This window comes from Haliotis rufescens, unplaced genomic scaffold (assembly GCF_023055435.1).
Source record: "Haliotis rufescens isolate VD_foot unplaced genomic scaffold, xgHalRufe1.0.p SCAF_58, whole genome shotgun sequence".
NCBI classification, from domain to species: Eukaryota; Metazoa; Mollusca; class Gastropoda; order Lepetellida; family Haliotidae; genus Haliotis; species Haliotis rufescens.
Window position 1 is genome coordinate 77,551 of NW_025964312.1, and position 288,358 is coordinate 365,908.

The 288,358-nt window shown below is 40.6% G+C and overlaps 4 protein-coding genes and 3 long non-coding RNA genes across 12 annotated transcripts; 6 read left to right on the forward strand and 1 right to left on the reverse strand.

Moving 5' to 3' along the window:
* Nucleotides 1–4,517: 4,517 nt before the first annotated feature.
* LOC124125871 lies at nt 4,518–82,396 on the forward strand. Its single transcript, XM_048385401.1, has 9 exons — nt 4,518–5,335; nt 21,880–22,026; nt 22,239–22,295; nt 23,200–23,271; nt 41,087–41,389; nt 41,584–41,779; nt 52,203–52,354; nt 61,680–61,721; nt 77,008–82,396. The coding sequence occupies exons 2-9, from the start codon at nt 21,975–21,977 to the stop codon at nt 81,768–81,770; spliced, it is 5,637 nt and encodes a 1,878-aa protein (XP_048241358.1). The 5' UTR covers nt 4,518–5,335; nt 21,880–21,974; the 3' UTR covers nt 81,771–82,396.
* Nucleotides 82,397–86,214: 3,818 nt separating this feature from the next.
* On the forward strand, nt 86,215–87,142 carry LOC125374518. The gene is made up of 2 exons (XR_007218642.1): nt 86,215–86,340; nt 86,870–87,142. It is a non-coding gene; the product is annotated as an uncharacterized LOC125374518 (long non-coding RNA).
* Nucleotides 87,143–87,511: 369 nt separating this feature from the next.
* On the forward strand, nt 87,512–90,486 carry LOC125374517. Its single transcript, XR_007218641.1, has 2 exons — nt 87,512–89,269; nt 89,412–90,486. It is a non-coding gene; the product is annotated as an uncharacterized LOC125374517 (long non-coding RNA).
* LOC124126008 (NAD kinase-like) lies at nt 90,424–149,320 on the reverse strand. 4 transcript variants are annotated; one of them, XM_048385417.1, is made up of 11 exons: nt 148,950–149,320; nt 142,300–142,383; nt 110,019–110,148; nt 109,570–109,678; nt 108,757–108,842; nt 106,192–106,294; nt 97,482–97,603; nt 96,690–96,789; nt 96,411–96,568; nt 95,010–95,092; nt 90,424–94,609 (listed from the first exon to the last, which is right to left on the reverse strand). In XM_048385417.1, the coding sequence occupies exons 1-11, from the start codon at nt 149,144–149,146 to the stop codon at nt 94,426–94,428; spliced, it is 1,356 nt and encodes a 451-aa protein (XP_048241374.1). In that variant the 5' UTR covers nt 149,147–149,320; the 3' UTR covers nt 90,424–94,425. The 4 variants fall into 4 exon arrangements, with proteins under 4 accessions (XP_048241374.1, XP_048241376.1, XP_048241375.1 ...); XM_048385419.1 differs by lacking the exon at nt 148,950–149,320 and adding an exon at nt 116,551–117,611 and having other exon boundaries at nt 142,300–142,379; XM_048385418.1 differs by lacking the exons at nt 142,300–142,383; nt 148,950–149,320 and adding exons at nt 116,551–117,611; nt 119,926–120,430.
* LOC124112827 lies at nt 130,167–152,920 on the forward strand. The gene is made up of 3 exons (XR_006857676.2): nt 130,167–130,821; nt 151,941–152,038; nt 152,546–152,920. It is a non-coding gene; the product is annotated as an uncharacterized LOC124112827 (long non-coding RNA).
* Nucleotides 152,921–177,269: 24,349 nt separating this feature from the next.
* On the forward strand, nt 177,270–274,648 carry LOC124112826 (espin-like). 3 transcript variants are annotated; one of them, XM_046472988.2, is made up of 12 exons: nt 177,270–177,845; nt 193,331–193,517; nt 205,932–206,114; nt 246,383–246,517; nt 252,591–252,702; nt 254,279–254,350; nt 260,866–262,000; nt 263,054–263,267; nt 264,580–264,741; nt 266,540–266,619; nt 268,589–268,605; nt 271,946–274,648. In XM_046472988.2, exons 1-11 carry the CDS (start codon nt 177,370–177,372, stop codon nt 268,593–268,595), a joined length of 2,763 nt encoding a protein of 920 aa, XP_046328944.2. In that variant the 5' UTR covers nt 177,270–177,369; the 3' UTR covers nt 268,596–268,605; nt 271,946–274,648. The 3 variants fall into 3 exon arrangements, with proteins under 3 accessions (XP_046328944.2, XP_046328941.2, XP_046328943.2); XM_046472985.2 differs by lacking the exon at nt 268,589–268,605; XM_046472987.2 differs by lacking the exons at nt 254,279–254,350; nt 268,589–268,605.
* On the forward strand, nt 230,944–232,854 carry LOC125374482 (fibroin heavy chain-like). Its single transcript, XM_048385378.1, has one exon. The coding sequence runs from the start codon at nt 231,202–231,204 to the stop codon at nt 232,129–232,131; it is 930 nt and encodes a 309-aa protein (XP_048241335.1). The 5' UTR covers nt 230,944–231,201; the 3' UTR covers nt 232,132–232,854.
* Nucleotides 274,649–288,358: the final 13,710 nt, after the last annotated feature.

Genomic DNA, 288,358 nt, shown 5'->3' on the forward strand with positions numbered 1-288,358 from the left:
GATTGTCTCTAAATATGTCAGTGCTAGCTGGTATACATTAGCTTTATACCCCAAAGCAATGTCTGACAAAGTCATATTTATAGATGGTATTTTTTAAATACAAGTTTTCATTTAATACAGGTGTCTAACCTCAGCTAAGCAGATATAGGCCTTAATTGCGTTTGTTTGATATGATCCATGAATATTATGAGAAATTTGAATGACCTTAGAAAATTCAGGTTTTTTATATCTTTACTGGAGCATTAGCCAACTTGGTGTGTTACACAATAAAATCCGTAAATATCACAAAGGGACTAAAATGTCCACAACACAATGTCAAATAACGAGAGTTTAATAGGTATGTGAATAATATGTTTTGAAATAGGTGATTAGTTAATTGCTTGAATACATTTTTTTTACTCTCAGTATAGTATACCAAGGGTTATTACACAGAATATCGTTTTGGAAATCCAGGTCTAGTTATAACTCCAATTAACGGATGTCGTAGTCAAATGGGGCGTTACCTGAATACAAACGAACGCACCCGATCTGACAATCGACATATTTCCACAGTTTTTAATCAAATGCATATTGATAAAATGAATTAAAAACTATTGATTATATTGACCGAAGTACCCATATCCTGACACGCAATCTAATAGACTTGCGCCGTTTCGACGTATGGCTGCTTTCGAGAAGGGGACGAGCCTTGATGTAGCTAACGGAAACATGCGAGTGGTGACAAATGATTGAGTAATAAGACTAATGTGTCTACAGTCTTCCAGGTGTTAGATAGTTAATGAAACAGTTATGTGGGATCCTCAGTTGACTGGTCTCTAAGTGTATCTTTGGGAGAATGATGCACTCCATATGCTATGTAAAACACCTTTTGATCTTTACGACATACTAAGCAACAGTCAAGTCGGATTAGCATTGTCACATAAACTACGCAAATGACGAAATAATTACTTAAACAGGTCTTCCTCAATGCAGTGGACAAAGATGATGGCTGTTGTTGCATTCTGGGAAGTTACTCCCAGCTGCAGAAATGTCAGAGAGGACATCGAATGAATAGCAAAACAATGACCATGAATGTCCCATTTGGCAAAATAGAAAAAAAACTGGAATGGGATACGCTTAGAGTTGTCGCCTGCTCCAGGCTTTGGTTTCACAACTTTATAGGTACAATCTAGCATTATCAATCTAATGATGGGGTCGGATTTGCTCAAAGGACTCTGATCACTCCACGGGTTTATTTCAATGGATTCATATGACTGAAAACGGCTCGTCTCTTTGTAACTGTAACAAACTCTTGGTACGTGTCATTAGTCTTCCCTGAGAGAGATACACATCAATTGTAAATGTTTTCCTATCATACGTGTATGCCACCATGTCACGCAATCAAGCAAGTCTCCGTGTACGATATTACAGTTTCTTATATTTGTTATGCCCCCGAAAGAAGAAACCGTTTTGTTAACAAAAATAATATGAAATTATTTGGCATCAATTGAAATAAGCTGTTGAAAGATGTATGTTTTCTTTACGTTGTGTCATTGATTAAGACCATAGAATATTACAGGACAAAAAGAGAGCATGCTTTGGGTCTTAGGCGTCGCAATCCGCTTTGAATTCACACTCTCTCTCTCTCACACACACACTCTCTTTCTCTCACTCTCTCTCACACTCACTCTCTCTCATACTATATCTCTCAATCTTACACACTCTCTTTCACACTCTCCCTCACACACACACATACACTCTCTCTCTCACTCTCTCTTTCACTCTCTTTCACACACACTCTCTTTCTCTCACTCTCTCTTATACTCTCTCTTTCTCACTCTCTCACACTTTCTCACTCTCTCTAACACACTCTCTTTCTCTCACTCTCTCTCACACTCACTCTCTCTCATACTATATCTCTCACTCTCTTTCACACACTCTCACACTCTCTCGCACTCTCTCTCACACACACTCTCTCTCTCTCACACACACTCTCTTTCTCTCAATCTCTCTTATACTCTTTCTCTCACTCTGTTTCTCTCTCTCACTATCTCTCACTCTCACGCACACACTCTCTTTCTCTAACACTCTCTAATACTCTCTCTCACCCACTCTCTCTCTCTAACTCTCACACACACACTCTCTCACTCACTCACTCTCATGCTTGCTCTCTCACACACCTACTCTCTCTCACACTCTCTTACGTCACTCTCTCTCCCTCACACTCTCTCACACCTTATCTTTCTCTCTCGCTCTCTCTCATACACTTTCTCTCTCACACTCTCTCGCACTCTCCCTCTCACACACTATCCCTCTCACTCTCTCACTTTCTCTCTCTCACTCACACACACTCGCTCTCACTCTCTCATGATTGCTCTCTCAAACATGCCCCTTTCTCTCACACTCACACTCACGCTCTCTCTATCACACTCACCTCACTCTCTCTCACAGACTCTCTCTCCCTCATACTATCTCTCTCTCATTTTCTCTCTATGACACACTTTCTCTTTCTCACACTCTCCCTCTCTCACACACTATCTCTCTCACTATCTCACTTTCTCTCTCTCACTCACACATGCTCTCTCACACACGCTCTCTCTCTCACACTCTCTCACCTCAATCTCTCTCACGGACTCTTTCTCACACTCTCTCCCTCATACTATCTCTCCCCCGCACTCTCCCTCTCTCACACACTATCTCTCACACTCTCTCACTTTCTCTCATACTATCTCTCTCTCATACTCTCTCTCACACACTCTCTCGCGCTCTCCCTCTCTCACACACTCTGTTACCTCACTCTCTCTCACAGACTCTCTCTAATACTATCTCTCTCACCTCAATCTCTCTCACGGACTCTTTCTCACACTCTCTCCCTCATACTATCTCTCTCTCGCACTCTCCCTCTCTCACACACTATCTCTCACACTCTCTCACTTTCTCTCACACACACTCTCTCTCACTCTCTCTCTCATGCTTGCTCTCTCACACACGCTCTCTCACACACTCTCTCATACTATCTCTCTCTCATACTCTCTCACACATACTCTCGCTCTCTCACACACTCTCTCGCGCTCAACCTCTCTCACACACTCTGTTACCTCACTCTCTCTCACAGACTCTCTCTAATACTATCTCTCTCACACACAATCTCTCGCACTCTCCCTCTCTCACACACTATCTCTCCCACTCTCTCTGACTCTCCCTCACACACTTTCTCTCACTCACACGTTCTCTCACGCACGCTCTCCCTGATCTCTCACTCTCGCTCTCTCATTCTCACATTCTCTCTCACTTTCAAGCTAACACTCTCTCTCACACTCTCTCACACACACACTCTCTCTCTCTCTCACTCACTCTCTCTCCAAGATGTGTGACACCCTGATATCAGCACATTGCTACATACAAGTGTTAGATAAACAGCGACACAGGGGATATTCGTGTGTGCAATGGCCTGTGAAATAAACAATTTTAATGGGGTTTAAGTCAATGGGACACACTATGCGAGAAGTATTTGTATTCAGAAAGTTGGACATGTTTAAGCATGGTGAGCCGCATGAAGGAACAGGTATGTGGTACATAACGTCTTTAGGAGAAGTGGCTATTCCCGAGGAAAGCACGACTCATTCGTCACGTCGATCCACAGTGATACGCAGGGAATGTTGTGAGTTTAATACCTCCTATCAATTACACTCAAAGTAGTTTTAAAGTTCACAAAATGGCCGCCGTATGAATTGCCTTGAATATAAAAGAGAAAACAAACGCAACTTACAGGGAGACAAAGTTTGCAACTGAGTAAATCAGACAGATAAACATGAATAATTTGCTGTAACACTTTACAGTGTAATGCCCCTGTTATTGTCAGTGTTATCTGAGACGCCCTGTTTGTGTATCGGAACTATGATACCAACTGACCGGGGAAATTATCCATGTTCCAATATGAAATGAGTCATTCGAAGTACATTTTTTGGTAACAATATATCTTCAGACTCTTTAAACAAATCAGGTGATATGTTTTCAGTTCAATGTCATTTATTACAACTGGGGTGTTGAATGCTAACAAGAAATTCGCCTTTTGTGTAAGTGAGATGAAATGGGGTTTGACGTTTTTACATTTGTCCGATCAAATAGACTAGTAGATAGGAATCTCTGTGAAACGCCACTGGTTGGATACATCGGATTTAGATTATGAGCATGAAAATTATGCAATGTGAAACGTTTACCTATTTTTCCAAAGAGACACTGATTCGTTCGTTCATCGGGAAAAGCCAAGTAAACTGATCAGTCAGTTGCCATTCATCTCCTTCAACATTCATCTCCTCGGCTACTGTTGTTTTCGTAGGGCAACCCTGTCAAGTAGCGCGATCGTGTTCAAAGCATGACAGTATTGAAGTCATTTGAAATGTTTGCTGGTACGATCCAAACATTCCATCGTGTTGTTTAATTCCAAATCACCGCCCCCTGTACTGATGTGACAAGTCGACCCTCTATATACAAGTGTACATTGTATAATTCCCAATCACCGCCCCCTGTACTGATGTGACAAGTCGACCATCTATATACATGTGTACATTGTATAATTCCCAATCACCGCCCCCTGTACTGATGTGACATGTCGACACACTTATTGTAATTTTTGTTGTAGTACTAGTTGTGATTTAATTGTTGCTGATATCATTCCATGGCAATTCAACTGGAATCATAGCTGATCTGCAAATGAGAGCAATGTACTAGAACGTAGTTTTGTGAAATCATGATTTAACTAGGACATCTCGATTGCCCGTGGTGGTAGTATTTGGGCCTCAAATAGGGCTGTATGGGTCAACACATCACTCAGGTTTAAATTGGTAAAGGGGAATTTGTTATAGAATGTATTGCATGATAATAGATTTAATCAACAAGGATAAGCTGGAATTGAATAGTTACACTACATGATACACTAGAGAGGATGAACAAGTCAGTAACAACTGCTAAAAGATTAACTAAAACCGCAGGAGGGCAGCCATATATAATCTGATCATTTAACAGGCATAGTCATATACATTTGGTACGATGCATTTACAAATTTATTAAAATATAGTAAAAAACTGTACAGAGCCGTTCATGGGAGTAAGGCCAAGTGCTGTTGTCACAGAACATATATTTATATCTCTACCTGTCACCAGTATGACGTCATATGTTTCTCCTTTTGTGTTGGATTGCACAGACGTTGTGCATTTGTATACAGCGCATGTGGCCAAACCCGGTCGGTCATGTGACTTATTGTAACTAAAGGTAACACTATAAAGTCAGGGACTGGCGTAATGCGGTGCTGCATTTAGAGCTAGTACTGGACTCAGGCAGTGCTTGGTCACAGCTGGTAAGTATCGCTGAACATTTTACTGATGATATACTGTTACAAGCTCGTACAAGATGTAGTCTTTATAACACATAAGCCCTTCATCCTTTCTTTTATGCAGTATATTTGATAAGATTAAGAATGATGAACGCCTAATGCCACATGGCTATTGGCATGCTTCAAACTAGTAGGACTCAACCAGAGGTGGCCAATATTTTGTGTCTCAGTCTGCGATTTGCAGACTTTTGAACAGATTTCGGCAGACACAAAATGCTAATGATCGGCCCTCACAGGGTGCTCTTGGTCATTGTGGGAAACACAAATGTAATATTAAGAGTTACGGATTATAACTTTAAAAATTCATAAAATGATGACTAACTAATTCTGATACATGTTAAAACGTTTAGAATCAAAACAAGAGGAATATGAGTAAAAATGAAATTGTTTTGCCTCATATGTGGTTACCATCGTACTTACCGAATTCATATTATCGAAACGCGCAGTAGACTATTCAGGTCACGCGACTCACTTTCATTATTGAGATACATTTTCTAACACATTTTATGAATTTAGGGCATTTGTTACAAAGAAAACTAAACAACTAACAATATAACGGAAATGTATATGTTTGTTTGTTGTTTAACACGGTAATCAGCAATATTCCAGCTATATGACGGCGGTCTGTAAATAATAGTCTGGACCAAACAATCCAGTGATTGACATCATCAGCAACGTTCAACGCAATTGTGATACGATGACATGCATCAACCAAGTTAGCGAGCCTGATCACCTGACCCTGTTAGTCGCCTCTTACGACCAGCATAGTCGCATCTTACGGCACGCATGGGTTTCTGAAGATCTATTCTCTACCCGGATCTTCGTGGCCTAACGGGATGATGTAAAACACATATTCCATACGTGAAATGCCTAAGTTAGAAATGCCTAAATTTCCTATACTATTACCAATAAACCCCCATGTCCATACATCATTTTTACAAAATATTATAAAGAGACGGCGTGGAACAAAGTGACATGATTCCGTCGTCAGCCAATTGGTAAAACAAACTTAAATCATTCATGAAAGTACTGTATGCTGCTGCCGCTCTGTGTCCAAAGTTTTTCCGTTAACGCAGATCACTGGGCACAAAGGAAATATGTATCGAGGAGATGTTATCAATGTTTGGACAGGCACCGTCAACATCATCAATATGCACTAACTGAACACATAACGGTTGTTAAGGAGTTGGTGAGTTGAGTTGGGTTTAACGCCGCTTTTTACAGCACCGGTATTCCAGTTACATCGCGGCGGGTCAGCTTAATGTGAGAAGATAACCCGAAGTGATGCAGGTCTCAGACGTTTACACCTTCGGTGAAACCAACGAGCATGGGTATGGTGCTGACAAACCTAGAAACATAATCGGAGCGAACCAGGATTCGAACCCACAATCATAGATTTCTGGCGTGCCCAAGGGACACAAGTCAGCACAGCGAATCGCGGCGTTTTTTAAACAACATTTATCATTGTTAAAAAAATTAAATTCCTACCTCAAGTACACAATTGATAGTAGTCCTGTGTATCGGCTGTCATCACACTGTAACTCTTTTTACCTTCAACAGAAGTCATCTCCACTGTAAACAATCCACAACCAGTTGAGAAACTAATTTGGCAATGATGTAAAAGAGGTAGTATTCGTAGAATTGTTAATAATGTTAACTGTTGTTCCTATGATTCTGGGTTCGAAGAACACCATACATGTACTCGTCCCGTGTGGTAAACGTCTGAGATCTGCATCACTTCGGAGTTCTCTCTCAGTCAAGCTCAGGCACCGCGACATAACTGGAACATTGTTCAAAGCGGCGTTAAACGTAACTCACTCACTATTTCCTACACTTTGTGTAATTCCAGAACGCCCAATATTATCTAGGCCGCCAGCATTATTGACCATAGACGAAACTGACACATTTGAATAAACAGGGGTATCCACAGCTGCCTACAGAATTACGACTGTCATGTTTGGTTTCTTAGAAGTTGATGGATGACCAAAATGGACACAATTTATGTATAACAACATCCATTCTTTATTTCACTATAATAGAAACGTGTTGGTATAGGTCCTCATATCGTTGTCAAGCAAAACTGTATAATCGTCATCATTTAGGTATTTTACGTCCACTTCCGAAAGTTTCAATTTCGTACATGGGGACGGGTGGCTTCAAGGAATAATATATAATCATAGTGAATAAAGATATAACACACCTGGTCCAAAAAACTATAACCTGAGGTAGTGCCCATTTTAGTCATATGTTAAGTTACAGAGAAGTTGTTAATTACATACAATATATTAAATAAGTACTTCGCGTGGAGTTGTATTCTATTTAGTATGTATGGAAAATAGTAGTATTAAGGTAAATATTCAGAGTAATGATATATAGGTTAATAATAATGAAACGATAGATAGATAGATATATAGATAGATAGATATATAGATAGATAGATAGAAAATAGTAGTAATATGGTAAATATTCACTTAGGGAAATGGTATAGGTAAATAAATAATGAAATGATAGATAAATAGATAGATAGATGGATCCGATCCGGGTGTATTTTGTAGACTGACATTTCTTGTAAAAAATTGTTATTGATGTGAAGACTGACGGAAGAATATTGGACTTAAGAGTAAAGGCAGAACATTTTAAAGAGAAAAGGAAGAGAATGGTAAAATCGGGATGGTGAGCATGTTATAGGGGACACCAGTATGCAGTATCCTTGGGTGAATTGCAAAGTGGGCAGTTGCCATCAGTGTGTCTGTTTCGTTTGTATAATGTATAGCTTAAATTTGATGTGCCACGGAGAATTCTGAAAATTATTGTATCTAAAAGTGTGATATTTGAACATTTGTGCATTTAATCTTGGAATTTGTTAAGAGGGATTAAATTCAGGTGGATCTAGTGTTTTGAAGAATAATTTGAAAATTTGAATTTTGATACTATTTTTCATAAGTGCTTTTAGGTTTTCCAGTAGTGAAGATTATTCCTGGGGATAGGTTTGTAGAACTACTGCCAGGCCCGCGGAATTCCATTTCCATTCCAATGTTTGTATTGCAAGGAATCTATTGTAAGGTTATTGTGTTACCTATTGGTTTTAGATCTGATGTTATAATGGTGATGTATAATATTATTGATTAAGTCAGGGTTTTAGAGAGTTTGCTTTAACAGAGCTCAATGAGTCGGAAATAATGTGAAAGTTTGTTTGTTTATATTTGTTACCTGATTTAATTAATATTACTGATATAGCCAATATATCAACGAAATTAGAATGAGTGTATTTTTTAAAAATGGCAATTAGAAGTTATTAAAATAGGTTGATTTACTTTCAAGGCGAGTTTCGATTTATGTGATGAGTACTCTTGTTGCGTTTTTGCTGTTTTTGTTAATTTGGATTGCGATTGTAGTGTGTAGTGACATTTCTATCCCGGTGGGTATTTGTATGTATCAGAGACCATGTGGTATCTGTATTTATGTGTTTGGTAGTGCAGCAGGTGGAACATTGTTTAGGTTGTGGGCATGGAGTAGTTTAAAGAGGTGTGTTAGGTAGATGGTTTTGGGGATGTTTTGAACTTTATAAGGGTGGTTGTGCTTGTGTTATGATATTTTATTGTTATGGTTTTGTAGATATGGTTGGTATTTGGTAATTGAAAGAATGTTTTTCAGTTATCATAGGAATAGTAAGGCTTTTTGCCTATTGCGGATGTTGTGTACATGTCGTGGGGTGTAATTTCATTTGTCTGTCATTCCGTTGCCGGATCAACAATTACATGCACCCGATACATACTCTTTATGTAGCCACGTGCAATCCGTGTGTTGCCAAAGTGCCATCCCTTGCCTGGATGATGATGAAATAATAGACTGCCATTAAATGGTCTCGAATGACTACCGGAGCCGTCTTCGCCTTCTTTTTATGGTCTGGCAAGCCGGATTTGTAAGTAATTTGCCTATTTATGAACTTGGAATTTTATGACAATAATATACCCGGAGAAACACGGTCGCGCTCGCAAGACGGGTGCCCCGTCCTGTTTTTGTCCAGGCGCCGACGACCACCTGCCTATATGTCAGATTATTGGTTGACATGAATCATGACCTTGATGAAATCCTGACCACAAAATCAATTATGTAAGGTCCTAGCCCCGTAGTTGAGGCTCATTTGTTGCCTTCTATGTAGGTTTAAGGTGGAGCCTTATAGTAGCAGTGTGTGTTGGTAGGACCAGGTCTCCATGGCTAGTTAACTGTTTCATATTGTATGGAGCTTGGTTTATTATTATTTATAATTGATATGGAGTTTAATACCGGCGCGCGGCACAGACCTAATTTGATTGTATGAGTGTTTGATATATGTTCAAAAGGGTTTGTCTGTCTACATCCATGTCTGTATGGCCCTCATGAGGTTTAGATTTTTTAGGATGAATTGACAAAATTAAGCATATGGGATGTCCGTGTTAGCTATTGGACAAATGTAGCTCCAAGGAATTTTGTTCCTTTATGGATAGTAATGTCTTCGTTATGTAGGTGTTCTGTTGAGTGTAAAATTTGGCATATATTTGTTTTTAAATAAGAACTTAATGGGTTTTATTTTTAACTTAATTGTAAATCCCCATTTAGAAGACCAATTTTTAATTTGATTTTGTACAGGTTATGTTTGTTTTTTTTATCTTGAATTATTGACTTGATGAAGTTAGAGGTTATCAACAAGTTTAGCTGTGGAGTCGTTTTTAATGGAATTTTAGAAAAAGGTTATCGATCATGAAGTTAAAGCTCTGCACCTAACGTAGAACCCATTCGACAGAGGTGTCACTTCCCGTGCATCTGATGTCGAACCCCAAAATAAAACTCGCCATATCTATATACCAAGAAGGCTTTGCGTAACATTGCGCATACGTATGGCATGCATAACTGCTCAGCTTGCTCAATATTAAAACTCTCCGTAGTTTAATTACCTCAAAAAGAAAATATCGCGAGTTAAAAAAGTTTCGGCCAAACGGCCATTGTTGACTTTTGGCACTTCACTTTGAGCGGCATGCAGTCCGATATTTTCTTTATAATTTCATCATTTTTCCTATTCGATCATACTTTTTTGTTTGCTGACGAAAGGAAAACACACATGTTCCTTAATTTCTAAAAATAAGCAACTTTTGGTGTAACTAATTGTAAACAAAAACAATCTGAATCATAACATCATCGATTGGATGGACCTTGTACGATCATAGCAACTCCAACAAACAAACAAACAAACTCAAACAACTCCACATGCACAGTTATCCCATTAGACTATTCCAATCATTTTGCTACATCTAACTTAATTTTCTAGAATTATTGAGAAGCATGTATAAATCTTTGTAAAAAATCATTTTTAAAGAGTTTGCAAATGATTTCGTTTGATAAACTTTCGAACACATTGACAAGACGACAAACGTCAGTGACAATTTATGGGAGTGGCCTAACTCGCGATTTGTTGAGTTGAACAAAGTCAACAAACACTGCGAAATATGACAAATATTGGATGATAGGCGAAATCTGAACTGATATACATTCTAGGTAAACCATTCAATAGCAAATTAGTGCACTTTACAAAAAATAATCACAATACTTGCAATTTCAGCTATCATTTCTGAAACCGGAAGCACGTACCACACGTGACACGTCATGGAAGCAAAATATGCAAATGTTTGTAAGCTATCATAAAGAAACTCCGAAATAGATTCAAATTCAAAAGAAGATACATAATTTACTATTTTTTGTCAACTATTTACTATTTATTGATCTGAAGAGCAGTCTTCACTCCAATTTGTTTGATATTTCTTCGTGTCGCCATGAAATGTGTCAATCCAAATCTGAAATCGTAATGGATTTTAATTTAAAATTATTATCTGGAAATGGAGAGCGATATAATGTTATTATAATGCGATATATTGGTCCAACATTACAAAGAGAACAATTTAGAATATTAAAGATGTTGTTTAACACTTTCTGAGAACCTCCCGTCCTCTGAACCGATTAATATTTTGGCACACGACGACTGTATGGAGGTAGTGCAAATATACAATGGCTCCTATATGTGATTTTGTACCCAAAACAAATTAAATTGTACCCAAAATACTTTGTGAAATCGTACCTAAGAAAATTAGACAAGATTTATAATCATATTTATGTTTGCATGTAGATGAACAGCACACACAATAAAATATTTCATCAAGTTCATAATATGATTATGACTGTGATCCTTGAAAGTGATTGTTTAGTTTTGATAGAAAATTGACGTCTTGTCACTGAAGAAGAGGCCAGTTAAGTTGGTTTAACCTAAGTTAGAATGTTTTGTTTTGATAGTATGTTAAGTTTAAGACACCAAAATTAATGTTTATCTTTGAAATAATTCTAGGTAGATCTACAAAATCACATACCCACTTGGGTACCAAATAGCTAGAGATTTTGGGTACAAAAGTCACTAGATCTACTGTAGATTTCAACTGGTTTTCGTGAATCAGTGGGATAAAACAACATCGTCTGAATGATTCCTTTTCTCATTTTAAGACAAAAATTTGTTTTATGTAACAAAACAGGCAGATCTACATGGCGCACATTTTGTCCTAAACATATAGAAAAGGTGAAAAATATGGACACATGAGGGCTTTTAAAGTTATAATTCTACATAACTTGACACATGGTATGACTTAGGTCTATCAAAGAAAAGTCCTTATGAAAATCTCTTTTAATTTTTTTTATGACACTGATAATTTCTGGCACTTAGACAAAGAGTATTCAAGGAAAGACAGATATGTTTTAATTGTGAATATGACTTTCCTTTATAATTCTTGTTTCATGATGACAGGGAACTTTTATACACACCAGCTGAGAAAGTTGTGATACTAGTACTGTGATTGCATACAAAGGAAAAACAGGTTTGCAGCTGTACCTGTATATGCAAAATAGACCACATAAAGTGAACTAAAGTCAGACCAGAACAAAATACATCTGGCAAGGGTAAACATGTATACAGGCACATTTCTTTTCACTCCAACCAGAAGATTGAAATAGATTTTTTTAGAAACATATGGCTAAATCACCAGCTTATGTACCACCATGGTTTTTGTGATTAAACAAGCAAAACCTTCATGTACTGTTACAAGTAAGTAATGTGTCATATTCATATCACAAATATATTTTTGAATTGTTTTATTTGGAAACAAACCACTTAATGCACAAAATGAATGTCCATATGAGTTTAGTATGTACATGTTAAGGATCTGATTAATTTTTTTCATTATTCATGTAATACTAAAATTAAATGACATCAAATTGTTACTTATTCACATAATTGATGAAAGATAATAATTGTTGAATAAAATATTTTTAAACTTAAGACAATAACTGAAGTTTGATCAGTAACGCTGTACTGATGCATTGACCAATAAAATTTTAAAACCTGTAAACAGCTGTAAATAAATAAACAATTACAAATCTATAACCAAGCATGACAGTCTTCATATTTTTGGAATAAATTTAAAAATGCTTCGTGAAATTGTTCTAAAATCATGCTAGAATCTATGAATGTATTATAAAAGGAAAACTGTCCCAAATGTAATGTGTTCGTCTTCGAATATGCTCAGTAAAACAACTGCACAACAAACAGGTAAAAAGGATCTAGCGAAGACAACCCACACGAGTGTTCCCGTGACAGGCAAGCCACTTTTTAGTATTCATATTATTATTTTTGTTAACTATTAAAAGCTGATGGGAGTAACGTTTTGAGAATAATGTGATGTTATTTGATATCTGTTAATTGTTTTGGATTACTTGGCCCATAACTTTATTTACATTCGTTTCGCCGTGACTATCATTCTCAATGCCCAACGCTAAATAGGCCCACCTTTTTAGTGTATGTAAATACGTTATTCGTTTATTTGTTCGCTAGAAACAAATGTTATAAACACAATTAAGAGGAAATTAAATATTGTCTTAAATATTGTGAAATATTGTTAACGAAAAACAAGGGCCCAAGGAACTGTCAGCAGGATTGTTAAGGCAAGATTCTATAAATAACAACTCATGCAACTAGTCAGCTGATTACTGCTAGGTAAATCTTCTCAAGTCCATCAATGGATTGTAATATTTTTGAACGAATTTTCCTCTTAAAAACTAATTTTACAGTGAATAATTTAATATGTAAAATGATGATTATTTCATGTCATTTTTTATATATTTTTTTGTTCCTTAACATGGTGAGCACATGCGTTTTTTATTATATATAACAGAATAAACTTATTCACTGGACAATTATTCTTTTGAACATAATATTTAACATAATAACACAAAAAATGTTCTTAAATGAGTTATCAAATTTCCCCATATTCGTGAATGACAAGAAACAATGTGAATTTGAGAAGCACAATACTTTGTTGTGTGTGAAACATAAAAACATAGGATATATGTAAACAATAAATTATCGTTCCAAAAGTTTTACAAATATTTGCATTTTAATACCCTTGTAATGTTACATTGTTATTTTACTGTAACAGTTACCTCCAAACTTTATTCTTTTCTTATTTTATCAGATTAGAAGTTAAAACTAACTGATAATAGGTAATTCAAAATTAACATTTTCTTCTTTTCATCTTCATGAAAACAAGAGTCATAATAAATATATATTTCAGTGACCTGTTCACATAATTTTTTTGTAAAAAGTATTAAAATTAAAATTAGACATTGCTAATGTTAAGAAATTAGGTTTATGGTAAAATGTTATAAGACGACCTCTTGTTGGTTATGTCTTCATCACCCATAAATTTGACTTTTTCTTTACTTACCAGCGACGCAGCTTTCGATTTTCAGTAAGCCAATTAGATTATGTGGAAAAAATAAACCACTGTAAACCTTGTAATGGGAGAATAATACATAAAAATACATTTCTTATTTTTCATATGACCAGTTTATCATCCCAAGAAATGCTAAATATTTATCATTCAAATTAAGCAAGCTATGCATATTGGGGCTCTTTATCTGCCATGATAATATAACAATTTAATTATTAAAGAAGTGTTTTTTTTCAGTAAACATGGTAAATAATAGATATTTTGTGTAAGTGTGAATGCCAAGGATAACATAACGACAATTGAATGGGAAAATATGGGCGCAGCTTTATTATATGGCGGAAGCCACGACAGGTTTTGATACTGAACACCGACCTTACAAGGATGGGCAATTCAGAAAAATACAGGGTACTATACAAGGGTACAGGTTGTACACTTATCACACACACAAAGTTAACTTGCTATCTCATCCGAGGTTGATATGCTCATCGTGATGCGGCAGCAACAGTAAACATCATGACCAAATGGGCCGGAATATAATACAAGCACAAACACACACACTGAATACCTTCCGTGGCTACACACAACGTGAGGTTCAGTTAGTCCTGCTATGAACAATTACACATCCTGTGTACCCTCTGTGGATACACACAACATGAGGGTCAGGTTAGCTACAGACTTTTCGGTAAATACTTTACCATCCGTTACACACAACGTGAGGTTCAAATAGTCCTGTGGTGACAAACCATTATGTCACATATTTGGTACGCCTGCCATGACTAATGAAATAATGCGTTAAAATTATGCTGATGCAAAATTAATACATCAAGTGACTACACTTAATACTGATTTATGAACATTTGCTGAATAAAACTGTAAGGATTATGCATAATGATTATTGTAGCATGTGAAACAAATAGCACTTGTGGTTTCAAATTACCAAGTTCTTTATGTTCAATGAATATTCATGGCACAAAGAAAAAAAATTAAAGCATACCAATGTTATATCAAGATCAGTGTGGTACTGTGGAACGTAACCAATAAATGTGGAATTCACAATTATTTGACCTAGTATAGGACGTGGTGGGCGGGACAAACTTGTTGTAATGAGATAGTGTTTACTGCTGGCTGGTCGCTGTGAAAAGAACGAGATATCGACCCGCACAAGTTAACGTTAACACGTGACCGTGAGACAACATGGCGATTGGTTATTTAATACGCTCGGTTATGCACCCGGATTCACTGGGTTTACAGTCAAAGGGAAGTAACTCATGATTTTTTGGTGGTAGAGCGCCTAACCTCTCACTTGAACAAATTTGTTGCAGACAGGCTTACACAAATTAGATTAAAGAATATACCTGAGACAAACATAATCTACATGTCTGTGATACTCTGTATTGTCTGTTAATTCTAAAAAAAAAAATAACCATGATATTGAGTTTCTACCTAAAAATAATAATATGAAATTAATTTGAGATAAGGGGGCACGGGTGGCCCAGCCGTCTAAGGCGCCGCGATTCGCTGTGCAGAGTTGCGTCCCTTGGACACGCCAGAAACCTATGATTGTGGGTTCGAATCCCGGTTCGCCCCAATTATGTTTCTAGGTTTGTCAGCACCATACCCGTGCGCGTGGGTTTCACCGAAGTGGTAAACGTCTGGGACCTGCATCACTTCGGGCTTTCCTCCCACATTAAGCTGACACGCCGCGATATAACTGGAATACTGTTAAAAGCGGCGTTAAACCAAACTCGTTCATTAATTTGAGATAATTTCATCCTATCTAAAATACAAAATATATTTCAAGATGCATAAATGTAAATCATTGTTGAAAAAAAAATGTTTTTGAAAAAAAGACCTAATAAGGTTGATTGGTGCCCACCATCTTTTTCTTCTTCAGTTTGTCTGCTCCCTATTAGAAATCAAAATAGTTAAGAAAAAATATAAATACATATATTAAATTCTTTAGTTTACATAGATCTAGGTATGATTTATTACATTCAAGTTTAAACGTGGTGATAAAAAATGAGTTTCTTAGTTGTCCTGAGATAGTATGTTTAAATAATTGAAGTCTTCATGTTAAAAAAAACACACCAAATAGTTTATTAAAGGCAAAAACAAATTAATTATATTGATCTGGATAAACTCCACCTTTTACGTTGAAAGGGGGAACAGGTGCTGTGGTTGCAAAACATCTTGGTCGTGAGATGTACGGTCCGTCCGGCAAAGATTGATCGTTTCCTGCATTAAAATTGAGTATTGCTCTAGATCCAAATGATTTGAGTGTTTATTTTCTTAAAATATGAAATTTAAGTCTCGATTATTTTAATATAACTATGAAATATGTTTTTGATCGATCAGCTCAAGATCAACACTTCGTTATAACGTGAAATTTCTTATGTGGTTGATGGTTATATATTTTAAAAATAATAAAAACAATACGGTTTGTTTCACTATTTCATCAGTATTTTTACATGAATTAATTAACTGTTTCTTTAAAACGCCCTGTAAAGAATGTACCGGAATGGCTCACCTGGTCCCGTGATATCCATGCGGTAAACACTTATAATAGTAAAACTTATCAGCGTGTACATCGCAGAAATATTAATCATGCCCATTTATTTTCACCATAACACTGAATGGTGATTCTTAAATATCAACAAAAGTTGAAATAAAAGATACCGAGAAACTTGCATGTGGTATGTTGATTTATTGTCTACCGTTTCCGGGTCACGGGAGCATGCAAGGTCAAACGGATTAAATAATACGCCAATTATATCGTCAAAGTCGCATTTTTATTCATATCAGTGGTGATTACTGATACTATGTATTGACTTATGTTTTTACTGTATGTGATAGGCGAAATAGTTTAAAATTTACTGTAATTGTTTTGGTACTAAAAATTACAGCAGACAATCCCTGTCTGTGACATCACATCCGGTGACCTTTGCACGTACTGAAATATTGCTGTCAGAATTCACGATCTTTATTTTCGTTTTTCTCTCGTCATATTAATTGGAAAATTAAAAAAAAAAACATCCTTCGATTAGGAAGATCGTCAACTTTTGCCAAGGCATATTTATAAAGGCAATGTAAACTTTGTTGATATTGAAATAGCAAAAAGTGATTCAGAGGTCGGGCGAAGCGCGCCATGTTTCATTTTAGGACGTTTGCAAGCATCATATTCAACCAAAACGCTTGAAATTAGGATTAGTGAATACTTATTGTTTCCTGCAAATTGTATAACATGACACGTCAGATTAACCCGAATGGTCGTATTTCTGCAACCGACATAATGACCTCGAAAATTAAGTTATTTTTCTGTTAAACGTTTAGATAATAAACTTACTGAAATGGTTCATAGTTAACCATCGCGCTGTTATTTGCCGATAAAAACCCCGAATTTTTACACAATAAGAATTAAGATATCGGAGATATGATTATTGAAATCAATTTGCACAAATGTTACGATGTTAAAAGGTTCCAAGCATGAAACGCAAACACCTTCAATTATGCATTTCAGGTAAGTTCAAGAAAATTTACAAATTTTGTGTTCGCTTTGGTCTTAACCTTGGTATGATTGAAAACATCGGGATATTTTTATATAGTATTGTGTAGTGTTCTATCAGGAATAAATGTGCAAAATATTCTTCAATTGGCCCTTGTTTAATGAGGCACCGACAGTTTGAAATCACTCACCCTCTTTAGAGCGCCTTATGCTAAAATTAATCCAGCAGGCAGGGGTAATTAAGAAGTGTGAAAATAATTCAGCAGGCTAAAGGATAAAAGAGTGTCGGCGACAATATGCATCCTTGTGAGTGAGTGATTTGGGTTTAACGCTGCTTTTAATAGTATTCAAGTAATATCACGACGTGTCAGCTTAATGTGGGAGGAAAGCCCGAAGTCATGCATGTCTCAAACGTTTACCACTTCGGTGAAACCCAAGAGCACGGGTATGATGCTGACAAATCACAATCATAGGTCTCTGGCGTGCCCACGGGACGCAACTCTGCACAGCGAAACGTGGCGCCTTAGGTGACTGGGCCACGTGGCCGCTGCATCCTTGTGGAGTGCTGTTATCTAAAGAGTAGGTTTCAGATGAGGTGTTGTTTGATTTTACTCTGTTATGTTCCAGTCAGTTAAAAAAAAATGAATGAAATTTAGAATTCGTCCATTTTTGGCTTTATTTTCTAGTGTTATAAGTAGACCATAATACCAAACCAAGTCGACGGGATTGCTAAACTCTATAAATATGGACAATGTGTATTGAATTTGTGCTTGTTCTGTCCAGACATCGTACCTAAAATGTAAAATTTGATCTTATGTTTGACGATTTGGAGTAAGCCGCTCTTGTCACGGCTAATGAGGTCTGTTTTGAGAAATTTGGAACTTGAGCAGGTTCTTAATGATAGATTTCATGATTTTACAAATGTGGGAGGTAAGCGATACAGGACGATAAGAGTCCGGCTCATTTCCTGGTTTCCCTGGTTCAAATACTGGTACCACCATGGCTGATTTCCATTGTTTGAGGATTGTGCCAGATATCCAAATTTGACTCAAAACTGTAAAAGTAACTTTTGAAATTTGGAAAGGAAGTTTTTTCGAATGATGTAACTGATATTGTCTTGTCCATTTGCTGAGGTTGTATTTTTGTTTTTGGTGTTGTTTGTAATTCTTATCAGTTTAATGTTTGGTTGTATGTTAAATGAGTGCACGCTGGCTTTTGAGTGAATTTGGGTTAATTATTAATCAAAATTTGAAATTTGAATGGATGGTTGGTGGAGCTGCTTGATTTCGAGAAGGGTACAGCAACTGCATTGACATTTCTTTGTTTGTCGTTCTGAAGTTCTGAATATTAGTGGAATGGTGCATTTAAGGGCTTTAATTGTTTCCCACAATATTCTAGAATTCTGGTTTGTTAATATATAAGGAGCTACAGAAATGTCCCCAGTGATTTTGCTCATGTGCCTGGAGAGTTTCTTGCGTGTATTTCCTATGTGTTTTACCAATTGGGGATTTGAACTTTCCCTCTTTTCTTTTTTGTCTACATTAACGATCTCAATGCTCCACTATGGGACCGGGTTGTGTGTGTATTTTGTTTTCGATGTAGGTATACATTTACTGGCTATTTCGTGTAGTTTGTTTGCAACTTTTGTGTTAAAAGTTTCCGCGTTTTGTATTTGTGTTCTGTCTATTTGATTGCAGACTTTTATGAGCAGGTGTCAGTTCGCTTTTTGTGTGTGTGTGGTTGAGGGGTGGTAATAAGTCGTTTTTTTGTTGAGGGAGGTTTGTCTTTGTGGTTTTCGGGGAGGAAGCTCTAAAGATCTTTGTGCACGGAAACTCAAAGTGCTTGAAATTGGTCTTGCTGTGTAGTGATCCTGGATAATGGCAGGCTTGGCTAGATCTGTTTGTGAGATACATTTGTTAATTATTAGAAGGCGCTGCTATTTAATGAGGGCACGTGATTTGTGTTCGTCAGTATGACGTTTGGCGTTACAGTTGACACAAAACAGGAGCCATTCTTGTGTCAGGTGAGTTACATTTTATGAACAATGCGTAATTTTTAAATATTGTGGCAAAGTGGTCAGAATTTTAGCATTGAGAACATTGAATGGCTTCGAATGGGATGGATTTTTATAACTTTGGGCGCCGAAGGACGTGTGTTTTGCATCTTCATGTATGACTCCTTGGACCTGTGACTGCAAGCGTCATTTTTGCCATTTAATGTCTGGTGTATCTGTTATGGATGCACGGAGTACGTGTAAGTGTTTGTTGACAAAGAAATGTGATGTTAAATGTAGAACTCTTTACCGCAGGTATTGACGTATTTGTACTCTAGTTTGGCTTTTTAGGGTTCATTTGTTTTTTTATTAGTTTTCAGTTTGTGGTTTACAGTCAAATTTAAAAATGACACCATATTCTGGAATTTCGAACTGGTACACGTACATGTATATATTTTTGTAGAATTCTTTAATGATGCGAAAATATAATTTGTTCCACACACAATAGAGGCTCTCTTGTCGTTCAAAATAATTATTGTACTTTTAATTAAATCTTTATTTTGTTGCAAGATTATTGTTTAATGCCTCAGTCATAAATATTTCAGTTATATGACGGCGGCATGTAAATGGTCTAGTCTGGAATAGATAAACCAGAGGTTGATATTATGACGAACATCCAGTGACGTCGGGGTATGATGATAGGCAATCAGCCAAGTCACAGAGCCAAGCCCCTGGATTCATTTTGTCGCAGATGTGGTTTGGGGCCGGTTCTGATTCGGAATCCCCAATGGTTAATCTCTATCGCACACTTTCAGGAAGGGTTGACCAAGGGACACCCAGTGCACTATAAAAAAATGTACATTTTCTAACAGTGGCCTTTCGAATATATGCGAAGTAGAGATACAGCTCACATCTAAACACTGATATTCTGGAGGCAGGAGACAATGACACAGTCCTATTTTTGCAAAGACAAAAGTTATAAATTTGAACATTAGTTGATATAAATCATATTTAATTTAATATTATTGGAAATAACACTATAATTAAAAATGTAAAGGTATGGATTTGATATACCACACTGATAAGAGTAACAAGTGTGTAACAAGTGTTATCAGATAACATCCCTTGGCATAAACAGAAAGTAGAACAGTGATGCAGGTAGTTTTGCAACTAGGCCCATTGTGAGCCTTGTGTAGAGTAGACATGTAAGTCTGTGATTATGTTATATATGTTAAAAAGGCCTTTACTGTTGATTCTGATTCTGTCAACAATTCATGATGTTTAGGTAAGATTGTGAAGTAATACAGCACTAAACACTGATGTCATGAGACCAAATTCTGTCAACAATTTATGATGTTTAGGTAAGATTTTAAAGGGTATTCTTTTTAAATATCTGGTGAGAAAATTACCTTGTCGTGGAAGTGAACACTTTTGAATGTACATTGAGTGACATTCATTGTCCTTGTAGTAACAACTGGTATTTCTACCCTTGTTTGAGAAGTGTATACCCCTGAATATTCTATATATAAAGAAAATCGACACTATCAGTGTTGAGGCATGCCATCGTATCCCTATTCCATGAATTTATGCTCATGTCATTAATCAATTCAAATATTTACCGTTTTCATGTAGCTGGAATATTGCTGTGTGCAGTGTTGCAAAAACACCAAACAAATGTCAATATTGTAATTCTGCATGAACTCTTATGGAGGGGGGACTCTCCCTTACAGCTCCCAACCCCCTTCACCTGATTCAGAATAAACTTCACCGTCATCATCCAAACCTGCCTCATGTTTTGACTAGCAGCCCATAGGCTTGACGTCTCATACCAAGCCCAGCTACACGTCTTAGACGTTTGTCCTTTGATCAATGATCATTGGGCCTTAGACGACTTAGCCACCTGTGTATGCATTTTAGACGGCACTTTAGACAATAAACAAACATGAGCATAGTATAGTCAATCATCCATCTTATAAGGAAGAAAATTTATGTTCCTCATAATAAAGAAGTTGACATCCTTAAATTCAACTCCTGATGTGTATCACTTCTAAATGCCTTTCACATGTTACGTTTATTTACAGTGGCAATATCGACAGGCCAAGCCAGTTTGTCTTATGTGGAAGTAATGGACTTCCAACAGAATTGAAACTTCTAGTATAAGTGTTCACTTTACAAATAATTACGTACGTGTCTATTATATTTCTTTCAGAGGCACCAACATCAGACGATCGGCAAACAAATAAAGAGGATGCTTACATTAAAGTGAAAGGTACCACTGGCGACGCTCAGTATACAGAAGAAAATATGGCTGCTTCTGAGGGTGGTTGGAGGACGGGCCATAAGGCACAGCCTCCAGGTAGGTTAAAATACATATATGAGTGTATAGAGGATGTGATTGTGTTGAGGTCTGTTACATATGTATGTGATGGCATGTACAGAGACAGTCATCATCGCCGATGATAACAAACATAACAAACAATTTCCATGATGTAAACAACTTTGCGGTTTTAGGGTACTAAACCTACACGCTGACGCATGTACTAACATTAAGCTGTTTGCTTACTTTAGATGAGAAAAGAACCAAGATGCAAGAGGATTGCTATAAAATGGACTCAGAGCCAAGAGGTTGGTGCTTGTATATTCATTATTCATTTCCAGGCAAATAGCCGCTGTGGACAAACCTGCAGTACATTGTTAAAGTATTCAACGAGGTTTGTTATAAGGGGCCAGCCATTTGATTATGTATATTACTATAAAAGATTATGTGTGTATATAGTATATATCTTTGTACTTATTGGTGCATGGGTGGCCCAGTCGTCTAAGGCGCCTTGATTCATTGTGCAGAGTTGCGTCCTTTGGGCAGTCCAGAAACCTATGATTGTATGATTGTTTATTCAAATCCCAAATCGCCCCGAACGTGTTTCTAGGTTTGTGGGCACCATGCTTGTGCTCGTGGGTTTGACCAAAATGGTAAACGTCTGATACCTGCATGACTTTGGACTTTCCTCGCACCAGGCACTCTGTGATATAACTGTATACTGTTAAAAGCTGCGTGACTTTCTATCTATGTATAAAAAAATGTTTTGAAGGAAAAAAAAATCCTTGGTCCCTTAGAATACTGTATCCTCAAATGTAATGACTTGTTTGTGAATCTAACACTGTGTACAAATTGTGAAGAATTCTATCATGAAAATTACTCAATTCTGATGAGTTAATCAGAGGTGTCAAATCACAATAACCACTGCTGACTGAAACAGCTGATTTGACGGCTGTATCACAGCGTAAGCTTATATGTAATGAAAAGTACTTTGGCAGACATTGTCCAAGTATTATTTTTAAATCATAATGGAAACAATTATAGGTTATGAAATGCATATTCGCTGCTTCAGTTCAACACACTCCACTCAATATTTTTGCTTTTTTTAATTTTGTGATGGTAAAATGGAGATAAACGTACTGTGTTTCCAATATTGAACGATGTTAAGGTATATTGAAATGGCTTTACACGGAAAACTATTCTGTTTTTCAGGACTTTGTTATATATTCAATAACAAACGCTTTGAGGGGAGAAAACTACGAATAGGAACTGAGAAAGATAGGGGTAAGTTGAATATTTTCAGGTTTGTGTGTTACACCTTTCATAGTGTGGATGTAGGGTTGAGTTGTCTTCAGCAACTTAACAGATGCTCGCAAACAATAACACAAAGTTGATCCTTTCAGTTGAATTTTAGGGAAAGGGCATCTAAATCTTTCTCACTGAGACAGACGAAAGGGAATGTCAAACAGATTGAATGGATCTATTCTCTGTTAAGAAAACAGAGTTAACCACCATTTGTATTTACTGTATATTTTCATATAAAATCCTCATTCATAGAATCGTATCCGATATTAATTTCCTGATTGAAAACATTTGGTTATATTTACTGAGAAAACAGCATGTGGAATGCTGGACATCCCCATACACTCTCCAATAAAGTAGGTGACAGTGAAAGATAAATGTTATGATTAGGAGAAAGATAAGCTTTGACAAAATGACTGCCAGAGATAGAACTTTAGCGGAACCAAAATCTAATGCCCCAACACACCCGAAACATTGCATGTGGTCCGGGAAATACCTTTGTTGGTAGGGGTCATTCTTGATTTTGACATTTCAGTGAAAGGTAATGATTGGTATTATTGCTGTTCATTATCCACAATACTGCTTCAATGCATTAATTGTTATCATATTCGATATTCCTAATTGTAATAAAGAAGTTGATCATCCATATATCTTATCCTCGCTCAGTACTCCAACTTCTAAATGCCTCTCACTCATCATGCGTTCACTCATCGCGCCTACTCGATTTCCTACATTGGTCACCTGACGTCCTATTTCAGGAGTATTGCCAAAAGCAGCTTGAAACTACACTCACTCACTCACTCTGATTCATCCATTACCGTCACTTGATACCTCTTTGGAATTCTGTAGTAGTCTGTTATTTTCAAATATTCCCTACTTGTTTTGGATAAATCCAGATTCACTCTTCTGTGTTCTGATAGCTAGGTGCCATGCTGGTCCACGATTTGTCTTTCACTGTGTACGTATCGTAACTGACGACTAAATCAAAGTCCCTTTAAAAGGTAGCGGAAGCATTGAAACCTGATTTTTATTAAAAGTATAGTTATTTTAGTTTTTATTTTAGTTTTTTTAAAAGTATAGCCTCTCACCAATTAAGTAATTAGCCAAAAAATGGTAAATGAACCCTTTATGAATTATTATTATCATCAACCAACCCATTTGATATCGCAAAATCAGCAGACACGTCTTTTGAGACGGCAGTGTTCATATTCCCCAAAAAACTTTTATGATTTTTTAACAATCTGGTAATGTGTTATCCCTCACCCCATTTTGTCAAAATGGAGAATTGTACATTTTCATTTTCAGTGTCATTAATAATAACTTTTTTACAACCAATGCATATCACCGTTTGCAAATACCTTTTCTATATAGTATATTACTAATGGTTTGCCTATAAGTAAATGATTTACTTTGAAGGTCAATTTCTAAAGTAAATTCATAAACAGTATAAAAATGCATATACAACTGTCATTACTGACTCTGGGTATGATTGGTAAAGCCCTATGGAATAGACAAAGAAACAAACAAAAAATGTGCACAACAAAATCAAAATGACTGCTCTTCCTCACAAATGGACAAGCAGATAATACTGTGGAGTCAATCATAAAGGTATGAGAAAAACATATATGGATGTCAACTTCTTTATCATGAGAAACACAACGTTTCAGGTTATATATATTCTTACTCCTTCATCAGGTAAATTAATGCTATTAATGCAGGGAACATGTATATGTTCCGACAAGAACAACATAAGTAATAACTTAACAAGGTTGGAAACATGACAAGGAGCCAACAGTTGAATGGCGCTGTTAGGAGTTTAGCAATGGACAACTGAAAGCCAGCACTTACACCCCTTGTTGTGAGGTGAGGTGAAATAGGGTTTAACATCGCATCCAAGATTATTGCACTTATACAGCGATGTGATTGCACGTTTGTGTGTGTGTGTGTGGGGGGGGGGGGGGGGGGGGGGGGGGGGGGGGGGGGGGGTGCGTGTGTATGGCTGCTTGTATTATACCGGACTGATGCTGATTCATATTGCTAGACCACCGAGACATCATGCCACAGTTTAACATGAATACCTCACTGAGACACAGTACACTGACTCCGAGCGGACCACTCCTTGTTTTAAACGTTGTAGGTCGAGTGCCAGACAGGGTAACAATTAGTATCATCTTTAAACGTCTTTTGGTATGACGCAGCCGGGGATCCATCCCAGACCTTCGGCTCTCCAGGCGGACGCTCTACCCCTAGACCACCTAGGCGGTCACACTGCTTGGGACCCAAACTTCAATAGCGAAATTGTACTATACTCGAGACTTGGTATTCCCTGTTATTTATTTGTAAGTGAATCGGGAAAGGCAGTTGCATGACGGAATTGTGATCTAGAAGAAAATTGTGAAACGTGATAATATTGTTGTGATGTCTGGTTATAGATTTAAAGAAGACATCTTTCTTAACATTTCTGACGCTTGTTGAAATGTTGAAGAACTTGTCAGTATAGATTGAGTCCCTAGAAGTATTATAGGCATGAAATAATGGAAATTAGCAACTCATTAGGACAGCTACAGTAATTATATAAGTAGGCAATATGAGGGGCTAAAACAGTAAGATATAGGTATAACACATGGGAAGATATATTGAGGGCAGTCGATGTAGGAGTTGAAGAGCACAGGAAACATACTGGGCCACTCATAACCAGGGGTGACAGTAGTGGGTCGAGGGTCGGAGTACTAGAGCAAAACAATAAAAGTAACATAGCAAGGGAATGTGCAGTTTGCCAGAGACAAAATAGATTGGGAGAGGAAACGTAGAGGAAATTGCCCTCGGGTTCATAAATGGTTTTGGGGGGAATAGTCCAGATTCCGGGGGTTGAGGTGGTCACATTACCACAAGTCCTAAAAAGGACCTTGAGGTTAGTCAAGAATGGGTTAGAATGATCTAGTGTAGGGGGGAAAGGTGGTTGACAATGATACATGGAAAAATGAGTAGAACTGTGACGTAGGTACCGGTTTAAATAGGGGGAAAAGCCCCAGATCAAAAAAGCGGCTAAGAGAACGGCTAGGGAGTGGCTAGAGAGCGGCTGGGGAGACTACATCAGGACTGGTGCTCCGCTCTCGGCCAAAAAGCCTCCAGATCGGGAGAGCGGCTGGGGAGACGACATCTGGACTGGTTCTCGGCTTGTTGTCACGATCTTTCGAACCAGAAACTAAACTTAAGCACCAGCATTTCGACTGAGACTGAAGCTTTGCGGCAGAAGTCTCGTATTCAAGTGACAACTAGAGTGGGTTGACCGGCAACACAAAGTGGGAATAAAAGCTGTTAAAACGAAAATCACTCTTTGTGCTTGTTGGAGGAACTACGGTAAATAGGTCCAAGGCCCTCGGGTACTGACATTGTCAGCACCAAGAACGAGGGGATTACCGTAGTTCAGGTGAAGAGGTACACCGATTGCCACTTCTAATTGATAACAATTACCGGCGATTAGCGTCTTTAAAAATACCTTGGATATGTGGTGGAGATGCGGGGTACGATCTTCCCTGACGACTGCCAAAAAGGCATTGTCAGGTGACGGCGTGCAGTGGTTGCACAAGCGAGGTAAACGGTTGCGCAGCGGTTGCGCCAGTAAAGTGGAACTGTGCGGCGGTCGCACAAGTGAAGTGACGTGGTGCAGCGGTTGCACGAGAACTTCCACCTTCCACTGTGAGGGAGATTACAGTCGGGAGGAACGGTGCAGACGTTTTGCACATCCGGAACGGTGCAGACGGTTGCACATCCACGGACCACTCCGGGCTTACAATGGAGGGGCGTTGGGAGAGACGAGCGGATGGTTACACCTGGACCCAGTGGTGGAGTGACGTACCAGGAAGTGATGGACAGAACTAACAATTGTGACATTTTAACATTATGTGTGGTGCCAAGTTTCATTGGACCGGGGCCTGTTTAGGTAAGCAATATTTTGATGCATTGTGTTGAATACATATTGTAAAAGAACGAGATCCTTGAACATAATCATGCCACTAACACAAGACACAAACAATAACGGTACAACAGTCGATCAACAGTGTCGACGTGGGTCGGCTATATTTTCTATGCCACTCACGAGTTGTAAGGTCGTTCCATCTGACCTAGTGAGCCCAGCACCTATAATAAGCACTCCGGTAGCATACCAGTCTCATGGTGTCCAGTACACATTTCAGGCCCTCGGTGAACGGGATCGTCACCGGCCTCGCACGGCTTGGCGAGGTAATTGAGAGATAATTGCTCCTAGCAAATCTTGAAGAAAACATCTCCCAATGAAATTCCTCGAACTCAATCATTGCGCTTAATAGTGCCAATGACCTTACTGACATGAACCAACAAATGTTTTAGCCATTTACTAACTTTTCACAAGTGGTAAGACATCAAACGGCTATAATTAGTTGAAAACAAGGATGATTGTATCAGGGATCTTGTTCTTGGAAATGCATCTCAGAATGTAAAAATATTTGTGATTACTCGACGATATTCTACACTTGCTAAAGTTATTTAGAACATAGCTTACGCTGCCCGGGTCCCCTCAGTTTGAGTCAAAAGTAAGCATGCAATTCACTTACTGAGTGAACAGGTGGATTAGCCACTAATTCGCGACAATCTTCACTCCAAACAGTAAATGTTGTTAATTTGAGCCAGTACCTTCGTGCCCAAACACCACAAGACACACACACCTACCTAGAGCCCTAGAGACACATACACAGTCAACATTTTACTGTCCTCAGAAAAACAGTCATAATCCAGGGAAAACACAACAGGGAAATTTACAAATAGATCAGAAAGTTTCCACCATCCTCCGGGCGATAATACACGTGTGGAGGAGGTAGTATACTACACTCCAATGCACAAGCCCTAACCTCTCCCGGCCAGCAATTTCCCCCCCCCCCCCCCCCCCCCCCCCCCCCCCATAGTTTTCTCACTGAACCTGATACTCATGAACCATGATCTTATCAGTTGTTCTCCTGCTCTAGTAAAACAGGCAGGGGCGAGCACGTCCGAGTTGTTAACGTTATGGCACTGATGGTGTGGGTCAGTGTCTAGTTCACTAAATAAAAACAGTCATCCCTTGAATTAACGATCAATATGGTAACCATCTATATACATTTCGGGCTTTAGCCAATTTAGGCAATTCATTAAAACATTATAAATGATGGCACTTATGGGTTAGGGCGCATACTGAGGTATGTTAGTACAAGAAACCCTTAGTAAAAACAAACAAAACAAATAACAAAAAACAAAACAAAAAAAACAACAACAACATAATTTTGATAGAAACCAATAACTTCAATAAATTGAAAAAGTTCCATCTGAGATGAGAGATTCAGCATCGGAAAATTGTAGACTTGCTTCATTTTTAGGGCTATATCGTTACAGTAAGGGCTAGGCGTGAAAAAATAAGGTTCAGGTCCGATGAGGCAGACTAGTAATTTAGTAGCATTGTGGTATTTACAGGTAAGGAAAACAAAAATAAAAATATTCCTATATGGTTCGTTTTAACTGAACTTCTCGCCTTTATATAAATATCACCAGAAGACCACGAGCATCAATAGTAGCACTGGGCAGAAACATGATGTCCATTGCACCTGCAGGGGTATGAACAGGATTGTAGGACACATAAGATATTTCTTATTATGTCAAATGTTGAATCCAGTATATTGGTTCTACTTCATGTAAAAACAAAAACAACAAAACAAAAACAAAAAAAGACCCCAAAACACACAAACAAAACCTACTTGATTCGTTAATTAAAATCATTTGTTTATTTTATTCATCAATGTCTACTGTGTGGTACGTCTGATATTTTCGTACAAAATTGACTTGATAAACGTTTCACGATAAAAGAGTTATATTTTGTAATATGTGATTCCGCTTTGAAAAGCATTAAAAAGGCAATGAACCCGATGAACGAAAATCCGAATGGTTCAGCTACAAGTGGGTCAATATATTTTTAATCTGCAAAACATAGATAAGATAAGATAGATAAGATAATATTTATTGCAGAAACATTCCATTATGGGACTGATGCAATTTTGTAAAGATGAAACATTATGATTCATATATACATGTATACAGACATACATAATTTACATTCCTGTAGACACAAAAACCAATCAATATTACATATTTGATGATATTATTATACATGAAATGTCAACGGTTGGGCCGTTCGTCACGCTGAAGACCCGGGTTCGATTCCGACAGGGGTACAATGTGTGAAGCCGATTTCTGGTGTCCCCCGCCGTGATATTGCCGGAATATTGCTAAAAGCGGCGTTAAACCATACTCACTCACTAAACGGTTGATTAGGTTGAAGGGGTATTTATTGTCTAAAATAATAGACATGGAAACAAATGCAATTGATATTGATGGCTTCATTATTTGACAGGATGTAGTGAAATAATTTGTTTTTATGGCTGAGAACATGTACATTTACATTTTGGGTGGATAATTTTCCAAAGAGTATATTTCTTTCTTGAGCGTGTTGGTGAAGTAGGTAGAGCTTTCCATCACCAATGGCTAAACATGTAAAGTATAGCCTCTGATGTAGTGGGGTTGGTGGCTTTGTATGTCTTACAAGTTCAATATTTAATTTATGGTTACCTTATCTTAGTTTAGAAATATAAATGTTTCGAAAGTTGTAAAAATTACATCAATATCAGTACGTCAGACCTTTTACCATGGCATGTGCTCAGGAATTCATCTCTCTATAACCCCCCCCCACCCCCCCCCCCCCCCCCCCCCCCCCCCTCCCCCCTTCTCGCTCTCTTGATAAGCAACCCAACCTATGCCCCTGGAATAGATGTATCCGGTTATCAGGTTATAACTGACCACAGTGGTGCTGTTACCTTATATTCATCAACAGTGCGAACCTTGCAAACTTGGCACACTTGGCACCTCCGGTGGCCTGGCACTGGCCTCCGGGTCAACTATCGACATGGATGCTAGGTCAAATAACCCCAAACATCCTGTCCCCACTGGTGATATGTCGCCAACCTATGTGTCAATTATGGTAGCATTTAAAGGATCTCATGGTGGATAGGATTTCAGGAGAGAAAAGTACAACAACAAAAACTACCGAAATTAAAGCATAGCTGTAGCATCTGACACACGACACATACCAAGAAGGGTGGCAGGCACACCTCAAAACCAAAGGGTGTTCACCTAAAGATGTACATATATTGATCCATTTGAATGAAGTGAATATGACGACGAGTTGGTTCTTGTCGAGGAAATAATGACGACGAGATGGTTCTTGTCGAGGAAATAATGCCGACGAGATGGTTCTTGTCGAGGAAATAATGCCGACGAGATGGTTCTTGTCGAGGAGATAATGCCGACGAGATGGTTCTTGTCGAGGAGAAAATGCCGACGAGATGTTTTCTTGTCGAGGAAATAATGCCGACGAGATGGTTTCTTGTCGAGGAAATAATGCCGACGAGATGGTTCTTGTCGAGGAAATAATGCCGACGAGATGTTTTCTTGTCGAGGAAGTAATGCCGACGAGATGGTTCTTGTCGAGGAAGTAATGCCGACGAGATGGTTTCTTGTCGAGGAAGTAATGCCGACGAGATGGTTTCTTGTCGAGGTAGTAATGCCGACGAGATGGTTTCTTGTCGAGGAAATAATGCCGACGAGATGGTTTCTTGTCGAGGAAATAATGCCGACGAGATGGTTTCTTGTCGAGGAAATAATGCCGACGAGATGGTTTCTCGTCGAGGAAATAATGCCGACGAGATGGTTTCTTGTCGAAGAAATGAATTGGTGACACTTGCGCAATGGAGGTAGGCAACACGTATTAACATACCATCAGGATATCGAGAGGTGCCTGCCGCCACGTAACTTGATAACGAAAGTGAATTTTGTTCTTCTGCAAGGGTGATAGTCGGTTCTGTCGTACAGGACATGGGCGCCAGGAATTATTGATGTTACCATAACGACACAACATGATGACACCAGACAAATTGACTACTACACCGGTAGATAACACACTTACATTACAGACAAGCTGACTAACGAACGGACAGGTATAATAGCCAACTATACCACCTTGGGGCTACCGAGAGAGATCTGAAAAAAATGCCGACCAGGTCGTGTCGCTTATTGGGCAGGTACACCTTAAATAGTACATGACATGTCATGGCCCCTTATCAGACAGAACCCGATACACGGAAAAATAACTTTGCCAATCCAAAACGCCATATCACCAGTAGTGAAAGCTCACTCCCACGAGTCACCCTTATAAGAGCAAATCCAAGTGAAGCCCATGGTGTTGATACTCCTAAATTAAAAACAAAAACAACAACACCAAAATACATAATAACAGACAGAAACAACAACGATTGTGACAGTCATATGTTTGCTGGCTACTCCTATGAGAACGATCTTGGCTCAGGGTCTCACCATGTCGCTACACGAACATAGACATAATATAATGTCGCTTACACAAATATCCAATGGGATACCTTTGAGTGAAGATTGTTGCCTGAGAATTATTAAAAATTAAATTGGTGTATCACCCTTTCGAATTGTCCATCCTTCTTATGGAATTGAGAATCACATAGGTGTGTGACCCTTTCGAATTGTCCATCCTTCATGTTCTGTTAAGAAATATTGGAGTAACCTCTTGTAATCGTACAAATCATAACATGGTGATTCATTGTAATTTTACGTAAAGGGTGTGACCCTTCTGAACTTGTCCATGCTACTTGTACTTCTACGAATCATTGTACACTGGTTAAATGGTCCAGGGAAAAGCCCCAGATCAAGAAAGCGGCTAAGATAACGGCTAGGGAGTGGCTAGAGAGCGGCTGGGGAGACTACATCAGGACTGGTGCTCCGCTCTCGGCCAACAAGCCTCCAGATCGGGAGAGCGGCTGGGGAGACGACATCTGGACTGGTTCTCGGCTTGTTGTCACGATCTTTCGAACCAGAAACTAAACTTAAGCACCAGCATTTCGACTGAGACTGGAGCTTTGCGGCAGAAGTCTCGTATTCAAGTGACAACTAGAGTGGGTTGACCGGCAACACAAAGTGGGAATAAAAGCTGTTAAACGAAGATCACTCTTTGTGCTTGTTGGAGGAACGACGGTAATAGGTCCAAGGCCCTCGGGTACTGACATTGTACCTCTCGCTCATCCCTGACTGTCAGCACCAAGAACGAGGTGATTACCGTAGTTCAGGTGAAGAGGTACACCGATTGCCACTTCTAATTGATAACAATTACCGGCGATTAGCGTCTTTAAAAATACCTTGGATAGAAGTGTCCCTAAACTCGACTAGAGCATTCGTCCTGCCGCTCTACCCTAGATGACCTAGGCTATGTCCTGGTTTCCACACTGACAAGGCAGCTACAATGTTCCCACCTGCAGAAAATGCTTTCAAGCAATACATGTTGAGAGCAGTGCTTCAGACGACAATATTGCTGCCGATACATTACTCATCTCATCTGCAGTGACAGATCACATGTGGTCTCCAGAAAGAGTCCTTGCACTGCAAAAAAAATTCATCTATACAAGCTTGTATATCCTTTGGAATTATGATATTTCCAAAGGATATACACGATTGGAATGATGATATATACAAAAATATACAAGTTTGTATATACGACATATACAAACATATACAAATTTGTATATATGGTGTATCCAAATTTGTTTTCTTTGTATATATTGGTAAAGGGAGATAATTATTATGTATTTGTGTATAATTATTATATATGTGCAAATTGAAGTGTTTTAAGTTGAGCACTGTGTTTCTTTGTATATGTTGGTAAAGGAGGATAATTGCTATGTATTGTTCTATAATTGTTTTGAATGTGCAAAATAGTATCAGCAAGTTACAAAAAACTGATATAGTGGCAGGTAACATTACTGGAATGTTTAATTAGTACTCCACACTGTTAGCGGGAGTACATACTCTCCTTGCAATGATATTGACGGGTAAGCGATTGAGGCGTCTGGTACTTTTCCTGGCGCAGTGCTTGGTATGTGAGTAGAATGCACAGAGAGGATAAGCTGTCGGCGGTGACTTCTGTATTGAAAGTGTTGAAATCGATTTATGCTGAGCTTGGATTCGTTTGTACGGGGATGTGATTTGTAACACGCTCTCGTGCACATGGCAGATTAGCCAACAGAGTGGATTGCACAGTGGATGAAAACTATTTTATTATTCATTTAAAGTGTTGAATTTGGTTTGTTCTGAGGTGTTGGTTTAATTGTAGGGTATACATTGTTATAATGTCAAATCTCGTCTGAACGCGGTTTTTTTAAAACGGCAGTCCTTGGAAAAATCCTCTTCAAAATATAATCAATTTTTTTTTTTAAAATACTCCGAAAATATCGTGTTGCCGGACAACCGTGGCGGATTGTCCTGTTTTTCGTCACACAGAAGTTGTTAATACTCCAATAATGACTTTTTTATGATAAAGTTGTCTTTTATAAGTGAATGAGATGTTTTACAGTTGTTCATGTGAAAAACCTATGAATGTTTATTCAGGGTCAGACAACCCATAACACGGGGATATATGTTGTATTAATGTTTTATGTTTTACAAAAGATAAGTAAGTACAAAGGTATGCTTTTCGCAATATGCTTCAACATGGGAAAAGGGACATTGCACGTTTGTGGCAGTATTGGTCCCAGGTGGCGGCGGCGTCCACTAATGCCTACATCCACTAATGCCTACGGTCAACAATAAACAAAGTCATGCACCAGTGATTTTCAGCGACACCTGCTATCAGTGCATCATTTCTGCATCATTGCATTAGTTCTTATAGTATGCACCAGCAGATATTTGATGATTTCAAAGAAATTTCAAAGAGTTCATTCCTAGCATGGGTATGTTCTTTTCTTTGTGTAGGCATTTTTCCACACTGCTTTATTTTTTTTGTAGGCAATAGTAACTGCAGGCAAAAGTGGACGTAGGCATTCGTGGCTGGAACCCAGGTGGCCGGGTGCGCAGAAACTTTTCCCGATTTTTTAAAAGTACTGATTTAACTCCGAAATTTTAGATCCGCCATCTTTTTTTTTTAACTTTTGTCACTGTCACATTTGTTTATATGAATATTGTCTAAACGGCACAAAATTGCTTAAAATGCAATGAAATGTTCAAAACATGTCTTGGGGCTCAGCCTAATATCGTTAGCAAAATCAACAAACTACGACCATAAATGTAATGTACAACAGGCGCAAGAAAATTTTTAAAAATGATAAGAAGTCGAATATGAATACTTATACCTTTACTTTTTAGAACAAGAAATTGACACATTGACGTATTCAGATTAAATTGATATGTTCTTTACTTATGTAAATGCAAATGATAAAAAAATAATTAACAGTGAGATACTCTGGCTTTCGTGCAAAACATCCAGTCCCAATGAAAGTGAACAGCATGCCGATGTTATACAAAGCAATCATATAACATATCGCAACTGATAGTTCTTAACAATCAGGCAATCAACATAATGACGGCATCAGTGGGCACATCGTGGTATTTGAAGATAAAAAAAGATAACATGTCAGCAGTTTAAGAAGTTATACACAGCATCTTGACAATGAACAAAAAGAAGAAGAAAAGTTTATTAAAGTGTTACCATACCACGAACACACACATATCCGCAAATCCAGTCACTAACCAACCCACATATATTACGTTACACACACCACACCACACCACACCACACCACACCACACCACACCACACCAAGCCACACCACGGGACTCCATACTCGGTTTTGACCCATGACATATCCTTCTTCATGTTAGGCAATGGGTTTTTGGATGGTGGTCAACGGACACGTCTTGCCTTAGGGAAAGCTGCTGTACTGTCCAGCTTCTTCATAGTTACTTTCCTCGGAGGGCATCAACTGAGCTATCTTTAATGCGTTCTCGTACCTCTGTTTCTTCTGGACGGGAAGGGTGCGATGGCGTATCCCGAGGACTCGGTTACGACTCTTCTGAAGAAAAAAACCCAACTTTTTTACAATTGCATTTCAAATTTATAATGCATATGCATGTATATCCATGTATATGCTCATAAGCAAAGGAGGAAAATATGTAAAAATCAAATTTATTCCGATAACCCTTAAGCAACGTGTCAGCATTATAGCTTGATGTATTAGAACAACACTATTTGTGAATGCCGGGTCCTACCGGTAGTGTTGGGTATGCTTACCCTTTTTAAAGATTCACTCTTTGTATTTCGACATCAAACGGATTACATGACACTCTAAGTAAACGATCTCATATAACCCTTAATTAGTTAATTAATCTAGTTAACCTGCAGTATACTGTATCACTTAGAACTGCCTTAACGAGGATTAATCCCTTGTCAGTTGTTGTAGAGTGATCAATTAATGTCTGGAGAAAGGGATTGGCCTTACTCACAATAAATTAACATTTCACACTGCAACAGAAGAGAATATCGATCATTATGCCTTTCTTTTTAAGAAAGTGAGAAAGATAAAGATTGAATGATACACAACGGGCCGTGCCTGCATTATATAGCCTGCACGAATCGTCACTGTAAACTAATAGAGGATTAATTTCAATTTTACAGAATATTTAACTGCTAAGTATACGATAAAGTGTTAAAGTAGCATTAAATATGTTTGAGATTACAGTTTCCAATTAACTGTAAAATGTACCTTGCTGTCTTTGAGAGAGTCAGTGTCTGTAGAGCTGGCTTGGCCTAATTGGTATTCAGTCCCTGGGACACAAATATTGTTTACTAGCATTGTCTTGTGAGCAGCCGGATGCGTAAATAATATGTAATATATTTCCGTATTATATTTTATAGTACTTGTTGTTTTAATATTGTTAACAACAGAGAGAACAAAGATATTTTTGAAAAACCATAACAGCATGCATATGTTCTAGCGAAAGGAAACTTGATAAATATTCATTTTGCTTAATTTCTACTTTGGAAAACATAGTTGGCGCTCTGAAAGCTTGACGCTGTATTATGCATATTTCGCACACGATTAAGAAAATAATGTAATTCATTTATTTATACGAAATACAACTGCATCAATCCTAAATCAACCGACTAAGTACATAGTTTGTTGAATGTTATTTCGTGAATACACAAATTGCATAACACTTTCCCTGAGGACAAACCCAAATGGCCCGTCCCTTTGTGACAGGTGTTAATTAGAGAATGTATTGCCACATTATGTCCCGGCACTTTTATGACATGTAATGAACCTAGTCAGTCCCTGGATCTGTAACAACATTGGTCTTATACAATCAAAGTAGCATAAATGTTACGTAATTCGTATTCAAAATTTGACTGAAAAAATATAACATAAATATAATTGCCCTTTTGGGGATAATATAATGTTGGGAAAATATACTTAATAGTACATGATTAAAGAATTTCAGAATCAACTGTTTCTTGTATTTATGACCAACTTCACACAAACTGAATATTTAAACATATGTTTATAAAGCTATAATTACATGCATGACACCTACATTATCATGAAATAATAATGTTAGTCATGTTTGTTAATTTGTATATTTCGTTGTTATTGGTATCCTGAGGATGTTGTAATTATACACGTGTTTTGATCTTATTTGACATATAATACATGAACTGGCTGAGTGACTTTCGTCCATCAGTGTGAAAGGATTTCCCACACATAAACCCTAAATCCTTTGTCAAACAGAAAGAAGTCATATAGATATCATATCTTACTGGTACTAAACGTTCACTATCAATCTCCTCTGATAACAAACTGTTACATTTAATATCCCCAAGCACCAATACCCAGTATGCTCATGAAGTAATTATCAGAAACCCGAATAATATCCTGTCTACATGGTCACACCGGTGATTGTTAAGACATTCAGACGATATGGCAGACTGTATTCATTTCTTATATCCCAAAAGTCCCCACCAAACTTCCTATATACAAATTGTATTAAATAATACATATATACATTAAAACAGAACAAAAACGATTGGTCAACAGTTTGGTGCGGTCGATTGAAAGGTGTTCAATTACTAAGAAAAGCTATTTAACTGTTTAATACTTAATACGTGTCTTAAAATATGAATTCTTAAGTTATAACATTAGTGCAAATTCACCCGAACGTAGGATGTACATGGACTGATTTCAAAATAGCTAAATTGACAAATTGTTTCCCATAAACCACTGAATATAAACTCACTTAGCCTTTAGAATAGAAAGGTGAATCGTTTCTTAATATATTGTCTTTTAAGCCGATTGAAGTTTAAATCACCACAACCGAGTCCGAGGCGATAAAGGATTAAGTGACAAAATCTTGTATCATGTCTTAACTGTATATAAGTGACACTGTCCAAGTTTAATAACCCTCTATATCAGATGACTGTTCCAATTATAAATGGTATCAGGTAGGAATAACTTGGCATAGCATTCTGTTCTACAACATATAGCCTGTATATTGGTTTGATTTCTATAAATGTAATTACTAACAGCAAAGATGTTTTCCATCTTGTAAAAAGGTGTAATGGCTGTGTTAGTTTCTCTATATATTTTCTCGTGGCCTGTACCCCTTATCGCCCCACACATAGTCCGTATAGTCGGTATTGAGTGAGTGAGTTAAAATTTAACGTCTCATCTGCATTATTTCAGCGTCCGAAATGAATCTAAGGGTAAACATTCTAGGATTAATTCTTGTTCTTGGTACAATTATCCCAAATATGGGCATTATATGCTTGTTCATAACTTCTAGCGATTTATGAGAAAGGAGTTATTTAACTGAGTGAGTGAGTATGGTTCACGGCGGTGGACACCAGAAAGGTATCTAAGACTTCTAAGGCAATTAATCATAGGGCTTTCCTTTTTAACTCTATCGTCAAAATCAGAATCTGACTGAAATATTATTCCCAAAGTCATAAATATTAATTCCTTTCATTTTAAGATTAGGATTTGCACTTTGGAAGACTTTAATTTAACGTGAAATAGAAAAGTTTCTGTTTTCTCTGGACTCAATTTTAATTGCTTTCATCCATTTGGTAATTTTCTCCAAATCGGCATTAATATTTTACGCAGTAGTATTTGGAATTGTCCATTTGTGGAATTGTCTGGACCCCACCGAAAACACCAATTCCAATGTAAATAATATGTACAATAGTTTGTTGGCTCGACATGCAAGACTCCATAATTTTAGTTATAATGTAAAAGTCATAGTGATATTAAATTATATTTAAAACAAATCATTAATGTATTTGACATGGATAACGAAGCGACACACATTGTATTTTATAAAAATGCACAATTTTGAATGCTTTAAACTTGTTGCATTAAACAAATACTTGATTTGATGTTGTCATATAGTGAATTAATATGTGTCTAGTCTTCCAAATGTTCTATTGCGAACACGTATAGTGTTAGTGCTCATGATCGCCATATCTATGAATGAATGTAAATATCATCATTAATAAACTCACCTGAGCTCACTGTGTGTTCTGAAGACGAATCGTTGTTAGGCATCCTGCACGGCTTCGTTCACGTTCACCCTCAAATGTACGATAGAAATCTGCGATTGTGCGTGTTCAATGTCCGAAAGCATTTTTGCGACAGGCGTTCGTTTATTTATAAAATTCCACTAATTCATAAATCACATTGAGTTGCTCACCTCTTCTCCAGTTGCTCACACTCTCAACTGATGTAACTGCCTTGATTAACTGGATTCCGAATGTAACTAATTACAAACTCTGTTCTAATTATGCTAATCGTGGAAGTGCATTATACTGGATGACAAACTTAGTAATTCTTTCACACTAATGATCCTTGTTTACAATGAACGCATGTCAATTGACTAAACAAACAGCCTTAAGTAGAAGTATCACAATGGACGGTGTGTACAACTGTTTGTCAAACAATATCAACCAATATTTTATATTTAGAATCACCATTACATGAAATCACAGAAACATATATATTAAATTTTACTTTGAAAACTCCAGAACTAATGTCGTGAACGTAATATAATAGGAATTTATTCCAACAAAGTGTTTCCTATATATATGTTTCCTTGTACAATTTTAAATTCATGGATTTTTTTATCTATTATTGTGCAATGATTGTGACAATCGCTAAAAGGCTACCCTCTTGCTATTCCGTTTATTGGTTATTCTAGTTTAGACAGCGACAGCCTCTCGTTATACAAACAGTGCTTTTCTAACCCCGATTAATTTAAGACAGCGTCAGTCATTCGCTATACAAACAGTGTTTTTTCTAACCCCGATTTAGATAAGACAGCGGCAGCCTTTCCCCATACAAACAGTGCTTTTTTAACCCTGACCTAGTTAAGACAGCGACAGCCTTTCGTTAAACAAACAGTGCTTTTCTAACCCCAATTAAGTTTATACAGCGGCAGCCTTTCGTTACACAAACAGTGCTTTTCTAACCCCGACCTAGTTAAAACAGCGGCAGCCTTTCGTTATACAAACAGTGTTTTTTTGTAACCGCGATCTAATTAAGACAGCGGTATTATTTACATTATCCGTTACTAAAATCTCCACAAATGTTCTATTTCTTATGTAAAATACTGTCAACATAAAGAAATACAAATTATTTCATAACACTCCAAATATAGTTGCCATAATGAAACTAGAATTAACGTATTATTGTCACGTGCAATAATACTGTTCGCTAACATTAGTTATATTTTCAAACATCAAAAATACCTCTTATGGGCTCAAAAAACTCAATGAAGCAGTGGTAAAATCTATCCATATATACAAAATTGTATAGTTTTGGATATACCAACTATACAAACTTGTATATTTTGGAAATACCAAATTTTCCAATGCGTTGTCTCATGCCTGGACTTGCATCTACTGAACACTACTCCTGCTTCGTTTTCCCAAACTCTGCACAAGATGATAAACCTGAAGGCTTGGGTGACAGTGGCAGATGCAGTGACGAAATGCATTTTACTGTATTGGAGAAAAATAATGAATTTGTTAATGACAATATTGAAGCAATTGCAAATAAGTGCTTTACATTGACACCTCAAAGTAAGTCAATATGATCAGCAATTATAGCATATGACATAGGCAATACTTATCTTATATATGACAATGACACGATAGTGTTCCTGGTCGAAAACTATATTTTGACATTTAAATTTCTCATACATGCAGAAATGAAGACGAAATATTGTCATTATGCTGTACTGGCGGCCATCTTGGAGGCCATTTTGTCCGCCATATTGGATAAATCAAATTTTTCTAGCTAAGATACTTAAATGCTGCATGTGTTCAAATAAAACAATTTGGTGTACAAAAATGTTAGTGTTATTAAAGTAATCTTTTCGATATGCAATTATCTATTTGGTTTTTATTAATAATGGGGGCTGGGATCACATGTTACTAAATTTTCATTAATATTATTATACCTACATTAATTGTGGATTTTTTATAAGCCCCTAAAGCATTCAGGCAAAATTTTGAGATTATGGAATCCCAATATACATGGGAATTCGGGAAATTAAAAAACATTGTAAGGGTGGTGGTTAACTTTTTTCAGGTGTATACATAGAAACATTATTACATTCATAAGTTAAAAGACACGTGTTAGACTTTTATAATTTGATGTCGTGAAGAAATAGTGTCTGTATAGTATAGTACGTCCGTATATGACAAGAATAATGTTGCCATTTTATCAACGACATTAGCGTGAAAACATAATCAGACGTGTGACTTAAATGTTTTTTTCTGAAAATGTGTTTATCTTGAACCAATAAATGTACATAATATCTGATTTTCATTTTAGATCTCTTGAGAAAAGTATGGAAAACGTTACAGTTTGAGGTTAAAACCTTTGATGACCTCAAGAAACAGGAAATGGAAGAAAAGCTGCAGGAGCTGGCCAGGCTGGACGTTCACAAGGACAATGACTGTGTTGTGGTTTTCTTCTTGACGCATGGGGACAACGGGACAGTACAGGGATCAGATAACGAGTGGTTGACAATCGACAGTATCATATCTCCGTTCAAAGCTGCAAACTGTCCTTTACTGGCTGGCAAACCAAAGTTATTCTTCTTTCAGTCATGCAGAGGAAAGCAAGATCAAAAAGGTGTAATTTTACTAAGACCAGTATATAAATGATATATGCTATTTGAACAAGTATAATTAAAAACTTCTGTTTTGATTCAAGTTAGCGTACGTTTGCGACTGTGCGTCTCTTGCAAATTGTATGACACATTTTGTCTCATACTTTAAAAAACAATAACTTGTGTACATGACATTTGGCATCTCTGTCTGTTCCAGTTCAGTTCAACGTAGATGGTGGTAAAACTCCAGTCCCTACCGAAATCAAAGTTGAGATTGACAAGATGGCTTTAACCGAGGGCGATTTTTTCTTCGGTTTTCCCACAGTGGCGGGGACAAAGGCTCGCAGAAACGAGGAGAATGGCTCATGGTTTATTCAAGAGCTCGTCCAAACACTTCAGGAATCAGCAGATAGGTAATTATGAAGTTATATGTTTATCAATTTGTGTATTCATCTTCACCGTTCTCAAACACAACATCTCAGTGAAGCCATCTTTTATTTACTCAAAAACTCAAAACATGAAGTCATCACATTACATGATCCATACAGGTAATAGGTCCTTATTCAGGAAAATCATATCACACCGATTGGTGATGTAAACATAGCAAGAGTACACTACAATCAACACCTATGACATCCTATCATCATTCCCAGGTAGTCTCTAAGACGGCAATTAAAGAGGACAATAAAGCAGTATCTATATTCATACTATTTTTTTTACTTATCCTGCATTACTCCTTAATGCATTCACTGCTCACCTTATGACAAAAGATGGGAGAGCGTAACGGCGATGGTCCTGGGTGAAGAAATGTAAACTTGTTCGTAGTCCCACTATCGGTGACCACCGCCGCTATCTGACCTGATGTCACCTCTTCACATCACTGCCTTTCCCGCTACAGCATGGACGTGTACCAGCGGAGCTCTCGTTTTGGTTTAATTTAGACCTTCAGTTTTCGTCGACAATTCTAAAATTCCTCTGCGACGGGTGATGTATTCTTTTCATATTACTCTTACCATGTTGTGACGTTGTATATAATTTATTTAGGCGTAAAAAGAATCTGTCTTTTTTCTCGCCAAGTGCTGTTTGTTTACCGCAATTTTGAATTGTGTTACAATTGTTTGCCTGCCAAGGAAGTCAAACTGTTTACAATTCTCAGCAACGTATGTATAACATATTTATGTGTTCTTTAATACTACTAGCTTTGGCATTACATTGAGTTGCTTATATACAAATTGTTGAATACACTTTCAGCTTGTTACAATATTTTGCCGATAGGCGAATAAAATTCTACGGCAGTCTTCCCGTCCCTCTTCATCAAAAAGTCTTTATTTGCGTAACTTATGCTTGAGCGTTGTACTAATTGTCAAATCTGCCAAAGATCCTCATCCACGTTGTCTGGCATGCACGCAAATTTGTCCACCAAATTCTAAATGTGTCTTTCATAAATATCACTCCAACAAGTTTTACAATTTATGGCAGCTCACTCAAAAACGTATTTTGTATGAATACCGTCGTGAGACCAGGAAGATGTCGCAATTGCTGAATAGCAAGGAACATGGTTCGGTCATCACTACGCAACCATTATCTTTGGCCGAAATATGTCGGCCGTGCTAAAGTGCATGCTCCACTGAAAACATCATTCCAGAGAATTTTGTAAGTATCATAACTGACCCTAATTTTCAGATCTGATAGATCTGCGACGTCTGCGCCAGCATCTCACTAAGCTTTAATGTGGGTAGCGCAAACCAAAGCCATGCTTCAGTCAACACCATTGAGCATTACGTCTCAGCCCCTGCCTCCTACCCAAGTGCATCTACAATGACATCAGTCCTAGGGCTATCAGTGTACAATGTTAGCGCTGTACCTACATATCCAGTGCAGCAGATGCCCGCTTAGGCGTCAACACTGATACAGATCACTAATTGGATGCAAAATGTTCTGCAGACCATGTGGCAGCAGTTCATGAAGCAATTGTATCCTGCTCCCACGCCTGCGCCTATGTATCAGAAACCTGCCTCAGTTACATCTACAGCACAGGTATAGGCACCTACTCCGGCACGTAACGTATAAAATACACTTATTGTGCGTCATAATACTTGTCTCCTTCTCCTATGACTCCTATTCGCCAGGCAGTTCATCTAAGCCTTCGGTCATAGGTAGCACTATACATCGGAGAAGAAGTCATTCACCATCTAGACGCACACAACGTCATCATTGTTGTGATTCTTCAGACTATTCTAATGGTGAAGAGGGTTATTCCTCAACAGAATGGAATATTCATCTTGGCCTGGCACAAGTACCTTATTGGGTAGCGGACTGCCTCATTTCAGTGCTTTCCCCGGGTAACAGGATGGATAAAAAAGACACAATATGGACACATCCTACGTCGATTCCGGTCGACCCTATGATGACAGATATGATTAGATCTTTGGATGAGGACTTCTCCAGGCTGACGCTTACACCGTCATTATAGCCACCCAAGTTTAGGAAAGATGAATTTCCTATCCATGCGTTTGAGATAGCAGACCAGGCTCATAGTTTGGATGAGGATATACAGAGAATGACAGACTCGTCAAGGCCTACTACTCTTAAGGTTAAGGATACCAGAGTTGCGTTTATTGAAACAGAAATTCGACGGGTATTAAAACCTCTATCAGCACTAGCATCGTCAACACGTGCGGTAAGGAAGGATCTGTCAGAGGATAAACCTAACAGACTAGATCATCTCAATCTACGTCATCCTTGGTCTACCACGTCTCTGTTCAATGAACGGATTACGGACACGAACGTAAAGGTTTCCAGTTATCCTAGGAATGAGACGGCATTCAAGGCTTTGGAGCACTTTTCTCACAGTTTGTCCCAGCGATCCGGCAAGTCAGGCAGTTATAGGATTAGACGCGAGTCTCACAAGGAAGGCCAGGTGCAGAATTCCTTTCATGGTAGAGGGCAAGGCAGAGGGAAACCTCAAGGTACTTACCAGTCCTGGCAGGGTAAATTCCACAGTAGGGCAGGTGATAAGAGGGGTAAAGTTGGTAAACACTGATATGTTGGCCAGTCACGACTGGGAAATACCACCCCAAGTCGTCCCAATTGTCGATACCCCCGTAGTCGGGAGATCAATTTTGGAAGAATTGGTGCATCTTCAAGGACGATTACGTTCTCAACGTACTACGTCACGGTTACGAACTAGACGTAGAGGTATTTCCACCATTGACCACGGCTCCACTTGGTATTATCAAAGAAAGCAACATCTGCCAACATAGACCTTCTGTTGGTAAAGAGAGCCGTATATATATTGTACACACACCAGCGTTAACACCGGGTTTTTACTCCAAAATCTTCCTAAATGTTCTGAGCGACAGATGGCACAAGATCTTACGCATCCCGTCACCTGCTATTCATCAATCACGCACACTTCGCCAATGGCAAGTGTTGCTGGGGTTACTCACCTCAGCACAGGATCTAACCAGCAGAAGCCAATTACAATTACACACAATTCAACAATTCCTGAATCCTTACACCAGGTGTCAGGATCCACTTAAGGCCATCACTCTACCGGCCAAATTAAGGCCGTACCTCAATTGGTGGATGGTAGAGTCAAATGTCTCAGGAGGAGTCCCTTTATCTGGGTTATCCCCAAATCTACACCTGTTCGTAGACGCCCCTCTTCAGGGTAGGGGTGCTCACCTGCAAGGCCAGACAGCCTCAGTGCTATGGTCCAGCACTCGTCAAAAGTGGAATAGAAACAACTTGGAGTTGGAAGCTTTAATTCTAGCCAATATCCACAGACAACAGCACTGGTGTGGTGCCTGCGCAATCAGTGAACCATGCACTCCCACTCTTGGGAAGGGCTAAAAGCATACGCTTTTCCGCCACCAGTGTTACTTCCTAGGGTAATACAAAAGATCAAGGAGACAAGGGCCCTTGCTCTGACTTTGGTCGCAGCCTGTTGGCCGATGAGAGGGTGGTTCGTCGAGCTCAGAGGACAATCCACTCCCCCAACTTACTTATCCACCCTCACAGCAATTTGCCTCATCCAACACCAGACAGGTTTCGTGTTCATGCTTGGTTCATCTTAAAAATATGTTAAGTGCGAAGGGCTATTCAGCACGAGCAGCAAAAGCTATAACGTTAGGTCATCATCCCTCTATAAGATGACAAGTGGGGATCGTTTGAAACTTTTTGCAAGGTGAAAAGTCAAGACCCTACAAATGTGTCAAAACAATTCCCAGCTGAATACCTCCTACAATTGGATACCCACAGACACTTGAAAGGTACCACCATTACTACGTACTCAGTTGCAACCTAACTCGCAAAATCCCAAGATGACTAAGGTCCCGGAACTAAAGGCTCTACTATGCTAATTCAGTATAGGGGATCAGAAGGCCAAGTTCTGCCGACCTGCTTGGGACTTGAACGTTGTGCTTCGAGGTTTGCGAGGCCCCCCTTCAAACCCCTCTATGCATCCTCATTTTATGACCTACGAACTACATGTGATCGACATCACCCGGGTTCGCTTTGAGCATTGGACGCTTGGAGCGGTACATCTCGGGTTGTGCTGGCCAGGCCAACCCGATCGTTCCTTCACAATCCCACAAATATATCGACTATTGTAGGAGGCGAAGATGAGGGTGAACCACTACTTTGTTCGGTGCGGGCACCGCGAATTTTTATCCGCCGTTCCAAGACTAAACATGGTTCAAGGAAGCTGTTATTTAGACCTGTATCACCTGCGTCCATGACTGAAGTTAGTCGCAACACCATATCTCTATGGTTAATAGCAGTCATCCTTAAGGCTTATGCGATCACCAATCTGAATCCATCATGGGTGAATAATCCTCACGAGATCCGGACACTAGCCTCTACCATGGTTTAACACAGTAATTGTTCTATTAAAACATGGAAGGATTTTTTGTAGGTTCGACAGTTTTCTCTAGTCATTATCTGAGAGATGTGACTCTCGAGGACGTCGAAGGTATACAAAGTTTTGGGCCGTTGGTCGTACCCCAGTCAGGACCCAAATAATGAACTCGCCCCATACAGAGCCATTCCATTTTCCTGAGCAGTCACTCAGGTTTTGTTGGTGGAAATATATTAGAGAATTGGTTGTCTACAAGGGCTCTATGACGTATTAAGTAAAGGTTTAGCTGGTGAGCTAGTTTTGTCTTTATTTCTTGGGCTACTCTTTAATTCCTGTGTTCAAGTGTTTTCATATTGAAATAACCTGACCGTAATTGTCAATCTGTACTTTTGTGACACTTTTACAGTGTTGAATAAATCTCTCTAACACTCGTTGTCTCGGTGTCTTTCTATTCCCATCATTTTTCCTCTGCATTTACATAACCGGAGACCCGTGAAGATTGCAGGGTAGAATAGGTCTTCAGCAACCCATACTTGCCGTAAAAAGGTGACTATGCTTGTTGTAAAAGGCGATTAACGGGATCAGGTGGTCAGGCTCGCTGACTTAGTTGATACATGTCATCGATCCCAATTGCGTGGATCGATGCTCATGATATTAATCACTGGATTGTCTGATCCAGACTCGATTATTTACAGACCGCCGTCATATAGCTGGAATATTGCTGAGTGCGGCTTTAAACAACAAACCAATCAACCACCAACATAACCGGAAGGGCTTCCGCTTCCGCACATAATCACAGGACATCAACATGATCAACCGGACCAAGCCGAGATATTAGCAAAATCATATAGTTAACAGTAATGACGTTTTTCTGAACTTTTCCGCTTCACTGGTGTCGTGTATTCAGGGTGTGAATTATTGAGGTTTCTGTATTTTGAGGGTTTCCCACCTCCAAACCGTATGATACAGATACATTTAGGAGTAATGCATGATAATTTAAAAAAAATAGAAATATTTTTTACATTTGTGTTACTACGTTTCAGCCCCACCCGTCACAGACTTGCCTCCCCACTTTTGCTTCAGAAACATCTAAAGTATGTTTTCCTACATCCTCGGGCGACAGGTACTGATGTGAAGAGGTGACCTCAGGTCATAAAGGTCGCAGGACAGCGGCGATGGTCACTAAAAGGAGGTCTGCGAACAACAGTTGTTTTTTTCTTCACCCAGGACCATCGCCGTTACGCTGAGCCGTCTTTTGTCGTAAGGAAAGCAGTGAATGCATTAAGGAGTAAAGCAGAATAAGACACTGTTTGGTGAATTCCGTGATTATTAGGAGCTCACTTTCCAAAACTAAAACTAAGCATGTTATTACCCCTGCCACATTACTTTCATTCTCCTTACCAATCTGTTTTTGAATAAATAAAATAGAGACTACATATTGGTTGTGATCATGAGGATGTACCTAGTGTTCTTATCACTCAGAGAAAGCCTTTTCTATTTACCTACACAAATGACATTCAAGTAAATGTAGTATTGATAGAGGGTCTTAATTTAAGCTTGCAGAACATCGGCCTTCCTTTGGCAAAGAAGTCAAAATGCATACCAAGTTGGCGGTGTCTCCCACCGTACGTGAAGCCACCTCTTATGTCTACCAAACCATCCTTGTCATCCTTGCATGTTTATCTGTTGTTGACGATGGCATATTAGATAGGTACTGACGACATTCCCACCAAAACGAGCCAGCCGTTTAATACCAGTGCTCACACCTGACATTAGAACATCCTGCACCCATGGGCAGACTCACAAATAGGAGAGTTCTTCTACACCAGATTCGACAGCATTTACCGTCGACCCTCCCAGCGTTTCCTGGACGTAAGTTTTGGGTCGTTTATCAGACGTCAGACATTGGCAGGTTCTCGCTTCCTTCTCTGTGGGCAAAGCTGCTTCTGATAAACTGTTTGGACGACCCTATTGGCGCTACGACATCGTCTCCTACCAGTCGTCTTTCTTCTCTCGCTCCACAGCATGATGTTCATGTTGATATGATCGCTTGTCTCCATCAAACTTTATTGGTGCTTTCCATCGGCGGTGACGAAGAAGACACTGACACCAGTAGAACATGTGCACCCTCTACTAAGGATCGACAGAGTAAGGATTGGTCTCGCGCTTTTTCCAAGAGACCGCATTTCAAGAAGTCAAGAAAAGTCAATCGCAAGATTGGCACTCTAAGGAACGCTCTCCTGACGGCCTCTCATCTGAGGATTGCTCACCTCACGATCAGCTGTCTCGGATCATCGTTCCGGTTCACATGCTCACTCATTGGACAAATTCTTGTGGGAACAATGGTCAGGGGTTTGACTCTCTCAGGATGGGCGATTTGGGGATCACCTTCTAAGGATCAACGCTCCTACGAGGATGGTTCTTATATAGACTTGGTCAAATGCTCTTTACTTTGGGTTGCACCTGGTCATCCAGCTACACAGATCAACATCATCAAAGGGATTGTTCCTGCTCCTACAATAATCATTTTGCCAGGACTTGTGTCCTTAGGTATTGATACAGCGATTATGCAGACCACCAGCATGGCTGTGAGAGCTTGCACTCAAATGGATCGCTTTTCTCCAAGCCACTTACGATCATCATCTCTACTTCCGGTTCAGGTTCTTCCTAACTCGTCTGTTAAGACAACTTATGTGATGCTCACTCCATCCACTTAGCCACATCCTAACTCACCGGGCCATTGCGACCAGTCAAATGATCAAGTCGGGAACCTAGTATCGTTCATGCAGGCAGGAACCTCTGCCCTCCAGTCTTTCCAGCCTAATGGTGGCACTTCCTCTTGATAATTTAACTTCCGCGTTGGCTCCTGACATACCTTTACCTCAGCTGTTCCTGTCCCTGGATATTGATCCTGCACCTGGTGATATTGATATGGATCATCAAGGGGTGTGTGATATCGAAATACTTCTCCTCGGGTTGACATCACCATCAATGTCTGGGCATATTTTCTATCTATGAATGATATCAGCAATGTTGCCAAATATCTCATATCTATTTATAACCTGCCTCTGCTATTGTCAAGCATTTAGTGAGTCGGCATTTCAAGGCTTAGAAGCCTTATAGGCTCTCCATTGTTATCGTAGCCCTTCGTTTTGTTTTTTCAAGACCACGTCATCGACCATCACTTCCTGTCATTGAAGAAGGATGCTCTATCCGTTTTCATTCTTCACAGCTGATTTTTCCTGCCTTTTCAACGACCACAGCCTGTGGGGTTATTCTATAGCATTGACGTTTATAGAAGAATCAACATGATCTTATTTGAATTTTCTACATGAGATGTATAAGCAAAGTCGCTCACTCACTCACTCACTCTTTCACCTACGCATCTGATTAACTATGTCAGTTTGGAGACGTTTTGAAAGTCTATATTGGCATCATCTTCCGTTACCTCCTTCATGGAATCACCAGACTCTTCTCGGCGTTCGTATATACTCAGTTGCTCCAAGATTTCCAACTGATAAATGATCCATATTGGGCAACTTTGGACGTCCAGATGGTACTCTCTACGGACATTTCATCCACGCCAGCTTCGACAGCGCGAGTCATTGACTGTCCTAGAGTTTCTTGTTCATCAACTGCCAGTCGTTCCTCGTTTTCCGCACTTTCACTTTTTTCAAGTTGGGGTCGAACCCACCACTTCCTCCCAGGACACAGCCGCTCTCAAATCGATGGTGATGATTCCAACCTCGGCCTGGATCGATTGTATGGATTCGTCATCTACCATTAACATAGCCGGGATTGATCACAAGATTCTGACAGGAGATCGACCTCAAGATCAATGTTCGACTGAATGATCTTGCACGGACACTACCAATTCATCACAGACCCTTCTTGCTCATTTAATGATGTTGGGTCAACAAATGGGCTCAATCAAGTTGATGTCCCTCTTTTAACTGGTTCTCAACTCCTGGTTGATTGACTCCTTGAACATTCAGGTCCGAGAGAGTCACACTTCCTAGATCCACAATGTCTCAGCTGACTACCTATTCCGACCAGACTAATTGTCACTGAAAAGATGGTGTCTTGACCTGACAATTATTGCCGCCTCTTTTGCCGTGACTTTGCCGAATCAAAGTTGCGAAACAGGTTCCAAGCTCAGCTCCTAAGGTTTGTCTCACCCATCCCAGATCCTCAGGAAAGGGACCATGACTCTCTCGCCATCCAGTGGTAGTAACTCAACGCTTACACCTTTTTCCCCGAGTTGGTAAGACCATTACTCAGGCTCATTGTAGCTCGACTAAGACTCAACATAATTGAAATGTTTTCAAAGACTACTATCGAGCTCATGATATCAGCACGCCCACCAACGCTTCTCTGAAACAGATCGCTGATTAGCGCCATCATTTAAGATCTACACAGAAGCTAAATATTCTACGTTGGTTACTTATCTTGCTGTGATCACCTCCGTAACTGCTACTACAACTGGATCGAAGATATCTACAGTTGCTGAAGAGGGAAGAAATGCATAGTCTGAGATAGGATAAATATAAAATATACTCAACAACAAAAGTTCCTGTGACACCAATATTTTAGTGTTTTTCAAAACAAGAAATGATTGGTTTCCAATATTGTAGTACATGTATGGAATCAGGTCACAAAAACGCAACTGCTACAGAAAAGCATGCATTCCATGCAAAAGTTGCAAAACTTACGCAATTATTCAACATTACGAAATGCTGGACAGCCATGCAGCGGGGACAAGTTCTATTCACTGATGAGTCTCTTTTTCACCTCAGCCATAGCGATGGACGTATTCGAGTGTACCGACGTCGAGGTGAACGTTACGTCAATCATTGTGTCATGGAAGAAGATCGGTTCGGGGGCGGCAGCGTTATGGTATGGGGTGGGATTACAGCAAGACAGAGGATTGATATTGGTAGGGGGAAATCTCAGTGGACAGCGCTACCTCGACGAGATCATCGGCCCTGTTGTTCTACCGTTTTTGCGTCGTCATGGCCAAGGCATTACCTTTCAACATGACAACGCCCTGCCTCATATTGCTCGACTTGCTCAGGATTCTCTTCAACAAAACAACTTGAATGTCATCCCCTGGCCGGCTCGCTCCCCTGATCTCTCACCAATCGAGCACATGTGGGATGAGATGGATCGGCGCCTTGGACGTCAACCACGTGTTCCACAGACACTCCAGGAACTTTGGAACGTGCTCCAGCTGATATGGACAGATATCCCACAAGACTTTGTGCGACGCCTGGTCCATTCAATGAGACGAAGATGTGTTGCTTGCATCGCAACCAGAGGTGGACACACACGCTATTGATTTGGAAATTGACATTTTTGCATGCTCATGTTTTTTTATGAAATAACGCATTTTCTGAAGTCAGTATGGCAAATTAAACCATTTGAACACTTACTAGAGTCTTTTATCTGTTGCAAACCGATTTGGTCAAAAACATCACTTTGCATTATATCTTATTCAACGTCAACTTTTGTTGTTCAGTATATATATTAATTGTAAAATTTACGCTTTCTGACAGTTCTGATGCCATTTGATCAAATCTCCATTGGTTGAGTTCTTGTTACCTGATTTCCCATTAAGCATGTAATTCGTCCTGTTATATTTATTGTTTAGCAAGTGTATCTCTGCAAGCAATTAATATACTACCAGCCGACTCATCTCGCATCAACACGGGGCTGTGTACTCGCGGGCAGATGGCCACGGAGTATGCTTATCACTGTGTCGGTTTAACAAGACTGATTAATGAGTGATTTCGGTAATTCCTTGCAAATTAGATGTGCAAGACTTAACAGGTCTAAATTGCACTGATTTAATCGGTTCCCATTATTGGTGTCGGATAAAGCCAATTGTCGGATTAATGAGACTTGACTGTACTGTACTTAAAATAGTGTTCGAAAATTCACTTTTCTGAGATAATTTTCCATCTGATATTTTCCAGGGAAGACCTAGAAAGTTTGATGACCACCACACGTCGTCGAGTGAACAAGCATCGGTGTGAAACGGCTGACGGAACATCTATTATGCAGACAGCTGAATCAAAGACGACTCTGTTTAAAAAGGTTTACTTTAAAGGCAAAGTATCAAGAAAAGGTTAATATTCTACTGCATTAGAAAACATAATTTCTGAAGTGTCTTCTCAGTGTATTTTTATAAGTTGACATGCACTCACATGGAGTAAGCATGAGATTTAATTAGTTAGTGTAACTATGTCATTTCTGATTCTGATGTTTTTTTCTATTGTATGTAGTGAGCACATGCATGTGTGACTCCGGACAAACATATGTAGAATTAGGAACATTCTTTGAAACATTTGATAGTAGAATATGATCACTAACCACCAGACGGACAGACATATTGAACTAGAGTTGCTTTTGAGTGAGTTGAATCAAAATTGCAAGTGCTGCAAATTACGCAAGACACGTTGTAATGTAGTATATACTCAAATGAAGAAGTATATGCAAATTATGATTGATTATATGGATTATATGGCTCAACAGTTGATCAGTCTTCTGATAGTGATTTAATATTGATTCCTGAACACATACTCATGATATGGTCGGAATCGTACAGTCAACTCTTATGAATGGCATTTGTGTTTTGTCATTTGATTTTATTCTTACTGTGTACACAATAAACCACTTTGTGAAGACAAACCAGGACAGTATGATACTATATTAAAGTTAGATCAGGTCAAATAGAAATTCTCAGGATTGATATTCTTTTCCTATCAAACTGCTATTGGAGAGTTGAAACATCCAGACATTTCACCTAAACTTCTGGAGAAATATTATTTTAAATTTGTTTATATTTTAAATATATAAGGACATGATCCCGTACTGGGTGATAGCAGAACTTAAAGACAAAAGATCTTATTTTGAAGAAATGGTAGAATATGTTGAGGTTCTTGTTGACAGCAGATTGTGAGCTCAATGGTTTTTTTTACCAATGCAACAACCACTTCCTGGCAACTACCGTTGCTAAGCAACCCATGTTGCTGTACAGCTAACGCAGCCAGGCTAGTACTATTGGCAAATACTGAGCGAGGGCAACTATTGCTGCCAAGGTGACCATCCGCTTCAAAGCACACAATAAGTCATCCGTTTTAAAGCAGAACGGACCAAATTGGTTCCTGCCGTAACGAGGACAACTCTTTCTTATATGATTTATTATTTGGGATGTATCTATAGATACCAAATGTAACCTGTGAAGTACTGTACCAGTACCCCACATCGAGCTCCCATTTCCGTTCACGTTTACAATAGAAAAGAAGCATACACCCACCATGTTATCCTATGAAGGAAGGATACCTTTTCAAGCATACAGCAGATAAAGAGCAGTGAATGAAGATGTCCAGCCCTTGTGGCGACAAGTGAAAGCCATCACGCAGGTACATTTGCAGTTTTCCCAGTTGATCTCATGGGCCATGTTCCCCACCCGCCTATTCAACTTCTGCCTGGCCCTTCTAGGTGCACAGACAGCTGGCTATATGCCAGTACCGGCGTTGCAGCATATCCGACCATATCAGGATGGCTACAGGGTACAGTAGGCAGATTCTGAGGAGCACCATGATGTCATTATAGAGCTGGCATGTTGTTCACCAATGGCTATGGTGGTGTCAGTACCGACTTACCCTGGGCGTCTACTAGCTTGGTAAGTTCCTCCCACCTCATGCCACCCATCAGTCGGAGATTGATTCCCTATTTTCTCTTCAAGGAGGTGCTGCCTGACGTATATAGCTTTTCTACCTATCTGGCCCCCAACTACAAAAGTGCTGTATCACATCTGAACTCTGTACAGGCTGCTGTAATTGCTGTGCCAATCCTGAAGAAATGTAAAGAGTGCTTCACTGATAGTTTCCATACTGGTAATTATCTTGGAAATAACAGTTACCAGTGAAGTCACACAAGCTATGTAGCCAATGGGATGTTGAACTCCCAGTTGCATATAACCTTACCACACTTGGAACATGTCCTGACAGAGACAGTTGTGCAATGACATGTAACAGGTGAGTGACACATTTTGTTGCCTTGGTCAAAGTGATGAATTGCAGGATGGATGCCCGCCCCTTATCGGGAAACTCATCATGTTGGTGGACAGCTGATCTCGATGGGGAACCCAGAGCTATTTTGATGGAAAAACTCATCTGGACTTCTTTGCCATAAACTTCAATAAAAAAGCTCCCAGTGAACGTCAACCGGGTGCCGGATCCCAGCGCTGTCCATGGATTGGACAAGCACCTTCGAAAGGCGCTTTTCCCCCTTTGTCTCTTCTAGGAAGATCGATCTCAAAGTGCCAATATGGCCATCCCATCCATGGTTCCCCAGCCTATTCCCGTTACTTCTGGACGAACTAAAGATAATCTCCTCAAACATCATCTTCCCTCTACTTCATGCTTGGAAGTTACAGCACAAAGATGCAGGCAACTGGCTACTCCAAATCTGCTTCAGTGACAGTTGCTTGATCATGGAGACCATCCTCATCCACTTTCCATGACTATAGATGGAACACCTTCTGTAGGACAAGCTAGCAGATTTCCATCATCTTCACCAGAATGCCAGGCACCATTGAAAGATACCACGCTACCCTCACAATAGTTCTACACTACAATATGCTATCTGTCGGAGATCCACCTGTCCTCAACCTCCTCCTGGAAGACATCAGAACTTCACATTCCCAAAGAGGAATCCCTTGGTTGTTCTGTCAGCACTCTTGGAGAATCTATTTGAACCTTTGGCATCTGCCACATTGTTAGAAACGACCAACAAAAGAGCATTCCCATTGGCCACCTAGTTGTGACTTCTGCGATATCGAACTGGCTAAAGAAAACTTAGTTGTCTGCATATGAATGTCTACCACCCTCGCTTCAAGGAATACAGTCTCAGAAGAATAAGTTATCAAGTTATCAGTGGCGCTCAAACAATAACTTTACAACGTCATGTCTTTGGGACAAACAACCAGATCCATTGGTCTGGCAGGCCAGTCGATCATCACCCAGTAGCTCCCCAAACTTGTGGAGGTGGGTACTTGAATGCTGTCTTAATGGCAAGTGATCACTGTCATAAGTCACAAGAATGATGTCCACCAGAAGTAACATTATCAGAACCGGACGTAATGTCATAGGCGTCATGTCCTTGATGGTCATGTAGTATCAAGGTTGCTAAGAATCGATTGATGACGTCACAACTGGGGAAAGCTAATTCTGTGGAAGTTCACCACACATTTGTTTCTTGAGGTGATTTCGAGATTATATGCACCAAATATTGGTCAAAACAACTGGATTTGTTGTTTGGAACCATTATAATTAGGTCAACAAAAATACTGGATTTAGAAAACATACAGTTTGATGGGTATCGTGGTATTAACTCGCAAGGGTAAAACAGATGTCAGAAGAAACCCATACCTCTATGGTTTTACTGTACACATTGGAATTATCACACAATAATTATCATTGTTAATAATTCAAAGAATACTACCACTTTCACATCAGGAGTAATTCCGTCCCCTCACAAATATCATGTATCAAGGAATTTGGTGTTGAAAAAGGTGAAGACTTCCAGTCTGTGTATGCACAGAGCATGGGCAACTCGTTATAAATAGTTCACAAGGAACTTTATTGTGTGATGACAGCTGAAATACAGGATTTCCGCCACTCATGTATTCTATGAATAATGAACAGTGATTCATAACTATTGTTTGATAACTTCAGTTGCTGCTATTTCATTTCAAATTACATGACCATTATTATTGACATTCTAATTGTTTACACTATATTTGCCCCAATAATAACATAATACACATTGATATCTAATGGTCGGAAAGAATTAAATCTTTCTGACAGTACAATATGTCAACACATCAGAAGGTGACTGTGCTTCTACTTCTCATAGTTAGTCCTAAAGCCAAAGAAACAATGGCGATACATTAGAAAGAGAAATAGGATAATTGAAGTGAAATAGGAAAATTAAATATTCACGCCAAATATGGTTTGATACATATTTAAGATTTTATTCAAATATGAGTAAGTGATTTATTCTTGTTGGTAATTCCTCAATAATAAACAACATTAAGTGGTCATTGAAATAGTGTTAAGTGTATTTTAAGGGTTGTTCTGTAACAGTCTTTAAACACTACAATTACAAGTTGTTTAAAGAAAGCGACAAACCAATTTCCATAATATTAAGAAATAATTCATGTGAATACTGTACCTCTATTACGTCATTGCCATAAATCCTGTATTTTGGTTGCAATCACACCATACTAAGCTTTCAGATTTTCATCTTGTGCCCACTTCACTGTCAACTATACAATTAGTTGTCCCCGCTGTAGATCTGCATGTGTAAAGGGGGGGAAATCTTACTTTTTTCCTCTCTGTGTCTACATATTTCTCCAGCACTTATCTCTAGACACACTATTCAAATACGTTTCAGTGTATGTTTCTTCATCGTACCAATGTATTAGTTTTATGGGCTTTGATTCGTAAGTATTAGTTGCATAAGGGTTATCTTACCTTTTCTCCGCGATGGCGTCAGTCAGCCTTTCACAAATGTGGCTAATTTATGATCTTGGGCGACCCTCAAGTAGAGTGTTGGAAATGCAGAGACGTTCTGTATCTCTCTCTCCAAGAAAACCTTTATCAAGCTTAGTGGTGTTATCCATAATGCTAAGAGGAAAGATGCGGCCAAGATAAAGGTTGATGATATTATCTCCCAGATTTATAAACAACCTACCCCTCCACCTGACCAATTGTCCAACACTCAACAGTCGTCTGTGCCGCTTGCACATCCGGAGTTTCCTGTTACCCTGCTGAAGCAATTATTTGCTCAGCAGAAAATCTCTTTTTGAATCCTGTCTTTCGTCTCTATCACTGGATGAAGAACGGCTGAAAAGATTTGATTACAACAAGGCGCAGAAGAATCTCCCGGCCAAGATGGGGACTGTCTATGACGGACTTCTGCCAGCGTTACAAGTCCAGCTACCACCCGAGTGCCATCTCCAAACAGTTATCTACCTTCACTTCACGGTGGTGGCAAGAGCGTCCAGATCCCAGCACGGTTCTACCAACCATCTGACTGAGCCAGTAGAGAAGCCATATCACGGTTCTCTCTCAGAATCAGGGTTATTCAGACTCCCATCCCATTGTTAAGAAGTCAGCCTTACCACTGTGCATGTTCCGTATAGACCCATCGTTGAAGAAACAACATGTCCACCAGATGGCGCACGCACGGACCTCAATTGGCTCAACAACACGACTTCCATCTGGAGGGCTAGACATTAAGGACAGACTATCTTGCCATCAACACATTATTGGAGAAAAAAAGACATCAAATACTCCAGGAGAAGGACGTCAGCAAGGGCTTTTATTCTACAGTATTCCAAGTACCGAAGAAGAATACCACATAAATGAGGCTACTCATCGACCTCAAGATCCCAAATAAAGATTTTTTTCATACCTTCAAGATGGTTGATGTCTCTCATGGGAATGCTGTCCTTTCTACAAGAGGCCGATTACAATTACGAATTACAGAATATTGTCACAGTGGACATTTCCATGATAGCGAATGTCCTTTTACACCTGCCACAGGATAATAACTTCCGACATGGAACTACTGAAGGATATAGATTCGACTCGATGGATTTCTGATCGGAATACATCTGGTACTAAACAGACTCATGCGATCATTCAGCCTCGAGGATATTTGCATTCCCCGGAACTTCCCGAAATGGAATTGCTGAGTCGTCCTGTCAGCTCTACTAGCCGCTCCATATGAACCTCTTGGAAACGCGCTTCTTCTCCAAAACTCCCCAAAAGCAGCATACTCACTAGCCATGGCTACCGCAGCTAGAGTTTCTGCACTTCACGCCCTCGACTACTCCAGTCTTACTCACGCTCCCAACTGGACCTCCATCACCTTGCAGTCCCTACCAGCTAAGAATCAGTCCACGGCTAGGGGTCCTTTAGGCCACAGACATTATACCATTCCCACCTCGGCACCTACCATGGATCATCCCGATGGCCTCCTTTGTCCTATATGGCCACTCAAGTTCTACCTGACAGCAACTGATCCACAGTTTGCTGGATGGCTTAAGACTACCATAGCAACAAGTTATCCGCAAGCTCAAGATGCTCCTACAACAGATTGTAGCTCTGTCCATGTAAGTCTGGCATCCTGGTCATCCATATCCATCAAGCAAGTCATAGCGGGATGCCAGTGGGCGTCACGCAATACTTTCACCAGTTTTTACTTGCGATACATACAGCCAGACTTGACAGGGATTTATTCTTTGGAACCTATTGTTGAGGCCCTAAGCGGGGGAGGGGGTGGGGGTGTGTGGGGGTGAGGATCTGACATCGGCAGCTACAGAAGGTGAGGACACCTTTTACCTTGATTTACTAGTATGCTATGTTAGGAATTCAACGGCTTCCTGTATTAGAACAGCTCATTAACAGATCTACCGGAAGTGACGACGAAATCGGAAGGAATATAGACCAGAAGTGACGTCATAATCAGAAGTGACGTCAGATGTTCTACAAATGACATCAAAATCAGTCAAAAAGAGGAAATGACGTAATTTAGAACCGGAAGTGACGTCATAACCGGAAGTAAGTGAGGTAAATGATGAGAATAGAACTCAACACATCATTTCATGATTATCAGCAAATGATAAGGTACTTCAAGTGAAGGTATCGCATATTGACTGATATCATCATACTACCCAATTTCAAGTCCTCGAAGAGAGATTCTAGAGTAATTGCCTCTTGAAAGGGTTTGAATCCAGTATTATACAAGAATTCATACGACAGTATTGGATTGCTGTCAACTACACAGGGAGTTATGTGATCAGATCCCGCCTTATCCCTCAGGTATATTCTGGCAATGATGTAATAGAGGTTTAGGATTCACAGGAATTATCAAACAATAGTTATCATTGTTAATAATTCTAAGAATACTACCTCTATTACATCAGGAAGTACTCTCACTCACCTCCCCAATTCATCTGCCTACAGTGATAAGATGTTTTGCGAAGAAGTGACGTTTTTCCCGCCTTTTTGCACAGAAGAGCTGAAGAGCTACTTGTGCAACAAGGGGAACAACTAGTTGTGTGTAGTTGACAGTGAAGAGGACTTCTGTTGAAAATCTGAAGATTTAGTTTGAATGTGTCTGGAGCCAAAATGCAGGATTTATGGCTATGATGTAATAGTAGTAGTGTTCTTAGAGTTAATAACAATGATAACTATTGTTTGATGATCGCAAACGCTCTGACATTACCGATTTGTAAGATCAGATGGTGAATGTCCCTCCTTGGAATGTTAACATCTCTCCAGGACCTGACCTACAGAGGAAGGCTACAGAACTACGACCTCTACAGGCCTTGATAAACAGTCTTCGGAACCTATCGCTTGACATACTGGTAGCATTACTAATCACCTTCCAAGACCACCTTCTGTGGTGGACATATCGACAGCATGTTATCACGAGCATCCCTTTCACCTTTTCCATGCCGAAACATCATCTGTTTACGGACGCCTCATCAGATTGAGGCTTGGAGAGCCTCCTGGCAGATCCCCACATCAAATGCAGGGAGATGAGGGTTATATTCTGTGTGATCCGGAATTGGAAAGATCTTCTCACCAACTCCTCAGTTTTTATTGCCACAGACAGTAGTGACGTATATACATAAACGGGAAGGAACCAAGTCCAGGCATTTGATGGTAGAAACCTCACTTTTATTAGACTTGGTCGACTCATACAATTGTCAGATGGAAGCAAGACATATACAAGGGAGGTTGAACATCCTTGCGGACAGCCTTCGTCAGGGGACAATCGAGGAATATTGATCTGGTTTTCTTTCAGTTCTCCAACACTACGGGCTTTCAATGGGCAGTCATCCTTAAACAGACTCATTCGGTTTTTTTCTGTTCATGTTCCTCGTACCTTTCCTGAAATGGAAGCTGTCAGTCGTGTTATCAGCTCCACTAACAGACCCACTTGAACCTCTGGCCTCGGCTACATTACTCCATAAAGCTAAGAAAGCTGCCTTCCTATTAGGCATGGCTACAGCTGCTAGGGTCTCAGAGCTGCTCAGACTGGATTACTCAAGTCTCACTCATATCCCTACTAGTCTTCTGTCACCTAACGCTCTCTCCCAAAATTCGTAGTTAAGAACCAAGCTACTGTACTTGGCCCCTTGGGTAAAGACATCACACCATTTCTGCACTCGGAAATACGGTGGATCATCCCGACCGTAAGAGCCCCATAAGAGCTCTCAAAATGTATCCTGCATGTACGGATCCCAATCGCCAACCTCAGAAAAGATCATACATATCATGCAAGACTCGCACTGAACAAAGCCACAATAGCCTCAAGTTATTGTCAGGCCTCCCATGTTATGTCTAAGTCTTGTCTCACAGACTGAATATTCCTTGGATTCGCACCCACATGGCCAGAGTGAGGCACCTTATTAATCGCCAGCACACAAAGTAAATATTTTGCCCTGTCAAAGGAAGTCAACAGTTTGTGCACGGGCTGGATACTTTTGATAAAGGGAGACAATTTGGGGGAATGTAACTCTTGTAAATCTAATGTTGACTGCAATGAAAATATCACTGTCCTTAACTTTAGTGAACTCACTCTACCACACAGAAGAATATTATAAAACAAGTAAAATTTGCTTTGGACCTTGCCTTGAACTTTAATATTTGTTACATTTTTCACTACCCATGACAGAATTTTTGAATGTTCTAAAATGGATTACTTGTTTGCTGTGTAATTGTGTGTTCCAAATGTATACTGTATAAGGCCTTCTTGTTGTCATGGCATAACACATATATCATGCATGTGTAACCTTACACTAACGCACTTAGTTCAACATTAATAAAAGAGGCATCTAATGAACCCTTAAGAATTTCACAAGATACAGTAGGCGTATCTCCTGATCATTGTTCCAGCATCCTTCGTTTACGAACAACAAGCTGGCTGGATGGAACTTAAATTTTGGAACTTTTAATAATAAGGAAACAAACATTGATACTGATCCATAACAGCATTATCTCAGTTACTCTTGGGTGTAGATGAACACATCACCAACACATCATATCTTTGATCGAGTGCATTCATTTGAAATTGTTGACTTATCCCGTTATGTGATATCAAATGTTTCATCAAATCAGTAGACATTCCTGTTTATTTAGTAGAATTAAATCCGACAATTGTGATAATTCCAAACAGGACAATTTAGTCTGTAAGTACTAAATGGTTCATCTAGTCCAGTTGATTAGAAGACCTACAGGTACAATTTCAAGAATAAATTAGCATCACCCTCTTTATGGACGCTTTGGTACATCAAGTCGTTATCAAAGATAAAGAGCATTTCTGTTTACTTATGAGAATAAAATTGTACAACCTTTTTGTTGCAGCCAACTGCAGTACTGGACAATCGGAACTGGACAATCTAGTCAGTAAGTACTGAAATGTTTCATCTGGGAAAGCAAACCCAAGTTAGTTCAGTTGATTGGAAGACCTACAGGTACAGTTTTAGGAATGAATAAGCAGGGTATGAAACTCCCAAAAACTTCAGCCAGATCACAGGACTGGCTAGCTGAAATACTTGCCAGCCCTGACCAAAACCTGCCTGCCCACCATAATCATATGTTTCTCAGGATAATTTAATTAAAATTTTAAATCGAATTCATTGAACATGAAGTAATGCAAGGAAAGAAACACATTTTAGGTCAGATTTGTGTTTAATATCCTAGCTAGAATACATCATGTAAATATCCTTATTCCTAAATAGGGCCTCATAACATTAATCATTTTAACACCAAAGATGGACAAAATGTTTAACGACTGATCATAATTTGCATGCGAAAATATCGCATTTTGATTTAATAGGACACCAATATGTAAAAAATTCAATTAAGAACAATATTATAATTTGTATTTGGAACTTTAAACCAATAAACAGTCATAATATATATGAATACATAAGCCGTTCTTATTAGAATTGAATAGGGCAACTCTGATATGTTATTTAGATATTTATATCTTAGCATACGTACACCGTATTGTAGGTTATTGTCATTATGGCATCGCTACAAATTGCGTACTGAGGATTATATGACAGGGTTGTCACACATCTATGGCCGTGGTAAAAGCAAAAACGACTTTTTGCGCAACTAATGTCTACAGTTTAACGAGGCATATAAATTATCATTTAATATAATGTAATATATACCCAGTGCTTTTAATATTTATTATATTCGATTTTATCAACGAGTATCATTAAAAACCAGTGTTGTGGGTTCTTACAGTTGCGCAAATGCCATATACAGCGAGTTGATGTTATGTTCGTAATCGCTGCTGAAAGATCCAATAATATAACCCTTGATACTATAACGTGTGAGTATCGTGTGCTGTTATTCCCACGATATCGTGCATATTATGGTAAATTTGTCATTATTTACACGATATATCTACATATTATGGTTAAAGTTCTGTTATTTACACGATATCGTGCATATTGTCATAAATCGTCTGTTATTTACACGATATCGTGTACATTGTGGAATATGTACTCTTTATGTACACGATAACGTGCGAATAGACACAGGCCCTTGTAGCATAAGCGCATGGTTAAATTTTAGGTCGTCTAAAAGCTAACGGGGTTTCTTTTTTGTGACATTTTATCATTCATCTTTACATGTGAATTAATGCTTATCATCGGGAAATATTTAGAATATTTTTATATATGAAATATTACCCGACCGTCGGGCAGGGGGATTTGAAAATCTGGCAGCCCGAGTTGAAATCAACCTGTCTCGGACGGTCGGGCAGGCAGGTATTTCGAACACTTGAATAAGCCACCACTACTTAATGGATGCTTGGTGGTAACAAACTCATTGATACTGCGGCATACAACAGAAACCGCTTCTAAAGTTAAACTGGAAAGATTACCTACAATCAGCAAAGATATGATACTTTGAACATGACCAGACAACCATGAGATCAGAAAGATATAAGATCTTGTGTTTCATTTGATTCATGATATATCCAGTCTCTGTAGATACTTCCCTCCAAACTACGTAACTGTTCATGTGCATTTGTGATATTTGCTAAAGCTTGGGGTTGTTTCAATTTTAAGCTCACCTGACTGAACGTCAAGTGATTTTATGTCATACTCTGCTAGTCTTGCATTGGTCTTCTCAGAAACCACAAGACCAATGAAATTGAAATTCACAGGCACGTTACCACCAATAACAAACCTGCATGTGTTCACGGATATGAAATGGCCTTTAGTTGGACATAATTTTTCAAGATGTATTTCACATTTGACATCAAATTTTGTTCAAATCAGTGTGATATTACTTCTAGCTAATTTATACGTTCTTCTCCTCTGCATGTTCTTAAAAAGAAGGAAGGTAGGCAGTGCGGCCAATCATCACAATACTATACACCAGGATGCTGCTGATCAGCCTGCTAAGGATCGCGTTGAGATATACAAGCAGGATCAACGAGTTGCATCGACGCTCCCACTCTCAAAGTACGCACTCTCACTCTCAGAATCGATGCTCCCGCTCTCAGGATCGGAGTTCGCATTCCGGGTAATGCTCTCGCTCACCACCCCCCCCCCCCCCCCCCCCCCCCCCCCCACCCCCCCCAAGGGTGCATTTTACTTTGCCACTCGTGTCGACTATTTTGTCAGAAATTATTTCCACCTCCCTCTCCCATCATTCACGAGAGGATGCCTTTGTTTGAGGTGCGGTTCTTTTCAGTATATAACCAGTATAAGGCCAAGATGTACCAATTCCTGTGTTACGGAATTCAGGGTATCACTTAAGTAAGTCCGAAGAGACACCAACTTACAGGTCTGTTGGAGGACCGGGAGAAGGAGTATTGCAGCTACCCGTAGTTCATGCCAGGTCAGTTCGCCTTTCGCAGCTTTGGAAGAGGACGTAATGGAGAGCAGGAATCTAATTCGTCCTCCGGACCATCAATCTCCTTTACTAGACCTAAACTGTTAGGCTCCAACTGTTACTCCAATGCAGCACGACTTACTTCAGCCTACAGCAGTAACCATTTCAGACACTCCCGTTGGCAGAAGACTGGGGCTGTTCTTGGACAACTGGATCATCCTCGCAGACCCATTTATGACACAGTTGCTCCCGACGGGATAACAACTCCTCTGATCTCCTTACCAGCTACATTCCAGCCTCTACAGAGGGTGTATACAGTCAGGCAGCTAACGACCCTGATCAACACTATAGGAATGTTACTTCTAAAGATTGTCTCAGCCCACTTCCCGCGACTCAAGGGTTTTATTCATCCATCTTCCTCGTGACCAAAAAGGATAGCTTGAAGCACCAGCTAATCTTCAATATGGAGGTTTTCAACACAAACTATATGGAAGATCTGCCTACTTTTCGCATGACGTCGATCGCACTCGTTCATCCCGGCGATTGCCTTGTCTACCTGCATCTACATGGTACCTATCTTGACGTTCCCATGAGGGCTGTTTACCTGCCTCACCCTGCCCGTCACAAAATCCCTGCGTCTTAGCTCTTATCTTGACAACTGAATTCGGGCACATACTCCTTTAACAACTCGACTTCTTGCATCGCCTTCTGTACCAGCTCGGATGGTTGGGTCGATGTCAACAAGTTCAAGTTAGTTTCCAGCAAACGTCTCGAATTCATTGGTGCCCTCTTCAAGGCATGATGTTCATCCCGTACGAGTGTTGGGTGAACATTCAACGGTTTGTTCCATTGGCACTCAAAAAATAAATCCAGCTCTGACGATAGCGTAAGGTCTCACTTTGCGAGGCCAGTTGCTTCAGTGCTTTCTTGCTCACTTCATCAGAACCGACAGCTGTGAGATGCAGATTACACTACCGATCCAGCTCCACCCACATCTACAATGGTGGTTAGTTAAATCGAACGTCAGCAGTGTCTCTCTGAAGCCGTTTGTTCTGTCCTTTCATCTGTTAGTAGAGGCCTCAACCATGGGTTGGGGAGCGTATTTTCGCTATCTCCAAGTAGAAGGACGTTGGACCATTGCTTCCACATCAAACAACATAGAATTCAAGGAGGTCAATCTAGCAGTGTCACATTGGTCAGAGCTCCTCTCAACCCACGATACATTCTGACAACACTGCATAAACAGAATGGGGTCCATGAAGTCTATGTCGCCTTCTTCCAGCCCATTGACCCCCTCAACAAATATGTCCTGGCTCGTCAAATTCTAGGGGTCTCCCATGTCATTTACGACTCCCTGTCCCAAACTGAAAGAGTGGTCACTTCACCTGGTGCTGTTCCAGTTAATCGCAAACTGCATCCGTTCCTGGAAATTGATGTCTTTGCCACTTGCTTCAGTGTTCAGCTCTCCTGATTTGTGTCGCCCATCATCGATCGTCAAGCCTGGTACGATGATGCGTTGTCATTCCCATTGGAGGGACTCAATGCCTGCACCTTTCCACAGACAGGCGTTCTTCACCAGGTACTGCAGAAGGTGGAAGCCACCAGTCACCTTTCTCTGACTTTGGTCACTCCCTATTAGACAAAGTGCAACATGTTCCCCAGCTTTCTAAGGCTCATTAACAGACCATTCCATAATCTTCTGCTCCTTGACGATCTTCTATTGCAACCTCACTCCCAGTGTCTTCATCTGTCCCTTCCAAAGCTCCATGCGCATTTGCAGAAGTCTCTTGTTGTTCAAGGCTACTTAAGGTGGGTAGAAACGATCATTGCAGCTCACCTTTATGATCACAAGTGGACAGCCATCAAAAACTATTGTCACACTTGCGACATTTCCATTCCTACCTAGGTTTCACCTCATCAGATTGCTGATCATCTACATCACCTGCAATCTACACATAAGCTTAGGGCTACACATTGACAATCTACCTTGCAGCTATCAACTCCCTGATCGCCACTACTTCATGTGCAAAAGTCTCCACTGTTGTGGAACTCAAATCTCTCCTTGGCTCTTACAAACTGGCTCCTACAATCCTTGCGATATCGGCCTCCTTGAAAGTCTGACATTGAGTGATTATGTGTCACTGGCTGACAAAGATTTTGAACAGATCACACTGAAGACTGTGTTCATTTTGGTCTTGGCTACTGCAGCTTGCGTTAGCAAGATACATGCTTTGGATGCCACCAGGATCCAGTTTAAACATTCCGGAGCTAGGCGGATGGAGAGACCTGAAGAGACGCTTCATTCCGCTGAGGAAATGTCCCGTACCATGATCTCTTTTTGGCTTCGTTCAATCAAACTCCAGGCCTATACATTAGCCGGGTTGCCTTCACTGGAAACGTCCAACTCACATGAGAGTCGAGCGGTTGCTTCCACCATGGCCTTAACACAGCAATTACACCCTCATGGAAGGGTGGCTCTGGAAACCTGATACAGCTTTTGCTTGACCTTACCTCTGGAACATTTCAGTCACTGACGTGCCGGGTCTCCACAAGTTTGACCCTCGGGTTATGGTGTAACAACTGTCACATCCCAACAAACGATAGATAGAGACGTTACATGAGCTTGGATCCTGACCTCTTGCTTACGAATGTATATACGTATTAAATCTATAAATATCAACATTGGTGCTGTGTGTTGTGTGTTTTTATATTGTTTGGTTTTTCCCGGACTGAGTAACTGGCATCACTGTGAGTTTAATAATTTGGTATATTTTAGTAGAAATTGTATATATATATATATATATATATATATATATACTCTTCAAAAAAGGAAACTTGACACTGACTTTCAAAATGTAATATAATGCGATTATTTCAAATAGGACACAGAAACCATAATTGAAACACTGTTTGTCGATCAATGTACACAATGTTCAAAACATTAATCGTGCCACCTAGACAGACACAGGTACACGATACAGTCACAGGGGTACAGAAAATGTCAATATCGGTTGTGCCCACCACGTGCATCAATCACTGCTTGACACCGACAACCCATAGATGCAATCAAGTTGTCAATAACACGCTGTTGGATGTGCTGCAATTCATGCCGAAGGGCATCAAGATGCACTGGAAGTATTTGGGGCAGTGGATTCCTTCTGTCGATCTAACTCGTCCCACAGATGCTCAATCGGGGACAAATCTGGTGACCTGGCTGGCCAAGGTAATGTCTGGATGTTGTTGTGCTGTAAGAAGTCCTGACAAACACGTGCAATATGCGGTCGAGCGTTGTCCTGCTGGAACTGTCCGCCATGAACGTTGAACGTAAGGAAGAACGTAAGGCTGTAGGATCTAGTCTCTGCAACGCACACCTTTCAATGCACCTGCCACATGCACGAGTGGCGTCCTACCACCGTGATGAATTCCGGCCCATACCATGACACTCCCGCCGCCAAATGGGACAACCTTCTGTACACAGTTGGGGGCGTAACATCCATCCCGACGTCTAAAGACACGTGCGCGCCCATAAGCACATGTGAGTAGGAAACGGGACTCGTCAGTAAACAGTACATTTCTCCACCTTGCACGTGCCCATTGAACCCTCTGTTGACACCAAAGTAGACGGTCCGCCAGATGACGTGGGGTCAATACATGACGTCGAACAGGTCTTCGTGCAAAAAGTCCAACCTCCCTCAATCTGTTGCGTACCATTTGATCTGATATTCTGTGTACCCCAGGGATCTGTGTGGTTATAGACGTGGCTGTGTTAGTGCGGTCTCGAAGGTGTCGCAGCCGGATGTATCGATCTTGTGCTTGGGTTGTCACCCTTGGTCTTCCTGACCTTGGTCTTTCATCAACTCTGTTGGTGTTGTTGTATTGGGTCCACAGTGCGGAGATTGTCTGTCTGGATACGCCAAAGTGCCTGGCCACTTCTAGCAGAGTTGCTCCGGCTTCTAATCTCCCAATGACGTTGTTCCGTTGAGCTGCATTCAGTCTTGGCATTCTGTCACCGCCTCTACTCTCGTTATAAGGACTGTATGAACAGCCGTTGATGTGGATTTGTATACCCATTCAGCAGGGGGGCCTGTGCTGCACGTTTTTTTACAGGCAGTTGCGTTTGGATGAAGCTGTAAAATTGATCCCCAAACGCTACGTTTATGTGCTTTGCATGTGTTTTCGCGATCTAATTCGTCCTCCGGACCATCAATCTCCTTTACTAGACCTAAACTGTTAGGCTCCAACTGTTACTCCAATACAGCACGACTTACTTCAGCCTACAGCAGTAACCATTTCAGACACTCCCGTTGGCAGAAGACTGGGGCTGTTCTTGGACAACTGGATCATCCTCGCAGACCCATTTATGACACAGTTGCTCCCGACGGGATAACAACTCCTCTGATCTCCTTACCAGCTACATTCCAGCCTCTACAGAGGGTGTATACAGTCAGGCAGCTAACGACCCTGATCAACACTATAGGAATGTTACTTCTAAAGATTGTCTCAGCCCACTTCCCGCGACTCTAGGGTTTTATTCATCCATCTTCCTCGTGACCAAAAAGGATAGCTTGAAGCACCAGCTAATCTTCAATATGGAGGTTTTCAACACAAACTATATGGAAGATCTGCCTACTTTTCGCATGACGTCGATCGCACTCGTTCATCCCGGCGATTGCCTTGTCTACCTGCATCTACATGGTACCTATCTTGACGTTCCCATGAGGGCTGTTTACCTGCCTCACCCTGCCCGTCACAAAATCCCTGCGTCTTAGCTCTTATCTTGACAACTGAATTCGGGCACATACTCCTTTAACAACTCGACTTCTTGCATCGCCTTCTGTACCAGCTCGGATGGTTGGGTCGATGTCAACAAGTTCAAGTTAGTTTCCAGCAAACGTCTCGAATTCATTGGTGCCCTCTTCAAGGCATGATGTTCATCCCGTACGAGTGTTGGGTGAACATTCAACGGTTTGTTCCATTGGCACTCAAAAAATAAATCCAGCTCTGACGATAGCGTAAGGTCTCACTTTGCGAGGCCAGTTGCTTCAGTGCTTTCTTGCTCACTTCATCAGAACCGACAGCTGTGAGATGCAGATTACACTACCGATCCAGCTCCACCCACATCTACAATGGTGGTTAGTTAAATCGAACGTCAGCAGTGTCTCTCTGAAGCCGTTTGTTCTGTCCTTTCATCTGTTAGTAGAGGCCTCAACCATGGGTTGGGGAGCGTATTTTCGCTATCTCCAAGTAGAAGGACGTTGGACCATTGCTTCCACATCAAACAACATAGAATTCAAGGAGGTCAATCTAGCAGTGTCACATTGGTCAGAGCTCCTCTCAACCCACGATACATTCTGACAACACTGCATAAACAGAATGGGGTCCATGAAGTCTATGTCGCCTTCTTCCAGCCCATTGACCCCCTCAACAAATATGTCCTGGCTCGTCAAATTCTAGGGGTCTCCCATGTCATTTACGACTCCCTGTCCCAAACTGAAAGAGTGGTCACCTCACCTGGTGCTGTTCCAGTTAATCGCAAACTGCATCCGTTCCTGGAAATTGATGTCTTTGCCACTTGCTTCAGTGTTCAGCTCTCCTGATTTGTGTCGCCCATCATCGATCGTCAAGCCTGGTACGATGATGCGTTGTCATTCCCATTGGAGGGACTCAATGCCTGCACCTTTCCACAGACAGGCGTTCTTCACCAGGTACTGCAGAAGGTGGAAGCCACCAGTCACCTTTCTCTGACTTTGGTCACTCCCTATTAGACAAAGTGCAACATGTTCCCCAGCTTTCTAAGGCTCATTAACAGACCATTCCATAATCTTCTGCTCCTTGACGATCTTCTATTGCAACCTCACTCCCAGTGTCTTCATCTGTCCCTTCCAAAGCTCCATGCGCATTTGCAGAAGTCTCTTGTTGTTCAAGGCTACTTAAGGTGGGTAGAAACGATCATTGCAGCTCACCTTTATGATCACAAGTGGACAGCCATCAAAACTATTGTCACACTTGCGACATTTCCATTCCTACCTAGGTTTCACCTCATCAGATTGCTGATCATCTACATCACCTGCAATCTACACATAAGCTTAGGGCTACACATTGACAATCTACCTTGCAGCTATCAACTCCCTGATCGCCACTACTTCATGTGCAAAAGTCTCCACTGTTGTGGAACTCAAATCTCTCCTTGGCTCTTACAAACTGGCTCCTACAATCCTTGCGATATCGGCCTCCTTGAAAGTCTGACATTGAGTGATTATGTGTCACTGGCTGACAAAGATTTTGAACAGATCACACTGAAGACTGTGTTCATTTTGGTCTTGGCTACTGCAGCTTGCGTTAGCAAGATACATGCTTTGGATGCCACCAGGATCCAGTTTAAACATTCCGGAGCTAGGCGGATGGAGAGACCTGAAGAGACGCTTCATTCCGCTGAGGAAATGTCCCGTACCATGATCTCTTTTTGGCTTCGTTCAATCAAACTCCAGGCCTATACATTAGCCGGGTTGCCTTCACTGGAAACGTCCAACTCACATGAGAGTCGAGCGGTTGCTTCCACCATGGCCTTAACACAGCAATTACACCCTCATGGAAGGGTGGCTCTGGAAACCTGATACAGCTTTTGCTTGACCTTACCTCTGGAACATTTCAGTCACTGACGTGCCGGGTCTCCACAAGTTTGACCCTCGGGTTATGGTGTAACAACTGTCACATCCCAACAAACGATAGATAGAGACGTTACATGAGCTTGGATCCTGACCTCTTGCTTACGAATGTATATACGTATTAAATCTATAAATATCAACATTGGTGCTGTGTGTTGTGTGTTTTTATATTGTTTGGTTTTTCCCGGACTGAGTAACTGGCATCACTGTGAGATTAATAATTTGGTATATTTTAGTAGAAATTGTATATATATATATATATATATATATATACTCTTCAAAAAAGGAAACTTGACACTGACTTTCAGAATGTAATATAATGCGATTGTTTCAAATAGGACACAGAAACCATAATTGAAACACTGTTTGTCGATCAATGTACACAATGTTCAAAACATTAATCGTGCCACCTAGACAGACACAGGTACACGATACAGTCACAGGGGTACAGAAAATGTCAATATCGGTTGTGCCCACCACGTGCATCAATCACTGCTTGACACCGACAACCCATAGATGCAATCAAGTTGTCAATAACACGCTGTTGGATGTGCTGCAATTCATGCCGAAGGGCATCAAGATGCACTGGAAGTATTTGGGGCAGTGGATTCCTTCTGTCGATCTAACTCGTCCCACAGATGCTCAATCGGGGACAAATCTGGTGACCTGGCTGGCCAAGGTAATGTCTGGATGTTGTTGTGCTGTAAGAAGTCCTGACAAACACGTGCAATATGCGGTCGAGCGTTGTCCTGCTGGAACTGTCCACCATGAACGTTGAACGTAAGGAAGAACGTAAGGCTGTAGGATCTAGTCTCTGCAACGCACACCTTTCAATGCACCTGCCACATGCACGAGAGGCGTCCTACCACCGTGATGAATTCCGGCCCATACCATGACACTCCCGCCGCCAAATGGGACAACCTTCTGTACACAGTTGGGGGCGTAACATCCATCCCGACGTCTAAAGACACGTGCGCGCCCATAAGCACATGTGAGTAGGAAACGGGACTCGTCAGTAAACAGTACATTTCTCCACCTTGCACGTGCCCATTGAACCCTCTGTTGACACCAAAGTAGACGGTCCGCCAGATGACGTGGGGTCAATACATGACGTCGAACAGGTCTTCGTGCAAAAAGTCCAACCTCCCTCAATCTGTTGCGTACCATTTGATCTGATATTCTGTGTACCCCAGGGATCTGTGTGGTTATAGACGTGGCTGTGTTAGTGCGGTCTCGAAGGTGTCGCAGCCGGATGTATCGATCTTGTGCTTGGGTTGTCACCCTTGGTCTTCCTGACCTTGGTCTTTCGTCAACTCTGTTGGTGTTGTTGTATTGGGTCCACAGTGCGGAGATTGTCTGTCTGGATACGCCAAAGTGCCTGGCCACTTCTAGCAGAGTTGCTCCGGCTTCTAATCTCCCAATGACGTTGTTCCGTTGAGCTGCATTCAGTCTTGGCATTCTGTCACCGCCTCTACTCTCGTTATAAGGACTGTATGAACAGCCGTTGATGTGGATTTGTATACCCATTCAGCAGGGGGGCCTGTGCTGCACGTTTTTTTACAGGCAGTTGCGTTTGGATGAAGCTGTAAAAATTGATCCCCAAACGCTACGTTTATGTGCTTTGCATGTGTTTTCGCGATCTAATTCGTCCTCCGGACCATCAATCTCCTTTACTAGACCTAAACTGTTAGGCTCCAACTGTTACTCCAATACAGCACGACTTACTTCAGCCTACAGCAGTAACCATTTCAGACACTCCCGTTGGCAGAAGACTGGGGCTGTTCTTGGACAACTGGATCATCCTCGCAGACCCATTTATGACACAGTTGCTCCCGACGGGATAACAACTCCTCTGATCTCCTTACCAGCTACATTCCAGCCTCTACAGAGGGTGTATACAGTCAGGCAGCTAACGACCTTGATCAACACTATAGGAATGTTACTTCTAAAGATTGTCTCAGCCCACTTCCCGCGACTCTAGGGTTTTATTCATCCATCTTCCTCGTGACCAAAAAGGATAGCTTGAAGCACCAGCTAATCTTCAATATGGAGGTTTTCAACACAAACTATATGGAAGATCTGCCTACTTTTCGCATGACGTCGATCGCACTCGTTCATCCCGGCGATTGCCTTGTCTACCTGCATCTACATGGTACCCATCTTGACGTTCCCATGAGGGCTGTTTACCTGCCTCACCCTGCCCGTCACAAAATCCCTGCGTCTTAGCTCTTATCTTGACAACTGAATTCGGGCACATACTCCTTTAACAACTCGACTTCTTGCATCGCCTTCTGTACCAGCTCGGATGGTTGGGTCGATGTCAACAAGTTCAAGTTAGTTTCCAGCAAACGTCTCGAATTCATTGGTGCCCTCTTCAAGGCATGATGTTCATCCCGTACGAGTGTTGGGTGAACATTCAACGGTTTGTTCCATTGGCACTCAAAAAATAAATCCAGCTCTGACGATAGCGTAAGGTCTCACTTTGCGAGGCCAGTTGCTTCAGTGCTTTCTTGCTCACTTCATCAGAACCGACAGCTGTGAGATGCAGATTACACTACCGATCCAGCTCCACCCACATCTACAATGGTGGTTAGTTAAATCGAACGTCAGCAGTGTCTCTCTGAAGCCGTTTGTTCTGTCCTTTCATCTGTTAGTAGAGGCCTCAACCATGGGTTGGGGAGCGTATTTTCGCTATCTCCAAGTAGAAGGACGTTGGACCATTGCTTCCACATCAAACAACATAGAATTCAAGGAGGTCAATCTAGCAGTGTCACATTGGTCAGAGCTCCTCTCAACCCACGATACATTCTGACAACACTGCATAAACAGAATGGAGTCCATGAAGTCTATGTCGCCTTCTTCCAGCCCATTGACCCCCTCAACAAATATGTCCTGGCTCGTCAAATTCTAGGGGTCTCCCATGTCATTTACGACACCCTGTCCCAAACTGAAAGAGTGGTCACTTCACCTGGTGCTGTTCCAGTTAATCGCAAACTGCATCCGTTCCTGGAAATTGATGTCTTTGCCACTTGCTTCAGTGTTCAGCTCTCCTGATTTGTGTCGCCCATCATCGATCGTCAAGCCTGGTACGATGATGCGTTGTCATTCCCATTGGAGGGACTCAATGCCTGCACCTTTCCACAGACAGGCGTTCTTCACCAGGTACTGCAGAAGGTGGAAGCCACCAGTCACCTTTCTCTGACTTTGGTCACTCCCTATTAGACAAAGTGCAACATGTTCCCCAGCTTTCTAAGGCTCATTAACAGACCATTCCATAATCTTCTGCTCCTTGACGATCTTCTATTGCAACCTCACTCCCAGTGTCTTCATCTGTCCCTTCCAAAGCTCCATGCGCATTTGCAGAAGTCTCTTGTTGTTCAAGGCTACTTAAGGTGGGTAGAAACGATCATTGCAGCTCACCTTTATGATCACAAGTGGACAGCCATCAAAAACTATTGTCACACTTGCGACATTTCCATTCCTACCTAGGTTTCACCTCATCAGATTGCTGATCATCTACATCACCTGCAATCTACACATAAGCTTAGGGCTACACATTGACAATCTACCTTGCAGCTATCAACTCCCTGATCGCCACTACTTCATGTGCAAAAGTCTCCACTGTTGTGGAACTCAAATCTCTCCTTGGCTCTTACAAACTGGCTCCTGCAATCCTTGCGATATCGGCCTCCTTGAAAGTCTGACATTGAGTGATTATGTGTCACTGGCTGACAAAGATTTTGAACAGATCACACTGAAGACTGTGTTCATTTTGGTCTTGGCTACTGCAGCTTGCGTTAGCAAGATACATGCTTTGGATGCCACCAGGATCCAGTTTAAACATTCCGGTAATGATGTAAGAAGTCCTGACAAACACGTGCAATATGCGGTCGAGCGTTGTCCTGCTGGAACTGTCCGCCATGAACGTTGAACGTAAGGAAGAACGTAAGGCTGTAGGATCTAGTCTCTGCAACGCACACCTTTCAATGCACCTGCCACATGCACGAGAGGCGTCCTACCACCGTGATGAATTCCGGCCCATACCATGACACTCCCGCCGCCAAATGGGACAACCTTCTGTACACAGTTGGGGGCTTAACATCCCTCCCGACGTCTAAAGACACGTGCGCGCCCATAAGCACGTGTGAGTAGGAAACGGGACTCGTCAGTAAACAGTACATTTCTCCACCTTGCACGTGCCCATTGAACCCTCTGTTGACACCAAAGTAGACGGTCCGCCAGATGACGTGGGGTCAATACATGACGTCGAACAGGTCTTCGTGCAAAAAGTCCAACCTCCCTCAATCTGTTGCGTACCATTTGATCTGATATTCTGTGTACCCCAGGGATCTGTGTGGTTATAGACGTGGCTGTGTTAGTGCGGTCTCGAAGGTGTCGCAGCCGGATGTATCGATCTTGTGCTTGGGTTGTCACCCTTGGTCTTCCTGACCTTGGTCTTTCGTCAACTCTGTTGGTGTTGTTGTATTGGGTCCACAGTGCGGAGATTGTCTGCCTGGATACGCCAAAGTGCCTGGCCACTTCTAGCAGAGTTGCTCCGGCTTCTAATCTCCCAATGACGTTGTTCCGTTGAGCTGCATTCAGTCCTGGCATTCTGTCACCGCCTCTACTCTCGTTATAAGGACTGTATGAACAGCCGTTGATGTGGATTTGTATACCCATTCAGCAGGGGGGCCTGTGCTGCACGTTTTTTTACAGGCAGTTGCGTTTGGATGAAGCTGTAAAATTGATCCCCAAACGCTACGTTTATGTGCTTTGCATGTGTTTTCGCGAATCATAGACACATCATCTTTCTGTTTGACTGATTTGGTTTTCATTTAATGTAATTATTTTAGATATTGGCAAAAAGTGGTTTTACATCTATGTCTAGTTTCTATGTCACGTGATATGCATGCCTAACCATCCCCTAATCTCAGTTCCTCTCGTCTAATAGCTCTACGAATGAAAATTAGTTGACAGGGAGACACACGTACCCGGATCCTGGAAGGTTACCGTGCACCGAGCACGAAATTGATCCAGTTGTTGGTCATAACCATAGAGATGCTGGGGTGTGTTCAGGTGAATTTTATGTTTTAGAAGCTGGAAACATGCATGGTTCATGCACATTTCCATATAGGTTTAAAGAAGAAATGTTTGCTTGCTTGTTGTTTAACGCCGCACTCAGCAATATTCCAGCTATATCACAGTGGTCTGTAAATAATCGAGTCTGGACCAGACAATCAAGGGATTAAAATCATGAGCATCGATCCACACAATTGGGATCGATGACATGCATCAACAAAATCAGCAAGCCAAAGAAGAAATGCATAGTGTGACATAGATATACAATTTAAACTAAAAGTTCCAATTTTAAAATATAAGGGAGTTGGTCACAGCTGTGTACAAGTAGACTTTGGGCTTCGTCTGGCTTGGCGTACGAGAGCACGATCTTCCCTGTCATTGTTTTTTCTGGGACGTCCAGACCTGGGTGCATCCTTCACTTCACCGGAAGCAGTATGCTTACGTATTAGCCTGTTGATGACAGTGTGATTAATGTTCAGTTGTGCTCCAATAGCACGACATGACATACCAGTCTGGTGCATACTAATAATTTGCCATCTTTGGTTCAGAGGCACTGGACGCTTGGGCATTTCACTGGTTGGTCAAAATAAAGCTTCATTTATGCCTAAAACCAAATTCTAGCTATGTCTGCCATCATAACATACGCCAAAAGAGGCTATGTGCATACCGCATTTTTAGCAAACCGACCCCCGGTACAAGCATGCTCAACGCAAGCATGCACGTGCAGCTCGGAACAGGGTGTCTTTGTGATATTATGTTCACAGATGGTGTAGTTTATGAAATATGTACTTGTGGTTTAAAAATACAAAAAAACATATTTTCTACTTTTAATTTAAAATGTGTGGTGCGATGATTATGACGAGGTGTATATATTCTTTGTTGTTTCTCAGCGTTAGGTTCAAAGTATTTCTGACGGAGTTAAAAATGTTGTGTGCTGCAACTTTGTGATAATTTATTCAATATCATTCAATGTTGCAGATTAAAAAACTTGGCAGAAATGTGAGAGTTGTTACATGTATGTTTCAATACTTTCATTCTCAATATCAGACAAGAACTATTTGAATACTAACACTGACATATAACTGCAGGTGATGCATTGAACCTTATCAAGCAGGCCGATTCAAACAAGCATGTATCTACAAACGGTGAGAGGTCTGCATACAATCTAATACAACAGCAAGGATCTGTCTTCATAAAAGGAAAGTCAGGCTCAGGGAAATCTACACTTGGTCTGACGATTTTAGCAAGAGTATCAAGAGAAACAAGCCGGTCGCCAGTCGTGCTTTCATCATGGAATGAATGGAATCTGATTCCTAAGGTTAATCACGAGAACCACCAGGGGGATGAAAGTACTGAACAGAAAAAGTATGTGGTGTTAATCGATGATATATTTGGATCAAGTAATCTGGTTGAATCAGATGTGAATATATGGGTCAAGTTGTTTGACCGACTTTGGCAAAATGTGGAATCAGGTCATGTATGGCTTGTCATTACCTCAAGATCTGAAATATGTTTACAGTGTGATGCCAAAATCAGGAAGTACAAACTCATAAAAACTATTCAGTGCATGGTTCTAGATGAAGGAGAATATGTTTTCACACCAGGAGAAAAACTTGAAATGATAGAAAAGATATGTGGAGATAAATTCTTTAATCATCATGAACGTAATGACATTGTTAGAATGACCACTGTCCTCGGTTTTCCACAGTGTTGTACATTCTTTGCATCAAGCAAGGAAGCACAATCAAAAGGCAAGGAGTTCTTCAAAAGACCACATGAGTTCGTTTCTGAGGAAATAACGAGAATGCAGGAATGTGATGGAATTGGTCACCTTGTCCTCCTTCTAACGTTGATGAAAGATGGTAACCTCAGCTCCGATCAACTGAAACCCTCTACCTATAAAGAAGAACTTGCGTCCACGGTTGAGTATCTCAAAGAATGTTGCAACATTTCTACAGTTGTCACAGCGGCACACATTAAATCAAAGATAGAGGATTTCTGTGGAGTGTATTTAGTCAAAACGGGAAAAATCTACCAGTTCCAGCATCAATCTATACATGACGTTGTATTTATCAATATTTCAAAACGGGAACCTGAAATTGCTATACGCAATTGCCCACCAAAGATGCTGGTGGAATTGATGCATACAAAGCAGATGAACGAGAGTGACTTAGCCGTTATCCTAGCCAGAGATGATTACCATATATTAGCTGACAAGATCACAGATCTTCTTCTGTCAAAAAGCTACAGTGACATTCTTGATCATCCTTCTTTACGTCATGAGGAATTTGTGAAGTTTCTGGTAGAAAGTTGGCGGGAAAATATGAAGTTAACTGAAGTTATACAGAAAAAGCACGAGGTGAAATGTGTTAAGTGGGACGTTCCCTCTTCTGAAGGAGATGATGATTTAGATTCAAGTTTTGGTTTTTATCATTATTCACTTACCCTTTTCAACTATACTTCCCTTATCTCTGATGTCATTTTACAGGGGTTGATGTTACTCCTGAATGACATACTGTCTGATGTGTGCCACAAAGTTGATACAACAGAATTACTGGCACCTGCTCTGTATATCCAGGATAACCAGCTTGTGCAAAAGCTGCTAGACAAGTGTAGAACAGATCTGTCTGATTGCTTCCTGGCACTATGTGTTTCTCCGGCTATTGATCAAGATATCAAGGAACGTCTGACACAGAATATTACCTCAGAGATACCTCAGCCGTACGATGTACTCCTTGTCACTGTGTTAGTTGGAAATAAGTACTTAGTGAAACATATACTACAATATCTTAAAAATGACAAGGATATTGTATCAAGGTGTCAGGAAATATTAAAGCTTTCATTGCTTCATCAGGGGTGTAACTGTTTAAGCAGTTCTCCAAATACATGTCAGGACTCTACCATCATGTGTACAATCTTACACATGTTGATATCTTTGATACCTGCCAACTGCCCCCTTCAAGATATCACAGATGGAAAAGGTAATACACTTCTACATCTGGCTGTTCAGACAGGAAATCTTTACTACACCAACGTGTTTTTAAATGAACAAAATAGCCAGCATCTTCCATTAGATCCACAATGCGTACACTGGTTAAATACAGATGGTAGTACTCCGCTCCACCTAGCAGCAGGGAATGAAAGTTGTGAGATAGTGAAACGACTCCTAGACGAGGGGGCTTGCGTATCCACACAAAACAAAGATGGTGATACTCCTCTTCACCAGGCAGCATCATGGGGACATACTAAGACAGTAAAACTACTTCTGGATGAGAAGGCTTATGTATCTACACCAAACAAAGATGGTGATACTCCTCTACATCTAGCTCCACCCCGGGGACAAAGTGAGACAGTAAAACTACTTCTAAACAAGGGGGCTGGTGTATGCACACAAAACAAAGATGGTGATACACCTCTACACATGGTAGCAAAGTGGGGACAGATTGAGACAGTAAAACTACTTCTAGACAACGCAGCAGATGTATCTACACAAAACAAAGATGATGATACCCCTCTACACCTAGCAGGATCGCGGGGTCATAGTGAGACAGTAAAACTGCTTCTAGACAAAAAGGCTGAAGTATCTACACAAAACAAAGATGGTAATACTCCTCTACACCTGGCAGCATCGCGGGGACATAGTGAAACAGTAAAACTACTTCTAGAGAAGGAGGCTGATGTATCAGCACAAAACAAAGAAGGTAATACTCCTCTACATCTAGCAGCACATTGGGGACATAGTGAGGCAGTGAAACTACTTCTAGACAAGAAGGCTGATGTATCTACACAAAACAAAGATGGTAATACTCCTCTACACCTAGCAGCATCGCGGGGACATAGTGAAACAGTAAAACTACTTCTAGAGAAGGAGGCTGATGTATCAGCACAAAACAAAGATGGTAATACTCCTCTACATCTAGCAGCACATTGGGGACATAGTGAGGCAGTGAAACTCCTTCTAGACAAGAAGGCTGATGTATCTGCACAAAACAAAGATGGTAATACTCCTCTACACCTAGCAGCATCGCGGGGACATAGTGAGACAGTAAAACTACTTCTAGAGAAGGAGGCTGATGTATCAGCACAAAACAAAGATGGTAATACTCCTCTACATCTAGCAGCACCTTGGGGACATAGTGAGGCAGTTAAACTACTTCTAGACAAGGCAGTAGATGTATCTACACAAAACAGGGATGGTGATACTCCTCTACACCTAGCAGCATCGCGGGGTTATAGTGAGACAGTAAAACTACTTCTAGACAAAAAGGGTCATGTATATACACAAAACAGGGATGGTGATACTCCTCTACACCTAGCAGCACCTTGGGGACATAGTGAGGCAGTGAAACTACTTCTAGACAAGAAGGCTGATGTATCTACACAAAACAAAGATGGTGACACTCCTCTACACCTAGCAGCATCACGGGGACATAGTGAGACTGTAAAACTACTTCTTGAGAAGGAGGCTGATGTATCTTCACCAAACAAAGATGGTAACACTCCTCTACATCTAGCAGCACCTTGGGGACATAGTGAGGCAGTTAAACTACTTCTAGACAAGGCAGTAGATGTATCTACACAAAACAAAGATGGTGATACTCCTCTACACCTAGCATCATCGCGGGGTCATAGTGAGACAGTAAAGCTACTTCTAGATGAGAAGGCTTATGTATCTACACCAAACAAAGATGGTGATACTCCTCTACATCTAGCAGCATCGCGGGGTCATAGTGAGACAGTAAAACTGCTTCTAGACAAAAAGGCTGATGTATCTACACAAAACAAAGATGGTAATACTCCTCTACACCTAGCAGCATCGCGGGGACATAGTGAGACAGTAAAACTACTTCTAGACAAAAAGGCTCATGTATCTACACAAAACAGGGATGGTGATACTCCTCTACACCTAGCAGCATCGCGGGGACATAGTGAGGCAGTGAAACTACTTCTAGACAAGAAGGCTGATGTATCAGCACAAAACAAAGATGGTGATACTCCTCTACACCTAGCAGCCCTTTGGGGACATAGTGAGGCAGTGAAACTACTTCTAGACAAGAAGGCTGATGTATCCACACAAAACAGGGATGGATATACTCCTCTACACCTAGCAGCATCGCGGGGACATAGTGAAACAGTAAAACTACTTCTAGACAAAAAGGCTCATGTATCTACACAAAACAAAGATGGTGATACTCCTCTACACCTAGCAGCACCTTGGGGACATAGTGAGGCAGTGAAACTACTTCTAGACAAGAAGGCTGATGTATCAGCACAAAACAAAGATGGTGATACTCCTCTACACCTAGCAGCATCGCGGGGACATAGTGAGACAGTAAAACTACTTCTAGACAAGAAGGCTGATGTATCTACACAAAACAAAGATGGTGATACTCCTCTACACCTAGCAGCACGTTGGGGACATAGTGAGGCAGTGAAACTACTTCTAGACAAGAAGGCTGATGTATCAGCACAAAACAAAGATGGTGATACTCCTCTACACCTAGCAGCATCGCGGGGTCATAGTGAGACAGTAAAACTACTTCTAGACAAAAAGGCTCATGTTTCTACACAAAACAGGGATGGTGATACTCCTCTACACCTAGCAGCACGTTGGGGACATAGTGAGGCAGTGAAACTACTTCTAGACAAGAAGGCTGATGTATCAGCACAAAACAAAGATGGTGATACTCCTCTACACCTAGCAGCCCGTTGGGGACATAGTGAGGCAGTGAAACTACTTCTAGACAAGAAGGCTGATGTATCCACACAAAACAGGGATGGATATACTCCTCTACACCTAGCACAATCACGGGGACATGGTGAGACAGTGAAACTACTTCTGGTCAAGTAGGCTGATGTATCAAATCAAAACAAAAATGGTCTTACCCCTCTGCACCTAGCAATATCGCTGGGACATAGTGAGACAGTAAAATTACTTCGAGACAGGGGGGTCGGGGGCAGATATATGTACACAAGACAAACAAATTATACTTCTCTACCCCCATCAGCATGTTGAGACAGCAAACGGCTCCTAGAGTCACTAATGCCCGAGCTGAAGGATGAAATCCCTGTCAATATCCAATTGTAAAGCAATTCCGCCTATCAGCAGGTGGGTGGGTACAATTGATGATACATTGACTGCATGAATGCAAGGAGCAAGTTACTTACAAAGAAACCGTCAAAAATCAACCATATTACCCTAGATAACTGATGTTTTTTTCTTACTTTTCTTTTTCATCATTTGTTTTTGTTTTTCCGTTAGATTATGTTGATTTGTATTGCAATTGTATGTCTTATTTTCCCGGGTTTTCATGTTGCACATTTACAATATACAGGAACATCGCTCATAAACACACCCAAACATTTGTTCCTGTCAACCGGAACCTTTCACAACATGGTCGGAACAATTTTATGTAATCCTGATATTTTTTCTGGGTCGGAACTTAATTAAAGCAGAACAAAGGCATGCTTACACAATGACCTGCACAATGAGAGAATTACTAGTGCACGCATCTATCAACACCGCACAATGAACTTTTCAGGAGTATGAGGACGGGGGTTATCTGTGGCTAACATCTCAGAAAAAACTGTTTGTGCTGTCATATGTCAAACATGTGATGATCAACTGCGTGTAGACAAAGGTATATACTAGTTACATCGTCAACTGTCGTTATTGGGTCCCAATGACTTTCTGGTATAACCAAGACGATAAAGCACAAATATTCAATAAACATAGGTGATAATATATATTATGATGGCGTCACACCTACAAAGACCACTCAGCGGAAAACATTGTATCTCTATTGGTCCTGTAGACGATCAAACACTTTGTATCTTCTCAACAAAGTGTACGATAACATGAACCCTCATTGTCTATGTGTATATCAATGGTGGTGGTGACAGGGTTAGTTCGAAAGGACAATGTGGGCCAACAGAAGGCCTATTTGCATGCAACACATTGATTTAACTGTAAATAAAGAATATCCATAATAACCCCCCTTTCGTAACTGGACATATGATGACACCTATTGTGTGTCTGACCATTTGCCTATAAGTGTGTATTTTAAAGAAATAACGCCGTCTCAGGTGTGACCTTTTGAAATGTGGATGACATACAATATAGAAAGTGCAGAGATACTAACTATGATTTCCGAACATCGCAGATTTAAAGAGAGCTCTCTCGAACAAAAACTTCATGAAATCTTGAAATGTCCAGAAGTGGACTCACAACATGACTCGTGCAATGCCAGAGGGTACATGTTAATGCTTAGTGAGTATTTCCGCAATGTTTCTACGTACTGTCTGACAGTTTTGATACATCGTTTGCTTCCAACGTAACAGGGAGCGGTCGGGTAGCCTAGTGGTTAAAGCGTTCGCTCGCCATACCGAAGACCCGTGTTCGATTCCCGACATGGGTACAATTTGTGAAGCCCATTTCTGGTGTCCCCCGCCGTGATATTGCTGGAATATTGCTAAAAGCGGCGTAAAAACCATACTCACTCACTCCAACGTAACAGATACAGTGGAATCAATGGAAAATGATTGCACTAAATTTACCACAGATATGTTTCATAGCCTCTCTACAACCATTTTACATCAAAGGATAACTTGTCTACCGATAAATCAATGAAATGTTAACGTATCCGGCTCTGATAAATTACATATTGGCTACCTAAAACATGTTATCAATTGACTACATATAATGACATCGTCAAGTTTGAAAAAATACTATCCTTCTTATAGGTTCCATGGGTCGAGGTAACAGTAGGTCTGACCTCAACAATTATCAGGTTATAACATCTGTACTTGAGCTGTAGTTATTATGGTTCACACTTGGCTTTGTGTGACAGACAGGTGTGTCTCGGTTACTGACGCTAATGGTGGAGTAAATTAGCTAATACATGCACACCTTCATTGGCGTCAATATCTGTTCTATACACATGTTAATGTACCAAGGTATGTCATTTTCACTGTAAATACCGTAGTCTAAAAAGCAAAACAAACATATATTTCACTGAAACAATGTTTGAAGTATAAGGAACTGATTGTTTAACCATTTGTTAGTGTATCATGAAGTTTATGAAGGTAGAATGTACTCATAAATGTATTTTCATGTGTTGGGTTTCTTTTTTTTACTATAACATGTGACCAATTATTGGAAAAATTTAGATAACACTGAAAACAAATGCAAACATGTGTATATGATTCTAGAATTGGCGTGTCAGGGAATTTCTCACATGATTCCTCTAAGATGTATTGATATGGCTTCATGGAAGCAGTCGAAAATGCCATTTTTACCATATCTGAATGTTATCAGATTGGGTGTAATTCGTTATGTTACATTTGTAACATACTTGGCAAAATACTTTATTAGTATTAGTATTTTAATATTTAAGTTTATCCCTCTACCTAGACAAGTATCAACTCACAACTGGAGTTCATACAAGAATATGTGGGTAGATGACCATTGTGTAGAAACTTATGTTTTTTGCTTTTGCTTACTTGTACTTGAATTCGGAATTTTATAAATATATACAGTATTAGAAATAATCCAGACTCATTCAGGTTGTCTAGAGAGCGGCAGTTGTTTTCTTAGGCTCAACCACGTGACACATCCTGTACATCCAACAGGTTAGTTGTCCACAGTGTCAAATATCTTCCCCATGCCCTGATCTGTGTGACGAAGCAAGCAGGCCTAAGTTCCTATTTAACAACCCCAATAAGGGGAAATAATATAATTACACCAGTGCTTATGGGTTTCTCATTAAGGTTGCTAGAGACATGGAAGTTTCATTTTTTTAGTTGCACTGGATTGTTTGTTCCCCCAAATAGAGATGATATAATTAAACCATTGCTTATGACTTTCTTATTAAGGTAGCTAGAGGCATGTATATATACATTTTCTTGTTGCACTGGATTGTTGTATTTCCCCAAAGGGAATTGATGTAATTATACCAGATCTTATAAGTTTCTTATTAAAGTATCTAGAGGCATGTATGTTTCAATTTTCTATTTGTACTGGATAGTTGACTTTCCCCAAAGGAATGTGATGTAATTATACCAGATCTTATAACTTTCATATTAAAGTAGCTAGAGGCATGTATGTTTCAATTTTCTAGTTGCGCTGGATTGTTTGTTGCCCAAAATAAAGATGATATAATTATACCAGTGCTTATGATTTTCTTATTAAGGTAGCTAGAGGCATGTATATATTCATTTTCTTGTTGCACTGGATTGTTGTATTTCCCCAAAGGGAATTGATGTAATTATACCAGATCTTATAACTTTCTTATTAAAGTATCTAGAGGCATGTATGTTTCAATTTTCTATTTGCACTGGATAGTTGACTTTCCCCAAAGGGATGTGATGTAATTATACCAGATCTTATAACTTTCATATTAAAGTAGCTACAGGCATGTATGTTTCAATTTTCTAGTTGCGCTGGATTGTTTGTTGCCCCAAATAAAGATGATATAATTATACCAGTGCTTATGATTTTCTTATTAGGGTAGCTTGAGGCATGTATATATTCATTTTCTTGTTTCACTGGATTGTTGTATTTCCCCAAAGGGAATTGATGTAATTATACCAGATCTTATAAGTTTCTTATTAAGTACCTAGAGGCATGTATGTTTCAATTTTCTAGTTGCACTGTATTCCTGTTTTCCCCAAGGCAAGTGATGTGATTCAACCAGATCTTATAACTTTCTTATTAAGGGAGCTATTTAAACATATCTTTTTATTTCCCCATTAAAGTAGCTAGAGGCATGTATGTTTCCATTTTGAAATTGCACTGGACGGTTGTATTTCCCCAAAGGGAAGTGATGTAATTATACCAGATCTTATAACTTTCTTATTAAGGTAGCTAGAGGCATGTATGTTTCAATGTTCTAGTTGCACTGTAATCTTGTTTTCCCCAAGGGAAGTGATGTGACTAAACCAGATATTGTAACTTTCATATTAATGTAGCTAGAGGCATGTATGTTTCAATTTTCTAGTTGCACTGGGCGGGGTTGTATTTCCCCAAAAGAAGTGATGTGACTAAGCAAATCTTTTAGCTTTCTTATTAATGTAGCTAGAGGCATGTATGTTTCATTTTCTAGTTGAACTGGATTGTTTGTCCCCCAAAAGAGATGATATAATTATACCAGTGCTTATGACTTTCTTATTAAGGTAGCTAGAGGCATGTATATTTAAATTTTCTTCTTGCACTGGATTGTTGTCTTTCCCCGAAGGGATGTGATGTAATTATACCAGATCATATAAGTTTCTTATTAAAGTATCTAGAGGCATGTATGTTTCAATGTTCTAGTTGCACTGTATTCTTGTTTTCCCCAAGGCAAGTGATGTGATTCAACCAGATCTTATAACTTTCTTATTAAGGTACCTATTAAAACAGATCTTTTAACATCCCCATTAAAGTAGCTAGAGGCATGTATGTTTCAATTTTCTAGTTGCACTGGACGGTTGTATTTACCCAAAGGGAAGTGATGTAATTATACCAGATCTTATAACTTTCTTATTAAGGTAGCTAGAGGCATGTATGTTTCATTTTCTAGTTGAACTGGATTGTTTGTTCCCCAAAATAGAGATGATATAATTATACCAGTGCTTGTGACTTTCTTATTAAGGTAGCTAGAGGCATGTATATTTAAATTTGCTTCTTGCACTGGATTGTTGTATTTCCCCAAAAAAGAAGTGATGACATTATACCAGATCTTATAACTGTCTTATTAAAGTATCTAGAGGCAGGTTTGTTTCAATTTTCTACTTCCACTGGATTGTTGTATTTCCCCAAAAGGGAAGTGATGTAATTAAACCAGATCTTATAACTTTCTTATTAAGGTAGCTAGAGGCACGTATGTTTCAATTATCTAGTTGCACTGGACGGTTGTATTTCCCCAAAGGGAAGTGATGTATTAAACCAGATCTTATAACTTTCATATTAAGGTAGCTAGAGGCATGTATGTTTCAATTTTCTAGTTGCGCTGGATTGTTTGTTCCCATAAATAGAGATGATGTAATTACACCAGTGCTTATGGCTTTCTTATTAAGGTAGCTAGAGGCATGTATGTGTCAATTTTCTAGTTGCACTGGATTGTTTGTTCCCCAAAATAGAGATGATATAATTATACCAGTGCTTATGACTTTCTTATTAAGGTTGCTAGAGACATGGATGTTTCATCTTTTTAGTTGCACTGGATTGTTTGTTCCCCAAATAGAGATGATATAATTAAACCCGTGCTTATGCCTTTCTTATTAAGGTAGCTAGAGGCATGTATATATATACATTTTCTTGTTGCACTGGATTGATGTATTTCCCCAAAGGGAATTGATGTAATTATACCAGATCTTATAAATAAGTTTCTTATTAAAGTATCTAGAGGCATGTATGTTTCAATTTTCTAGTTGCACTGGATGGTTGTCTTTCCCCAAAGGGATGTGATGTAATTATACCAGATCTTATAAGTGTCTTATTAAAGTATCTAGAGGCATGTATGTTTCGATTTTCTAGTTGCACTGTATTCTTGTTTTCCCCAAGGCAAGTGATGTGATTCAACCAGATCTTATAACTTTCTTATTAAGGTAGCTATAAAAACAGATCTTTTAACTTCCCCATTAAGGTAGCGAGAGGCATGTATGTTTTAATTTTCTATTTGCACTGTATTCCTGTTTTCCCAAAGGGAAGTGATGTGACTAAACCAGATATTTTAACTTTCGTATTAATGTAGCTAGAGGCATGTATGTTTCAATTTTCTAGTTGCACTGTATTCTTGTTTTCCCCAAGGGAAGTGATGTGACTAAACCAGATATTTTAACTTTCGTATTAATGTAGCTAGAGGCATGTATGTTTCCATTTTCTAGTTGCACTGGAAGGTTGTCTTTCCCCAAAGGGATGTGATGTAATTATACCAGATCATATAAGTTTCTTATTAAAGTACCTAGAGGCATGTATGTTTCAATGTTCTAGTTGCACTGTATTCTTGTTTTTCCCAAGGCAAGTGATGTGATTCAACCAGATCTTATAACTTTCTTATTAAGGTACCTATTAAAACAGATCTTTTAACATCCCCATTAAAGTAGCTAGAGGCATGTATGTTTCAATTTTCTAGTTGCACTGGACGGTTGTATTTCCCCAAAGGGAAGTGATGTAATTATACCAGATCTTATAACTTTCTTATTAAGGTAGCTAGAGGCATGTATGTTTCAATTCTCTAGTTGCGCTGTATTCTTGTTTTCTCCAAGGGAAGTGATGTGACTAAACCAGATATTTTAACTTTCATATTAAGGTAGCTAGAGGCATGTATGTTTCAATTTTCTAGTTGCACTGGACAGTTGTATTTCCCCAAAAGGAAGTGATGTAATTAAACCAGATCTTATAGCTTTCTTGTTAAGGTAGCTAGAGGCATTTATGTTTCAATTTTCTAGTTGCACTGTATTCTTGTTTTCCCCAAAGGAAGTGATGTGACTAAACCGGATATTTTAACTTTCATATTAATGTAGCTAGAGGCGCCAGCATGTATGTTTCAATTTTCTATTTGCACCGGAGGGGGTTGTATTTCCCCAAAGGGAAGTGATGTAATTCAACTAGATCTTATAACTTTCTTATTAAGGTAGCTAGAGGCATGTATGTTTCAATTTTCTAGTTGCACTGTATTCTTGTTTTTCCCAAGGGAAGTGATGTGACTAAACCAGATATTTTACGTTGATATTAATGTAGCTAGAGGCATATATGTTTCAATTTTCTAGTTGCACTGGACGGGGTTGTATTTCCCCAAAGGCAAGTGATGTAATTAAACCAGATCTTATAACTTTCTTGTTAAGGTAGCTAGAGGCATGTATGTTTCAACTTTCTAGTTGAGCTGGATTGTTTGTTCCCCAAAATAGAGATCATATAATTATGCCATTGCTTATGACTTTCTTATTAAGGTTGCTAGAGACATGTATATTTAAATTTGCTTGTTCCACTGGATTGTTGTATTTCCCCAAAGGGAAGTGATGTAATTATACCAGATCTTATAACTTTCTTATTAAGGTATTTAGAGGCATGTATGTTTCAATTTTCTAGTTGCACTGTATTCTTGTTTTCCTAAAAGGGATGTGATGTAATTATACCAGATCTTATAAGTTTCTTATTAAAGTATCTAAAGGCATGTATGTTTCAATTTTCTAGTTGCACTGTATTCTTGTTTTCTTAAAAGGGATGTGATGTAATGATACCATATCTTATAAGTTTCTTATTAAAGTATCTAGAGGCATGTATGTTTTAATTTTCTAGTTGCACTGTATTCTTGTTTTCCCAAAGGCAAGTGGTGTGATTCAACCAGATCTTATAACTTTCTTATTAAGGTAGCTATTAAAACAGATCTTTTAACATCCCCATTAAAGTAGCTAGAGGCATGTATGTTTTAATTTTCTAGTTGCACTGTATTCTTGTTTTCTCTAAGGCAAGTGATGTGACTAAACCAGATCTTTTAACTTTCATATTAAGGTAGCTAGAGGCATGTATGTTTCAATTTTCTAGTTGCACTGTATTCTTGTTTTCCCCAAGGGAAGTGATTTGACTAAACCAGATATTTTAACTTTCTTATTAAGGTAGCTAGAGGCATGTATGTTTCAATTGTCTAGTTTCACTGTATTCTTGTTTTCCCCAAGGCAAGTGATGTGATAAACCAGATCTTAGAACTTTCATATTAAGGTAGCTAGAGGCAGGCATGTTTCAATGTTCTAGTTGCACTTGACGGTTGTATTTCCCAAAATGGAAATGATGTAATTTAACCAGTACTTATGACTCTCTTATTAAGGTAGATGGAGATATTGAGTTTTCATTTTCCTAGTTGCACTTTATTGTTCTTGTCTTAACCAACTAGAAATGATGTAATTAAAACGGAAGTCCTTACACCTTTGTTATTAAGGATGCTGTTGCCAAGTTATACTGCTTTAAGTATTTTTTTTGTTCTAAATCCAGAAGAGATGTCATTAAACCAGACATGCTTACCAAATGTTCTTAGGACAGATAGGCTCAGGACTGAATAAGACATGCTGGACCAAGCATTTCTACAGCTGTGTATCAATGGGGACCTTCTGCTACCCCCATTGTCATTTATCCACTGTATTATATCTCCATTCTATAATGATAAATACCCTGCACCCATTTGCTGATAAAAGGTCATCCTGAGACCTACTTGAATGGCACAAAGATGAAATTAGACATCCGACCAAATACCTCTCATGTGACATTTAGTGTCGAGTAAGAGATGCAGGAAGACGCAGGTATTTACAGAATGGACATGTGATGTACTGGATAATCGAGTTTGCTGTCACCCCATTTCTGGACATTCAGGAAATGGTGGGAAATGGACTGCTTCTGTTGTTACATGTAAAGCAGAACCCTTCCTAGTTACTTTCAGTCTAAGATAACCAGCCCTCCCATAATCAGCTGTGTCTCTGTAGCTTCTACGTTATGTTCACTGACTTTGCATCACAAATATCACAACTAAGAGTTTGTTGTTGTGTAGTCTTTTATTGTTTCTCTTGATAAATAAAATATTTCATAAAAATACAAACACGTGTTGACATTGTATATTAATTAATTCAAAACATAATTTATATATTACAAACATCATTATGAATATGAATAACTGATCATTCTACAGGACAGTTGGACAAGTAAGAATTAATTGAAGAAGAAATGTTGCCATCCACGGGACAACAGGCAGACAGCTACGTCAGACACAGTGTTGGAAGGTAAAGGTACTGGGTATATAATCGCAAGTGTTAACTCTTGCAGTACTATTGTAACCCTGCCGGATACATTTCCCTACAATATCCCCATACCAATGAGGCTGTGTAATAACGAACACACCATTCCCTCAACTTGACACATTGGCAGTATACTCAGCTTCACACGGACAGATGGATAGATGACAATGGCAGCAAGGGTCAACGAGTGAATGAGTCGGGTTCAACGCTGCTTTGAACAATATCTTAGTTATATCAGACCTTACTGTTGAAGAATCATTCAAATGACGCAGGACATTACAGTGAACATGGATATGGTGCGGACAGGCCAGTGGCCACAAAGGGGTCCTATTAGACAACCTGTGTACATGCCACTACACTTGAAATAGAACATCAATATGATAATTGTTGCAACTACTTGCATGCTAAAGGAAGAGTTCATGACTGACCCTTGACCTGGTCAACACAAAGATTAGACACCATATGTCATCATTTCATAGAGATACAATATTAAATGACGATATTACATTAATCCAGTGACTAGATTAACTTGCCTTATGTTTAATGTCTTGCATCCATATTGAGTTTATTACGAGAGTAAGTTTTACACCACTTTTAGCATTATAACAACAATATCACAGCAGTGGAAAAGGACTTACATAGAGTTATCTTTTGAGCACATACGTAATAAGTATTATTTAATAAAGTCAAGTGATTGATGTTTCTGGAGGACTGACTGTCAGTAAACACCACAATTCCACAAGTTGGGATTTCAATTTTTGATGCCACAAAGGTTTAGGTTTTTGAATGTTAACAACCTCAGCTGCTGATTAGAATGCCTTACTTTAGTCTCAAGTCGAGAAATACAGATGCCAAGCACATGGCTAGCTAGGGGTAATTAGAGTTATCTGCCCATTTGCTACTACTGGTCTTACAACTACAAGTATTTGTTAAAGATGTCTGCTGACTACTCTATATTCAACAGGTTAATTTAGAAGCCGTGGGTTACAGAAACTACCTATATGGCTGTACATGTGGATGGCATCGAGAAACGTTTCACGCAGAATGCAGGAAGACTGATCATGTGATTGGAAACCTATGGTCTGATAAAAAAAACTCATTGGAAAACAGCGAGTGACAATGTTCATATTAGTATTGCAAAAAGATTCTGCTTTTGGCTTAATGTCTCGGCATTTCTTTTAACTTTAACACATATAAATTTATCAGCTGGTGAAACATACAACACACATATATGATTAACAACAGCAGGTGCACAGTAAAGACACAATGTGGAGGTGATTAAATAAATTACTCTCATGTTTTGGTTTTCAATTTACAACATGGACATACTTTCTTTGTGTATTTCCAGGGTTTGCATTACTTGCTGTATCGATAAACAATCATAAGTGAACAATTAAAAATAATTTTCTTATTCTTCCTGCAAAGTCCTTTCGTAACTACCATTTTCACCTACCAGTTGATTGATATTGGAAGGGAGGTAACTCTTCACATCGTCATTTAAAGAACCACTTAAAACTGCATGTTGCTTCAATTCATGCTACCTGTAACCTTTCGCGATTTAGGCTGGGACATTTCACAATGTTAAGCTCGCATGAGCAATCGTTACATCAGCTCGTAATATGCTCGAACTTCACTCCTTATGTGCTCGTGATCACAATTGTGGTTGGATCATGTGACATCGTGCCTTGCTCGTGTTATATATGTGTTGTCCACGGTTGTGTTTGAAGGAAGCTTGTGTATGTCATACCACACTCGTAGCGACCTCGTGCTGTAATTAACCTGATGTAAACACGACTTTTTCATGATAGACACCATGTGAGTACAATGTCTTCACGATAGACACAAAGTGAGTTAGATTCATGAGAGCACAACACATTATAATTTTCATGGGGAAGAGCAAACCGTGTCCTTGTCACTAGTATGATATGGGAAACGTGCATAATTGAAGTTAGCTACGGTGTACCTAGAGTTCACTATGATAATCAAGTGTTGAATACAAGCTTATCTAAGTCCGCTACGATATAGTCACGGTGGGATGAGTGTGTGGGTTGCATCACCCACCCCAGTCTGGAGATTACGCACAACCACAGCCACACAGAACTAGGACCAGGTCCAGGACCAGTCCCTCAGGACTCGGGGAGAAGGGTAAGGACTCTCTACACGGGTCCACCACAGGGAAGTTCTTGAACCCTGTCGTGGTCTCTCGTGTCAGCTGCTGCAGCAAGGTGTCCTTGCACCGGACTTGACTTGACAAGATGGCAGCCGCAACATGCGGTCTTATTCTGGTTGCGGTTTAGTCGTGTTGACATCGTGATAAACTCATAGAGATCGTGTTAATGTCGTGATAAGGTTGTAAGTATCGCGTACTCAACTCGTACGAAACTAGTCTATATCGTGCCAACATCAGTATAATTCAGAAATCACATTTCTACTAAACATCGTACTAAACTTGTAGTAACCTTGTGATGAGCTTGTATGACATCGTGCTAGTAGCATGTGAACTTCATTCGCATATACAATTTTATAACAAGTACAATCACACATCGTGATATACCGCAGTGAGCATTGCCAAACTGGGCAGGTAGTTACTCTATCACCATACAGTAATAAAAACCCTTAAAACTTAAAAAGCAGCTGTAGTCCAGTCTTTTTCTTTAAGTAAAATAAATTATTAATGTGCCTTGCTATTGGAAATATTACAGTTTTCAGGAATGTTAAGTGGTCACCGGAAAGGGATGACATCATCTGTTTCCATGACAACAAAACTGCTTCCCGAGAGAATTATGAAACATCAACTAACACAAAGCTATTGACATATATATTAATGATGTATGAACAATTAACGGGATAATTAAACTAAATCATTCTGTCCAGACAGACACAATGAATAACGATATCTCCCTCCATCACCTTCTCAGCCATTTAAAACATTTTAAACTACGTATCTGACATATATACAAATGCCAGTTGACCACAGTGTCAATACAACAGCAGAAACACACCCTTTGCATGAGACTGTGTATACACATTTAATATACCAGATAACGGCGCCAATGGAAAAGGTCAATGTGACCCAGTTGTCCCTCTCACCTTCCCGATCAAGCTGGTATTATTGCACTCCAGTCCTGTGTATAAAACTCAATATTGCCTCCTCATAGACCTGTCATGTGATCATATAAAATTATAAAAGATGATTCCATTCCAAAGTTTCATCTCTATCAAAAACAGATGTGACTGTATTCCTAATAGGGAAACATGAGCTAGCTCGAGTTTTGAGGACAGGACACCGAGTACCGGAACATCCAGACAACAAGATACCATAGCATCTGGACACCTAGATACCAGGGCATCTTGATTCTAGATATCAGGGCATCTGGACACCTAGATACCAGCACATCTTGACACTTAGATACCAGACATTCAGACAGATGTGCACACAGACACCTGCACACCTAGATAGTCTTGATCTCACACATCTTCACCTCCTGCCAAATCCAAATAACCATTCATGAATCTGGAGGTACATAGAAGCTGTCTAATCATGAGGTCTTGTTAATCACAGCCTTGACCTTGCACTTGACGTGGTCAGTTATTTTGTTCAGATGATCTTCAGCAGTGAACACAGTTGACACAACACCAATCTCACAGTGTCCTGGTCAGTGAGTCAGGGTCTATAAAAGCACATTTATGACGTATATTTCCTGCTAGAATTTACTTGTAGGCTCGTTACACATACACCTTGGTCAGTTACTGTCAGGGTCCAAGATAACGGAGTCCAGGCTGGTGGTGCTGGGTAATGAAGGTAACGTCTTCTGTTGCCGCCGTACGTTCCAGTGGAGACAGTCAGCGAGACCATCAAACCAATCGTCTATTTGGTCCTTGGCACACACCGAGGGAACTGGGTACATCGCCGTGGTGATACGCAGCCTGGAAGTGAGGGACAGTAAGTTATAGTATACATGGTTATACAGTTTACATACTGAAGGAACCGGGTACATCGCCGTGGTGATACGTAGCCTGGAAGTGAGGGGCAGTAAGTTATAGTATACATGGTTATACAGTGTACACACCAAGGGAATCGAGTACATCGCCGTGGTGATACGTAGCCTGGAAGTGAGGGACAGTAAGTTATAGTATACATGGTTATACAGTGTACACACCGAGGGAATGGGGTACATCGCTGTGGTTATACGTAGCCTGGCAAATGAGGTACAGTTAGTGGATAATACTCATAAATGTTCTTTCAACTAAACATTCCACATTGTTACAGGTCATACTTTAAAACAAAGTGAAACCTACGATAGACAACATCTAAACCTCTACTCACGTGTCTCCTTGCTGTATTTCCTGTCTGTTCCGGCCATCAAAGGACACCCAGGCATTGTTCCGCGCATCCGGAGACACCATGATCTGAACAAGCAAACACATACGCTACACAAGCATGTGGAGGTTCACACTTACAAGAAGATAAAGATATTTCTAAAGACAAGTTAGATCTGACAATTACTGTATTTCACTTTCACATTTGCAACTTGTTTCGTTTCTTTACCATATTCCAGCTCTATGACAGGGGTCTGTTATAATCAAGGCAGGACCAGGCTATCCAGTGGTTGATATTATGCCATTAGGGTTTGATGAAAAGCTAAAAAACATGTCACGAAACCTGACCACATGATCCATTCAGTCGCCTATAACGACAAGTTGCAGTGGACCATTTTGTAACTGCAATCCACACAGAAGAATACTCCCTACGGAGTTGAGAATTTAAATGAATAATCACTGAAAGCCTTGTGCGATGTCAGTGCACTATTGAAACATTCTCGAAGACATTTTGTCATAAGAAACTTCTAGCCTTAAGAGATAATTTCCTATGATTCTCATCACAGTATAACTTTCTGGGCTGGAGTTATCCCCCTTTATCTGAAAGTGTTGATGTGATGTGTTTCTTCATATGACAGCAACGACACATATGATCCAAGAACTTGTGCCCATCTCCACAGACATAATGCTGCGTCAATGAACATCACAAGAGCTTCATTTGGACATTTAAAAGACCACTGTATGACCTCACCACAGACATAATGCTGGGTCAATTGACTGCAACTGCAGACAATCTTATGACATTCACAAAACCATCACAGGACAATCACTAGACCTTCACAAAGCCCTCACAAGACCATCAGTAGACTTCCACAAAACCCTCACAAGACCATCACTAGACTTCACAAGACCATCCCTAGGCCTTCACAAAGCCCTCTCAAGACCATCACTAGACTCACCAAACCATCAGTAGACTTCATCTGGCCATAACTAGACTTCACCAGACTTTCACAAAACCCTCACCAGACCATCACCAGACTTACCAGACCATCACTAGACTTCACAAGACCATCACTAGACTTCACAAGACCATCCCTAGACCTTCACAAAGCCCTCACAAGACCATCACGAGACTCACCAAACCATCAGTTGATTTCAACTGGCCATAACTAGACTTCCCCAGACCATCACTACACTTCACCAGACCTTCACAAAACCATCACCAGACCTCCACAAAACCTTCGCCAGACCATCACTACACTTCACACAAGACCAACAGAAGACTTCACCAGATTATATCCAAGGACTTTCACAAAGCCCTAACCAGATCTTCACACAGACTTCAGGCTGTTTGCACAATACCTCCAGGTGACCATCACCCTTCTAATAGTCATATAACTGTACTCACTTTGATTTCCACGCCGGCTGGGACGACAACGGGCCTGAATGAGAGTGAGTGCGGGCAGATGGGTGTGATGAGGATGCAGGGGACGTTAGGATGGATCATGGATGCCCCTGCCGCCACCGCATACGCAGTGCTGCCCGTCGGCGTGGAGATGATCAAGCCTGAAACAGGATTCGCAGAGTTTGGTTTTGGACACATTCAAACAGTCAAGCCATGGGTTCTGAAAGGGTCCCACTGTCAACGATGGTCAAGGTGGTCATAATGGTCATAATTCTCACTCACCGTCCCCCTGTACTGACGTGACAAGTCGACTCTCTATATACAGGTCTATATTGCACAAGTATGGGGATGGCCCTCGGTCTATCACTACTTCATTCAGCACCTGAAACAGAAACATCACCATCAACACTGTATCATTGTGTTTGTTTTTGTTTGTTTGTTGTTGAAAACCGCACTCAGCAATATTGCAGCCAAATGATACCGGCCTGTAAATAATCATTTATCATCCAGACTGGTTTTCACAGAAGATATGGCTTGTGTGAGATCAAGCGATATCTACATTGTGGATATCGCTGCAATGAAATTGCATCACAATGCTTTCCAGACCATGGTGACGTCATCGGTTACCATGACGTCACAATCAAATGACATCATTAATGGCTCTGCTACTGAAGCTATGAGCAGTACTTTTAACACTGCATATTACTGTCTTCAAACTGAAAAAGTAGGAAGAATGATGTTGGATGAAAAATAAAATCTCCAAGGAGTGTCTTTTGATATCAAATATATCAACACCCGTTGATGTATTTGATATCAAAAGACACTCGGGGAGATTCTCTATGTCTAGGCCAGCCGAAGCAGTGATCGATATTGTGAGTAACAAGTCTTTGGGGTACCATGACGATAATTAATTTGGTCACCTCTTTCGACCAGCCTATGGGGACATTTTTTAACCCAGAATTACTATGGGGTCTGCATCATTAACAGCCAATCAGAACCAACTGGCTCTAAACTCATACGGAACAAACTCAGTCATCAGTCATCAATCAGATGGCAATAGGTACATGTACTTACTAATATATGGGCGGTCCCACATTTCTTGTCTATATTTTTTACATGAGGTATTCTGGAGCACTCGGAACCCTGATTACATACAACACATTTGAGGCGGTATCGCAACAGCAGAGAAGCATCCCCTGAAACAACAAAAACATCACATCCTGAATGACACAGAATGGTTTTATGCTGGCAGCCATAATTTGATGTCTTGAACAAACCGGCCCATCTAACCCTCAAAGTTTCAGGCTTCTACGTTTTGGAGAAGAATATTTTAGAAGAATATTTTTATTAAATCAGAGATGGCTGCCATATTGAAATTGAGATTCCTGAATGACTGAGAATGGAAATCAAATATGGCTCCCAGCATAAAAACAATCATATATACTGTGTCAACAATCAACCTCCTTTAGCCATTTTCTATTCTTCATTGACGTGATTAACAATTATGAAGGGAAGTTCCAACAAATATTAAACTAATTTTCTTTTCAATAGTAAATATCTGAACCTAATTCATATGAATTTGCTAAATAAATACAAAAATAAATTCATAAGTAAACCCTTTGCGTTTTGATTCTACGCAAAGTAACTTGTGAACTTAATTTTTACAAGAACTAGATGAAAGGTGAAAATGCAGCATGGCTTATGACTGGTGCCAACTGTGTGCATCTTCACACGTAAGTAGTTTCTATCTTGGCTTGTAATATGAGAATGCTAAAAAACAATATGTACTGTCAGATTTCAGCAATTTGTGATAATGTTTCCATATCACTCAGAAACAATGTCTACATATCTTATTTACCTTGTAAAACACTGGTGACTTCTTTCCCTATCACTCACAAACAATGTCTATAGATCGTACCTTGTAAAACACTGGTGACTTCTTTCCCTATCACTCACAAACAATGTCTATAGATCCTACCTTGTAAAACACTGGTGACTTCTTTCCCTATCACTCACAAACAATGTCTATATATTGTACCTTGTAAAACACTGGTAACTTCTTTCACTATCACTCAGAAAAAATGTCTATATAGCGTACCTTGTAAAACACTGGTGCCTTTTTCCCTATCACTCAGAAACAATGTCTGCATATCGTACCTTGTAAAACACTGGTGACTTCTTTCCCTATCACTCACAAACAATGTCTACATATCTTAATTACCTTGTAAAACACTGGTGACTTCTTTCCCTATCACTCAGTAACAATGTCTATATAGCGTACCTTGTAAAACACTGGTGACTTCTTTCCCTATCACTCACAAACAATGTCTATGTATCGTACCATGTAAAACACTGGTGACTTCTTTCCCTTTCACTCACAAACAATGTCTATATATCGTACCTTGTAAAACACTGGTGACTTCTTTCCCTATCACTCAGAAACAATGTCTATATATCGTACCTTGTAAAACACTGGTGACTTCTTTCCCTATCACTCAGAAACTATGTCTATATATCGTACCTTGTAAAACACTGGTGACTTCTTTCCCTATCACTCACAAACAATGTCCATGTATCGTACCTTGTAAAACACTGGTGACTTCTTTCCCTATCACTCACAAACAATGTCTATATATCGTACCATGTAAAACACTGGTGACTTCTTTCCCTATCACTCAGAAACAATGTCTATGTATCGTACCTTGTAAAACACTGGTGACTTCTTTCCCTATCACTCAGAAACAACGTCTATATATCGTGCCTTGTAAAACACTGGTGACTTCTTTCCCTATCACTCACAAACAATGTCTATATATCGTACCTTGTAAAACACTGGTGACTTCTTTCCCTTTCACTCACAAACAATGTCTATATATCGTACCATGTAAAACACTGGTGACTTCTTTCCCTATCACTCACAAACAATGTCTATATATCGTACCTTGTAAAACACTGGTGACTTCTTTCCCTATCACTCAGAAAAAATGTCTATATATCGTACCTTGTAAAACACTGGTGACTTCTTTCCCTATTACACTGAAACAACGTCTACATATCGTACCTTGTAAAACACTGGTGGCTTCTTTCCCTATCACTCAGAAACAATGTCTATACATCGTACCTTGTAAAACACTGGTGACTTCTTTCCCTATCACTCACAAACAATGTCTATTAGTCTGTCAGCCGGACACCCATATTTGACTAATCGGTACCATTCAAGGGGGCAAATTCTAACCTTGTTTTTTCAAAAGGGAAATATCCCTGCTTCATAAAAATGCATGATAGCAGTCTGTAACTGGTAGCTTTATATATAAAATATGTCTACGAGTACGTCCACCATTTTGTGACAAACTAAAATCTTGTCATTCCATGAAACGATGCTCTCTTTCAACAAACAATTCAAGGACAGTTTAACTTGTGAAAAGAAATATCTGTAATATCTTTTCATTGCATAATATTACACAATTGATTCATTCTTTGCACTCACAATGTTATTGGACATTGAAAAGTCCTCTTGTGGTTGATAACCTCTAACCACCCTAAAAGTCGACTTCATCAAATTCATCCTCAGATGAAACATCAGTTCCTGTGTCAACCTCATCCTCTTGATTTTCACACATTTTCAGTTTACACATGCTAGAGCACTTCATTCTGTTGACCATGCATGGACATGATGGCAGCTTGCATGATCGTGAGCATTTGCATGCAAGAAATTCAAGTACTGCTTCTGGTGCTGGTGCACCGTCCATCCAATCAATGACAAGCTTTTCTCCTCCCTCAGGTGCACACTCAATTCTCCAGCCAAAGCCATCAGGACTAGGCACCTCTGGTTTCTGCTGCAGGCTCCTCTTCCAAACTGCTGCTTGGTAGTTTGCCCTCTCTGCATGTTTGTGAAGAGCATCCTTACATGGTGGCATCTGGTGTGACTCAATTGCAACTTTCTTGCTGTAGAATAGGTGATAACGGAAGTCGTTAACTCTCATTGATGGCATTCGAGATCCATATAGCTGGCAGGTGTACGTTTCCAACTTGGAAAAGAGTGTTGATGACAGTGTCCATTCCTGACCAAGTTCTTTAAATACATCCTGTGCAGCTTTGTCATTCTCTAATGTCCTTAGTGCACGAATCTTCCCACGACCAGCAAAAGCACTGACAGAATCACAACCTGTGAAGGCATGAAGTCCAAGTATTCCTTTACACACATCCCTACCAACAGCTCTTGCAACCTTTCCAACATCAATGAACCTTGTTCTGGTGATATTGCCACATTTCTGGTAAAGTGGAACATGTATGGAGTCAATGAAGGCAAGGCACAGAAGAAATACATCAGTGTCTTCTGAGGCAATAACAACTGCAGAAGTATGATTGTCAGCAGCATGGGCAGCGTGGAGTAGTAGTCTGGTATCAGCCTCCTCATGACTGGACTCCAGCTCTAGTACCTCTTGTGTGTCGTCTTTTGTGATTCTATAGCATTTTTCTTCATTTGTCACAAACAATTCCTTCTCTGCTAATAGTTCACGTGAGGTTGGATGTTTCCATTCAGTGACGAGGAACTCAATCAGTGAGGTCTTATTGTCAGTACTTGACAAGAAGTTTCTCCATTGGCGAACAACGTGTGCTGATGCTATGTTCTTGTACTGGACACCATTGTCTTGACAGCGATTCAGTCTCTCTGCCTCCTTGATACTGTGATGCTGATAAACATCAAATACTATGTCAATCCGTGAACTATGGGCTCCTTCTCTGAGGGCTGATGACAGAATCAAAGTTGCGACTTGACCAAACGTTTTCTGATCTCCCTTCATTTTTTGAACAAGGGCCATGCCATCAATTATTGTTGTAGATGGCTGTGGAATGTTTTCAGCTACAGATGCTCTCTTCTGCAAATCTCGTGCCAGTACTGCTTTGTTGGTTTTCCTTGGTTTACCATCAGGTGTTGAGAGCGACCATGGCAGTGGTCCAAGGGGATAGCAAAGAACAGTTTTCATCTGCAGCTCTTTTCTGGCCTGTGCAATCAGAATCATCTGTGCAAAAAGTTTTCTTTCTGCCACGAGGATGATATCTTTCCCACATGAGTTTACTTTGGTTTTCTTCTTTGACATGTTTGTGAAGGTTTGTAGCTTGTGTTGTGGCAATTTGTCATGAAATTTGATTGTTGGTGATTCATTGTCCAATCGTTCTTCTCTAAATCTTTTATAGGCATTCTCACCCACTTTCTCTGCCCTAAGGAGGTCATTGGCAATTTCTGTAGTAGCAGCTGTTGCAGTGGACATGCTCACTATTTCCTGATGTCCATCAAAAGGATTAATCAATGGTATCAACAACTGTTTTCACTGCTTGTTCATCTTTCAGCATTCTTGGTGACTGGAGTTCTGCATGATGCAGATCACATCTGTTTAGTCCCAACATGTCTCTGAAGGAATGCACTCCGGTATTCAGCAGTTAAGTAGAATCTTGTTACAGCCCCTGCTTTCAAACTGTATTTCCTGATTCCTCCTGGCACTTTGGTGTCCTTGTTCACGGTCTCTTCAGTGGCTTGGTCGACTGGAATTTTGCCAAAAGGATTATCTTCACTGTGAGTAAGATACCCCATGGCCGAGTCTATTTAGTGCTTGAATCAGTTCGGCATTTCCAGTGAGATTCTTGACAACAGCTGGCAAAAGGATGTGTTTTGGTGGTTTCTGCTTGCCACAGCTCACAGCATAGAGGAGGTCCTGTCCAAATGAGTTGACAAGCCAGGTTACCCTCTCTGACGGTTGCTTTGGTGAAATGTCACCAGTTAGTAGCCCAAAAAGGAAATTGTTTCAGTGACAAAGGCAGTTTTATTGCAGCTATGTTAAGTGATTCTGGTAAGTGCGGCCATTCCAAAACATCATCTTGCTCCTTGATCCTTGAGCGCAGCAATATGGCAGCAGAGGTTATAACCCCCTTGACTTCTGATGACTGACTCTGCTTGGAATGAATATCATCTGTAAGTTTTATATTCTCCTTGGCAAGTTCATAGATACTCACATTGTCTGGTATAACAAGAAGTTTGCCTTTATCATCTGGAAATATGTGAATTGCTTGACAGAACTCAGCTTCAAGTTTTCTCCGAATGTGCTTCTTTGTAGATTCCCTGATGTTACTTATTCCAGCCATCTTCATGTGATCCACCAGGACTGTTGTGAGGTCTACCATTTTAACAGCCTTTGGGTTTGAAAACAGGGTGTTTCTGATATAGCTAAACAGATGAAAATATGCATCAGCTTCTGCTTCCTGGTACTGGATGTCATGTTCATCAACTTCTGGAATAGAACAGGGAGTGCAGTCAGGTGCCCTTGTGTACTTTTTATAACATGAGCGATGGTAGTGAGCCTCTGCTGCAACAATATCACGTGCTACAAAACGTAGTACTGCTACATCTTGTTTTTTTATGGCCATGTCCCGTACTCTCCTATCTGCACGGAGATCAACACACTGTATAAGGAGTTCTCGACTTTTCTGGCCCTTCTTATACTTAACCTTCCGGCAAAATAAGCATTGCTTTTCACAAACCCTTGATGAAGTTGGTGATTGCCTGTTCGATCTCCGGTTTTCAACACAAGCATGGCTACCTTCTTCTGTTTTGCTTGACTGTAGTGACTGTAATTCCCGTTTTATTGTAAATCTACAACGACATTTCCGATGGTAGAAAATGTTTGGTATCTCAGATGTACTCTTTGCAAACTCCAGAAGTGGTTTGTGATTTCGTATTTGTGCTGCTTTCAGCAGAGCTTCCCACGATTCAAAGCTATTAGGTTGAACCAAGTGGCTTTCCATATCTTCACCTTCATAGTGAATGATGCAGGATGTACTACTCCTGGGCATTTTGTATGGCGGTTCATCGGTGACAATGTCTTCCATATTGCAGTCACTACAACTATCAGCACTTGTCCCATCTTCATATTTGTCCATTAGAAGTAGTAGTAATACAAATGGCAACTTGGTGTTTAATTCATGGTTGAAGAATGAATTTGTAATCTGTAAGATAATGAAACAAAACATTACAAAATATGTTTAATGTATACTGTATAATTGTGAATAGATCATGTGTTTAGTATGAATGACTAATAATTTTAAATAAATTTAACATGTAAGGATACTAGTATGTGAACTGAAACAATCTTCATTATTTGCAGTTGTTTTTTGTAGATTTTCTGTTTCTTAATTCAAAAATAGGCATCATTCATTTTTAGGTATGAGAATAATTTTCATTTTCTCATTTTGGGAATTTTATCATATCATAAAAGAAATAATCAATTACATTCAAATTAACATGTGTTTTAATATTTTACATCTAAGGATAGTTGTATGTGAATTGAAACAACCTTCATTAATTGCAGTTGTTATCTGTAGATTTTCTATTTATCAATTTCTAAATTCAAAAGTAGGCATCTTTCATTTTTAGGTCTGTGAATGAGAAAATTTAATTTTCTCATTTTGGGAATTTTATCATCATATAATATATAAATATAATCAATTACATTCAAATTAACATGTGTTTTAACATTTTATTGGAAAATGTAATAATTATGCAGAAAAAAAATAATTTTCCAACAATAGTTCAAATAAAGGTTAAAATAAGATAGTAATGATAATTAGTTGTAAGTAAGTGCTATGTACCATTACATCATTACTACATCATCATTACATCATCATTACCAAATTCAGAGATGCTATTGATGCCATTAACTTTTTTATTGAATTGTTTCATAACATTAGTTAAGAGTCAACACTTCTACAGTGTACCCTACAACTTTGATGAAATAAAAATTACAATTTTATGACCTGTTGACTGACAGTCATTGATAAAAAAAACGTTTGGCACCACTTGGTGCCATTTACTTATATACTGTGTCTGCAAAGCAGTTTTTGGCTCCCTTTTTTATTGGTAAGATGTATAGTAGTATATGCAACAGCCAAAACGGCAACTTACCCCTGATAGGTTGAAATATGATCACTTATGTTCATTAATTACTGTTGCTATGGTCAAATCACCAAGACAGGAAGTAAACAAAGAAGTGAATTATATACTACTCACCGGACAACATATTGTACTGGCCATTCTTCTGTGCCAACTTTGGAGACCTTCAAAAGAACTTAAAAAAACATGCAAAGCTACTCGATTTCAAATGCTATCATATTTATTCTACATATAGATAGCATTACCTTCAATTTTAAACCGGTCACAATTTGCCCCCTGTTTGGTACCGAAATTTTGCCAGGCTGATAGACTATATATATTGTACCTTGTAAAACACTGGTGACTTCTTTCCCTATCACTCGGAAACAATGTCTATGTATCGTACCTTGTAAAACACTGGTGACTTCTTTCCCTATTACACTGAAACAACGTCTACATATCGTACCTTGTAAAACACTGGTGGCTTCTTTCCCTATCACTCACAAACAATGTCTATACATCGTACCTTGTAAAACACTGGTGACTTCTTTCCCTATCACTCACAAACAATGTCTATGTATCGTACCATGTAAAACACTGGTGACTTCTTTCCCTTTCACTCACAAACAATGTCTATATATCGTACCTTGTAAAACACTGGTGACTTCTTTCCCTATCACTCAGAAACAATGTCTATATATCGTACCTTGTAAAACACTGGTGACTTCTTTCCCTACCACTCAGAAACTATGTCTATATATCGTACCTTGTAAAACACTGGTGACTTCTTTCCCTATCACTCAGAAACAATGTCTATGTATCGTACCTTGTAAAACACTGGTGACTTCTTTCCCTATCACTCAGAAACAATGTCTATATATCGTACCTTGTAAAACACTGGTGACTTCTTTCCCTATCACTCAGAAACAATGTCTATATATCGTACCTTGTAAAACACTGGTGACTTCTTTCCCTATCACTCACAAACAATGTCTATATATCGTACCATGTAAAACACTGGTGACTTCTTTCCCTATCACTCAGAAACAATGTCTATATATCGTACCTTGTAAAACACTGGTGACTTCTTTCCCTATCACTCACAAACAATGTCTATGTATCGTACCTTGTAAAACACTGGTGACTTCTTTCCCTATCACTCTGAAACAATGTCTACATATCGTACCTTGTAAAACACTGGTGACTTCTTTCCCTATCACTCAGAAACAATGTCTATGTATCGTACCTTGTAAAACACTGGTGACTTCTTTCCCTATCACTCACAAACAATGTCTATATATCGTACCTTGTAAAACACTGGTGACTTCTTTCCCTATCACTCAGAAACAATGTCTATATATCGTACCTTGTAAAACACTGGTGACTGCTTTCCCTATCACTCAGAAACAATGTCTATATATCGTACCATGTAAAACACTGGTGACTTCTTTCCCTATCACTCACAAACAATGTCTATGTATCGTACCTTGTAAAACACTGGTGACTTCTTTCCCTATCACTCACAAACAATGTCTATGTATCGTACCTTGTAAAACACTGGTGACTTCTTTCCCTATCACTCAGAAATAATGTCTATATATCGTACCTTGTAAAACAGTGACGACTTCTTTCCCTATCACTCAGAAATAATGTCTATCTATCGTACCTTGTAAAACACTGGTGACCTGTTTCCCTATCACTCAGAAACTATGTCTTCATATCTTAATTACCTTGTAAAACACTAGTGACCTATTTCCCTATCACTCAGAAACTATGTCTTCATATCTTAATTACCTTGTAAAACACTAGTGACCTGTTTCCCTATCACCCTGAAAAACAATGTCTACATATCTTAATTACCTTGTAAAACACTGGTGACTTGTTCCTGGAAGTTGCAGAAGTGGAATGGAGTGAGGAAGCCGAGGGATCCCATGTTGAAGGCCATCACAGGAGGAACACTTTGCTGGGGAGACAACCACACACTACACACAGCACTCGACATCATAATAACTAAATCACGTCATGTACGACTTCATGTTGGCAGGTGTCTCGTTAAATCAAGGGGAGGTAATTTCCACAAACAGAACTCATAAGGCACAGACAAGCCAACCTGAAGTCCATGTTCACCCAAATCCTGACAACTACAACTACTTTTCTTCAAATGGATTTTAAATCAACTTTTCGAATGGATTTGATTGTTGTCCATGGAGTTGGGTGTGGTCTTACACCGAATTTTGTAATATTCAAGTAAGCAAGGATAAGAATTTATGGATGAACAACTTCTTTATTACAATTAAGAGCAACGTTTTGGTGTAGATTCTAATACCATTATAAAGCAAGTTACCCCAGAACTCTACTGGACCACCTGAATTCCCAAAACCCACGAATGCAGTTCACCATGGAGGAAGAAACAAATCGACAGCTCCCCTTCCTTGATGTGCTCGTACAGAAAGATAATAACGACAAACTCCAGACCACTGTTTATCGGAAACCCACCCACACAGATCAATACATACACTATGCCTCCAACCATCCACCTCAAGTCAAGAAAGGAATTGTTTCAACCCTAGCAAGACAGGCTCACAACATCTGTCATTTGCTTGATAATGGTGTTAGAACCTACACCGAAACGTCGCTCGACGTAATAAAGAAGTTGTTCATCCATAAATTCTTATCCTTACTTAGCACTCCAACTTCTAAATGCCTATCAAAGGAAATATTCCAGTAATATCACGGGGGACACCAGAAATGTCTGCACATTATAACCATTTGGGGATTCCAACTTGGAGCAAACGAGACATAGTCAGGAAGCCCAATTATCTACAGTCACGACTGCTGTCCACTTTCAATGAAGTTTCCATGTACTTTATAGACAACACATGTAATTATTCCTCAACATTGTCTTGATGATGTGGAAGAAAATTTACAAAGTCTTCCCTTTGATGTACACAATTTTGGGGAAGAAAAAATAAACTGACGATTAAATATAACATTTGAAAAATAAAGCCACAAACCTCTGTAGCTCACCAAATGAAGTAACAATAGTGTCTTTGTTTAAAGTTCAGTTGGAATTCTGTGAACAGGTTTTAGAAACCATAGCTTGAGAATCATTTCTGCAGGTGAGCTAAATGGAAGGAAGGAAGGAAGGAAGGAAGGAAGGAAGGAGGGAGGGAGGGAGGGAGAGAGTCTCACATCTCTTAGATTCACCCTTCAGATCGGTTTATAGAGAATACTACACTCATTCTCGTTAGATACCATTTGTTTTAAATGAGTGGACTTTCTAAGGTATGTGACCGTGCGAAAGCGAGTTTTAAAAAATTGTATCAAACTAGAATGAGTGAGGTATTTTATTTATTAACCATGTAAAATATGTAAGGAAGTGTAAATACAAAACAACTTTCATTTGTAAACACACCAAACAAAGACCGGTTGCAACTATGGTCATTCAAGCCCATTGCGGTTAGTGCGCAGGACAACTGTAAGAAAACTTAAAAAGGTCAATTAACACAACACTTTAAATCTCGGACCAACACTCTCACCGATGGGGTCCCGGCTGTGTATTCAAAATGGTTTGGTTTCCTTGAGCTATCAGCCGAATTTATTTCCTGCTTGTACCGTTTAGGAAGAGGGAAATCAGAGTGTTTGCAAAAGACGTTTATGTTAACTGTACCACCCTACATTGAAGACATGAAAAAAATAAACAAACTCAAATCTCCTTACATGCTAGTGACAGCTTCAAACAAAGGGCAAGGTCACCACCCGAATACGAAAAGACAACCGTGATCTACTCACAGTGTTTTACACAAGAGATCAATAGGGAGTGTTATTGTTCACATTTAGGATGTTGACACGTGTGACGTACGGATTTTGTATCTTACAACCTGTATCTTCACCAGGTTGGAAATGCATGCATTGAGAGAGATTCACTCTTCAGATAGTCCTGGGCATTGACGACATGGACTGAAGAGTTATCTCCCTTGTCCTGCTGTTGCCTTCCACATATGTGACAACATCATGGTTCATTTCTTTCTCCCACAACAAACAGATGCTGACACTGAACAGCTGCTCTCTACAGTACAGCTCAATCTATACTACCTTCCTCAAAGCTCTCAATGCTCCTGTTGAATCCACTGCTTGAAATAACCCACCCTCTTTACAGCACAAAACAAAATCCAGCAGGCAGGGCTAAGAAGTGTCAAAACAATTCAACAGGCTAAAGCTGAAACTAACCAATTCTATGAAAAGCTACAAATATGTTGCCCTTATTTCCCAGGGTCCCCTCCAACAAAACGATCGCAGCACGAACACTTCCTGGAGCTTATAAAGTACGAAACTGTTGATGATCGTAGCACTAACATAACTTTGTGCAAAGAGACCCAGGCCAGTGCCCAGCTTGCTGTGATCCCTACATCATCATCAACTTACCTGAAATAAAGACGAAGCATAGAGCAGTGTCCCATCACCACCGAGGCACACGATGAAGTCGATCTTGTCTGTAAGATCTTCCTCACCTACAAGCAACATCACTTGTCTTATTAGGCATGTATACATGACTAATTCTTCAGAAGCAGGGAACTACACTGACAGAAGTATAAACACGGTCAAGACGGGAAAGAGTTAAATGTTAAACTTCACAATCACTGTCGCTGCTGTTTGAAGCATATGAGGTGAGGTGAAATGGGGTTTAATGTCACGTCCAAGATTATTGCACTTATATAGCAACGTGCATGTACGTGTGTGTGTTTGTGTGGCTGCTTGTACTAGTCGGGACTGATGTCAATTTATAGTGCTAGCACACTGAGATACCATGCCGCAGTTTAACATGAATACCCCACTCAGACACAGTATACTGACTCCGAGCCGACCAATCCTTGTTTTAGCCCCTTAATGCCGAGCGCCAGACAGAGTAACAACAAGTACCATCTTTTAACGTCTTTTGGTATGATGAGGCTGGGGATCAAACCCCGGACCTTCCGCTCTCGGGCGGACGCTCAACCATTAGACCACAGAGGCGGTCCATACGTCAAAGAAGCATGCAGCGTTAGAAATTGGCACTAGTCCTGTAGTCCTTGCCAAACTGCTCAAGAGTTAAGGTATCATAAGGACCAGTAAATATTATTATTTTAAGGGTTATTCTATGTTCTCATTATAAGGACTAGTAGACTAAAACTGCCAGTTTCTATTGCTGAGCATGCCAAACAAATCAACATATCATGTGATTGTTGTACAATGACTTACCTTCTTTGAATGTCTGTATTTTGGACAGAAGATCCTGGCTGTCCGTTCGGAACAGTTTACTCGTATCTTCCAGAACCTTCTCTTCTACGTACACCACCATGCTCTTCTCCTGAAACAAGTCAGTCAGCACAGTGAGAGTCTGTGAAACAACAGTTAAGGGTCATCCTTGCAGAAGCACGGTTCACACTTGGAACTTTCTGACATGGGACCTTTATGTGAAATTTCAAATATTCCAGAGGTACACCCACACCTGCCCATACAGCTCAATGTTAAAGTGCCCCAATGTATTTGAAAATGTGGGCCTTTTTTCAAATCTAGGGGCTAAAAGCACAAAGATCCACCCTAGAACTATCCCTGCTGAAGGCCAACAAAATACAACCAAACAAATTGTCAGTTATTGAAAACAGGTTTTGGATCAGTCATATTCTGATATTTGCAATTTGTCTCACCTCTATAAGCCAGACAATGAGGTCTTTGAATGGAATGATAATGGATTCATCGAACATCTTCCTGACCACCAGGACAGAGAGAGGAGGTTTGTGCCACTTCAACTTCTGACAACCCGGGTCGGGAATGGTTCTGAAGAAACAACACATTGAAAACTAGAATAAATTGCACTAGGGTAAAAATGATTCAATAAAATAAGCACGTCATTTATTGAAAGAACACTATGACTGTGATGAAAGTCATCATTCTGCAGACATGTCACTCCAATGCTGTTCTTTAGGGTAAATCCAGTCAGTCTGGACTCTTTGTTATCTTAGTTCATGGGTTTGGGAGAAAACTGGTAGTCCAAGTCTATTCTCAGACCAGTGGCCATGACAAGAGTTGTTGATACATATTGTTCTGTTGCTTTTTGCAACTCTTGTAATCTTTAATGTAGACCTCTCCTTATTGTTTTAAGAGTGTTTGTCCTTACCTTAAGTGTGTGATTGTCCTTATCTTAAGTGTTTGTCCTTACTTTAAGCGTGTGTTTGTCTTTACTTTAAGCATGTGTTTGTCCTTACTTTAAGCGTGTTTGTCCTTACTTTAAGCATGTGTTTGTCCTTACTTTAAGCATGTTTTTGTCCATACCTTAAGTGTGTGTTTGTACTAAGTGTGTGCTTGTCCTGTTCTTAAGTGTTTGTCCTTACCTTAAGCGTGTGTTTGTCCTTACCTTAAGTGTGTGTTTGTCCTTATTTTAAGAGTACGCTTGTCCTTTTCTCAAGTGTGCTAGTCTTTACCTTAAGTGAGTGAGTAAGAATTTTTTTAAACCGCGTTTAGCATGTTTAGCAATATTCCCGACGGACACCGGAAATGGACATGCCAAGCGAACGCTTTAACAACTAGGCTTACCTTAAGTGTGCACTTGTCCTTATCTTAAGTTATAACAGCTAATAACAGGTATACTATCACTAGTCTTAACCATTGAACCGTCCTTGCTTGAAACATCAGCCAACCAGGAAGTGGAATACTGTGTGAATTAAGCCACAGCATAACATTTTACACTTTTCCCTCTTTTCCTGTACATATGATGAGATGAGGTGGGGTTAAACATCACATTCAAGATTGTTGCACATATATGTAGCCGTGTGCATGCATGTGTGTGTGTATGTGTGTTTACTAGTCTGGACGAATGCCCGTTTTAGAGTGCTAGCCATCTGAGACACCATGACAACGTGGATATCCAACTCAGACACTGTGCCAAGTCAACCTGTCCTTGTATGATCCCCTAAATGCCTAGCACCAGGCAGGTCAACAACAAGTACCATATTTTAACATCTTTTGGTATGACATGGCTGAACATCACTCTCCAGGACCCTATTTTACTAAGCCATCTTAGCACTAAGATGATCTTAACTTCCATACTTTAACACAGGCTTACAGTGGTCGTAGCGTTAAGATAGCTTTCTGGAACGGGGCCCAGGGTGCCATCGAACAAAACAACCTTTGCGCTATGACTGTCGTAAGTCTATGTCCAGGTATGGGAGTTACAATCGCTATGTCATAAGTCTATGTTATGGAATGGGAGTTTCGGTCACCTTTGCGCTAAGATCGCTATGTGGAACAGGACCCAGGGTGTCATTCTACAAAACCAACAAAGCGCTACGGCTGTCGTAAGTCTATGTCAAGGTATGGCAGTTACGATCACCTAAGCGCTAAGATCACTTTGTGGAACGGGGCCAAAGACACTCTATCCACTAGAACATGGAGGCAGTCTACTGTATCTAAACGTAAAGATCTAAGTCAGTCTGGCATCAATTCAGAAGGAACAGCATTTTTCTTCCAGTCACTACTGCATAGTCATAAACATGATCGACATAAGAATAAAACACACTGCCTGTCTGCATGGTCTGTCCATTAGCCCGTCAGTTTGTCTGACAGCCCACTACAATTTGGAGCTGCCACATACCCTGTAATCACTTACAACACAAAAATGGGCAAACAACATTTTACTGGGACATAGCGACAGGGGTGACAAAACATAAAATGAAAATTTGTGTCGGATTAGACGCTTAAATGTCATGTTACAGCTTCTGTAAACTGACCAATGGCAAACTGGAAAGCAGTTTCTCCACTAGATCTCACAAGCAACGTGACGGAGCCACTGCTGAATAATGCATGGTTTGTTTGTTTGTTGTTTAACACTGCACTCAGCAATATTCCAGCTGAATGACGGCTGTCTGGAACCTAGCAATCATGTGATTGACATCATCAGCATCAATTAATGCAATTGGGTTCCGATGACATGCATCAACTTAGTCAGCGAGCCTGCCTACCCGATCCCGTTAGTCGCCTCTTACGACAAGCAGTCAGCTTTTTAGGGCAAGCATGGGTTGCTGAAAACATATTCTACCCCGTCATAATGCATGTGTAATAGGCTGGCAAAATGTGGTATGTTGATATAATCTGTGTGTGAGTTGGTTGGCTGGTTGGTTTGTTGTTTAACGCCGCACTCAGCAATATTCCAGCTGTATGACAGCGGTCTGTAAATATGGACCAGACAATCCAGTGATTGATATGAGCATCGATCCACGCAATTGGGACCGATGACATGTATTAACCAAGTCAGGGAGCCTGACCACCCGTGCATATTAGTCTCCTCTTACGAAAAGCATAGTAAGTCGCCTTTAACAGCAAGCATGGGTTGCTGAAGACCTATTCTAGCCTGGATCTTGACGGCTGTGAAATGGTGAAACACTACACTAAACAAGACTCCAGTTACATTACAGTGTGTGAGCTTGATGTGGGAGAAATCTTCCGTTAGACATCTTCCACTGGGAGGTACCAGGGAGCAAGGGTGCTGACAAACCGAAAACAATAATTAGGAAAGCTGGGATTTGAACCCATGATCATAGCTTTCTTGCATGCCTAAGAGACACAATTCGCACGACATGATTGTGCCATCCGTACCCCCTATTTACAAACACATATTGCACGCCTAAGAGACACAATTCGCACGACATGATCGTGCCATCCGTACCCCCTATTTACAAACACATATTGCACGCCTAAGAGACACAATTCGCACGACATGATCGTGCCATCCGTACCCCCTATTTACAAACACATATTGCACGCCTAAGAGACACAATTGGCACGACACGAATGTGCCATCCGTACCGCCTATTTACAAACACATATTGCATGCCTAAGAGTCAGAATTGGCACGGCATGACTGTGCCATCCGTACCCCCTATTTACAAACACATATTGCACGCCTAAGAGACACAATTGCCAGGACACGACTGTGCCATCCGTACCCCCTATTTACAAGCACATATTGCATGCCTAAGAGTCAGAATTGGCACGGCATGACTGTGCCATCCGTAACCCCTATTTACAAACACATATTGCACACCTAAGAGTCAGAATTGGCACGGCACGTCTGTGCCATCCGTACCCCCTATTTACAAACACATACTGCACGCCTAAGAGTCAGAATTGGCACGGCATGACTCTGCCATCCGTACCCCCTATTTACAAACACATATTGCACGCCTAAGAGACACAATTGGCACAACACGACTGCGCCATCCGTACCCCCTATTTAGAAACACAAGCCTGAGAGACACAATTGCCACGACACGAATGCGCCATCCGTACCCCCTATTTACAAACACATATTCCAACATACGACATTCACTTCCTATACTGCGTTAGATAAGCGGATGCACACCAGGATATACTAATCAGAAATTGGTCAGTCTCCATGGTGATGCAGTGCAGATATGACCAGGAACCAGTCTTAATTTCACAGCATGAAACACATTGTGTATTGCTCTGCAGGGATTTGTGAAATCTCAAGTACAGTAAAGTATGGTTGAAACGAACTCAAAGGGACCACCCATTTTAGTTGTTATAATCATAGTTCGTTATAATTATATATACAGCAAATGGAAAGGATGAAAAAAAAGTTTGTTACATCCGTCAGTTCATTTTTAGCGTGGTCGTTATAAACATAGTTACTGTACACAAAACTGTGTTATAGGGAATAATAAGAATAGAGTTAGCAGATGAACGAGGATTTTAAATGATTGAAATCTAGCTTGCCACAACTGGGAATTTCCCCGAACCTTGCAATTCTTTAGCACATTGTAATTAGAGATGACAGAGAGGAAGGATGAGTTCTCCACGGTATCCGAGACTTACGACCTGCAGACGGAACAACCTTCAAGTTTCATGTGTTCACGTTCTAGCAGTATATGTGTATGGCACTTCTCGTTCTACAAGTACAAGCAATATTTCAGACAACATATCAAGGTGATGGACACCAGAAATAGGCTTCACACACTGTACCCATGTGGGGAATCAAGACAAGATTTTCGACGCAACGACCGAAACCTTAAACCATGAGGCTACCTCACCGTCCTCCTGTTCCACTCAGTCTTAAACGTCAATCAAAGACTTCATATGGCACTGATAATAGAAAACATACAAAGCCGCAAAACCTCAGGCAATGGCCGACGCCATTAGAAAACAAACAAAAAATGTCTTCAACAAGTTCAATGTTATATGGTTTGTTGCCCAATAACTATGAAACAGTTAGAGAATAGCCTACAAAGTCCTCGGAATTATAATTATCCCTCCCCGAGTGAATTAATTTTAAGTCTGATTTTTCAACATTAATTCACGAAGCACAGATGATCCAAAATTCCTAGTCGCAAGTAAGTTATCTATTACATTACCAAACGTCTTTTCCTTGAGAAAATATATAAAAAATTGGGTTTCCTGATGTCAAGAAAAGACTTCAGCTCAGTCACTGAAGCAGGAACATCACATCCTTGTGACATCAACAACAATGGATGACTTCATCTTCAATTATTAATATGACTTAATCTGTTTTATTTGAAAACCATAGAACAATCTTAGATTAAATGTGACTAAACCAAGTGCTAGATCGATCCACATCAAGTGCTTTAATGAGTTATCATGGTGTAATATTTATACATCATTTCATATAATTAAAGTTTAGCAAGTAATACTTATCGTCAGGTAAAATGCATATATAAAATATCAGTAGTTTCAGTTATAGCTTTTTAGATAGATGCTAGCCTAAGGTAATGGGAGCGCATCTCCTAGACATACTATTCAATAAGACAAGAGTTATGATGTATAAATATTACACCATGATAACTCATAAAAGCACTTGATGTGGATCTAATAATTATAGGAAAACTTAGTATAAATGTTATATCATGATAACTATAACAATAGGTGCTGACTCTAGCACACACACAAAAGAAAGAAGTGATGTTTCTCGCCATTACGCATGTCACAGCTTGTGTGGCTATAGTGCTATTCGGGAACAACTAATTGTGTGTGATTGACAGTGAAGAGGACATCTGTTGAAAATCTGAAAATTCAGTTAGTGTGACAGAAGCCAAAATACAGGATTTATGGCAAAGATGTAATAGAGGTAGAGGATTCCCAAGAATTAAGTGGGTTTCCTGATGTTAGGTAGAGACTTCAGCTCCTTCACTGTTGCAGGAACATCACATAAATCTTTGTGACAATGGATGACTTTATCTTAAATTATCTTTTGACTATGCATTCAGTTGACTTTCACACTGCCATGCGCCTCTTTGCAAACAATGAAAGCAATGGAAAATTGAAACAAACTCTGTACATATTTACAAAGTTTTGCAGTTTGCATATTTAGTTGTATAGTAAACTGTGTACTTCTTTGTTGGCAAATAACATTCAAGATGTAGCATTAATATCAGCATTCATCTTTCATCAAAGTGAAAAGACTACAGGCACTCCAAAAGATTTCATGAAAACCTATAACTGTATGCTGAACTATTGTAAACAATGATTGCCAGGCTGAGGTACATTTGTGTAGATCACGCTTTAACGCCTCAACCCTTCAACCCTTCAACCCACAGTTTACAGAAAGGTTCCTGAGTACATTTGTGTTGATCACTCTCCAACCCTTCAACCCACAGTTTACAGAAAGGTTCCTGAGTACATTTGTGTAGATCACTCTCCAACCCTTCTACCCACAGTTTACAGAAAGGTACCCAGGTACAGTTGTGTAGTCATTTCTACAACTCTTCAACCCACAGTTTACAGAAAGGTACCCAGGTACAGTTGTGTAGTCATTTCTACAACAGCCCTCAGCCTCCAGTTTACAGAAAAGTACCCAGGTACAGTTGTACCTGGGGTACATAAATATTCCTCTATACAACAACCCTTCAGCTGACATTGCCAAGGTTCATTATAAAGGGTACATGAATGTTTTCTTGTTAATAAATAAGCTTACAGAAAGGTAACCTGGGTACATATGTGTAGTACCACAACAATCCCTTCAGCATTACCCCCCATCACCAGTCAGGTGTGACACACAAGCTCCACTCCATAAAGCCAAGCTGTCCCCACACAGATAGCTAGGTCAGACCAAGTGTCAGCTGGTACTTACCTACGGCATGGCTGACCAGATGTTTTCATTACTGATAAACGTTCCATTAACTTTCCACCCGGGGCGTCTCCACAACTAACCTGTAGATGGTGTTGTTGTTGTCATCCATGCTCCGCCACTGACAGCATCGTCGTCAACAACAAATTTACATGCATTGCCCGGAAGAAGGAAGAATATTAACCACACAGGAACAGTGTGGTCGGCTTTTCAAGCGTCAGTCTGCACACACACACAATGAACAGTTCACCATAACAGTGTACTCCATGGTGTTATCGTCACAAGCAAACTGTTATCACAAAGCACAGTTAACACAGTTCTGCTTGAAAGAGCTTATAGAGCAATGGGTTTTTTCATTGATAGTAATGTACATTTACCATGTTTGCTGCTTTATAGTCATTATTTATTATCAACAATGGAAAATCCAAACACATTCATTCCGAATGTAAGGAAAGTAACTCCTCATCTGAATCTATTGTAGTCCAGTTACCTATCGTGAGTACCTATCGTGAATACCTGTTGTGAACAGCTATCAACAAGACCACAACGGTCTGTTGACTTTCATCAACAAAACAGATCTAGGGGTTGTCACATTGTTTTACACCATGTACACAAAAGCACTTCCTCCTGATATCGTACACTGGTACATGTAATGAACACCAGTCACAGTTGACTTGATTTTAATAGTGTATACACCATGTAACACATGAGCTGTGACAGCTCTGTCCAACACTGTCCAACACTGTCCAACACTGTCCTACTGATATCGTACACTGGTACATGTAATGAACACCAGTCACAGTTGACTTGATTCTAACAGTGTATAAACACCATGTAACACATGAGCTGTGACAGCTCTGTCCAACACTGTCCTCCTGATATCGTACACTGGTACATGTAATGAACACCAGTCACAGTTGACTTGATTTTAATAGTGTATATACACCATGTAACACCTGGGCTGTGACAGCTCTGTCCAACACTGTCCAACACTGTCCTAGCTACACTGTCCTAGCTACACTGCCCTAGCTACACTGCTCGGAAAGGTCCTACACATCCGTATCAGTGTCAGCTCGCCTCACATCCTCGTCTGTCATAACAATCCCACTCAGGTGTCAACTCTCTACGTTCACAGCCATGATTTCTGTGAAAACAAATTCAAAGTCTTCAGTTAGCAATGGTTAGTGATGTATGAGACAAGGTTGACAGCTTCTGTCAGCATCAGGTCCAGACAGGTGATGCTCCAGCTGTGAGCAGCGACCATGACGGTACAAAGGCTTGACTACACAAGCTGGTTACATACAAGTCAAAAACACCAGGCTGGATATACACATTTACTATACTAGCCGGAACACTTGACATTCCTGGTGGATATACACATTTACTATACTAGCCAGAACACTTGACATTCCTGGTGGATATACACATTTACTATACTAGCCGGAACACTTGACATTCCTGGTGGATATACACATTTACTATACAAGCCGGAATACTTGACATTCCTGGTGGATATACACATTTACTATACCAGCCGGAATACTTGACATTCCTGGTGGATATACACATTTACTATACCAGCCGGAATACTTGACATTCCTGGTGGATATACACATTTACTATACAAGCCGGAATACTTGACATTCCTGGTGGATATACACATTTACTATACAAGCCGGAATACTTGACATTCCTGGTGGGTATACACATTTATTATACAAGCCGGAATACTTGACATTCCTGGTGGATATACACATTTACTATACTAGCCGGAATACTTGACATTCCTGGTGGATATACACATTTACTATACAAGCCGGAATACTTGACATTCCTGGTGGATATACACATTTACTATACAAGCCGGAATACTTGACATTCCTAGTGGATATACACATTTATTATACTAGGCCGAATACTTGACATTCCTGGTGGATATACACATTTACTATACTAGCCGGAATACTTGACATTCCTGGTGGATATACACATTTACTATACTAGGCCGAATACTTGACATTCCTGGTGAATATACACATTTCCTGGTGGATATACACATTTACTATACAAGGCCGAATACTTGATAATCCTGGTGGATATACACATTTACTATACTCGGCTGATTAATTTGACATACCACATCTAGAAACACCTGGCTAGACAGGCCACTCCAATAACTATACCTGCTGCAGCTCCCCACAATGAACACTCCCTGAACCAGACCTGGCTGACCCCAACAACTGTACTTCCATGCATCTTCCACAATGAACACTCCCTGAACCCCAGCTAGATACACCTGGCTAGACAGGCTATCCAAGCAACTGTACCTCCATGCAGCTTCCACAATGAACACTCCCTGAACCACGGCTAGATACACCTGGCTAGACAGGCTATCCAAGCAACTGTACCTCCATGCAGCTTCCACAATGAACACTCCCTGAACCACGGCTAGATACACCTGGCTAGACAGGCTATCCAAGCAACTGTACCTCCATGCAGCTTCCACAATGAACACTCCCTGAACCACAGCTAGATACACCTGGCTAGACAGGCTACCCAAGCAACTCTACCTCCATGCAGCTTCCACAATGAACACTCCCTGAACCACAGCTAGATACACCTGGCTAGACAGGCTATCCAAGCAACTGTACCTCCATGCAGCTTCCACAATGAACACTCCCTGAAACCCAGCTAGATACACCTGGCTAGACAGGCTACCCAAGCAACTCTACCTCCATGCAGCTTCCACAATGAACACTCCCTGAACCCCAGCTAGATACACCTGGCTAGACAGGCTACCCAAGCAACTCTACCTCCATGCAGCTTCCACAATGAACACTCCCTGAACCACGGCTAGATACACCTAGCTAGACAGGCTACCCAAGCAACTCCACCTCCATGCAGCTTCCACAATGAACACTCCCTGAACCCCAGCTAGATACACCTGGCTAGACAGGCTACCCAAGCAACTCTACCTCCATGAATCTTCCACAATGAACACTCCCTGAACCCCAGCTAGATACACCTGGCTAGACAGGCTATCCAAGCAACTGTACCTCCATGCAGCTTCCACAATGAACACTCCCTGAACCACGGCTAGAAACACCTGGCTAGACAGGCTACCCAAGCAACTGTACCTCCATGCAGCTTCCACAATGAACACTCCCTGAACCACAGCTAGATACACCTGGCTAGACAGGCTACCCAAGCAACTCTACCTCCATGCAGCTTCCACAATGAACACTCCCTGAACCACGGCTAGATACACCTGGCTAGACAGGCTATCCAAGCAACTGTACCTCCATGCAGCTTCCACAATGAACACTCCCTGAACCCCAGCTAGATACACCTTGCTAGACAGGCTACACAAGCAACTCTACCTCCATGCAGCTTCCACAATGAACACTCCCTGAATCAAAACAGGGAAGTCAAACACTGCCACCCTACACAAAACAAACCATGTCATCAAGCAGCAGCATTATCCTCTCTCTGTATCTCCTACAGCAATTGTTAATGAGGTGAATTTAACACTTGCTGTTCAATTTTCATGTGAAACGTGAGACATGTCATAGAAGAACGAACTATGGAGTGACAGCTGTACTGTTATTATGTTCAAACATCCGGCGCATTACACTACAATAACACTTGTACAAACAGTGAATTGTGTTAATGCATCCAACAAGGATACGAGGACCTAACACTCACACACTTCTGTTGCTCAGTGACAGGTCATATTGCTCTCACATAGCATGCAAAGAGAAAAGTCATAGAAACACAACAACAACATTCAAACAAGCAGCTTCCAATTCTCCTTACAAATGCCAGGGTTAGTGAGTGAGTGTTACATGGCTTTGAGAACAACCAGCAATTATACACTTCCCAACTGACAGCAAATTCCACTTGCCCGAATTGAACTTTCACCTGTCTGGGCACTAGAGCTGTTACAATTCACTCGCGTATTCAGTGAATCGAACCGTATCCATTCATGAATTGAATTCGTTATTAGTGGCCACTTGATCAAATATTTATGAATAAAAATACCCATAAGAACATATTGTATGCATAGATTTCCTCAAAAGACAACACTCTTATACTATTTAATTTGACAGTATTGTGGTCACTGGTCATTGTCACATTTGAGCAGATACTAGCACCTGGATAAGTGCAGTATATAAATGAATAATATATTAATAATATATTAATGATTAACAAACCATGTCAAATAATTCATGTTGTTGTTGCCTCACTGAACATGCTGAATATAACAAATAATACATCAACTGCTGACTTGTTATTGTATTCATGAATTAATATTTGTATTTGCTACCCTATATTCATGATACGAATCGTATTTGCCTCATAGTGTATTCGAAATTGCAGCCCAGTTTGGCAAGGGTAAGTAGAATGTTACAGTCAGTTAACTCCCTTGCCTTGGGAGGATGTCCTGAAGAGTACACCCCTAAAGTGATAATCATTCCAAAGAGCCCAGGACAAGGTGAGGTGAGCACAGTGAAATAGGGTTTATTGTCATGTTACTATAGCTGTGTGTGAGTGTGTGTGTGTGTGTGTGTGTGTGTGTGTGTGTGTGTGTGTGTGTGTGTGTGTGTGTGTGTGTGTGTGTGTGTGTGTGTGTGTGTGTGTGGCTGCTTGTATTAGCCTGGACTAATGCTAATTTTATAGTGCTAGCCTACTGAAATACCATGCCACAGTTTTACATATATACCCAACTCAGACACAGTATACTGACTCCCGGCTGACCAGTCCTTGTTTTAGCCCCTTAATGCTGAGCGCCAGACAGGGTAACATTAAGTACCATCTTTTAATGTCTTTTGGACGTGCTGCTTTTAAAAATATTCCGGCAATATCAAACAACAGCCCCAAAACCCCACCCCTAACAGAGCCATTTTTTATGCTGCTTTTAGAAATATTCCAGCAATATCATACAACACCACCAAAAACACCACTCCTAACAGAACCATTTTTTATGCTGCTTTTAGAAAAAAAACAGAAATATCATACAACACCACCAAAAACACCACTCCTAACAGAACCATTTTTTATGCTGCTTTTAGAAATATTCCAGCAATATTATACAACACTACCAAAAACACCACTCCTAACAGAACCATTTTTTTGGTTGCTTTCAGAAATATTCCAGCAATCATGGCAATATCATACAACACCACTAAAAACCCACTCCCAACAGAGCCATTTTTTATGCTGCTTATAGAAATATTCCGACAATATCATGTAACACCCAAAAAAGTCCACACCTAACAGAGCCATATTTTATGCTGCTTTTAAAGTCCTACCTCCACACCAAATGCTGTAACATATAGGACTGTCTCTTGTCACGGGGCCATGCACGCAGTATGTCAGCTGGTGCTGTAACAAGTAGGACCGTCACTTGTCACGGGGCCATGCACGCAGTATGTCAGCTGGTGCTGTAACACGTAGGACCGTCACTTGTCACGGGGCCATGCACGCAGTATATCAGCTGGTGCTGTAACACGTAGGACTGTCACTTGTCACGGGGCCATGCACGCATGCGCAGTATGTCAGCTGGTGCTGTAACACGCAGGACCGTCACTTGTCACGGGGCCATGCACGCAGTATATCAGCTGGTGCTGTAACACGTAGGACCGTCACTTGTCACGGGGCCATGCATGCATGTATGTCAGCTGGTGCTGTAACACGTCGGACCGTCACTTGTCACGGGGCCATGCACGCAGTATATCAGCTGGTGCTGTAACACGTAGGACTGTCACTTGTCACGGGGCCATGCACGCAGTATATCAGCTGGTGCTGTAACACGTAGGACTGTCACTTGTCACGGGGCCATGCACGCAGTATATCAGCTGGTGCTGTAACACGTAGGACTGTCACTTGTCACGGGGCCATGCACGCAGTATGTCAGCTGGTGCTGTAACACGTAGGACCATCACTTGTCACGGGGCCATGCACGCAGTATGTCAGCTGGTGCTGTAACAAATAGGACCGTCACTTGTCACGGGGCCATGCACGCAGTATGTCAGCTGGTGCTGTAACACGTAGGACCGTCACTTGTCACGGGGCTATGCACGCAGTATATCAGCTGGTGCTGTAACAAGTAGGACTGTCACTTGTCACGGGGCCATGCACGCAGTATATCAGCTGGTGCTGTAACAAGTAGGACCATCACTTGTCACGGGGCCATGCACGCAGTATGTCAGCTGGTGCTGTAACACGTAGGACCATCACTTGTCACGGGGCCATGCACGCAGTATGTCAGCTGGTGCTGTAACAAATAGGACCGTCACTTGTCACGGGGCCATGCACGCAGTATGTCAGCTGGTGCTGTAACACGTAGGACCGTCACTTGTCACGGGGCCATGCACGCAGTATATCAGCTGGTGCTGTAACACGTAGGACTGTCACTTGTCACGGGGCCATGCACGCAGTATGTCAGCTGGTGCTGTAACGCGTAGGACCGTCACTTGTCACGGGGCCATGCACGCAGTATATCAGCTGGTGCTGTAACGCGTAGGACCGTCACTTGTCACGGGGCCATGCACGCAGTATGTCAGCTGGTGCTGTAACGCGTAGGACCGTCACTTGTCACGGGGCCATGCACGCAGTATGTCAGCTGGTGCTGTAACGCGTAGGACCGTCACTTGTCACGGGGCCATGTACACAGTATGTCAGCTGGTGCTGTAACACGTCAGACCGTCACTTGTCACGGGGCCATGCACGCATGCGCAGTATGTCAGCTTGTACAGCCCACGAAGCGCATGCACACAGCCATCATAGGAAAACACTTACAAAATACTTTATTAAATAGAACATGTACATGGCCAACCCACTAAAAGCCATTGTACAAACAATCTGGGAGTTGTTACGAGGCCATCGAGGCATGCAGGCACAGGTCATTAACACAACAGTTGCTGCTATATTCATGTCAGAGTGTCCATTAAAACACGCTGGTCATAATAGAAATGATTTTTATCAAAGTAACCTTAACTTAAAAAAGGCCCAGTTATCCTTGACTTCACAAAAACGCCCAGTAACTGTGACTTGACAAAACGGAACTCTGTGACCTGAACAGTATTATACAGGTACATATGTACTGTGGCCAGCATGGCTATTTCTTCACAATTTCAATCACATTCTGGTTTATACTCGATTATTTACAGGCCATTGTCATATAGATGGAATACTGCCCAGTATGGCATTAAACAACAAACAAACTTAAGAAAAACAAATTCTTACTTGAAAATTTCTGAAGATTTTTATCGATATATTTCGGATAGAGAAATCAATTGAACACAAAAACAATACAATTAGAAAGTTTGACAGAAAATTGAAAAAATTGGCAAATGAATTGTCTAGTTAATATGTCTCTATTTTGAACATGGACAATTTCCACTAATGCGCTGTTAGGATTTAGCTTCGCACATAGTTAATGATGACCCCAAAAAGCATGGCAAATGTAGCCTGCTCGTTTCACCATTTCTTAACATTGTTGTACACCCCATCCAAACATACTACATGGCATGTTACTCTGTGTAAAAGTAGGTAACATCATATACTGAATTGAATGAAAAATATTTTTAAAAAACAAAACAAAACAAACAAAAAAACTTAGCTGTATGGGAGCCTCTGCTCCTCTATAAGAACACCTGCTTACAACATTGCTGGCATGTGCTGTGAGATCGATCATGTTATCAAAAGCCTCTAGTCACCATGACAAAGCATTCTTACACCTTATGCTTTTTTCATACAAAACATTTGTAATATTAACAGAAGAATATACCAGCTATGGAATATTAACAGAAGAATATACCAGCTATGACATATTAACAGAAGAATATACCAGCTATGACACATTAACAGAATATAGTAGCTATGACATATTAACAGAAGAATATACCAACTATGACACATCAACAGAAGAATATACCAGCTATGACATATTAACAGAAGAATATACCAGCTGTGACATATTAACAGAAGAATATACCAGCTATGACATATTAACAGAAGAATATACCAGCTATGACATATTACAGAAAAATATATCGGACATAACATATTACCCGAAGAATATTAGATATATATGCCATAACTAAACAGATCAACAATGCGTACACTGTATAGGCTCACCATGACATGCTTATACCACTAAGTATACTAGACATACCAGATTAACAGATGCATATACCAGCCCTGAAAGTCATTAACATATGCACAGACAAGTAACCAGCCACAAGAGATATATCTATGTTCTATTTACTTCTCATCATGCTAAAGTACACAAGTCTCTTTACTCTACTACGTCAATTTTACCTTGTTTACAAATGCCTGTGGGGAACCATTCAGCAAATGTTAGTTTCAACAAATGATTAATCGTTTTGGGGAGTTAAAAGTTGACTAATACATCTGCATACATTTCAATGAAGAGCTCCCGAATTTGAATCGTGCTGACACCATATGACGAAGCAGACAGGCGAGCCACTCCGAACACTTGTCTATATTTGTATATTTGCTACTGCAACCAAGGCCTGCACCCGTGGCGACTCAGCCTCTACACACACCTGCCTGTGTAGTCAGTCTTATATCATATCCTGGTCGAAAATGTCAGTAATTTGAGTGGGAAAATTTTATTTTTTCATTAAATTATACATGCACACTTTCCAGCCAATATCAAGATACATTACTAACACACGAAACTTATGAGTTTATTCAGCATAAGGACTTGGAAAAAAAGCAACATAACATATTTTAGGTTAATTATATTTTAGGAAATTGTATTTTTTTCTGTGAACTGCACTGAGTGAACTAATCTGAGTGTAAACCACAACCTAGTGCTACATACTCTGAGCTTTTGGTAATCTATCTGCTACCTAACCTGGTTCATAACCTTACACCTGTCTCAACTAAGTAAGTGTACATCACACCTGCCTCAACTAAGTAAGAGTACATCACACCTGCCTCAACTAAGTAAGAGTACATCACACCTGCCTCAACTAAGTAAGTGTGCATCAGCCATCACACCTGCCTCAACTAAGTAAGTGTACAGCACACCTGCCTCAACTAAGTAAGTGTACATCACACCTGCCTCAACTAAGTAAGTGTACATCATACCTGTCTCAACTAAGTAATTGTACACCAGCCATCACACCTGCCTCAACTAAGTGAGTGTACATCACACCTGCCTCAACTAAGTAAGTGTACATCACACCTGCCTCAACTAAGTAATTGTACATCTGCCATTACACCTGCCTCAACTAAGTAAGTGTACATCACACCTGTCTCAACTAAGTAAGTGTACATCAGCCATCACACCTGCCTCAACTAAATAAGTGTACATCACACCTGCCTCAACTAAGTAAGTGCAGATCACACCTGCCTCAACTAAGTAATTGTACATCTGCCATTACACCTGCCTCAACTAAGTAAGTGTACATCACACCTGTCTCAACTAAGTAAGTGTACATCAGCCATCACACCTGCCTCAACTAAATAAGTGTACATCACACCTGCCTCAACTAAGTAAGTGCAGATCACACCTGTCTCAACTAAGTAATTGTACATCAGCCATCACACCTGTCTCAACTAAGTAAGTGTACATCACACCTGTCTCAACTAAGTAAGTGTACATCAGCCATCACACCTGTCTCAACTAAGTAAGTGTACATCACACCTGTCTCAACTAAGTAAGTGTACATCACACCTGTCTCAACTAAGTAAGTGTACATCACACCTGTCTCAACTAAGTAGGTGTACATCACACCTGTCTCAACTAAGTAAGTGTACATCAGCCATCACACCTGTCTCAACTAAGTAAGTGTACATCACACCCACCTGCCCCCTCTCTCTCTCTCTGCTGTTCAAAGATACCTAACTAAGCAAATCTATCTATCATAATTGTTGTATTGCACACACGTCATCAGTGTCTATAATTGCTGTATTGTAAAAATCTGATCACTGTCTTTCGTGCCATATTTGCTATGTTTCACTCATCTGATTAGTGTCTATTGTGTCATAATTGATGTATTGCACACACGTCATCAGTGTCTATCAGGCTATAATTGATGTATTGCACACATGTCATCAGTGTCTATCAGGCTATAATTGATGTATTGCACACATCTGACCAGTGTCTATTGTGCTATATTTGCTGTGTTGCACACATCCTATCAGTGTCTATTGTGCCATATTTGCTATAATGCACACATCCTATCAGTGTCTATTGTGCCATATTTGCTATAATGCACACATCCTATCAGTGTCTATTGTGCTATATTTGCTATAATACACACATCCAATCAGTGTCTATTGCAGGGGTCCGGAAAATTTAAAATCCCAATCGGACATTTGCATTTAGGCCACACCCCCTTCAAATAGCGTATTTTAGTACGATTTTTCACACAGTACTACAAGTTTACGTATTCATAATATGATGAATTATGAATTGTTTCAATTTAAATTGTGTACGCGTTGTAACATTTGGACCGAGACTATTATCCCATATTTGGTTATCACGTGACCTCACGGGAAAAGGTTTTTTTTAAACTAAAGATTTTTATAAAAACAAGACAGATAATTTAATCACAAATACTAAAATATCGTTGATAGCAATAGTTATTTGAATACTTTTTTCATCTGTACTTAATTATTGACCATAAAAAAAATTGATATCGATCTGAGAAAGCAAAATGGCGGTCAATCAAGATTCAATATACGACTAGCTACTGAAAACAATAAAATCTGCAAATCCTCATTGTATGTCAACCAAGTGAAAGTCGTTAGCCACGACTTACAATATGATCGTCCAGACTTTGAGGGTTTGGCAGATACGCTCGACTGATCTGCATCGGTCGACTGGCTATCGTCACGCTTTCGCTACTTGTCTGAGGCTACGTATCATAGCATTGTGAGGATAATGAGGTACATCAATGATGCAAGGTATTTATGTACAGTTGTAAACCCCTTTCACTCAAATTTACAAGATGTTCTCAGTAATTAATCCTCGATTAATCAGTGTCAACTCAGTTTATTGCCTATTACAGTGATTGACCGATTGGACTATCATGTAGGTACGATGTATTTACAGCAATCAAAACAAACAAAGCTTGTCAGTGTAGTACACAATTTAAATTGAAACAATTCATAATTCATCATATTATGAATACGTAAACTTGTAGTACTGTGCGAAAAGTCGTACTAAAATACGCTATTTGAAGGGTGTGTGGCCTAAATGCAAATGTCCGATTGGGATTTTAAATTCGTTATAACCGTAGTTCGTTATACGCATATATACAGCAAATGGCAGGGACCTAAAAACCAGTTCGTTATATCCACCAGTTCGTTATAAGCCTGTTCGTTATAAACGTAGTTTACTGTAGTTGAAAATATTGTCAACATTCAACAAAGCCAATTGTACTGGTGAAATTCCATTGAATGATCCGGTTGGTGTCCATCCTGTCTTGATCATCATTGGTACCCATAAACCGAAATGGTAATATAACTGTATTAACATCAGCCAGAGTTTGGATCCGAAGGTGAGAATACTGAAGGTCGTCCCAGGACCTGGCTGGCACATGATGACTCTAATCCATCGTTAAATTGTGATTAAAATGAAAATTAGATTAATTTAAAGAAAATAATTGTTAGATATGATGTATAAAGCTTAGAAGAATGTAATTTCGCGCCATTTTTTTATATTGAAAATAGTTACGTTTGATAGGATGGTTGGGATTACGGAGTTTTTCCAACTACTCAGTTGATGCGAAAATGAGAGCCTGACGAGTATGCCGGCTTAGTCTTAGGGGTGAATTTTGGTGATAATGTGAAAATGTTTCTCTGCTCTCTGGGAACATAGCACAGGAAGTTTCCACTACCATTCGGAACTGAGATGAGATAAACAATTAGAATGAGTTAGGATAAGGTAATATGGTTATTTCTCATAACTTGGTTAATGAATCTGCAGACACAAAATTGCGACAAATCAAAAAGAAATTTCCACAATTAATATCTATGTTTGTGTAGAGTAATCACAGCTAATGCTATAAACACACATGTCAAAACTAAAATCTACCAAAAAAGACATGTTTAGGCTAGCATGGCTACTGGAGCCAAACATTTACTGAGCTGAGTGGTAGACATTAACAAAGAGCCAACTACAAGTTCTAAAAGAACAAGCAACCCAACACAAACTGTATGTAATCACTCGAAACATTTCAGGTCCAGCTTTGGACTCTGCGGACCCCTTCAGCTGATAGATGTATTGAATTCCCCCTACTAACTCCAGTGTTACAATTACCATATCTATAGCATGGACATTCTCCCACAGAGGACAAGGCAGTGCGTTGTGTGGTGATGGCTTTTGATAGTGTTGTGAGCAGTGGCTTGAAATAGGTCCTTATACTGACTCACAATGGGGTTGCAATGGACATCTACTGATCAAGTCTATAGACGCTTCTGTTCTTCAGAGAGTACATGAGCTGTCACAAGTCATCACGGTATCTCATAAATCACATACTATATATATGGGAACCGTGAGGATCTGGAGGAGAATAGGTGCTCAGAAACCCATGCTTGCTGTAAAAGGTGACTATGCTTGTTGTAAGAGGTGACTAACAGGTTGATGCATGTCATCGTATCCCAATTACTTGGATTGATGCTCATGATATCAATCACTGGATTGTCTGGTCCAAACTTGATTATTTATAGACCGCCATCATATAGCTGGAATATTGCTGAGTGCGGCATTAAACAACAAACAAACTATATTTTAAACTATATTGATATTTGTGCAAGGGGCCAGGGAATATTATATTCTGTCCTAGAAAAGGTTGGCAAAAATCATATGGCCTTAGACATGCTTGTTTGCTGGGTGGGATTGGGGTAATTAGCAGTGTCTTCAGTGTAAAAAAGTACAGCTAACAGCTTCAGTAGCAGAGCCATTAGTGATGTCATTTGATTGTGACGTCATGGTAACCAGTGGCGTCACAATGGTCTGCAAGCATTGTGATGTAATTTCATTGCAGCGATATCTACAGTGTAGATATCGCTTGATTTCACCCAAGCGATATCTCCTGTGGGAGCCTGTTTGGGATGATAAATTGTTTAGTCCTACCTTTCTGAGAGAAAAATGGCTACCTGGCTGCTGTATTGAACAAGTTTGAATGCCTTGAACAACTTGAAACCCCTTGAACATGACGCAGTGACACACATCAACAAAGATTCAGCTGAATCCATCAAGCCATTTCAGAGGAGTTTATCATTTATCATCCAAAACTGGCTGGCACAGGAGATATCCCTTGGATGAGATCAAGCGATATCTACACTGTAGATATCGCTGCAATGAAATTACATCACAATGCTTGGCAGACCATTGTGACATCACTGGTTACCATGACGCCACAATCAAATAACACCACTTATGGTTCTGCTACTGAAGCTGTTAGCAGTACAATTTACACTGAAGACACTGCTAATTATTGTCTACAAATTGAAAAAGTTGGAAGAATGATGTTGGATGATAAATAAAATCTCACCCTCGTGTCTTTTGATATCAAATATATCAACACTCGTTGATAAAAGTGGCAAAAATCCTCGGCAAGCCTCGGAATTCTTCCACTTTTATCAACTCATGTTGATATATTTGATATTGAAAGACACTCGGGTGAGATTCTCTATGTAAAATAGTTATGGATGACAGACTTGCGACGACAGGTCAGGTTTCTCCATTAATGAACTTCACGAAGTAATGACACAACCAAATAGTCGGTCCCTTCATGTGTCATGATGGATTTTTATTGGAAAGTCCCTGTGTGATGTTTACATCAGAAGAGATCTCTGATAAACAGGAGAAAAGCACAAGTGCTGTAGGGCATCAGTGTCAAGTCATACATCATCTGTGATGTTCCGATAACATCTCAACAACAGTTTCATTCTTCCCTTGACAGAACATTGTGAAATATTTCGTTCTTTGCGCCAGAGGTGGCCATTGATGGCCTTACAGAAGCAGGATCTGTGTGAGACCCATCCACCATCTCCATCCACCAGTATGTGATGTTATTCATGAAGTGTTTACAATTCAAAATGTTTTTTAGAGCATCACTGAATCATAAACACAAAAAAGGGGATCAAGGCTTTATTGTAAGGACATCATGGCTGACCTCGATATCAAAGCTGTTTTTGACTCCTCAGAACACTGAACCACACATTTCATTCCGCTCATCGACCTCGGAAATGGAAAATATCACCTCACACAAGAGCTTAGAAAACCCTATTCACTGTACAATATCACCTCACACAAGAGCTTAGAATACCCTGGCAACTGTACCATATCACTTGACACAAGAGCTGTGAACACCTTGGCTCTGCACCCCTCATGGTTTATTCTCCCTGTCGTGTTTAATTAAGAATTGACCTTCACTTTGTATGACGTTCATACAGTTTGGCCCTCACTCTATGAAGGTTCATACTCCAATAAACTCACACAAAGTGAAGGTCAATTCTTATAATTTTTTATCACAATTTCGTAGGCCAAGATCTAAACACAATTTTATTATTTAGTACGTGTGACTTCATGTTTACACTGACAGCCAAACAACAACCAGCTTTATCATACACTTACGAATGTCAATTTCGCGGTCATGTGACCGACCTCTCGTCCAATGGAAAAGCCGTATATCGTGTAAACTTCAAATTAAAAAATTATTTAAGGATTGACTGTGTATTTTTTTCGGTTCATTGAGGTATGAATCGAAAAACCGATGTGCAAACTGTATGAATCCGCGTAGCGGATTCTTACAAAAGTTTGCACATCGGTTTTTCGATTCATACCTCAATGAACCGAAAAAAATATACAGTCAATGCTTATAATTAAATTTGACAACGTTAAACATGTTTTATCTACAATAGTTTAACCCAAAACAGTTGCATATATCAAAACAGACAAAAATGACGACATTGATAAACATTCCAGGTGTAGGAATATATACAGTGGCGTGACATGTATCAGGTGATCGTTTAATTTATGCACATAACTTAACACGCCTACACAGTCAGTAGCCAATCAACGGAGAGTGGGATTAAAACAATGTTCATTAGACCTGTCAATTAAGGCAAGAGGCAAAAAGAACTGCAACAGTCAGACTGTAACGAACCGGAAGAAATATGTCGACCGAGAGAAGGCGGCTGTTTCAAATAACATGGTCATTTACTGCGTGATTCAAACATTACTTCCCTGATTACGGTAAAACTCAGTTAGAGAAATGCTAGTTAGACATGAAACCCGAAGACATGAAAGTTGAACCGAGACGAGCGGGGAAAAAACAGTCGAGAGAGCCTGCACGTTTGCTGTTTCATTCGTTTTCGGTTTCAAACGGTTGTTTGGAAAATGAATATGCATGAAAGTCGCTAAATGTCCTGTGCATGACGATACACCAGCAGAAAGGGAATTCCCTCGACTGTAATATTGGGATTCCCCGACATTCCGCAGTAATAAAAGTAGTGCGCCGCCGTGGGCGTGGCTTAATTTTTTACATTCATTGGGAAATGAATGCAATAACACGTGACCAATTCAGCTAATCAGAATGCAGGAATTTCCATGAACACAACGAAAATTTAATTATTGTAAGATAAACAACAACAACGAGTCGATTATTTCTTAAATCAGACATCAATATTATGTACAGCCTCTTTAAGATGTTACTAAAACGTACCTGTATTTAAATAATGATGACTCATTGAATAGAATAGTCCCTTTTACGAACATGTGGGTTAAGTTAGGTATTTCCCGCATATTCTGACAATCCTCCAGCAATTATCTCTCCTTTTCTCCCAATACCGATTGTCATATCTCTCAAACTTTTGAATGCGATCATTCGGCCTTTGCATTCATCTGCACTGTCCAGCTAAATCTATGAGGAACAACTCAATAGACACTTTCCTCTAAAAAATAACGTTGACCAATATATGACGTCCTCACGTTGCGAGCGCATATTCAAATCTCCAGAAATTACGTCATGATAGAACAATGTTTTATCGTGAAATAAACCACACTTCATTCTTCATTGTTCTTTGCAATTTATCGCGAAGCGATCTCATATAGTCCAATAAAACATCACGCTTCTCATGAATATATCTGTCGAAAGTTAATATACAATGATACCTTGACTTGTATGTCAGAAAGACAAACATTTAAAATAAAAATTCCATCTTCACATTTTTCAAAAATGTGGATAAAAAATCTGATATTAAATTTGTGGTGGCCAAACTAATATCATCTTTATATGTAGTCAGCTACATTTTCTCAGTTATGTGTGACACAGTTGACATGGCAGAGCAATCTTCTGTTGTTTACCTGCACTTCCTTGTTCGTATCAAAGCAATCGTGTCTACAGCATGGCTCGCCACACTTTAAAAACAGTTAGCTTTCCCTCTAACACAGCTTCACAAGCATATCTATATCACCTAGACATTGTGTGACCTGGCTGTAAGTGTAAGCTGTCCCATTCGTCACCACTCGCCCTTTCCGTAACCTGCAAGATGATTCGTCCCCCTATTGATGAATGTTATGTGTGAAAATATGACAAAATCAATCGGAATGCGCGCGTGATTTCAAATTCTTTGTCAAAGAATACCACAGAAATAATTTTTAATTTTACTAATGACTTGCATCTAAAAATATACCCAAGACACAGTTAAATGTGTTCAATCATACGTATAATTCCGCTCGTCCCAATGTGCTTTAAATTGCATCTGAAATATATATAATTTATTGGGAAATATATGTGAACCATTATGCAACTAGCTGACAATTGTTTTAGGTTTGCCCGTTTGCACTAAGATGGAACCTGGTCGCAAAAATGGCCATGAGAGGGGCACAAGTCGCTATTCGGCTTGTCCCGGAATAACACGATTTGGTCACGAATGAGCTGTCCCCTGTTTAGCCATGTAACCATGTAACCATGTAACCATCATGAAAGTTCTACCATGTCATCTGAATCTCCCAGTATCTTAACAAATGTTGAAGTGTTTAAGATAGTTATCTCTACAATTCATTATTTTATAAAGTTAGCAAATGCACAGAATGGGCAAACATCTGTCATTTGACTCAAGTTGAATTGAAAATAATCAAATTAGACCTTGTTTAGGATTATTAACAATTATGAGAGTTTGTTATGGATAACCCCTTTGAGGACCAGTTTGATACATGAGTCCTCAGCAAATACTGAATCAATTCTGAATAACAAATTACAAATACAATGTCCTAATTTGATGAGGACAGGATGTTTCATCTTAAGAAAAGATATCCAAATTATTTTCTGTCTATTTGATTAAAACTATTTCGGCTTATCCATTTTTTTAACATTCACAACCTAAATACTGTATTTGTCTGTAATCACTAATCCAAATATAATATTCATTTATTTTATAAACTTTGGAAAACAAAAAGCAATATTTAGAGAATAACCTCTGTCTACTCAAACAGGGAATTAAGGATTATTTGTCCCGAGAGAATACTTTGAGGACTGATATTCCGTAATGCCCACTTGCAAGTAGGTTATACTTATAATATGTAGTCCTGTTTCACTCCTCTACTGTTGTAACGACACCACATAAACAATGGACGACATCATCTTCAATTATTTGCAACAATAATGTTCACATGACGTCACATTGCTTGGTCCTCTTCCCAAACAATGAAAACAATAGAACAATTGTTATTATCATTAATATGACAAGTGGGAATAACTAAAATTAATTTTGCCTATATGCGTGCCATTATCATGCTTATGGGTATTGGGTTATATTAAGAACCTTTACAAAAAGGCTGACTCCGTGGTCTAGTGGTAGAGTGTCCGCCTGGAAGGTGGAAGGTCCAGGGTTCGATCCACAGGGGTTATACCAAAAGATATTAAAAGATGGTACTTGTTGTTACCCAGCCTGGCACTCTGCATTAAGGGGCTAAAACAAGGACAGGTCGGCTCGGAGTCAGTATACTGTGTCTGAGTGGGGTATTCATGTTAAACTGCAGCATGGTACCTCAGTGGGCTAGCACTATAAATCGGCATCAGTCCGGATGAGTACAAACAGCCACACACACAAATACGTGCAATAATGTTAAACCCCATTTCATCTCACCTCTCTCTACATCTTCAAGCAATACCTTATTTTATAGAATTGTCTCACATCACTGCACCCTCCATGTCCACCGTTCCTTGTTCAGCTATCAGCCAATCTCATGTTTTCATTCTGACCAGGATGTATATATGTTTACATGAGTAAGCAGGATCTCAATGAAATACAGTCAGTACACACCGGGAAGTCATGGGTGGAGGGCCTACAGTTCATCACGGTGCACACAGCCCCCAGCAATCAACTGTTCTCTGTTAGAGTCTACCAAAACAACAAACTATACTCCACATGTATTCACAAATACTGGGACAATAACAGATAATGTTCTTTTTCTGACGTTTTAGCATCCAGAAAACAGTGCATTCAAATTTTTATTGCAAATTCTGGAGGAACAACATTCTTGATCTTCAGTGCTTGATTATATACCTTCAAACTCTGACTTCACCATGACTTCTAATGAAGTTCATTTCTGACTGTTTCATTGATGTAAGTGGCCGGTTGCTAACTAAACCAAAATGGCGGATATGAGAAAGTTTTTCTCTTCGGAGGGTCGTGCCGCGAAAAGTTGACTGCACAGGAGGAGAAACGAAAACTTAGTCAAAAACAATATCATACACAAAAGCGAAAACGTTTTGTACAATCTGCGTGGTCGAGTGAATTTGAATGGGCAAAATTTGATGATGATGATGATGATGATGATGATGATGATGATGATGATGATGATGATGATGAAGACAGCGAGTTGTATTGCACTGTCTGTGGAAAATACCCCAAACTATCTGATCCCAATGTGGACTCGTAACTGGTTTACATCATAATTTCAGAAAAGAAACTTTGAAATTTCACGCTAAAAGTAGGAAGCACATTCATGCAGTGCTGTGAACATGATAAAAATTTTGACAAACCCCAGACTGCGCAGTTTGCCAAGTCAATGCAAAAAAACAGTGAAGTTTATGAAAAGCTATTCACAACAGCCTACTTTGTTGCAATAGAAGGGGAACCATTTTCAAAATTTCCAAGTTTTTGTCAGTTGCAGTCTAAGAATGGTGTAATACTTGGTACAAATTATTTGAATGATCATGCTTGCAAGGCATTCACCAAATCTATAGCAGATGTGTTGAAGAAAGAAACTGCTCAGGATTTGGAAAACAGTAGGTTTGTCAGTATTTTAGCAGATGGTTCAACAGACAAAGTTATCACTGAACAAGAAGTAGTATATGTTATGTACCGGTACTTAAGTGAAGATGGTCAGATGAAAACTAAGCTGGCTGATATTGTTGATCTGGAACATGGTCATGCAAATATCCCCCTGACAGTGACAGACTGATGTGTCTTTCATCATAACTTAACTGTTCCAAATAACTTAACTTATTATTCCTTAATTTATTCTATATTGTCCTACTGTGGAAATAAAAACACAAAATAAATCAGGAAACAATTCATTAACTTTGTTTTCAGTGGTTACATGGTACATGATACATGATATTGTCTGTTCAACATTGAGCAACATGGCAAGTGAAAATTTGGCAGGACGAGTACAAAAAAAAGTACTTGCCCTTTAAGACAAGTAGGGTTGAAATTAACTTTCGAGCCCTGGTATGGCCACTTCAACCTGCACTGCATCATTGCACCACTGTCATCAATCATCATAAACACTGTTCATTCAGTTTCATGACAATAAATTATCACTACAACAATTTTTTCAAGACTTAACCTTTCGTGTTAGAAGGTCATTAAGACCTGCCTTGTCATGATAATGCGTGAATAAGGACAGCTTTTTATTTCACAGGCCTTCGTACCACAGATAATCAAACGTGATTCATGGGCATGGTCTTCCCAATGCCTGTTGGACTGTACAGCGCTGCATACAGCAAATGCCTGTTAAACTGTACAGCGCTGCATCTGGCAAATGCCTGTTGGACTGTACAGCACAGCATATGGCAAATGCCTGTTGGACTGTACAGCACAGCATATGGCAAATGCCTGTTGGACTGTACAGCGCTGCATATGGCAAATGCCTGTTGGACTGTACTGCGTTGCATACGGCAAATGGCTGTTAGACTGTACAGCGCTGCATACGGCAAATGCCTGTTGGACTGTACAGCGCTGCATATGGCAAATGCCTGTTGGACTGTACAGCGCTGCAAATGGCAAATGCCTGTTGGAATTTACAATGCCCATTTCACCATAAAATGATTCATATGACTAATGCCAATTTCACCGCTAAATGCTTCATATAATGGCTTATGTCAATTTCACTGTTCATTGCTTCATATGGCTAAAGCCTGTTTGACTTTACAATGCTTCAAATGGCTAATGCCAATTTCACCATAAAATTCTTCATATAATGGCTAATGACTCTTTCACCATACATTGCTTCATATGGCTAATACCTGTTTAACTGTAGAATGCTTCATATGGCTAATGCCTCATCATACAATGCTTCATATGGCCAATGACTCTTTCACCATGCAATGCTTCATATGGCTAATGTACAATGCTGCATATGGCTATTGATGATTTCATCGTACAATGCTGCACATGGCTAACACCTGTTTCACTGTACAATGCTGCATATGGCTAACACCTGTTTCACCGTACAATGCTGCATATGGCTAACACCTGTTTCACCATACAATGCTGCACTAGGCTAACACCTGTTTCACCGTACAATGCTGCATATGGCTAACACCTGTTTCACCGTACAATGCTGCATATGGTTAACACCTGTTTCACCATACAATGCTGCATATGGCTATTGATGATTTCATCGTACAGTGCTGCATATGGCTATACCTGTTTCACCGTGCAATGCTGCACATGGCTAACACCTGTTTCACCGTACAATGCTGCATATGGCTAACACCTGTTTCACTGTACAATGCTGCATATGGTTAACACCTGTTTCACTGTACAATGCTGCATATGGCTATTGATGATTTCATCGTACAGTGCTGCATATGGCTAACTCCTGTTTCACCATACAATGCTGCACATGGCTAACACCTGTTTCACCGTACAATGCTGCATATGGCTAACTCCTGTTTCACTGTACAATGCTGCACTAGGCTAACTCCTGTTTCACCATACAATGCTGCATATGGCTAACACCTGTTTCACTGTACAATGCTGCATATGGCTATTGATGATTTCATCGTACAGTGCTGCATATGGCTAACTCCTGTTTCACCAGACAATACTGCATATGGCTAACTCCTGTTTCACCAGACAATGCTGCATATGGCAAACACCTGTTTCACCATACAATGCTGCACATGGCTAACTCCTGTTTCACCATACAATGCTGCATATGGCAAACTCCTGTTTCACCATACAATGCTGCATATGGCTAACACCTGTTTCACCGTACAATGCTGCATATGGCTAACACCTGTTTCACCATACAATGTTGCATATGGCTAACACCTGTTCACCGTACAATGTTGCATATGGCTAACACCTGTTTCACCATACAATGTTGCATATGGCTAACACCTGTTCACCGTACAATGTTGCATATGGCTAACACCTGTTTCACCATACAATGCTGCATATGGCTAACACCTGTTTCACCATACAATGTTGCATATGGCTAACACCTGTTCACCGTACAATGTTGCATATGGCTAACACCTGTTTCACCAGACAATGCTTCATATGGCAAACACCTGTTTCACCATACAATGCTGCATATGGCAAACACCTGTTTCACCAGACAATGCTGCATATGGCTAACACCTGTTCACCGTACAATGCTGCATATGGCTAACTCCTGTTTCACCATACAATGTTGCATATGGCTAACACCTGTTCACCGTACAATGTTGCATATGGCTAACACCTGTTTCACCGTACAATGCTGCATATGGCTAACACCTGTTTCACCATACAATGCTGCATATATGGTGCAAGGGCAAGTCAATCAAGTGAATTAAAAACATTCCGAACATGACGAATGGGCCGCAAATTTTCTGATATTATATTATATTATCAACTTTGATTTAAAGATATCCCAAACTAGGTTATCAAATAATTTAACAGAATGTTGTTCTAAGTGTGCCTATGTGACATGGTCTGACATTATTGCATTGGATGAAATGAAAAAGTGCAGCAAGCTAGTATTGACAGACTAGCATCGTGTAGACCTGCATCACTTTAGGTTTTCCTCCCACATCAAACGGGCATGCCGTGATATAACTGGAATACTGTTAAAAGCAGCGTTACACCCAACTTACTCACTCACTCACCCTAAGCCAAGTGACTTTTTGGAAAGTTGCCTCTCACAAGAAGCGACCAAGTAGGATGTCAAGGCCATAACCAAGGACCTGAATTTGTGAAAAGGAAACTTGAGTACACGCTGATGCAAGGATCACGCCTGATTTGTGTGACGAACATCAAAAGAGAGTTGCAGATAAACATCAACGCCTGACATGGAGAAAGATCAAACTGACGACAGTGTAGATATTCCCGCACCCAGACACTATTGAACAACTGTTACAACTCAGTTTCATATGTTGTCATTAAAGCACAATAAACCTGAAACAGATGTACCAACTCAATACTATTGCACTCACTGACTCAGGCAATGCATACAGCCAAAGACCATATAGGTACTGATTACGTCTCTGATACAGTTGGTTTGTTGTTTAAGGCCACACTCAGCAACATTCCAGCTATATGACGACGCTCTGTAAATAATCGAGTCTGGACCAGACAATCCAGTGATTGATATCATGAGCATCGATCCTCGCAATTGGAATACGATGACATGCATCAACCAAGTCAGCGAGTCTGACCACCCGATCTCGTTAGTCACCTCTTACGACAAGCATAGTCGCCTTTTACGGAAAGCATGGGCTGCTGAAGACCTATTCTACCCCGGATCTTCACGGGGCTCTCTGATACAGCATTGACAAGATTATAGTACAGTCCCGTTAATCCGACACTGTTGGTTGCATATGATTAGGTCGGATTAATGAGTATGTCGGATAAATGAAATTAGGTAGTATCAACTTTCTTGATCGAAAATCGGACAACTACATGATAGATAACGATTCAACGTATAATAAACAAAATGAAATATTGATATTAATATGTTACATTGTTAGCGGAATATGTTTTCTTATCAGGCAACCTCCAAAGTTTAACACAATAATACTGTTACGGATTGTATGATTGATTGAAAAAATTTTTAGCGCAAAGTCCGAAATGGAAGGCGCAAATTTGAAAGCTACTTTCTTAGTGGCTAATGTCGACTTCCTGTTAGTAATTTCATTGGTCAGTCAAAGTTCGCGAAAGATCATTCTGACTTGACCTGTAATGGAATGTCCTCAGCAGTAGCGAAAGCTTGTATCCGATTTAATGAGATTGAGGTAATCGAGGCATGTGATTAATACTGTTTTGTTTATTTAAAGCAGTGATTGTTTATTGTTAAGCAAGTTTATCTCTGCAGCTGTTGAAATATGCAGCTACACACCAAACCGTCTCGCATCAAAACATGGGGCTGTGTACTCGCGGGTAGATGAACATGGAGTACGCTGATCACTGTGTCGGTTTAACGAGACTGATTAATGAGTGATTCCAGGAATTCGATGCAAATTAGGTGTGTAGGAGTGTAAGATAAATGTGTTGTATTCTGTCCCTGATCCTGGCTTGAGGTTTTACTGACATGGCTGTACAACATGGAGGTTGTAGTCTGTCCCCGATCCTGGCGGGAGGTTTTACTGACATGTCTGTACAACATGGAGGTTGTAGTCTGTCACAGATCCTGACTGGAGGTTTTACTGACATGGCTGTACAACATGGAGGTTGTAGTCTGTCACAGATCCTGGCTGGAGGTTTGACTGACATGGCTGTACAACATGGAGGTTGTAGTCTGTCCCCGATCCTGACTGGAGGTTTTACTGACATGGCTGTACAACATGGAGGTTGTAGTCAGTCACAGATCCTGACTGGAGGTTTTACTGACATGGCTGTACAACATGGAGGTTGTAGTCAGTCACAGATCCTGACTGGAGGTTTTACTGACATGGCTGTACAACATGGAGGTTGTAGTCTGTCACAGATCCTGACTGGAGGTTTTACTGACATGGCTGTACAACATGGAGGTTGTAGTCTGTCACAGATCCTGACTGGAGGTTTTACTGACATGGCTGTACAACATGGAGGTTGTGTTCTGTCCCCGATCCTGGCTGGAGGTTTTACTGACATGGTTGTACAACATGGAGGTTGTAGTCTGTACAACATGGAGGTTGTAGTCTGTACAACATGGAGGTAACACACCACTTCAGCTGGACACACACATTTCCATGGTGATCAACACAAGTATTTCTGTATTCATAAATGCATACAGCAGGGTCTTAATAACCATAACACTCGCAATCTACCTGCTGAGGAAACAAAGAATAATCCCTTCAGATTCTGAGCAAAAAGTGCTTGTTTACTGTGTAACCTTACCAAGTTTACTGTGTTGGCCAAGCAGACACGTTGTTGTGTTGAACCATGTAGACTTGCGAAGAAATATACGAAAATTGTGTTCTTGTAACACAAAAACATGTTTGTAAAACTAAGTCTATCGACAATCCAGGATATGTTAAAAGGGAGAATTTATGGATGTGAACATCTTTGTTATTATGACGAACACAATGTTTCAGAGAAGATGTTTATTCATTCATCACCTGTTGAAAAAAATCCGAAACGTTGTGTTCCTCATAATTAAGAAAGTTGACATCTGTAAATTCTCTTCGTCATGGGTATCACTTCTAAATGACACGGGGCGGTCGGGTAGCCTTTTGGTTAAAGCGTTCGCTCGTCACGCCAAAGACCCGGGTTCGATTCCCGACATGGGTACAATGTGTGAAGCCCATTTCTGGTGTCCCCCGCCATGATATTGCTGGAATATTGCTAAGAGCGGCGTAAAACCAATCTCACTCACTCACTCACTCTAAATGTCACACAAAGTAGGGGTGAAACGATACATCAGTGCACCGGTGAATCGTGAGTTTTCATGTGACAATTGGATACACAATATGTTTATTTTCTGTATTAATACAAGACGGTACACTTGCTAAAATGCATAACCCCTACCCTACCCCAACATTTTTGTCAGTGAAATACTGCAAAATGTGTTGTAATTAGCTTTTCAAGTTCAATACAAATAACAGACGCTACAAATATGTGTAGGCAGTTTTTTCCTTTCAAACATGCTCTTAAATATCTATAGTCAAGAAGTTTCTACACGATATATGCATATTGCGATACGCATATTGTGACCTATGTATCACAATACGTATCGTATCCTGACTTATGTATTGTGATATGTATTGTATTGTCATCTATGTATCGGTATACATATCGTATCGTATCGTGACCTATGTATTGTGATATGTATCGTATTGTCATCTATGTATCACAATACATATCGTATCATGACTTATGTATTGTGATATGTATCGTATTGTGACCTATGTATCGCGATACATATCGTATCATGACTTATGTATTGTGATATGTATCGTATCGTGACCTATGTATCGCAATACGTATCGTATCATGACTTATGTATTGTGATATGTATCGTATCGTGACCTATGTATCGCGATACGTTTCACCTATGACCAAAGACAGGATGTGTTGTCGGTTCGGCACCGAGATCCTGGAAGCCTGAAACTGAGAGACGACAACAGTGAGCTACTCACAGAACCGTGGCCGAGTTGTCCACCAGGGAGCACTTTGGTCCAAACTTGCAATGAGGACTCACACCATACAGCGATCTGGCCTTCCTGAAAATATAAGCACCATAGTCATCATCCATTCCTCAATCACCATATTCCGAGGGGTGTCAAAGACAGGTAATTCTAGTACTGATATGTCATCTCATATGTATCACCATACATATCAATATATTGATTAATAATCAAATTAGTTATTCTGTATGTGTGTAGATACAAATTACCTATCAACAATGATCAAGCTCTACATGTTTGTTTGTTTGTTTGTTGCTGCACTCAGCAATATTCTAGCGATATGACGGCAGTCTGTAAATAATCGAGCGTGGCCCAGACAATCCAGTGATTGACATCATGAGCATCAATCCACACAATTGGGATACGATGACATGCATCAACCAAGTGAGCGAGCCTGACAACTCGATCACGTTAGTCGCCTCTTACGACAAGCATAATCGCCTCTTACGGCAAGCATGGGTTCTGAAGACAGCTCTACATCTTTTAGACTGATCCAATAAATGTATCAATTGAATTTTCTAACCCCCATTGTCTATCGTAACTATTGTAATCTTAATACATGTATATAAAAACATGTCTGTGGCTGTGAATCTTTAACTCAGTATGAATATTAATAAATTTATATTGATACAGCATAGAAATCAAACAAATATCAATTTATTGACATCGTCATCTATGATGACATCCCTACATATTTCCTCCTCTAAATATCCCCGGATTCAGTTCCTTCCTGACGTAGAGAAGCAGAGGAGTTATCATGAATACCACATATCCTTGGTTGACTTTGGACACAGCTTTCAAGATAAAATACATATCTTCTATTTGGGGAGAAAACAACTGCTAGAATAATCTTTAGCACGATACCATTTGGGAGTAATTTGAGCCAACCGTGTCTCACACTGACACAGACTTGAGTCATTCTCTGTATGTCAGATACATACTGATACAATTTCATACATCAAGGTCTTAAAGTACAAGTCATCATGGTCATTAATCTGTTTCACTGCTCAAGTGCAATGTACTTATATTTTAGGGAGCTTCATTCAGTATTGGGCTGATTTCTTGACACTCTAGTCTGTCTTACAGACCCTGATACAAATATATATCAAATACAGCCCATGCAAGTCTATAATGTTTGGCAAGTCTAGATTACTGCAGTATCAGGAAATGAAGAGAGTCACCAGGCTCCTTTTTATTATACATTTATTAAGATAACTGGACAACGATATGTTCATTTCAGAGACTAGATGTTAGTCTATTGACACTCCTAAACATATGATTGCCCAAAAAGGAAATATGCGACAACATCACAGCAAGAATGGAATGTTTACATTTGCCCCATGTTACTTGGCAACTGATTTATACACTAGACATCTCAACTGTCTCCTAACCGCTGCTATTAATGGTGATACTGACACTCAGACATTGTAACATTGAATGGTGAAGCAAGCATACACTACTCCACATTTGAAAGGGATAATCAGTTCTGTCAGATTTCTGATTGCGATTTTGTTGTGACTACAATTTTCCTAGATAGAGTACGTCAATTCCTGAGAAAAAAAGCCATGGTGATCGTCATGTTTGTAGAAAGTACTTAAATGGCCATGCTCAGCAGCTGTACAGATGCCTCAGGTAGCGTTCCTATTTCTGTTAATCCTACAAATACCGGTAATCCTAATGCATACATTGTACAATGGCTGAAATGACTATTGATCTTGACATTACTAAAACAACAATTAATTTCTACAATTAGCTTTCTATGACTAACATCCAGTTTGGGTACCATAGACCACCTGCTGCCCTTGAACCTACTCCACACAATGAATGCCTGTCAGGGATAATCCCCTGAGTAGACAACTGAAGGCAATGTCAATGTTGTTAATTTAAGAACTGACTTTCACTTTGTGTGAGTTCACTGGAGTATGAACCTTCACAGAGTGAGGGCCAAACTGTATGAACGTTGAGCTTTATTCATTAGGACGGGCCGTAGCGTGTATATTCGTGTCCAATCATCCAGTCAAACGTTTCTCAATGTATACTGAAACGCTGAGTTCAAGATTGAAGGTTCTAAATGATCAGAAAGAACACTTCTGTATGTAGTCGTGCTAGGGAATTCCCAGGGTTTCCCCCAGGAATGTGGAAGTAGTCTGTCAGTGTTTACGTCTTTTCAAGAACACGGTGTCGTGAAAAACGTATACACGTAAAATTGTGTCTTTCATACACTTATGAACGTCAATTTTGCAGTCATGTGACCAACCTCTCGTCCAATGGAAAAGCCACACATCGTGTAAATGTCAAATTAAATAATTATAATAAGTTGACACAAGTTGTGGACACGGTAATCAAACGGATATGCAGACAGAAAAAGACATGTAATGTAATTTCTAAAAATCAAAGGAGTAAGGAGGCAGACTGGAGTGAGTGAGTGAGTATGGTTTTACGCCGCTTTTAGCAATATTTCAGCAATATCACGGCGGGGGACACCACAAATGGGCTTCACACATTGTACCCATGTCGGGAATCGAACCCGGGTCTTCGGCGTGACGAGCGAACGCTTTAACCACTAGGCTACCCGACCGCCCAGGAGGCAGACTGGACACTGGCCCAATCATTGAAACTGCTCAGTGCATCAAACACTGGTAAGGTGAAATGGGTCTTAACGTCACATTCAAGATTATTGCACTAATATAGCATGCATGCAAGTGTGTGTGTGGCTGCTTGTACGAGTCCGGACGAATGCAAATTTTATTGTGCTTTCCCAATGAGCCACCATACCACAGTAAAACATGAATACCCCACCCAGACACAGTGTACAGTCCTTGTTTAGTCCCTTAATGCCGAATGTCAGGCAGGGTAACAACAAGTACCTTCTTTAAACGTCTTTTAGTATGACACGGCCGGGAATCAAATCCCAGATCTTCCACCCCCCGGGCAAACGCTCCACCACTTGACCACTAGAAATTGAAACTCGTCCCATAGTCCCTGCCAAGCATGCCAAGAGTTAAAATGTTATAAGAACTAGTAGAAATTGGCCATTTTTAAGGGTCTTGTCACCAAAAGTACAGGTCGACTAAAGAAATTTAGTTTTCATCGCTGAGTGAGGTAAAGCTAAAAGTATTACACTGTGTGTCAAATACTGCCTGCTTACCAGCTGCTTAATTCATTATAAATATTAGTATATATATTTTTTTCATCACTGAGTTCAGTTGGAGTTACCATGGTTACTGAAGTACACATGTCAGGGGTTTCACAATTAACTGATGTACATTGTGAATTCACATCTGTTGACAAAATACATACCAATGTATTGATTGCTTCAAATCATAAATCATATTAATTTTCTAATGGTAACAGAAAGCCTTTCATAATGATGGATGTGAACTCTGCCCCACTGGTTCTCATGAACATAAACATGTAAAGAACCCAGGCACGCAAGTTAATTGAAACTAAATTATTGTGAATTGGGCGTATTGAGACACTCCCAACACATGCCACATGCTGCATAATAATACCACCCTCCATCCCATGATGCAAGGCTGGAGACATGTGTTATCGCTGAACATGTATCACCATACAAACTGACCTGTCAGCTTGGTTAAACTTTTCACCCAAATTATTATACCATATTGGCAAATTTTCAAATGCATTGTCATGAGATTCTGCTACTCAGTGTTTGTATATCAAACCATTTACTGTCACAGGTGCAAGTGACAGTGGGAGTGTCATCAGTCAGGGTGGCCTCTTTCCTACACAGAAATTCAATTCCCATAACTCTGTGTAATTCAGTCTGTTTTTGCACATTTTATCCGATATTGTTATCAAAGAAGTATTTATATAACTCACATGAATAAAGACATAAATAGTAACATTATGTTTGTATTAATGTACTTTTGAAAATTAATTAACAGTAATCTTGACTTAGAAAGAGAAAAAAAAATTTAAATCATGCAAAAGAGTAGGGTAATTTCATCTGGTAACTGCAAACTTCATAGCATATGTTGAAGTTTGTCATAAAACTTATATCATTAGAATTGCAAATGCTTAAAGCCCCCATTACACTATCAAAAACTATGATAAAAAACTTGGTAAAAATGGACTTTGACCAAGTTTTTGATAGTGTAACATGCCGTCAAAAAATTTGACAAAGTTTTTTATGGGACTTTGATGGAATAGAAACCGATCCTAGTTCTCGTCAGACTTTGATCAAAGTTTGATGACATTGATTTAATTTAGCCAATCAGACTGCAAGGAACATTTATCCCTTTTCAACCGGAAGTGCATAGAGTCAAGTCAAAATGAGTCAACTATTTTGGACTTACAAGATGTTGGAAGAATTAATTGATTTGTTTCAACATCGAGCAGCTATTCTCGGGACCAAATATGCCTTTGCCTACCCCGACGACCCTTCTCAACATGGCAATACACAAAATACATATGACAACAGCAAACAATTCTTCATCAGTAGCATCCACCTGGGTAAGATAATTCCCACCCAAATTTTGACAGCCTGCCAAAAAATTTGATGAGTGTAAACAGTCCAACTTGGACCAAGAAAACTTGTTTTTGATAGTGTAACGGGGGCCTAAGGAACAGTAAAATAAAAAGGAGCCCAGACGCCCCTTCATGTTCAGTTGAATGAAACTGCAGTGATCCACTCTTGCCGAATATAGACTTGCATGGACTGTTTCGGATATATTTGTTATAGGATTTGTATGGCAGACTAATATTCAGTAAAAATCCTGAAATATGCAGTGATATGTGCATAGTTTGATTTGTAATCTCGATGGAATAGGTACAGAAATACCAAACAAAAGCCACAGATGGCGCTGACCACTTCCTCTTTATCACATAAAATATCATTGTGCGGTATTGTGTACGTTTGTAGCTACCTGTACCTCACATTATGACTGCCACTGATGTTCAAAATACAGAGGGCACTAATAAACTAATGTTGAGGAAGTTGACTTTACCATGCATATAGGAGGGTCCTGAAGGGGGGAGGGGTCCCATAAGCAGTAAAATTTAGGGTACTTTTTCATTAAGCAATCGTCGCGAAAATTCCTAAATCGGCCATGGCTGGACATGGGACTTTTAATTCTGCTTTCGTTTCATCCTGACAATTCATATTTCTAATACCGGGTAAAATCTCAAATCGCTAAACATTCTAGACTGGTCCCCTGCGTCAGTTGCGCAGCCTGCTTTCTGTGGCGAAGCATTTGGGTCTTGAAGACGGACTGTATTTAACCATTTTAATCATTTTTACGATAAGCAGATATTTTTTGGTATTTTACGTTAAGCATTTACGATAAAAAAGATGAATTTTACGTTTACAATAGTGTTTGAAGGGTGTTTTACGCTAAGCATTAAAACCCCTCAGGACCCTCATATAAACTGTCAAGGAAGTAAATTACCATGCATATCACACTGTATCAGATGGCCTGGTGTCATGAATACACTGTCAGGATACTGATAATGTAAGAGTGAATATTATCCTACCCTATTTTTTATCCCAGGGATGAAATTCTATAGTGTCAGGATGATTCTCCCTAGTGAATTTGAACCCATACCAGTGTGTTTAATCCTATCCTATACTACACTCTAGAGTAAAACATGATAATATTTAGGTAGGATGTAATCCTTTTGCTTACAATAACACCATGCACCCTGTGCTACACCGTGTACACTGAAAATTAAGACAGAATTTCTGAAAGCTGTCAAAGTTTAGAGGTTCAATGCTTAGTTGACAAACATTCGGTCTAAATTCTATTATGTCATATCCTTGGACCATTTACACTGTTCAAGGGGACAGTACATCAATGGTTCTGCGTACTTTTAAATCATGCATGAAATAATTTCTGAGTGTGACGTCACATGCCCAATTCAATTTCCAAAGCAAAACAGAGCAATATAGCTCTGCACAGCGAACACAAGCGCTGCGCAGAGTAGACATGGTAAACTGGCTTCAGTTATGTTTTTTGATAATGGCAAATTGAAGAAAAAGATCAAATGTTTTTCATACGGATGAGATGCAAAATACATGGTCACTTTGATGTTTAACTTAAGCCATACTGTTATGTACCTCACTGTCGCATTTGTAGTAGTTTGTCTATATGATTTTACAAAACAATAGAAGTACACCAAAAGGCTTGCATTAGGCCTTTCTGTTCTTATTTTAGCATAAGTGTGTTTGTTTACAATCAAGAGAAAAGTGATAAGTTTACATCCGCAGTGTGGTCGCTGAAGCAGAAAATGTTTTCAGAACCAGTAAGCGTGGGGCTGTCAGTTACTGTTTACAAACAATGCTTCAGAACGGTCGACGTCCTGTGGGTTCAATACCTGTCACATTCATGACACTAAACAAGTTACTACATAAACGACCTGGCCCTGACCTAGATGAGATATCACGCTCTGCCTCGTTGACAGTTGCAAAATGCAGTGCAATATCTCCTTAATATGTTAATATTTTTGGCCAGAGATCATATTACGATATACATATGGTCCCTGCTTGAAGAATACTACACATAGGCTACCTGGCTGTCACGAGCATGATAATTGCTAAACGAACAGGTAAAAGTTCATGCATGTCAACAGGTTAGTTTTACCTATTTCGACGCATCTTGGACTGTTTGGATCTGTTGGGTGTCGTTGAATTCCCAACAGTGTTTTCTCCCATATCTGTCTTCTCAAGTGCATCAGCAACCTCGTTCATGTCGGGATCGTCATGGTGATTGTAGCTGTTGGAAAATTCGGACTGTGATCGTGAGATCAGCTGACGCCCGCTCTGTGTGTTGTTTGACATCGTGTCAGTCGGACTGAAAGAAGGTCACAGATAAAATAACATCACCTATCTCTTCCACTCGGCTGCTAGTATCTGACTGGACAAATCCTGTCGTCAGAGATCGTACGACACAGTATTTGACATTTCGGTCTGCTTCAAATTCATGTTTACTTCCGTACTCGTTTCCGCTTCCGGGGAGGAAGTGCGCATGTATGATGAGTGTGTACAAATGATGGAATGATGAGTCGGAACGGAAACATCTTGATTCCTAGAAAGCCTATATCAGCTGATTATATTAGTTGCCTAGACAGTTAGTTACATGTCAGTGAGTTGTTGCAATTTTTACATATGCATTGTGTATTAAATCAAACAGAATTATTATGTTACAATTTCAATTTATGTTACATTTGAAATCACAAACTAGCCACAAAAGTCTCTCGTTTTCTCAGAACCTCTTCAAGCCATTGCTGATGTGTTATCATCATCTGAAAGGGCAAGTTCACACAAAAATAACCTATTTTCTTGTACCTTTTCATCATGAACAATATTTACCTGGTAGTTTCAGAGGCAAAACAATAAAAATATCACAAGTATCTAATTTATTTTATTCATTAAATCGGTTCATATTTTTCACATTTACCGAGAGTTCTATTTCCATGGTAAACATGCCATGGTTTATGCCCCTAGCAATATAACGTCATTGGTGTCAATTGATAAAGGAGTGACGTCATAAGACTTTATTAGACCCGTTTCACGTCGCCAAAAAAATAGAAAGTAAACATAGTGGCGCGTGGTGTTGGTACAGGTGTGTGATATTCAATCTTCTCAGATGCGGAACCTATTGTTCTGTTCGGTGCCGCGCTGTTCAAAATACAACGCTAAGCACAATTACTCTAAAATTATTTTGTTTTCCAAAGTCGCGACTGAGAAGACAACAATGCATGGATAACGAACTGTATTTTTCGCGATGATGGTTGGACGGGTCCGTTGTCTGAATTGCGCTTATTCGTTCATTTGTGTCGCGCATATTGACTCTCGCTGAGTTGCTGCCGTGTTCCTTCAGAGTTTATACCTGCTAGTTCTAAAACTGATCTGAAGCGGATGGTGTACGATCCTTACATGGAAGCGCAAGCATCATCTCGGTAACATCACTGCCACCAGTGTGGGCGCGGCCATTACAGGATTCTTGAAATTTGGCCTCTAACCCCAAATGTAATAACGTTTATACTTTTGTTTATGTCTTTGGGAATGCCACCATATCTTATTTTGAAAAGGTTTATGACAAATCATGTTTTCCATATGAATTTACTTTGTTTGTTTAATCAGATTGATTCGAGATTGCAGACGAACGGAAAATCAACCAACGTCTCCCTTACAATCTTACTATATCAATTACATGATAGTTTTGATGAAATAGAAATTCAAATTGACAAACAAAGGATATTTAGCAGCGGTAAGTGTATTCGGCGTCACGGCAGTCGTCATTTGTTTGTAAACATAACGGTCATTCGGTTGCGAGTTCAACTCCAAGCATGGTTGTGACCACCTATCACCTTGGAGTTGAACTCCCAACCGGGACCGTTATGCTTACAAACAAGGGATGGCTGTCGTAACGCCGAGTACTCTTACCCTAACTAAATTGTTTTGGGTTTTTTGTTTGTCAATTTGAATTTCTATTTCATTTCAACTATCATGTAATTGGTCTAGTAAGAATGTAAGGGGGGTTTTGAGCGATTTTCTGTTCGTCTGCAATCTCGAACCAATCTGATCAAACAAATAAGCCATGACAAGTTTGCCCGCCTGCACCTTTCAGGTAGGAACTTATAGATGACATTCTATGACATGATCATATTTGACGCTTATGGAGGAGTATGGTGGTTCTACGCTGCTTTTAGCCATATTCCAGCAATAACGCGTCGGGGGACACCAGAAATAGACTTCACACATTGTGCCCATGTGGGGAATTGAACCCGGGTCTTTAGCATGACGAGCAAACGTTTTAACCACTGGGCTAGCCTACCCCACCGTCCTTAATGGAGAAATAAAATATTTATAGAGTAACCCATGAGGTGAAATTAATGTTGCTTTAGCGAGGAACTTAAAACATTAATTTCACGAGTAACATATTTTCCGTAATCACTCGTACCGAGTGGGTTATTCTATGTATTGCCCATAATCATATTAAAGACGTTTCGGGGGTTTGATCCGGTTTGTTGGTTGGTTTGTTGTTTAACGCCGCACTCAGCAATATTCCAGCTATATGACGGCGGTCTGTAAATAATCGAATCGAGTCTGGACCAGACAATCCAGTGATTAATATCATGAGCATCGATCCACGCATTTGGGATTCATGACATGCATCAACCAAGTCAGCGAGCCTGACCACCCGATCCCGTTAGTCGCATTTTACGACAAGCATAGTCACATTTTACGCAAGCATGGGTTGCTGAAGACCTATTCTACCCCGGAATCTTCACGGGTCAGTTTGATCCGGACAAGTTTAATGAACATCGTGTGTAATTTGAGACAAGTGTGGCTGATGGGGACCGGAACATGTGCATGTGGGATTTAAGGAGGACTTGTCAAATACACTCGTGTAGTGGACACAGCATAGTGGATGACAGGGATCTGACCCAAGTGTCTTTTGATGTCAACTGTATCAGCACGAGTTGATATATTTGACATCAAAAGACTCGAGGGTGAGATTTTATTTATCATCCAACATCATTCTTCGAACTTTTTCAGTTTGTAGATATCTCCCGTGGGAGCCAGTTTTGGATGATACATTTTTATGTGTTTCATAATGGTCGAACAGTTGAACAGACTAACACGTATCTAGGGACAAGGTGCCAAGCTGTCCGCATTCACGAAGTTAATTCAGTTCAATGTCGGACACAGAATCAGCTCGTTGGGGTAAGTTTCCTTTTCCCTTTTAATTATTGTTGTCTTTATTTCAAAACCTCTCCGAGCAAAGTGCATCGAATTCGGGGGCATATGTTGGTAATCATGTCGTTAAGGTAACACACTATGCTACCTTTGATCCCTTCATAGTAGACAGTTCGAATTCTGAACCGGCTGTGTAATTTACCCTCATTGTGCCTGTACTGGACGTCAGTCAGCCTGCATACCGCTCAGCGCCACACTGTGCTGACGTCGCGGTTACAAAAACGTATTAATAACTGTCACAGCGTTCTTATTTCTTTACGCAACGTTACAAAATTCTACGAAATAATATATCTTGATATTGTCTTTCGGAATGTATAAAGGCTGTTGCAAAATGAATTTGTTTACATTCTGATGCCATTGTTGAAAGCGTGAGTAGTCTTAATTTTCGTGTTTTTCTTTCCTGTATATATCTTGTGAACTAAATTCATGTCAACTTGTCAACTTTAGTCTTTTTCATTGTGTTTTCCTTTTCAGTTGCAGTTAAGAATCTTATCGATGTCATCGTCATTTACAAAAGGCAAACCTGTCTGTATTAAGTCCGGTTCGGGTGGTCGAAAAAAACGTCAAATAAGCAAGTCCTCTAACACAGACGCAAACCCGGACTTGGGTGTGTTGATCTTGGCGCACTAGAAACAGTTTCTGACAAAACTGCAATCTGAATCTTGGAACTCATATCTGTCCATATGCAGTTTTGACAACAAAGACAATAAATGTGTTCAGAGGTTGTATTATACGAATAACTCTGTTAGTCAGATCTCCGTCCGCTTTAACGAGGTCATTTACTTTGACAGGTGTCAAATGGTCATCGCTGTTTGTTTACAAACAACGCAGACGTAATTTTTGGTTTAACTAATGTAATGTGAAATAAATGAAAAAAATAATCTGAAGTCGTGTTGATATGACACTGTTTCGTGTCTTAAAAATCTCGAATCAGTGAGATTGTAGCACCTAAAACATTTGAATAAGTGGCGTGGATTTGTGAATGAATGGAATGAGACAAACATTGTCCCGTTGACCAATGAAAATTGATCTTTGTTTAACTGACCAATCAGCTTCGAGAATCAGTAATTGCACACTGTGCCAATATTAAAAAGATATTACACTGGATATTTTCGCCCATATGGGTTTTGTTTGTTTGTTGTTTAACTCCGCACTTAGCAATATTCCAGCTATATGACGGCGGTCTGTAAATAATCGAGTATGGACCAGACAATTCAGTGATTTACATCATGAGCATCGATCCACGCAATTGGGTTCGATGACATGCATCAACTAAGTCAGCGAGCCTGGCCACCCGATCCCGCTAGTCGCCTCTTACGACAAGCGTAGTCACCTTTTACGGCAAGCATGGGTTGCTGAAGACCTATTCTAACCCGGATCTTCACGGGTGGTATGAAGTGGCGCGTCATAACTGGAGCTGAAAAAAGAGACCAACTCATTAAATGAAGTGGTGCATCACAACTGGAGCTGAAACAAAAGAGACCAACTCATTATATGAAGTGGCGCGTCACAACTGGAGCTGAAACATTAGAGAACCACTCATTATATGAAGTTGCGCGTCATAAGTGCAGCTGAAAGAAAAAAAACACAACTCATTATATGACGTGGTGCATTATTGACCAGCTAATAAATATGACGTGGTGCATCGCAACTGCAGCTGAAACATTAGAGACGAACTAATTATATGAAGTGGTGCATTGCAACCGGAGCTGAAACATAAGACACCAACTCATTATACCAGGAAGTGGCGTGTCACAGTTGGAGCTACACCGCTAGAGACAGACTTATCATATAAAGTGACACGTCACAACTGGAGCTGAAACATGAAATACCAACTCATATGTAGTGGCGCATCAAAACCAGAGCTGAAACATGAGAGACCAAGTCATTATATGAAGTGGCGCATCACAACCGGTGCTAAGACATGAAAGACCAACTCATCATATGAAGCGGCGCATCACAACCGGCGCTGAAACATAAGAGGCCAACTCACTGTATTAAGAGGTGCATCACAACTGGAGCTACAAGACTAGAGACCAGCTCATAATACAAGAAAGTGGCGCTTCTCAAATGGTTCTGAAACATTAAAAGACCAAATCATTGAAAAAGGATTGTGCACGTCTGAACTGGATCTAAATCATTAAAAGACTAAATCATTGTTACTGGAGATGGTACATTTCAATATAGACTATAGTCTTGATTTTGTTTTCGAAATGATCCTTTGGGAGTGATACGCAAATCGTTATAAAACTCTACAAAAGTTACTTGCCGGAACGGGTATGCACAACAGAGGTCCATAATCTTTGCATTGACTATTGTGCTAAATAATGGCCAATCGAAGTCAATGCAGCTGTTCATTTGAACCCAAAGCTGAGAGCTTTTTAATATCTATAAGTATATGTACTCTAGAGATCAGACTTCCAAACGACCTCAGCTGACACTACAACTGCCTTTCTACGGTAACTGGGGTATCATTGGGTGTGGACAGCACCCGCAACTCATTCTTACACTTCACCATGAATGCGGAAGGTTATACTTTCCCTACTACTCGGAACATTTGGACCAGCAAAATACACCCCTATATCTACTGACCACATTCTTCACAGGGAAAGTCCAGCATAACATGGCTTTCTCAGAATGGAGCCCACGTGACCACGGACAGTTGCAATGTGTAACCCATGTCCAGGCACCTTGGTCGTCTAGGTATAACGTACGATTGTAGAAGGACATGTTCACATTCAGTCAAAGTCACTGTGACTATAGAAACTAGTTGGAGTTAAAGTAGCCCCGAGTTTACACCATTATACCGAAAAAAATGATTGTCTTGGAAAAACGTGATGCGTCTCAGATGGACATAAATCATTAAAAAAAATCCAGCTCATACTAGTAGGAAGTGGCGCGTCACAACTGGTTCTGAAACATATGCGAACAACTCATTACATAAAGGGGCGCGTCACAACTTGAGCCGAAAGGTGAGAGACCAACTAATTATATAAAGTGTTGCGTCTCAACTGCAACTGAAACATTAGAGATCAACTTATCATATGAATGGCACATCACAACTGGAGCTAAAACATTAGAGATCAACTCATTATATGAAGTGGCGTGTCAAAACTGGAGCTGAAACATTAGAGATCACCTCATTATATGAAGTGGCGCGTCACAACTGGAGCTGAAACATTAGAGATCACCTCATTATATGAAGTGGCGTGTCAAAACTGGAGCTGAAACATTAGAGATCACCTCATTATATGAAGTGGCGCGTCACAACTGGAGCTGAAACATTAGAGACCAACCCATTATATGACGTTGTGCATTGCAGCTGGAGCTGAAACATTAGAGACGTACTAATTATATGAAGTGGTGCATTGCAACCGGAGCTGAAACATAAGACACCCCCTAATTATACCAGGAAGTGGCGCGTCACAGTTGGAGCTACACCACTAGAGACAGACTCATCATATGAAGTGGCGCGTTACAACTGGAGCTGAAACGTGAAAGACCAACTCATTATATGAAGTGGTGCATCGTAGCTGGAGCTGAAACATGAAAGACCAACTCATTATATGAAGTGGTGCATCGCAGCTGGAGCTGAAACATGAAAGACCAACTCATTATATGAAGGGGCGCATCACAACTTGAGCTGAAACATGAAAGACCAACTCATTATATGAAGGGGCGCATCACAACTTGAGCTGAAACATGAAAGACCAACTCATTATATGAAGGGGCGCATCACAACTTGAGCTGAAACATGGGAGACCAACTCATTATATGAAGTGGTGCATCGCAGCTGGAGCTGATACATAAGAGACCAACTCATTATATGAAGTGGCAAGTTACAACTGGAGCTGAAACAAACAAAAAAATCATTATATGAAGTGGCGCGTTTCAACTGGAGCTGTAACATGAAAGACCAACTCATTATATGAAGTGGCGCATCACAACCGGAGCTGAAACATAAGACACCAACTCATTATTCCAGGAAGTGGCGCATCACAGTTGGGGCTACACCACTAGAGCCAGACTCATCATATGAAGTGGCGCATCAAAACCAGAGCTGAAACATGGAAACCAGCTCATAATACCAGGAAGTGGCGCTTCTCAAATGGTTCTGAAACATTGAAAGACTAAATCATTAAAATAGCAGTGTGCACGTCTGAACTTGATCTAAATCGTTAAAAGACTAAATCATTGTTACTAGAGATGGTACATTTCAATATAGACTATAGTCTTGATTTTGTTTTCGAAATGATCCTTTGGGAGTGATACGCAAATCGTTATAAAACTCTACAAAAGTTACTTGCCGGAACGGGTATGCACAGCAGAGGTCCATAATCTTTGCATTGACTAGTGTGCTAAATAATGGCCAATCGGAGTCAATGTAGCTGTTCATTTGAACCCAAAGCTGAGAGCTTTTTAATATCTATCAGTATATGTGCTCTAGAGATCAGACTTCCAGACGACCTCAGCTGACACTACAACTGCCTTTCTACGGTAACTGGGGTATCATTGGATGTGGACAGCACCCGCAACTCATTCTTACACTTCACCATGAATGCGGAAGGTTATACTTTCCCTACTACTCGGAACATTTGGACCAGCAAAATACACCCCTATATCTACTGACCACGTTCTTCACAGAGAAAGTCCAGCATAACATGGCTTTCTCAGAATGGAGCCCACGTGACCACGGACAGTTGCAATGTGTAACCCATGTCCAGGCACCTTGGTCGTCTAGGTATAACGTACGATTGTAGGACATGTTTACATTCAGTCAAAGTCACTGTGACTATAGAAACTAGTTGGATTTAAACACCATTATACTGAAAAAATGATTGTCTTGGAAAAACGTGATGCGTCTCAGATGGACATAAATCATAAAAACCAGCTCATACAAGTAGGAAGTGGCGCACCACAACTGGTTCTGAAACATAATGCGAACAAATCATTATATAAAGTGGCGCGTCACAACTTGAGCCGAAAGGTGAGAGACCAACTAATTATATAAAGTGTTGCTTCTCAACTGCAATGGAATCATTAGAGACCAACTTATCCCATGAATGGCACAGCACAATTGGAGCTGAAACATTAGAGATCACCTCATTATATGAAGTGGCACGTCACAACTGGAGCTGAAACATTAGAGATCACCTCATTATATGAAGTGGCGCGTCACAACTGGAGCTGAAACATTAGAGATCACCTCATTATATGAAGTGGCGCGTCACAACTGGAGCTGAAACATTAGAGATCACCTCATATGAAGTGACGCCTCACAACTGGAGCTGAAACATTAGAGATCAACTTATCATATGAATGGCGCATCACAACTAGAGCTGAAACATTAGAGATCAACTTATCATATGAATGGCACATCACAACTGGAGCTGAAACATTAGAGGCCAACTAATAAATATGACGTGGTGCATCACAACTGCAGCTGAAACATTAGAGACGAACTTATTATATGAAGTGGTGCATTGCAACCGGAGCTGAAACATAAGACACCAACTCATTATACCAGGAAGTGGCGCGTCACAGTTGGAGCTACACCACTAGAGACAGACTCATTATATGAAGTGGCACGTTACAACTGGAGCTGAAACGTGAAAGACGAACTCATTATATAAAGTGGTGCATCGCAGCTGGAGGTGAAACATGAAATACCAACTCATTATATGAAGTGGTGCATCGCAGCTGGAGCTGAAACATGAAATACCAACTCATTATATGAAGTGGTGCATCACAGCTGGAGCTGAAACATGAAATACCAACTCATTATATGAAGTGGTGGATCGCAGCTGGAGCTGAAACATGAAATACCAACTCATTATATGAAGTGGTGCATCGCAGCTGGAGCTGAAACATGAAATACCAACTCATTATATGAAGTGGTGCATCGCAGCTGGAGCTGAAACATGAAATACCAACTCATTATATGAAGTGGTGCATCGCAGCTGGAGCTGAAACATGAAATACCAACTCATTATATGAAGTGGCGCGTTACAACTGGAGCTGAAACAAGAAATACCAACTCATTATGAAGTGGCGTGTTACAACTGGCGCTGAAACAAGAAATACCAACTCATTATGAAGTGGCGTGTTACAACTGGCGCTGAAACATGAAATACCAACTCATTATGAAGTGGCGTGTTACAACTGGCGCTGAAACATGAAATACCAACTCATTATATGAAGTGGTGCATCGCAGCTGGAGCAGAAACATGAAATACCAACTCATTATATGAAGTGATGGATCGCAGCTGGAGCTGAAACATGAAATACCAACTCATTATATGAAGTGGTGGATCGCAGCTGGAGCTGAAACATGAAATACCAACTCATTATATGAAGTGGTGCATCGCAGCTGGAGCTGAAACATGAAATACCAACTCATTATATGAAGTGATGGATCGCAGCTGGAGCTGTAACATGAAATACCAACTCATTATATGAAGTGGTGCATCGCAGCTGGAGCTGAAACATGAAATACCAACTCATTATATGAAGTGGTGGATCGCAGCTGGAGCTGAAACATGAAATACCAACTCATTATATGAAGTGGTGCATCGTAGCTGGAGCTGAAACATGAAATACCAACTCATTATATGAAGTGGTGCATTTCAGCTGGAGCTGAAACATGAAATACAAACTCATTATATGAAGTGGTGGATCGCAGCTGGAGCTGAAACATGAAATACCAACTCATTATATGAAGTGGTGCATCGCAGCTGGAGCTGAAACATGAAATACCAACTCATTATATGAAGTGGTGGATCGCAGCTGGAGCTGAAACATGAAATACCAACTCATTATATGAAGTGGTGCATCGTAGCTGGAGCTGAAACATGAAATACCAACTCATTATATGTCGTGGTGCATTGCAGCTGGAGCTGAAACATAAGAGACCGACTCGTCATATGAAGAGGCGCGTTACAACTGGAGCTGAAACATGAAATACCAACTCATTATATGAAGTGGTGAAGTTGGTCTTTCCTGTTTCAGCTGCAGTTGTAACGTGCCACTTCATATAATGAGTCGGTATTTCATGTTTCAGCGCCAGTTGTAACACGCCACTTCATATAATGAGTCGGTATTTCATGTTTCAGCGCCAGTTGTAACACGCCACTTCATATAATGAGTTGGTATTTCATGTTTCAGCTCCAGTTGTAACGCGCCACTTCACGGCGCTGAAACATTAGAGATCACCTCATTATATGAAGTGGCGCGTCACAACTGGAGCTGAAACATTAGAGATCACCTCATTATATTAGTAAAGTACAGATTCTAGTATTTTTGGGAGTTGAGTCCCGGTGGCTGATTGGGTTGGATCGCTGACTTTGTGTGCTGGCGATTAGGTGCCTCACCCTGGCAGGTGTGGGTTCGAATCCCGGACGGGCGGGACTCAACCCCAAAAAGTACTAGAATCTGTACTTTACTAAGAAAGTGTTATCCCAAAGATAACATTTGTTACATCTGACCACTTTCTAAATGGCATTGTGTATTCATAAATTTTTAGTTGATGTCAGATGTTTTGAGGCAAGAGCAAATTCATTTGTTGAAAAGGTTTCATTTATTGGGGTGGTTGAGTTAGCTAAAAAGGCAAGAAGGATTAGGTTTTTTTAGTACTTTGAGGGGGAGTTTCTTGAGCACATGATTGTTTGGTGTTTTGTTGAATGTCTGGTGGGGAGATGTGTGATCTTTTGTTGTTTCAGTTGGTGGGGGGGGGGGGGGGGATGTAGGAGGTTTACTGATGGTTTGGGAACACCATAAATCACCTTGCTGAAATACAAATTTAGAAAGGACGCGTGGGCTGTGTCACGTGAGTATTTCATGCGGAATTGTAAATCAAACAACACGATGATGCATTTTCAGTTCTGTCATTGCTTTCTGTCTGTCTGTCTGTCACTTCTTCCCCAAAATACAATTCTTAAACCTATTTGGGTACACTTCCATTAAAACCGGACACCAATTCGCCATGTTTGTTTGATGCTACTTATAAAGTAGATCGAATTTGGGGAATATTGTTTTTTGTCAGTCTGCAGACGACAAATTGATAATAGCATTTCTTATTCATTTTGATGGAAAACAAATTGAGTGAGCTACCCGAGATACTACAACAATGCAAAGTACAGCAGTGCGCGTTATCACGTGGCACGTGCTGTTAAGACGATGGCGATAACTGGTACAGTAAGTCGACGGGAAATTACTATTTCCAATGTTTTGATTCCCTATCTTAGCGTTTTAACAGAAATCAACTGAATCTTATTCCACGTACAAAAATGAGCGCATTTGCTCAGAGTTTCACAAAAATTGATTGTACAGTCAACTTTGTACACGGAATATGTCAGAAATAACATGAAAAGAAATAACTGGTCGGTGACCAGTAAACATTAACCACGGAAAATTCTCAATGAATGTATACTGTGACATAAATGTCATTTGCCTATCACCGTCAGGATATTTACTTTCCAATGATATGAAGTACTGGACAATGCGATTTCCAACACGAGCGCTTACTTTACTTGCCACATTTAGGTGCTTCCATATTACGATTAATGTAGAAAAGTAGGAACCTTATAATACGGGCACTTTTACCGATACCTAGGCAGTGCAAAAAGCCAGTAGAAATATTCAAACACCTAGACATTTTTTATAACAGACAAATTTTATGTTAAAATGAATCATATACATATTCTGTCACACAATCTGCCACAATCTCTGGCAAATATATTTTTAACCATTTTATTTATCGGGACAAATATGGTAGAAAAGGGGAAAATAGGGGCTTAATAGAACTTTTGGATGGGTTGACTTTAGATACTGTTGGAAATCATCTCGGGTTGCACGTTAAACAATTTGGTTACACTGTGTGAAATAATAAGAACCTTGTAGCACTTTTCGGGTTGATACACTCTATATATACACGTGTGTGTTTGAAACCGCGACGTCATCACAGTGCGGCACTGAGCGGTGTACAAAGCCAGCTGACGGCCAAGCACCATGAGACTCTACAGCGTTGTGAGACGGTGCGGATCGCGCGGTAGCTGCGCCAAAATTGCATTATGTGCTGCATGCAGTGGGCTATTGAGCAGAAGTGGAGTGGGTAAATTGGTTGGGTGGTTTGTTGTTTAACGCCGCACTCAGCAGTATTCCAGCTATAAGACGACGGTCTGTAAATAATCGAGTCTGGACCAGATAATCCAGTGATTAATATCACGTGCATCGATTGGGATCGATGACATGCATCAACCAAATCAGCGAGCCTGACCACCCGATCCCGTTAGTCGCCCCTTACGACAAGCACAGTCGCCTTCTAAGGAAATTTGGCGTTAATTGCTGCCCGAATGCGAGACGCGACCTGTGATAAAACAGCTAACGCGCCTGTACCTCATTATTTGAAGAAGGGTGGGTACCGTTTGATTGAACCGGTGGTAAGCTTGATACAAGTAAGTCTGGATTAATATTTACTGTTGCATCTACAACATACCCGTACTGACTTACTCCGAGTTGTTACTTGTTGAAGAGACTGCTGCATTTCCCCCCCGCTGTCGTTTTCGCTGCCGCAGTCACAGTGACTATATCGAAACTATATGGAGTTAAAGTAGCGCCGAGATCAACTATAATATTGAAACATTCGAAACTAACTAACGAAGTGGCGCATTACAATCGGAGCTGAACCATTAGAGACCAAGTAATTATATGAAGCGGCGTGTCACAACAGGACCAACAACACTATGGAGATCAACTCATATTGAAGAAAATAATCTGCTTCGCTTTTGTGGATATGACAGGATATGAATCATAAAAAAACAGCTCTTAATAGCTGGAGGTGGCACGTCTTAACTGAAGCTCAAACGGATTAAACGACCAACACATATTAATAATAGGATTTGGCCCATCTCAACTGGATCTGATACATTAGAGGGCATAACATTATACAAGGAGGTGGCGCTTCTCAACTGGAGCTAAAACATTAGCGAACATCACATTATACAAGGAGGTGGCTCTTCTCAACTGGAGCTAAAACATTAGCGAACATCACATTATACAAGGAAGTGGCGCTTCTCAACTGGAGCTAGAGTATTAGAGACCAGCCCATTATATGAACTAGTGCCACACACCTGGAGCTCTAACGTATTAGAGACCAGCCCATTATATGAACTAGTGCCACACACCTGGAGCTAAAGTATTAGAGACCAGCCCATTATATGAACTAGTGTCACACACCTGGAGCTAAAGTATTAGAGACCAGTCCATTATATGAACTAGTGTCACACACCTGGCGCTAAAGTATTAGAGACCAGTCCATTATATGAACTAGTGCCACATACCTGGAGCTATAGTATTAGAGACCAGTCCATTATATGAACTTGTGCCACACACATGGAGCTAATTAAAGTATTAGAGACCAGTCCATTATATGAACTAGTGCCACACACCTGGAGCTAAAGTATTAGAGACCAGCCCATTATATGAACTAGTGCCACACACCTGGAGCTATAGTATTAGAGACCAGTCCATTATATGAACTAGTGCCACATACCTGGAGCTAGAGTATTAGAGACCAGCCCATTATATGAACTAGTGCCACACACCTGGAGCTATAGTATTAGAGACCAGCCCATTATATGAACTAGTGCCACACACCTGGAGCTAAAGTATTAGAGACCAGTCCATTATATGAACTAGTGCCACACACCTGGAGCTAAAGTATTAGAGACCAGTCCATTATATGAACTAGTGCCACATACCTGGAGCTATAGTATTAGAGACCAGTCCATTATATGAACTTGTGCCACACACATGGAGCTAAAGTATTAGAGACCAGTCCATTATATGAACTAGTGCCACACACCTGGAGCTAAAGTATTAGAGACCAGCCCATTATATGAACTAGTGCCACACACCTGGAGCTATAGTATTAGAGACCAGTCCATTATATGAACTAGTGCCACATACCTGGAGCTAGAGTATTAGAGACGGTATAAATGATACCATGACCACCCGAACACAAATAACATTCGTGTGCCATGCAAAGTGAGTGAGTGATTTTACGCCGCTTTTAGCAATAATCCAGCAATATCACGGCTGGGGACACCAGAAATGGGCTTCACACATTGTACCCATGTCGGGAATCGAACCCGGGTCTTCGGCGTGACTAGCGACCGCGGTGCTATATGCGAAGGCATTTTTCAAACTCAATAAATGTTTTAATCAATAAGTGAAGCGTTACCACACTATAGTTATTAGAATTGAAATAATGTGCAAAAACGATACTTCACTATTTTCCCCTTCTAATGATCATCTCGCGAGCGCGCTGAGCGTTTTGTAAACACATCGCGTACAAAGTCAAGGATGAAAGTAATTAAGGGACGTTATTCTAAATGACAGTGACGAGACCTATGATCGAACAGCAGGAGTTCAGCATTTAAAATGCGTGTTCAAGTCTGATGTTACGTGATGTATGCTGAGACAGTTTCACATTACTGCTTGTTTTTTGTGTGTTTATGTCAAAAGTCATGTTTATAGAGAAATCACTAACATCATACCTGGAAACACTCAAAACAAAAATTGTTGGGGAAGAAGCGCACCAACCAGCGAGTTATAATGACAATGTAAGTTTCTTTTGTTGTTTACATAGCCAATATATTTCACAAGCAAACAAAGGACTCAAATATAATATCAAGCTATTTGTATTTAGATGATGTATTTTTTTAACTTATCTAGAACCATAATTCTTATCAAAATTTAAAAGTGACAATTTCGTTCTCAAAGGGAGATAATTTAGGAAATGTCAAGTTATGTTGTCTCATTGAACATGCCAGAAGTTAAGGTGAACATACATATAATGTAGTCATTTTCAATCCTTTTAAATTAAGTAGAGCTAATAAACTGATTTGTCTGATTTGAGTTAAATCTGGCTGAGGAGCGAAATATCTACATTGTCTATATGTGCAATCTATTCCAGAACGTAGTTATTATTGTTTCAATGGTCCCAAGTATCTACATTTTGTTGATATAAAACGGGTAAATGTACACTTAAAATTTAAAAAATACCATCATCAATTAATATTTTAAAATCGGTCCATTGAAGCACAATACAAAGCTTATTGTGGTGAAAATGTCTATTTTATTTTGATCAGTAAATTTTATTCAATAAACATATATTGGAAAGTGAATTTTGTACAATGTTCAAAACATGTTACTTCTTTACGACATTTTAAACCCAAATGAGCATTGGAACCCATTTTTTTACTTTTCACATCGCCATTCTCGAAAATACGATACGAAAATATGTCCTTACCTTTTCTCTCAAAATATCAATAAATTGCTATATTTAATCGAATACAACTGTGTCATGAATCACCTGTTTTTTATACAATGCAGTTATTCAATAGACAATATTTAATCACTTGTCAATTATTTGTCTTTCAGTAATATAGATAACCTAGGTGTTGTTTTTGAAAACGAAAGCGAACACAATTACTTTTGCTAGATAAACATGATATGTACTCTTAATACAAATAAACTATACGCATATTTGATCACATGTATTTCCTTGTTAATTCAATGAGATTAGCTGTCCCATGAGTTATCAATAAGGTCACGGTCATTACTATAGAGCCATCACTTCTATAATAATGAGCTAGATGTTTTGCGAAACGATTGTAGCTCTAAAATTATCGAAAAGATATCGTAAGGAAATCGTAGCCTATTTACGAAACTATCGTAGCCCTAGGATATCGTAAGATTGTAATAAATCTAAGATAGCCCAATACCTGTTTATGTTATCTTCATCCAAGATGGCGGCATACTTTGCCATAGATATTTTCAAACAAATAATTTGCTTTGACATTTAAGTTTGTTAAACTGTGTAATTCAAATTGACACTTCGAAAAAACACGAAGAACGCATCGAAGATTTCACGTCAGAAATGTTCTAAATCGCGACAGCGATCCACATAACTATAGAGTCGATAGCTTACAATATATTTCTATCCGAGTCCATGCTGAAGAAGTGTGAAACAACATACCTTTTCGATAATTTGGGAAGGATTAAAACGGAAGGCGTCGGCAGGCTACAGTGTTCATAAAGCGCAGAGTTTCGCTGTTATATTTTCTGGCTCGCATTTGTGACAATGCTTTAGTCTTTATTTTCGTATTTTATAAAAAATTGTATCAATCTACATGTGTGACGAAGTGCAGAACCATAAGCGTTTCGCATCAGGTTTTACATCTAAAATGGTGTGGGACGAGCGGTTTTAACAATTGAATGTAACTATACAGTGTAATAATGTGTTGATTTAACAAGGAAATACATTTGATCAAATATGTGTATAGTATATTTGTATAAAGAGTTTATCTCATCATTTTCTAGCAAAAGTAATTGTATTTTACACGTAGGTTATCTATATTATTGAAAAACAAATATTTGATAAGAAGTGATCAAATATTGTCTGTTAAATAATTGCATTTTTTAAAAGCAGGTGAGTAACGGCATAGATGTATTCCATTAAATATAGCAATTTGTTAATATTTTGACAGCAAAGGTTAAGCACATATTTTTGCATCGTATTTTCGAGATTGGCGATTTGAATAATCAAGTAATAAATGGGTTCCCATGCTCGTTTGAGTTTAAAATGTCTTCTAAAAGTAACATAATTTGAACACTGTCCAAAATTCAGTTTCCAATATATTTTCGGAGAAAATGTTTATTGAATGAAAGTTACTGATAGACATTTTCACCACAATAATCTTTGAATTTTGCATTCAATGGACCGATTCTATGATAATAATTGAGGTTGGTCTTTTAAAACTTAAGTGTACATTTACCCGTTTTATATTAAAAAGATATAAATACTTGAAACCATTCAGACAATAAAATAAGTGTAAAGGATAGGGTCACAATTAAATGACCTAATACTATCAAATGAATACTATTACACAAATACTATTAAATAACCCTCAGCAATGCTGCCACACGTCATCGAACTACGTTCGGGAATAGATTTCACACATTTACAATGTAGACATTTCGCTCATCAACCAATTTGATTTAATTTGAAAAGATAGAAAAGGACTACATTATATGTATGGTCACGTTAACTTGTGGAGTTTTCCATTAGACAACATAACTTGACAATTCCTAAATTATCTCCCTTTGTGAACGGAAATTAGAGTAACTTTCAATTTTTGAAAAGAATTATGGATCTAGATCGATAGATAAAAAATAATAACATCATCTAAATACAAATAGCTTGATATTGTATTTGAGTCCTTTGTTTATTCGTGACATAAACGGAAAAACAAGCAGTATTGTGAAACTGACCCAGCACACGTCACGTAACATCAGACTTGAACACGCAACTTAAATGTTTAACGCCTGCTGTTCGACCAAAGGCCTCGCAATGTCATTAAGAATAACGTCCCTTACTTTCGTCCTTGTCTTTGTTCGCGATGTGTTATCATAAAGTTCTGCGCGCTCGCGGGGGGACCATTTGAAGTGAAAATAGAGAAGTATCTTTTTGCACAAATTTTCAATTCTAATAGCTATAATGTGGTAACACTACACTTATTGATTATAACACTTACTGGGTTTGCAAAATGCCTTTGCATGACACACGAATAATATTTGTGTTCGGGTAGTCATGGCATCTTTTATCATAAAAACAAAACGTCTACATGTAGGATTGTACAGAATTTCACTCAAATATGTGCATGTCAAACAATGTGACCTGACAATGTGATCATGTATTCCCTGTCACTTATATATGCTGTTGTTATTGTCAGCAGCTGGGAAATCCCCGTGACGTCATTGGGAAACACCCCGTTTTTCAATCTCTAACACAAATGAGTTCTCTGTCAGAGTTACGATAGGTATCGTAGCTCTGAACGATCTGCGACGGGTGTACGATAGTTTCGAAAATCTATCTTATCTTAACCTTAAGATATCTTATCTTTGAACGTAAGTTGTTAAGATTTATCTTAGCTACGATATTTCGAAAATCTAGGCCCAGAGCTGCAGTGAATAGTTAAAACGGTCATTAATGTTCTTACACCTGTTGTTGGCGTTTCAACTTCACCAATTATACAATTATAATTATATTTCAACCGCATTACGACCGAAAGACCAAGAATGTTTTTCACACGTTTCACCCAATTTTGGTACAGGACCCGGTATTCTCGTCACAGGAGCGAACGTTTTAACATGGTTTCTCCATACAACACCAGTGATGTAAACAAGAGAAAACAGTTATGCAGTGTTAATATACCATTTCTAAACTCAACGAACAAGTGGTATATCATTTATCAAGGTTTCTTTAGAAAATGAATGAATGAGTATGTTTTTTTACGCCGCGTTTGGCAATATTCCAGCAATATCACGGCGGGGGACACCAGAAATGGGCTTCACACATTGTACCCATATCGGGATTCGAACCTGCGCGTGCACACTATATCCACACCGAATTATTTTTTTCAATAAATTTTCACAAGGAGAATTGTGTCCAACGCCTCCACACATTGGCCAACAACACGTGGAGACACAGAGTATTTGCTTCGAAACAGAATTTAGAATCAATATGTTTTATGTACATGCTGTTTTCTTACATTAAGTAATATGCTTCATTCATTGACGACATGGGACAATCTCCTCCACACACACACACACACACACACACTCACGCACACACACACACACACTCACACACACACACACACTCACGCACGCACGCACGCACGCACGCACACACACACACGCCACAGCGATGATTCGTTTACATAATTATATGTTCACCAACAGATTGTTTAATTACATATTATGCACTTACCATGTCGTTTTGTTCAACGTCCTCTCGAGAGTGAAAACATACGCCAGAGCAGGAAATCACGCTGAAAAATGTTTCTTCGTGAAAAGTCTTCATAATGCACATGACATTCCAAAGTTTTAAACGCAGCGTTCAAAGTAGCGCGTGAATAATATAAACATGAGCAATATGGGTCTAAGCCCATTGTAAATTGATTTTAAATGAATTCTAAACGGCTTGTTGAAATTAATTTAACATGCACCGGTGCATTTGATAAAGTCAGCGTCGTCTGCTTCGATCCACAGAGTCTGGATTACGCGCAGGAAAAACTCGTGCAACGGAAGTGGTTCCCGATTGGCTAACCATGACATCACGTGACTATTCTGGTGAACACCTGCATGAAATATACAACACTTCTAACCTGATTTGACATTTGTTTATATATATAATCTTAACCGACAAAGCCATTGGCGGTGGGGTTTGTCCAGCGAGGTTAAAGCGTTGACTCGTCACACCAATTCACATGTAGAGCCGATTTTGACACCCCTCTCCATAATATGGCTTGGATTTTTTTCCCAAATTTCGCAAATGTTTTTATAATAGTAAATGGTAATTTTTAGCGGTATTCATCATAATAGAATAGAGATGTAAAACAGTGGATAGTCGACCATGAGTTGCCAAGCGCCCTAAAATTTTAAAGCATTTTAATCATAACGGTGATTATGAATAAAACATTATCAAAGCATTATGAATAATATGTATAAAGTACCACATGAGCAAACACGTATTAGTTGAGGGTCAAGAGTATACCGAGTTTTGTTTTTTTTATGTAATGGAAAATTATTGAAAGAACTGTTGTTAAATTTGATTATGTCTATTTAACCATCACTCATTCCTGAAACAGTTTGTAAAAAGTAATCTGTGGCTGAATAATTTTGTGTAAAAATATATTGGTTCGATGAAGACTAGGGTAGGAAATGAACTTGCAACCACATGACCCCCTAACATGTTTTAAATGTTATCAATTTATGCCGAAAAGAGCAAATTTATTGATTTTCAAGATAAGATATCAAAGATACCCATCAACGAAATACATATAGTCGGCCCCATAGAACGTATATATTGTCAGCCAATTTTAAAGAGACCATATTGCTGGGTTCATCACTAGATTCCAGTTAAGTTTCAAGTATCCAATGGTTCAGAGGATAAGGTGTGTGGGGGGGGGGGGGGGGGGGGGAGGGGGGGGCTCGGAGGCCTTGTGGTGGTTTGGCCTGGGTACAACCCCGTGAATTGCCGTAGAAGGCGACGATGCTTGTCGTATAAAGAGGCGACTAACGGGATCGGGTGGTCAGACTCGCTGACTTGGTTGATACATGTCATCGTATCCCAGTTGTGTGGATCGATGCTTATGATATCAATCCCTGGATTGTCTGGTCCAGACTCGATTATTTACAGACCGCCGTCATATAGCTGAGTGCGGCGTAAAACAACAAACAAACAAATAGTTTGGAAATAACTATTTTTCCATAAGAATTTAATCAATCGCCAGATTACCTTGCTCCTTTTAAATAAATTGGTCCATGGTTTGTCATTATGTATTAGGTTTTTTCTCCTTTGCCTAAACAAAACCTTGTAATTAAAGCTCTACAGATTTGAGCTGAATCCATAAATCCATGTAAATATCGATGGAACATTTGGTTGAAAAGAAATAATACATTTTGTGACAATTAATACGCATAATGTGTTTGTCAATCAATCAAGGGAAATGTTGACAATTTGTTTTTACCTCAATATCTGATTGTGTTTCTATCTACAGTAAACTACGATTATAACGAACTCAAAGGGACCACTAATTTTAGTTCGTAATAACCGTAGTTCGCTATAAGCATATATACAGCATATATACATCAAATGGCCGGGACTAAAAATAAGTTCGCTATATCCGTCAGTTCGTTACAAGCGTGTTCGTTATAAACGTAGTCTACTGTACTTGTTAATTACGCCATTGCTATTCAAATATTATAGTCTAAGAGTTGTGGTATAAGTGCAGTATATAAAACATCGATCAGCGCGCGCACACGCACGCACACACAAATGTGAGTAAACAATATACATGTCTCTCAAGCGTTCCTTATCGGCCGACCTGGTATGTACAAAGGAACAGAATAATAACAGAAGATAATGTTTAGATACAAAAAGGCAAGATGAGGAAGGCAGAGACGACCACTAGACCCAAACTCCTCACAGCGATATCTCATTCGCGGAGCTCTCTATACCGAGAGGGGGCACGGGTGGCCCAGTCGTCTAAGGCGCCGCGATTCGCTGTGCAGAGTTGCGTCCCTTGGGCACGCCAGAAACCTATGATTGTAGGTTCGAATTAAGTTTCGATTATGTTTCTAGGTTTGTCAGCACCATACCCGTGCTCGTGGGTTTCACCGAAGTGGTAAACGTCGGAGACCTGCATCACTTCCGACTTTCCTCCCACATTAAGCTGACACGCCGCGATATGACTGGAATACTGTTAAAAGCGGCGTTAAACCCAACTCACTCACTCACTCACTCTCTACCGAGAGTGTAACGAAGGTGTCACTCGCTGGGAAGGAGCTTACACGAGACCGAGCAAAGGGAGATAACTTCCAGCAGAAGTGAAAAACGATGTGCTCTAAATAGTGGGGCGGATTTTGACCAAATTTTGCACTTTGGGTTAAAAGCACCCAACTTGGCACACTTATACATTGAACCGCCGAGATGGATCCATGTCCAAAAATGTTGGGAATGGTTCAATGTATGTGCCAAGTTTGGTGTTTTTACCAAAAGTGCACAATGTAAGCCTTACAAAATCGCCCCACTAAAACTGAACAGCAGACGAGCTACATGCCTTTGTGTCCACCCGCGGAAGCATGGGGGCTGGAATGAGCTCCCACTGTACAAGCAGGCAACCGAGCGTAAGAGCGAAACCATATCGGTCCAGCGCCCGCCAAAACCTTGCCACACCTAACAGTATTTGTTGATATAAGACGCTAAACAGCGATAACAAAAACAACATTAATAATGTTTTACGTTTTAGCTAGAATGTACATGAAGGTGCGAAAAGAGGGGTCGGATTCGGCGGTTTGTTTACATTAAAGTAAATAAATGTCTTTGAAGTCGACTTCAAAATGCTAATATTTAAATATATAAGGTTTACGCATGTATTTTGCGCTGGGCAGGAACTTGAAATTAATCGTAACTAGATAAACAAGATTAGGTCTTTATAAACGTTTAATGTCACGCAACAAGTCGTGAGTCAGGATGTTATATGTTCGGCCCCGGCTGTCGTTATGTAAACCCGAACCGTACCGGGCGGTAATTGGAATAGCCCCTGGTGAATATGTTCCCGTATTTGCTCGTGCGCGGGGGACAGCTGAACACATACTGGGATTCAAGGCTGAAACTAGCGACTTCAGTATATAGCCCTGGCGGTCTCACCAGGATGATTACATAGCGTGAAGCGGACATAAAATATCACGATTCACACCTCCATCTTTGCCATGGACTGCGCTTCGCCCTGATGTCTAGTGTTGTAAATGTGAGCTGAATGTTTGAGAGACATTCATGGTTTATATTGGACCTCGGTCTTCTAGGAAATCCAACCAATCAACAACGACGCCAATGCATACACCAGAGTAAAACTAGATACTTTCCCCTATACACAGTGCATACCTAGATACTTTCCCCTGTACACCAGAACATACCTAGATGCTTTCCCCCATACACCAGAGCATACCTAGATACTTTCCCTATACACCAGAGTATACCTAGATACTTTCCCCTGTACACCAGAGCATACCTAGATACTTTCCTCTATACACCACAGCATACCTAGATACTTTCCCCTGTACACCAGAGTATACCTAGATACTTTACCCTGTACACCAGAGTATACCTAGATACTTTCCCTATACACCAGAGCATACCTAGATACTTTACCCTGTACACCAGAGTATACCTACATACTTTCCCTATACACCAGAGCATACCTAGATACTTTACCCTGTACACCAGAGTATACCTAGATACTTTCCCTATACACCAGAGCATACCTACATACTTTCCCTATACACCAGAACATACCTAGATACTTTCCCCTGTACACCAGAACATACCTAGATACTTTCCCCCATACACCAGAGCATACCTAGATACTTTCCCCGATACACCAGAGCATACCTAGATACTTTACCCTGTACACAAGAGCATACCTAGATACTTTCCCCCATACACCAGAACATACCTAGATACTTTCCCCATACACCAGAGCATACCTAGATACTTTCCCCCATACACCAGAGCATACCTAGATACTTTCCCCTGTACACCAGAGCATACCTAGATACTTTCCCCTGTACACCAGAGCATACCTAGATACTTTCCCCTGTACACCAGAGCATACCTAGATACTTTCCCCTGTACACCAGAGCATACCTAGATACTTCCCCCCATACACCAGAGCATACCTAGATACTTTCCCCTATACACCATAGTATACCTTGATACTTACCCCTATACACCAGATCATACCTAGATACTTTCCCCTATACACCAGAGCATACCTAGATACTTTCCCTATACACCAGAGCATACCTAGATACTTTCCCCTGTACACCAGAACATACCTAGATACTTTCCCCTGTACACCAGAGCATACCTAGATACTTTCCCCTGTACACCAGAACATACCTAGATAATTTCCCCCATACACCAGAACATACCTAGATACTTTCCCCTGTACACCAGAGCATACCTAGATACTTTCCCCTGTACACCAGAGTATACCAAGATACTTTCCCCTATACACCAGAGCATACCTAGATACTTTCCCCTGTACACCAGAGCATACCTAGATACTTTCCCCCATACACCAGAACATACCTAGATACTTTCCCCATACACCAGAGCATACCTAGATACTTTCCCCCATACACCAGAGCATACCTAGATACTTTCCCTATACACCAGAGCATACCTAGATACTTTCCCCTGTACACCAGAGCATACCTAGATACTTTCCCTATACACCAGAGCATACCTAGATGTTTTCCCCCATACACCAGAGCATACCTAGATACTTTCCCCTGTACACCAGAACATACCTAGATACTTTCCCCTGTACATCAGAGCATACCTAGATACTTTCCCCTATACACCAGAGTATACCTAGATACTTTCCCCTGTACACCAGAGTATACCTAGATACTTTCCCCTATACACCAGAGCATACCTAGATACTTTCCCTATACACCAGAGCATACCTAGATACTTTCTCCTGTACACCAGAACATACCTAGATGCTTTCCCCCATACACCAGAGCATACCTAGATACTTTCTTCTATACACCAGAGTATACCTAGATACTTTCCCCTGTACACCAGAACATACCTAGATACTTTCCCCTGTACACCAGAGCATACCTAGATACTTTCCCTATACACCAGAGCATACCTAGATACTTTCCCTATACACCAGAGCATACCTAGATACTTTCCCCATACACCAGAGCATACCTAGATACTTTCCCCTATACACCAGAGCATACCTAGATACTTTCCCTATACACCAGAGCATACCTAGACACTTTCCCCTATACACCAGAGCATACCTAGATACTTTCCCCTGTACACCAGAGTATACCTAGATACTCTCCCCCATACACCAGAGCATACCTAGATACTTTCCCCTATACACCAGAGCATACCTAGATACTTTCTTCTATACACCAGAGCATACCTAGATACTTTCCCCTATACACCAGAACATACCTAGATACTTTCCCTATACACCAGAGCATACCTAGATACTTTCCCTATACACCAGAGCATACCTAGATACTTTCCCCTATGCACCAGAGCATACCTAGATACTTTCCCCTATTCACCAGAACATACCTAGATAATTCCCATCAAGCAGAGCATACCTAGATACACCCTATAAACCACAGCATACTTAAATACACCCTATCCGGAAGACGTGTTATGAAAATAAAGGTTTATCTTCGTTTCTGACAAGGCCGCTGAATTAAAATGAAAACATGTAAACTAAATTTTCAAATAAAATGTTAAAAATATCTTTAAAGTATCGTCTGTTGTGGAATAGCCTACATGTTTCTCCAAAAGATTAACCTGTCCCAAAGGCAGGCTACAATTACTTATGTTAAAGAACCATAGCGAAAATCTAGAAGAAATTCAAGGCGGATTTGTGGAGATCAATGGTGGATTAGCCAGCCAGGTAGGTAGTGCGTTCACTCGAGGTCTGGGTTTATTTCCTCATATCGAAACGTTTTCCCGTGCGCGGCTGCATGGTCAGGTACATGGTGCTTCTATCCCGGGAGTGGCTGATCAAGAATAGATGCACGCCTTGACTGAACACTGGTTTTTATACAGTATTACTATACATAGCCCTTCTCATCATATGCTAAACATGTTACTTTATAATATACCGGTATACAATTATTCATTATTGCTTGATACACCAGACAACACTTCAGATGGAGACTCGTGAAGATACCAATGGCTGTCGTAAAAGGCGACTATGCTTGTCATAAGAGGCGACTGACGGGATCGGGTTGCCAGGCTCGCTGACTTTGTTAAATGAAGTCATAGTATCCCAATTGCGTTGATCGGTGATCATGATGTCAATCACTGGATTGTGTTGCCCAGACTGCATTATTTACAGACACACTGGGACCACAAACAAGTCCTGCAGTATGCAGACGGGAAGAAGTCACCACCAACTGGAAGTGCCGCAATCGAGAAGACTTCAGGCTTCGATTTTGAATCAACGAGAGAGAGAGAGAGAGAGAGAGAGAGAGAGAGAGAGACGTCACATTTCTTATCGATATCGTCTAAAAGTGTCTTCAGATTATATCAATATCAGGCGCCGTTGTCATTAACTATCATATTCACAAAAAAGTTGAAACATAATCTATTTCAATATTGACACAGATGCACTATTTTAATATCGACCAAGAGTCGTAAGATTCATAATCAATATCGACAGATGGTCGTTACATTTCAACACAATACTAAATTACAATGTCCACACAAACACATGCACGTGTACATAAAACTAAAGTTACGAACCTAAATTAGCTTCGCCACCATAGCTGAGATCATGAGTCCTTTTCCTAATACATGACTAATCACGAACTATTGACTCTAAAACTGTAAACTTTTAACGCTGTATGTCACCAGTCTGTCTACGTCGCCTTCAACCTTGTTCCCGGCGGAGCGGTCGTGTTACCAGGTCCCCGGTACCACAAGGCACCAAGCAGGAAGTGCGTACGTATAATATGCAGGCGCATACTGTCGACAATACGTTAGATGTATCGATTCTCGATTTGAGATGATATATTGGTGAGCTTGTCAATAATAAAATCATCGTGTATACTAATCACGCCGACGGCCTGAAGACTGAACCGGTGGGGATCTCGGTGCGGAATATAGGGACTTAACAAGAACCCAGGGAGCTGGTCCATATTGTTAAAACGGGGTGAAAATATTCGAAGAGAGCATACAAAACCACAACTGTCAATCGTCATATTGTTATTCAGGAAGTGAATGCACATAAAAACTTTGGTGTGTTGCTTTTTTATTCACAAATCGTGAATTTTGATATCGTTAAAAAGGAGGTAAAGCGTTCGCTTTGATTTTCATGCACAATGGGAGTTACCATGGTTACATGAACAGAAATGTCTTCTGTTTGGTACGCCAGGGGATAAGGAAAAGATGTCCATATTTCAAACCAGTAACAGGTCTTTAAAATTTCTGAATATGAACTGCGCCATGTCGTCTTTCAACACTTAGATCAGTTATTACCTATGACCTGACTCAAGTCTAGCTAGATGTTCATGCTATCGACCACCACTAGGTCTCTACCTATTATTTACAATGTGATGTGTACCACTGCTTATTATGGCTATTTTTTATTGAATGAATAACGTTCTACATGAACATACAAATCCATTTGATATTCATTTATGACGTCCAGATATCAGGAAGTATTTTGATCGCTTACAGTTTCTGTAAAGCTGCCAAATAAAAATAATCGTCGCACAGTACTTTTATCGGTGTACGATAAAAAGCGCAGATCAAATTCTCGGACAACACTTAGCAGTGTCTTTTTTTCAAACCGGTTAAATATTTGCAGTACAATTTAAACCATCAGATAGGAAATTTAATAGTCTACATCATTTTATAGGGGGGGGGGGGGGGGGGGGGGGGGGGGTACAGTGTCGCGCGAGCGCAATTCTCTTTTCAGATCTTATGAAAATGTGCTTCACAAAAATATCTCGGCATCCAGCGTCATCTCATTCTATCTCATTCTGTTAATTAATATTGTATATTGTAAAGCCGAGTTGGTTCATTGTTCGCTCGTTACGCTGAGGGTTCGATTCCCAATAAATCAATGAAATCTGCAATGCTGAATAAGATAATAGAGAAATATAGTGAAGCTATGGTTCTTCGTGACATCAAATGTTTCTTTTTTCAAACAAAACACTGTTTGAAATCTCTTCATGAAACTTTGAACTTACGTTGATGAGGCGCTTAATTTCTGCTCTTCGAAATGTATTGTTTATATTTCGAATTAAAGGCCATATATACAGAATAAAACAATGGGCTTAGTCTCCAGTGACAGATCAACCACTAACTGAGACTTTATCTTAGAAATGTACATTTCTTAAATAGCCATGTGTGTTTGTAAAGGAAAAGTTGATATCATATTATATTGTGACAATGCAAGGTTAGTTCCAAGGGCAGTATGACCCTTCGTATACATTCACATGTCGTAACCCCCATAATCCAGACTACCAATCAGCGACATCTAATCCAGCTGTTCTAAATTCACGTCCAGACTTACATTAGTCCATTGCTAATCACCAATCAGTGTTAATTAACTGTTGGTTTCACTTGTTAATGTTTCCACCTTTATTATCTTTTTACTTTCGTTGTTTTTACATGTATAAATATACATATATATGCTTTTTGCATCCTTGCTTTTATTTACCTGATGAAGGAGTAAGTATATTTTCCGAAACGATGTGTTCCTCATAATAAAAAAAACCCGTTTAAAACCATAAATTTTCTCTCTTATGTAAGCTAATTGCCAATGATTGTTTTTGCTGTTAACAAATACTTACTCCTTACTCAAAGTCGCGTGAAAAACATATTTCTGTAATTAAGCCAGTCAGACACGGGCTTTGTGCTTGCAAAACGTATTTATTGCGGCGTGTCTGGTAAATAGTGATTCGAACCCATCTGATTTGGATGTTTGTACAACGTTAACATTTGCGAAATCAATAATAGCAATCAATTAGAGTTACCCGCCCTTGGCTGTCTTGTTCACAGGTGGCAGTCTACTCAAAACATGACAGGTGTGAGATGTTACTACTGTCCCGAGTCACGAAAAAGATGATAAAAAGAAATCCTGAGTAAATTTTACAGTTAAACAATGGTTGCTAACAGAGCCCTAGAGGCGGCAAAAAGTGGTGACATTGCCATCCTACAGTCTCTGGCTGAGCCCGCGCGAGAGGCCGATAAACACGGAGCAACATGTTTACATTATGCTGCAAGGGGAGGGAACGTCAAAACAATTGAATTCCTTGTCAAGAAAAAAGGATTTAATGCGATCAAGAGAAGTAACGTTGGAGCTACGCCCGCCCACGATGCCGCAGCCACGGGGAATTTAGCAGCTTTGAAATGGATACTTGAAAACACCGAGTGTAAAGTTGACGATCAGGATGGTACCGGGGCCACTGTTCTTCACCTGGGTACCCGGTATGGTCACGCCCATATCGTCAGTTACCTCTTGGATGATACTAATTGTGATATTATGAAGAAGACGGCAACTGGCGCAATGCCTCTACATTTTGCCGTTGTTGGTGGGAACTTGGATATTGTCAAGATGCTCGTCAAAGAAGCCCCAAGGTATATAAACACAAATATCTCAGTACAGTTTGGTTGGTTTGGTTTGTTGTTTTACGCCGCACTCAGCAATATTTCAGCTATATGACGGCGGTCTGTAAAAAATCGAGTCTGGGCCAGACAATCCAGTGATTGATATCATGAGCATCGATCCACGAAATTGGGATTGTTGACATGCTTCAACCATGTCTGACCACCCGATCCCGATAGTCGGCTCTTACGACAAGCATATAGTACACTATTTAATGAATATAGATAATTAATGAAGATGGGAATGACTTCTGTCCGTATCCCCCCTCAAAAATGTTATCTGTCCTATGTATTGACTCTCAATTCTTTTAATTATGTAAAATGTTTAGGGGGAGGGTATGGCGGAAGTCTTACCTGCAGGTGTAATCCCAGGTAACATGTTTTCGAGCCTCACCTCTTTTCAAGCCCCTAAACAATACGTAACCATGCACTTAATGACATAATCAAGGTAGACGCTTCAAAGTTCACTGGAGACATCAAAGAGTTTGCCAACTTGTCGTTGAAGTTTTGTTTTGAATTAAGCGAATATATTCAATACAAATTAAGCTACACGAGGTAAGATATACAATATAAGTAATGAAAAGATTCCCAAAAACTTCCTTTTTAACGATTTCACATTTAATCAAACTTTATCTGGTGATAATTTTGCTTCAGAACAACGGTAAAGCACCGATAATATATCGGCCACTGTTTGGAAACCTCCTGTCTGTAATGTCATCATCATGTTGTCCATCTACTGTATTTTTAACTTGTCTGTCATGGAGGGGCTCGAAATCAGGTGACAGTAACATGATGGCACTTGACTGACTCATCTCGCTTGGCGAGGCATTATCACGATTAATGTGACAAGATGTGGTCATTTGACTATCCGGTTGTAAACAGAAATATATGTTCTCAAAGGCAACACTTAATTTTAGTGTATTGCAATTGTTATTAGACAGGTAATGAGAAATACTTCTTGGGGTCTCGAAAACACAGCCTAAGTGCTTAATCATTGTAGTCAGGTAAAGTGTTTTGATAACAGAAAAGTAGTGTTCCTTTAATTAATTGTATGACTTAATCAATGTAATGATAAACATCGGGCTTGGAGAATTCCAGATCAGAATAGCTAGGTCCATCATTAGTTTGTTGTTTAACGCCTCAGCCAGGAATGTTCCAGCTACATGATGTCGGTCTGTAAATGATCGAGTCTTGACCAGACAATCCAGTGATTGAAAACATGGCCATCGATCCACGCAATTGGGATCGATGACATGCATCAACCAAGTCAGCGAGCCTGACACCCGATCCTGTTAGTTGCCTCTTACGACAAGCATAATCGCCTTTAAGGCAAGCATGCTTTGCTGAAGACCTATTCTACCACGAGTCAGGTCCATCGTACCATGCTTGATGTTAGAGTCAACTGAAATATCAGGATAAGGTTGTACAGCTTGTTGCTTTGGCTGCCATTGGTTTGCATGGTCCAAGCTTGATTACACCAAGGCTGAAATATTGCTGACTGTCATAAAACAACATTCACTCACTCATGCTTCTGATATAATTATGTTTCCCAGGTTAAAAGTAGGACAACTGAGGGGACTAATTTAGTTATTGTTATACCTCCATGAGCAGATACAGAGTGGGGGTGCGGGGGTGCGCACCCCCCCTTTTTATTTCGAAAAAAATCTTTATTTCTGTATAAATTACCACCAAAGACAATAAATAGATCTTAATTGTGCACCCCCCTTTTCAAAAAAGCTGTATCCGCCCATGTACCTCTAATAAGAATCTTGGCATTCCATTGGCTAATCAGTACCACTTACAACATATAAACAGCAATTGACGAGAACAAAAGAACAGTTTTGTTTTTTTGTCAGCTCGTTGTCAGTTCATTATAAACATAGTTTACTGTATGTGAAAACATGGACAAGAGTAATTATTTGTGCCATGTCACTATTTCCTTTATTCCTGCGACCCGTGAAGATCCGGGGTAGAATTGGTCTTCAGCAACCCATGCTTGTTGTAAAAGGCGGCTATGCTTGTCGTAAAAGGCGACTAACGGGATCGGGTGGTCAGGCTCGCTGACTTGGTTGATGCATGTCATCGATCCCAATTGTGTGGATTGATGTTCATGATGTAAATCGCTGGATTGTCTGGTCCAGACTCGATTATTTACAGACCGCCGTCATATAGAATATTGCTGAGTGCGGTGTTAAACAACAAACCAACAAACCTTTATTCCTGCACAAGGCACTCCTATCTGTTCCCCTGGCACTTGTAGTGTATGATGCATGGCAAGAAAATGAAGGACTCAACCAGAATATAAATATGAAATCTAAATTAGTCAAGAAAGTGAAGGGTGACACTTCAAGATTGCAAATTTGGGAGTGGGTTTTAAAGTGCAAAGAGGTCAACAAGCAAAGCCTACTAAAATAGGCTATAGGCTTGTGCTTGAAGATGGACCATTGCTAACAACACTATCATTGACTATAGGGAGCCACTATGATAGTTACAATTGTCAAGTTTGCTAAACAGGACAAGGACAAGTGAAGAATAACTTACATTATGCTTATATTAATCTAATGAACTTTGTTTTCTTTAAATATTTATCCACCATGTCCACAGAAAGTTATAAAGTTTGTTTGATGCCATCCTGTGGAATATCCGAAACATGACTATGTTACCATGGTTATTCACCATGTGCACTTTAAGTTACCGTGGTTACAATGCCCATCAAGTACATGGTCCTAATCAAATTAGCTTTGGTAGTGAACTCACAACCATGACAACATGGTTTTAAACACGAACAGCCTGTTCACACAGTGGTAGTCAAACACAGAATTTACACAGCTAACTTGAGAGAGTGACATTTAGCATGTTTAGCTGGACAGGCACAGATTCTAGTCAGGTGCACATGGTGATACGGACAATATCTAGTCAGGTGCATTCTGCACATTGTGATACGGACAATATCTAGTGTGGTGCATTCTGCACATGGTGATACGGACAATATCTGGTCAGGGTCATTCTGCACATGGTGATACGGACAATAACTAGTCTGGGGTGTTCTGCACATGGTGACACGGACAATATCTAGTAGGTGCATTCTGCACATGGTGATACGGACAATAGCAAGTCAGGGGCGTTCTGCACATTGTGATACAGACTATATCTAGTGAGGTGCATTCTGCACATGGTGATCAAACTTTGTCTAGTCAGGTGCATTCTGCACATGGTGATACGGACAATATCTAGTGAGGAGCGTTCTGCACATGGTGATACGGACAATATCAAGTCAGGGGCGTTCTACACATTGTGATACCGACAATATCTAGTGAGGTGCATTCTGCACATGGTGATACGGACAATATCTAGTGAGGAGCTTTCTGCACATGGTGATACGGACAATATCAAGTCAGGGGCGTTCTACACATTGTGATACCGACAATATCTAGTGAGGTGCATTCTGCACATGGTGATACGGACTATATCAAGTCAGGGGCGTTCTACACATTGTGATACGGACAAAATCTAGTGAGGTGCATTCTGCACATGGTGATACAGACAATATCTGGTCAGGGGCGTTCTGCACATGGTGATACGGACAATATCTAGTGAGGTGCATTCTGCACATGGTGATACGGACAATATCTTGTCAGGGGCATTCTGCACATTGTGATACGGACAATATCTAGTGAGGTACATTCTGCACATGGTGGTCAAACAATGTCTAGTCAGGGGCGTTCTGCACATGGTGACATGGACAATATCTAGTGAGGTGTGTTCTGCACATGGTGATGCGGACAATATCTAGTAGGTGCATTCTGCACATGGTGATACAGACAATATCTGGTCAGGGGCATTCTGCACATGGTGATTATGTAACGGACAATATCTAGTGAGGTGCATTTTGCACATGGTGATACAGACAGTATCTGGTCAGGGGCATTCTGCACATGGTGATTATGTAACGGACATTATCTAGTGAGGTGCATTCTGCACATGGTAGTATATGGACAATATCTAGTGAGGTGCATTCTGCACATGGTGATACGGACAATGTCATGTAGAGGCAGTGAGGCCCAGTCATGATGAGTGTGACTGGTAGTTCGTCTCATAATATTTCAGTGACTTTTGATAGTTTATGAGGTAAATTGATTTCTTGTTATCATAAGTAACTGAATATCATTAATTCAAGCCTGTTTAATTTCAGCATCGGTGAATTTGTCAGTAAACGTGTATGTAGCCAGCAGGGCTTGCTCCTTTTAAAAGTTACCTGCCCTTCTCCAAACTAACTGGCCTACAGCTAAATGGTTGAGGCCGCGAAGTGGCCAAACTTGAGGTCGCGTAGCCACCCCTAAAACATTTTTTCCTGCACTCTGAGATTAAACCTTGGCTTCCATTTACTTCATTTCATGGCGATTAATGATAAAAACAAGTTGTTGTACACAACATTATAACATGATGTCAGGTTGTCATTCTACTGAGATGATCCAGTTAAAAAAATTAAACATACATGGAGAAAAAATTTACTAGCCACACAGGCCATCTACTTTATGTTTCAGCATGCCCTTTGTAATTTTAACTGGCCATTGGCCAACATGCCAGCAGTTAAATCGACCCATGATTTCAAACGTTTTACCATTGGTTAGAACCATCTGGGTTAGAACTAGTCCCATCAACCTCAGATACTGGTCAACTAAATGGATCAGCTGGTCAGTTGTTACTTGGTTGATAGCATCTCAACATGACACGACAGTGTGGGTCTTTGCAATAATATCAATCACTGGATTGTCCTTTCCAGAATCGGTAATTTACAGTCCCCCACCACTTTGCTGGAATATTGCAGAGTGCAGCTTTAATCAAACAGAATCATATGTACCATGATGTACAGTAAACAACGATTATAATAAACAGGCTTATTCGGAACTGAGGCATATGAGGCACTATTTCTTCGGTCCCGGCCAGTGGCTGTATATTTTATCATATAAAATTAAAGGATATATCAAACACTCTTATTACGAAATAAAGGATATAGCAAATTCACTTTGTGGTCCCGTGTGTACTCTATCAACGACAATGCTTTTGTTTATGACGAACTGTTAATCTCTGAGCTAATCATGTGTCATCAATCAGCCTGTCAAAACATCCGCAGCCCCGGTGTCTCTTCAAAACGGCAATAAACAATTAGAGGCAAGTTATCAACTGACACCTTGACCCCAATTAACATCCTCAATTAACAATAGTAATCAGTAATGAAGCTGAAGCTTTTGAAGTGGATAAATTCTATCTTTACATGCAACGACTACAGAGAAGATTCAGTCAAAATGCTTATAACAAACTATGGTTATAACGAACAAGAATTAGCGATCCCTTTGACTTCGTTATAACCATAGTTCATCAGCTGGGCCCACTTGCACAAAGCGATCTCATCGCTAAGATGATTGTAACTCCCATACTTTAACATACGCTTACGACAGTCGTAGCGCTAAGATCGCTTTGTGCAAGTGGGCCCTGGTCAGTATCAGTATGACACACACAAAAACTCTCTTCTCATTAATTGCTTTCATTGAATTCAAATGATAATTTCTTTTTTCCAATGAGAGTAGCAGTATAAGCTGTTGTAAGCTTGAAATGTTTTACACATGTAAGCTTGATTACATGGGTGTGATGAATGTAAAAGCCTGCGAAGGTGACCCGCTAATCTATTGATCTCTAACAGTAACAGCTGCTTGAAGGACTGGTTTGGTATCTTGGTTTCGGAAGACAACTTATTGGATATTTATTGAGGCAGTGTTTGGAATTAATCGGTGTCCTGAGGTCCTGAATGATTTTGAATCTAAGTTGGAAGTTGTGTGGCAAATAGTTTTTTCATCATCATAATCTACATGATCAGAAACTACACTTCACAATTCAATGTCCTCTTGATATGTTTCCTGTTTTAGAACAAAAAATGATTGGAAACCTTTCGTTAAATATATAACTTTAACTCCAGAGAATAACTCGATAGAGCGTCCGCCCGGAGAGCGGAAGATCCGGTGTTCGATCCCTAACCGTGTCATACCAAAAGACGTTAAAAGATGGTACATGTTGTTACCCTGTCTGGCGCTCGGCATTAAGGGGCTAAAACAAGGACTGGTTGGCTTGGAGTCAGTATACTGTGTCAGAGTGGGGTATTCATGTTAAACTGCGGCATGGTATCTCAGTGAGCTAGCACTATAAATCGGCATCAGTCCGGACTAGTACAAGCAGCCACACACACACACACACACACACACACACACACACACACACACACACACACACACACACACACACACACACACACACACACACACACACATACACATGCATGCACATCGCTCTATACATAGTATAAGTGCAATAATCTTGGACGTGACGTTAAACCCCATTTCACCTCACCTCACCAACTAGTCTTGATTATACACTAACACAGATTCCATTGGGGTTGGAAAGCCAATTTTCGGTGAAAACAAATGATGACGGACACCAGCTGCTGGCGAAAAGGGCAGCGTTAGAAATTGGCACTAGTCCTATAGTCCTTGTCAAACTGCCCAACAGTTAAGGTATGATAATACTGGTAGAAATTTGCCCTGTTTAAGGGTTTGTACTATATATTATCATTATAAGGACTAGTGGACCAATACGGATAGTTTCTTTCGCTGAATTGTAAGCTTGTCCACCAAATGGCATTTTCATTAAATATTCTTGAATTTCATCATGACTGACTTTTCTTTGAGAAATCCATTAAAAATTTTGCTGTTCAGATGAGCCCTGGGATGAAACATATCCGTAGAGAACAACTCTAATTTGCGTAGGACCCATTGTGTCATGATGGCTTTGTAGTGTGCAGCGTTCGGTTTCAAATTTGGGAAGGATGTATTGGCTGACTTGCGCCCATGGTAACATTCCTCAGGAGATCTGGTAATGTTATCTCCTGGCTATTGTGTCATGTTCAACACAGTAGGCCAGGAGGGGGGTAGCCCAGTGGTTATAGCGTTCATGGGTTCCGCCAAACCAGGGTTTTATTCTCCACGATTGAAGCCCGTTTTGGATGCCCTCTATCTCATACTAGATGGATAGTTTTATGTAGCTTCAAACTATCTTCACTCACTCACTCTGTAGAGTTGATGGATTATTTAGAGTTTTTTTTTATGGATTTCTGGAATACTCATCCTCTGTTATCCTGGGTATCACCACTTCATTATGACCCGTGAAGATCCGGGGTAGAATAGGACTTCAACAACCCATGCTTGCCGTAAGAGCCAACTTTTTAAGAGGTGACAAACGGGATCGGATGTTCAGGCTCACTGACTTGGTTAATGCTTGTAATCGTATCCCAATTGCAAGGATCGATGCTCATGATGTCAATCACTGGATTGTCCGGTTCAGACTCGATTATTTACAGACCGCCCTCATATAGCTGGAATATTGCTGATCGGCGTTAAACAACAAACAAACGATTATGACAAATACCCTGTGTATTATTATATCTTTTTATCTGGTTTGATGAAAAACCTGGATCCATTTCACCCCCCAAGCTTTGTTTTGAGCCTTATTTGAATGACACAATGCAGCGTCAGAAATTGGCACTAGTCCTATAGTCCTTGCCAAACTGCCCAAGAGTTAAGGTATCCTAAGGACTAGTAAAATTTTGCCCTTTTTAAGGGTTTGCTATATGTTATCATTATAAGGACTAGTAAACTAAAACTGTTAGTTTCTATCACTGCAATGCTAAAAAAAAAAAAATAGCCATCACTGACAAATTGCTTTCATGGTGCAAGAAATTCTGTGCCATGTTGGAGCATTGGGCTAGGAGCAAGGAGGTGGTGATATCTTTTCTGAAACAAAGCTATGGTGCAGCGGTAGAAATTGGCACTAGTCCAGGGCCCAGCTCCACAAAGCGATCTTAGCGCTAAGATGATCGTAACTCCCATACTTTAACATAGGCTTATGATAGTCGTAACGCTGAGATCGCTTTGTGGAACGGAAGCCTGTAGTCCTTGCCAAACTGCCCAATAGTTAAAGTATCATAAGGACTAGTAGAAATTTGCCATTTTTAAGGGTTTTGCTATATGTTATTATGAGGACTAGTGGTCTAAAAATGTTAGTTTCTATTGCCGATGGTAGAATGGTCTAAAACAGACTGGCGATAAAATACCCATGATAACATACCCTGTGGAATACTGTATGATGGACACTGGTTGTCTTGCACTGACTGTCGATCAGTTTAATGTTGATATTTATACACCAACTTCCTGCTGCAGCTGAATGAAGGGAGTTTAGCATTGGCAAACTTATCGACATGATCGCCCAGAGCTAGCTTCTACACCAGTCATCTTCGCCTATATCTTTTACTGTCTGGGGTAATGTGTAAATATGTCGTATGGTTCCAAGCCTTCTGCGTTAGATCCATAAACTGTTCCCATGGTTACTTAGGCTTTAATGATTGCTAAACTTTAGGTTGCCTTGAGTTTCTTTGTGTGAAAAGGTTGTGCATCCATTAATAATAAAAAAATAATAGGCACAAGCAGAAAACAAAAATGTGGATCTGATGATCTAATCTCAGATGTTATCTTAGTCATAACACGTGATAACACGTGATAACACTATCAGCGATAGAAACTAACATTTGTAGTCCACTAGACCTTATAAAGATAACATATAGAAAAATTCTTAAAATTGGCCAATTTCTACTGGTCCTTATGATCATGATGATACCTTAAAGGGCAAGTTCACACGGAAATTAACCTATTTTTCGTGTACTTTTTCCACATTAAAAGTGTTAACCTAGAAGTGTCATAGACAAAAATATAAAAATATCACAATTAATTAACATATTTTTCGCATTAAAACGATTTATATTTTTCACATTTACCAAGTGTTCTATTTCCACAACAAAAACACCATGGCTTATGCCCCTTGCAATATGACGTCATTGGTGCCAATTGATAAACATTATGACGTCATCATGCTTTGTTAGAGCCGCTTCACGTGGTGTAGGTCTAGGTGTGTGATTCTAGCGTCTCAGATGCCAGCCAGCATAGTGTTATGCTGAGTCACTACTGCGCCGGAGTGTGTCGTAGGCCATGTTGTTTTACCGCAAACTGGTACTTGATATCTTTTGCGTTGAGAATAGACAGGGACCCAGTTGAATTGGCACCAATTACGTCATAATCTAAGGGGGATAACTCAGGCCTGTTTAGCTTGAAAAACGAAGGCCTCATAACGGCATATCATTTTCACACTTTTGTGAGCTTCCTACTTTCACTGTGAAAAAAATGAGTGTATATTTTCAAACACAGATACTAATTAATTCTAAAATTGCGTTTTGTTTAGAAAAAGAAAGAAAGTGATTTTTGCGTGTACACTTCCCCTTTAACTATTGGGCAGTTTGGCAAGGACTACAAGTCTAGTGCCAGTTTCTAACGCTGACTATTGTCTCAAATCATGTTGATTGAGACATGGTATAACGCTGATATGACACGGGGAGTAACACTGATATAACACAACATATAACATATGGTATGACAGTGATATAACGATATGATCCTAATATGACATATGGTATAACAAATGATATGACCGTGATATTGCACATAACATATCACTGCTCAATCTCTTTATAATCAGATCTTAGTCAGCATTAGCTGATCAGAAAACAGCTTTCTCGAGCTATACAGCAAGAGTTCCAAACGATTCAAAAAATATTTCAACAAATTTTCAATTCAAAATTTGTAAACTGATCAAAAGAAGATTCTGGAATGTCTAACATTGAGTGAGTGAGTTGGATTTTAACGCCGCTTTTAACAGTATTCCAGTTAGATCACGGCGTGTCAGCTTACTGTGGGAGGAAAGCCAGAAGTGATGCAGGTCTAAGACGTTTACCACTTCGGTGAAACCCATGAGCACGGATATGGTGCTGACAAACCTAGAAACATAATCGGGTCGAACCGGGATTCGAACCCACAATCATAGGTTTCTGGCGTGCCCAAGGACGCAACTCTGCACAGCGAATCACGGCGCCTTAGATGACTGGGCCACCCGTGCCCCCGGAATGTCTAACAGATGGCCTAGACTGTATGGCAGTAGTTCCCAGGGACAGTACAGACTATAGAGCCACTTCCTCTCAAATGCTTATCCCGTTGAAGCAAGAGACTGGCAATGATTTTTGACAGATTCAGTCATTAAGCCTGAACTGTGTTGCGGTATACCCTGTGTTAATTTTTCGAGGTTGCATGATTAGGAAACACATTCTGACTGTCACCTTCTCTGATAGGTTGGATGAAAGGTTGTGACCTGTAATGATATGAACTCAGATCTTTGTTTTAAGGTAGCGAGGAATAAGATCTCTTGTTTTAGATTGTATCACTGCTATAACACATAGTAACAGTGATCATGGTGATATAATCCTAATATAACCCTAATATAATCCAGGGGGCACGGGTGGCCCAGTCGTCTAAGGCGCCGTGACTGCGTCCCTTGGGCATGCCAGAAACCTATGATTGTGGGTTCGAATCCCGGTTCGTCCCCGATTATGTTTCTAGGTTTGTCAGCACCATGCCCTTGCTCGTGGGTTTCACCGAAGTGGTAAACGTCTGAGACCTGCATCACTTCGGGCTTTCCTCCCACATTAAGCTGACACGCCGTGATATAACTGGAATACTGTTAAAATCGGCGTTAAACCCAACTCACTCACTCACTAATATAATCCATATATTATCCTAATATAACACACTAGCACAACACTTTGAATAAGCAGATTATAACATGTAAGAGTAATGATCAAGGACTTATCTCAAATATCTGTGGCATACAAACTGAAAAAAGGAAATATTGTGTCACAAAAATTTGGAAGTTTTTCAAAGTCCTAAGTTTATGTCCAGTGTATTTAAATATATATGTCATGTTTGTCTTGCCTTCAGTGCATTAGTATATGACAGTATTTTTTCTAGACACTTCCGACTAAACACAGACCTCTACATTGTTGTTGTTGATGATGATGATGATGATGATGGTGATGATGGTGGTGGTGGTGATGGTGGTGGTGGTGGTGGTGGTGGTGATGGTGGTGGTGATGGTGATGGTGATGGTGGTGGTGGTGGTGGTGGTGGTGATGGTGGTGGTGGTGGTGGTGGTGATGGTGATGGTGATCATAGGAATAGTGACATCATAAGTGAGCCCTTAGGCATGTAAAATGTTGTCACAAACAACAGAACAGTAAAAAAGGTTGTTATCCATTAAAAGTTCCACAAATCTGTAACCATTCAAAAAACATTAAGATGTATACAATTTACATGATCATGGCATACACACATGACAAAAACAAACAAAACACCACCTAGCTGCCAAACAATTTTCAGAGGCATGCTTAGATTCAGAACTGAAGTATTTACTTATCATTTCAAGCCACGCAGTACCCTGTATTAGTGAGCACATAATGTATAAAGAATCTATCGAGCACTATAGGGAGCTGTCAAGGACGATACTGTGAGACTCAATGTCTGTGTGTTACACCCAGGGATTTGACCGACAGCACCTTTGTTGACTTATTGCCTGTCTGTACAGAATACATTGAATACATTGGAGACCTGTGAAGATCCGGGGTAGAATAGGTCTTCAGCAACCCATGCTTGCCATAAAAGGCGACTATGCTTGTCATAAGAGGCGACTAACAGAATCGGGTGGTCAGGCTCACTGACTTGGTTGATGCATCATGATGCATGTCATCGATCCCAATTAGGGGTGGTTGGGTAGCCAAGTGGTTAAAGCGTTCGCTCGTCACGCCGAAGACCCGGGTTCGATTCCCGACATGGGTACAATGTGCAAAGCCCATTACTGGTGTCCCCCGCCGTGATATTGCTGAAATATTGCTAAAAGCGGCGTAAAACCATACTCACTCACTCACTCACTCACATCCCAATTATGTTGAATACATTGGACCATGTTCACCACCAGGCAGCATCTATTTTAGATGTTATCAGGAGATGTATGTCACCTGCCTAACAACACATGGTTATAACAGTTGATTTATGCATGGTATAACATCGATAAAACACATGGTATAGCATTTATGTAACACATGGTATAACATTGATGTAACACATGGTATAACCATTATGTAACACATGGTTTAACACTGATGTAATGCATGTTATAACATTGATGTAATGCATGGTATAACATTGATGAAACACATGGTATAATATTGATGTAACACGCTATACAATTTGTGTAACACTTGGTATAACATTGATGTAACACATCATACAACATTGATGTTACACATGATGTAATGTTCATGTAACACTTCATATAACATTGATGTAACACATGGTGTAACATTGATGTAACACATGGTGTAATGTTCATGTAACACTTCATATAACATTGATGTAACACATGGTATAACATTGATGTAACACATGGTGTTATGTTCATGTAACACTTCATATAACATTGATGTAACACATGGTATAACATTGATGTAACATATGATGTAATGTTCATGTAACACTTCATATAACATTGATGTAACACATGATGTAATGTTCATGTAACACATGGTATAACATTGATGTAACACATTGTTTAATGTTCATGTAACACATGGTATAACATTTAATGTAACACATGGTGTAACACTGGTGTAATGTTCATGTAACACATGGTATAACATTGATGTAAGACATGGTGTTATGTTCATGTAACACTTCATATAACATTGATGTAACACATGGTATAACATTGATGTAACATATGATGTAATGTTCATGTAACACTTCATATAACATTGATGTAACACATGATGTAATGTTCATGTAACACATGGTATAACATTGATGTAACACATTGTTTAATGTTCATGTAACACATGGTATAACATTTAATGTAACACATGGTGTAACACTGGTGTAATGTTCATGTAACACATGGTATAACATTGATGTAAGACATGGTGTTATGTTCATGTAACACATGGTGTTATGTTCATGTAACACATGGTATAACATTGATGTAACATATGGTATAACATTGATGTAACATGATATAGCAATGATTTAACACAATTGGTATGCAATTTATATTACCATATCATGTTATAACATTGGGAGTATACATGATATAACATTGATTTAACCGTATATGTAAGACACACTATAACATTCATAGCACGTGGCATCATAGGAGTGGTTTAGCCATGATAACATGGTAAAGCACAAACATAACTTGTTGCACAAGACCTATTTGTACACATATTGTGAAAGCTTCTTAAAATAGATGCGCTCCATCACGACCCTCCTTTGTGATGTGTGTGTTGGGGATGAACTTTATGGAGCATGCTGAGAGTGGCCTTGATACTTATACTGTGATCTAGGATTATTATACTGTAGTGTTTACCCAGAAACCTTCAGTTACCATGGTTACCTAGCTACTGCTTTCATGAAGAAATTGTTATAGAAGCCTTCTTGTGAGAAAGATACACTGATGAAGGCAACAGAATAAATGTTATTATAAAATATGCAGATGATGGCACACTGTGCTTTTCCCACAGATATTACGTTTCATGTGAGGATATCATTGTCACACCCACATTTCCATCTGCGTAGAGGTCCCAGTTGACTTCTCAATTTTATTAGTTTAAGTCCTCATTTCTAGATTATGTAAATATACATGATATAAGAACAAGTTGTCCCTGTACGAGACTGGCGTCTTCATTCAAGTCCAAAGACTTGTACTGTCCACATATCTAGACTTGCCTATTATGAGGAAAGACTTACTATACACTCATGGACTTATCAGGGCGGTCGGGTAGCCTAGTGGTTAATGCGTTCGCTCGTCACGCCGAAGACTTCATATGTGATGCGACCGCCTCCATGGTATAGTGGTAGAGCGTCTGCCCGGAGAGCGGAAGGTCTGAGGTTCGATTCCCGACCGCGTCATACCTAAAGACGTTAAAAGATGGTACTTGTTGTTACCCTGTCTAACGCTTGGCATTAAGGGGCTAAAACAAGGACTGGTCGGCTCGGAGTCAGTATACTGCGGGATGATATCTCAGTGAGCTAGCACTATAAATCGGCATCGGTCCGGACAAGTACAAGCAGCCACACACACACACACACACACACACACACACACACACACACACACACACGTGCATGCACTTCGCTATATAAGTTCAATAATCTTGGACGCGACGTTAAACCCCATTTCACCTCACCTCACCTCATATGTGATGCCTGCTTTCAGTCAGTAAATGGAGATGAGTAAAGACATACAGGTACCCAAAAGACTTCATTGGGTAATTACGTGCAGTGTCGTTATTCTCTTGGAATGTTTCATATTTGTATGTGTATTTGTATGCAACCTACACAACGTGCTCAAAGTTAATTGGTTTATGGAGATCTGGTCTGGTATTCTATGCAAGTACCTGAAGCTCTGATCACTGGAATGTCTGGAATTGTTTACAGGCTGCCATCATTCAACTGGAATACTGCAATGTTAGAATAATAAGCAACAAACAATATGGGCGACCATCCGGTCAAAAAATACAAAGTTGAAATACAGGACAAAAGTACACAATAATAGTCAAATGTTATGAATAGAGGTCTTATTTACATACAAATAATGAATTAAAAATACAAAACAATACCAATGAACAACTAGCAAACAACATGAACAAAAGATGTATGTAATTTGTAAACAAAGAACAATGTTTACTAAAGAGTGTAAGTGCACAAGATGGACACTAAACTGCTAAAGGACAGCGTTGACAATAAACATGATAAAGAACACCAGATGGTGCTGCAATTTGTAAAACATTCCAAGTTTAATCAGCTTGGCTTGTCCCGCATCGTATTTTATAGATGCATGTCGATGTCCTCGTGCACTCATCGTGTGACATCATATACATATGTGTGTATATATTCTATCTGTATCAAGCGTTCAGTCACTTAAAATCCTGTACGTCATATTTTTCAAATTTTCCACATCAATAAAAAAGTCCTAACTCCCTCCTCGTATTTGAGCAAAATATACCCTTAAAAACATTATATATTTTCATAAAGCCTCATATACCAATAATCAACATTTGGTCAAAGATCTATGCAGCAACCCATGCTTGCCGTAAAAGGCGACAAAGCTTGTCGTAGAAGGCGACTATTGGAATCGGGTGGTCAGGCTCGCTGACTTGGTTGAAGCATGTCATCGATCTCAATTGTGTGGATCCATGCTCTTGATGTCAATCACTGGATTGTCTGGTCCAGACTCGATTATTTACAAACCGTCTCCATATAGCTGGAATATTGCTGAGTGCGGCGTAAAACAACAAACCAACAAACAAAGATCTATGATGATATCTTCACCAATCGCAAACACTAATCATGTCGGCCATATTGAAAATGTCACACACCTATTACGCAACCGTTTATGAGTGTTTTGGTGTTTACTTGTTGCAGATCCGTGAACCTGCAGATGAACAATGGCGTCACTGCGGTGTACCTCTCCTGCCAGTCCGGCCTGCTCGACATACTCAAGTTTCTCGTGCTCACGGCTAATGGCTCCCTCAAGATCAGCTCCTTTGATGGGATGACCATCCTCCACGCTGCTGCACAGAATGGGCACCTCAGCTGCGTCCAGTGGCTGGTCAGTTGTCCTGCTAGATTGCTAAGCTAAGGCTTAAAAAACTAAAAGAATTGGTTCTCAGGCAATGGCTTTTGAAAATATAGTGCTTGGGGGCGTGTTTTTTTGTGTGTTTTTGTTGTTGTTGTTCAAACTACTAGTATGTTGTGTCCACTCAATCTGGGAAGGTGAGGTGAAATGGGGCTAAAAGTCACGTCCAAGATTATTGCACTTATGTAGCGACCTGCATGCACGTGTGTGTGTGTGTTTGTGTGGCTGCTTGTACTAGTCCGGACTGATGCCGATTTACAGTGCGAGCACACTGAGATACCGTGCCGCAGTTTAGCATAGATACCCCACTCAGACACAGTACACTGACTCCGAGCCGACCAGTCCTTGTTTTAGCCCCTTAATGTCGAACGCTAAACAGGGTAGCAACAAGTCCCATCTTTAAACGTCTTTTAGTATGACGCGGCCGGGATTGAACCCGGGACCTTCCGCTCCCCGGGCGGACGCTCTACCACTGGACCACGGAGGCGGTCCTCAATCTGGGAAGGAGCCCCCTACATCAATGTATTCCTGGAATACAGTATATGACTACCAGTGTATGCATAATACACGCATACAATGAGCTTTGATTTTTTTTAAAAATGGAAATATAAACTTTATGATGATGAGGGTGGTGCCTGAGAACCAAGACTATTTCTTTTTTAGCCTAAAGATCGTTCATAAACCTTGGGATATTTTTCTAGATTTTTTCATCAATATTATTGCTACAATCATAATCATCATCATTATCATCATCACTCAACCTTTTAGGTTCGAGGGATCTGTTTCACAAAACGATCGTAGGGTTATGATGGTCATAACTTCATGTTCAAGAATAGGATCTACGATAGTTGTAGTGATACAATCATTTTATGAAATGGCCCTAGGTTAAAATTAGACCCCAGTGACTTATGTATGTCGGTAAGGTGACTAAATTGATCAGGTGGTCAGTCTCGTTTGATAGCTTGTCATTGTACCCAAATTGCTTTGGTCATTGATCATATCATTAATCACTCTTTTGGAGGTTGTACAGGCTGCCGTGATATAGTTAGAAATTTGCTGACTGCGGTGTAAAGCAAACTCAACAAATTATAAGTATGGGCCGTCAGGGTAGGATGACAAACAATCATCCAAGTCATAGAGTGGAAGCACCTGATCCTCTCAAGCACCTGTCACAACCAGCATAGACTGCTTGGGATCTCTTCTAACGCAGACTCTCTATTAGGTCCTATCTAGTCGAGAGGAGTGCACAGACTGATATTTAACAGGATAGTAGCACAGGACTCCATATCTCCCCTGACTACCTGGGTCAGTATAAAACTGGCATTAGTCCAGGCTAGTAGAAGCTGCACCATCCCCCCACCCAACACACACACACATGCACACACATGCACACACATGCACACACATGCACACACATGCACACACATCGCTATATAGGTGTAATGACTTTTGGGGAAATTTTAATTCCAATTTGGGAAATTTTACTGACATTTGAAACTCAGAGCAGCTCCAGATAAGTCCCGGATACAGTCCAATAATTCATGATCCAGTTACTTAGAAGTCTTATTACTCAAGCCAGGAGCTCAAGCCAGGAGCTCAATCCAGGAGCTCAGTCCAGTTGATCAAGCTAGGAACTCAAGCCAGAAGCTCAAGCCAGGAGCTCAGTCCAAGAGATCAAGCTAGGAACTCAAGCCAGAAGCTCAAGCCAGGAGCTCAGTCCAGGAGATCAAGCCAGAAGCTCAAGCCAGAAGCTCAAGCCAGGAGATCAAGCCAGGAGCTCAAGCCAGAAGCTCAAGCCAGGAGCTCAAGCCAGGAGATCAAGCTAGGAACTCAAGCCAGAAGCTCAAGCCAGGAGCTCAGTCCAGGAGATCAAGCCAGAAGCTCAAGCCAGGAGCTCAAACCAGGAGCTCAGTCCAGGAGATCAAGCTAGGAACTCAAGCCAGAAGCTCAAGCCAGGAGCTCAAACCAGAAGCCAGGAGCTCAAGCCAGAAGCTCAAGCCAGAAGCATCAAGCCAGGCTTCCACATCTTTCATTTACCCAGAGGGCTGACTAAGGCTTGTGGGGAGATCCTACACAGCTTCTCCGACTACTGCAGTCATACAGGGAATATTAAACCACCAGCTCACACTTTAATGGCTTCTAATTCCCTCTGCCCCTCAATATGACTGTGATTTGTTACCATGGCAACCGGTATTTTATAGGTCGCCATTACATCTCGTGCCATCACATTGCAGCAAGTTAAGTGACCGGCATGGTCAAGCGGACCTGTGAAGTTGTGATCATTGATAGAGAGAGAGGTGCTAACTTTTCATGAGGGCACTTAAAGATTCATTGACATCGGGGTTCAGGACCATTACCTGAAAGATTAATGTGTATGGCTGGAGGCTCTGCATCACCTAGATTCACGCAGTAGGCCGTTTCATTCATGGTTTTATGTTGATTTGAGGCATTTAATTTCAGGCAGATTTCTACAAGCTTATGTAAATGTTTTATTGTTGGAGAACCAGATTATGTATGAGAGGGTGTTGATGTGCACCAACAGTTACCTTTTCATGGGCCTGCCACCAGGTGGCGCCCAGGACACATCTCTCAGTACGGGTTTCATGCCCTGACTCAGTACTGGGCCCCGTTCCACAAAGCGATTGTAGCGCTACGACTGTCGTAAGCGTATGCTAAAGAATGGGAGTTACAATCATCTTAGCGCTACAATCGCTTTGTGGAACGGGGCCCTGGTCCCAACTGCTATATTCTGCTAAGTAGAGGTGTAACTTCTCAAGGATAGGATTCCTCAAATTTATGTATGGAATTAAACTGGCACTTATTATGTTAGACCCCTGAAGATCCGGGGTAGAATAGGTCTTCAGCAACCTATGCTTGATGTAAGAGGCGATTATGCTTGTAAGAGGCCACTAACGGATCGGGTGACATAGATCAATGCTCATGATGTCAGTCACTGGATTGTCTGGCCCAGATTCGATTATTTACAGACCGCTGTAATGTAGCTGGAATATTGCTGAGTGCGGCATTAAACAACAAACAAACAAACACTCACTCTCTGCTGAATGATAACAGCCTTTAGGAAACACCTTTATCTGTCCCTACATTCATTGGGGTATGAACGAGTGACTGGTTGAATGTAATGTCTTGATGAGGTGCATTGATCCAGGGATACAGTGATGTCAGTTAAACATTATTCTTGTATTTCATGACTTGTTTCAAAATTGACTGGGTAGGGAGGATTGTATTTTTCTGTTTATTTATTTGATAGTTTACAAGAAATAATAATCTATAATAAACTTGATTCTAATATATTCTGATATAGCTAACTACCTGCCCTCTTTTGGCCACACCCACACCTTCACTCAAAACATAAACAGATGGGGCCCTGGATCGACTATGACACACTATATGACACACTTAATAATAATAGTAAATGGTAAAAAGTTGGAATACCACACAAAAATGAAATTTGAGTTTAAAAGATTATTTCTTAAAGTATTTTTAAATTTTGGGCTGATAATTGTAATGCTTAGAATAACATGTAGAGTAATATATAGCCAACTACCTGACCTCTTTTGGCCACACCCACACCCTCACTCCAAACATAAAGAAATGGGGCCCCGGGGCATGGTGACTTGGATTGACTATGACACACTATGAATGAACTTAATAATAATAATGAATGGTAAAAAGTTGGAATCTGCCACAAAAATGAAATTTGAGTTTAAAAGGTCATTTCTTTTCAGTGCCTAAAGTATTTTAAAATTTTAGGCTGATGATTGTTATGCTTAGAATAACATGTAGAATAATATTTCATGTATATTGCTTCCTCGATCACCCCTGTGTTGAAGTCTTATGCTGTGCACCAAGATGTATGTCTACAGGCCTAATACTAGCTGTGAACAGGCAGCACTTGTATCAGATAATGTATGTTCTAAGTGGGGATGGATTAGTGTGGATTAGTGTGGTTGGGTGTTGTTGTTTTTAAAAACAATATTATTTGTTGCAGTTAAATGTGGGGGGAGAGGAAATTTTACTTCTCAAAATTAATTGTTCGCTGGACCTGTTGTCCTGAAAAGAATTTTTTTTTTGTGAAAAAATGGAACTGTCCTGCTTCTTTCCAAGATGAAATTGCATGATTTGAAACAGTGACTGCAAAAATAGCCTGTCTCAAACTGATGTCCCAGCACTATCCCCAGCTTACTACATGATGGAGCCATAATTCTCAGGGAATTTACAACTGATGTGACTACAGGTCACTCTGCAGTGATTTATTTATGAGTATCCACACATGCATAGCCTCCTGTGCCTGACCTGAATACCGATCTACCCATAACTCCAGATCAGCTTCATATTTAGGTAAATTATGCAGACTTCGTCATCATAATCCAATTGATTATGTGTGGCTTTTGTACGAAAACGGATGAGGAAATTTGATAACCCAATAACAACACTGTGTAATTACCCAATGCAGCTTCCCAGCTTGCGTACATATATGTCTTCACAGATTTTTTTTCTTGCTGTTTTGTTTGTTGATGCCGCACTAATCGATATTCCAGCTTTATGATGGCGGTCTGTAAATAATCGAGTCTGGACCAGACAATCCTGTGATTGATATCATGAGCATCGATCCACGCACTTGGGATACGATGACATGCATCAACCATGTCAGCGAGCCTTACCACCCGATTGCCTCTTACGACAAGAGTAGTCACCTCTTACAAGCATGGGTTGGTGAAGACCTATCGAACCCAGATCTTCACGGGTCTTTTTCTCACTGATTGAATGCAGGCATGATATACATGAACATTACTGCAGTGAACAATGCTTGGAGCTGCAACATCTCGCCAATTTTAACTTGTTTTGAGGTTATGCAACATGGGGCAGCACAAGAACCCTTGCCAGTTTGAAGTACCGTATTCAACGTAATAAGCGCCCCGCTCTAATAAGCGCCCACGGCGATATTTGCTAATATATTGGCTAGTGAACAATCCCAATAAGCACCCCTTCTGATTGATCAATGTACATAAGACTTATTTATTCGCGTATAATATGCACTCGTGTTTAATATGCACCCTTAATTATTGGCAATTATGTTCTGGAAAAATGTATCTGTCGTATATATAAACATTTCAGGCTGTCAGCATAATTTATCTTTCAACTCAACTTGGTTTTTTCCACCAAAATAATATTCTAATAAGAGCCCCCTTTTGATAATTTTGAGAGTGCCCTGGGCACTTATTACGTCAAATATGGTAACCTAAAACAGCATTGAAGTAGAATTATTTTTTAAAAAGTCTACTCGTTGGTTTATTAAACCCAGCATGCTGGACCCAAGGGAGTAGTATATATTGAATACAGTGATCCCTCGCTATAAGGCTACCTTTGGGGTCCATATAATTGATGATCGTTATAGACGATCAGCGTTTTAACCGAGGTGGAATCTTTAGGGGTAGATGATCAAGACAACCGAACATGCTCTGCCTACCTAACACGATCTACAATGCACGTTTCAGAATTTGAAAAAAGATAAGAATAATAGTTGTAAGATTCATAGTGTAAAAAAAGATTTATCGAGTTTTATGTGCTTTAAAAAAATCACACTGTATCCCTTCAGCGAATTCAGGTGTAACAAAATTCATCAATGAAAATATGAAATTTGATAATAATGCATCACTAGACATGATGATTTACCTTTTAAATTGTATTTCATGCTCCTCAAGGCATTGTTTTATATGGAGAGATTAAGATTGCTGTTTGTATTTTCTTGAAAACTAAGCCGGAAATAGCAACATAGAGGGAACACTGTACCACAAAAAACCCATCAATACCAAATGTGAGGGGCGGTCGGGTAGCCTAGTGGTTAAAGCGTTCGCTTGTTACGCCGAAGACCCGGGTTCGATTCCCGACATGGGTACAATGTGTGAAGCCCATTTCTGGTGTCCCCCGCCGTGATATTGCTGGAATATTGCTAAAAGCGGCGTAAAACCATACTCACTCACTCACTCAATACCCAATGTGAATGATAACATGTGAGTAAATACTCAATGGCTCAGGGGCGGTCGGTAGCCTAGTGGTTAAAGCGTTCGCTTGTTACGCCGGAGACCCGGGTTCGATTCCCGACATGGGTACAATGTGTGAAGCCCATTTCTGGTGTCCCCCGCCGTGATATTGCTGGAATATTGCTAAAAAGCGGCATAAAACCATACTCACTCACTCACTCATTCACAAGTTAGGTGAGCTACAGTGCTTTGAAGAGCTCTATGTTTCAATGTTTTTGTATAAAAATAATTAAGAGTCTTATTTTGGGGGTACTTCGACCACCTGCAACGGCTGTTTTTCAAAAGAAATAAAAGTCACATTAACCCACTGATAAAAGTAGGAATCACTAAATTCTGGTATAGGGCACTTGAACACTGGAGCAGTAACCATGACAACAAGCCTACCGTGTTATATACATTAATTCCCTTTTTAAATGATGTCAGTCACACGTGTGATCCCTTGAATAATGTTGGAATATAAAAGCATTTGATTTCCAACAAAAGCACAAGACATCAAGCTCAATGTTTGAAGGTTGCATTTGGACATGTAGATTCCATCAAGTTTATGATGCATACATGACATTATTTATTTTCCATCGAATAATATATTGCCTGTGTTATGACTACACAGCCATGTCTTCACCCCAAGTTAATGACACTGTCGGAAAGCTATTTGTCCCAAACCCTGTCTAGAAACCTATTAGCCCCTTTGCAAACTGTTCTATTTGTTACGGAAATTTTAAATTTATGTTTTATGCTATAGGTCAGGGTGACCTGCTGTCATTGAAAGAGTTATTGTGTAACACAGCTAGACGGATTATTCCCAGTGAAAGGTCAGGCCACAAAACACTTCCACACATGACCGAGCTTGAGTTGTGTAAATCTCACACTCAGGGTCCACAGGGGCAGTAAGTCCATAGGGACGCTCAGTATCTTGGCGGAACAGGCAGTGTTATAGTAAAGTATTGACGTGATATTAAACAAGATCCCTCTTATGTTGAGTGTCAGTTGTCCCAATGTAGACAATGTGATGTTTGTTGCATTGCTTATGTGTACAAAAAACTAGATACCGTATTCAATGTAATAAGCGCCCAGGGCGCTCTCAAAATTAGAAATAGGGGGCGCTTATTAGAATATTATTTTGAGTTGAAAGATCGTAAATTTTGTGGTTTATTCTAACAGCCTGAAATGTTTACATACGACATGGATATATTTTTCAAGAATTTAATTGCCCATAATTAAGGGTGATATAACACACGAGCGCGTATTATACACGAATAAATGAATCTTGTGTACTTTGATCAATCGGAAGGGGTGCTGATTGGGATTGTTCACTAGCCAATATATTAGCAAATATCGCCGTGGGCGCTTATTAGAGCGGGACGCTTATTACGTCGAATATGGTAAGACCTGTTTTGAAACTGGTTTGGGTTTTCTTAGAAAGCACAGCGTGAATAAACATGCAGAATGTCACCATGGTCACAACAAGTACCATGAGTCTGCCTTGGTGTTTGACAAGGCAAGGTACTGTCTAGTTGACCTGGCCCAGTGGGGGGAGGATTGGGTCATGGACATAATGTCATTGTCGTTTTTGTCATCTGGTTGGAGGAAATTTACGGCAGGCCTTGTGTGCTGTTGTCTTTATTGGTGGCTGGTCCTAGAGGGGTTAATTATATCTTTGACTGAGTGTCTTCATTGCTGTCAGCTGGTCCTAAAAGGGTTAACTGTGTGTTTGACTTCTTGTTTTCATAACTGGAATCTGGTCCTAGAAGGGTTAACAATTTCTTTTATTGTCTGCATTATTGTCTTCTGGTCCTAGAAGGGTTAACTATTTCTTGGATTTTCTGCATTATTGTCATCTGGTCCTAGAAGGGTTAACTATTTCTTTGATTGTCTGCATTATTGTCATCCGGTCCTAGAAGGGCTAGCTGTTTCTTTGATTGTATGCATTATTGTCATCTGGTCCTAGAAGGGTTAACTATTTCTTGGATTGCATTATTGTCATCTGGTCCTAGAAGGGTTAACTATTTCTTTGATTGTATGCATTATTGTCATCTGGTCCTAGAAGGGTTAACTATTTCTTGGATTGCATTATTGTCATCTGGTCCTAGAAGGGTTAACTATTTCTTGGATTGTCTGCATTATTGTCATCTTGTCCTAGAAGGGTTAACTGTTCCTTTGATTGTCTGCATTATTGTCATCTGGTCCTAGAAGGGTTAACTATTTCTTTGATTGTCTGCATTATTGTCATCTGGTCCTAGAAGGGTTAACTATTTCTTTGATTGTCTGCATTATTGTCATCTGGTCCTAGAGGGGTTAACTGTTTTTTTTGTTTAAAGCCTATCATAATAAACTAATTCAAAACATGGTATCCTAATCTGATAACAAGAACACTCAAAGTTCAAAGTCTTCACTGAATCAAGTTTTGCTTCAAACAAGGAAATCCTCAGTAAGCTTCAGGTGGCATTCTAGAAGCTGTTCTATCAATGGAGGGAGAGTTGACTTCAGCTTCTTTCAATGCAAAATTGTAATCAGTTCATGTAATATAAATTCAGGACAGTGTAAGCAAATACTTCATGCTTTTACATATTTTTGTGTGTTGATACCGTGGTCCTCCGGGGACCCCAAACAATATCACCAAAGTTCTTCAGGACAGAGCAGTACTCTGGTAAATTCCTGATCTGTCTGGATGAGTATTTTGTTGGTTTGTCTGCCACATCTTCACTCTCTTGAACCTCCCAGCTGCTGATCCTGCTTGGATTACTGAGGTGTGCTGTTCATTGTGTGAGGAGCCGGAACAAGACAGGACTATGTCTGAGGCCTGAACAATCAGGTACATTGTACTGCAGGTAGACTGGGAGGGGCTTTGTTGACTGGAGAGACTCTTCCTGTTTCATTTTTAGCTCACCTCACTGAAGTGTTTTTGAGATAATTTTCAGTTTATCACTTGCACAAAGCGATCTTACCGCTAAGATGATCCTAACTCCTAGACCCGTGAAGATTCCGGGGTAGAATAGGTCTTCAGCAACCTATGCTTGCCGTAAAAGGTGACCATGCTTGTCATAAAAGGCGACTAATGGGATCAGGTGGTCAGGCTCACTGACTTGGTTAATGCATGCCATCGCATCCGTATTGCGTGGATTGATGCTCAAGATGTCAATCACTGGATTGTCTGGTCCAGACTCGATTATTTACAGACCGACGTCACATAGCTGGAATATTGCTGAGTGCCGCATTAAACAACAAACAAACAAAACCATACATTTCATGATTGGCAGTTCATTCATGACATAGCATAATACCTCAGCATTCAGTATACAGTTATATTCATGATATTCAGTGGCCTACAGTAAATACTCGATCTTGAGTCTTCATTTTCAACCATGACTAAAGAGGAGTGTTTTAACTAACTTATGAACCGTCTAAATATAACAAGCACCAGAAAAAAACCTTGGCATAGTGAAACAATACAGTTGTCACGGTATAATACAATAATACACAAACTCGATAACAGTGGGCTAGAAAAAGACCACATGCAGAATGCAAACAACTGAAGTCATGACATGTGAGATTGAATACCCTTTAATCACTTGCCTAGTGGCTCAGTGGGAGAACAGGGGCTTACAATACAACGTTACAAAAAAGAGTATCACCTATTTTCGCAGCATCAAAACCTTTAAAACCTTAAAATAATTGTCAACTATATACACAAGCTTAGGTCATAGAGTTGTGGTTTTGTAGCTCTGGAAGGAATGGTCATATTCATCCGTCACAGCGATGTCACCATATCTCCTTTAAGGCTATTAGACGTCGGGGCCTTGCTGTCTGGTCCTGCAGACTGTGGTATGGTGCACTGTCCATGATAATAAGGGACTTGGCAGGCAAAGCAGGGACCAATTTATTTTTCACCCACTCCAGAAATAGCTTGCCATTCTCCACTGGGTACCCACTGACCTTAAAAATCATCTGTTTCACATCAGCTGAGTAGCACATCTTGTCAGTCAACAACCACGTAATGTTTACTATGTAGCACGTGCAGTTCATGTTTATCGCTGTTCCTCCTACCCTTGTGCCCCCCTCCGTTCAAGATGTCAAGGTGCGCACATAACAAAATGATAGTTTCTTGAACGACTTTTTCCAGTGATGGGAATAAAAATAACAAACAGCAGACATTGTTGGGTACAGGGTATTCATTGATTTTTAATATAATATTCCCCAGTTTGAGTTATTTTGCAATTCATTGTTCTCATTTGGGGCCAAACGGGCTGTCAGGCTGTGATCATGGAATGTATGTCAAGGGAGATAACTCTTTCTGCCCTCATGCCACTTGTATTATGAGGAGGTATTTCATTGCTGCTCTCAGCGTAGTGTTGAGATATGTTGCTTGATTTTCAGCAGTCTTTAGCTGTGTCTTAATATATTGTTTTTCCATGTCATACATTTATATAAGGAATGACCTATAACCGAAATAGAAATGTCAAAACAAGCCATGTTACAGGAGAAACAAAACTTAGTTCTCGGGTGCATTTGTCAGGCCCACTGTAACCATGTTAATTCTCCATTGAGGAAAAAGTCATTCTTAGATACCCAGATTAGACACACCATTTACACACTGTTATCACCCCAGCTATTTGCCTGTACATGTATTTCATTATTCACTGGTCAGCGATGATTGTGAATTTTCAGGAAGATGCTGCATGTGATTTTAGTTGTGCCTACCAAATGAAGTTTGAATATAGAAACAGATTACGTCGATACGTGAAACTTAATATATACATATCATGCATTCACTGGTACTTTGTGTTGTTCAGAAATTTTGGACAACCTCTGTTGTCTGGCCTCAGGAAATTGTGCCTGAAAACCACACACACACCATTTAGTTAAATCACCCACCCGAGTTCCCGGACTTAGCCCCTAGTGACTATTTCCTGTTCCGGCAAATGAAATCTGCCCTACATGGAAGACGCTTCCAGGATGACGAGGACATAAAGGTTGCCACAGAGGCCTGGTTAGAGGTCCAATCTGCAGATTTCTATAAAAGTAGTATTAAGAGCTTGAAGGACAAATTGAATAAGTGTATTGAGGTGAATGGAGATTATATTGAAAAATAAAAGTGCAAAAGATATTCTGCGACTTGGTCTTATATTGAAGTTGCAAAACTTATTGAACGCCCCTCGTATATTTTTTTGCATTTCAAATGTAACAAATTGGACTTTGGTTCAGATATGTATTGGATTCATTTTCAGAGTACAGTATATGGATTTCGATTTTTGTGATATATGTTGTCTGAACTTGCTCTGTGTTGTAACATGACTGTTAAAGTCGAGACGACCGCCTCCATGGTCTAGTGGTAGAGTGTCCGCCCGGAGAGCGGAAGGTCCGGGGTTCAATCCCCAGCTGCGTCATACCAAAAGACGTTAACAGATGGTACATGTTGTTACCCTGTCTGGCGCTCGGCATTAAGGGGCTAAAACAAGGACTGGTCGGCTCGGAGTCAGTATACTGTGTCTGAGTGGGGTATTCATGTTAAACTGCGGCATGGTATCTCAGTGAGCTAGCACTATAAATCGGCATCAGTCCGGACTAGTACAAACAGCCACACACACACACACACATACACATGCATGCACATCGCTATATAAGTGCAATAATCTTGGACGCGACGTTAAACCCCATTTCACCTCACCTCACCTCACCTCACCTCACCTCACCTCACCTAAAGTAGAGACAATTTATGGTTAACATCTTCTTTATTTACTGTAAAGGCGACGATTCAGTAGCAAGCCTTGCTTGACAATGATATAAGGATCTTTATCATCCCAAACTGGCTCCCACAGGAGATATGCTGGGTGATATCCTGCAATGAAATTGCATCACAATGATTTGCAGACCATTGTGATGTCATTGGTTACCATGACGTCACAATCAAATGACATCACTAATGGCTCTGCTACTGAAGCTGTTAGCGGTACTTTTTACAATGTTTACACTTAAGACACTGCTTATTACTGTCTACAATTTGAAAAAGTTGGAAGAATGATGTTGGATGATAAATAAAATCTCACCCTCGTGTCTTTTAATATGAATGAGCCTCGGAGTTTCCCCACTTTTATCAACTCGTGTTGATATATTTGATATCAAAAGACACTCGGGTGAGATTCTCTATATACTGAAACATCGCCTTTATTGTAAAGAAAGAAGTCCATAAATTGTGTCTATTTTGTCAACCGTCGACTTCTTGGTAATTCCTTTCAAACAATTTAACATGACTGTTTTTTCTGTGTTTAAACGTTACTGTTTTGCGTTGTTTCTGTGTTGTAACATAACTTTTGTCTTTGTGTTTTAGATAGCTGAACAGAAGTGCAACCCTAACGAGCGGGACTTAGATGGTGTGTCAGCTCTACACTTCGCTGCCTCTCGGAGCCACCATCAAGTGGTGGAGTGGCTGTTGAAACATGGAGGCCGGGTGACACTAGACAACCTCGGGGGGAGTCCGCTGCACAATGCTGCTGAGATGGGACACAAGCAGGTAGGCGTCACAACCTCCACTCCTGTCTCCACTCCTGTCTCCCCTCCTGTCTCCACTCCTGTCTCCCCTCCTGTCTCCACTCCTGTCTCCACTCCTGTCTCCACTCCTGTCTCCACTCCTGTCTCCCCTCCTGTCTCCGCTCCTGTCTCCGCTCCTGTCTCCCTCCTGTCTCCACTCCTGTCTCCACTCCTGTCTCCACTCCTGTCTCCCCTCCTGTCTCCGCTCCTGTCTCCGCTCCTGTCTCCCTCCTGTCTCTACTCCTGTCTCCGCTCCTGTCTCCACTCCTGTCTCCCTCCTGTCTCTACTCCTGTCTCCCTCCTGTCTCCCTCCTGTCTCTACTCCTGTCTCCCTCCTGTCTCCACTCCTGTCTCCCTCCTGTCTCCACTCCTGTCTCCCTCCTGTCTCCACTCCTGTCTATACTCCTGTCTATACTCCTGTCTCCACTCCTGTCTCCCCTCCTGTCTCCACTCCTGTGTCCGCTCCTGTCTCCTCTTGTCTCCACTCCTGTCTCCCTCCTGTCTCCCCTCATGTCTCCGCTCCTGTCTCCCCTCCTGTCTCCACTCCTGTCTCCACTCCTGTCTCCCTCCTGTCTCCACTCCAGTCTCCCCTCCTGTCTCCACTCTTGTCTCCACTCCTGTCTCCTCTCGTCTCCACTCCTGTCTCCACTCCTGTCTCCACTCCTGTCTCCGCTCCTGTCTCCTCTCGTCTCCACTCCTGTCTCCACTCCTGTCTCCCCTCCTGTCTCCACTCCTGTCTCCGCTCCTGTCTCCCCTCCTGTCTCCACTCCTGTCTCCCTCCTGTCTCTACTCCTGTCTCCACTCCTGTCTCCCTCCTGTCTCCACTCCTGTCTATACTCCTGTCTCTACTCCTGTCTGCACTCCTGTCTCCACTCCTGTCTCCCTCCTGTCTCCCCTCCTGTCTCCACTCCTGTCTCCGCTCCTGTCTCCTCTCATCTCCACTCCTGTCTCCCTCCTGTCTCCACTCCTGTCTATACTCCTGTCTCTACTCCTGTCTCCACTCCTGTCTCCCCTCCTGTCTCCACTCCTGTCTCCACTCCTGTCTCCCTCCTGTCTCCCTCCTGTCTCCCCTTCTGTCTCCACTCCTGTCTCCTCTCCTGTCTCCCCTCCTGTCTCCTCTCATCTCCACTCCTGTCTCCCCTCCTGTCCCCACTCCTGTCTCCCTCCTGTCTCCACTCCAGTCTCCCCTCCTGTCTCCACTCTTGTCTCCACTCTTGTCTCCACTCCTGTCTCCTCTTGTCTCCACTCCTGTCTCCACTCCTGTCTCCACTCCTGTCTCCGCTCCTGTCTCCTCTTGTCTCCACTCCTGTCTCCCTCCTGTCTCTACTCCTGTCTCCACTCCTGTCTCCACTCCTGTCTCCACTCCTGTCTCCGCTCCTGTCTCCTCTTGTCTCCACTCCTGTCTCCACTCCTGTCTCCCTCCTGTCTCCCCTCCTGTCTCCACTCCTGTCTCCTCTTGTCTCCACTCCTGTCTCCCTCCTGTCTCTACTCCTGTCTCCACTCCTGTCTTCGCTCCTGTCCCCACTCCTGTCTCCGCTCCTGTCTCCACTCCTGTCTCCCCTCCTGTCTCCGCTCCTGTCTCCCCTCCTGTCTCCACTCCTGTCTCCACTCCTGTCTCCACTCCTGTCTCCCCTCCTGTCTCCGCTCCTGTCTCCCCTCCTGTCTCCCCTCCTGTCTCCACTCTTCTCCCCTCCTGTCATGTAACTTGTGACCGACCCAGTCAGTTGTAACAAACTGTCCTCTTGTAACAAGCTGAGTTCTCACGGGTACTGTCCCCCTAGCTCTGCCCCCTCCTGACATGTGGGGCCGTAGACACGTGTGTGTGGCGTGTGTGGTATTGATAAGAAGCTCAGGTGCTGTTGGACATGGAGAATTAATCATTCCCCGGATTACTCTTTGATGTTGGGTTGGTGGTTGAATGTGAGGGAATATATCTTGTATTTAGCATTCAAGCATACACTGGTCACTTTGATCGGTAGGTTGCAAACATACACGTGTTCAAAAAGACTAGCTTTGTTTCTTTTTCAATGTTTCTTTTCACAAACTGATTCATATTAAAAGCTGTATCTTTTTCTATGTAATTGCCAATCTCTATATTAAAGAAGTCAGTAAAATCCCTCTTAAAGTATGACCTACATGACACAATGTCTTCTTTATTTTTTGAGATTTGACACAAACCAGTTCATTAAAACAGATATTGTTGATTACCAATCTCATTCTTAAATGGCCCATTACTGGTGCTGTGACATTGCTGGAATATTGCTAAAAGAGGCGTAAAACCATGCTCACTCACTCACTCACTCACTCACTCACTCACTCACTCACTCACTCACTCACTCACTCACAAAGAAGTATATAAGAATAAAATCCTTCTTAAAGTATGACCTACACAACACATTCATTGTCTTCTTTCTTTTTTTTTAAGACACAAACAAGTTCATTAAAAATAGTATTGTTTGGTATGTAATTACCAAAGTCATTCTTAAAGAAGTCCCTTTCTTAAGTCGAACCTACACAACACATGGCCCTGTTAAACAGGTTAGAGGCCTCCATCAAGACAGGATGTCTCACAAGGGGGAGACCTGTAGATTACACACAGTGATGCTGGCTCATTATGAGAAGTAGAGTGTCCCTCCCGCTACTTAGCAAGTGGTCGCTGTGTACTTAGCCTGACTGAAGCTTTCTCCCCCAGATAGAGGGAGGAATCAGGGATGTATGGGAGACAGATCCCCCATGTTTGCCTCCCTTGTGCAAACACTTGCCTTGTGTTTCTTTTGGACATAGGTGATGGGAGTTTATCACGTATCTTACTTACATATCTCTAGTGGACAGAGGTGATGGGAATATATCATGTATTATACTTACATTGGGAGCTGTGATGGTAAAGATTGGGTTGAATTGTGGCTCAAGTTGAACTTTATCTGGGTAGAAACGATTACTGGAATGATTTCCTTTTTTCATAGCTTTTTCACTGTGCAGAGTTGTGTCCCTTAGGCATGCCAGGAACATATGCTCGTAGGTTTGAATCCCTGATTCACTCTGTTGTGTTTCTAGGTTTGTCAGTGCTTGTGGGTTTCACCAAAGTGGTAAATGTCTAAGACCTGCATCACTTTGGGCTTTCCTCCCACATCAAGCTGACGCTCTGTGATATAACTAAAATACTGTTCAAAACAGCGATAACTTTACTCACTAAGAATATTCATGGCTGCTTGGTTTGCTATACAGGGTATATGGTTTCAACACTTAAGATTTGAAAAAATATTTCCCTATGGGTATTTTGGCCTAGAATAGGTCCCCAGCAGCCTATGTAAGGTGAGCAAGACAATGGATCAGGCAGTCTGGCTGATTGATTGTGGGGGCGGTCGGGTAGCCTAGTGGTTAAAGCGTTCGCTCATCACGCCGAAGATCCAGGTTCGATTCCCGACATGGGTACAATGTGTGAAGCCCATTTCTGGTGTCCCCCGCCGTGATATTGCTGGAATATTGCTAAAAGCGGCGTAGTGGTTAAAGCGTTCGCTCGTCACGCCGAAGATCCGGGTTCGATTCTCGACATGGGTACAATGTGTGAAGCCCATTTCCGGTGTCCCCCGCCGTGATATTGCTGGAATATTGCTAAAGGCGGCGTAAAACCATACTCACTCACTAGAATAAATTATACAGGTTACCACATTTTAAGATCCTTGTGAATGTGTGAGTGAGTGAGTGAGTTGGATTGTACACCGCTTTTAACAATATTCAAGAAACATCCTCAGGGGTCACCAGAAATGGGCTTCAAACATTGTATCCATGTGGAGAATCGAACCTGGGCCTTCAATGTGACAAGCAAATGCTTTAACCACCAGGCTATCCTACTCACTTCATTGTGTGTCATCGTACATAGATGGTGTTGATAATTGCTCATAATATCAGTTACTGGTTTGTTTTTGTTTGTTGTTTGTTGTTTTACGCCGCACTCAGCAATATTCCAGCTGTATGATTCTAGACTAAACAATCAAGGGATTGACATCATGAGCATCGATCCACACAATTAGGATACGATGACATGCATCAACCAAATCAGCATCAAGTCAGTGGGCCTGACCACCCAATTCCGTTAGGCCTCTCACGACAAGCATAGTCGTCTCTTACTGTAGGAATAGGTTGAAGACCTATTCAAACGCAGATTTTCACGGGTGTATTGGATGTCTAGTCCAGATTTGATTGCTTACAAATTAAAAAAATGTGAAAGAAAAACAACAGTAAAATAATATTGTAATTGAAACAATTGAAGAAATTAATAATTGATTAGGATATGTAGTATTGTCTGGAGCGAACTGCATTTTGGTAGGTGTGGTAAGACAATCCTAACTCACTTCCTGGGGGCACGGGTGGCCAGAAACCTATGATTGTGGGTTTGAATCCCAGTTCGCCCAATTTATGTTTCTAGGTTTGTCAGCACAATACCCGTGCTTGTGGGTTTCACCAAACTGGTAAACGTCTAAGACCTGCATCGCTTGGGGATTTCCTCCAACAATAAGCAGACATGCCGAAATATGACTGGAATACTGATAAAAGCAGCATTAAACACAACTCACTCACTGATCCAGTTAGCCACTCACTCACTCACTCACTCACTCACTCACTCACTCACTCACTCACTCACTCACTCACTCACTCACTCACTCACTCACTCACTCACTCACTCACTCACTCACTCACTCACTCACTCACTCACTCACTCACTCACTCACTCACTCACTCACTCACTCACTCACTCACTCACTCACTCACTCACTCACTCACTCACTCACTCACTCACTCACTCACTCACTCACTCACTCACTCACTCACTCACTCACTCACTCACTCACTCACTCACTCACTCACTCACTCACTCACTCACTCACTCACTCACTCACTCACTCACTCACTCACTCACTCACTCACTCACTCACTCACTCACTCACTCACTCACTCACTCACTCACTCACTCACTCACTCACTCACTCATGGTATAATGAAAGCAATGCATCCACATGTTAAATTATACTGATGATGTCCGAAATATGAAGACAATAAAGTCTGACATGAAGTCATCCAAATATGCTGACCCTGTGGGTGTTGACCGCTGGCTACATTTATCGGGTCAAGGAAAACACAGGTATTGTCGTGATCAGGTAATTACTTAATTGCAATACAACTGGAACCTACACAATGACAGTCAGCAGTCATTAAATACAGAGGTGAAGGATTGCTGTTGTGCACGTGTGTGTTACCTGTCAGGTAAACATAACTGGTCAATTAACACAAATAAAAACTGATCAGAGATATGTACACTTTCACTGTTTCCATGGCAACTTGCACTTATTGACCTGGCTGCTTTAAAAAGCATGCATCACTGTACAGATTGTTAGGCATTCAACCAGTGAAAAGTCCCATTGAGTACCTGGCCAGCATAGCTAAACAGCTCCAACACACCACTCATACATCACATTAAACGTGCACAGATTTCTTACTACTGAAACAATAGCCTGGTTCTGTGTGGAGCGAGCACAAGGTTGAAAAGGAGATATTCATTGAGATATTTAAAGCAGTGTTATTCTTATCGGAGGTGTATCTACAAGGTGATTGTGTCAGTCATATTTGTTGACATATGCCTTGGAGAGGTGTTCACGGTGACACCGAGGGATGTTAACCTACTTGTGAGGAGGACTTGGAGAACTCCATACCAAGGTGAGTTTAGCTAACTAAGGCCATACTAAGGTAGAATAAGCTGACTGACTCCATATGGAGGTGAGTTCAGCTAACTAAGGCCATACTCAGGTAGAATAAGCTAAGGCCATACAGAGGTGAGTTCAGCTAACTAAGGCCATACAGAGGTGAGTTCAGCTAACTAAGGCCATACACAGGTAGAATAAGCTGACACCATACAGAGGTGAGTTCAGCTAACTAAGGCCATACTCAGGTAGAATAAGCTGACACCATACAGGGGTGAGTTCATCTAACTAAGGCCATACTCAGGTAGAATAAGCTGACTGACTTCATACAGGGGTGAGTTCAGCTAACTAAGGCCATACAGAGGTGACTTCATCTAACTAAGGCCATACTCAGGTAGAATAAGCTGACTAAGGCCATACAGAGGTGAGTTCAGCTAACTAAGGCCATACTCAGGTAGAATAAGCTGACTGACTTCATCATCATCATCATTTATTGTATTCAGGCCATAGGCCCATATACATACAATAATATAGGGGTGAGTTCAGCTGACTAAGACCATACAGAGGTGAGTTTAGCTAACTAAGGCCATACACAGGTAGAATAAGCTGACTTACTTCATCATCATCATCATTTATTGTATTCAGGCCATAGGCCCATATACAGTCAATAATATAGGGGTGAGTTCAGCTAACTAAGACCATACAGAGGTGAGTTCAGCTAACTTAGGCCATACAGAGGTGAGTCCATCTAACTAAGGCCATACAGAGGTGAGTCCATCTAACAAAGGCCATACAGAGGTGAGTCCATCTAACTAAGGCCATACAGAGGTGAGTTCAGCTAACTAAGGCCATACACAGGTAGAATAAGCTGACTGGCTCCATATGGAGGTGAGTTCAGCTAACTAAGGCCATACAGAGGTGAGTTCAGCTAACTAAGGCCATACACAGGTAGAATAAGCTGACTGGCACCATACATAGGTGAGTTCAGCTAAGGCCATACAGAGGTGAGTTCAGCTAATTAAGGCCATACAGAGGTGAGTTCAGCTGACTAAGGCCATACAGAGGTGAGTTCAGCTGACTAAGGCCATACAGAGGAGAGTTCAGCTGACTAAGGTCATACAGAGGTGAGTTGAATAGGTCTTCAGCAACCCATACTTGCTGTAAAAGGTGACTATGCTTTTTGTAAGAGGCAACTAACAGGATCAGGTGGTCAGTCTCGTTGACTTGGTTCGATGCATGTCATCGTATCCCAATTGTGTTTATCGATGCTCATGATGTCAGTCACTGGATTGTCTGGTCCAGACTCGATTATTTAAAGACAGCTGTCATTTAGCTGGAATATTGGTGAGTGCGGCATTGAACAACAAACAAACAAACAAACAAACACTCACTTGCTGCTGAATGATATCAGCCTTTAGGAAACACCTTTATCTGTCTCTACATTCATTGGGGTATGAATGAGTGACTGGCTGAATGTTATATCTTGTTGTCTTCAACTGATCCAGGGCTACAGTGATGTCAGTTAAACATTATTCTTGTATTTCATGACTTGTTTCAAAATTGACTGGGTAGAAAGGATTGTATTGTTTTGTTTATTTATTTGATAGCTTACAATAAATAATAATGTATAATAAGCTTGATTCTAATATATTCTGATATAGCCAACTACCTGACCTTGTTTGGCCACACCCACACCCTCACTCCAAACATAAAGAGATGGGGCCCCGGGGCATGGTGACCTGGATCAACGATGACACGATATGACACACTGTATGACACACTATGAATGATAAAAAGTTGGAATCTGCCACAAAAATGAAATTTGAGTTTAAAAGGTCATTTCTTTTCTGTGCTTAAAGTACTTTATTATTTTAGGCTGGGTGCAGTTTTATGGCCAGGCTGGTGAAAACAAAAAAATGGTTTGTCAAGCCTCATGGAGGCAACAGCTTGGTGCGTCTGTGTTTTATGTTTGACTGTACTGGGTGGAGTGACAGATTATTTGAAGTTGAAGTATTTTCAAAATGATATTACAACCCCTTAACATCCCACTCCTTGCAGCTGTACGTCATCTAACTTACCTCAACAGCCAAGTCGTTACTTGAAAACTTTGGCGTTTTTTGTTTTGTTTTTTAAATTACATTTGATAATAAAAGAGGAAACTAATTGTTGTTAAATCAAGAAAGAAAATTCATTTGAATACCTGCTTGACCTAGATTTATCCACAATTTTATCAAATCATTGATTTTTTTGTTCAGTTGGTGGGTTTTTGAACTGCCGCCTCCACTGCAGACAATCTTGCCTGTTTGTAACAATGAGAGTGCTGCACAGCTGCCTGTGTTGCTAGGCGTCCTGCCTGTGTTGCTAGGTGTCCCACCTGTTGCTGCTCTAGAAGGCCAAGTTACAAATTACAAAATCTTTTGAATGCCAGAAGTAAGCTTAGACAAATGATTGATTTTGAAGCAATTCAAATTTGAATTTTAGTGATATTTGCTGACACAGCAATAGTCTGTTAATTCCTCATGTGAGGGTTCATGTAGTCGCAGCTTTCAGTGTGATGAGGCAGTATGTAGTGAATGGGACAAGTGTCTGTATGTCTGTCTGTGTCACTGTGTGTTTGTATCTCTCTCTCTCTCTCTCTCTCTCTCATTCTCTCTCTCTCCCTCTCTTTCTCATTCTCGTATCTCTCTCTTTCTCATTCTCGTCTCTCTCTCCCTCTCTCTCTCTCTCTTTCTTATTTTCTCTCTCTCTCCCTCTCTCTCTTATTCTCATCTCTCTCTCTTTCTCTCTCTCTCCCTCTCTTTCTCATTTTCTCTCTCTCCCTCTCTTTCTAATTTTTTCTATCTCTCTCATTCTCGTCTCTCCCTCTCTTTCTCATTTTCTCTCTCTCCCTCTCTTTCTCATTTTTTCTATCTCTCTCATTCTCGTCTCTCTCCCTCTCTTTCTCATTTCTCTCTCTCTCTCCCTCTTTCTCATTCTCGTCTCTCTCTCTCTCTCTCTTTCTCTCTCCCTCCCTCCCGCTCTTTCTCATTCTCATCTCTCTCCCTCTCTTTCTCATTTTCTCTCTCTCCCTCTCTTTCTCATTTTCTCTCTCTCCCTCTCTTTCTAATTTTTTCTATCTCTCTCATTCTCGTCTCTCCCTCTTTCTCATTTTCTCTCTCTCCCTCTCTTTCTCATTTTTTCTATCTCTCTCATTCTCGTCTCTCTCTCCCTCTCTTTCTCATTTCTCTCTCTCCCTCTTTCTCATTCTCGTCTCTCTCTCTCTCTCTTTCTCTCTCCCTCCCTCCCGCTCTTTCTCATTCTCATCTCTCTCCCTCTCTTTCTCATTTTCTCTCTCTCTCCCTCTCTTTCTCATTCTCTCTCTCTCTCTCTCTTTCTATGTATCTAAATATTACACACACACACACACACATTTCTATGAACAGGATTACATAGGGTCCTGGAGTCCTTGACATTTCTTGTAATGATAAGTAGCCCTTGACTTTCCTGCCTCATATTGCCCCCTGTTGTGTATGTGCTTCCTACTCAGCTGTATATGTAGAAGTATTAGACCTGTACAGTTCAATACCCATGAAATCAAACCAGGTGAGAAATGTCACATCAGACATTTCAAGTGTTATTGATATACAATTAAACATTCTTCAAAACTTAAAATCATTCATAATCAAACAAACTTAGTACGCATTTCTCAGGGCTCTCTCACTTACACTGTTCGCGATGAAAAGCGTGGATGTCATAAAATATCATGTATGTTAACTAGCGAAGTACTACAGACTTATTCCTTTACTGTGGTCATGACTAATAGTCATAAAATTGCATTAAGATATATTATTACCATTATCCTTTGAAATGGACCGCAAGATATTAAATTTGTCATGTATTGTTTTTTATCATCCAAAACTGGCTCCCACAGGAGATATCGCTTGGATGAGATCAAGCGATATCTACACTGTAGATGTCGCTGCAATGAAATTACATCACAATGCTTTGCAGACCATTGTGACGACACTGGTTACCATGACGTCACAATCAAATGACATCACTAATGGCTCTGCTACTGAAGCTGTAAGCAGTACTTTTTACACTGAAGACACTGCTTATTACTGTCTACAAATTAAAAAAGTTGAAAGAATGATGTTGGATGATAAATAAAATCTCACCCTCGTGTCTTTTGATGTCAAATATATCATCACAAGTTGATAAAAGTGAAAAAATTCCGAGGCTTGCCGAGGATTTTTGCCACTTTTATCAACGAGTGATGATATATTTGATATCACAAGACACTCGGGTGAGATTCTCTATATAGGTTCAGCGTTAAGTTAGTAACGGGTATCAGTGTTTAAACTGAAGGTCAGCCTTGTGACTGGAATATTCCCACCGTGTATACCCCTCACAGATATGCACACCCCTTTCAGATGGTACCCCTCTGACACACCTCCTATAGCACAGTTCTTTTCAACCCCTCTTAGCGTACACAGAAATGTTGAAAATGCCTTTCACTTATCTGAAACCCCCGCTTGATAATAGAAGATTCCAGGACAGTCTATTTGTTAAACAGCTGGCAGAGATCTCTTGTTCCACCTGGCTCGTTAGCAAAGGTGTGCTGATCTTGTCGTGTGTGTGTGTGTTTACTCGTGTTTACTCGTGTTTACTAGTTTACTGCCCTGACAGGGGTTAGTGTTTGACACTCTCATCACAGAGGATACCCACGTCTTAGTCTTAAGTCAAGTGTTGTGTAGACACGGATTGAGGAGGATTCGGACAGGTGTGTTGTGGCGGAGATAACGACTTTCGACTCAGGTAATCAGAGTGATTAGTCAGTGGTTGGTGTTTGAGGCAACTAGACACTGTCTCATTATTTTTCACATGCGTATTTCAGCAGTCTGTTTCAAAACCATTTGAGCCTGAAAAAGTAATTTGGCAGTATTTTTAAAATATTTTATTCTTATATCAGTATTTATGTTGATTTTACAAGACCAGATGACATCTTTCTAGACTTCAGTCCAGACTGGCGGTCGCAGGCTGTTTCAGTGTACTGAACTATTAGAACCATCTGTTGTCATCCCTTTTACTGATTTCAGTAAAAAAATCAGTTATCAAGATCAGTGTCATAACTTGTAACGTGTCAGTTAAGAAAACATAAATATCAACGAAAATAGTATGTTGACTTGACAGATAAGTTGATATTAATAAGATTTTTCTGGTAGATTCCTGGTATTTGACTCTTATGAAAGGTAAGCTGATCAGTACATCTGGCCATGCATCCACATTCCGGCTGAGGACGGGGCATTGGGTGACTGGGGTAGAATCAGGTTACACTGGAGCTTCGTCTTACATCTCAGGAGAATAAAACAGAATAAACTGATACTGTATTGAGATTAAGTAGCTAGTTGACAAATAGTCTGGAGTAGACTTGACATAGAATAGAGGTCATACACCTTCCAACTTGAAGAAGTTGCTGGACATCTCTAAGATGGTTTGAAAAGGAGAAACAGCTTCATATTAAGTCATATATAGCATGTGTTTTTTTATTGAACAATGTCTTCAGCAAAATAATATTTTGGAAAGGAAGTACAAAGATAAGTTATTTACTAATTCATAGTATATAGAATTAGCCAACTTGAAGTACGGGAACATTGAGTGATGGGTCAGCGTGGTTGTCAGCCATTTATACATATAGAAGTTTGATATCAAATTAAACTTTCCCCCACTTTGAAATTGGACAATATTAGCATGTCTTGTGAGCTGTATGTATCAGGCCTTATCAGGACGTCCTGGTACTTTACTTCTTGCCTGCAAATACAGGACAATTCCACGCTGTCTCTCGCTGATTAGGCATGCATGGTTTCAGGTCAGCTATGCATAACAACAGCACCATCTCACTAAAAAGTATTGATTCTTACCTTTAATGTATTCTGTAATCAAGGTTACACCAAACACTAATTACTAGTGAAAATTAGTAGTAAAAATGTTAATATCCATTACACCATACTTAACACTGCAAACTGTAAAAAGTTAGTGTGCCAGGTATTTGGCCATCCTGTCTTATTATGAAAAGATGGCTTACGCTTAAGTATCGTGATACGTATTGGATCGTGAGTAAGGTACAGAGATAAGTATCGGAACGCACAGTTGGTGTATCATCCCAGCCTTAATTGTACATGGTACGGTAGTGCTGTTACCACGGCCCACTTGCACAAAGCGACCATAGCGCTACGACTATCGTAAACCTATGTTAAAGTATTGGAGTTACGATCGTCTTAGCGCTGAGATCGTTTTGTGCAAGTGGGCCCAGAAGCATTGTAACATCTTCATAGGCTGGTATTGAATGTTCTTTATGTCCACTATATTTCATATGGCCCATCTGTGGGGCCCACCCCCCACTACGACCCAGGCACATGGCTAGAGTATTTCCTAAAAAGGCGTACAGCTCGCTTGATAACTGGATGTCCTGGACGCAAACATTTGTCATCAGTCAGAAACAGAGTTTTTATCCTTTGAACACAATCCTGGGGTCATCGCTGTCATCATAGTGATGTATATATGAGCAGGTATCTTATCTCAGCCACTGATTGTGTGGTCTCCTAGCTGTTGACTACACTTGTAATGGACTCTATTTAGGGAAGACATTTACTTCAATTTCTAGTTGTAAAATAAAATTGTTCAGTGTAGCAAATTATGGAGTCTGAATTATATGATTTAATTAAAAGCTCCTGTGGTTACTGCTGGGGCACATTTCACAAAGCGATCATAGCGCTACGACTACCGTAACTCCTATACTTTAACATAGACCTACGACCGTCTTAGCGCTACGATCTCTTTGTGAAACGGCCCCCTGATTTTAATTTACTGTGAAGTCAAATGGACAGTTGCAAAATATAGCTGTATATCCCTTGTTTGAGATGTTCTAGTTGCCACAGAATATCGTTACAGTGGTGCTCACAGGGAAGGTTTCGGAAAGGACCAGGAAGATGCATCGTCTTAAACACGACACAGTGCCTGACATTAAGGGGCCTTGTGGTTTGCTTCTATATTATTTGAATCTGAAACATGTGACACTAGGCCATGACAAGGACTACTTGACATTCATGCTCAATGTCAAACCCTGCTACATGGAGATAATACAGCCTGGGTGGACTAGATTTCACTGCTATACCCATATCACTGGCTTGGCCCTACCCCATCATTGAATCTGCTATACCCCATCACTGGGTTGACTATACCCCATCACTGGGTCGACTATACCTCATCACTGGGTCGACTATACCCCATCACTGGGTCGATTATACCCCATCACTGGGTCGACTATACCCCATCACTGGGTCAACTATACCCCATCACTGGGTCAACTATACCCCATCACTGGGTCGACTATACCCCATCACTGGGTCGACTATACCCCATCACTTGGTTGACTATACCTCATCACTGGGTCTGCTATAACCCATCACTGGGTCGACTATACCCCATCATTGGGTCGACTATACCCCATCACTGGGTCTACTATACCCCATCACTGGGTCATCTATACCCCATCACTGGGTCAACTATACCCCATCACTGGGTCGACTATACCCCATCACTGGGTCGACTATACCCCATCACTGGGTCTGATATATATCTGACATTGACCAGTATTGGGTCTGATATATACAAGTATTCGATCTGACATTGGCCAGTATTGGGACTAAGTGATAGTGGGGATATCAGACATTGCGACAGAGGGACAGTGTTGGCAGACTTGTCAGTGATGTATGTGTGATCAGCTTCATCCAACGATGTCCCGAGTCAGATTGTCCTAACTGAGATATCTATTGATTGTAGCAGTGTATGCTTGGGTGTGACTTGTGAGACTGCTTATTGACCTGAGGGTTCAGGGAGTGTACCCACCCTTTTTCAGTCCGATATCTAAAGAGTCAGTGTCAGGCTCTTGCATGGTTGTATGAATGTACACATAATAGACAGACCTAAGTATACTACCGTATAAGCTGCAGTTACCCCCGTCTGTTTTGTATCGGTTCTTTATATACATCACTACTGGGGGCTTTATATCGTTCCATCACAAAGGGTGCCTTGTGCACTTTAGGATTTGCAGCCCATTCGACATCACCAACTGAGTACAAATGATATTTTGAATGTTTGGGGAAACAAGAAACCTGTGAAGATCCAGGTAGAGGAAAGGCCTGAAGCAACCCATGCTTGACGTAAAAGGCGACTGTGCTTGTCGTAAAAGGCGACTATGCTTGTCGTAAAAGGCGACTATGCTTGTCGTAAGAGACGACTAACGGGATAGGGTTGTCAGGCTCGATGACTTGGTTGATGCATGTCATCGTATCCCAGTTGCATAGATCGATGCTCATGATGTCAATCACTGGATTGTCTGGTAAGACTTGAGTATGTACAGTCCGCCGTCATATACCGGAATATTGCTGATACAAACAAACAAACAAACAAACAAGAATACATCCCCACAAACAAAATCACTTGGTTTTGTTTACATTTCGATTTTTGCTGATAGAAAAGCTTTCTGCAGTCATTTCATATTAACTGGAAAAAGGTAAATATTCTAAAAATGGGGAAAAGGTCAAGATTGTATCAATAGAAAATTATTCATATTGAGAAAGTTAGCCGGTGTCAGAACAGTGGTGGGCCAGGCGCTAATGCGAAGACTTGTCTACCTCATTGAGCAAGACTCCAAACCTTGTATTATGTGTCCTAATGCTGAGATATATAATGACAAAGTTTCTCTGGTTCAGTTCATTTTGTGTGACACTAATACGAACAAAGTATCGCATTGATGTAACCAGGCACATAAAACTACATGGACCTGTAAATGACATTTGTGTTTGAAACATATCAAGATGTCTTCCTTGAAGTTGACACTCATGTAGAATTTTAGGACCTGTCTTAGGACGTAACGTGATCTCAACTTTTACAACACACAACTCCCAGTGAGGACCATAGAGTATAATTAATTCAACGTATTTATTCAAAACGTATAACACGTAAAAAAAATATCTCATGCATTAGAGAAGAATGAGTAAATTGATTTAATGCCACTTTGAACGGTATTTTAGTTATATTACGATTTGCCAGTTTGATGTGTGAGGAAAGTATCATGGGATAACATTTATACTAAGTTATCTTATAATAATTAGATCAACATCAAGTGCTTTTATGAGTTATCATGGTGTAATATTTATACATCATTTCATATAATTATAGTTTAACTACTGATATTTTATATATATACATTTTACCTGATGATAAATATTACTTGCTAAACTATAATTATATGAAATGATGTATAAATATTACACCATGATAACTCATAAAAGCACTTGATGTTGATCTAATTATTATAAGATAACTTAGTATTCACCCAGAACAGTTCCATGATAATTCATAAAAGCACTTGATGTTGATCTAATTATTATAAGATAACTTAGTATAAATGTTATCCCATGATAAAAGCCTAAAGTGATGCAGATCTTAGACGTTTACCACTTCGTTGAAACCCAAGAGCATAGGTATGATACTATTTCATGCATTAGATATGATATAAGCTGTGTATATAATCTGGTAGTTACGATATGTGTTGTGCATATCATGTGTAAGATTGATATGTGGTGTGTATATCACATGTAAGAAATGATATATATTGTTTGTATCTTTTGTAAGATATGACATATATTTTGTATATCATGTAGATGAAACATGTATTGTTCATAATCATGTGGTACATATGACATATAGTGTGTATCATGACTAAGGTATAATGTATACTATATATATCATGTGTAAGATATATATATTTTGTGTAGTAATCACTTGGTAGTTATGACATATGTTGTGTATATTGTGTGGTAGATATGGTATGTTGTGGTAGATGTAATACATATTGTGTATTACCTTCAGTATGACCTGAGACAGGTCAGTGTACCCTTGTCGTGTCCTTGTCGACCTCCCTACCTGCCTGTCTGTATCACGCGTCTTATTATCAGCAGTCAGTATAAAAAGAGAGGGATCAAGCATATCACCTTGTCACATCCTTTGTCTGACACACACTAGGTTCTCATCCCTGTAGTTATGTCCTCAATGGCGTATATATATCTGTCTTTTGATAGGGAATGTTGTTATGTCCTCAATGGCGTATATATATCTATCGTTTCATAGGGAATGTTGTTATGTCCTCAATGGCGTATATATATCTGTCTTTTCATAGGGAATGTTGTTATGTCCTCAATGGCGTATATATATCTGTCTTTTCATAGGGAATGTTGTTATGTCCTCAATGGCGTATATATATCTGTCTTTTCATAGGGAATGTTGTTATGTCCTCAATGGCGTATATATATCTGTCTTTTCATAGGGAATGTTGTTATGTCCTCAATGGCGTATATATATCTGTCTTTTCATAGGGAATGTTGTTATGTCCTCAATGGCGTATATATATCTGTCTTTTCATAGGGAATGTTGTTATGTCCTCATTGGCGTATATATATCTGTCTTTTCATAGGGAATGTTGTTATGTCCTCAATGGCGTATATATATCTGTCTTTTCATAGGGAATGTTGTTATGTCCTCAATGGCGTATATATATCTGTCTTTTCATAGGGAATGTTGATTCACGAGGAGTTTATTTCAGTACTTCATCTCAGACAGCATTTTCTCGTAGCATTGTAGTAATTTGTATTGAGTATTTCTGTTATTATTTTTTAAGGTGTGTATTTTTTACATAGTACATGTATCATGAAAACTCTCACAATGGAAATCACAACGTCAAAGCCTTTGGGGTGATTCATTCTTGAATGTCAATCTTATTCTTGAATCGCCAGCTTATATAACATTAAGTTTAAACTGAATGGGAATGTGGACAAATTCACACACACACTTTTTCGAATCGTGAATCCTGACAATGATGATACCAGGTCTTCACGAGAATTGTCAAAAGCTTGGATCAGGTACCGGTCCTCTGTCACCCAAGAATTTGATGTGCAGTTGCCTCCCTTAGCCATGCCTGGATCCTATGATCAGGGCTTGAATCCCAGAATCACTTGGTAAGGTTTCGTTGTTCATCAACACCATACCTGGGTTTGCAGGTTTCACTACAGTCATCAACTTTCAGACCTGCATCCCTTTCCTGACACATTAAGCTGACACACTCTTACAGGCTCGAACTGAATGCAGATCAGAGTTGAATCAAACTCACTCACACAGCCTTGTTGTTGAGTATAGTAAAATTTTTGTTTGTATGCCCCTTTGAAACATTTTATTGGGTAGCCCAGCAGTAAGTGTGCTCTGCTGTCAGACTGACAGCCTGGGTTCAAGTCCTCACCTCATGGTGTGTGAAGCACATCTGTGCGTGATCTCACCAGATGTTGAGCTACTGTACCTGAACCAAATACAACAGTGATGTATCAATATTGATTAATGTTTCACATAGGAAATCATTAATACCATTTATTAAGTTTGGTCAGGACTTAAAAAAGTAAAAACGCAGGTTTGGATCATATGATTTTTTCAAACTTCTTGTTTAATAGGCATTACTTATGCATATCTTTGTATTTGGAATCAGAAAGCTATGCTAATAACTGAAAAAAATATTAATTTATAATATTAATTAATTTTAGTCAGGACTTTAAAAAAAAAAATACACAGGTTTGGATCATTTGATTTTCCAAATAGTTTGTTTAATAGGCAATATTTATGTATGTATTTGTATTTGGAAAGAGAAAATTATGCTAGAAACAGAATAAAACACTATTGCATTTATATTTTTTAAACTTTAAATATCATCCTGATAGTTCCAGTGAGGATGCAAATTTGTTTATGAAAATCTAGATTTCTTATTTTGCTCATGCTGGCATTCAACAGATTGTTTCAGGAAAATGGTTCCTCAAGTAAAACAACCTTCATCCATTATCTCAGTGATACCAGAGCTTTGAGAAGAACATAGTGGCAGTCGTGTTTAACATTCGAAAGAACTTAAAGTTGGCCGTTTGACCTAAAAAATTCAAATTTGAATATCCACGTATTGATTTAGTGTGACACTTTGAAACCAAACTTGAGGTCAAGGTTTGAACAAGGAAGTGATAACAGACAATACTAGTTCACCAGTTTTAGTCCACTAGTCCTTATAGTGATAACATATAGCAAAACCCTTAAAACTGGCAAATGTCCACTTGTCTTCATGATACCTTAACTACTGGGCAGTTTGGCAAGGACGAATGCCAGTTTCTGTCGCTGTAGTTGACATCAGTCAATGCAACCACTCAGTCTTTAGAGGATTGATGTGGCTCTGGTTAACTTTGTTTCATGTTCATTTACAGTTTACAGATCTTCCAACATTAAAAAAATAAGATTTGAAAAATATGAAATTATAAAATAAAAAATATTTTTTTATTCACTTCAGAGTTGACCAGAAATAATGTGCAGGATCAAGGTGGTACAAGAAATTGGCCACATGGCTAAATATTCAGGTGACATTCTTCAGAACACAATAAAAATCTGAAATGTCCTTTATGTTTCCCCTCTGAACATTTCACACAATATCCAAGACTTACACTAAGTCTCTGAAAATATATAATTTTGATAGAAACAAACAACTAAATTTAAATTAAAATAATATGGTTCAGGGACTGTGACACTGTCTAACAATTAAGAATTGACCTTCACTTTGTGTGAGTTCATTGGAGTATGAACCTTCATAGGGTGTGGGCCAAACTGTATGAACGTCGGAGCTTGCGACGACGTTCATACAATGTTTGGCCCTCACTCTATGCAGGTTCATACTCCAATGAACTCACCCAAAGTGAAAGTCTATTCTTATAATTTTTTATCACAATTTCTTTCCTCAAAGGACGTAGGCCAAGATCTAAAACAATTTTATTATTTAGTACGTGTGACTTCATGTTTACACTGACAGCCAAACAACAACCAGCTATATCGCGGAATAAAATAGATCCCCAAAAAGAGAGGTGACATGAGCGTATGGATGCAGAACTTGCTCTTCAGAAACATCTTACGCAACACATGTGTTCATATAATATCCCCATTAGATGAGAAAGGTCTGTAATGAACTACCTCAGTAAGTCAGTCACAATGACAGCGCGTCGTAATACATTTACATCAAGTACAAGACGTCAAAATGGCCGACACGATAAACGTGACGGGAGAATTTCCGAAGTTGTTAATGAACCTGTGGCAGTTACATGTGTTAGTCATTATTGATCAACTGACCGATTATTGAAAGGTGATTAAAGATGCGTCAAACAGACACCAAGGTAAATTCGTAGATTGCTGGAGACGGTCACTGTCAGCCTAGACACAGATTGAGTCGATACTGACGATAGTTTGGATGTGCATTTTTTCGTTTGTTCATTAGGATGGGCCGTAGCGAGGAAGTTCGTGAACAATCATGCAGTCAAGCATATTACGTTTCTCAATGTAAACTGAAATGCTGAGACCAAGATAAAAGGTTCTAAATGATCAGAAATAATGCTTATGTATGTTTTCATGCTAGGGAATTCCCAGGGGTTTCCCCAGGAATGTGGAAGTAGTCCGTCACTGTTTACGTCATTTCAAGAACACGGTCTCGTGAAAAACGTATGAACCTCAAATTGTGTCGTTCATACACTTATGAGCGTCAACTTCACGGTCATGAGACCGATCTCTCGTCGAATGTTAAAGCCGTATATCGTGTAAACGTCAAATTAAAAAATTATAATCCATTAACCCAGGAATAAAATGGTCTGTTATATCTGTCCAATACACTGTATCTCAAGTAATATTTTTTAACAACACAATTTAAAATAGATTATCTTGTTTTCTTTAAAAAATATTTTTTGATCCATCAGTTTCCTTAAAGTATGTTATAGGGAAATCTATGCAGGTATGTGTTGCAGGTATTTCAGCTAGATTTTGTGTCTGAATTAATTATTTTTTGCAAGTGAAGCATATATCACACAAAGGTCAACACCAGAAGAAATGAATGTTTTGTGCATTTCCTGTAAGGAAATCTGTACAGGAATGTGTTCATTGTTTCTCTTCACATCCCGTGTGGCCGGGAGGCGAGACACTGCTGCTGCAGCTGTCCCTGGTGAAGGCTGCCAGGTAGGGAGACTTCCGTTCCCGTAGGTGTCGGGTACGATACTCTCCATCTTCCCGAGGCAAGAGGTGAGGTGAGGTGAAATTGGGTTTAACGTCACGTCGAAGATTATTGCACTTATATAGCGACGTGCATGCACGTGTGTGTGTGTGGCTGCTTGTACTAGTCCGGACTGATGCAGATTTTATAGTGCTAGCCCGCTGAGATACCATGCTGCAGACACAGTATACTGACTCTAGGCCGACTAATCCTTATTTTAGCCCCAGGCAGAGTACTATATTTTCTTGATTATAGTGCGCATCGCCCTCTAGCGGATTCAGTAATTTGGAAACATTTTTTTTTTAATATTATGTGCAGAAATAAAATTACACCGTACACTCCGGCAAATCCCGGTAAACAAATGGGTGATAAGAAACTTGGTGTGTATGTGTGTGTGTGTGTGTGGCTGCTTGTACTAGTCCGGACTGATGCCGATTTATAGTGTTAGCTCACTGAGATACCATGCCGCAGTTTAACATGAATACCCCACTCAGACACAGTATACTGACCCCGAGCCGACCAGTCCTTGTTTTAGCCCCTTAATGTCGAGCGCCAGACAGGGTAACAACAAGTACCATCTTTTAATGTCTTTTGGTATGACGCGGCCGGGGATCGAACCCCGGACCTTCCGCTCTCCGGGCGGACGCTCTACCACAAGACCACGGAGGCGGCCCGAGGCAAGAGAGTTAACTGACTATAAAAGTCCAGTTTCCACCCTTGCCGAACTAGGCTGGTATTATTGAGTTACATTTTGGCTGGACTAACGAGTCTATGCACAGTCCAATCAAAATCGCGCCCCGCAATCAAAATCCGGTTGTAAAGTGTCATGCAGATTTCGGTCGACTGCAGGATTTGCAAAGCATGTGCACCGCTAACTCGCTGTCAACAGATATTTTCTAAATCTTTTCATGATTTTAATCAAGGTGCTCACGTGATTTGATGCACTTCGCGATGTAAGACTCGTTTTATCACAATATAGATCTTGATTATCGATCAGATCGTCTTGACTGGGTGCCACCGTTTTGTTTGAAACAAATGCAAGTGATACAAGAGGTTGAATCTGATTGGTCCATAGGAGAGGCATGGAAGGACATAACTTGTAATAGCCACTGGTGGCGCTACGATCGAGCCCAGGAATTCCAGCCTAGTTTGGCAAGGGTGGAAACTGGACTTTTATAGTCAGTTAACTCACTTGCCTCGGGAAGATGAATACCCTCCAACCTCGGCCACTTATTCTTACCACTCCTTGGTTTCGGGGTTGATGTAGCTCTCTCAAAGTACACATCAGATTTGTTGCTCAAAGTCCATTTATTTCTTGTCAAATTCATCTGAAAGTAGTGTAACTGTAGGTGTTGGGTACGACACTCTCCTACCTCGGCCACTTATTCTTACCACTCCTTGGTTCCGGGGATGATGTAGCTCTCTCAAAGTACACATCAGATTTGTTGCTCAAGGTCCATTAAGGCCCTCAGGCAGGTGCACTGTCAGACCTTGGGGTGCCACCTTCAAGTATGTGACACTTGCTGCACCTGCCCTGGCCCTCAGGCAGGTGCCCTTTGGGGTGCCACCTTCATGTATGTGACAGTCGTACTCTATGTGAAACTGCTGTTGAAGTGATGTGACCTAGTTGGTGTGATTGTGCACAGATGTTGCAGTGGTCCTTAGAGAGACCTGTGTATTCGGCTGTTATGCAAACACTCTCTGCATGTTAAGTTTTCTATGGTGATTCTGTAAAATCCGTGAATGACAAATGAAGGTTTTATGAATGTCAGCTTCTGTTGTGGATATGCTTCACAAAAGCGAGTAAGTGAGTTGGTTTAATGCTGCTAACAGTATTGCAGTCATATCACAGCATGTCATCTTGATGTGGGAAAAAAAACCTGAAGTGATGCAGGTCTTTGACGTTCACCACTTTGGCGAAACCCACATGCATGGGCATGGTGCTGACAGACCTTGAAACATAATCTGAGAAAACGGGGAATTGAAGCCCAGTGATCATAGGTTTAATGCAATCTTATCAAAATCTGATCTTAGTTCTCGCTATCGCTAAAGAAAGATCTGAGGAAATCCCATTAAGGGTCACGTCAGAACGACCTTTCATCCAACCAATCAGAGCATCGCTTACCAGATCATGAAAGTGACAGTCGAAATGAGTTTTCTAATCATGCAACCATGAAATATTTAACACGGGGTATTCTGAACGATAGTTACAGGATTTATGGTAATATCCATACAATCTAGGCCATCACTAGGCCATTCCAGAATGTTCTTCTTATCAGTTTTAATTTTCTTAATCGAGAATACGTCAAAATATGTTTCGAAGCGTAGTCGCCAGTTTGAAACTAGTGTCGTAAAGCTCGAGAAAGCTGCCTTCTCATTGGCTAATGTCGATTTCTTGTCAGTCATTTCATTGGTCGGTCAAAATTCGCGAAAGGTCGTTCTGACATGACCCGTAATGGGATGTCCTCAGATCTTTGTTTAGCGGTAGAGAAAACTAAGATCTGATTTTAATGAGATTGAGGTTTAATGTCACGTCCAAGGAACACAATTCTGCACAGCGAAGTTGCAGAGCCTTTGACGACTGGGCCACCCGTGCCAATACGCTTCACAAAAGAAGCTGAGAGAGACAGGTGGAACATAGTTTCATGGTCTATCAAATTTGACAGGACTCTCCTGGATCAGGAACAATTTTGAAAAAAATCTTCAATACATTTTAGATGACGATCAACCAATATCCTTGAAATTGAACAGATCTCAACCCAACGTCTAAATGCCCATAGAGATGTACATGATGACATCTTCTTCAAACCACATCCTAATTGTGATCTGTCCATCCATCCATCCATCCATCCATCCATCCATCCATCCATCTGGGGGGAATAGCATTGCCTTGTCACACCAAGGATCTAGGTGAAATCCCTATGTGTGTTCACTCTTGGAATATAGCATAAAGCAGCTGTAAAATTAGCTTGCTCACTCACTCACTCACTCACTCACTCACTCACTCACTCACTCAACCACTCACTCAACCACTCACTAAACCACTCACGCACTCAACCACTCACTCAACCACTCAACCAGTTAGCCACTTCCTCACTCACTCACTCAACCACAACTGCTCACTCACTCACTCACTCACTAAATCACTCACTCACTCACTCACTCAACCACTCAACCAGTAAGCCACTTCCTCACTCACTCAACCACAACCGCTCACTCACTCACTAAATCACTCAACCACATAACCAATCACCCAACCAATCACTCAGCCACTCATTCACTCACTCACACAACTACACATCCACTAACTCCCTCACTCACTCAACTATTCAACTTTTCAACCCCTCAATCCACAACTCACTCACCCACTTAACTCACTCAACACCCAACACTGAGACAAATAACAAACGCTATTTTTAAAATGAAGATATCAAGATGTAGACAAAATAGATTTAAGAACTTGAAAGAAGCTATATTGAAAGTAAGCCTGGTACTTAAGTGTTTAGGAGCTACAAGATCCTCTAATTTGTGACTGAAGTTGCCTAATGGTCCGTTACATGAGATAATCATGGCTCCATGTTAGGAGCTGATTGACAGTATCGTGTTCCTGGGAGACATTTACTGGGTGTAGAGAGCAGTTTGATGGGTGGGATGCCTTGTGAAGACAGACTAAGATCTGCTATTTCCTGATACTCATCGTGTGTCTCGTGTCAAACACAAGGATAGATCTGTATCCCCTGAGTAGGCGATGACAATTATATATGTTTACAACCTGCAGGTATGTTTAACGGGTTTTCCGGGTTATGGGCAAAGATACTAATCTTTAAGAGGGGCGGGCGGGTAGCCTAGTGGTTAAAGCGTTCGCTCATCACGCTGAAGACCCGGGTTCAATTCCGGACATGGGTACAATGTGTGAAGCCCATTTCTGGTGTCCCCTGTCGTGATATTGCTGGAATATTTCTAAAAGCGGCGTAAAACCACACTCACTCACTCACTCACTCACTCACTCACTCACTCACTCACTCACTCACTCACTCACTCAATCTTTAAGAGGCTGTTTAGACTGCAGTATCAATGAACACCGTTGATTATAGAATTCGACTTGTCGGTTCTTTGCCTGCAATGTTTGGGTACAGGTGCTAGTGCTTTAACAGCGGGTGATCGACAACTGGGTAGGACATGTTATATAGGTAAGATTACATGTACAGAGATCAACTTACACTTGGTAAAGATATGTTTGTATCGCATGCCCATGATGTTATCTGTAAGTGATACAGGTATGTTAATATACAGTTCCCGTAGTTCCCTGTGAAGGATGTTGTGTGACATTGTACTTGTCTGTGTCACTTGTAAGCACAGGCGGGGCGGTCGGGTAGCCTAGTGGTTAAAGCGTTCGCTCGTCATGCCGAAGACCCCGGTTCGATTCCCGACATGGGTACAATGTGTGAAGCCCATTTCTGGTGTCCCCCGCCGTGATATTGCTGGAATATTGCTAAAAGCGGGGTAAAACCATACTCACTCACTCACTCACTGTAAGCACAAGCACTTAACAGGCCGTGCTTATAGTTATAGTAAACTAGGAGGTGAGAAGTATTAACCCTTACCACACACCCACTGACAACTTCAGTCACAACCTGAAAATAGTCCTGTTTTAGAAAAGGCACTAACTAGATACAGGACAAGGTGCAGACATTTTTAGTCTCATGTTCAAACTAACAAATATAACAGAAGAAAGTCGAGCAGTTATTCCAATTCTACAAGTCATAGCCAAGTGTCCTCTTGTGCTAAAGCTGCGCATGTCTGCTTCCTATTCCCCAAACATTGTGGTCCAGATGCTAATCAAAGACAGGTAAATAATTCAGGAGAGACTTCTAACAGTCCCGGCCTTGAGGTCAAGGTTAGAGGCTGGAGCGTGTGTTTGCATTATTGCTGGTGCTTGTGTTGGTGCTTGTGTTGGTGCTTGTGTGGGTGTTAGTGCTGGTGCTTGTATCGGTGTTAGTGCTGGTGCTTGTGTGGGTGCTAGTGCTGGTGCTTGTGTGGGTGTTAGTGCTGGTGCTTGTGTGGGTGTTAGTGCTGGTGCTTGTGTGGGTGTTAGTGCTGGTGCTTGTATCGGTGTTAGTGCTGGTGCTTGTGTGGGTGCTAGTGCTGGTGCTTGTGTGGGTGTTAGTGCTGGTGCTTGTGTGGGTGTTTGTGCAGGTGCTTGTGTGGGTGTTAGTGCTGGTGCTTGTATGGGTGCTGGTGCTTGTGTGGGTGCTAGTGCTGGTGCTTGTATGGGTGTTTGTGCAGGTGCTTGTGTGGGTGTTAGTGCTGGTGCTTGTATGGGTGCTGGTGCTTGTGTGGGTGCTAGTGCTGGTGCTTGTGTGGGTGTTAGTGCTGGTGCTTGTGTTGGTGTTAGTGCTGGAGCTTTTACGGGTGTTAGTGCTGGAGCTTGTGTTGGTGTTAGTGCTGGAGCTTGTGTTGGTGTTAGTGCTGGAGCTTGTACGGGTGTTAGTGCTGGAGCTTGTATGGGTGTTAGTGCTGGTGCTTGTGTGGGTGTTAGTGCTGGAGCTTGTGTTGGTGTTAGTGCTGGAGCTTGTGTGGGTGCTGGTGCTTGTGTGGGTGTCAGTGCAGGTGCTTGTGTGGGTGTTAGTGCTGGTGCTTGTGTTGGTGTTAGTGCTGGAGCTTGTGTTGGTGTTAGTGCTGGTGCTTGTATGGGTGCTATTGCTGGTGCTTGTATGGGTGTTTGTGCAGGTGCTTGTGTGGGTGCTAGTGCTGGTGCTTGTGTGGGTGTTAGTGCTGGTGCTTGTGTGAGTGTTAGTGCTGGAGCTTGTGTGGATGCTAGTGCAGGTGCTTGTATGGGTGTTTGTGCAGGTGCTTGTGTGGGTGTTAGTGCTGGAGCTTATGTTGGTGTTAGTGCTGGTGCTTGTGTGGGTGTTAGTGCTGGAGCTTGTGTTGGTGTTAGTGCTGGTGCTTGTATGGGTGTTAGTGCTGGAGCTTGTATGGGTGTTAGTGCTGGTGCTTGTGTGGGTGTTAGTGCTGGTGCTTGTGTGGGTGTTAGTGCTGGAGCTTGTGTGGATGCTAGTGCAGGTGCTTGTATGGGTGTTTGTGCAGGTGCTTGTGTGGGTGTTAGTGCTGGAGCTTTTACGGGTGTTAGTGCTGGAGCTTGTTTATGGTGTTAGTGCTGGAGCTTGTATGGGTGTTAGTGCTGGAGCTTGTGTGAGTGTTAGTGTTGGTGCTTGTGTGGGTGTTAGTGCTGGTGCTTGTGTGGGTGCTAGTGCTGGTGCTTGTGTGGGTGTTAGTGCTGGTGCTTGTGTGGATGCTAGTGCAGGTGCTTGTATGGGTGTAACTGCTGGTGCTTGTGTGGGTGTTAGTGCTGGTTCTAGTGTCGGTGTTAGTGCTGGTTCTGGTGTCGGTGTCAGGTTGCTGGGGTCGTGGGGTCATGTCTATGTTGTGATACACTGTTTCAAACATGTAGCCAACTGTGAAACCTTGTTAATGTGAACTCATTTCAAACATCTCGGCTTATCATTGAAGGTGATGTAACTATAGGGTCCTGATAGAATCCCTATCAGGACTATGGATGCAACTTAACCTGAAATGCTTAACATAAGGACTCCCCTAAAAAGCCGGACATTCTATGAGTCACGCACCTTACCGTAAGAGGTGACTAACGGGATCGGGTGGTCAGGCTCGCTGACATTGTTAATGCATGTCATCAATCCCAATTGTGTGGATCGATGCTCATGATATTAATCACTGGATTGTCTGGTCCAGACTTGATTATTTACAGACTGCTGTCATATAGCTGGAATATTGCTGAGTGCGGCGTTAAACAACAAACCAATCTTTGGTAAAGTTTACTGTACCAAGAATCACACACAGCAGGCACATATTGTGTGTGTCATTCATTGGGCTTCAACGGGGCGGTCGGGTAGCCTAGTGGTTAAAGCATTGGCTCGTCACGCCAAAGACCCGGGTTTCGATTCCCGACATGGGTACAATGTGTGAAGCCCATTTCTGGTGTCCCTCGCCATGATATTGCTGGAATATTGCTAAAAGCGGTGTAAAACCATATTCACTCACTCACTCACTCATTAGGCTTCAACAACATTTGGCCATCAATGACATAAAATGTAAATACCTTTGTGTTAATGAAATTCCTGTTCATGCCCCATGAAAAGCTTGAGCATATCACTGATAGTTTGATTGGCATGCTAGAAGTGGGTGAGTAAATAAGAAAACAAACAACTCTGTGTATAACAACTATAATGCATTTAGCAACTTTTCAACTTTACCCTGTTATCAAGCGACATCAAAACATTGCTACATGCAATAAACCAGAAGTTCTTGTCCATAAAGTTGTATTTTTTCTTGTTTGACTGATTGTGTATGTCCTTCAGGGTCTGGAGATTCAATTCAAAGGAACAGATTCAAATATTGTAACATCAATCCTCAAGGACACCCTGTGCATTTTTAGACACTGATATACCATATTCGACATAATTAGCGCCCCGCTCTAATAAGCACCTATTAGGTCAAATACAGTATTTTAAAAAAGCAACCTTTGGGTGATATTTGCCAATATATTGGCTAGTGAACAATCCCAATTAGCACCCCTTCCGATTGATCAATGTCTTCAAGACTTATTTATTCGCGTATAATACGTGTGTTATATGCATCCTTAATTATGGGAAATTTAATTCTGGAAATATATATCTGTTGTATATGAGCATTTCAGGCTGTGAACATAAGCCATGAAATTTATGATCTTTCAACTGTTGTTTTTCACCAAAATAAAATTCGAATAAGAGCCCCCTATTTCTAATTTTGAGAGCATGAGAAGTAAGTAAAGAAGTTGCTTGTACGGTGTATCCCATCTTCCCAAGGCTAGAGAGTTAACTGACTTTAAAAGTCCAGTTTCCACCCTTCCCAGGAATTCCTGGGCTTGATCGTAGTGCCACCTGTGGCTATTACAAGTTATGTCCCTTCTATGCCTCTCCTATGGACCAATCAGATTCCACCTCTCGTATCACTTGCATTTGCCTCAAACAAAATGGCAGCGCCCAGTCAAGACAATCTGATCGAAAATCAAGATCTCATGTGATAAAACGAGTCTTGCATGATGATGATTTAGAAAATATTTGTTGACAAGTTGGCGGTGCACATGCTTTGCAAATCCTGCAATCAACCAAAATCACAAGCGGGTTTCGATTTCGTTGCACAATTTTGATGCAGCTGTGCATGGACTCGTTAGTCCAGCCAAAATGTAACTCCATAATACCAGCCCAGTTCGGCAAGGGTGGAAACTGGATTTTTATAGTCAGTTCACTCCCTTGCCTCGGGAAGATAAGTGTATCCCAATCAAATTAAGGGGTTTCTGATGCTTAAGAGACATTCATAATTTTCGCGCTAATCACAAGAACAACCGTAAAACAATTCACTCACTTATGAAAGACAACTTTATCTTAAAATCAAGCCATCATCTGAGGATTTACAATGTCTGTGTGACACCACAACCCACATGGCTGTCCGAAATCATATGATGTCCGAAAACATATAATCCGACAATACTTAGAGCCCTATTGGGTACACCCCCACTGTATGCGTCAGCTGTTGAGTGTTGATGAAACGGCCACCTTTTGAACCCTGCACGTGTATCATGATGTATACAGGATGTATCGATGCCCGGGATTAGATGCTGTATCTATATATCTTATGTTGTACAATCTGTGACTTACAGCTACCGACAGCTGGCAGATGTCTGTAAATCAATATCAGCTTACCGTATTCGACGTAATAAGCGCCCCGCTCTAATAAGCGCCCAAGGCGATATTTGCTAATACATTGGCTAATGAACAATCCCAGCTAGCACCCCTTCCGTATGATCAATGTACACAAGACTTATTTATTTGTGTATAATACGTGTGTTATATGCATCTTTGATTATGGGAAATTAAATTCTGGAAAAATATATCTGTCGTATATAAACATTTCAGGCTGTCAGCATAAACCACGAAATTTACGATCTTTCAACTCTGTTCTTTTTCACCAAAATAATGTACTAATAATTCAACTACTATTCAAATACTATTTCAAATTTTGAGAGCGCCCTGGGTGCTTATTATGTTGAATACGGTACCAGAAAATGTCAAATCTCTTACATGTCAGACAGTGGTTCGTAAACCTTGAGCCTTCTTGTGTGACAGCCAGCCTGTTACCATCATCTTGAGAGACAAGTACCGGTGAGAGAACAATATACCTTGAACATTCAATTGAAAACTTATGATCGGAAATAGTAACATGCAACAATTTTTTAATAATGACAACATTGGTGTATAATAATAACTTTATTGATCATTTATAACAATAACGGCTGTAGTCGTGGCAACTTCCAAACTTTCGGGAAGTTGTAATCTATCAGACCGTCATTCAGGTGATGCTTCTGACAGATCATGATCTGAAAAATACTATCATGAAAGCGTATCCCGTTGATAAGCCGAATCAACAGAATTTTTTTTCTGGTCCTCAAAATTCGGCTTATCTGCAGACATATACAGTAAGTCCCAGTGTGGGATTCAAAGTCAGAATAGGTCCCCAGCAACCTAAGCTGCTCACAGGGACAAGTAGATGGGTTGGATGGTCAAGTTTTGTGACTTGGTTGATTGCGTGTCATCGTCCCGGATGGTGTGAATCATTGCTCATGATGTCAAGACCCGTGAAGATCCGGGTTAGAATTGGTCTTCAGCAACCCATCCTTGTCCAACCCCTGTGAAGATCCAGTTTAGAATAGGTCTTCAGCAACTCATGCTTGTCGTAGGCGACTAACGGGATCAAGTGGTCAGGCCCACTGGCTTGGTTGATGCATGTCATCGTATCCCAAATGCGTGGATCGATGTTCAAGATGTCAATCACTGAATTGTCTGGTCCAGACTCGATTATTTACAGACCGCTGTCATATAGCTGGAAAGTTGCTGAGTGTGGTGTTTAACAACAAACAAACAAATCATAATATCTATCACTGGATTGTCTGGTCAAGACTTCATTATTTGCAGGCCACTGCATATAGCTGGACACAATGAAGGAAAGGAGTCCCTGGAATTTGGACTTTCTTGAACCCTATTTTCCCATATCATTACCTAAACATTTGATTTGAATTTGATTGACTAATTGACTCTTTAATCAATGATTCTTGCTTTTATCATGTCATTAAGTATGTCGTTAAAAACTCCCGATACTCACCATTTTGAGTTGTGCAGTGAACACAATATTGGCAGAAATCCTTAACTGCTAGATTGATATACACAAGATTTGAATAGGAAAACAACAAACTTAGTTTTCAAGTCTTGATCAAACTTGGTAAGACACTAATCGGCCCAAAGCGTTTCTCCACAAAAGTTAATGTTCTGCCTTGTTAGAAATACCTTTTACAGGAGGTAACGTTTGTGAGGTCACAGATTAGCGCTTGTTATGTGTTTGAGATCATAAATTGGTGCCTGCTATGTGGGATTTAGAAGCCTTTGTTGAAGAGGAGATTGACCTGATTGATAAGCAGCGGGTTTAGAAGACTGAGGGTTCCATCAAGGCTGGACCGGCTGCAGCAATCAAGGCAATACAATATCTGTCACAGCGGGATCTCCGCAACACAGTCGTATGTCAATTATAGGTGTGAGTGCTTCCTGACCATTGTCAGGTCCACCTTGGATCAATCAGTGAGGTGAAATTGGGTTTAACATCTCGTTCAAGATTATTGCATTTTTATGGCGACGTGAATGCATGTGTATCTGGGTCTGGGTCTGTGTAGCGGATTGTACTAGTGCTGACTAATGACTGTTTTATGATGCCTGCCCACTGAGAGACGCCATGCCGCAGTTTAATATGGATACCCTACTCAGACACAGTATACTCTGAGCTGACCTGTCCTATAATCCCCATAATGCTGAAAGCTAGGCAGGGTAACAACAAGTACCATTTTTTTTAACGTCTTCGTATGATGCGCTCAGCCGTATCAAACAACCTACCTTTGTATTCGAGCAAACAGTGTTTCCAAGGAGATGGTCGATCAAGCAGTTGCAGTATGATTACTCAGAAGAAACAAAACTGTTGGGGATTATGGGTGGGTGAGTATGGTTTTACGCCGCTTTTAGCAATATTCCAGCAATATCATGGCGGGGGACACCAGAAATGGGCTTCACACATTGTACCCATGTCGGGAATCTAACCTGGGTCTTCGTCGTGACGAGCGACCGCTTTAACCACTAGGCTACCCGACCGCCCCGTAGGGGATTATGACTGATGGAGAATAGAGAAACAAAGTATAAACATCAAGGGAGTGGGTTTCATAGTGAGTATGTACTATCAGTTGTTGTTGTTGTTGTTGTTTAACGATGCACTCAAAAATATTCCAGCTCTATGACAGCGGTCTGTCAATAATCGAGTCTGGGCCAGACAATCCAGTGACTGAATGCTTGTCGTAAGAGGCGAGTAACGGAATCGGGTGGTCAGGCTCACTGACTTGCTTGATGCATGTCATCGATCCCAACTGCTTGGATCGATGCTCATGATATTAATCACTGGATTGTCTGGTCCAGATTCGATTATTTACAGACCGCCGTCATATAGCTGGAATATTGCTGAGTGCAGCGTTAAACAACAAACCAACCAAATATAATCCCTGTATACACATATCCATGGGTCCTTGAAGTCTGCTGTTATGGTATTTGAAAATGGACTTTTGAACCAACAGACCCTTAACCCAACAGACCCTTAACCCAGCACTCTGCAATATTTCAGCTGTATCACAATGGCCTATAGTTTAATTCAGTCTGGTCCAAACAAACCAGTGATTGAAAGCATGAGCATCTATCCATGCCATTGACGTATATGTATGCCATGATGATGTTCAATCATGCAAGCCTCAGACCACTCGAGGGACGGTCGGGTAGCCTGGTGGTTAAAGCGTTCGCTCGTCACGCCGAAGACCCGGGTTCGATTCCCGTCATGGGTACAATGTGTGAAGCTCATTTCTGGTGTCCCTCGCCGTCATATTGCTGTAATATTGCTAAAAGCGGCGCAAAACCAAACTCACTCACTCACTCAGACCACTCAATCTCCATTGTATAGCCATGTCAGAGGTACTTAAAGCAATGCGTGAATGAAGGATCTGCTGGCAGTGTTCAATAGTAGGTATCAATATCATAGGGTTCTTGTCATAATTCAAATGCTAAACATGCAGGAATTAGGGGTCATTAAGTTAGATACCAGAGTTGAAAACCGAGACTGTCTTACGTCTCTAGGCTGCTGACATATCCATGCTCCGACTTGTGTGAGATTTTGTCCGCTGTATCAAATGTCTGTCACCCATGCGCTCATTATTAATCATGCAAGTTAAACAGTTTCATTCATTGTTGTTCACTCAGACTTTGTTCACAAGTACTCCAACTAAAGGTCATCATCAATCGCCACAGAAAGACTTGCTGACCAAATGATCATGTGATAGGGACATAAATATGGCTCTGTGCAATAAATTCATAATTTATATGAGAAACTTGAGTGTAATATCAGATAATAGATGCCATTGCAAACCAGAGCTCCAGATAAGCTGCGTATCTGCGTAAAATACGCATCAGAAATGCAGAAATACGCAGTAAAATAAAATCCAAGCATATCAAGTACGCAACAAACATTACAGATAAGCTACAAAAATAAAACTTGTGCGTATCATCAAAATATTGTGAAGTAACCCTGCGTATTCGGTTAGCAAATCAGCAACTTATTTTGAAATTATAAACGGGCATTCTGTCAACCTTGCCAAACTCCACGATGACAGTTACATCACGATCATTTGCCATCACACTTTCTTGTGGAAGTATCATGGTATTGTTGAGTTCTATAAAGATCTAGAACCCACACGACACCAGTTTGCAGGGACTAGATGAATAGTGTTTTTAAATATTTAACTTAAATACCCACATGTGTAGAAACTAGTGCGTAACAGATATTTGAATACCCAGATAGAATTACTGATACCCAATGATTTTAAAATGCATGGGGGGGCGGTCGGGTAGCCTAGTGGTTAAAGCGTTGGCTCGCCACGCCGAAGACCCGGGTTCGATTCCCGACATGGGTACAATGTGTGAAGCCCATTTCTGGTGTCCCCCGCTGTGATATTGCTGGAATATTGCTAAAAGCGGCGTAAAACCATACTCACTCACTCACTCACTCATTAAAATGCATGGGTAAAATACCCACAACAACAAAAGCTTATCTGGAGCTCTGCAAACTGATCAGAACTGAAAGGTGAGGCATCAGTTTTACACAAGGTGAAAGCATCAAGTAACTGAAGGATCATCTCTGTTCTCTGTTGATGTGAGGTCCTGTCCAGCAACGTTGGCCAACCCATGGACTCCTTTGGGTAGAAATGTGTCACTTAGTAATCCTTATTAAAACATCGATCAAACTTGCCATCTGCGACTGTTGTAGATATGATGTGGGTTGACCCGAGGTACAGTTTCTCCTTCAGGATGGAATTGATTACCAGTGACGGGTATGGCAATATTGACACAGTGGGGTGTTATTCATGTGGCTTGATGGCGTTTTGATCGTTGTTTATGGTGTTCATATTGCCCAGTTGTCACTGAAAGGCTGTCAGTAATGTTGCCTGTGGACAGTGTGTCAGTGCTGTAGTCTGTCCATGGAACAGTGTATCAGTGCTGTAGTCTGTCCATGGAACAGTGTATCAGTGCTGTAGTCTGTCCATGGAACAGTGTATCAGTGCTGTAGTCTGTCCATAGAACAGTGTATCAGTGTAATCTGTCCATGGAACAGTGTATCAGTGCTGTAGTCTGTCCATGGAACTGTGTATCAGTGCTGTAGTCTGTCCATGGAACAGTGTATCAGTGCTGTAGTCTGTCCATGGAACAGTGTATCAGTGCTGTAGTCTGTCCATGGAACAGTGTATCAGTGCTGTAGTCTGTCCATGGAACAGTGTATCAGTGCTGTAGTCTGTCCATAGAACAGTGTATCGGTGCTGTAGTCTGTCCATGGAACAGTGTATCAGTGTAATCTGACCATGGAACAGTGTATCAGTGGTGTAGTCTGTCCATGGAACAGTGTATCGGTGCTGTAGTCTATGGACAGTGTATCAGTGCTGTAGTCTGTCCATGGAACAGTGTATCGGTGCTGTAGTCTGTCCATGGAACAGTGTATCGGTGCGGTAGTCTGTCCATGGAACAATGTATCAGTGCTGTAGTCTGTCCATGAAACAGTGTATCAGTGCTGTAGTCTATGGACAGTGTATGGGTGCTGTAGTCTGTCGATGGAACAGTGTATCAGTGCTGTAGTCTATGGACAGTGTATCAGTGCTGTAGTCTGTCGATGGAACAGTGTATCGGTGCTGTAGTCTGTCCATGGAACAGTGTATCAGTGCTGTAGTCTCTCTCTAATGTTGAGATTCAGTGCTGGGTTACTTTGGGAGGATAACAGATAACATACATTTAATTTTGAAAAAAAATATTATGATGTAAAATATTTCTGTGTTGAGTCTGATAATAAATTTCAGAAATAATACTCCCGAAAGTCAAAGGAATCGATATGCTTGCTGTAAAAGGCGACTATGCTTGTCGTAAAAGGCGACTAACGGCATCGGGTGGTCAGGCTCGCTGACTTAGTTGATGCATGTCATCGTATCCCAAGTGTGTTGATCGATGCTCATGATATCAATCACTGGATTGTTTTGTCCAGACTCGATTATTTACAGACCGTCGTCATATAGCTGGAATATTGCTGAGTGCAGAGTTAAACAACAAACAAAAAACAAACAAAGGAATCGAGAAGGGAAGTAACTCTTTAACTTGTCATCAAAAGAAAGTTTGATTGAATTCATCCAAACATACTAACATGATATAATGTATGTATGTGCAACCTACTAATTCCACCTGATAATGATGCTCTGTCACCATGTCTCCCCCTGCTTCACTTCAGGCTTTCCTGAAGCTTACACACACACCATCATATAGGTGAAATAATGTTCCAAGCAGCACAAGACAGTGAGGTCGACTGCATCAATTAGAGACTTCGACACACCTCTGTTGCCATGTGCTCATCATTCTGACATTTACCAAACACTTCATCAACATATCTCGATTCTTTTTGATGCAGCTTCATTTAAACGCTTGTTGTTGCCATGACAACCAAACATTTACAGATTGTTTATTGTGCATGGTATTTGTCCCTGCATTTCATCTGTGATTGTGATGGCTTCACGGCTGACAGGTAAATACTGTCTGCTCCACTGATGGAGAACTCCATCAATCTAATGAGGTAACCAGCGACCAAGTGTTTTCACTTCTGACAATGCTGTTGTCAGGGAGGCTCTGTGGTTGGCCAGTTCCAGATTGATGTCAATATCTTTGCTCTATATGGTTCATATTTCAAACAATACCCCTTGTAGAGATACAGATTATTCAAGAGTCATTGAAATCATTAATGCTGTGATCATCGATCTGTCGGTTATTTGTGTGACGTTAACAGTGATTTCTGGAATTTAAAAAATGAGATTGGTATTAAACTGATCTTGATATTTTGCTTCCAAGTTTAGAATAAATTATAGGGGCGGTCGGGTAGCCTAGTGGTTAAAGCGTTCGCTCGTCACGCTGAAGACCCAGGTTCGATTCCCGACACGGGTACAATGTGTGAAGCCCATTTCTGGTGTCCCCCGCCGTGATATTGCTGGAATATTGCTAAAGCAGCGTAAAACCATACTCACTCACTAGAATAAATTATACAGGTTACCAAATTTTTCGATCCTTGTGAATGTGTGGGTGAGTGAGTGAGTTGGATTGTACACCACTTTCAGCAATATTCAAGCAACATCATGGCAGGGGGACACCAGAAATGGGCTTCAAACATTGTATCCATGTGGAGAATCAAACCTGGGCCTTCAGCATGACAATCAAACGCTCTAACCACTAGGCTATCCCACTGCCCAGAAGATTATATGATGTGTTCACTCTATGGCCGATTGATGTTCAGAATAACTGGTGTCAGAAAGATGACCAGCTCTCAAACAGAACTAAGACCGCCTCTTCGGTCTAGTTGTAGAGCGTCCGCCCGGAGAGCGGAAGGTCCGGGGTTCGATCCCCGGCCGCGTCATACCAAAAGACGTTAAAAGATGGTACTTGTTGTTACCCTGTCTGGTGCTCGGCATTAAGTGGCTAAAACAAGGACTTGTCGGCTCGGAGTCAGTATACTGTATCTGAGTGGGGTATTCATGTTAAACTGCGGCATGGTATCTCAGTGTGCTAGCACTGTAAATCGGCATCAGTCCGGACTAGTACAAGCAGCCACTAACACGTGCATGTAACTTGCTATATAAGTGATATAATGTTGAACATAATGTTAAACCCCCTCATCTCACCTCACCTCACCTCACCTCACATTCACATTCACCTCACCTCACCTCACCTCACCTCACATTCACCTCAACTCACCTCACCTCACATTCACATTCACCTCATCTCACCTCACCTCACCTCACATTCACCTCAACTCACCTCACCTCACCTCACATTCACATTCACCTCATCTCACCTCACCTCACCTCACATTCACCTCAACTCACCTCACCTCACCTCACCTCACCTCACCTCAGTATTTGGAAGCAGGGCAACTCAACCTGATTTATTGCTTTATTGTTATGATCGTCATAATCATGTACTGTGAAATATACAAATTTACGAGGCTACATCCCATTCTGAGCAAGTTTATGTGACAGTCAGTGATAAAGGGTTTATGTCCTACAGACACACATCGAGGTATGGTAATTTATTTCAGCATTATATCCTGGAATATACAATAGCCCTGAGGATCATAGGCCCTCAATAAGTCATTCCTCCAATCACCAGCTAGGGGTCACCTCAAGAGTTTTACAGTCAACTAATTACAAATGGAGTTGATTACCCATGTGCATATTAGGGCTGTAACGATTCTCCGATGACTACGATATCATCGACACTTCGGTACACACAATACTTGAATCGTCAGTTTGTGAGACCACGATAGGCTATGAATAGAACAGGAGCTAATAGAGTTACCTCCCTTAATAGCAGAAGTAACATAGCGCCACGTTTAAGCATGGCAGAACGCAAGGACATGGTAGCTGAGGACGCGCCAGCTAACTGTTACAGTTAATAACCATCCATTCATTTAAAACTGTTTTATTCTTGTGGTTTTCGCAGTTAAAGTTTTTGAGATAACAATAAATAAATGTACGATCGAAGAGCTTCTTGAGCTGTATTTCAGTGATTTCATCATTTCTTCCTTTTTAATGTGGTGTATCGTGATACCAGTAGTGTTGTCAGTTCATATCATGATACGAACCGTATCGCAAGATACCAGGCGATACTCAGCTCTAGTGCATATGCGAAAGTCTCATTTACTTGAACTTTACCTTAAAAACAAATGGACAATAGAGGATCCATTTTTGCAATCATCTTATTAAATCTATGTAGTACCTGTTGAGATGCCCCCTGAATGGTTAGTGTGTTGGTTGTGTGAAGTGATATAACATTTAGCCACCACACATGACTGATTGCCTAATCTGTCATTGAGGGACTGGTCACACTCCATCGGAGCCTGACAATTGGTGTTGTCCTGATAGGAACCTGTACGCCCTCCACAACCTCCCTAGCCACACTGTAGCAGGCTGGCCACTGGACTAACATACCACGGTAAACCACATACTTATGTGTAAACTTATGCACAGTTTTCTTCTTAAGGGTGCTGAATTTTAATCATAATGATCAAGAGGTGATTGTCACTGGTTTACTATTCAATACTGAGTCATGTTGTGAATGTTGTTTGTTTATGTCAATACCACTGCTGTTAACATGACAATGGCTAACAGCATAATACATGGGCTGAATTCTGGTTCATTGTTCCTGTGTCCTGAGCGTGTGTTTTCAAACAGCTGAATACGTTTGGGTCTAATGCTTCATTTATAGGACATTTGAGACGTAAATATTCTGCGAGGTCGTGTGAAGTCATGAGAACTTGTTTTGTACTTACCACCCTATGGCTGACACATGTAGATTCAGGACTTGGCTTACAGATGCTTGTAGTCCTATGTCTTGCGTTCTCTCATACACCATGTGCACTGTACTAATCTCTGTGTCCTACACCATGTAACTGTCCTATCGGTATGTACAGACACCCTATGGCTGACACATGTGGATTCAGGACTTGGCTTACAGATGCTTGTAGTCCTATGTCTTGCGTTCTCTCATACACCATGTGTGCTGTCCTAATCTCTGTGTCCTACACCATGTAACTGTCCTATCGTGTGTGTACGGACACCCTATGGCTGACACAAGTAGATTCAGGACTTGGCTTACAGATGCTTGTAGTCCTATGTCTTGCGTTCTCTCATACACCATGTGCACTGTCCTAATCTCTGTGTCCTACACCATGTAACTGTCCTATCGGTGTGTACGGACACCCTATGGCTGACACAAGTAGATTCAGGACTTGGCTTACAGATGCTTGTAGTCCTATGTCTTGTGTTCTCTCATAGACCATGTGTGCTGTCCTGAACTCTGTGTCCTACACCATGTAACTGTCCTATCGGTGTGTACGGACACCCTATGGCTGACACAAGTAGATTCAGGACTTGGCTTACAGATGCTTGTAGTCCTATGTCTTGCGTTCTCTCATACACCATGTGCACTGTCCTAATCTCTGTGTCCTACACCATGTAACTGTCCTATCGGTGTGTACGGACACCCTATGGCTGACACAAGTAGATTCAGGACTTGGCTTACAGATGCTTGTAGTCCTATGTCTTGTGTTCTCTCATAGACCATGTGTGCTGTCCTGAACTCTGTGTCCTACACCATGTAACTGTCCTATCGTGTGTGTACAAACATCCTATGGCTGACACATGTAGATTCAGGACTTGGCTTACAGATGCGTGTAGTCCTATGTCTTGCGTTCTCTCATAGACCATGTGTACTGTCCTAATCTCTGTGTCCTACTCCATGTAACTGTGCGTATTGAGTCCGTTTCTGTCGGTGTATGGTCCAATACTGTCAGTGCTCTGTCCAACATCATGTGTACATATCTGAGTTCATTGTTGTCCTGTGTTTCCTCATATTAATATAAACTCTATGATCCAAATACTGACTGCAAAGTGGCAGTAGACCCGTGAAAATCTGGGGAAGAATAGGTCTTCAGCAGCCCATGCTTGCCGTAAGAGGCGACTAACGAGATTGGGTGGTTAGGCTCGCTGACTTAGTTGATGCATGTCATTGTATCCCAGTTGTGTAGATTGATGCTCATGGTGTCAATCACTGGATTGTCTGGTCCAGACGCGATTATTTACAGACTGCTGTCAAGTAGCTATAGAAATATTGCTAAATGGGAGTTAAACAACAAACAAACAAACAAATCAAAGTGGAAGTAAACTTCAAATTGAGCGCCTCTACAACAGGAATGACATTTTCTTGTGGACCAATATTGATGCATCTCTTAACCCCAGACAACCATTGATACATCTCTTCACTTAAGACCATGATCGATGCATTTCTTCACTTTAGACCACGATAAATGCATTTCTTCACTTTAGACCACGATCGATGCATTTCTTCACTTGAGACCATGGTCGATGCATTTCCTCGCTTTAGACCACGATCGATGCATCGCTTCACTTGAGACCATGGTCGATGCATTTCTTCACTTGAGACCACAATTGATGCATTTCTTCGCTTTAGACCACGATCGATGCATTTCTTCGCTTTAGACCACGATCGATGCATTTCTTCGCTTTAGACCACGATCGATGCTTTTCTCCACTTTAGACCACGATCGATGCATCGCTTCACTTGAGACCACGATCGATGCATTTCTTCACTGTAGACCACGAGCGATGCATTTCTTCAGCAGATAGGTTGTGTGAATGACTTCAATATAACTTTCAGCTCCTCTAGTTATTTCCAGGCCTGGCAAATCCTGATGTAAAACTGACACCAATAACAAAATGGATCACACCCAACATGACAGTCAAAGATTCCTTGCCATGAACTTAATGTTAACAGTTGAGGGTGTTTGGGAAGCCTCAAGGACCCCAAAATCCCCTTCAATGTGAATGATGCATGTCCCTATCACCGGCCATTCCATGCTGGGTCACACTGTACCCAAACCAAACTGCAGAATTTCTGTCAATGTATGGAATCCTATGAACAAATAATGAAAAACTCGAGTTCCGTGGGTTGTGGGTTAAAGTGGTTAAAGTGCACGTTCATCCTGTGGTTCGATTCTTCACATAGGTACGTGTTAAGCCCACTGCTGGTGTACCCCTGCGAATAAAGCTGGAAAATTAATAAGAGCAGAGGAAAACCTAATTCTGTCACTCACGAGAGTTTCTTCTATCTGTTGCAGTGTATTCAAGTTCTGCTGGACAATGGATGTGACCGCAACATCACAGACAACAAGGGACTGACCGCTGCGGAGCTCGCTGACAAGTGCAACCAGCCCTACTGTGCCGCCCAGATACGGGGGGAAGTCACACTCCAGGTAAATACATGCTTCCACTCTCACCGTTAATTATCCCAGGTATCATCATATAACATATATTTCCATAAAGTGGAGGGATTGGCAAACAAGCAAATTTTGCTGATCTGAATGCCTCTCCCAAACATGATAGACATACCATAGTGACATGAGAAATAGCATACATTGTATAATTGACATTAAAGATAAGCATTGTTCTGTAAGTGTTTTAGTACCGTATTCGACGTAATAAGTGCCCACGGCGATATTTGCTAATATATTGGCTAGAGAACAATCCCAATTAGCAACCCTTCCGATTGTTCAATGTACACAAGACTTATTTATTCGTGTATAATACGTGTGTTATATGCATCCTTAATTATGGGAAATTAAATTCTGGAAAAATATATCTGTCGTGTATAAACATTTCAGGCTGTCAACTTATCCACGAAATTAACGATCTTTCAACTCTGTTGTTTTTCACCAAAATAATATTCTGTTTTTAATTTTGAGAGCGCCCTGGGCGCTTATTATGTCGAATATGGTACTTGATTTTCTTTCGTAACTACAGCTATGTTATTATTTACATCCAGCACAACACCATCGCAGTATCATATAGCAAAGCTAACATCTCAGACAAAATCTCTAAATCGGCAAGAAGATGGCTAAAACTATTCACTGATTTCAAAGTTTCAAGATTTGTTATGGTCGTTAAATGTGAATTACCATATAAAATTGAATTAAATTGTTGCCTTTTTCAAAATAATATCTATTTTACCTTAATGTAAAGTTTAAGGGACGCGCAAGAAAGAAATGAAGTGCATCTTCAGTGTGATAGCCACAACATCTCGTTGGATATAAATCTGGCAAATTTGTTGGTGTTTTGATCGCTACAGCCGGGCCTCAGACGGGAATTATGTCTCTTTTCTATTAGACCTGTGAAGATTCCGGGGTAGAATAGGTCTTCAGCAACCCATACTTGCAGTAAAAGGTGACTATGCTTACCGTAAAAGGCGACTATGCTTGTCGTAAAAGGCGACTAACAGGATCGGGTGGTCAGGCTAGCTGACTTGGTTGATACATGTCATCAATCCCAATTAGGTAGATCAATGCTCATGATGTCAATCACTGGATTGTCTGGTCCAGACTCGATTATTTTACAGACCGCCGTCATATAGCTGGAATATTGCTGAGTGCGGCGTTAAACAACAAACGAACGAACAAACAAACAAACAAACAAAACTTTTCTATTATGTCAACTGTGGACCCATTCCCCACCATGCCTTGTTGTGAGTTGGAATGACATTAGGCTAATCAACCAATTCCAAGTTCAACCTTCATTCTTGATTGATACGAGGTGTTCACTTGTACCCTCCTGCTGCACGCTGTGTGCAAAGCAACTGGAATGTCAGGAATACAACTTTTCCGGTTTATTTGGAACATGTTTGAGGCAGTGCTTGACTTCAGCCATGATTTTGACTGTAGATCTGTGACAAACTCATGTTCAGAAGAGGTGTTTTGATTGGTTGTTGATTCCAAGCTGATGAGTGATTGAGTTTGTGTGTGTTTGTTGTTTTACCCTGCACTCAGCAATATTCCAGCTACCTGATGGTGGTCTGTAAATACTCGTCTGGACCAGACAATCCAGCGATTGTTATCATCGATTGGGATCGATGACATGCATCAACCAAGTCAGCAAGCCTGACCACCCGATCCTGTTAGTCGCCTACGACAAGCATGAGTTGCTGAAGACCTATTCTAAACCAGATCTTCACGGGGGTTGGACAAGCATTGGTTGTTGAAGACCAATTCTACCCCCGATCTTCATGGGTCAAGAGAGTTTGTGAGTTGAGAGAAGGAGCTGATGAAGATGTGGAGGTGAATGGGACCAGGGTTATATCATAATGGATGGACATTGATACCCAGGATGATCAAGGATCATGATGACACTCTATCCTGTTGAATGGATGTTGATTGGTGTGAAGCCCTGTTTGTTCAGACGACTGACGGGATCGGGTTGTCAGACTCGCTGACTAAGTTAATGCATGTCTTAGCATCCCAATTACATAGATCGATATCATGAGGTCAGTCACTGGATTGTGTGGTCCTGAGACCCCTGGAATATTGCTGAATGCTGTCAAACAACAAACAAAAAGCCAAACAAAAAAAAGATTTATATATAATGAAGCAGTAACTGAAAAAAATTCTTACAAAATTTCCATCTCTCTCGCACACTCACACACACACACACACACACACACACACACACACACACACACACACACACACAGCCGGGACTAAAAAATATGTTCGTTATATCAGTCAGTTCGTTATAAGCGTGTTCGTTATAAACGTAGTTTACTGTACCCATCCAGCAACACACAATCCAGCCTTCCTTTCTTCCAGAAATAATTAAGTTGTAGCTATATACACTCAACAAATATTTTCCATTTCACCCGAGAATAAAGAAATAGTTAGTTACAGATTAGTTTGCCTTTAGGCCTGCTGTACTTGACAACGTAATCAGCTTAGGTGACATCTTATTGACGAAGTATAAACTTTAACATGGATACAACACCGCCAGACAGCCTTCTCTAAATAGTGTCACGTTTACCAAACAACAAATATTTTTAAATACAACGACAGTCCCAAACTGAATTCCCTGATAAATCCCAGAGGATTACAACAACAGATATATTTACATATCCACCTTCACCTACGTTCCATGGCCTGTCTATATTTACTTGTGTCAGCGGTAGTGGGCAGATTGTTATGATGAGGCTCTGTGATGTAACGGTTATGTTCAGCTGAGCTGAAGGCATACACCAGCTGGTCTATATTTACTTGTGTCAACTGCAGCTGGGCAGACTGACTGTATGATGAGCCTCAGTCTTATAACGGTTATGTTCCATGAAGCTGAAGATATCCACCAACTGGTCTATATTTAGTATTATCACCTATCACGGGCAGACTTTGTGTGAGGTCAGTGATGTAACGGCTGCGTGATCTCGAGGTACCCTCTACATCAGCCCTCCTCCTGCAGATAAGGGTTTGGTGCACAGATTGCTCTATTTATTTGCGACCCTGGCTTCTGAAGGTGAGTTGGTAGATTGTCCTTGATTAATATGTCATAACTTTAGGTTTGTTGGGTTCTTGCTGTTGAAGTTTGATTTGACAGATTAACTGTGTTAGAGATGTTAGACTTTGTGTCGATCAGGGACCACCAAACACTTGTTATCCCCCGCCCAACAAAGTTGGCGGGGGATATAGAAACGGGCTCCGTCCGTCTGTCGGTCCATCCGTCCGTCACGTTTCGTTTCCGGAGCATAACTCATAAACCGTTCAATATTTTTTCATCAAACTTTGCAGGTCTGTAGGGTACATGCTGAACTGGTGCCTTTTGCTATTAAGAAATTTTAGAAATTTTTATTTTTTTATGTTTCCATGGCAACAAGATGGACTTAGGTTCTGTTAGGGTAGGGTTCGTTTCCAGAGCATAACTCATACACCGTTCAATATTTTTTCATCAAACTTTGCAGGTTTGTCAGATACATGCTGAACTGGTGCCTTTTGCTATTCAGAAATTTTAGAAACTTTTATTTTTTTATGTTTCCATGGCAGCAAAATGGACTTCAAACTCCAAACTCTTCTTTTTTTTACAATTTCCATGACAAGTTCCACCTCGGTTGAAAAAGGTTAGGGTCTAGATTTAATTATGTCATAAATTCTGCAACAGGGGCGGCGGATATAGCCACGTTAGTGGCAAACTCTTATTTATCAATAACAGTGAACACTGGTTGTGTTATGGAGCTTGGAAAACCAGATTTACCATACAACTTAGATCAGGTACCATGTTTACTGTGAAAAACAGTTTTACTATACACTATAGAACGTTACTATGTGATGAACACTGGAATATTTCGTCATTGCATTACATGGAACACTTAGCTTATTTGGAGACGGAACACAAGATGTGTTTTGAACACTTCATTTATCATACACCAAGAAAAAACAAGTTATACCAGCTCAGAAACATGCTATCGTCCTTTAGAAGCTTAGAGAAAAACGTGCTGGTCAAAACAGGTGTGACAGTTGAAGAGTCCAGAACGAGTGGTCTTCCATGTATGTCCAGACATGTATGTCCAGCCTGTATGGTCACCTGGCTGGTCTGATCAAGTCACTTCTGGACCGCCTCCGTGGTCTAGTGGGACCACCTCTGTGGTCTAGTGGGACCGCCTCCATGGTCTTGTGGGGCCACCTCCGTGGTCTAGTGGGATGGCCTCCTTGGTCTAGTGGTAGAGCGTCTGCCAGGGAGCGGAAGTTCCAGGGTTTGATCCCCAGCCATGTCACACCAAAAGATGTTAAAAGATGGTACTTGTTGTTACCCTGTCTGGTGTTCGGCATTAAGGGGCTAAAACAAGGACTGGTCGGCTCAGAGTCAGTATACTGTGTCTGAGTGGGGTATTCATGTTAAACTGCGTCATGATTTCTCAGTGGACTAGCACTATAAATCGGCATCAGTCCGGACTAGTACAAGCAACCCCTAACACACACATGCATGCATGTCGCTAATTGAGTGCAATAATCTTTTACGCCACGTTAAACCCCATTTCACCTCACCCCACCTCAGCATTCACTTCTTCCAAGTCACTACATCCACATGAATGAGCGTGGCTAGTTGTGTTTGCCTTGTACTGACATGAGAGTTGCTGATGCTGGTTATAATGGACTGATGTTGGTTATAATGGACTGATGTTGGTTATAATGGACTGATGTTGGTTATAATGGACTGATGTTGGCCAAATGGACTAATGTTGGTTATAATGGACTGATACAGGTTATAATGGACTGATGTTGGTTATAATGGACTGATGTTGGTTATAATGGACTGATGCTGGTTATAATGAACTGATGTTGGTTATAATGGACTGATGTTGGTTATAATGGACTGATGCTGGTTATAATGAACTGATGTTGGTTATAATGGACTGATGCTGGTTATAATGGACTGATATTGGTTATAATGGACTCATGTTGGTTATAATGGACTGATGTTGGTTATAATGGACTGATGTTGGTTATAATGGACTGATGCTGGTTATTATGGACTGATGCTGGTCATAATGGACTGATGCTGGTCATAATGGACTGATGCTGGTCATAATGGACTGATGCAGGTTATAATGGACTGATATTGGTTATAATGGACTCATGTTGGTTATAATGGACTGATGCTGGTTATAATGGACTGATGTTGGTTATAATGGACTGATGCTGATCATAATGGACTGATGCTGGTCATAATGGACTGATGCTGGTCATAATGGACTGATGCTGGTTATAATGGACTGATGATGATTAAATGGACTGATGCTGGTTATAATGGACTGATATGACTGAGGCTGGTTCTGGTGCCACCTAGTGGTGATATCAGTTGTCATGTGAGTCGTGGGCTGACTCCGACAGATATAGAGTAGTACTGATAACACACTGGTTTACATACTCCCTCATCTATAACAGTTACAATCATTTCAAGTCGACAGCCATGATGTCATGTTTGATGTGATGCCTCTTATTCTCACAAAAAATATATCAAACTGAATACATCTTTGGAAAGCAGAACAAGTGTGTCGTAAGAGGTGACTCTATGGATTGGGTGGTCAGACTCGGTGACTTGGTTGTTTGTGGATCACCCCAATTCACATTGCATATCCAAATCGTTGCTCGTAGTATCAATCACTAGATTGTCTGGCCTAGATTAAATTATTTACAGGCCACCCTGAAAAATCTGGAATATTGATAAGTGTGGCAAAACAAACAAACAAGCACATTAAATTCTGTAACATCCAGAAACTCAAATTTGAGAAAATAAGGTAAACACTACGGTTAACAGACATTACAATGTCATCCTACCGGGTACCCATTCACTACTGGATGAACAGAATACTCTACTTTTAATAGCCCCACATTCATACTAATATCTACTGAAAGTGTTGCCGAGAGACACGGTTGGACGAGTAGACTTGAGTGGTTTTGGCAGACTGGTGCCCTAAACCCATCAATGACAACAAGAGTAACCTGCCCCTGTCTGTTGCAGCCCCAATCAGCCCAGCCGCCGCCTGCTGTCCCCAGCACCAGTAACGGGGCCCCAGAAAGACGCCCTCAGCCCAGCGGTTTCCAAGGATACCGACCAACCAGACCTGTGTCAGGTAACCATCTTGTCTTCCATGTTAATAGTGGTTTTATAAAACATTACGTGCTGGTTAGTAACTGTGATGTAATTCATAGCAACAGAGAGTCACTTTTAGGTAAAATAAAGCATTTATAAAGATGAAACATTTGCAAAAATTTGTAAAAACAAATTGTTGTGAGCAAGAGACTCATATCTTTCTTAAGGAACATTTCTCCTGAAATATCTGTAACTTTGAATTTTTAAGGATTGAAATGTTCAATGGGTGTGTGATACTAGATTTTATTACCCACAGGGTTAGAACTAACCGAGTTCATAAAAATCGTATATGCACAAGTGTGAATATCACTTCTCCCGCACCAGTGTATTGTCTCAGTCATCTGAATTGCATTGTTGACATCATTCAAATCTTTTTGTGACTTAATGTCAGAATGACGTCATGGCTGAAGATTGTTGACGTCATTCGACAAATTGTCATTTTCTTGGACAGCGGTGGAGATCAGTTCATTTTTCTAAAGGGTACCTCAAAGGATTAAGAAATAATGGGTAATAAAGAAATTACTAGACTCATATTTGTGTCATACTGATTTTGTGAATCTTGTGTAAGATTTCATATATTACCATCGCACTTGCTCGGGAAATACAAGAATTCTGACACTCGTTTTGTAAAATCAGTATGACATACATGCTCGTATAATCATCACTATGTGTAAAACTTTAAATACAAATTTGATGATATGTGTCGTACATTGTGGGGGGCACGGGTGGCCCAGTCGTCTAAGGCGCCGCGATTCGCTGTGCAGAGTTGCGTCCCTTGGTCGCCAGAAACCTATGATTGTGGGTTCGAATCCCAGTCCACCCCGATTATGTTTCTAGGTTTGTCAGCACCATACCCGTGCTCGTGGGTTTCACCGAAGTGGTGAACGTCTGAGACCTGCATCACTTCGGGCTTTCCTCCCACATTAAGCTGACATGCCGCGATATAACTGAAATACTGTTAAAAGCGGCGTTAAACTCACTCACTCACTCACTCTTACTAGAGTAGTAGTCTTGCAATATCATCATCTGGAATAACGAAGATGGTGACAGTTATGTCCATGTGTGTATTTCTGGACATTTTGACAATTTCCGTACCAGTCCTCCCTAGTTTTAGCTGTACTGTTATTTTTGGTTGTTGTTTTTATGTATTGTATGTTGTGTTTGCTTTAGTTCCTGTGGTAGAGGATTTTTGCATGAGAACAACCAAGTATACCCCCTGCCATGTACTACATTCCTTACAACAGCTCCCATTAATCAGACCCGAATTTTCCGAGATCAGTAATTCTTTTAAAAAATATTTCCAAGGTCTTCAAAATTAACAGGAACTATTAAGTCACTCTTAAGGATGTCTGCTGGTATGAGTTTATAATCAACTCGAAATGTACTCAACTTGTATGAAAGTATAGCCACTTTGATCTGTATCAAAAGCCAGCCCAAGTAATGGCCACGCTCAGTTAGGATCTTACTTCGCCCCAATCTGCCCACAATTAGACTAACGTGCTGGGGAATTGTAAGTTTGGTCAGGGATGTGTAGCTGTTTGTGTTGTGTATTACAGTTGCCTCGTCTTGCTCCGACTTCGGTTATTACACGAGTCGAGAAGCTGCCCGCGGGGGCAGACAGATCACTGGTGGGTGGTTGAAACGTGTGCCGTTTTCCTCTAAACTATTTCTGAAATTTCTTGCCTTGCTTTAACAAATACTTTTCCTCTAAAATCTGTAGACACAGGGCTTAGGAAGCGCTGACTGCTTGTTGCTTCATTACACTAGGACCTGCAGGTCATAGGGACAGGCTCTCTGTATACAACAAGGTGTCAGGTGTAACCACAGATTACAGAATTCCTTCAACTTCTTAAAATAACACACTCAAAAACACATAACCATGATAACTGCATTCATTGTTGCTGGTATTCATAAAAAATAAGAAAGTTTTTATTTGAAGATTTTTTTAGGCCAGATGTCGTGTCAAAATACAAAAGAAAAATAACAAAAAAATAAAATGTCAGAGTTGAGTCAACTTAAGTTAAATCTTGAAATAATGTCAGTGTTCGAAATACCTGCCTGCCCGACCGTCCGAGACGGGTTGATTTCAACTCGGGCTGCCAGATTTTCAAATCCCCCTCCCCGACGGTCGGGTTATATTTCATATGTGAAAATATTCTAAATATTCCTGATGATAAGCATTAATTCACATGTAAAGATGAATGATAAAATGTAACCCAAAAGAAACCCCGTTAGCTTATCCTGAGAAACATATGATTCTAGTGGGCAGGCAGGTTTTGGTCAGGGCTGGCAAGTATTTCAGCTAGCCAGTCCTGTGGTCTGGCTGAAAGTTTTGGGAGTTTCATACCCTGATAATGTTTTGACAAAAATACAAACAGAAGGATATTTAAGAGGGCATATTTCAATCAAACACTAGCTATTTTAAATGAATGTATTTTTTTCTTTGCATGATTGAGATTAGGTTAATAAAAGAGATAAATGTTGGGGTCTAAAAAATAGATTGAAATGAACTATCTATAATGCAACAATACCAGTATCCTATAGGTTGTAGTAAGTGCTCCACTCCGATAAGTGCCCCTGACCAACTTTTAGACAGATCAGTAAGTAATTTCCACTGCCCCTATCTCTGAACATAGATTTAACTTGTGTATGGTTTTAATAAGCATCCCCTTAAGCAAGTTTCTAAGCCCCTCAGGTATATATATGTATACAATATCAGCTAGGTCTTTCTGCACTTATTACGGTGAATACGGTATATATGTATACAATATCAGGTCTTTCTGCACTTATTACGGTGAATCGGTATATATGTATACAATATCAGCTAGGTCTTTCTGCACTTATTACAGTGAATATGGTATATATGTATACAATATCAGCTAGGTCTTTCTGCACTTATTACAGTGAATATGGTATATATGTATACAATATCAGCTAGGTCTTTCTGCACTTATTACGGTGAATACGGTATATATGTATATAATATCAGGTCTTTCTGCACTTATTACAGTGAATATGGTATATATGTATACAATATCAGCTAGGTCTTTCTGCACTTATTACAGTGAATATGGTATATATGTATACAATATCAGCTAGGTCTTTCTGCACTTATTACAGTGAATATGGTATATATGTATACAATATCAGTTAGGTCTTTCTGCACTTATTACAGTGAATATGGTATATATGTATACATTATCAGTTGGGTCTTTCTGCACTTACTACGGGGAATACGGTATATATGTATACAATATCAGCTAGGTCTTTCTGCTCTTATTACGGTGAATACAGTATGTATACAATATCAGGTCTTTCTGCACTTATTACGGTGAATACGGTATATATGTATATAATATCAGGTCTCTCTGCACTTATTACGGTGAATACGGTATATATGTATACAATATCAGCTAGGTCTTTCTGCACTTATTACAGTGAATATGGTATATATGTATACAATATCAGCTAGGTCTTTCTGCACTTATTACAGTGAATATGGTATATATGTATACAATATCAGTTAGGTCTTTCTACACTTATTACAGTGAATATGGTATATATGTATACATTATCAGTTGGGTCTTTCTGCACTTATTACGGTGAATACGGTATATATGTATATAATATCAGGTCTTTCTGCACTTATTACAGTGAATATGGTATATATGTATACAATATCAGCTAGGTCTTTCTGCACTTATTACGGTGAATACGGTATATATGTATACAATATCAGCTAGGTCTTTCTGCACTTATTACGGTGAATACGGTATATATGTATATAATATCAGGTCTTTCTGCACTTATTACAGTGAATATGGTATATATGTATACAATATCAGCTAGGTCTTTCTGCACTTATTACAGTGAATATGGTATATATGTATACAATATCAGTTAGGTCTTTCTGCACTTATTACAGTGAATATGGTATATATGTATACATTATCAGTTGGGTCTTTCTGCACTTACTACGGGGAATACGGTATATATGTATACAATATCAGCTAGGTCTTTCTGCACTTATTACGGTGAATACGGTATATATGTATACAATATCAGGTATATCTGCACTTATTACGGTGAATACGGTATATATGTATATAATATCAGGTATATCTGCACTTATTACGGTGAATACGGTATATATGTATATAATATCAGGTATATCTGCACTTATTACGGTGAATACGGTATATATGTATATAATATCAGGTCTCTCTGCACTTATTACGGTGAATACGGTATATATGTATACAATATCAGGTCTTTCTGCACTTATTACGGTGAATACAGTATATATGTATACAATATCAGGTCTTTCTACACTTATTACGGTGAATACGGTATATATGTATACAATATCAGGTCTTTCTGCACTTATTACAGTGAATACGGTATATATGTATACAATATCAGGTCTTTCTGCACTTATTACGGTGAATACGGTATATATGTATACAATATCAGGTCTTTCTGCACTTATTACAGTGAATACAGTATATATGTATACAATATCAGGTCTTTCTGCACTTATTACGGTGAATACAGTATATATGTATACAATATCAGGTCTTTCTGCACTTATTACGGTGAATACAGTATATATGTATACAATATCAGGTCTTTCTGCACTTATTACGGTGAATACAGTATATATGTATACAATATCAGGTCTTTCTGCACTTATTACGGTGAATACAGTATGTATACAATATCAGGTCTTTCTGCACTTATTACGGTGAATACAGTATGTATACAATATCAGGTCTTTCTGCACTTATTACGGTGAATACAGTATGTATACAATATCAGGTCTTTCTGCACTTATTACGGTGAATACAGTATGTGTACAATATCAGCTAGGTCTTTCTGCACTTATTACGGTGAATACAGTATGTATACAATATCAGGTGTTTCTGCACTTATTACGATGAATACAGTATGTATACAATATCAGGTCTTTCTGCACTTATTACGGTGAATACGGTATATATGTATACAATATCAGGTCTTTCTGCACTTATTACAGTGAATACGGTATATATGTATACAATATCAGGTCTTTCTGCACTTATTACGGTGAATACAGTATGTATACAATATCAGGTCTTTCTGCACTTATTACAGTGAATACAGTATGTATACAATATCAGGTCTTTCTGCACTTATTACAGTGAATACGGTATATATGTATACAATATCAGGTCTTTCTGCACTTATTACAGTGAATACAGTATGTATACAATATCAGGTCTTTCTGCACTTATTACAGTGAATACGGTATATATGTATACAATATCAGGTGTTTCTGCATGGTCTCAGTGCATGCCCCTTTCTGTGAGTTGTCCCTTCACTTGTGCACCTGGCTTGTTCAGCACCAGTTCTCATTCATCGACACACTGCCTCCGCATCAGCTTGTATCGCTCCAGCGTATATTGCTGTCAATTCCAGGTAATCCTATTACTGTAGATTACTGTCCAGTATATGCACATCCATCACGGCTAGTCCAGGATGGGCTGTGGTCATTTGCCAAAGTATATCAGAAATACTGATTCTGATTATGTCTTGGGCGGGTCTCTTTGCAAGCCATACAAATGTACTTCAGTGTACAAGCTAGAGCTCTGTTAAAAGGTTAGTGGAAGATCTGTTATTGTAATTGTTTTTGATCATGTCTAAATTGTTCTTTGATGTTGGTAAGTTTTACATTGTTACACAGACTTTCTCATGAATTCATTCTGCTAAATTTTAAAGACAGTTAAAAACAAAGAAAACCGTACAACTTTATCTAAAACAACTTCTAGTTTATTGCATATAGCAATTATATATATATATATATATTTATATATATATATAGAGAGAGAGAGAGAGAGAGAGAGAGAGAGAGATAAAATGCAAAAGTCTAAAGATGAGCTGTATATATATATATGTATATATATAAATATAATTCATATATATATATATGTATATATATAGCTGTATATATGTGAAAAAAGGTCCACATAATTAAATACAATGGGGTATTTTAACATTGTTCTTTGTCAGAAAATTCCTAGATTGAACCCAGTATATATATATATCAATGGTGTAAGAATATGCATTGAAACGTTATATACAATAAACCAGACACCATAATTAAGTTGAAATGATATATTATGATATTAATTATGGTGTAAGAATCTGCACTGAAACGCTATATACAATAAACCAGAAGTTGTTATCCATAAAGTTGTATGTATTTTCTTACCTATTGGACAATTTCAAACAGTTATCTAAAAACTACTTACTCTTGTAAATCTTGTGACTTTTAATATTTGAAGGCTTTGATTGTCTGCCAGTCTTTCATACTTTGATTTTACTACAAATCTAGTCTAGTTGGCCTGACTACAAACTCTGAGGATTAATGTTTTGCTCTAGTCCTCTAAACTAGGCTTAAAAACACCTTAGGCAGTAGGTCAGAGGGCATCTTCTATGACCAGTCAGTGTCCCAGCTAGATACTCCCCATCTTTGTGGATGAGTGAGTTGGGTGTTATGCTGTTTTCAGTGTGTAGTGTGGACACACCTAGATTATAAAACCTGGGGACTCAGGATCTCAGTCTCTTCCTGACCGCCTCCGTGGTCTTGTGGTAGAGCGTCCGCCCGGAGAGCGGAAGGTCCAGGGTTCGATCCCGGGCCGCGTCATACAAAAAGACGTTAAAACATTGTACTTGTTGTTACCCTGTCTGGCGCTCAGCATTAAGGGGCTAAAACAAGGACTGGTCGGCTCGGAGTCAGTATGCTGTGTCTGAGTGGGGTATTCATGTTAAACTGCGGCATGGTATCTCAGTGAGCTAGCACTATAAATCGGCATCAGTCCGGACTAGTACAAGCAGCCACACACACACATACACGTGCATGCACGTCGCTATATAAGTGCAATAATCTTGGACGCGACGTTAAACCCAATTTCACCTCACCTCACCTCAGTCTCTTCCTCACTTGTGTCTTGACTCATTGTATTTAATATGAGACTGATGTGTGATGTAGGTATATTTCCATGTTTCAATTTTGAAATATTTGATAAAAATATTATCACGTCATTACTGCATCTGGGTGATCAGGTGCAAGATATGGACTTGGGTATGTGATAATCTCTATATATACCAGCAATATCAGTACTTGATGATGTTTTGGTTTGGTTTGGTTTGTTGTTCAACGCCGCACTCAGCAATATTCCAGCTATATGACGGCAGTCTGTAAATAATCGAGTCTGGACCAGACAATCCAGTGATTAATATCATGAGCATCGATCCATGCAATTGGGATCGATGACATGCATCAACCAAGTCAGTGAGCCTGACCACCCTATCCCGTTAGTCGCCTTTTACGACAAGCATTGTCACCTTTTACGGCAAGCATGGGATGCTGAAGACCTATTCTACCCCTGAATCATCACGGGTCCACTTGATGATGTACATGTGTGTGTGATAATCTTTATCAAAGTGCAGAGTTCGAAATTCAGCTCCAAGTGAAGGAGTCCTTGTCATCGCCCTGATGTTGAACGTTAGATATAATGTAGGTACAAACACCAAGGACCCCATGACCCCCTTAATTTGAAACACTGCTCTGGCAATGTCAGCACTGTGCCCAGTGTCGTGTGTCCCCTCCCTCCAGGTTCTTCAGGGCGGTCGGGTAGTCTAGTGGTTAATGTGTTTGTTCGTCACACCAAAGCCCGGGTTCGATTCCCCACGTGGGAACAATGTGTGAAGCCGATTTCTGGTGTCCCCCTTAGTATGGACTTAGTATGGTGTCTGCTTTTTTGCTTTTTTGCTTCTTTGCTTCTTTGCTTCTTTGCTTCTTACTTCTGTTATCCCACTTTGTTTCTTTTTCTCCCCTTGTTTTGTGTGGTGTTTGTGGTGGAAAATTATAAAGGCAATCTTTTTTGAGTAATTTGTTGATTTACTTCTTCACACCGACATGTTTCTGGATTTATTCATTTCTAAATTAAATCTTTGTCATCTTAGTTGATCTTAAATACGTTTATGGAACAGATATTTATCTGTCAAAATTTCTGCACAAAAAACTTTCAACTATTTAATCGTGAGATGTTACATACAAAATTGTTCCTGGATACCAAATAATGTTTGTTTGTTGTTCCAGTACACGCAGAGGTCCATACTAACAAGAAACTGGACAATAGTCGACGTTTATCCAAGGAAACCGGAGAGCCTGAATGTGTCCTTCAACCAGGTAAAAGGTCATCAGCACACAGATCACCTTCACCTTCGTCACTGCGACCTCCATCACCACCAGTGTCGCCACCGTACAACGGTCGCAATCGTGGGTCAGTGGTGAGCGAGTTGTCATCCACTGCGTCGACCTTAAGTTCTCTCTCGGCGTCGGCGTCACGGGAGTTTGAGGAATCGGACGCACAGGACGGAAGAGTGAAAGCTCCTTCACCTCAGAGAGTTCCATTCTCGGCAGCGAGAGCTCGGTTCGAAGGTCGTCCACCCACGAAGTACGACACCGTTCGTAGCTGTGACAGCTGTGAGGAGTCAGGAGAGACGATTCCGACACACAACATATCGTCCTGGCGATATTCTGAATTGTATGCTCGGGGAAGGAATGTTGTGATTGAAGAAAAGGAGCCCAGTGATAACATGGCGTCACCAAGGGAAGCCACTCAGAATGGTGGCTCCAAGAAGACTGTGATTCAGATCCGAGGCAGTACCATTCGTATTGATGATGGCACAGGTTCACGTGATATTAAGACACACTCGAGACAAAATGGCAATGTTACAGGCTCTGCGCCTGTGAAGTCCAGCCAGCCCAAGCTCATTATGACCATGACCCCATCTCCGGCTGACCTCTCTGCCAAGTCGACCGCGACCTCCACAGTTAATGGATCGGCTGCAAACGGACAGATGACAAATGGCTCCATATCTCCCAGAAACTCAGTAGGTCAGTCTGTTGTGAAAACCCAGTCGTCATCAAGTGTGTCCGAGAACAAGACTGTCACTACCAGTAACGGAGTAACAAATGGAAGTGCATCAGCATCCAGGACGACAGTGACCAATGGGAGCTCCATGGTTAAACACAGTGCCCCCCATCCTGGTCGTCCAGTTGGCTTCAGTCCGCTAGGAAGCATCATGATGTCCGCCCTGCCCCCTAAGGTGACCCCACATGCTTCAGATGTGCCGGCATCACAGCAGAACTCACCCCCTTCGCCACCACTACCTCCACCCCCACCACCAGTGGAGGACCGCACTCCGTCGCCTAGCAACACAAACATAAAGTAAGTCCACATGAATATATGCAAGGGATGGTTGATCATGAATATGGTACAGGGAGTGTTGATCATGAATATATGCAAGGGAATGTTGATCATGAATATGGTCTTGTCAGTGTTGATCATGAATATATGCAAGGGGGTGTTGATCATGAATATGGTCTTGTCAGTGTTGAGCATGAATATATGCAAGGGGGTGTTGATCATGAATGTGGACTTGTCAGTGTTGATCATGAATATATGCAAGGGATGTATTGGGAGTGTTGAGCATGAATGTGGACTTGTCAGTGTTGAGCATGAATATATGCAAGGGGGTGTTGATCATGAATATGGTCTTGTCAGTGTTGATCATGAATATATGCAAGGGATGGTTGATCATGAATATGGTACAGGGAGTGTTGAGCATGAATATATGCAAGGGAGTGTTGATCATGAATATGGTCTTGTCAGTGTTGAGCATGAATATATGCAAGGGATGTATTGGGAGTGTTGAGCATGAATGTGGACTAACTTGTGTTCAAGCTGTTCAGGAATATGATATGTGTTGAACACATATCTGGGCTAGAGGGTGATGATCATGAATTTGAGCTAATTGGTGTTGATTGTGAATATGGACTTGTCGATGTTGATCAGGAATATGAGTTATGGAGTGTTCATCACGAACATACGCTTGGGAGTGTTCATCATGACTATTGACTAGCTAGTATTCATGGAGAATAATATCTAGTCTCTGTTGATCACAGATCAGGGCTTGGGGGTGTTGATCATGAACGTGAACTAATTAGTGTTGATCATGGGCTGTATGACGGATTTGGGATGTTTGTCAGGAAAATGGCCAGTCAGTGTTCATCATGAATATGGGTTCATCTTACACTACAGATCAGTTGTATACAATTCATCGTTCAGGTTTATTGAGGTTCCATTTATTGAGTGGCTCAAGATTAGCTGTTTCTCAGTCATGAATTTGTATGTATGTGTGTCTTGGTGTAGTGGCAGCCGTGATTACCAAGTAAGCCACTTCAAAGCCGACCTTGTCAGTGACACAGTCATCTGTTTCAGACCATCCAGTTTGTCCGGGGGCGCCTTCCAGAACCAGAACGGCTTCGTGAAGTCTGCACCACCGCGCTTCGACCTGATAGCAGAGCTGCAGTCAGGACCGGGGAAATCAGGATTGAAGACGTCCAAGGGTCCTAACCGGGGCGCCACCATGGTGTTCTCCTTCGGCAACGGGAACATGGCTGCAGCCCAGCCTCAACCTTCCCAACCCAAACAGGTGAGGCATGGAAATTTGGAAATCACACAAAACGCAAAACCCGGTAACAGTATCCAAAGAAAATGTTCTTTTGGGTTATTTAACGAAAAATAACAATCTCTTAACCTTATCATTATTTTGTTAAAACATCATCTTCAACTTTAGAAATAACTGTCTAACCTTCAATTTATACAGAAGGAGCTCACTGAATTTTATAAGTTAACAAAGGATACTTCCGTCATTTATTGTAATAAACATTACTTTTATAAGCTTTAGGCAGTCATGCTATATTTTTTTGAATATTTTGTAATGCAAAACTGTGTAAATGCTCCAGAAAATTAAACAAATTATTAAAAAAAAACGATGAAGCGGTGTAGTTAGCTCCGACCCACAACAAGCAACCTAACTTAATAGGACAGATTGTAGGGCTTGTTGACTGCGTGTCATCATACCCTGATGGCATGGATCGTTAGTCATAATATCAATCACTGGATTGTTTGAAATGTCTCTCTCAAAACAGTGATACAAGTGATAATAAGTTCACATTCTCCGAAAGATTCTCAGTGGGTTTGACTAGGCAGTGCTTCCTGGGAGAAGTCCCATTCACTGTCTGGTCTGCGTGTAGACGGGGCAAGGGCCCTGAGCTGATGATGAGCCTAATCAGCCTGACTGTGCCAGGATCAGCCAAACCCTCTTTGCTGCATGCTCATCATCATCATCATCATCATCATCATCACCATCACCATCATCATCATCATCATCATCATCATCATCTTAATAATAATAGGCAATTTATATTGCTCATATTTCCACACCACACAGGGGCATGCTCAAAACACTATTGTTACACACAACAATCATTCTCAGCTCCCTGGGGAGTATGCAACCCAAGCTGCCTGTTAGGCGCTAGAAGGTTAACAACCACATTGCCATCTCATCCTACTTGGTACCCATTCACTTCTGGGTGAACAGAGGCACATTTTAAACAGTCACTTGCCAAAGAAGACACCACATGTGTTACATGTGCTTCAGTGTTGGGCAGGACCGAAGCCCTAGAAACTCTCTGAAGCCAAGTAGGCGAAACGCACGCGATCACCCAATCAAGGACTCTCCGCGACCAACGTTGCTTAACTTCACCTGATTTTTACCTGTGCGCTGTGCATAGGACCACGTGCCACCATGAGCTTTACAGTCATTAAGCTGGCACACGATAAAGTGACTGAAATAGGGTAAACCGTCTTAGTCCAATTCACGTATGAATGAACGAACAAACTCATGAAGCTCATGACATGTGTTACAAGATGTTGACCTGTGGATTCTTCCCTCCCTCCAGGCCCCGGCCGGCAGGTTAGATGGGGAGTTTGACCCCAAGAACTTCCTTGACCAGGTGCCGGAGAGGGATTCCTCCGGTCAGCCAATCCCCCAGTGGAAGAAGCAGATGCTGGCCAAGGGCATCGCAGAGAAGACTCAGAAGGAAGCTGAAGCAAGGCGGAAGGTGAGTACCACTGAGTACCACTGAGTACCACTGAGTACCACTGAGAACCTCTGAGTACCACTGAGTACCACTGAGTACCACTGAGTACCTCTGAGTACCACTGAGTACCACTGAGTACCTCTGAGTACCTCTGAGTACCTCTGAGTACCACTGAGTACCTCTGAGTACCTCTGAGTACCTCTGAGTACCACTGAGTACCTCTGAGTACCACTGAGTACCACTGAGTACCACTGAGTACCTCTGAGTACCACTGAGTACCTCTGAGTACCTCTGAGTACTAGGGCTGCAACGAATAACCTATGAGGCGAATAGGATTCATATCACAAATATAGGGTAATGAATACGAATATTAATTCACGAATACAAAAATAACTCAGCAGTTGATGTATTATTTGTTATATTCAGTGAAACATTAACAACATTAATTATTTGACATGGTTTGTTAATTATCTATATTATATATTTATAAACTGCACTTGTCCAGGTACTTAGTCTTAGTATCTGTTCAAATGCTACAATGACCAGTGACCAAATTCCTGTCAAATTAAATATTATAAGTGTTGTTTTTGAAGAAATCTGTGCATATCATATGTTCTTATGGATGTTTTAGGTACAGGGTATGTAAATGCACATGATTCCATATTCATAAATATTCGATTTTAGTGCCCACGAATAACGAATTCAATTCATGAATGGATACAGTTCGATTCACCGAATACGCAAGTGAATCGTAATGGCCCGACTGAGTACCTCCTTTCAAACCACAGGAGTTTCTTCAAATTAAGGGAACAGTTTCCATACTATTAGGAGAGGCGTAGTGCAAAGTTTGTTTTCGATAAGTGGATTTTCTGAGAAATTATTGCTTTTTTCATGTTTTGAACTTTGAGTGAGTGAGTATGGTTTTACTCCGCTTTTAGCAATATTCCAGCAATATCACGGCAGGGGACACCTGAAATGGGCTTCACACATTGTACCCATGTCAGGAATCGAACCCGGGTCTTCGGCGTGACGAGCGAATGTTTGAACTATGTTGGAGTCAAATTTTGGGGTAGTAGTGAGCCCTGCTCACTTTTTGTCTTGTTTTAGTAGCTTTTGAAAAGCACGCTTGATGATAAGTTATTGTGTTGAAGTGTCGTGATATGTAGCTCTACGTAATACTAACTTACCTCTGATCTTATATCAATACATCACAAACTGTAAACAAGAAAAACAGACTAATGAGATGCTAATTGATGAATACTGTAATTACTGGTAGGCCAGGTTATCAGCGCTTGTGACTCACTGATCATGAAGATTTGGGCAAAGGGAGACAGCCAATGTTACTACAAGAGCCTGTTCCCCCAACGACCGCCTCCGTGGTCTAGTGGTAGAGCGTCCGCCCGGAGGGCGGAACGTCCGGGGTTCGATCCCCAGCCACGTCATACCAAAAGACGTTAAAAGATGGTACTTGTTACCCTGTCTGGCGCTCGTCATTAAGGGGCTAAAACAAGGACTGGTCGGCTCGGAGTCAGTATACTGTGTCTGAGTGGGGTATTCATGTTAAACTGCGGCATGGTATCTCAGTGAGCTAGCACTGCAAATCGGCATCAGTCCGGACTAGTACAAGCAGCCACACAAACACACACACGTACATGCCCGTCGCTATATAAGTGCAATAATCTTGGACGCCTCACCTCACCTCACCTATTCCCCCAACACTACAGTTGTATAATTTGGTGTAATATTTATTGAAGGTCTCATTTCTGCAGAATCGTAAGCCCATGCTGATTCCTTTCCTAAAAGTTACCATTTTGTTCAGGTTGAAGCGGAGGAAGCGAGATTCCGGAATGTGCCGGCCTGGAAGCGAGCTCTCATAGAGAAGAAGGAGACAACTAGCAAGTGAGTACACAGGTCATTCGTCACCACTCGCCTCTTTCAGTAACCTGCATGAAGACTCGTTCCCCATTCGTCACCACTCGCCCCTTTCCGTAACCTGCAAGAAGACTCGTCCCCCTATCGATGAATGTTATGTGCGAAAATGCGACAAACCAATCAGAATGCGCGTATGATTTCAAGTTCTTTGTCAAAGAATCCCTCAGAAATAATTTTTGATTTTACATATGTCTTGCATCTAAAAATATACCCAAGATACAGTTAAATGTGTTCAATCATACTGTATAATTCCGATGTGCTTTAAATTGCATCTGAAATATATGTAATATATGGGGAAATATATGTGAACCATTTCGCAACGAATTTAAAATTGTTTTAGGTATGCCCGTTTGCGCTAAGACGGAACCCGGTCACAAATATGGCCATGAGAGGGGCACGAGTCGCTATTTGGCTTGTCCCGGAATAACACGAGTTGTTCACGAATGTACACAGGTTGAACAGACAAAGGGAAACCACTCTGTCAATGTTCGAAACAAGCACCTGCTGTTGGCCCATGGCGGGTAGATTTCGTGTCGGGCCCATAGTTTCAAATTTGTGTGAGTCTTATGGCCTGCAGTAAATTAAAGTGTCAACTCCATTTATTTGTCACAATAAGCTGCATGTTTTTAAATGAGGGCCTGAAGAGTTTTGTCAGGGCCGACAGCTTCTAAAGTCTCTAGGTCCTGATTTGTTTTGTTTTGTTTCAAACACTGAACTCTGTTAGATCTAAACACTTCTAAACGATGTTGTCTTTAATAGGCTTAAGTACCAATCCTTGATTATCCAGAATATGATATCTCCATTCTGTTAGGAAAATAGCCTGAGTTCATTTGCCCCCATGGCTTTCAGAAACGACCTGACCATCTCTGTATCGTTTATGACTAACTTCGCAAAGAATTTCCCTCATTCATTAGCTTTGCTTCAACAACCAATCAAAATGCCTCTTCTGAACGCGAGTCTGCATGAATCGGCTTTCAAAATTGTAGCCTCGCCAAGTGAGCTCTTGTCACAATAAACTGAATCTTTAGACCTGAACTGAAGACATTTAATGAACTTACAGCTTTAAAAGACAGGAGGTACTTATGTTACAAGACATTGCAGTTGTATGTGAGATGAAACACGACAAGGCGAGTACCAGTGATATTAGGGTTTTTTTAAAACAAAAGAGAACAGTGTAATTTAATTAGACGCTATTTTTGACATCGTGTCATATGAATTGCACTCAAAATAAAGTTGCAAATAGACTGAGGGTATATGAATCATAAAAAAATGGAGATATCACACACTGAATAATTGAGGGTGTTTTGGTACTTTGTTCTGGAATCTGTTTAATACAAGAGCGGTACCACAGATATGCCCTGTCTGAAGACAGATGCAAGTAGATGACCATATTAGGTCACATTCCAGTCAATAGGTCAGTGAACTTCAGGATAGGCCAGGCGTTTTATATTTTTGGGATTTTTTTAGAAAATGTAAAACAAAAAAATCAGATTTCCATATTTTTTTCCCGCCGATAGCCGCGTAGTCAGTTTTTTTATTTGTTATCATCACCTTTTAGTAAAAAACATGTATTTTCCATTGTAAACTAGTAAAGAGATACATAATTGATCTCGAAGCCGAACATGAATAGCCTCCCTTGACAATTGTCCGTGTCCAGAATTAAAAACAAATGCATCTGCCCATGCCCCCGGCCGCCCCCTCCTCCTGGCCGCCCCCTCCTCCAACCCTGCATGGACTTTGGGCTGAAAATTCTGTAATCCTAAATATAAAAAAAGCCTGGCCTTAACAGGTTAAACTATTTTAACAGACAGACAGACAGACAGACAGACAGACAGACAGACATGTGTATGCTGAGGACAACACTATGATGAAGGGCTTGTCCACTGCTGTGTATGTCATGTGTCAGATATCATAGCGTATCCTGACTCTATTGTAGAAACTGATGCCCAAGCGGTGAGTCTTTTATGTCTGCTTCACTGCCAATGCTTGTAATGTACATGTACCTATGCTGTATTTTGCCTCAACTAACCAATAAATATTGTTTATTCATCTTGTAAAATGCAGCTAACTAATACACATATATAAAAATTTAGAATCACTGCCTTTGCGTATAATGCAACCTAACCGTATTGTCCCTACATGTAGAGAATGTTATATAATCATACTCAACGAATCACTCTTAAAATCTGACTCTGAGCGCAGAAATCCTGACATGCTCAATAAGTGTTTTGTAGCGAGTCAGTGAATATTTTATGCCATACTCAGCAATATTGCAGAAATATCACATCATCCTATAGATGGTCACCCAGGCCGGAAACCAGTGATTGATAGCGTGAGCATGATGATGACAGTGAGGAGTGAATGTTGCTCTTCAGGTAAAAAAGGCAAAGAAGTTAAGGGTGAAAATATACAAACTGGACATATTATATGCTTTCATAAATGAACTAACCCGTGAAGTTTAATACAATGTGTGAAGCCCATTTCTGGTGTCCCCCGCCGTGATATTGCTGGAATATTGCTAAAAGCAGCGTAAAACCATACTCACTCTCAACAGGTTTCAGTACGTCCCTAGCAGCCCATGCTGGTTGTGTGAGGTAATTAAATGGATCAGATACTCGGAGACTTTGTTGTTGATCATTGTGTCCTGAAATCGTTGATTATAATATCAATCACTGGTTTGTCTGGTCCAGGTGTTAAACAACAAACACAAAACAATTATAAAATCAATGTTGTATATCAGTTGATTTAACAAGGTTGATATATTGTATGCGGCTGTTTATCCATTCATGCTGTTTATCCGTCTGCGCTTGTTTATCCGTCTGCGCCTGTTTATCCGTCTGCGATTGTTTATCAGTCTGCGCCTGTTTATCCGTCTGCGCTTGTTTATCCGTCTGCGCCTGTTTATCCGTCTGCGATTGTTTATCAGTCTGCGCCTGTTTATCCGTCTGCGCCTGTTTGTCTGTCTGCATGACCTCCCAGGCAGAGGGTGATATGGAAGTTATATCTGCTGCTGCAACATCATGTGTATAATGTGCTTTGGATGGGAATATATGAAGAAAGTGTTTTCTGTGAAGTGTGGTATTTACATAAAAACCTCTGCTTCATCAACACTACAGTGACTGTCTGTGTTATGCAAGCTGTCAGGGGATGACATAGTCGTGTACAGCACCGCACGTGGATGTGCCAGGTTGAATGCCAGACATCATCTGCCCGAGGCATGAGAGTTAACTGACTATAAAAGTCCAGTTTCCACCTTTGCCGAACTATGCTGGAATTCCTGGGCTCGATCGTAGCGCTACAAGTGGCTATTACAAGTTATGTCCCTTCTATGCCTCTCCTATGGACCAATCAGATTCCACCTCTCGTATCACTTGCATTTGTTTCAAACAAAACGGCGGTGCCCAGTCAAGACGATCTGATGATAATCAACATCTCTTTATTGTGATAAAACGAGTCTTACATCGTGAAGTGCACCAAATCACGTGAGCACCTTGATTAAAAACATGAAATGATTTTTAAAATATCTGTTGACAACGAGTTAGCTTTGTACATGCTTTGCAAATCCTCCAATCGACCAAAATCGGCCAAAATCGGCATGACAGTTTATGAACCGGATTTCAATTTTGGGGCGCGATTTTGATTGGACTATGCATATACTCGTTAGTCCAGACAAAATGTAACTCCATTATACCAGCCTAGTTCGGCAAGGGTGGAAACTAGACTTTTAAAGTCAGTTAACTCTCTTGCCTCGGCAAGATGGCCAGACATCTAAGATCAGGAATAGAATCCCAGATTCGCCCTGATTATGATTCTAGGTTTGTCACGACCATATTTTGCTCATACGTTTCAGCTAAGTGGTAAATGTCACACATCAGCCTTTCCTCCCACCCCCCATCAAGCTGACACGCCATGATGTAACTGAAATACTGTTCAAAGCAACAATACTCACTCTCTCACTCACTTTCAGGAACCAATACTAACAATATCTGTAGCTTGAAGCTTTACAAGACTTTTCTCTTCTCCAATTTTATAAATGATTTTGTAGATATTTCAGTGTGACGAGAATATTTCAGTCTATAGCCTGTAGTGTGAAACTAAAATTTAGTCAGTTCTTTTTCTGTTTAGATCTGCTAACAACAAACTTTACACTATAATCTATTAAAAAAGTGCCACGGAACAAGTACTGGTTTGTGAACTATGAAGTTTGTGCACAATAAACTATGCCATGTAATATTACCCTCCCTAATTATCAATCTAGACCCTGTTCCACAAGGCTGTCGTAACTCCAACCCGTGAAGATCCGGGTTAGAATAGGTCTTCAGCAACCCATGCTTGAATCGGGTGGTCAGGCTCGCTGACTTGCTTGATGCATGTCATCGTATCCCAGTTGCATGGATCGATGCTCATGATGTCAATCACTGGATTGTCTGGTCCAAACTCAATTATTTACAGACCCCTATCATATAGCTAGAATATTGGTGAGTGCGAAAAGAAGAAGAAAAAGAGTATTTTAGGTCTAAGACAATCGTAATTCTATGATCACTTTGTTGAACAGGACCCTGATCTCTTCAGACATTTAACGACCCGTGAAGATTCCGGGGTAGAATAGGTCTTCAGCAACCCATATTTGCCATAAAAGGCGACTATGCTTGTCGTAAGAGGCGACTAACGGGATCGGGTGGTCAGGCTCGCTGACTTGTTTGATACATGTCATCGATCCCAATTGCGTGGATTGATGCTCATGATGTCAATCACTGGATTGTCTGGTCCAGACTCAATTATTTACAGACGGCCGTCATATAGCTGGAATGTTGCTGAGAGTTAAACAACAACAAAAACAAAAACAAAAAAAACACTCTAAATGGCATTGTGTGTTCAAAGACATTTGTGTTTATGAAGACATAATCAATCTTTCCAGGACTGGCAATTTGATGTCCTCGATGATCCTGTGTGATAGCTACATTTTATTATGATTAATACTCTGGACACATTTGCCACCAAAGTTTAGTTTCGGAAGTGGCGTCACAATCTCCATTTCATTTCACTAACTTAGCACATGATATATCTTTCTCAGTTTAATCTAATTTAAGTGTGTGTTTTTCGAACATGGTTAAAAACAAGGCTATGGTGGTGAAAGGGTCCAGGGTATTAATCTTTATGGAATGGAAATATACCCTGGATCACTGAGGATGACCGCGCAATGTTAAATCTGCTGTTGCCTTGGTGATCAAACTCTTGAGGAGCTGACAAAAAGATCATTTGACTCATTCAAATAACCGTTATGTGTTTTCAGAAATAATGAGGTGGTTCCGGCACCTGCCAAACCTGTGACTGTCAATAACACAACAAGTGTGGACGAAGATGGTCGACCTTTGACCTCCTGGCAGACACAGCTTCGGAAGAAGAAAGGCGTTGTCAATTAGTTAATTGTTGTTCAGCTGTTGGAATACAGGCTGATTCTGTAGTTTATGGTTGGTCAGATTGCTGTCTCGTCTGTCACAGCATGGGTACTTTGTTAGATCCTTCGGGCATACCACAGCCTCACACACCACTCAACACGACATACCACAGCCTCACACAGCACAACAGGACATACCACAGCCTCACACACCACTCAACAGGACATACCATAGCCTCACACACCACTCAACAGGACATACCACAGCCTCACACAGCACAACAGGACATACCACAGCCTCACACACCACTTAACACGACATACCACAGCCTCACACACCACTCAACACGACATACCACAGCCTCACACACCACTCAACAGGACATACCACAGCCTCACACAGCACAACACGACATACCACAGCCTCACACACCACTCAACAGGACATACCACAGCCTCACACAGCACAACAGGACATACCACAGCCTCACACAGCACAACAGGACATACCACAGCCTCACACACCACTTAACACGACATACCACAGCCTCACACACCACTCAACACGACATACCACAGCCTCACACAGCACAACAGGACATACCACAGCCTCACACAGCACAACAGGACATACCACAGCCTCACACAGCACAACAGGACATACCACAGCCTCACACAGCACAACAGGACATACCATAGCCTCACACACCACTCAACAAGACATATCAAAAAGGGTCACACACCACTCAACAAGACATATCAAAAAGGGTCACACACCACTCAACAGGACATACCACAGCCTCACACACAGCACAACACGACATACCATAGCCTCACACACCACTCAACAGGACAAACCATAGCCTCACACACCACTCAACAGGTCATACCATAGCCTCACACAGCACAACACTACATACCATAGCCTCACACAGCACAACACTACATACCATAGCCTCACACAGCACAACACTACATACCATTGCCTTATAAGAAGTAGCATACAGAAGCAAAGTAAGAAATACTAGAAGATATATTTCCCATAGGGATGATGTGTGACAAGACTTGATGAAGATGTGCTTAAACATCAAGCAAGTCTGCTGTTATGTTGCCAACTATTTTCAGTGATGGAAATGAAGACATTAGTTGATCATTGCCCAGACTACCAGACTACTTGAAGACAGTTCTTGCCGATGTTTGGTTTGTCAGGTTGATAAGCATGATAATGCTCCCAGAACCATCATGATAATGGTATAGGAACTGAAACTTTGACTATCTGTCCATATTTAATGGGTCTGTTATGATCTATATTTAGTTTATCTGCCAGACTTAGTACTTGTATGTATGTCTGATGAGAGGACGGTACTTTGTCTGGAGATTTAGTCCTGGGATGAAGATGCATATCAAAAAGAGACCGTGTTATTGTTGTCTGTTATCACATGTACATATCCCACGTATCCCAGGTCACATTTGTCCTATCCACTGCTCATGACAGGAAGCTGCTGCAATATGGATGTGGAGTTTTGGGTGAATATCTATACATGCATCGTCTATGCCTATTATTCAGAGGAGCTCTATCGGTGTAGAGTTCTGTAAGTGTATTATATACATACACATTCACAAGCACACCAACACCAACACACACACTCTATATTCCTTGACTTCAGCTGTAAATATGCAAATATACTGTCCATTGTGATTATTCAATATGTAATTGAGTTGTGATGTGAGATATATTTTCATTTGATTGTTTTGTTTAATATCAGAAATACGTATTAAAAATTTAACAGATGTTGCAGATGTTACAACGCTTTAATACTTGAAGGAATTAGCATAAGAATTGTACAGCATTTTGGAATACACTTTGCAAGTAATTCGTCATGAATGATGACACTAGTTGTACATATACTGTGATGTTCAGGATTATTCCTAAGCCTTTGATACTAAGGCCGTCTGCACAAAATAAGTGACATACTGGTTGGATCTAATGGCGCCAGAATTATAGGACCCAGTATAGATAGGGATAATGAACTATAACATTGTGACAAAACTCTGAAAATAAAAATGTATTGAAATGAGTATTTATTTTAACTTAAAAGGAGATGTGTCAGCCACATGTGAATAACAAATACTGGTATGACATCTCCAAGAGATAAGTCACATTCCTCATTGAGAGTATACATATCAAACGTTGAACAGTTTATCTTTCTCCTGCATTCCATTCCTGTTTTCTTGGGTTGTCTTTTTATTGTTTTTGTTCGATCATCTTTTAGCCGTGACTTGTTTATTGGATGTTGCTAGCCTTGATCCTTGTGCTCCCTGTGGTGGACAGTGTGTTGTGCTGACATCATTCCGTCACCTGCTGGATTATTGTGATCATTCCGTCAACGACATGAACTACATTCCAACGGCAACATCGCACTGTGTCACATTGTCTTAAACGATAGGTCCAGAGATGCCAACACTACGATGATGCAATTAGGAATATGTTGATAATTGGGTCTTTATTAGTCATTTACACAAATTAGTGGTCATTATGATGATGACTATCTTTTGCATTGCATTATCACCAGAAGTTTTTTACAGTGTTTCTTATCACAATTTAATTTAAAAAACGTGATTATGGATTATTTATTGGTTGTGCTGATGTTAATAACTAGTTGTTGACCATGCAGTCTTTGACTTAATTTGTGCTATGTTTCACTTAATGGTTCAAAATATCTTCTTGATTCTTCGTTAAGGCTTAAAAAAAATAAGTCTTGGTTCTCAGGCACCGCCCGCATCATCATAAAGTCTGTCGCATGTTTCGTTTTTATTTCCATTTCCAAAACAATATAAAATCCATAGCTTAAAAACAATGCTATCAAATATAGCACACAGTTACTTCCCTTTACATGCACACTGCTTTACTGCGCTTCACTTGTTGTGGTCATGGCGGCAATAGGAGTTTGTACGCTTGTTTATGTAGGGAGGCCCTTTCCCAGGTTGATGGTACGCAACTGTTATTTGGGTGCACACTAGTTTGGACAACAAACAAAACACCACCACTCGCTGCACTGTTGTTGCAAAAGTCATTACCATATTCAACGTAATAAGCGCCCACGGCGACATTTGCTAATATTTGGCTAGTGAACAATCCCAATTAGCACCCCTTCCGATTGATCAATGTACACAAGACATATTTATTCGTGTATAATACGCACTCTTTTGTTATATGCACCCTTAATTATGGGTAATTAAATTCTGGAAAAATATATCTGTCGTACATAAACACTTCAGGCTGTCAGCATAAACCACAAAATTTATCTTTCAACTCTGTTTTTTTTCACCAAAATATATTCTAATAAGAGCCACCTATTTCTAATTTCGAGAGCGCCCTGGGTGCTTATTACGTCGAATACGGTATTATTATATCAAGTTTTTGCTTGAGAACCAATTCTTTTATATTTTTAAGCCTAACATAATGTTTGGCATCTCTGTATATCAATTAAATCGAGTTGGAGTGAACCAGGTTTTCGTGTTCTATGTGCTCCTTGATATGCTGAGTTAGCCACATGGGTAAAGTGTTTGCTTGTCACACCAGGGCGCAGGTTTGATTCCCATGTTGGTGCAATGTAAGAAGCACCTTCCTGGTGTCACTGTGGGGATGGAGCTGGGCTATTGGTTCAACTGGTGTTAGTCTCCACCCACTTGTTAGATTTCCTTGCTATTCACCATTGCTTCACCTGTTTGTGTACATTGAACATGTATGACATATTTCCTTGAGGCACACAAGTTGTACATAGATATCAAGGCAGTATTTTATTGCTTGATAGACAAGTTTATGATATTGTGCTATATTGGAAACACTATGGAATACTTTTTCACTGAATTTGCAAAGTTGAAATTTATTTTACATTTCATAATCCCATAATACAGACTTGCTTGAAGATGTGACAGATCAGCTTATTAATACTGATGAAAGAGCATGTTTGTTAGAGAAGCTTGTATGAACTAAAAGTTGTGATTTTAATGAAGAGTTTGTGCAATATAGACGAACTGTTAGTGGGACTTAAAACTAAGCATGACACTGTTTATTGTCTTGAACAGAAAATCCATCAATACAAATACTATACACACCCCGGAACTTTCAGCCTTGGAATATATGTGATTGACGAATGTGAAGGAGTTATCTCCCTTCTACAAGACCAGGATCTGTTGATGTCCAAGTTATAACCATGTACTGTTGTTCCTGTGTTTATACAATAATGTCAATTTGAGTTATGAATCACTGGATCTTTTTCTGCTTTATATGAACGAGTTTGTGTTCATAAAACTAATTGAGACATTGTGTTTAGGATGAAGGTGGAGATAGCCATTGAGCTGCCATTTCAAAAATGAGCTTTGTGTAACAGAAAGAGGCCACTAACGCGTTTACAGTTAAATGTTTGTTTTGTGAAATATGTTTAATTATAATGTACTGCTGACATGCGCAGAAGGGAGTGTCATTGTGATGTCTTTAGGTCATGTGTTACTTTAGATCTTCAGCTTTTAGTAGGACTTGATGACTATCTCTAATTACACAAAGTTCATTTGTTTTCTAATTGTGTCATTTTACTTGTAATTTTGGCATTAAATTAGCTCTAACAATTCTTTAGCAGATCTAGTCAGAAAAACTTTGTTATATTCATCACTGTATTTCTTGTATCAAGATGTCACAGATCGAAGGTCTGTTCATGCGATGTCACGTGGATGCCATGTTTGTCATCCGTCACAATTTACAGTTTGATATCCGTTACTTCCCTTGGTTCACATCCTGCCGTTAAGTATCGTAGCACTTGTAATGGCAGTCTTTGATTGGTTGTGTTTTACCTTCTAAGGCAATACAGTATTCTTAATCATTTTACCTTTGATAAATCGCCAAAATAACTTTGATGTCATAATCCAATAACTCTATTGTGACAATATTAAAATATAGTTTTGTGTTTAGCATTGTTTTACTTTCATGATGGCATGATCCCACATTCCAGTAGCGGGAAATCACTTGGACTTCGTGTTCTCGTACGGCCCTGTTCTTCATTACAATGTACAAGGTATGAAGTGATGTAATAGATGTTGTAGTGCCAAGATTTAACCAGAATAACACGACTGACACATCTGCAATCTGTTTGAAAAACTTCCCTAGCCTACAGATTTGCCAGCTGCTGTAGAATATTAATGAGGAGTGATATAGGGGACCAGCCATTAAATATTCTGCGCCTCAAGACCTACAATTTCTCTCTTTGGAAGGAACAACATTTTTTTACCTACATTATTTTTCAGAATATCCAGCTTGTCTGGAAACATTTTTTTCTTTTTCAAACCAATGGACAAATTATTGTTTTCTAGGATTTCAGGAAATATTTTTGCCCCAAGGAATAAAAATTGGTTCGCCCCCTTGTAGACTTTAGGTTGGATGAAGAGACAGAGAGCTTGAAAACATTGCTTCCATTAGTAATGAATCTAAATGGCTTTGGGAAACAAGGTGTAAAATCATGTGTGGAATGGAAGATAGACATGTGAGTACCCATCTTGAAATAACACGTGACGGTCAGCTCTCTCTAATACTAAGGCACAGGGGTCGATATAACTGCTGGACCATTGGCCTGTTGCCAGTTAAAATAACAAAAGGCTTGCTGAAATGTAAAGTTGATGGCCTGTCTGGGTAGTCAAAATTTCACCCCTTCTCTGTATGTTAAATTGTTTTAATTGGATCATCATGGTAGAATCATAACTGGCTGCCATTTTGTAATGTGAACAACAACCTCTTTATTTGCTCATAAATCACCATGGAATGAAGCAGATGGAAGCCAAGTTTTAATCTCAGAGTGCATGAAAAACGTTTTCGGGGTGAAATATCTTCAGAGCCCTGCTGAGGTGACTTTGCAGCCACAGGTTCGGCCACTTTGCAGCCTCCACCATTTGGTTGTAAGGGGGCACGGGTGGCCCAGTCGTCTAAGGCGCCACGATTCGCTGTGCAGAGTTGCGTCCCTTGGGCACGACAGAAACCTATGATTGTGGATTCGAATCCCGGTTCGCCCCGATTATGTTTCTAGGTTTGTCAGCACCATACCCGTGCTCATCGAAGTGATTAACGTCTGAGACCTGCATCACTTCGGGCTTTCCTCCCACATTAAGCAGACACGCCGCGATATAACTGGAATACTGTTAAAAGCGGCGTTAAACCCAACTCACTCACTCACTCATTTGGTTGTAGACCAGTTTGGTGAAGGGCCAGTGATTTTTAAATTGAGCAAGCGCAGGTGAGGTGGCTATGCAGCCTCTGCTGGCTACATACAAATTTGTTGTCAGATCTACCCCTGGGCACAGCAAGGAGCTGATGTACCAAGTATTCTACACTGGTGGGTAATGGTTCCCAGCAAGGTGGCATGGTGACCGTGTAGCCAGGTTCATTGTCATAAAGTGGCAGCAGGTGATACAACATGGAGGTCAACTTCAGTATTTTTTCTCCACGAACTGTTGGATGTTCACTGTCTACATAGGGGCACAGGTGGCCCAGTCGTCTAAGGTGCCGCGATTCGATGTTCAGAGTTGCGTCCCTTGGGCACGCCAGAAACCTATATCGTGGGTTGGAATCCCGGTTCGCCCCGATTATGTTTCTAGGTTTGTCAGCACCATGCCCGTGCTCGTGGGTTTCACCGAAGTGGTAAACGTCTGAGACCTGCATCACTTTGGGCTTTCCTCCCACATTATGCTGACACGCCGCGATATAACTTGAATAATGTTAAAAGCGGCGATAAACCCAACTCACTCACTCGCTGTCTACATCAGTCACGCTGTCAGGGGGCATGGGTGGCCCAGTCTTCCAAACTGCCAGAAGAGTTAACTCCCTTAGGCCTGCCAGGAACCAGTGATTGGTTCGAATCCATGTTCTCCCTGACATTTTAGGTTTGTCAGCACCACACTGTGATCTTGGATCCACCAAAGTGGTAAACATCTAAGACCTGTATCACTTCAGGCTTTCCTCCCACATGAAGCTGAAACATCTATAGTTAACTGAAAAACAGTTCACAGCAGCTTTAAGACAAACTCAAACAAGAATTGAATGCCAGGGAAGAATATCTTGTAAGCTGTAGGTAGTACTACATGTATATTGGTGAAAGTAAGTTACTTCATTAATGAGGATATTGAACAGCCACCATATTTTTAGAATAGAAAAGTTTTCACCAGCTGGCTTTCATCTACAATGCAGGAAAGTTTAAATAGGGAGTGTGCGAACCTGTTGTTAGTTGGGTTCAGTGTTGGTCCTGATGTTGATGTACATACAAGATGCTGTGGCTGCTGAAGTAGAGTTGCTTGTTACCTGTACAGTCCGCAAGCATAATTACCCTCACCTGTCAGTGCCACCTGTTCATTGATTAGGATTGTATTAATTGGGCTCTAAAAGATGAGAAGCAAAAAACAAATTTTCTTATTTCCATTTCCTTATTTCAAAAATGGGGGCGGTCGGGTAGCTTAGTGGTTAAAGCGTTCACTTGTCACCCTGAACATCCGGGTTCGATTCCCGACATGGGTACAGTGTGTGAAGCCCATTTCTGGTGTCCCCCGCCGTGATATTGCTGGAATTTTGCTAAAAGCGGCGTAAAACCAAACTCGCTCACTCACTCACTATTCCAAAATTGCAAACTAATGTATTGGTGGAAGAAAATGTGATTAGATGTGATGACATAATTATGTGATGAACATGCATATAGCAATAAAATGTGATAATTTTTCTAGAAAAAGCAAAATCTGAAATGTCCTTTTGAGTTTAGTCTTTGATAGGCATTTAGAAGTTGGGAGAACATGAATTCATGACACTTTTTTATGGATAGCAACTTCTTTTATTCTTCGTACAGCGTTTCAGAGCTACTTCTTGCTCCTTCATCAGGTGAATGAAAAGGTAGCTCTGAAACGTACGAAGAAAAAAAGAGGTTGCTGTCCATAAAAAAGTGTCATGTATCCCTTTGAGTTATTTATTTCCCCCCCTTCTGATATTTCCATATAAAAAGCAAAAATTAGTAAAAGTTGTTTTTATCTCCTGAAACACTTAACCAGATGTTGGGTAAGTAATTGAAGGTGTGGACTGGTGCGACTCACAGTACGGATGTTGCATAATCATTGACATGTGTTATACTCATCAGTAAAAATAAGGGAACTACTATTGTATGTTCACTGTATTTAAGTATCATTTAGTTCATATAGAAAAGTATGTCCACCTGGCCATGCCGGTGTGTGGTATAGGGATGTTTGTATCCCCCACAGCATCAGGACCCAGATCGGGGATTGTGGGGCAGAGAGGGTTTCAGAACCTGGAGGCTGAATAATGAGGATGGACGGTCATTGTACCAGGGGCGTTGGGGTAGCCTAGTGGTTTAAGTGTACATTCGTCATGCCGAAGACCCAGGTTCGATTCCCGACATGGGTACAATGTGTGAAGCCCATTTCTGGTGTCCCCCGCTGTGATGTTGCTGGAATATTGCTAAAAGTGGCGTAAAACAATACTCACTCACTCATTGTACCTAGAGTTGGGATCCCTGTTCATGCTGTCAACCACTGGTTTGATTCACAAAGACTGGATTATTGTGATAGGCTGTTGTGATTAGCTGGAAAACTGCTGACTGCGGTATAAGTGATATTCATTCAGTTAAATGTGATTATATTATAGGATTGAGTAGTAGACTATCTTAACATGTTCCATGGAGACACAGAGCGCTAACTATGTAAAATAGGAGTCTTATGTCACAAACTGCTGTCGGTGTAGGTCTGCGACTGCTTACAGAGATTCATACATTGCTGATGTCTTCACTGCTTTTATGTAATAAATGATTTCAGATATGAACTTTTTGTTTTTTGGTTTGTTTGTGTGTTGTGTTGATTCTCTAATATAAGACAGCCTCCTTGGCCTAGTGCTAGACATCCGCCGCAGAGTAAAAGGTCGGCGGTTCGATCCCATATTGAAGGATGTTAAAATATGGTACTTGTTGTTACCCTGCCTGGGTACCAAAATATGGACTGGTCGGCTCGGAGTCAGTTTACTGTGCCCGAGTGGGGTCTTCATGTTAAACTGCGGCATTGTATCTCAGTGGGCTAGCACTATAAATTCAACATTAGTCCGGACTAGTACAAGCAGACACACACACACACACACACACACACACACACACACACACGTGGATTCACATGGCTATGAAAGTGCAATAATTTTGAACCAAACGTTTACCCCATTTCACCTCACCTCACCTCACCTCACCTCACCTCACCTCACCTTATTTCAAGTAAGGGTGTGCTAGCCAGGTTCGATTCCCTGCATGAGTACTACGTGTGAGTCACATTTCCAGTGTTCCCGTGTGTTATTGCAGCAGCTAAAGTAAACTCACTCACACATCTCTGGCCCTAAACATTCCTAACTAATTTGGTGTTGAGCTTTCAAGCACATAATGCAAGACAGAAATCTAATTATCAAATGCACCCGTCTTTTCTTTAGCTGACATTAAACAATAGGTTTGCATGTTTGTGAGGTGTGGGTTGCATGTATCTGTGTGGTTGGTGGATGTGTCTGTGTCAGGTGTATGAGCTCGCTGACTTGGTTGATGCATGTCTTTAATCCCAATTGCGTGAATCGATGCTCATGATATTAATCACTGGATTGACTGGTCCAGACTCGATTATTTACAGACCGCCATCATATAGCTGGAATATTGCTGAGGGCGGTGTTAAACAACAAACCAAACCATACCGAAATCCAGGTGTATGATGATCATCTGTAAATATAACTGGGACAAGCAAACAAGTGGCTTGAAGAATAAGCAGAATAAGAATAAGCAGCATCCCAAATGAAGAAAAAAGTATGAACTATTAACAGAGAAAGTCATTACCTGTTAGGATCAGGTTTAGAAAAGGTCTTCAGCAACCCATGCTTATCATAAGAGGCGACTAACGGGATCGGGTGGTCAGGCTCACTGACTTGGTTGATGCATGTCATCGTATCCCAATTGCGTAGATCGATGCTCATGATATCAATTACTGGATTGTCTGGTCCAGAGTAGATTATTTACAGACGGCCGTCATATCGCTGGAATATTGCTGAGTGTGGTGTTAATCAACACATTTTATATATTTTTACGGCTTTTCCATTGGACGAGAGATCGGTCACATGACGCGAAAGTTCGCAAGTGTATGAACGACACATTTTGATAATCTTGAAGTTAGCGTTTTAGCATACATTGAGATAAGTCAGAGAGTTTTATTCCATGCCCGTTCAAGGATATCCTCGCTACGACCCGTCCTAGAGAAGAAAACGAAGAAAAGCACATCCGATCCTTGTAGTATCGACTGGATGCGTGATAGACTACAGTGACAGTCTACAGCAATCTATGAAATTACCTAAGAATCTATTTGACACATCTTTACTATCACCTGTCAATGATCGGCCATTTGATCAGTATTAACCACAGGATCAGAAATCTCTCCCGTCACGTTTATCGTGTCAGCCATTGATCAGTGACGTTCATACATTCTGGCCCTCATTCGTGCTCCAATGAATCAAAGTGAAAGTCAATTCTTAAACCAACCAAACAAAAGGAAAACCGTCACTGAAGGTTCACTATTGTTAAGATGACGTACTGTCATCAATTTGTTTTCGTCATGAACAATGGATGACGTCATATAGTACTTTTCTGACCCAGTCTGCCCATTCGTCACCATTAGCCCCTTTCCGTAACCCGCAAGCTTGTCCCGGAATAACACGAGTTGGTCACGAATGCCAATCTGCCAATAGAGGGCTCTGGCGGAAATAGCCGAACGTGAGATTGTTTCTCAACATGAAACACTGGCTCCAATAGACCAATCAGCATTGAGACTCGTTTGTGTGCACATGTGCAAATATCGGAAAGTCATTACACATCTTTCTGCCCTTATCGGTAATATCCCTGCTTACATCAGCGCTATTTTACAACCGTCTTGGCTTGGGTGTCTAATAAAAGCCGGACGTGTCAGCTGTGGTGTAACAGAGGGACGTTGACGGGAACATAAGTAATATTGAACAAAGGATGATGTCGGTCCCTGTGTGTGAAGTATTGATTCAAGTTTCTAATACTTCAACAACGTCGGGTATCGATATGACCAGTGACTTGTTATACACCACATTGATCTGAACGGGGGAGAAATTACTTATAATAACTTCTTTAATATGTCAATTTGTCTTACACTGATCGCCTCCGTGGTCTGGTGGAAGAGCGTCCGCCCGGAAAGCGGAAGGATCGGGGTTCGATCACCGGCTGCGTCATACCAAAAGACGTTAAAAGATGGTACTTGTTGTTACCATGTCTGGCGCTCGGCATTAGGACTAGTCGGCTCGGAGTCAGTATACTGTGTCTGAGTGGGGTATTCATGTTAAACTGCAGCACGGTATCTCAATGGGCTAGCACTATAAATCGGCATCAGTCCGGACTAATACAAGCAGCCACACACACACACACACACGTGCATGCTCGTCGCTATATAAGTGCAATAATCTTGGACGCGACGTTAAACCCCATTTCACCTCACCACACCGATTGGCCAAGAAACACTAGCAACCGAATGACGACAAGGGCCGTCAGCGTTGAGGGCAACCTCGCGTGACTCGAAGGGAAGAAACTGCTCTTTTAAGGCAAACCAGACGTCGTCACTTTACATCAAGCGGCGAGTTGCAACGACAGTGGTACATGGTCTCCTGTATGACAGAACAGTGCGCCATCGACTCAAATCAGCTGAAAAAATTCACACGTCCGTTGTTATCACGTGATCATAAGGCTGTACGACTGGCATAGTGGCAAGCGCGTCGTCATGGGAATCTGACGTCAAGGCGGCTGCACGAGTGGCATGGTGTCAAGCACGTCGTCACGAGAATCTGACGTCAAGGCGGCTGCACGAGTGGCATGGTGTCAAGCACGTCGTCACGAGAATCTGACGTCAAGGCGGCTGCACGAGTAACAGGGTGTCAAGCACGTCGTCACGTGAATCTGACGTCAAGGCGAAAGGACCACTGGTCGGACAAGAGTCGATTTCTTTTGTGAACGACTGATGGTGGAGGTCGTGGTTGGTGTACAACCTACTTTCTTTGTAAAGTACAGATTCTCTCTAAAAATGTACGAGAATCTGTACTTTACAAAGAAAGTGTTATCCCAAATATAACATTTGTTACATTTGACCACTTTCGAAATGGCATTGTGTGTTCATAGTTTTCGGCCATGGGAGCCGTGCCAATTTACACTTGTCAGAGGGGTACACAAAGTACGTGATCTAGACTACCAGTTGTCGGAAGCCTCGGTGGCTGAGTGGGTTAGATCGCTGACTTTGTGTGCTGACGATTAGGTGCCTCACTCTGGCGGTGTGGGTTGGAATCCCGGATGGGCCTCAACCCCCAAAAGTACTCGAATCTGTACTTGACAAAGAAAGCGTTATCCCAAATATAACAATTGTTACTACTACGTTTGGTTTTCAAAAGGGAGTGGAGGGGTCTGGACCTCCTTGAGCCTCCCCCTGGATCCGCCTTACCGATCTTACTTCTGTCTACCGCAAAACTAATATCTGATTTCAGTGAGATTGCCTTTCGGGTGACATCAGAACGACCTTTCATCCGACCAATCAGAGCGTCGCTTACCAGATCGGAAAATGACAGTCGGAATTTGTCTGCTGATCATACAATCTCGAAAGGATTGACACGGTGACTTCGGAACACACATCACGACAAATCTAAACACGCCCACACTACAGATGGTATGTCAAAAGCGCATGACACTGTCATAAGTCGTGTTCTTATATATTATTATTCCAATAAAAATTACTATGGTCATAAAAGGAACTACACGTACCTATATTTTTTACGCACCAGTATGCCTTTCCTATACATTATGTTACGTGACAGGGTTAAATCCGAATTTACAGCCTGTGATATTAATGACACATTAGCTGTCTATTTACACAAAAATGCCGCTTCATAAACAATCTCTATAATCACGATGGTCTCAGAGAAGAATGTGAAAATGCAAAATATATGGGAGAGTGCACATAACACCCCATACAACATTCTCACTGCATATCAAATTACGCATTGAAATATCAATAAGTGGATTAATAATGCCGAAATGGCATTGTCGGTGTGGCCAACAGAACGTGAAGAATTATGTGGACGATTGTGATGACAGGTACAAGCTCGTGTGCGCGCGCACATATGTATATTGGGAGGGACGGTGTGGCGTGCACAGGATTTTTGGAAAAGGGGGTGCACTTGAAATAATAAAAAGAATGCCAGATGAATGCAAATAATTCATTCGGGAAGTATTTGTTTTTGTTGTAAACATGTCACCAAATTTTTCAGTTTAATGTTTTTATACGTACACATGGTAAGCGTGCTTTAACATGGTAGTGTGTACACCCTGCAAACCCACCCCGCCGCTGGATCCGCTTGTTTGTTTGTTTGTTGTTTGACATCGCACTCAGCAATATTCAAGCTATGTGACGACGGTGTGTATATAATTGAGTACCCGCTTAGGTTACATATTGCCCTGCGTTGAGGAGGGTGTGTTCAAGACGATACAGTCCATGTCGATTCCCGACATGGGTACAATGTGTGAAACCCATTTCTGGTGTCCCCCGCCGGGATATTGCTGGAATATTTCTACAAGCGGCGTAAAATAAAACTCACTCACTCACTCACCCAGGGACACGGGCGGTGCGGTCGTCTAAGGTACCACAGTTCGCTCTACAATATTGCGTCCCGCAGGGATGCCATGAAATATCTGTGATCGTGGGTTCAAATCGCAGATCCTCGGTGATTATGTGTCTAGATCTGCCAGCATCACAGCCGTGGTTTCACCAACGTGGATCACGTCGTGACAGAACTCCAAAACAGACAGAAAAAAACACACTCGCTCGTATTAATCACCAAACTGTCGAACAAGTTTGGTTGCTTTGACAAAGAGATTTCTGTTAATCATCACAAACTGCTGTCGGGCTTCTGTTTCTATTTTTAGCTTCAGGCAGGCTTATATTGCTTTAGCTCACCTGGCTGAAAGAAAGTGAGCTTACATCGTGGCGCGTTGTCCGTTGTCCGTCCACTGGTAACGTTTACATTTTCAACATCTCTGAAACTACAAAGTAGCTGAAACTAAGTAATAACGATCCCAGCTTTGTACACAAAGTCACAATTAGACTTTAAACATGGTCGCTAATTTTTCTATATAAATCAGGTGAGCTACAAAGCTTGTGGCTCTATTTCTTGTTTTACCTAAGTACCCTTACTTTAGCGAAAAGTATATAACAAACAATGTCTTACTGACCATGCGATTTTTACTTATCGTTTGATTTTTTGGTTTTAAAATATGTTTACGACTGGAGGGTTACAACAAACAACCCTTATATTTCCAGTTTTGTATTCTTCCTCCTGTTCGTACATCGACCAAGATCAATCACACACAAATAAAACCGTCTGGTGTTATACCTGGGAGACCGCCTCCGTGGTCTAGTTGTTGAGCCTTCGCCCGGAGAGAGGAAGGTCTGAGGTTCGATCCCCGGCTGCGTCATATACCAAAAGACGTTTAAAAATGGTACTTGTTGTTACCCTGTCTGGCGCTCGGGATTAAAGGGCTAAAACAAAACCTGGTCAGCTTGGAGTCAGTATACTGTGTCTGAGTTGGTTATTCATGGTATCTAAGTGTGCTAGCAGTATAAAACCGGGATTAGCCCGGACTAGTAATAAAAAGCAGCCACACACACATGTCGCAATATTAGTGCTATAATCTTGGATGTGACGTTAAACCTCATTTAACCTTCACCTTATTCCCATGGTAACAATTCATATGCATTTCATTTTCAATTGACCTCAATAAAAGTACATCAGCATTATTATATTATACGACTGTACGACACCAGCCAGGCAATAACCCGCCCCTGTTTATATTTGTCAAAGGTCAGTATTCTACTTAATGTCATCTAATGACAGCTCGGGCTCCACTGATGCAATGTCACACGTGGGAAGAAGACGCCATCAAACTTGAACACACCTTGCCCAGATCGATGTCTTCCATTCATGGCTTGTTGTAAGTTGGGAGCGTGCTCAGTCATCTGGGGACCGGTTAGTTAACAAAGGGTTTCCAGGGAGCTGTCATTGTGTTCAGTAGCTCGGAAACAGCTGTTGGTATTGACCGCTCTACCTGTGTGGGTGCTTGTTGGTAGCGAGAAACTTGTATGTAAACTATCTATGAGTGCAAATTGGTTAAACAAAAGTCAATAATTTGGTAACACTTTCATATTTTAAAAGTTGGGTTTGTATATTAAAGATGGAATGACACGAGTGATGCGGAATATGACGTCATCATGACCTGGCTAAAACAGTCTGTACTCTGAATCCAGGGAACCTGAATTAAAGCCATGGATTATCTTTCCAACATTGTGTCTATAGTTTCATAACGCTGTCACCGTTTTGTTTGTTTGTTGTTTAACGCCAGATTCATCAACATTCCAGTTGTGTGATGGAGGGGTGTAGATAATGGTTGATAGGAGTCAATATTCTCACCAGGAATCCCCACGACTTGTACACCCTTTAACCGACAAAAGCCGGGCAGTGTCTCAATCCTGAGAAAAGATTGTCTTTGTGGTTTTGCTGAGCATGCTAAACAATGAAGTCTCCCCAATTGCTACGATTGTTCAACATTATTTCGTGTTCGCAATTTCTTAATTCGTGTATGTGAGATAGGGGCTTTACAATGCCTCGGGGCGAGTGTCCTGTGATCAGCTTTACTTTTATTTGTAGCGCAGTATTAGTAACACAATGCATAAGCGCCCCCTAATACGCTGTAAGGAGCCTTGATGTTCTCAACGGTCAGGTGACCCAACCGCGCCTGTTCAAGTGAGTGAGTGAGTAAGTAGGTTTTTAGGCCGCTTTTAGCAAAATTCCAGTGATATCACGGCGGGGACACCAGAAATGGCGTCAAGATGACAAGTCATCCATCTCAACAATCTCATCTTCATTAGTCGGCTTTTACGTCAAGTATTATGTTCTAGGGACCTCTTATGCCCGTTATAGACCGTGACCGCCACATTCCAGACCAACGGGTGTAAATGTATTATGCCGATCGCGGGACGTACCTCTCAGACGGGCCGGGTGACAACTGGTCTTCAGCAACCAATGCTTGTAAGAGGCGACGAACAGGATCGGGTGGTCACGCTTGCTGATGCATGGCAACGTATCCCAATGGCGTAGATCGATGCTCATTATGTCAATCGATTGTTAACAGTGCGGCGTTA

Excerpts from the sequence above, each read along its gene's own strand:
- LOC124125871 (XM_048385401.1), top strand. The coding sequence starts at position 21,975 with ATGGCTGCTTCTGAGGGTGGTTGGAGGACGGGCCATAAGGCACAGCCT. Across the intron at positions 22,296-23,199 it reads AATGGACTCAGAGCCAAGAG|GACTTTGTTATATATTCAAT; the intron begins GTTGGTGCTTGT and ends TCTGTTTTTCAG. Across the intron at positions 52,355-61,679 it reads AGGCAAAGTATCAAGAAAAG|CCAACTGCAGTACTGGACAA; the intron begins GTTAATATTCTA and ends TTTTTGTTGCAG.
- LOC125374482 (XM_048385378.1), top strand. The coding sequence starts at position 231,202 with ATGGGTGCTGGTGCTTGTGTGGGTGCTAGTGCTGGTGCTTGTATGGGT.
- LOC124112826 (XM_046472985.2), top strand. The coding sequence starts at position 177,370 with ATGGTTGCTAACAGAGCCCTAGAGGCGGCAAAAAGTGGTGACATTGCC. Across the intron at positions 246,518-252,590 it reads GGGGGGAAGTCACACTCCAG|CCCCAATCAGCCCAGCCGCC; the intron begins GTAAATACATGC and ends TGTCTGTTGCAG. Across the intron at positions 254,351-260,865 it reads CGGGGGCAGACAGATCACTG|TACACGCAGAGGTCCATACT; the intron begins GTGGGTGGTTGA and ends TTGTTGTTCCAG.
- LOC124126008 (XM_048385417.1), bottom strand. The coding sequence starts at position 149,146 with ATGTCAAACAACACACAGAGCGGGCGTCAGCTGATCTCACGATCACAG. Across the intron at positions 109,679-110,018 it reads TCATTGTCTGGCTTATAGAG|GAGAAGAGCATGGTGGTGTA; the intron begins GTGAGACAAATT and ends GACTTGTTTCAG. Across the intron at positions 106,295-108,756 it reads ATGCTTCGTCTTTATTTCAG|CAAAGTGTTCCTCCTGTGAT; the intron begins GTAAGTTGATGA and ends TTGTCTCCCCAG.